The 236,192-nt window shown below is 48.8% G+C and overlaps 2 protein-coding genes and 2 long non-coding RNA genes across 14 annotated transcripts; all 4 read right to left on the reverse strand.

Annotated features, from left to right (window-relative positions):
* Nucleotides 1-14,320: 14,320 nt before the first annotated feature.
* LOC142819427 (uncharacterized) lies at nucleotides 14,321-62,439 on the reverse strand. The gene is made up of 5 exons (XR_012897312.1): nucleotides 62,110-62,439; nucleotides 58,706-58,890; nucleotides 54,564-54,739; nucleotides 18,629-18,709; nucleotides 14,321-14,845 (listed from the first exon to the last, which is right to left on the reverse strand). It is a non-coding gene; the product is annotated as an uncharacterized LOC142819427 (long non-coding RNA).
* Nucleotides 26,911-29,108, reverse strand: LOC142819428 (uncharacterized). Its single transcript, XR_012897313.1, has 2 exons — nucleotides 28,312-29,108; nucleotides 26,911-27,097 (listed from the first exon to the last, which is right to left on the reverse strand). It is a non-coding gene; the product is annotated as an uncharacterized LOC142819428 (long non-coding RNA).
* An 11,262-nt stretch (nucleotides 62,440-73,701) lies between the features above and the next one.
* SPSB1 (splA/ryanodine receptor domain and SOCS box containing 1) lies at nucleotides 73,702-154,007 on the reverse strand. 7 transcript variants are annotated; one of them, XM_075906489.1, is made up of 4 exons: nucleotides 153,619-154,007; nucleotides 97,212-97,320; nucleotides 84,479-85,298; nucleotides 73,702-75,851 (listed from the first exon to the last, which is right to left on the reverse strand). In XM_075906489.1, the coding sequence occupies exons 3-4, from the start codon at nucleotides 85,170-85,172 to the stop codon at nucleotides 75,724-75,726; spliced, it is 822 nt and encodes a 273-aa protein (XP_075762604.1). In that variant the 5' UTR covers nucleotides 85,173-85,298; nucleotides 97,212-97,320; nucleotides 153,619-154,007; the 3' UTR covers nucleotides 73,702-75,723. The 7 variants fall into 7 exon arrangements, with proteins under 7 accessions (XP_075762604.1, XP_006127150.1, XP_006127152.1 ...); XM_006127088.4 differs by lacking the exon at nucleotides 97,212-97,320 and having other exon boundaries at nucleotides 153,619-154,006; XM_006127090.4 differs by lacking the exons at nucleotides 97,212-97,320; nucleotides 153,619-154,007 and adding an exon at nucleotides 150,461-151,258.
* A 19,532-nt stretch (nucleotides 154,008-173,539) lies between these two features.
* On the reverse strand, nucleotides 173,540-202,300 carry H6PD (hexose-6-phosphate dehydrogenase/glucose 1-dehydrogenase). 5 transcript variants are annotated; one of them, XM_075906842.1, is made up of 6 exons: nucleotides 202,212-202,300; nucleotides 200,751-200,813; nucleotides 191,495-192,151; nucleotides 186,611-186,728; nucleotides 180,983-181,252; nucleotides 173,540-179,976 (listed from the first exon to the last, which is right to left on the reverse strand). In XM_075906842.1, exons 3-6 carry the CDS (start codon nucleotides 192,119-192,121, stop codon nucleotides 178,619-178,621), a joined length of 2,373 nt encoding a protein of 790 aa, XP_075762957.1. In that variant the 5' UTR covers nucleotides 192,122-192,151; nucleotides 200,751-200,813; nucleotides 202,212-202,300; the 3' UTR covers nucleotides 173,540-178,618. The 5 variants fall into 5 exon arrangements, with proteins under 5 accessions (XP_075762957.1, XP_075762961.1, XP_075762958.1 ...); XM_075906846.1 differs by lacking the exon at nucleotides 202,212-202,300 and adding an exon at nucleotides 201,984-202,003; XM_075906843.1 differs by lacking the exons at nucleotides 200,751-200,813; nucleotides 202,212-202,300 and adding an exon at nucleotides 198,425-198,636.
* Nucleotides 202,301-236,192: the final 33,892 nt, after the last annotated feature.

The following is a 236,192-nucleotide window of genomic DNA, read 5'->3' on the forward strand; positions in this document are numbered from 1 at the left end:
TGTGTGGTTAAAGAGGGGGAAGAGGTAGAGGGAGGAAATGAAGGCATCAGAGAACTCCAGATGAAAGTGTTTGATATAATCTCCCCTTAAACAATCCCTAAATCTCTGCTTTGCTGAGCAGCCCCTCACATGTTTCCCATCTCAAAGGCTGGCTGAAAAGTAAACTCTGCAGGGTACACAGACATATTCTTGGTGGGAGAGGCTCGCCCACCCGCGCACACACTTCCCCCTCCCTTCTCCCCAGCCCAGGGCAAGACATTCTCTTCTGGTGAGCAATCAAACCAAGGAGGAACACTCTGCAGCCTTTATATTTGCACTTCTACTCCTTATTGTGAGGCACCGGCGATGCTCCTCTCCGAGCGCAGAACAGAGAGCATGAGAACATCCAGGGACTTGCACTGGGACAGAGTGCTTGGTACTCACCACTACCTGAGTAATTCCAAGTTAACAGTAACATTTATATAATAACTCCTGGATTGGGGTATCAGCGGGGATTAATCACAGGACTTCCAATGCGTACACCTCATTCACTTGAGCTAAGGGGCTGATGGCAGTAGCAGCCGGCTCTCTCTTGTGAATCAGCTCTAGCAGGAGGGGGAACCTTTTTTGGGGTGGGGGCCACTGACCCACAGAAAAATCTGTCGGGGGCTGCACACACGTGAGAAACAAAACAAACAAACAAACAAAAAAAACCCCTCACTAATGTGGCCCCGACTGGAGAAAGACCTTCCCCCCCCCTACACACATTCTCCTTGCACAACACAACCTAGAGGGGCCTAAACTAGCAGGTTTTGTGTGCTCCAGCCATGGTGGGGCAGCAGGGGGCTGGAGCATGAGCATTGGCTCCTCAATGCTAGCGGGAGCCCTGAGCCTTGTGAACTGGATCCAGCAAGCTTTAGGTTCCTCACCCCTGAGCGCTAGACTGGGAAGTAGACACATTTGGCCAGGGCGTTACACTGGCAGCCCCTTCCCTCCGAGGGTCACAAAGCCTTTTACAACATTAATTCAGTAACCCTCATATTGCCCTGCCCCCACCAGGGAGGAATGCTGGCATGCTGCTTTGAAGATTGCTGCAATGCAAACAAAATATTGCAACAGAGACTTCAGTCTTTTGCTGTAGCACAGTGACTCTTTGAAGTTGTCATACTGAGTATTAATTGGTTCATTTGTTTTCATTAAATCATGTCTGGACATGCTTTGAACATGCAAAGTGTTACATGAAGTCTATTATTATTATTATAGTTGGGTAAACTAAGGCACTAGATTATACAACAGGGGCAGAGCTGAGCACAGAACTAGGGATGTAAAATCCCATTTAATTGGTTAACTAGTTAAACAGTGTTTTACTGGTTAACGGATTAAAGGAGAGGCTGGAGCGCCCACCAGCTGGAATGCCTCTGTCTGAGGTGGACCTCGTGGGGCTGAAGCAGCCCCCTGACAGTGGTGGATGGAGAGCTGCTACAGCCCCACTGGTTAACTGGAACCAGTAAGCCTCACCCGAGAAAGTTGAGGCTTACCCATTAACTGGTTAACCAATCACATTCCTATACTGACCCCAGGAGTCTGCTCGCCTGGTATTACTTTTCCCATCATGCACCAGTCTTCCCTAATGGTGAGGGGAAGCTCTGGCCAGACAGCGTCATGGGCGATATAGATGTGGCCTGGCTGGCGAGCCAGCAAGCAAGCACATAGAAAAGGATGGCGAGCAACCCAACCATGGAGGAGCATAATAGCAATTGGGAAACTGAATAGCAACTTCCATGAAACACTGGAGCAGGACAGCAGAATGGACACACTGGGATTTTCAGGCATCTGGTATTTTTCCAGCATTGTCAGACCGGGGCTCTTCCCCACTACTCAGTTTTTCCCTGTCACAGAGAAATCACATGGCCAGTTAGGCAGAAAATGGCAAACCTCAGAGTTCGACTTGATTTTCTTCCTCTCCTCCCCACAGGCAGTGATGATGGGCGATCACTCATTGCCCAGTATGATCATCTTCCATGCGAGTTGTGGGCCCTCGGGGGGCTGATAAGCCCTATCCTTGAACCACAGGTTCTGTTACAATAGGACAGATGTTTCCAGGTACAGCAGGTGGCTGTTGACCATGACTAAAAGCCAGTACAATGTGGAGAACTTAGCAGCAGAGATCATGACCTGGTGTTCTAGAATACACCTCTCCCCTCTCCCTCGCTCCGGGAGGGAGCCTGCATGGTTTACACAGAAACAGAATAGTTGCCTTTTAATGAAACTTGGTAGGACAAGCTCCAGTCGGATGTTACTCAGAGGCAGAGATTCACAGCGGGTTTATTCACAGCATAGGCCATCTCGCTGGTTGGGGACTCAGGCCAGCTGGTACCTATTGTCTCAACCCAGCTGGGATGAGATGCTGTCAGCCACCGACAAGTCAGACTTCAGTCCCAGTTCTTTATGGCTTCATTTCCATGGCAGCTTGGCTTACTGCCCTTTAGGTGATTCTGTCTGTCACACTGTGGCTATGGGGTGAGAGACAGTGAGACATACACATGATCGCTCAAACTAGGGATGTGAATGGTTAACCAGTTAAGCAGTTAACCAATAAGCCGCACCCTTAACAGGTGAAGCTTATCGGTTATGGTAAGGGGCAAGGGGCTGCTCCAGCCAGTTGGGGCCTACTGCGGGCAGGGGATACACCACCCTTGCTAGGATGGAGCAGCCCCCCTCATCAGCCCCTGTTTAATCAGTTAACTGGTTAAACATAAAGTTTAACTGGTTAACTAATTAAACATTCTCCTAGCCCTGATGGCCTTCATTTCAGGTTCTGGCCCCAGCAAGTCAAACCGAATCCCCCCTTCATTAGGTGATGCCAGTTACCACCCGAACTCACTGGAATTTGTTATGGTAACAGCCTCATGAGCCACCTCCTACTCCCCTCTCCTCAAGTGCCCCCAACCCGATTGTTCCATAGATTCTCTGAACATTGCCCCCAGCTGTAAACGGGTTCTGTACATGGCTTTCTAGAATCTTTGAGCTTGTCTGCATGAACATTAGTGCCCAGGTAAGCTGGGGTGTGAATCTACACCTCTTGAAGTGCCTGTGTGACCCTCTGCTGTCCCACATTAGAAGTCCCCTACCGTGCTTTCATCTACTCCCATTTCACATGTGCACTGTGGAACTTAGGGTGCATCTACACAGCACAGTTATTTCGAAAGAATGGCCGTTATTTCAAAATAACAACATGAGCGTCTACACGGCAATTCCGTTATTTCAAGATCATTTTGAAATAATGGACAGCTTATTTGGAAATCTGTAAACCTCATTCCATGAAGAATAACGACGATTCCGAAATAGCTATTTTGGAATAGCAGTAGTGTGGACGCTCTACTGCTGCTATTTCGAAATAGCTCCTCCCCAGGGCCATTCAAAGTAATTACTCAGTAGTGCCTCCTGGGGCTCTACACCAAGGTGGCATGTCCACGTTAGGGAAGCCAGCCTCGGACTAATTTTGAGGATTCTCTGTAGTGGAGGCGTGCTATTTCGAAATAAACTATTTCGGAAAAAAAATCCCAAATAGCTTTTTTCGAAATAAGTGTGCTGAGTAGACGCACCATTAATGTGCTACAGCAGGGTCCACATAGACATTTAATGCGCAGCAGACTAGCGCAGGGTAGACTTACATCCCAGCTTTCTGCAAACTTTGCTCATCTAGATAAACTTTTAGGGGAGTTCTCAGCTCTCATTCAAATTAACTTGCACTTCCTCCAGACTGGGTCACTTACACTCTGGCCTCAAACGCCTTCACCAAGTTGTTCAGTAATTAGAGGTGAAGAAATGCTGGATGGACTCCAAATTCCATGATACATCCTGATCCGTTGTTATTGATAATAGCACCTCATGGTGGTAACAGAGATCAAAGGCCCACTGTCCCAGGCTTTGTATAAACAGAAATAGTCTATGCACAGAGCCCAAAGAGTTTACATTCTAAATACCCCAGAGAGACAAAGGAAGGAGTATCCTTATTTCACAGACAGGGAAAAGAGACATTAAGTGATCTGCCCCAAGGGTGCTCAGAGAACATGTGGCAGAGCCAAGTATGGAATGCAGGTCTCTGTGAAGGTCCAGTCTAGTTTCTTCAGTGCAAGACTCCCCCTTCTCTCTGAGCTGGATCTCTAGGGATCTTCTAGTCTCAGGGTGCAGGTGGTCCAATCTGATTTCTGCAGGACAGTTCTGGTATTGAAAGGGATAGCCTGCGCCACAAGCAGCTGGCAGGGCATTAGAGAGCCTGCGGATCTAACATAGCCTCATTGCACTGTGATGTGACAATACCACACCGCCTTGTGAGCATGCAAACATCGCATGCTTAGAGGTGGCCTCCCTACCTGTAGCCCCACCATGTGGCTGGCTCTGGAGCTGACCCGGGGCAAGAAAAGATCAGAGTGTGAGGTGGACCTGGGGTGGATTCTATCACTCTTCTGCCTCCCAGTATTTTCCCCTCCAATCAGTCAGTCGGCACTACTGACTGGTACTGCCTTACTCAGGAGAGCTTGGGGCATCAATTCCAGACCGAGGACCAATTTCTCTCCAGTGGTTTTGCCTTCATGTAACTGGGGAGTAGTTAACCTTGGAGACTGGAAACAATGATTCAAACTGGAAACCAAGAAAACGGGTGATGAAGAGAAGGGTGGGCAGGGCTGCTTGCAATTGGGATTTGGTTTAATTAAAATGGTGGGCAATTTAGTGCCTCCTTGTATATCTGAACCCCAAAGGTTGGAGTCTGTAGTTCCAGCTTTGGCCCAGCCCGAGTTCCCACAGGGAGGGAGGGGGCCGATCTGAGGGCACAAGAAGTCAGGCTGGAAGGGGTAGCAACTTGTGTGGATTTCTAAAGGGAGATGAACCACTGCATTCAGGACGGAGGGCAGCCTGCTGATATATCCCACCCACGGGCGTGGAGGGAAGGTGGGTCACATCTTGCTGCTTGTGACCTATAGCCCGGTCTCTTTCTTGACTACAAAATGCTGCCGCTCTGGCTACCAGAAGGCATGACCCCACCACACTCCACACCAGGGCCAGCTTTGCCACAGGGCAGGCAATCAGTGCAGGGTTCACCCGAGGTGCAAAGCTCCAGGGGGCTCAGTCAGCCATGTAGAGGCTGCCTGGTGATGCTGTAAAGTCTTTTATTATTGTAGCACCTTGGAACCGCACCACGGAGCAGGACTGTGCAGTGCAAGGTGCTGTACAAAGAAAGAACCCAGAGATGATCCCGGCACACTCTTGCAATGACACTTCAATGGTTGCTGGCCCATGATCCCACAAACCAGTGTTTGGGAGGAGCTGGCTTTAGGGGGTTTCTCCCTTCATAGTCTGATTCGGCATGAATAACCCTACCATACCCGGCATGACTCCAGCAGCGCCTGGTTCTAGGGAGGAAGGTGCACCCAGCCACTTGAGCAATGCGGCATCTGCTGGGAACACAGATCTCCACAGGCCCAGAGGGGGAGCACCACAAATGGCAGTCAGAGCGCAAGAAGGTTCCCTGTGGTCTGTTCAGGAATGCAGACACAAAGGGCAAGGAGAAGAGGCTACATTCTCCCCAGGCAGACTTCTCCTCCTCCCCCCACGGCCCTGAGTGCTTAAGGCAGGCGTATCCCGGCTCATGAGCACAGGCACAGCCTGCTGCATCCTCGCCCTCTCTTGCCACATCCCAAGGAGACGAGTGTCTGCTGAGCCGGAAGTGCAACACCCAGGTTAGGTTCCGCAGGGGCAGGCTTGGACTCTCGCTCACAATCCCACATGCACATGCAGCCTCCTGGGACTGAACAGAGCCACTCTTGTGCAGCCCTAGAAGGACCGGCTGTGGGTTATTTGGAGACAGAAACAAAAGCGTGAACAGCTGACCAAGCTCTTGGGGGCCCAGTGCCCCAGGTAGCTGCAGTAGGCCTGGTCAGGCCAGAGGGTGATGGGTGCCAGGGGCAGGTAGAAGGGTGCCCAGAGGTTGCACTGTACCCAGGCTGGGGTGAAAATGAGCCAGGGTGCAAAGTGTCCCTGAAGCCAGGGTGACAGGACACCCCACCAGCAACGTTCCTTCTAAGTTTTTCCATCCACGTGCGGAATACATTTTGTTATGTGCACCGAGCCATGTGCAGATGTGCACCAGCAATAGAAACGCATGCTGCTGGCTATGGGCAGCTGTGGGTGCTCTGCCAATGAGCTGGGTGGCCACCCAAGCGCTCAATTTGCACAGGGAAGACTGCCCACCACTGTGTGTGGGGGGAGGAGAGCTAGGGCAGCACTGTGCCTTTGCTTGGTGCCCTGCATGGAGCTCTCAGAGACATGCTCATGCTTCCTTCACTGTCTTTTCCCGTCCAGGAGCAGGGCTAGAGGCAGAGGGCTCCAAGTCAGCTTTGACGCTCAGACAACTTGGCTCGCAGCCTCGCACCGATAGCTTTTCACGGAGGATTTTGTGGGGCTCCCTGGAACAATGAGGAGGGGCAGCCCCCTCCCCCTGGTCCCGGTGCTAAGTTATTTCACAATGATTATTTGAAGCAAATGTTTAACCGTCGCCCCGGCAACAGTTCAAACACCCTCATGGCCTCCCTGCAGTGCCAGGCGCAGAGGAAATGAGCGCGGCAGCCTTCTCTGGATGGAGACCAGAGACGGGAAACATCCCCAGTCAGGTTCCTGGGAGGCAGCTCATGCAGCATGCTGGCCCAAACTCCCGGCCCCCAGGATACGCACACACACCCCTCTAACAAGTATGAGTCTCCAGCACACACAATCTTCCAGCCCCCCAACACACACAGTTCACAATGCACTCTCCTCCAGCAGGATCTCCCAGCATAAACACATACATGCAACTCCCAATACATTCCCCGTTAGAATGTGTGGCACCCCCCCACGCCTCCCGAATGCTCTAGCAGGCATGATCCCATTAACACACACTACTACACAACCCCTGAAGCACGTGTATCCCCCTGCACACGTGTACACACACTCAACCCCCAAAGCCTGCCTCTTTAGCAGGCATGAACCTGCAAAACTCACAAGAAAATCTCAACACACACTTCTAAGAGACACAACTCACCCCAACATATACGCACCCATGCACTCCAACTTGCACGCCTCTCACATGCAGGCACACCCTCAACACATGCAACCCCCAGTGCACACTCCTCTCCTTGACACACCCGGCTAACTGGTATGCACCTCACACACAACCCCTCAGGCCACGTGAGGGGTTACCTAACCTGGGCAGAGGCTACAACCAGCCTCACAGCAATCCTGCTCTCTTAACGCAGGCAAGAGTCCCACTGAAGTCAATAGGAGTCTTGCCTGCGCAAGGAGACTGGGGTCAGGCCCGAGGTTTCCATATCTACTATGTTCTGCTTGCAAGTCAAAACAAAGATTTCCCAGCACTGCCTGCTATCAGGCACCGAGCTCGTCACTGCGGGCAAAGAGGAGGCAGGAGGCGATGCCGTCAGAGGATGGGAACAGGGCTTGCTGTTCTGTGCCTCCAGGGTCCTGCGTGCGACACTAGCACCAACAGCGCATGAGTATGTCTTTTAGCCAAAGGCAGGAAACGTATTAAGCCAAAACACAGGCAAAAGGGTGCGGGGGAGGGAGAAGCTCTTGGATCACTGGCCTTGGTGCCAGAACACACCAGGGAAAGAGACACAGAAAGAAACACATCTCCTGGTTTAGGTTCTTCACATACCAAGCACCGATGGACAATAGTTTCTTATTATTCCCATGCCAGGAGCTGGATTCTGGCTGATGTCTTGAAAAACGGACCGTGGGCTGCATGTGAGCGTACAATGACACTTGGGTCACTTGCTGGCTGTGACCTACCCTCACCCCATGCTGTTCCTCCTCCTCCTCCCCCTCCTAAAGGGGTAAATATAAAGAGCAGGAGAGTGGTGGTATCAGGTGAGGGACCATGCAATAAGCCACATCCCAGCATGCCCCTCTGCAGCACCAGCCCAGTGAACATGTGGTGACCTCCCCGTGAAATGACACCATCACGCTGCTGGCAGTGGGGTGTCCATACAGCAGGGCTACTCAACTTTGGAAGGCCACAATGATACTCACAGCACATGCGGAGGGCTGCAACTTAAGTGTGGTTGCATAGACATGGAAATATACATGCAAATAGCTTCTTTCACACTGAGGGGCACGAATACAAAGATTAAGGCAAGACTACGCATCACACAGGCCTCATTTAAGTTAGTTCTGCTGATATTAATAAAATGCAATAATTTAGCTGATTTCCACCCATAGGACAGCACTTTTAATGAGCAATGACAGTCCAGAAATTTAACTACTAAAATGCGTATCATCAGAAGACCATTACATTGACGACTTTTTTGTTTTGGCTCCCACCCATGGGCTGCGTGTTGAGCCCCGCGTAAACCCCAACCACACCGCGGGTTGCAAACAAACAGGCTGCGGGCTGCATGTAGCCCACAGGCCGCGCATTGAGTAGCCCTGAGCTATAGGCTGCCCCATCCAGGACTGAGACCGGCATCTTTCAGGTTAGACAAAACATGGGAAAGAGCAACCAGGCCTAGTTAGGGCCAGAGACTGCATTTCTTGGGCAGACAAGACATGCTCCAGTTTCAGTAGTTTTAGGTGTCCTGGGAATGTGGGACAGCGCCTGTTGTATTGTGCATGTTGAAGTCTTTCCTCTACCTTCAAAAATCCTCCCTGCCTGGAATTCTGTCCCTGCCTGGATGCTGAAAATGAAAATCAGTCATTGGCAAAGCAGAGCTGGGGAATTACTGCAATTGCTTTCACAGGTGATGAGAGTATGGTGCGGCTCCAAAGTATTTCTTAGTTGCATTAGTCTGTGATTCTTTTTACTTCCCTTTTAGTCCCTCTGCCGGAAACTCTGCTCTGAAGCAATGTTTAACACTTTGGCAGTTTAGAGCAGAAGCAAAGGGGCTAGATCCAGCCGAGAAGACAGGAAAACACAGCAGGTTCTCAGGCACTAGCAGCATTTGGATGCAGCAGTGCACTGAGATCTGCTGCAATTTTCCACACAAAGAGAGTTTCCCTTGAATGCAAGAGGAGCAGCCGGTCAAGGCCTCTGGAATCCTTGCATTTCAATAACAACCAAGAAGCCAGACTCAGCCCTGCCTAATGGCTCAACTCTCAGAGCCAGAAAGTAACTGAAGCTGCAGAACCTTCCCTTTTGCACCCTGCTGGGGCTGGTCTCTCCTCTCAGCGATTCCAAGTCACTCAGCATGAGGAAGACTGTGGCTCCGTCTCCTGGCAGCTGTTCTGGGAATCTTGGGATGGGGTGGAGGTTTATACCCGAAGGCCTGGCCCGTTTCTACTATTCCCCATTGGAAACTGAGGTTCTGACACAGAGGGTCTCCAACTAGAAGAGGGCAGGAAGGAGACTGCCCTCCCCCAATTCCCCTTCTTGGGGCCTGGCAGCTGAGAGAAGGGGCCAGGAGGAAGTGGCACTGAGTCAGCAACGTTACACAGCCAGGAAACACAAAGGCCAAGGAGGACAGAGAGCAGCTCTACATCTGCTGGGAGGAGAGGGCCTCTCCCGGGGGTGGTGGGGAGCTGATGTCTCATGCCCCAGAAGGAAGATGGGGCAAGCAGGAGGTGGGTGCACCTCCCACTGGGTTGGCTGAGTAGAGAGGAGACTTCTGCTGGTTTTTAGTGGCCATACCCGGTAGTGACAATGGTTTGCACTTCCATAGCCCTCACCATCCAAGCATCTGGCAAACATCAGTCAGTGCTCACAATGCCCCTCTGAAGTGCATATTGTCCCCCTTTTACACTAGGGAAACTGAGCCACAGTGAGGTTCACTGAGGCACCTAAAGGTGCTGTGGCAGTACCGGGAACAGAACCTCCAATTTTTGCCACTCCTACCCCTTCACCACAAGAACATCCTCTGTCCACATCATCTAGTAGGAACTTGGTTAGACCCTCCCCATGGAGCACAGCAACAGGATCAGCCACGCTGCAGGATGCCCGCCGGCAAACAGCAAATGCCTAGCTCCTGGGTGTTCAGCACAGAAATCGCCACATACATTTCCAACGGCACAAAGATCGGTGCAGGCCATGTAAGTGAGACTGCATAAAACTTTGCTGCTGCTCCTTAGTTAAAAGCTCTGCCTTGGTCAGGGGGGAGAAACATGTTGCCTTCTTAAACCCTGCCAATGTTGCTATGAGATGTACCGACACTAGAACATCTGCTCCAAACTACACTGGGGTTTGGGTGAGCACAAAAGGGCTGGGTTCAAACCTGCCCTCACTCTGTCAGATTTCCAAATTAGTTGTGTTTCCTAGTTCAGATCCTTCTGACGTCTCTTGAGAAGAGCTGATGTCCAACTTCCACCACTTGAAGCTGAAATCTCCTGCAAGCAGCTCACACGCCACTGCTGTACCTTTAAAATGTACGCCGGTTCCAAGCCACAATGCTAGGCGGCATTGAATCAAACCCAGGACTCAAATGAGGTTTCCTTGGGGTTGGCATCCCTGAGCTACTGTTCAGCTACATATTTTAGGCCAATAAGCCCACATTCCTTTACAGGGATTGCTGCCTTTGTGAGAGAAAAAGGGGTGAATAAACCCCAGCTGTTGGTTGAAGCTGGCCATTCCAAGTTATAGGTACTTTGTCAAACTTGTAGCCACACTGCAGCCCCTTCCTCACGACCCCCTGACACGAAGATGCAGCTGCATCATGAACATCAGCTCAGCCATGGCGGCCGCTGAGTATAGTAACCATGAACTTCACCGGGGCTGTCTCACACCTGCGAGACTCTTCATAATTCTGCAGCTCATGGTGCAGAGGTGGCCCGTAAACCATGTAGTGGGCTGAGGCACGACCCACAGAAAAATCAGTAGGGGGGCACACACAAGTGAGAAGCAACCCCGCCCCCCAAAACCAAAACCCTTGCTGGTGTGGCCCCAAATTGAGAAGGAAAAAGACACTCCCTACATTGCCATTATACACTAAACTCTAGGGGACCCCGCCCAGTAGATCTTGTGTGCTCCAATCCTGCAGAGGAGCAGTGGGGACACTGCAGTGCCTGGGAGGGCTCCCCAATACTGGGGGGACCCTGAGCCTCAGGGGCCGGATCCAGGCAAGCCACAACCAGCCCCCAGGTTCTCCACCCCTGCAAGAGAGGGAGTTAAAAAAGGCACAGAACTCAGGGAGGGCCAACAGTCCCTGGCCATGCGGCTCAGGGACTGTGACACTTTGCTACACACACTAGAGGGCGCCACACCCTTCTTTAGCATTGCATGTGTGCCAAATCACAGATGCACAGACCCTGTAGGGTGCCTGCCAGCCTAGACTCTCGCGCACCTGCCCGCTCAGCCACAATTACCCACCGCAGGATGGCTGGGTGAGTCACCAACCCACAGCGCGTCTGCATGCGTGTGGGGCGGTGTAAGAGCTTCCAGCTTGATCGCTCACGTGGAAGGCTCCGTAACTAACTCAGCCTGAAACTCCGGCACGACAGTTTGGGCCTGAAAGCCGTGCAGAGACACTCCCCCGGTTAAAGGGGAAGAGAATCATGTTGATTCATTGGCACGCCGTGCCCCTGCTCAGACGGAGCAGTCGGGGTGATTGTGATGTCTGGTGTGGCTGCGTTGTCTGCCTGATTATGGCTTCCTGCTCGCTGTTCTTGTTCCCGTACATTGCCTAGTTCCTGCTCCCTGAACTGGGTGTTCCAAGTCCTGTTCCTGTGTGCGTGTGTGAGTGCACGCCTGTGTGTGTGGGAATGGGACGGTGTTGGGTGTGAGCTGTTATTCAAGGCCTGCTGCTTCCTACCTGCCATCCGGACAGTTGTTATGTTTTGTCCAGCCCGTGGCTGGCTTAACTGGTTCATCATTATTCCATGTTTTGATGCATCACCTCTGGCTTCAATTTCCTTATATTTTTGGGTTGCTGGTCTGGTGCGCATCAGAGCACAACAGTGACTTGTCCAGACCTCCCTCAGCCACCTGGACTAGACCCTTCTGCCCATAAAGAAGTTGCTGGGGGGGGGGGAGAGCTGGTATCCATGTCAAGCTAGTCTGGGTAAGAGCAACCACCCTGCAAAGGCAGGCCCCGTGTGGTCACTGGTGCTCTCCCCTGTATGCATCACTCTTGGCTTCTAAGGGCATCTCCCAGGGGTCCTTGTGCTGAGAACAAAGAGGCTCTGATTCTTTCCCAGTGAATAGCAGGGGAACGTGCCTGGGCACACAGGGAATAGTGGGAATACATTAGACGACTAGGAACACCGCACGGCTCAGCCTGCAAAGTGAGCGTGGTACCAGCCCAGTCGAACCAGGCAAGTGGGTATAAGCCTATAGCCCCCACCAGCTCCCCTGGCTCGAGAACGCCACCGGACACAGCTGAGAGGGAGGAGCGGGGCAACCCCGACTAAAAGCCATGGCTAACTCTGCAGTGAAGTCCAGCCCTAGTTCATCCAGGGAGTCTGCCGCAGATCTAGGACCTAAGTCCAGAGTTCCTAACCGCAAGAACGCACTGTCCCCCCCACTGACGTGGCTGTGCTTCCACTTTGCCCTGTGGGGAAGTCGTGTTCAAACCCTTCCTCATTCAGGGACATCATCTGTCATGCTGCTGCCCTGAGCATGTTCCAGAAATCTCTTTACAGTTGTCTCTGAGGCTTTTCTATTTGAGTGAATTCATCTTTGACTGTTCGCATCTCCCCTCTTCTCTTTCGCTGGCTCTTTCTCCCCCACCCCTGCCTTTGTGGGTTTGTTTGATCCAAACCGTGTGGCCCCTTTTGGGACAGCTGCCTTTAAAATGTTGTTTGCACAGCAGCCCAGCTGTATGCAATGGGGCACTATAAACACTCACAGCAGAACTCTCTGTGGCCCATAAATTCTTGCCTTGCATTCAGCTAGCTCATTAAAGACTAATTATGCCCAAACACAGCAGGTCTCGTGGCACTCGGAGCCCCCCTGCAGAAGTTCTGCTCCACTCTCTGCTTGTTGGGAAGCACCAATGAGTGGCTTTGCACATGGGGACTGGGGCATGAAGCAGCCAAGGGACATTTGCCTGCTGCTGTCCATCTCCATTATGGTCCTTTCACAGTGTACTGTGGGGATGAGGGGGAACATATTGGCAGCCTGGCAGGTCTTTTGTTCTCTGCAGCCAGGTGGATGCTCTGAGTGGAAACTCCCCAATCCTACATCACCCCCGAAAGGGGCAATCAGCTACATTTCTGGCTGTCAGTGATGGACTCAGTGTACTGAGATGTACAGTGGCTCCCTGACCCCTCTCGCTTATTCTTCACCCTTCTCTGATTTTATTTCAACGCTGTGCTGGCAGGCGTGAAGGGAGGAGCCATTCTCACGATTTATCACGCTCCAAAGCAGCAGCAGGAATTTGCAGCCGCTCTCCTCGCCCTTCACCGGGAAGCTGGCAAACGCTGTCAGGCACAGACATGCCACATGTGCATGGGGTCTGCTCTGCTGCTTTTCCTCCAGTGACCTCTCCTCTGCTCTGCTCATGCTGTGCCTTGTTGTGCCCTTTTAGCTGCTCCAGGGACTGCTTGCCCTTCTTCCTGGGAGAAGAGTTTGTGAACCAAGAGGACCTTTGCACGCCTATTTTCTCTCTGTGCCAGGCAGGAGGGAAAGTAGAGGCTGCGGCGGAAGCTGTGTGTGACTCTCGCACATTTCAATATTAAGGCAGGTTCCTGTGTCCAAACATAGGGCCAGTGTGATTATTTGGGGGGGGGCTCCTTTGATTGGGGCGTGTATATCTACACTGCAGGGTTTTTGCGCAAGAAGCCTTTTGCGGAAGAGTTCTTGTGCAAAAACTTCTTGTGCAAAAGCGCATCCACACCTCAAAATGCATCGCAAAAGCAATGTGCTTTTGCGCAAGAGAGCATTCACACTGCATGGACACTCTTGCACAAGAAAGCTCTGATGGCCATTCACAGAATGGCCATCAGAGCACCTGTGCTTTTTCCGATAGAGGTTTCTTGTGCAAATACCCTTTCGGAACATCCACACCTGCCTTTTTGCACAAGAACTGTAGCGCAAAAAGGAGCTATTCCTCGTGGAGAGAGGAATAATTCTACTGGCAAAAGCCCTCTGTTCTGTCAATTTTCTTGCGCAAAAACGTGCTTGAGGTGTGGCTGCTCCGCCAGGTTTTGCGCAAAAACCTTGTGGTGTAGACGTAGCCCAAGTGTATAAAATGACAAAGAAAACAAATCCAGATTCACTATAAAACGTTGCCTAAAACCACGTTCCACCGCATTAACACACTCAAAATTGTCAAAGTGGCACTTAGCCCACTGTGCCTGATGCAGGATCATCTCTCTCTCTTTTACGCTGCAGCGAGCGCATTCCGGTCTTTGTGATGGCGCTTGGTTTAACATGGACCTCTGTATTTTGACCTTCGTTGTAGATATAGAAATAAAACGTTCCTTACGACAAAACTAAGGCACGGACTTAGGCATTTTTAATAGGATTTGAACTTTTACTCATTATTGTTTTAATAGGTAACAAAAAAATTGTCTAAATCTCCAGCACATGAGAATAGAACCTGGAGTGGGGCCCATAATAAAGCGCAGGGCCATGTGCGGGGAAACCGATGGCACACACCTCATGCTGTCCCTCGCCTTTGCACACCTGCCGTCTGGCAGCGCCAGGCAGGAGGGAAAGTTGCGGCTGCGGCGGAAGCTTGTGTGCGACTCTCACTCATTTCAACATGAAGGCAGTTTCCTGTGCCCAGACTTCTCCCCAGTGTTGCACACAATGGGATGATTCATCTCTCCTTTGTGCGTCTCACACAGGGACACGCAATCAGAACAGCAAGACGTGACACCTCATTTTCAAGTGATCCACAAAGTGCAGGGCAACAGAGGAGATGATAGGTCCCTGCCTTGGGATCTGGAGAAGGGGAAAGGGAAGCCAGTTTTAGGGAGTAGGGGAGGAACCCCACTCCTTTAAAGAGGGACCCTACTAATGTAGCAGCTTCACTGGGGAGTGAGGCTGATCTCTTAGGTTATGTCTACACTTGCATTTGATCAACAGAACTTATGTTGTTCAACTAGGGTTGCTTTCATAAAAAAAATCCCGAACATGGCAAGAAAGAAATTGGTTGAGCAAAGAAAAAAAGGGAAGTGGGAAACCAACTAACATGTGCCTTTAAAAATCCCTGCACCCCTCGCTCTCCCCGCCCTCGCCTGACTGTCCAGACCAAAACCGGACACCTGGCAAACCTTATGTTCAACGCTCCCCCTTCCCGCCCCAATGAATGACAAAGTTTTGAAAATGTGAACGCTGCTAAAGCAAACCCCCCTCACTGGGGGTGGAAGTATTTAGTCAACAAAAGTGCAGAAAAACAGCACTCACACACGTGGACTTTTAGCAACAAGGCTGTGAGCTGCATAGGGCAGACATCCCCTAAATTACAGCACTGGGGTGTGACTTGGCAGTTCAGGGTTCAATTCCCACCTCCTCCCCATGACTGTGGGTTTGGGCCCTTCTTTTCTGGGCCCCAGTTCTCCATCTATAAAGGGGGCCATGGTTGGCGAGGTGGGGTGGTGGGACTCAAAGGGCATTGGCTCCTCAGAGGAAAAGCACTGCATTCCCACAAGGGATTATGAAGGTGAGTTATGTCTGTACCAGTGTTTTGGGGAGGCTTCAGAGTGGGGTGTTGCATGACATACAAAGGACGCAGGAGGATATATATTGCCAGGAGTTCAACCTCACTCTTTTTGGCCCCTCCATTCCCCTGCAGAACCAGTTCCTCCCAGTTTGAGGCAGTGACCTAGAACTTTTTGCAGGACAAGGGAGGGAGTGTGAGGGGGAGAGAAGGAGGAAGTGCAGCTCTGTCCTGTTGTGACACTGCTTCCCTGGCAGCACCGAATCAGAGATTGGGCAGAGGCCTCCTGTTGACTTTGGAAGACCCTGTTCATTCAACTGGCTCTTTCACCCTGCCTTTCTCGTGCCTTTCTGAGGCTGGGGAAGAGCCAGTAATGACTCCCAGGGAGAACGGATCAGTGCCACAACCATACACCGGAGAGCTGCTGGTAGGCAAGAGGTTTGTAAAGGGTTAAAAACAAACAACTAAATAAAAAAAAAAACCTTGTCTCAGGACACAGACAAGCTGGAATGGAAATCCACATGGGTCCGTTCCAAGGCTGCAGGGTCAATAAAGAAATTGGACTGGGTGGTTGATAGATCAAACCCAAGTGCCAATAATGCACTGTACTTCCATCTCATTTCACACAAGGACTGCAGCGCTGTTTGCAGACATGAAGCAAAACTGGGTCAGTGTTATCTGCCTTTGACAGTGTTATCTGCCTTTGACTAATGAAGAGAGGTTGTGACACACCGTGGCTGTGTCTACATTGGCAAGATTTTGCGCAAAAGCAGTTGCTTTTGTGCAAAATCTTGCCACCTGTCTACACTGGCTGCAAGTACTTGCGCAAGAACACTGACGTTCTAATGTATAAAATCAGTGCTTCTTACGCAAATACTCTGATGCTCCCGCTCAGGGATAAGCCCTCTTGCGCAACTGCTGTTGCGCAAGAGGCCAATGTAGACAGGCAACGTTACTGGCTAAAATGGCCATCGGAGCTTTCTTGCGCAAGAGAGCGTCTACACTGGCACGGGTGCTTTTGCGTTTACACGTGCCAGTGTAGACGCTCTCTTGCGCAAATACTTTAACGCAAAAACTCTTGCGTTAAAAGTATTTGCGCAAAATCTTGCCAATGTAGACGTAGACCCAAGGTATTGCAGTGAGTTGCTCCCCACTCTGATGCTCCTACCACTAGATTATATTTTCTCCCATGCAAATAGAACTCACATTTCAGACTTGCTTTGTCCAGTTGCCAATCCCATGTCCCGGGCACAGCTGGCTTCCAGCCTGGTCACTAGGCAACCCAACAAGCTCAGCTGGACCCAATGAGACCCCTCCAAATGGCAGCACTTCCAGATGAGCCCAGCGGTTGGGCCTTGCAGAAACTGCTCAGTGTACATTATGCCTGCCGCTGTGCTCACTCTGTTACTTCTACTTCCCTCTCCAGCCCTTGCTCCCAGTCTCATTTCTGCTCTGCTCTGGTTTCCGACTCCTGAATCTGTCTCAAATTCCAACTCACCTTTTGGCTTAGGTTTTGTCGTCTGGTTCTGTCCTTTGGCTTGGCCCCTCCACCGTGACTCCAGCTTCACACTTGGCCCACTGCCAGATTCCTCAATCTATGGACTCAAATGGCCTACACAATAACCAGGCCAGGTCCTGATATACCCGCTAGGTAGGCTGCCCATGCCCTGGCAGCTTACATACTGTTGCTCTTCTAGTTTTTCCTTAAGGAGGAAGAATGTATCCTGGCTGAGATACCAGTACCAGGAGATCTGGATCGTGCCTAATACGAGTCCAACTCAGTGTTCCTCTCCTAGTCAAAGGGGTGTCATGAGGCTTAATTTGTGTTTGTAAAGTGAATTAACATCCTCAGAGGGACTGTGCCATAGAACAAAAGCCTACTCCAATTGTTTGGAGCCAAAATCTGACCAGCTTAAAAGCAGCTGCTTTGGAGGCACATGGGGGCAGAGAAATGACTCCCAGATACTCAGACCTGTCCCTCTGTCTCCTAGGTTAAGGCTTTTGGAGAGCCAAGTGGGACAACAGCAGCTAACCTTTGCCTGACAGAAGACTGTACCCAAGTCACATGAAAAAAACCAGAGTTCAGGGATGTTCACCAAGACAGCACGTCCCAGCCTGCTATGCTCCTTCTCTCACTTCAAGCTGCTTATGGGCTCCCTCCCTGGTTGTCTGCCTGTATTCAAGAGGCAAATAATTGATACAGCACCCTCCCCTGGCTTGTGTTACTGTCACGAGCTTGTCAGATCTTAGCCTTGCGAGAGGGTTGACAAGTATCTATTGACTGGACACAGCCATTAGCAGTACCAAGACCCACCTAGGTCACAGGCAGCAGCTCACCCACAAGACCAGCCCAGGAGCTGCCTTCTGGCTGAGGCAGTAAGAGCTGGGCTGAGCTTGACTCAGCTGCTAATCACCCTGCGTGTGTCTTGCAGTCACTAGGCCAAACTCATCCTCAGTGGGATGACGCTGCAATCGGTGGTGTTACCGTAGGGCTGAGCTTGGCCCCATGTCTCACTCCTGCTCAGCTCCAGCATTAACCAGTGAGTATAACTCATGTCATCTCCTGCTCTCCCCGCCGCCCACCACACCCGGAGGGGCAGCCGACTCGCTGGGCTGTAAATTGCAGCCTCTGTCTCTTGAGTTGTAGGTCTCTAAATTCAGCACCCCGGTGGTATAAATAGCAGTGCCTCTCATCATGTTTGAATGCTGTTTATACCCCACTGGCCGTCCCGTCATGGGCCAGAGTTATAAATACACAGGCTGAGTCTAGACGATGTCTAAACTTGGCCAGGGGGCCCTGCTTTATGAAAGGAACAGTTCCATCTATTAGCAACAACAAAGGGGCAGCAGCCCCACGTGCTCAATCCAAAGTCGAGAGAGGACTTGGCTGGAGACTCCCCTCTCCTTCTGCCATGCTAGACAGGCACTGGCGTTGCTTTCTGAAGGGGCCTTGGAAACCCTCGTCCTCCCCCCTCCAAAGTTACTGGGCACCCAGCCCAGAGGAAATACCTTACCAGATCCTTTCCTGATGTGCTTCAATACACCATTGAGTGTCAGAGGCTCACCTTCAGTAGCTGCCCAGAGTCAACCAAGGCTGGGCTTGGAGCGGCAAGGCAGGCTCCGGAGGGGAATGTTGTGAAATCAAGCTGGGAAGGAAGAACAGGCAGACATTAGGGTCTCTTCACACATCCCAAGAGCCCCGGCAAAAAACCACCTCCCCGGGCACCCGCACTTCAAGCCAGCTTCAGCTCTGGCCACCTCCACATGAGACACCTTTACTGGTGTAGCCATGTCAGTTGGGGGGTGTGTGTTATTTTTGTGACATTTTTATTTGAACAAAAGCCCTAGCACACATGCACTCACAGCACCATAAAGGTACTTGTTCTAGTACAGTTTATTTTGCTTGGGGAACCAGTATAGCCAGCAAACTTTTTCTAGTGTAAACGAGGCCACAAAGTTTGTCAATGCATTTCCACATGCCCCAGGGCATGGGCAGCAGACGTGTCACGTAGGAACAGGGAAGTACACACTCCAGCACAAAGAAAGAGGCTTGTACCTCTTCTGTCCCACTCAGGGGCTGGTTCAGTCCTGGAGCCGGTTGAGACAGCTCCCTTCCCTTTGCTGGGCGACTGTTTGAGTGCTGACCGCCAGAAAAGGGCCCCCCCACAGCAAATGTCTAGACCATTGTTTCTCAACCTTTTTTTTTATAAGGTACCCCATTTTAAAAAAAAACAACAACTTGTAAGTACCCCCAGTACCTACAGTTTTCAGACACACAGAATTTTTCTACCATTGCAGCACATTTTTTTAAACAATTTAATCATAGCCAGGCGGGCAATGACATTTTTAGGTGTAAAAAGTACAAAACCAATAAAGTGCTGTAAAACTTACAACAAAAATTCAGTTTTCTCCAAATTTCAGTTGTGTTGACGTACCCCCCAGACTTCTCTCGAGTCCCCCTAAGGGTACTCATACTACTGGTTGAGAAACACTGGGCTAGAAACACTTCCTGCAGCGTTATACAGCAACACTGCTTGGAGAGCTCTCCTGCGAAAGGCTGTGGTAGGACAAGTGGGCCCATCTCAATCCCCCTTGGCATCCACCCGGGCAAAGGAACACTGTCTCTTAGCAGCAAATACAAACCCCTTTATTGACATAGGAAGTACCACAGTCCACAGATCCTCTGCAGTGAAAACAACTCCTCTCCAGTCCCAATGTAAAACATGGTTCCAATGCAGCTGCTCTTCAATCCCCCTCAAAGGTCACCCTCCCCAGGTCACCCACCCGAGTCCTTAACCCAGTGTTTCTCAAACTGTGGGTCTCAACCCCCCGGGGAGTCACAAGCAACTAGAGGGGGGTCGCAACGGGAATCGGTTTTTGGCATATTTAATTCTTATCCAATCCTAATCCCAATAAAATGATTAGCCTTACTCGTGGAGCCGTGAGGGTGGGTCACACGAATTCATTTAGCATTTTAGGGGGTCACTGTATCACAAAGTTTGAGAACCCCTGCCTTAACCACTCTGCCCTAGCTCCCGCAGCCTACGCCATAGGAGCCCACTCCCTAGGCCTTCTACCAGAGAGCTCCAAGACCTGCTTCTCTCTGGCAAGTCTTCTCCTGGACCCCCAAGACAGGGTCTTCCACAGGAAAGCTCCCTGCTGGTGACTCCTACTCCTCGCTTTAGGATCAACCCCTGGTTCCTGTGCTCCACGTACACTGGTCAGCCTGATTCTTCCCCTTACTCCTAGCGGCTCTGCACAAGCCTTCCGGTAACTTGGCCTCTTTCCCTTGCTCCGGCCGGTCCTCTCCACAGTTTGCACAGCTCGTAGTTACTGCTCCCCTCAGGCTACTCCAATAGCTCCCACTGTCCCACCTCCGCTCCCAGCATCTCCCAGCTGCTTCTCTTGCCTTCCCTTTGGAACCTCCCCACTTCCAGTGCCCTTTTTAAGGCCTAATGGGGTGGTTGGGGTGGAGGGTCAAGTGACCCGTCACAGGTGCACTGGCTTCTTTTCTCTTAAAGGGCCAGTGTCACCCTAGGACATAAAATCACAGAATTGTAGGAAGGGACCTCGAGAGGTCATCAAGTTCAGCCTCCCATGCTGAGGCAGGATCTAGTAAACCTTTTAGATGAGCGATGGGCAACCTAGGTTCATGAGTAGCCCTCCATCTCAGTGAGCTACTAGATTGTTGTAACCATGACAGTCTCCCAGAACAGGGTAGTTTTGCTAACTGTGCTTGGGGACCTAGAATTTGCAGGGTGTGTCAGTTGAACTGTAGCAGCACTTTGGTTGGAGGCACAGGGTGCGCATGGCTCTCCCAGTCAGCATTGTGTGTAATCAGCACGGACCTCACGTCATGTGTCCTTGCTTTACGTGCGTGTCACTTTAGCAACATCGGTAGGAAAAAACTACCTGGACGAAAACCAGCAGAATTTGGTAACCCTCCGCTCTGCAGATTGCCCACCGCTGTTCTAGACCAGAGGTTTTCCAGAAGTTGGGTTGCGGTCCTGCCTGGGTAAGTCTCTGGTGGGCCACGAGATGCTTTGTTTATCTAAGCGTCTATAGGCACGGAGCCTCACAGCTGCCATTGGCTGCAGTTTGCCATTTCCTGCCAAGTAGAGCTGCGGGAAGCGGATGTTCTAGACTGCCCCCGACATCAGTTTGTCCAGCCTGTTCTTAAAAATCATTACTAAAAGCATTACTAAAATCAAGACATATCATATCTTCTGGTTGCTTCCATCTGCTAGACCAGTAACCCTGTCAAAGAAGGAAATCAGGATGGGTTAGTGTGATTTGTTTATGACCTTATTATCCTCTCGATACTTACAAACTGATTGTTTAATAAATGATTCCAATATCTTTCCAGGTATCAGAGTAGACTGACAAATCATTCCCTGGATCCATTTTGTTCTTTTTTTAAAGATCTGTTTCAGAGGGGTGGCGGTGTTGGTCTGTTTCAGCATTTTAAAGACTAACACATTTATGAGGGTATGTCACGGGACACGACTCACTGCTGTGGCTCCTCCTGCTGGTAGATCTGGGGAATTGGCTTGGTTGTCAGCAGGGCCCCTCCTCCTGGCTGGCATCTTCCCCGTTTGCAGTCCATGTTTGAGTTCCGGCTCCACGTTATTCCCAGATTGTGGCATCCTATTCAGGGTACTGACCTCCGGCAGCACTCTCGTGGTCTTTTGCCCTCCTTCCGAGGGTTATCAGCAGTTCTTCATGTGGTGTCTGCCACAATGGCCAAGTGTAGTCTTAATCAGCCCCTCACTTCAGGGGCAAACCACATTTCTACCAGGCCACGCAACCATGGTGGCTAGACTCGGTGCAAGGGTCCCTCTGGTGGCAGCTTTGTCTTTCCCTCCTCTGTTCCCCTTCATTGCCTGTTGTTCCCTGAGCCATTTCCCCTGTGATCCTTTGCACCCTCCTGGCCCTTGTGGCAAGGCCAGAAGCTTGACAGGTATAAGGCAGAAACCTCCCTCTCTAGCCCTCCTAAGCCTGACCAGCACTGCTCTCCTGAAGCTGCTTCCGTAGGAACCAAGTCTTGTACCTTCCCTGGTCAGGATCTAACTGACTTTTTCTACTGGGCAGCTCTTTATATACAGGGCTGCCCCAGCAAGCCACGCCCTAACTGGCTCTTTAAAAGTCTCTCTCTGATTGGCCAGTATTCTGCGCAGGTTCCCTCTAGCCTGCTTTAACCCCTTCCAGCCAGTTGCCCCGCCACATGGTATTAGGGGATACACTTAGGGGACTGGACTCGATGACCTCTCAAGGTCCCTTCCAGTTCTAAGATTCTGTGAGATACAACTCACCTCCTCAGATGCTGAAGAAAAAAGAAAACAGAAAAGGAAGGGCTACAGAGATGGGAGTGTGACAGCCGTGCTACTTGAATTAGTGTGGATGTGGCTTATCTCCAACAGTGGTGAGAAGACCCTTTCTTAGTAGCCTGTGACCTCAGTTGTCCTCCCTGAATGTGCAAAGATAACAGCAGTACGTGGGTCATTCTTAGATATATCCCATCCAAATACTGACCAGGTGCAAAGCAATTTCGGTTGTGAAAATGGAGCACAGCACAGCCCTGTGAGATTGCAGGCTACAATGTCACTGACTTCAGAGCTAGCTCCAAAGTCAGACTCTCCTTTAATTCAGGTGGATTCTACTACATGGCCTCCTGATGAGCAGACTCAGAGTGTCCTACGTGGCCACAGATTTGTTGCAATGGGGACATGTTTGTATAAGAGCCTAAATGGGAAGGCTAGACGACAGCATTATGCTCATCTAGCCTGTTCTGCACAACACAAACCTTAGAACTTCATCCTGGATAAAAGCGGTGCAGGGTAAGATGTACTGTCAGCCAGAAAAAAGGTGGGGGGGGGGGGGGGGCGAAGAGGTTGGGGGGGCGGGAATGTGGTGAGGAAGGGGAACAAGTTGCCCCAAAACTCTTTGCTAAGTTCTGTACTCTCCATCCTTCTACCTTCCTCAAATAGCTGCAAGGCCTTTTCTGGTTCATTCTGGACTTGGAGGACACACCGCCAGGGCAGCAGGACATAATGCCCATTTAGAAACAAGGAGTGTTATTTAGTCTAGAGACTGTTGAAGGAAATATCCAATTGCACATGAAAAATCCCTGGAATTTTGTTCACTCTCTCCAGAGTCTCTGTATCTCTGAAATCTCCAAAACATAATTGCGTCTTTATCTATCCGCCTTTGGCTCAGGACTTCACCAGCAGCTCCTGCCCTGCCCAATGTGGTGCATTATTGCCTGTACTAGAGGGTTAAAGAAGAAGGCAAGGGTCTTTCCCCCTGCTTCCTCTGTCCCACTCGGATTTGTACATTGAATGGTTTGCAGGTGACTGTGTGAAAAGGAAAGTTTTCAGGCTCATAATAGAACAGGAATCAGAGCAAGACAACCAGGCCAAAGTGCTGTCAGAGGAAGAGTTGAGACATCACAGTGACAAGTGACATCCCAAGCCTAAGAGCTCTAGGCAGATAGTTTATAGTTTCTTCTTCACATCTAAATTATGAAAACAAACTAGCCACTTTTATTTTCTGTTTCTGGTCAATTTCACTGCCGTGTTCTTCTGCAGTAACACAATCCTAGTGGCTACGTCTAGACTGGCATGATTTTCCGAAAATGCTTTTAACGGAAAAGTTTTCCGTTAAAAGCATTTTTGGAAAAGCGCGTCTAGATTGGCAGGATGCTTTTCTGCAAAAGCGCTTTTTGTGGAAAAGCGTCCATGACCAATTTAGACGCGGTTTTCCGCAAAAAAGCCCCGATCGCCATTTTCGTGATCGGGGCTTTTTTGAGGAAAACAGTACTGTGCTGTCTACACTGGCCCTTTTGCGCAAAAGTCTTTCAGAAAAAGACTTTTGCCCGAATGGGAGCAGCATAGTATTTCCGGAAAAGCACTGACAATCTTACATGAGATCATCAGTGCTTTTCCGGAAATTCAAGCGGCCAGTGTAGACAGCTGGAAGTTTTTTCAGAAAAGCTGCTGATTTTCTGGAAGAACTGGCCAGTCTAGACACAGCCCCTGTGTTTTATTTTTCAGTAATAGATTATATCTGTAGAGCTTTTCCACAGGACCATTTAATTCCCCAGTGGACATTATCATTGAGAAGATAAAGTGGCCTTAATTCAGTTTAGACTAAGTCACTTCAAAAGTGAATTAAAAAAACTGATTTAAGGCCACCTTGATTCTGATAGACAGTGTTCACATCTATCAAGGGTTTAATGTAGTTTAACTACTCCACTTTAAATTAACAACCAGTGGTGGAACAGTCTCTTGTGGATGTAGTACAAGCAAACTAAAAGGTTCTTAGTGTATCCTCTTCAAACAGGGCTACATTAATCTGAAGCAGGAACTGTTTAGTTTGCTACAGTGTCCACATGGAGGAATTACAGCACAGCACTTTGATGCGCAATGCAATTTACATCCCCATAGTTGGACCAGGCCAGGTAGACATTGCCTAAATGACTTGCCCAGGGTGACACAAGAAGTCTGTGGCAGAGCAGGGAATTGATTCCCAAGTCTCCTGAGTCCCAGGAAGTAAATAAGTGAGGGGGGGGAGGGATAGACCTTCAAACAAGAAACATTCTTACTAAAGCGTTTAAAATGTCAGTTTCATTAAAATGGCAAATCCACTTTACTCACAGTTACCCTCAGCATATACCAGGATGGCCAAACCATGGCTCATGAACCACATACAGCTCTTTTACAGTTAAAGTGTGTCTCACAGAGCCCCTCCCCTCTCTCACCCTACCCCCCCAAACACACTTTACCCAACCCCTTATTATCCACCTACCAGAGTTCGGGGATGGGACCTCTGCCTTGCAGCAGGGTAGGGACTTCTACCCAGTGTGGAGAGAGATCTCAGGGTTTCAGCCTGGTGGGGTGCACCTCCCAGGGCTCAGGGGCTTCAGCAGGATCAGGACTGAGGCCCTTAGCCCCAGCTGGTGCCTTCCATGGGGTTAAGGTCCTGAGCTCCTACAGGCAAGCTCCTGAAGTGCTGAAGATTGTTGTATGCTCCTCAGAGGATCAGTACATTTGGCCACTCCTGGCATCTGCAACTTGCACTCTCCCACCTCCCAGCCTCGACCTGCTGAATGTTTGACTGTCTCCAACCTGCTAGTGGAACAAACCTGCCAACAACATAGCCATGTTCAGAGATACACTTGCACTCCATGTTTTGCCTTAACCTGGATAGAATTTGGATACTGGTCGGATTTGCAGTGGTGCCAGCTAAGGGGAGCTGCAAGTACTCCAGACTTTTTAAAAATTGGGTTTCATGAATGTGCAAAGCAGGTTTGGAATTTGTCTTTTGTTTGCAATTGTTTTCCTACCTGAGAGTAGTGAAAAGCACTGTGAGGGTGCATCTACATTGGACCCATAACTCGAAATAAGCTGGGCAATTTGAGCTACACAAATTGCATAGCTTATTTTGAGTGCAATTTGAAATAGCTTATCTTGAAATTTGGTGCTGTCTACACAGCACCAAATTTTTATATAAATTGCTATTCCAAAATGTCCGTTAATCCTCATGGAACGAGGTTTACAGAGATGTCCAAACAGCGAACCTGTTATATTTATTTCAAAATAAAAGGCTTGTTTAAAAGATGCACAATAGCTATTTCAGGATACCGGAAGTATCCCGACATAGCACCGCAGTGTAGACAAACCCTAAGATCACGCAGAATTATGTGCCTTTTATGCCTGAAGGAAGCCACTCAGCCTAGCTAGCAAAATGGCTTAACTCCTGACCTGCTCGTGAGGACAATCAGAAGTTAGCAAGCAGAGGGTTAAGGAACAGTGATAGGGCGTATGTGGTGGGAAAGCTGTAGCAGCCTCCCTCCAGGTGTCCATGACATCAAGTTTCCAGCCAGACTGTTGGCTCCAATCTATCCCTTTCCCCCTGACTTGGGCATCAGTCTTCCTGAACTTTCTTTGGAAACCTCGAGTAATGGACACCTGTTTGTACATTGCTGCCTCATTGACATCAGTAGCAGTGAAGCAGCTCAATGAAAAAGAGGCCTGGGAAGTCTGACAGCATGTCCGATGCATTTCCTCTTAACAGCAGGCGGGGCGAGCTTGTGGAGAGGTAGAGCCAAGAGCACCTGCACTCTTAAATCAAAGCAAGCGGCTGCATTTATAACACACAGTGTGCTCTCTACATGCATGAATGGAGCCAGAGGCAGAAGAAGGGGGAAGTCAAGACCAGGAGAATGCTGAACATTAAGGTTATGTCTGCACAGCAACATTATTTTGAAATAACTTAGGGTACATCTAGACTACAGAGCTTTTCTGGGATACCTCTAGTATCCCAGAAAAGCTCTACCGCATCCAAGGAATGCATCTGCTTTTCCAAAAAATTTTTTGGAAAAGTAGACACGTTTTTTCGGCATGCCTGTAAACCTTGTTCTATGAGGAAGAAGGGATGTTTCAAAAGAGGGTTTTTTTCCAACATTTGGCCACGTGTAAACAGCCTATTTTTCTTTGTAGTGTAGACACAGCCTAAGTCCTCATCTACACAACCAGCAGTTATTTCAACATAATGTCAAAACACTGTCAAGCTGGAGGATTTCTCACTCGGAATCCTGTAATCCTCATTTTAGGAGAAGTAAGGGAAGTCGGGGGAAGAGTGCTTTATTTCGAAATAAGTGCTGTGTAGACAGCACCAAAACTCGAAATAAGCTATGCAATTGACATAGCTCAATTTGTGTAGCTTATTTCGAGTTCATCCCTGCTGTGTAGATTCGCCCTAAGGAGCCTGCAAAGATAAAGTTTCCCTTATAAAGTTTCCCTCTCTAATGTCATTAGAAAAGCAGGACACAGGAGCACAATACAGCTTTGTTTTGGGCATACGATGTATCCCACAATGTTTTGCAGGAACAATTTGCAGAAGGCAGGAACAATTAAGAAGCAAACTCCCAGCACAGCTGTTCAGGACAGGGGACAATGCAGAGGGCAAGGTTGTCACGCCACCAACCGCCAGTGTTAAAAAACCCATGCAAGCTGCTGCACAAAGGAAGCCATCTGCAAGGGAAAACATCAACAAGTTGTATTGGTCCTACTGAATCCAGAAACTACGCTACATATTCTTGAGCACCATCTCCTGGCACTTTATCTATGAACTAGCTCCATCTCCCCAGATCTAGAGCACTCTTGTGACAGCAAGATTGTGTGCAGGGGTAGGAGAGAAGCTGGCACACGTAGCCTGGAACCTGGGAGCAAGCCAGTCGTGCTGTTACAGTGAGCCATACAGCACTTTGAAGTGCGGCTGTTGTAGAACATGAGTTCCAAGCTGGAAAGAGGAGTTTGACTCGTATCCTGTCTGCTGCACCACATCTGAGCTGTCTGTGCCTCGTTTCTCACTGTGCACAAGTCCGTTATTTTGGGGGGTGGCTGGGTGGGTCCCCCAATGCCAGTCATTATCCTCTGGCTTCCTCCTTCTGGACAGTCCTTTTCCCTCTAGGTTTAGGGGGCCTGCACATCCACAAACATGCATGCAGGGAAAAAGACAGAGGGGGAGAAATGACTGGCACCTGGGAAACCATAGGGGAGATCTGACCCCTCAGTTCCTTGGCTTGGGTTCCATTCCCTTCCAGTCTCCATCGCTCTTCCACAGGGAGCAAGCTGGGAGCTAAGTTAAACCAGTAATCAAGAGTCCCCAGGAAATGTCTCTTCTCCCATGTCCCCAGTCTCTTGAGAGCAGCTCATTACTGCACATGATCTCATGACCCCATAGGCTTACAAAGCTCCTCTTCTAAGGGAATCTCAGCAGCCAACTACAGCAGCTGTAGCAACTCCATGGGGCCCAGACCAGCTATGTCAGGGGTCCCTCTGGGTTTCATGGTCTCCATCAGACCCACCGATAATAGGACCAAAGGGGACAAATGCCCCAGGGCCCAGCAATTTAAAGGTGCCCAGAGCCCTTGGAGGCCGCCACTGCTACGGCATGGCACGGCCTTCCCTCTAGCCCTGCCCCTTCCTCCCAAGGCCTCGCCCCTTCTTGGGGCACAGAGTCAGGCCACCCCACCTTGTCCAGGGGCCTGTGCAGGCTGTCGGCTCCCCTGGGTCTCTCTTCAGTAATGCTTAGGTTTTTCTATCAGCACCCACATAAACCAACACCACCCCAGCCAGCTACCTCCCACCTGTATTAATCTCGTTTCCCCCAGGTAGTGATGACCCTTCCCCAATTATTTTTGAGCCTTTTATGAGCAACCCTGCGGGGAAGCCCTTTCACTGACCCCGGGGCCAAGCTGGAGTGTGGAGAGGAGTCCTGCCTGTGAGGCTGTGTGGGGTAGGGTAGGCCTACCCAAGGCCATGGCTGGGGACTGCCAAATGAACCACATAAGAGTCTCACTTTGGCTAGTCACCAGTTTCCTGGCAGGCTTATCCCCAAGCCCTGGGTTGTTCCTGGCGCCCGCCACTGGAGATCGCTGCCCTTTTGTATTTTCTTCTTTTGAACATTATTGTCAGTGGGGTTTATGAGCCCACAGCGATCGCCATGGTGATGCACTGTCCCAGTGACATCATCACCCGCATGGTAGCTTCCAAGGCATTTTTGAGTCATCTCCTCCCGCACAAGCAGAACCACTCGGCTTCATAATAAAAACACCCTCTTCTCCCAGAGCAGCAGCGAGCCAGGGGCTGGGAGGGGGTGGGCTCAGAGCTGTTCCTGGCACACGAGGTTGTGTTCACCTCTTGCTCATTGGGGTTTCACAATGAAGTTCACCAGCTTTTGCCCTGCTTGTGATTATTCATCAGTGTCCCTCACCCCTCACCCCGGGAGCTTCCATTAAAACGAGACTCATTCCGAGCTGCATGGAAACCAGTATTACAGATTAGTGATACAAAACACCACCCCTGGAAGACTTGAGAAGGCACCATCTAGATCAGGGGTGCACAATACGTTGGAAGCCAATGGGAGCTGCAAGAAGTGGCGCAGGCCAGGTCACCGATTCCTGTAGCTCCCATTGACTGGGAACGGTGATCTGCGGCCAATGGGAGCCGCCAGCGCCTGTATCTGTGGTGAAGCAGGTAAATAAAGCGTGGGCATCCTGCTAGAGACTAACCCTGGCAAACCGCGTCTGGCCTGCAGGCCGGTTATTGCCCACCACTGATAGAAATGCTAAATGAGAGATATCCTCCCCTCTGCTCGTCCTTTCGTCCCATCTTGCTCTATTTCTTCCTCACCCCGCCCGACTGCTCCCATCTCCTTTTTCCCTCTCCAGTGCGGCTTCATTTTTCACAATATCTCACTGCTTGTTTTTCCACCTCCACCCTGTCACTGCTCATTTTCATCCTGCATATTCTGGGGATTCCCCTCCCACGCACACATGGTTTTACCCCATTTCCCCACACCAGAGGCCCCTTCCTCCTCCCCTTTCTCAGCATCTGTCCTAACCCAAAAAAGCCAAGCCCAACTTTCCAACCCACGCAGCAGTGGAAATCAGTGAAGAGCAAGGTCACTCATCCTGAGCTTAAACCCACAGCTGCATAAAAGGGAAGCATCCAGGAGCCAAGCAGAGATCCAGCCTGCGGAGCCCCTGCCAACCAGGACCGGAAACTCAAAGTCCAACTCCAGGGGATACAGCTGCTCTGGGATGCTGGAGTGCTGGATGGCACATGGCTATTCTAGCTGTGTGTTAGGAGCTCAGTCCCTCACACCAGCCACGAAGCCAATACAGAATTAAACACAGAACAAGCTAAAAACAGTTTCTATTTATTCTTTGCTGGGTGGATACAGGCCTCTCATTTCCACGGCTCTGAAGTTGCCAGTGGAGGCTTGGACTCTTCGGCCCACAGGGTGCAGTTAGCACCCCCTGGGTCAATGGGGGATAGATACACCCTGTCACACACACCGAATAGCCATGCTTAGTGCAGCAGTGTTTCAGTGAGGGGTCACTGCAACTCCTGAAGCTGCAGGCCCAGAGGGACAGTCCCCTGTTGTATTCTGTAAAGATTTTGCTTAGTACGGTGAAAGGCTTCCAAAGCGAAAGGCTTTCAAACTAGCTCTTACTCGCGGCTTTTCGTCTGGGACACAGACCGTACCTCAAGGGCCATTCAGGACTGCTTTTACTGGCATATTCATAGTCATCCAGTCTCACATGGCAACACTGTCAAGTTCTTATACCAAGAGCAATCAATCTTCTTAGCTGTCACACAGATCCTTACGCCAAACAGAATAGATTCCCTTTGGGATATCCTCCACTGCCCCTCTTCCATATGCTCCCCCACCCCACCTTTACTAGGGGGCTCCTCCCCAAGAGGTGGAGTTGATTACAGGACCTATCTGCCCTTATTATGGTCAGCCCATATTGATTATATTTCATGCCTTTCTCCTTGCAGAATGGGAGGCAGAGAGATCTCCTCATGGTTTCATTTGGAGCAGTGTTCCCTCTAAACTGTGCGCTTGTGCGGCCCCTCACGAGAGATTCAAATGCCACCCAACTGATTAGGAGAGCACCCACAGCCAGGTTTGTTGTTTCTACTGGTGGTGCACATGCACACATGCCTTCGTGCACATCAAATATATGTATTATGCACAGGGATGGAAACAATGTGGCGCGTGCGTTCTTTGGATCATAGTCTCACACTCCACAAGTAGGGCAGAGGGAGAGAAGAGAAAGGTTTTGGGTACTTTGCTTTAGTCGTGAAGTGCAAAGCGAGGCCGTCATGGGCTTTCCACACCCGCTTGGTGTAGACACACTGACCATGGCCTTGTGATAAGAGAGTCATTGTCAGCAAGATAAAAATAGGCAGCAGACTGGGGTCATGGAGTCTGTGTCTTACTCACAGCAAATGTGTCAGCCAAAGTTCTTCAGGCAGGAAACTACATTTCCCCCCTTTGTCTGTCTCACTGTCCGCCCTTCCTAGAGGTGTCTGTACACCAGGCTATTGCAACATGTCTCTCTCCTCTCTCTTCCCTGTCTTTTCTCTCCCATCTGGGAAAGAGAGGCATACCCACATGCATTGGAGCACTGGCATCTCTCCTCCAGTTGGGATCCAATTTGCCATCATGGTCTGGGAAGTTGGTGGTAGGCAGAAAAAGACAGCAGGTTACGACTGTGTGCTGCGGTTTATTAGCTTTGGAATGGTTCATAATGGTTTCTGCTGCAACGTCCTGGGAAATATCCTTTTCCTAGCTCTGCGTCAGCACTTTGGAACAGACAGAGAGTGAGCAGCTTTCAAAGAATCCACCCCCGGCTTCACCTGGAAACCAGTGCATTCTTAAGAACGGAACATGTCCTGGATGGGTTGAGTCATGATGGTTGGGGTGCATGTGTCCAAAAAATCAGCTTGTTTTTCACTAGCTTGAATCTTAGAGAGGAGATACAGGTTGAACCTCTCTCGTTTGGCACCCTTGGGATCTGATTGGTGCCAAACCAAAGGATTTGCTGAACCCTGGGAGGTCAATATTGTCTAGCTAGCAGCACTACCACCATTTCCACTGCTTACTGGGCTCTTAGAAGACTTTTAGGGATACATGGGCGCTAAATAACAGCACAGAACTAGAAAAGTTAACGATTGGGTAATAGAATACAACCGGTCCCTGACTTACAAACGCATCGACGTACGACCAACCGCACTTACGACCAGCCTCCCATTAAGCGCGTCCCCGACTTACGAACGGTGATCCGCGCTTATGAACAGCGCAGTACCATTGAGATGAATGGGGTCCGACTTATGAACACATCGAGTTACAACCAAGTGCTTGGAACGTAACTCATTCGTAAGTCGGGGACCAACTGTAGTCAACTAACTGCATGAATTCTTAGCAATTAATTGACTATTTTATAGTCTCCGGGGGCAGAGCTGGCAGCTAGTGCACTCTGGCCCTACTCCCGGGGAGCCCCCTGCCACCCTGCACTGCTGCCTCTGTATCACAGGCAGCCACGCGGGATGCCAAGCAGGAGCTGGTCCACAAGGAGAGCCAATTTAAAAACTAGAGGCAGCAGTGTGGCAGCAGCCCCTGCCCAAGGGGGATCTGAGATTCCCGTGGACAGAGGCTGCTGCAGGGGGGCTGGGGAAGACTGCCACAAAGCAGCCCCTGTTTGCAAGGAGCTCAGACCCCCATGGATGGGGGCTGCTGCTGCAAAGCAGCCTCAGGCAGCCTCCCCTGCCCCCTCCGCACGCTGCTGCCTCTGACTGATAAAGGCAGCAGCGTGGGGAGGGCAGGCAGCACCACACAGCTGGGGCTGGGGGGAAACGGCTTTTAATCTAGCTCCCCCCAGCACCAGCTTCTGCTCCCCCCACCCCTTGCTGCCTCTGAAACAGAGGCAGCAAGGGGGGGGGAATGTGAGTAGTCGACTAGAATAACCGATAAACCTAGGCTTATCAGTTAATTGACTAGTCGACTACTCGTTCACATCCCTACACAGAACACTGAAAGCCAGGACTGGTGGCTGAAAATAAACTTTATGGGACCATGGGAAATTTGGCTACACACATGATAAGTGGACATCCAGGTAACTAAAATTGTGCTGGACCATGGATGTTGCCAGACCAAAGACTGCTGGACTAGAAAGGTTCAGCCTGTAGTGGTGTGAACGGGGAGAGCCAGGATCGCTGGGTTCTCACATTAAACTACTGTGTCACTGATAAATTCTGTTGCTGCTTGGCAATTCACAGCCATGGTGAGAAGAGAACCCAGCTCTGCTTCCTCTAAAAACACAGTCCCCTATTCTCTGAGCTAAAAGTAGCCTTAGTCGGCAGCCCTACAAGGACTGAGACACCTTGTGATCATATCTCATTCCCTCCAGTGGAGGCAGAATGGGAAACATTTAATTAACCGCTTCTGTTGCATGCCATGAGAACCACAGATGAATATTACAAGTGACTGTTGTTAGTGAAGTCGTTTCAGACCAAGTTTTTGAGTAACCGGGATTAAGACTGGCAGGATGGTGAGAGTAAACTGTTGCAAAGTGCATGGCACAGATTCAGATAAGAGTTAATATCCCCTGAACACAGACCCTTCCATAACTGCCCATTATATATTTTGATGGTGTGGTACATTGTCCTCTGAAACTTCTGGAACTGACCAATGGGCAAGGCAGGATACTAGACTAGAAGGATGATTGGTGTCCAAACTCATATGGCAATTCCTATGAGCCTCAGATTACACTGACCCACCCACTTGAACCCTAGCAGCAGTGCTTTTCCATGTCCTATGGACATTTTCCCCACAATAACTTTAGCTGAGTCCTGGGAATGGTAGTGTTGGGAACCTTCCCTTTAAAAGAATTAACCACGCAGCTGGTCCTTTTCACTTGTGTTCAGTGAGGGTGAACTCACCACAGGCACACAAGACCCATACACCGTTAAGTCCTACCTAAGCCCACAGTGCTTGAACAGGGAGAGAGAGAGCAGTTTAGTGCAACGTGTCCTAGTCAGTGATTCAGAAGATCTGGGTTTTTGATCTGACCCTGTCACTAGCTTGCTGGGTGACCTCAGATAAATCACGTCACTCTGTGCCTCAGTTTCCCCACCTGTAAAATGGATTATGCTACTTCCTTTATAAAGTGTGTTGAGATCTACCAGCAAAAAGCATGCTCTAAGAGCCAGGAATCATTGTACTGGCCTCCTGCCTAGGAGGTCAATTTCCATCCCTTGGTGTAGCCTTTATTTATAAAGCATATACAAGACTTCTTTCTTTCTAAAGGTTTCGTAACTTCAGCCGCCTTTCCTTAAAATAAATGCAAAACAAGTTATAAATGCATACCTAAACCACAGCTCTGCCAGTCAGGAAGCAAACCACCAGACAAAGAAACCAATCTGGCTAGGTGGCATCCGGGCTGGGCACCTTCCTAAACATTTGGTGCATGGCATCATTACAGGGCTTGAAGTAGGGAGAAACTGAGGCAAATTAAAAAAACAACAACAACAACAACTTTTCCTTCAGTGAAGAGGAAGGAGGAGGCAAGGTAGGATGGTTATGGGGAGGACCCCCAGCAAGGTCAGAGCCTCAGTCAGTCAACTCTCTTGGAGGGAAGCAGCAGTTGGGTTAACCCTGGTGTCTGGCTTCTCTGGGTACCACAAAGCATGTGGTTTCAAGCCCCATCTGCCTCCCTGCTGAACAACAATGCAAGCCAAGATGAAAAAAAAAAAAGTTCCAAATCCCGTTAAAGGAAGCCGAGGGCCAGATGTTCTCGGTTTCCTGTTCACAGCTCTGTGGTTGTGGTATGTCTGTCTACGGCTTGTATGTGAGAGACTGAAACAGCTCTTTCTGGAAAGCCCCGTAATTCTGTGGGTGGTCAGTTGCACTGATACCTGACAGGTGCCAGGGGGCTCCCTAGCAAAGCTATGGACTGTGCCAAGTAGCAGTGAGCAAACAGAATTTTCTGATTTCTCATTTTGTCTCTCTCTCGGAAGCAACCCGGGAAGTTCTGCTCGCTGCATGCTCCAGCTTGAGGATGATTATAGTGCAGGGAAAGGGCCTTGCGTTGATAGCCTTGGAAACCTACTGCTTTGGAAACCTACTGCTTGCCACAGAAAAGGCCCACCAAATTTCCAACAGACCAGGCAGCACAAGTTACTAGGTAGCAGATTTAAAACAAACAATAGGAAGTATTTCTTCATGCAATGCACAGTTAACCTGTGAAACTCCTTGCCAGGGGATGCTGTGAAGGCCAGAACTTTAACAGTGTTAAAAAAAGAGCAAGTTAAATTCATGGAGGATAGGTCCATCAATGGCTATTAGCCAGGATGAGTAGAATGGGGTCCTTAGCCTCTGTTTGTCAGAAGCTGGGAATGGGCAACAGGGGTGGATCTCTTGAAGATTCCCTGTTATGTTCATTCCCTATGGGAGCACCTAGCATTGACCACTGTCAGAATACAGGATATTGGGCTAGATGGGCCTTTGGTCTGACCCAGTCTGGCTGTTCTCATGTTCCCCTGACCAGCAAGGATCATCACCGGGGACAGGCAGATAGCTCACTTTCCACGGCCAATTCACTCTTCAGCTGCTTTGCTGGCCAATTTGTGATGGCGGTTTTGGTGATGTGGACACCAACGGCCTCAAAAGGGGTAAATTTGCAAAGCTTCACTGAAGTCCAAGCCACGGGGCTGATTCATATCATCTGAGTCTCAGCCCCCAGAAGCAGACAAGAGGCCACGTTCACTCTCACTGGTGTTTTGACTAAGCACAGGAAATTGCCTAAGCACGCTGTTGGCATAATTTTGAATATTCTAATGACAATGGTTAAAAACGACAGTTGTAGTTGGAAAGCCCCGCAAGGCACTTAGGATGTAGGAAATTTAGTGGTTAACTGCTCAGCTGGGCTGGGGCAACCCCATGCAATGGGATCCTGTTTAAGTGGTCAACTAGTTAAGTGTAATGTTTAACCGATTAAACAGGATTTTATATCTCTATTAGGATGCTGGAAGGACTATTATAATACAGTAATCACTATAATTAAAATGCCATGAAATGCATCACACAAACTTAAAGCAACATTTAGGGATCCAAAACACAGCATCATAAACCAAATAAGAAAGGGACTTAGGGTAAGATCTGCCTTAACCAAAATCCTGAAAAAGCTAATTTCTTGCTTTCCAGATAATACAAGCAGCAGCAATAACAGTATTAATAATCTTAGGCCCTGATCCTAGAAAGAAACCTGCACTGGTAGTCCCCTGTGTCTGTATGTAATTCTATTGATGGACACTGCAGAGAGCTCAGTATAGGCTCACGAAACTAGAATGCAGCATGTGGGTAGCTATTCAATGTCTACACACAATAAAATCTGTTACCGAAGAGCTGGACTCAAAGGGTACGTCTACACTGCAGAGCTATTTTGGGATACTGGAAGTATCCCAAAATAATTATTCTGTGTCTATTGAAGCAGCCCATTATTTTGAAATAGATTTTGAAATAATGAGCAGCTTATTCCGACGTCCTGGTAACTCTCATTCCACGAAGGTTAAGGGCCATTTTGGAATAGTGCCAAATTACGAAATACGCTATTTTGAAATATACTCAAAATAAGCTATGAAATTTGCATAGAGCAAATGTGTGGCTTATTTTGAGCTAAGGGTGCACTTTCCAAGGGTATTAGCCTACCCTGCCAAGAGGCAGTTAGTGGAGAGCAACAGTATCCACTCACGGAGTTGATGCAGAGTAGTTAGTACTAGTGCACACAAGTGATTCAGCCTCTCTGTGCCTCATTCTAGCCATCTTTAAAATCTTTTTACCAAGGGCTTCTCTACACAGGGAAAAAGCCCCGCATGGATGGGGCAATGTGATTTGCCCAAGGCCTTACAGTGAGTCAGTGGCAGTGCAAAAACTAGCACACAGAAGTTTTTGCTTTTCAATCTCTTGCCACTCCCTTCCCACCCTATACAGCACCGTGACAGAAAAATGGAATGTGCCAGACCCATAGGATACAATCAGCAAGAGGTAATGCTGATTACTATCAGCATCTGCAGCAATTACCAAGCACATTCTCCCCTGATGGTAAGAGCCGGAAAACTCTCTTAAGCAATCCAAAGACGCCTCAGGAAGGTGCCAGGAATGGACGTCAGCCCCATTCACTAGCAGCCGTCCCTGATGCCAGCAATGCGTAAGAGCCGCAGATGGAATATAACTGGCAACCATGCCAGCTGGCCAGTGCTGCACCTATTTGCAGCCACAACACTGAGCAGCGAAGATGGCCATAGCAGGCTGTGCACTGCCTCTTGCCTTGCTGGTGCGCTGAGGAAATATGCAGGGCCTAAATTCAGTGCATTCCAGGAAGAAGGATGCTTCTTGGGTAACAGGATGGATAAATGGATTTGCCGAGGAGCTGGAGCACCTTACACATGAGGGGATTCTGGACGTTCTGATTACGGAACATCAAAGAACTAAGACCCCTTAAGAGAATGCAGAAGTCTGTGAATATAGGAAGAAAGGTGTGTTGTCCCTTTTAAATATTTTGTCAGCCCTCTACTGGTCCTAACTGTGTTCTGCCAGAGCAGCAGGCTGTATCTAGCTAGGCTGGCCACATCTCTGTATATTTAGTCAAGTACAGATTGAACCTCTCTAGTCTGGCATGCTCAGGACCTGAATAGTGCTGAAAGAGAATTTTTCAGACCACGGGAAGTCTATATTGTCTAGCGGCATTACCAACCCTTCCACTGCTTAGTGGGCTCTTAGAAGACAACCAGGAGTAAATTAGAGCTAAATAACTGCACAGAACAGAGCCGGGACTGGTGGTTGTAAACAAACTTTATGGGACCGCAGGAAACGTGGCCATATCCATGGTAAGTGGACATGTGGGTAACTAAAATCATGCTGGACCACGGATGCTGGCAGACGAGAAAGTGCCAGACTAGAGAGGTTCAACCTGTAGCTAGTTGGGATCCCCTTGGGCGTATGAGGGATTGTTTTGTTGTGTAAAGAGCAAATGATACATCACTCTTCTGTCTCAGCTCAACCAAATGAAATGGCAGCTGCTTCCAGCAGGGATCAAAAGGAATGCAATGCAAACTGTCCGTACACAGAAAACAAAACACACCCGTTGCATAGGAGATTCTGGCTAGTACAGCGTTGGGAGGGATTGGCCCCATGACGTGCATATTTCAAACTACCAACCACACCTCACTGCCCACAATTCCTCCAGGATCCAGAGAGCAGAAATGCATCCAGAAATGTGGAGTGTCCAGGACAGTCAGCAACAAAGATAAATATCAGCGGGACAAGAGGGCAGGATTCCCACATGACACGCTTTAGAAAGATATTGATTCTGCTACTCTTCACCAAGTCGTGCCTCTGTGCAGCTGCAGAGACCCAACCCACAAGAATAGAAGTAGTCTCCTGGTTCAAATCAAAGACGGGGAAATCAGGCAACCTGGGTCCTCTTCCAAATTCTGCCACTGACTCGATGTATGATCTTGGGCACATTGCTTCATCGGCCCGTGCCTCAGTTTCTCTACCTGTAAGATGTGTATTGATTTGTTTTTAACATTATCGGCCATGGATGCTATCAGGTTCAACACAGAGTGGGATTATGGTTTAGACCGGGGTGGGCAAAAGGGCCTCCACAAGCCAGATTCGGCCTGCCAAGCAGGTTATCTGGCCCACGGAGGCCTGCCGTTCCCCCGTCCCCAGGCCAGTTAGGGCCTGGGGGAGTATGTGACATTTCCTCCACCCTGCCCCCGCCCTGTGAAGAGCGCACAGCAATAAGAAGAACCGTGCGCTCCCCCACTCCCAAGCCCTGATTGGCCTGGGGGCAGAAGGGGGAGCGGGCGAAGTCTCCTCCCACTGCCAGGAGCATGGGTGCCTAGGGGCAACCTCTGGGGGGGAGCAGGAAAGGTGCTCCCCCACCCCCAGACCAATCATGGTATGTTGCTGGGGAAGCAGGGAATTAACCTGCCCCCCCCCCTTTCCGGTGCAGTCCGGGGCCACTTCAAACATTTCTGAAGTGGCCCCAGCAAAAAATTATTGCCCACCCCTGGTTTAGAACATATGAGTCCTTTGGGGCCCAGGTGAACTCCCCTTCCCTTAGGCAGCCTCTCCACCTCTCTGTCTTGTTTTATCACGGTGTGTAATCCTGATTAGTTACAGCCTGCTCTTGTTTCTCCACAAAGCCATGTGGGCAGCACCACTCGCGCGCGGCTGTCTGCCTGAGCCCTCTGATGGCGAGCCAGAGCCGGAGGAATTAACCACTGAGCTGTCTGGCCGCATCTCCAACAGGAAGCTGTTCCGCTAACGGCCCAGACAGCAGGCTTCAAGGTGCCTGCAGGAGGATGTCATTGTCTCGACATGTGGGGTGGGGGAAGGGGGAGAGCTGCACAGCGAAGAAAGGGAGGAGAAAGAAAGCGTGCGCAGCGTGTGCACACGCACACAAGGGGAAGGGGAGCAAGAAGAACAGAGAATCCAGCCTTAGAAACCTCAGAAAGGCTGAAACCAGGATTGGGTTTGTTCCATCAATGATCCACATTTTGTGACTCCCTGGAAACCAGGTTCTGCTACATTACCTGGGCCCAGGCTGGAGGACTGAGTGTCAGAGGCATGGCACCTCCCAGGCAGGTTTGACCAGATGCTGTATCCCATGCATCCATGTCTTCCATGTGGCATCTGAACTGGGAGCATGATTCTCCACTGCTACGTGCTGGCACTTGCCCCTGGTGAAGTGGGTGCAAAATGCCACTCTTGCCCTTCCGGGGCTGGGCCAAAGCCAACTAAAGGCTACAGAGACATAGCCCTGACTTCAGGCAGCATCAGCTCAGTTGAACTAAGGATTCTGATGTTGTAGCCTCTTTTGTGCTCAGATTTGCCTGAGAGTGAAACAGCCACACAAGGTGGAAGAGAATCAGGCTCACAACTCTGTGCTGAGTGTGCATAACCATCACCAGGCAGATTTGAACCTAAGACCTCAGAACTTAGTATAGGCACCTTTACAGCTTGAATTATAAAGCCTGCTGGCTTTTGGTTTAGGCTGTAGAGCAGTGTTTCTCAACCTTTTTTATAAAGTACCCCTTTTAAATAAATTTTATATATATATATATATATATATATATATATATATATATATATATATATATATATAAAGTACCCCCTGTACCTACAGTTTTCAGACACACAACATTTTTTTCTGCCATTGCAACACATTTGTTTAAACAACTTAATTGTAGCCAGGCAGGCGATGAAATTTTTGGGTGTAGAAAGTACAAAAATAATAAAGCATTGTAAAACGTTACACAAAAATTCGGTTTTCTCCACATTTCAGTTGTGCTGACATACCCCCCCAGACTTCTTGAGTACCCCTAAGGGTACTCATACCACTGATCAAGAAACACTGCTGTAGAGCTCCCTTGCTCTTATCTCTCACTGCAAGTGGTCTAAGTGCCTCTATATGCAACAGTGAACCACACAAGGGCTGTGTCTAGACTGGCAAGTTTTTCTGGAAAATCAGCTGCTTTTCCAGAAAAACTTGCCAGCTGTCTACACCGGCTGCTTGAATTTCCGGAAAAGCACTGACGATCTTATGTAAGATTGCCAGTGCTTTTCTGGAAATACTATGCTGCTCCCATTCGGGCAAAAGTCTTTTTCTGAAAGACTTTTGCAAAAAGGGCCAGTGTAGACAGCACAGTACTGTTTTCCACAAAAAAGCCCCGATCGCGAAAACGGCGATCGGGGCTTTTTTGCGGAAAAGCGCGTCTAGATCGGCCATGGACGCTTTTCTGCAAAAAGTGCTTTTGCGGAAAAGCGTCCTGCCAATCTAGATGCGCTTTTCCGAAAATGCTTTTAACGGAAAACTTTTCCGTTAAAAGCATTTCCGGAAAATCATGCCAGTCTAGACATAGCCCTAGGCTACGTCTAGACTGGCATGATTTTCCGGAAATGCTTTTAGCAGAAAAGTTTTCCGTTAAAAGCATTTTTGGAAAAGCGCATCTAGATTGGCAGGTATGTGGGTTACATGTGCTCCCCTGAACACATCCAGGTACAAGTGCAAGGGAGAGTTTTGGTTTGCTGGGTGCTTGCGAGCTACACATTTAGATGTGAGTGTGCATAACAGATGCCACATGTGGAAATCAATGAGGGGGCTTGAAAGGGAAGTAAGCTTGTGTGTGGCATTAACTGTGTTGTCTGCCCGAAGCCAAGCACACTGAATCCATTTTAATAGTGCCTGGGATCCCTGCCCTCTCCTAGTTCTATCCCAAAGCAAGGGCACCACCTCTGACAGCAGACCCAGACTTTTAGTTCTAAAAGAACAATGCAGCCCTGCATGATATAAAGCAATAATCCTGATCCCAGTCAATGTCCCCTCTAATTTTTTCCATCCATGTGCAGAATAAATGTTAGGAGCATCAAGGCATGTGTAGATATGCACTAGGGATGTTAGCGTGTACTTGTTTACATGATTAACTGATTAACTGAAAGTCCTGAGTTTATTTTAATGGTTACATGCACTCCCCCTGCTTGCTGCCTCTGTATCAGAGGCAGCAAGGTGAGGGGGAGGCAGGATTTGGTGTCCATAGGGAGCTGGCTTTTAAGCCGGCTCCCCGCAAGTGCCGTCTCCTCGAGCTTCCTGCTCCCCCTCCTTCTGCTGCATCCCACAGAGGCAGCAGCGTGGGGTAGGGGGCAGGCAGGAGCCACTCCCCACGAGTCCCAGCTCTCTGATAGAGAGGCAGCAATGCCATGGGTGGGAGGGCAGGCGGGAGCCGGTGCATATGGGAAGCGAGCTTTCAAGTCAGTTCTCTGTGCCTAGCGGCTCCAGCGGAGCCACTTGCCCTCATGCTGCTGCCTCTATCAGAGGCAATGGGGGGATGGAGGGGCAGGTTGGAGCAGGTGCTCACAGAGAGCTGGTTGAAAAGCTGGCTGGCAGTGAGCACCGACTCCCACCTGCCCCCTTGCATGTAAACATGTAACCACTAAAAATTCCAGCCGTTACACCTTTACAACTACACGATTTTTAACACCCCCCCTAATGTGCACCACCAATGGGAACACATGCTGCTGGCTGTGAGCACTCTGTTAATCAGCTGGATGGCAGCTGATGTGGCTGAAGTTGTGCAGCTTAATTCGAGTTTTGCCCTGTTGGGTGGGCGTACCCTAAAGGACCTCAGAGAAGCTATGTCTTTTGAAAGCGTTAGAGGCTTCCGCTGAGCTCATGTGAGCTTCTGGCGTTTCCCATCATTGAAGACATACAGGGGAACTCATACTACCTTGTCTACATGCTGCTGAGGAAATGGTTTGTTAATTTAACATGACATTTTCAACCCATGAAGCTTGCTTAATCAGAAAGAACTATTGCACTTTCAAGTGGTGTGGGCTGCAATGAGCAGTAATTAAGGGGAGTTTCCAGGCCTGTTCCTCTGCTTTTTAAGCAGGGCTGGCTTCTCTCCTTCTGTGTTCAGCAGGTGGCATCTGCCCACCAGCTGTTAACAGGTAGCACCTGTGCATGAAGCAGCACGGATGGAGGGGGGCGTTACTTTGCTGACTGAGGTGAAGGGGGAGCTGTAGGAGGTTTTAATCTTTATGGCTCTTCCCACCACCAGTATGATTTCTCCAGTGACTTAGCTAAACCTACAGAAAAGCCCCAGAAGCAGATCCTGCACTCAGGAACAGTAGAAATCAAGAGCAAGTCTCTTGAAGCATTACAACACTGTGCCTAAGTGCAGAACTGGACAGTGTAGCCCCTGGAAGCTCCCAATACATAAGAACGGCCATACTGGGTCAGACCAAAGGTCCATCCAGCCCAGTACTCAGTCTGCAAACAGTGGCCAATGCCAGGTGTCCCAGAGGGAGGGAATCGAACAGGTAATGATCAAGTGATCTCTCTCCTGCCATCCATCTCCACCCTCTGACAAACAGAGGCTAGGGACACCATTCCTTACCCATACTGGCTAATAGCCATTAATGGACTTAACCTCCATGAATTTATCTAGTTCTCTTTTAAACCCTGTTATAGTCCTAACCTTCACAACCTCCTCAGGCAAAGAGTTCCACAGACTGACTAAGCGCTGTGTGAAGGAGAACTTCCTTTTATTTGTTTTAAACCTGCTGCCCATTAGTTTCATTTGGTGGCCCCTAGTTCTTATATTATGGGAACAAGTAAATAACTTTTCCTTATTCACTTTCTCCACACCACTCATGATTTTATAGACCTCTATCATATCTCCCCTTAGTCTCCTCTTTTCCAAGATGAAAAGGCCCAGTCTCTTTAATCTCTCCTCATATGGGACCCGTTCCAAACCCCTAATCATTTTAGTTGCCCTTCTCTGCACCTTTTCTAATGCCAGTATATCTTTTTTGAGATGAGAAGACCACATCTGTACGCAGTATTCCAGATGTGGGCATACCATGGATTTATATAAGGGCAATAAGATATTCTCCATCTTATTCTCTATCCCTTTTTTAATGATTCCTAACATCCTGTTTGCTTTTTTGACTGCCGCTGCACTCTGTGTGGACGTCTTCAGAGAACTATCCACGATGACTCCAAGATCTCTTTCCTGATTAGTTGTAGCTAAATTAGCCCCCATTATCTTATATGTATAGTTGGGGTTATTTTTTCCAATGTGTATTACTTTACATTTATCCACATTAAATTTCATTTGCCATTTTGTTGCCCAGTCACTTAGTTTGGCGAGATCTTTATGAAGTTCTTCGCAGTCTGCTTCGGTCTTAACTACCTTGAGCTGTTTAGTATCATCTGCAAACTTTGCCACCTCACTGTTTACCCCTTTCTCCAGATCACTTATGAATAAGTTGAATACGATTGGTCCTAGGACTGACCTTTGGGGAACACCACTAGTTACCTCTCTCCATTCTGAAAATTTACCATTTATTCCTACCCTTTGTTTCTTGTCTTAACTAGTTCTCAGTCCACGAAAGGATCTTCCCTTTTATCCCATGACAACTCAATTTATGTAAGAGCCTTTGGTGAGGGACCTTGTCAAAGGCTTTCTGGAAATCTAAGTACACTATATCTGCTGGATCCCCCTTGTCCACATGTTGGTTGACCCCTTCAAAGAACTCTAATAGATTAGTAAGACATGATTTCCCTTTACAGAAACCATGTTGACTTTTGCCCAACAAATTATGTTCTTCTATGTGTCTGACAATTTTATTCTTTACTATTGTTTCAACTAATTTGCCTGGTACTGACATTAGACTTACTGGTCTGTAATTGCTGGGATCGCCTCTAGAGCCCTTTTTAAATATTGGCTTTACGTTAGCTATTTTCCAGTCATTGGGTACAGAAGCTGATTTAAAGGATAGGTTACGAACTACAGTTAATAGTTCTGCAATTTCACATTTGAGTTTTCAGAATTCTTGGGTGAATGCCATCTGGTCCCGGTGACTGTTACTGTTAAGTTTATCAATTAATTCCAAAGCCTCCTCTAATGACACTTCAATCGGTGACAAGTCCTCAGATTTGTCACCTACAGAGGATGGGTCAGATTTGGGAATCTCCCTAACATCCTCAGCCATGAAGACTGAAGCAAAGAATTCATTTAGTTTCTCCGCAATGACTTTATCATCTTTAAATTTCCTTTTGTATCTCAATCGTCCAGGGGCCCCACTGGTTGTTTAGCAGGCTTCCTGATTCTGATGTACTTAAAAAACATTTTGTTATTACCTTTTGAGTTTTTGGCTAGCTGTTCTTCAAACTCCTTTTTGGCTTTTCTTATTACATTCTTACACTTAATTTGGCAGTGTTTATGCTCCTTTCTATTTACCTCACTAGGATTTGACTTCCACTTTTTAAACGATGTCTTTTTATTTCTCACTACCTCTTTTACATGGTTAAGCCAAGCCACAGTGGCTCTTTTTTAGTTCTTCTACTATGTTTTTTAATTTGGGGTATACATTTAAGTTGGGCCTCTCTTATAGTGTCTTTGAAAAGTGTCCATGCAGCTTGCAGGGATTTTGCTTTAGTCACTGTACCTTTTAATTTCTGTTTAACTAACCTCCTCATTTTTGCATAGTTCCTCTTTTTGAAATTAAATGCCACAGTGTTGGGCTGCTGAGCTGTTCTTCCCACCACAGGAATGTTAAATGTTTTTATATTATGGTCACTATTTCCAAGCAGTCCTGTTATAGTTACCTCTTGGACCAGATCCTGCGCACCACTCAGGACTAAAGCAAGAATTGCCTCTCCCCTTTAAATCGAGAATTGCCTCTCTCACGTGGCCACTTTAAATGCAGAGCTGCAGCAGGGGTAGGTCCTTGACCCAGTGAGAGCCAGGACTGAGCTGAGCTGCTGGCCAGTATGTTAAAAATTTACTTGGTGGGGGGGAGGGGGGGGAAAATGTGTGTAGTCTATAGCATTAACCAGTGAGCTTTTGCTTATCAGTTAATCGACTACACTGTTATATCCCTAGGCCAAAATCCTGGTCTGCAGGATATACTGTACTGAATCATGCATGTGAACACATGGTTCTGGGCATGGGATTTGTCCTTTCTTTCAGACCAGGGGTTGGGCTAGGCATGACTGGCAAGACAGTCTCATCTCACGTGGCCATCAAATGAAACCCAGATTGGAATCCAGGACTTCCTGGCCCAGTGGGGGTGCTGCAGAGGGGTGTCCCATAGAACACCTGGTATCTGAAGCAACTCTGAGATGCTTGGGAGCAGGAGCAGCTCTAGGAGAGCTGTCGGCAACTGGCGCCCTAGGCGGAATGCACGATCGGCGCCCCCACCTCCATAGCCCTCAATGGTGTCATGTCATCATTGGGCACCACATTAAACGCGGTGCTCTAGGCAACTGCCAAGGTTGCCTACATCCACGGGCCGCCACTGCTTGGGAAAGATCAGGTGTATCTAAGGCTACCTCTACCAACAGATTAGGATGCATTTGGCTCCTGAACTGGAGGGTGCCAGATTGGGGACCGAGAATGGTGCTCAACAAGAAGATGCAAGTAGCCTTCTGGGATCTGAACTTCCCTACTTGCCACCTGTTGGCCAGGTCTTTTCCCCATGGTGGTCAAAGCAAGAGCCTTGGCTCCAAGCCCAGACTTTGTAACTGGGGATGAGCTCTATGACTGTTGTCCACAAGGAGAGAACCAGACATGGAAGCATGGCCTATGGTTCACTCATGAAGGGGCACCGCTGCTGCAGCACTCAAGTCCTGCCCCCAGCGGTGCCTGCCCTTTGCCAATAATAGCCCCACAATCAGCGCTCCCTGTAAGCTGTGCACTGGCTCAGGAGAGATTCAAATGCCACCCAGCTGATTAGCAGAGCACCCACAGCTAAGCTGTGTTGTTGTTTCTACTGGTGATGCACATTCACACATGCCTTGTGCACCTAAAATTATTCCGCACATTGATGGGAAAAAAGCCACACACGAGTGAAAAAGATCAGAGGGAACTTCACCCACAATGCCAGTGAGCTCAGCACCAGTCCTGTAAGAATAAAAACAAGTGCTCAGCAGATTTCTGATAACAATGGGTGCAAATTCCAGCCTGAGCCGGCTCTGACTGTTTTACATCAGAATCGAGATTTGCTCCACAGGCTTCCTGTTCCCATTTATAGCAGGGCAGGGGCAATCTACAGGTTGAGGGAAGGTCTGATTTATGCTTCTACCTGGATCCAAGACTAACTATTGTCAGTCCCCGTCCCCTCCCCCATAGACTTGTGCTTGTCACCCTTCCCTCAGCCTCCTCACTTCACCTGGTAGCACGGGGCTGTCATGCAATCATTCAGCAACGCACTGGTGAAATATTTTAAAACAAATTTTAAACCAAGGCCCTGTCGACTCTCAGTAAATTCAGAAACTTACAGTAGTTGACTACCCGATAAGCCTAGACTTACTGGTTAGTCAAGTTGACTACTCACATTTCCCCCCACTTGCTGCCTCTGTATCAGAGGAAGCAAGGGTGGTGGTGAGGAAATAAGAGCTGGTGCTGGGGGAAGCCGGCTTAAAAGCTGATTCTCCCCAGCACCATCTTCACAGTGCTGCCTCCCCCCACCGTGCTGCTGCCTAGATCAGAGGCAGAAGCATCAGAGTGTGGGGGAGGGGAGGCTGCCGTGAAGCAGCCTCTGTCCATGGTGGGCCCAGGACTCCAGGAGGACAGTGAGCTGGTGCCGGAGCAGCCTCTGCCCATGGCCAGCTCAAGCTGCTGCAGACAGGAACTGCTCCAGCCGGGCAGGCAGCCTGGCTCAGTCCCAGCTCACCTTTGGGACCTACCTCCACTCTGGCTTTGCAGTTTAAATGTAATAGGAGCCGGGCTGCCTGCCTGCCTGGCTTTTACTACATTAAAACTGCAGTGCCACAGTGAGGGTAGCTCCCAGACCCTGTGCGAGCCAGGACTTTGCGCTTCTTTCCTTATCAACTAATCATGTAGTCGATAAAAAATCTATCAACTACACAATTGGCGAATTACCCACCTCTTAACATACTATACCTGGGGCTGACAAACACCTGTTAAATGGCTGCATTACCACTTGAATGGCTCTTTCAAAGTTCAGCCTTCTGCTTATAGTTCTGGCTGGCTTTTTCACTTTTAGTTAGCTAGATTCTCTCTGGAGGAAGCAGAGCTACAGATCAGGGTCAGGAAGAGGCAGGTGGGTGGACATCAAGACCCGATGGTGCCCCAAATTTTAGGAGGGACAGCAATGACTGCGGGGACCAGGGCACATGAGGAATCGAGCTTCTTACAGCGGTAAGAAGTGGACAGTTCTTGGTCAGTTCTGTGTGTGGTTTGAAACCTGACCTAACACCCACTGTGGCCAACAGAAAATCTCCCAATTACTTCAGTGGGCTTTGGAGCAGGCTCCTGAGGAGCAAAAGAGGCTGGATGAGGAGTATTTCTGCTGCCACACTGAACTGTTCAGTACCAGCCTCCTAGGCTGTGTCCAGACTCAGGGTTTTTTTCAAAAAAAGTAGCCTTTTTTCGAAAAAACTTCACCTGCGTCTAGACTGCAGCCGCGTTCTTTTGAAATTAAATCGAAAGAATGCGGCTTTTCTTTCAACGGCGGTAAACCTCATTTCATGAGGAAGAATGCCTTTTTTCGAAAGTGCTCTTTCGAAAAAAGGCGTTCTTGAATGCCAACAGGGCTTTTTAGTAAGAGAGCATCCAGACTCACTCGCTGCTATCTTTCGAAAAAGCAGCTTGCTTTTTCGAAAGTACTGCTTGCAGTCTAGACGCTCTTTTTCGAAAGAGGCTTTTTCGAAAGATACTTTCGAAAAAGCCTCTTTCGAAAGAGGCTTGCAGTCTAGACATAGCCCTATTGAATGATGGAACCTACCCCCTAGTATGAGGTGCAAGAGCACCCATGAGCTTCAGAGGGGTAGCCTAGTTAGTCTGTTACAGAAAAACAACAACAAATGGTCTAGTAGCACTTTATAGACTAACAAAACATGTAGGTGGTATCATGAGCTTTCGTGGGCCCAGCCCACTTCTTCAGATGACTTGAGTTATGAGTAGGGGATATGAAAACTCAAAATAAATAGGAGAATGGAAGGGGAGGGGGAAAAAAGGAAGGAGGGTGTGAGACAGAGCATCATTAAATATCTGGAAAATGGGTACTTAAACCTGAGCAGATAAAAATCAAAGTTAATAGATAGATTGCTAAGACAGGAAGGGTACCACTCAGAGAACTGTTAGCACCCTCAGTGGTTATTAAGTAGGTAGCGTCCTAGCCAACCCATATCATGATTGAGTCTATTAGCATGTGAACTGAATTTGTGAAAGAACTGGGATTCCAGTCCTTCCCTATGATTCTGGCTTGTGGAGCTGGCCTGTGACAAGACAGCCACCTGCAGGTCTGTTAAACTGTGGTTAGGCAAGCAGAAGTGTTCACCAACAGGCTTCTCTGTGTTCCCTTAACGTATATCCGATTTGTGTCCATTGATTCTTTCCCACAGAGACCATCCAGTTTGTCCAATATATATAGTAGTGGGGCACTGTTGGCATTTGATGGCATAGATCAGATTACTAGAGGTGCAGTCAAATGACCCTTTGATTTTGTGGCTTATGTTGTTTGCTCCAGTGATGAATTCATCAGTGTAGATATGTAGGCAGAGTTGGCATCTTTTTTGGTTGCAGGGCTGGGCTGCTGGAGGCTTATGATGTGGTTGTGTGGCATGGTTATCAGAAAGAATACCTTTCAGGTTAGGGGGCTGTCTGTAAGTAAGAATAGGTTTTTCTCCTAAGGTGTCTGAGAGTGAGGGATCATTTTCCAAGGTGGGCTGTAGATTATGTATAACGCGTTGGAGGGGTCTGAGTTATGGACTGTAGGTAACCACAAGAGGAGTTTTGTTATTTTCTCTTTTGGGTCTGTCTTGAAGTAGTTCATGTCTGGGTATTTTTTTTGTCTGTCAATGTGTTTTTCACTTCCCCAGGTGAGTATTTCAGTTTTAGGAATGCTCTGTAAAGATCCTGTAGGTGACTGTCTCTGTCTGTGGAGTCAGAGCAAATCCAGTTGTATCGTTGGGCTTGGCTATATTCAATCGACTGAAAAATGTGTCTGGGATGGAAGCTGGAGGCATGAAGGTAAATGTAGCGGTCGGTGGGTTTCCAATATAGGATGGTGGAAATTTATCCATTATTTAACTGTACTGTAATGTCCAGGAAGTGGATTTCCCTTGTGGACTGGTCCAGGCTGAGATTGATAGTGGGGTGGAAGTTGTTGAAATCCTTGTGGGATTCTTCAAGAGTGTCTTTTCTGTGGGTCCATATGATGAAGATGTCATCGATGTAGCGTAAGTAAAGTAGGGATATTAGGGGGCGAGAGCTGAGGAAACGTTCAAGGTCAGCCATAAAGATGTTGGCATATTGTGGTACCATGTGAGTGCCCATGGCTGTGCCACTGATTTGGAGATAGAAATTATTTCTGAATTGGAAGTAGTTGTGGCTACTAAATATCAACTAATTGACTAATTAAATAGTCAACATGTTTTGCATCAACTATTCAATTAGTTGATAGGGCGCCTCCGAAGTGTAGCAACAGCCACTGTTGCTACACCTCAAAGGCGAAAGTGCCACGTGGAGCTTGGGATCAGCTGGGGACTCCCCAGCTGATCCCGGGCTCCACATGGCTCTGCCTCTGTCGCTTTGAAACGCCACGTGAAACCTGATGATGGGCTCCCCGTGGTGTTTCAAAGTGGCAGCGCCACACAGAGTCCGGGTTCAATGGGGGAATCCACAGCTGATCCTGGGCTCCAGGTGGCGCTGCCACTTTGAAATGCTGCGTGAAGCATGGGGACACCCCAGCTGGCCCCGGGCTGCACGTGGTGTTTCAAAGTGGCAGCGTTGAGTGGAGCCCAGGGTCTGGCCCCAGGTTTTAAGCGGCGCTACTGCTTTCAACTCCCCTGTTCTTCTTCTCCCCCGCCTTACTGCCTCTTTCTGATAGAGGCAGCAAAGGGGGGGGTTGAGGAAAGTGATTAGTCGACTATCCTGTTGACTAGTCCGTCATATCCCTACTACGGAGTCCAACTGTTTGGCCCAAGGCTATCTCCGAACACGCAGAAAAAGAGAAAAAAGCTTGAGAGAAGATCCAGTGTAAACAGCAATCAAATGAAACAGTGTGAAGCAAATCGAAATGGGCCGAAGCAGTGATGTTCCAATGCAGATTTGAGCTTCCTTGCATCTGAAAGCAGGGTCCATTCCAGCAAGCAAAGGTCACTGTTCTGTCCAACAGCCAGAACGCCGTGCAGTCTGGGGACAATCGGAGTGCCCCTGCTCCAGCTCTAGGAAAAGACGCTTTTATTTTGATGATCACAATTGGCAAAGCAGTTAGACTGAGTCACAGGGATGAGAATCGCCCATTCCCTCTAGCCATCAGACTGGGCTCATGTGAACCCCTTCTCTCACCAGCAGAGCAAACAACTGCAAAAAATCAGCAAAGGAACAAAGGGAGCAAGGATGAGGCACCAGGAGGGGAGCCCAGCAGTGCAACCCTGCAACTGACTTGCTGGGTGATTCGGGGCACATCCTTCAGCAGCTCTGTACCTCAGTTTCCCCTCTGGAAAATGGGGATATTGTCTCCCACAGAGAGGCTGAACTTGTTATCATTGGCCAAGCAGCTAGAAATCCCCCAAGGAACATTGCTGCACAGCAGGAGTGCAAAGTGTTCTGACTGAAACAGTGACAAGCTAAGGAAATGAAGGAGTAACCAGCAACGCTCAGCGCCCCTCTAGAATCGGACCTGAGGCAGACGGCTTTGAAAGGAGGTGAGAAGTGGGCCTCTGCCAAGCCCAATGAGCAAGTGCTGGCAGAGGGAGGGCTGAAGGAATCCACCCTCTCCCCGCTCGCCTGGTGGCACACAAATGCAAGCGAGACAGCAGTGATCCCACATGGCTGAAAGAACGCGGCTCCCTGTAGCCTGTCCAACAACAGCCCACGTGGATCATAAAACCGTCTCTCCCGTCCATGTGGTTTGCGTTGCTAGGAGACAAGGTACCAAACACAACCTCACGTGGGCTCTGTAAAACCTTATATCCCCTCAGACCCGGAGTTCAGCTGAAAAATTTGCATCACCTAATTAGAACCAAACCGAGTGTATTAAAAAAAAGCAAAAAAAAAAAAAAAAAAAACCCAACCCCCTCCAAATTCCCCCTCACTCCCTGCCACAATTTCAATTACAATATAACTTGAAAGCTGCCTCCCTGGCCTCTCCCCTCCCCCCGGCAAGGTTTCCTTGCAGAAGCTTTGTTGGCAGGGCTCAGCTGCTAAGAACATTTGAAGGCTAAAGTCACTTCCTTTGCTTAGTGCCCAAAAGGCAGGTGCAGCTCTTTCTCTGGCCTTCCCAGGGAAAGAAGCAAACAGAGCTCCTGGGAAACACAAGGAGGCCTTGAAACAGTTGTTCTGGGTTTGGCTGCCGTGAGTGGCCATGGGGCTGTTGCTCTGCAAGGAGCAGGAGACACTGATCTCTCCTTTACAACCAGAGACAAGGTTGTCTGGTTCATTTGTTTTAAGCAGCTAGAATAAGGGGCACTGTGGCCAGTTCTCTTCCCCATCACTTCTCTTCAACTAGCCCCGTTCCAGCTGGCAGGCCCCGGCTATCCCAGTCCTGGATCCCCCCCCACAGCTCTGCTGGTGCACCCCACATTGCTTAGCCATGACCTGTGACCCCGTCACCTGCAGCAGCCCTTCCGTTTCCAGACATTCCACATCGCACTGCCTGCTCCCCCCAGACCGCCTTTGGAATGCCCCCCCCTCCCGCTAACTCAGGCAGGGGCCTCTTGTGAGCCAGACCACAAGACGTGTCACGTGTCATGGTAGTTTTACTTTTACGGCAGCTGGAGAAAACTGAGGCCAGATGAAGGCACAACAGCCCCAACCAGAGTTCACTTCAGAGTCCAGCAGCAACTTCTCCATTTTCTGGCTTTTTAGGACCCTTCTGTCTTGGGAAGTTCAGTCGATTAGGTTCTCATCTGTTCATTTTTTCCCTTTGCAGACTACTGAGCAGGGAGGTCACTGCCATGCAAACCTGCCTGCTGTGCTAGCTCCCACACCCGACCTGCCGCAGCGTGACAGCAAGGAGGTGCCAGAAAAGGCCGCGTTAGGCAGCTTGTGTCTCCTTTTCAACAAATGCAGATCCTACCTATATGCACCTCACCTAGCAGCTGGCTAAGGCAGGGACAGGCACGAAACCAAACTGTCTCTGGCTCAGCTCAGAGGTGCTACCTTTCATCGCAGGATCTGATCATGCTGCAAGTGTCAAGGCCAGCGTGCGGGAGCTGAGCATTCTCCTCCTCATTTAATAAAGGGGGGAAATAAGACAGAGAGTCTCCCAAGCTTCCAAAGTGAGTCAAGTAGCAGAGTTGGAAACAGCAGGCAAAAATCCGGATTTCTCGTCCTTGCCCCGCTCTAACCATCAGGCAAGGTGCCCATCACACCACCTATCTGAGTTTAGCATCTAGCCATCTGGTTTTGCAATGTGCGTCACAGGACTTTTCCCATTTATCACATTAGTCAGTGACCCAGCTCCCTGGTGCGAGTTCCTCACCTTGCCAGGCCTCTCTCCATCCATCACACAGCAGGACCTCCCCATCTGGTGCTAAAGAACAGAATGGGGGAGGCCTGTTGCTAGGTAGCATGGGACTGGCCAAGCCCGGACCAGCCCGCCTTGAGGGTGGGAAGTACCAGGGAAGCATTAGAGGGGTCTTTTTTCAATTGCTTGACACCTCCTGGCTTCAGGCTGCTGGCCTCTAGAAACCTGTGTGGGGCTGGCAGTGTGTGGGCCGGGGAGCAGTGCTCTTGTGAGGTTGAGACACATTTTTGGCAGCTCACATCCTGTGATTTCTCCTGGCCCCCGTCCCACCTCTGTTTGATGTGCCAGTCAGAGTAGAAAAATATGAACTGGCCCAGAGCACTTCCTTGAGCAAGGATTACTCACCCGCTCTGAACTGCTTTGTTGTTTGAGCCGTCAGATGGACACAGCCTGCTGGCTAATTGCTGTCCAGGCTCCCCTTGCGAGCTGCCTGGCCTGCCGTCCAACACATGGAGATGGCAGCCATTCCAGAGCAGTTAGAGCCCTCCCGTTGCCCTGTGCTGTAGGGCTGATGCAGTGGAAAGCAGCTGCAGGAGGCGAGTGTGCTGCCAGGACAGGCAGCTGGCGAAATAACTCACCCACCCCTCCTATAAGCCAGGAAGAGAGAAAGGAAAACATCCCTCTACCTCAAACAGCCGGGGAGAAGCGAGCAGAGCCGGGGCTGGGTTTCCAGGAGAAGCTGCCAACCCACTTGTCCTTGTCAGATCATGGAAGATCTGAGAAGGTGGGTGCTGCATGAACAACTTCAGAGCTACTGTTGGATTGCTACAGCGTGGCGGGGGCTGAGCCTGAGACACCCACGGAACTGGTGCATTGTCCCAAGGACCATCCGTGCCGGGCGCCCTAGCTCCCTGTCGGCACAGGTGCGGGAAGCAGGGCTGCGTACACCCCTTGGCTTGAAGTGGTTTCCAGGATATCCAGGGTTTTCAGTTCAATCCCTCTCAGCATTCCTACTATAAACATTGTTCCAGCCCCCTGCCTGCCAACATCCCCTGGGGCAGCCAGCTGGGTGACGTGCCTCCTGCCCACAACCCTTGCCTATATTCAAAGCCACTGGTGCCATGCTGTGGTGGAGGTCTGCGGCTACTCTGGTGCTGGTCACAGTGTTCCCTGTAATTTTTTTCCATCCATGGGCAGAATAAATTTTGTTACATGCACCAAGGCATGTGCAGATGTGCACCACCAATAAAAACACATGCTGCCAGCTATGGGCACTCTTCTAGTCAGCTGGGCGACACCTGAATCTCTCCTGGGTGGCTGTTCAAGCACAGAGCTTACAGGAAAAACACTGGTCACATACCCCTGGGGTATGTCTAACACAGTACCTCATGATGCTGATGGGGTAGTGGCTACCCTACCACCACAATATACCCCCAAGGGGCTCTTGCAGTAGGTATGTCAGAGTAAGGCCAATATGGTACATCCCCAATGTACTGCTACGGCACCAATGACCCCCGAATAGCACCACCAAAGCTCCAAGCTGGTATGTGAACACGTGGTCTGCCTCACACTGATGGATGCATTACCGGCTGATGCAGTACAACACTAGAATGATAAGCACCGAAGAAATACCTAGAGGTCAGGGATGCAACATGTCAGCATGCGGTCAGCGTAGCACTGTGCCCTTGTACCACTCGCTCTGCCTGGGCAGTGGCGCCTGAATCAAATCCAAGGGCTGGAGAGATGATCTGAGTCAGGGGCATATGCTGGGACTGTGGTTTGGGGTTGTAGTTTGGCTAAGTAGGCTGTGACGAATGTTCATTCCTGGTGGGTGTATCACAGCCAAGGCTTCCGGAGAAAGCAGCCAGTGGAACACAGAAACAGGTCGGTGAAAGGGAGGGCCATATCCGCTGCAGTCTGTACACTCCAGAGGATGCAGCTGTATCCTCCGTGCCAGACCTGTGCCTGCATTTTCCTTCGTCAGGGCTCGAGTGAGCCTTGCATGCCCCTCCCAGCACAAGCTGGAGGCTGATCCCTGCTTGCTGTCCCTGGGCCTGCCCTCTAGATAGAAAGCATTGAAAGGGGCAGGAAAGGGGATTTGATATGTCCAGCCTCGTGCCACAGTCTTACCTGTCAAGATCCTTCTATCACCTCCAGTGGGATGCTGGGGCCATCAAGTTTAAAGGGAGAATGGTCTCAGGCTTGCCTCAGACTCAGGTAGATTCCACCCGTCCAGTCTTCCGGCGAGAAGAAAAGATCCAGCCAGGTGCCAATGTCGGTTGTGTCCCACAACACCAAGCCCATCACTGAGCAAAGCAAGAGGAAAGAATAACCTCAGGAAGGGAGAAAGGCTAAAAACAAACCCAAGGACCTTCCCCATTCGCTCAGAGGATGAGAGGGGATGAAAGTCAATCACTGAAGCCTGGCTCTGCTCCAACCCGGAGGGAGACTCGGTCACTGGGCTTCCAGCAGGTGCTGCTCAGAAAGTCTCTTATCTCTTCCGTTCCTCAGCTCTGTCTGCTAACAGGACTAGAGACATTCCTGAAACTGCTGCAGCTGTGCCAACTTCCTGGCTAGTTTCACCTCCCCTTTGTAGAAGAAAATCAGCCAAGCCCAGATGCTACAAGGAGAAAGACCATGCTTAGGAGAGCAGGGCACTAAGGGGAGGGATGGGAGCTCATGCAAAAGTCAGGCCAGCTTGGGGGAATTCAAACCTGTCTCTGATTTCTCTGGATGTTCCAAGCCTGCTGCGGAACCCACGTTTCAACCCATTGACAGACATGGTCTTGGCCTGCAGGAAGCTGCTTGGTGCTGGACCATGAGCAAAGCCAGGCAGACACCCTGACTCCCACAGTAATAACGATCACCCATTAGAAACACCACTCTCTTCCTTTCCTCCATTCGTTCCCCTCCACAGCACCTCTGGAGAGGGGGCAGACAACTTCCTAATCCCAGGAAACACTGTGGGGTGCAGACCTTCTCCCCTGGTTTCTGGGTCAGCCCTCTATGCATTGCTAAGGTAGGCAAGACTGAATCCAGAGCTGCTCCTAAGAAACTAGGAGCCTTTGCAGGACTCCACAAGAGACTGCAGTAATAAAATACCCTTCAAGGTCTTACCAGGGGCTGTACCCAGAATCCATTCTGGTTCAGCCCAGAGCTCTGGTTCAAGACTTCTGCCTTCACACCCGGAGTGTAATGGAAGGAGAAGGAAGGTCAGAAGCAGAGAGGCTGCTGAAGAAGAGGAGGGATAGTTCTAGGGTTACAGTGCTAGCCTAAGATGTTCAAGACCTGGACTTACTGCCACACACGTCCTGGGAAACCATACGTGCAGAGCCTCAAAGGTATTTAGACTAACTTTTATTGAAATGGATTTAAAGGGAAACAAGGCACGTGGGTCTCTAGCTTCTTTGTGTTTCGGCTCCCTACCTCTATAGGGGGGCTAATAGGATTGCCCTCCCTCATAGGAATACTGAGAGGATAAATTACAGACTGCAAAGTGCTCAGATGCTAATAGACGGATGGTTGATTCTCTATCACATCTGTTACTGCCCTGCTGGTACATCAGTACTTGAAAGAGGCAATTTATGCTGCATAAGCTTTGTTGGGCGCAGATGGAATTTATCAGCCTTTTCCATAGAATACACAATTCCAAATGGTTAACACCTGGGGGGTTATATTAAATGGCTTAAAATGCCCTCTCTCAGGGGAGTGACACCAGGGAACCTCCTACCCTGGCTGATTCATGAACCTTTTGGCTCTCACCTCAGAATACCCTTGAGCCTGCCAAGGGTCCCTTATTTAAAACTGCTCAAGAGGATCACGATTAATTCTCAACACAGCACACGGATAGTCACAGCAGACTGGTTCTGGCTGATGTTGCTGTCGCTCTGTGGGTCACTCCTGTATTCAGGGATGCTGGTCAGTAATGGGAAGGGGACAGCTTTCCATTGAAACTTGTTTTTTAATGGAAATTTGGGGTTTTGACTCCAATGCTTCAGGGAAAGTACCTGGCTTTCTTTGAATTTGTTGATATTTTGCCAAAAAACAGAATAAAAATAAAATGTAAAAAGTTTGCAGAGGGTTTTTAAATGAAAAATATTTTTTTTTCTGCAGGGGCTGAGAGGGAAGAGAACCATTTCTTGATCGGTTCTATTTCCCACCCTCAGTTCTTGTCTATGAATCCCTGTCCTGAAGAGCAGGGGGAAAAAAAAAATCACAGACACCATGGAATAGGATTCCTCCCTCCTCCTCCCCCCTCACAGACACAGAGAGGGTCAAGCTAAGAAAGAGAAAACTCAGAAAAAAGTTAAAAAACAACTAATAGTCTTGCCACACTTTAGAGACTAACAAAACATGTAGAGGGTGGTATGAGCTTTTGTGGGCACAACCCACTTCTTCAGATGAATGGAGTTATTAAAGGTCCAGTTTTTAAATAAATAGGGGATAGGAGGGGAGAGAAGGAAAAAGGGGGAAAGAAATAGCCCATTAGAGTGTCCATGCTACATGAAGCTGATTTTGCAGTGGAGATGCTCATATTTGGGCTTGGCTAACCTGGCTGTGTAGACCCAGACTAACTGTACAGTGCAGATACACCTGGACGCAGCAGAGCTGCTCTAAGGAACACAGCCGCTTTTTCGGAACAGTTTCTGAAAAAGTGGACATGTTCTTTTGGCAGCCCTGTATTCCTCTTGGTGAGAGGAATAAGGGATGTTCCAAAAGAGGAATTATTTCCAAAATTTGGCCCCACGTAGACAGGCCAAATTTCAGAAAAGCCTCTTTTGGAAAAAAAGCGGAAAGAGATAATTTTCGTAACTTTTTCCGACTTTTCTCTACAGCGTAGACAGATGACATGGTCCACAGCATGAGAAAGTCTGAGAACCTTTGATCTAATGTTTGCAGTTGAGCTGTAGGCGTATCCACTAAATATTTCCCATCAGTGCTGCATTTGCCACGTGAGGTCACGTCTAAGTGCCAGGACTCCCCTCTAATATTTCCTAACATCTTCTCAGAAGCTGGGAAGGAAGTTGCCCAATGAACTCTGGAAATCACTATACAGCATTCCCTACCTTGCACCGGGCATTTGTGTTCTTCTCTTTGGATTGTGTATGTATGGGGAGGGAAGGGTTCCTCTAGAAGTATACCTTCTGATATTCTCCATGGAGGTTTGGGGCACTCCTCCTCATGTTCTGGTTGGGTTTTGTGTTATTGGGAGGGTATCTGCTGATCCTCCATGGGTTCTTTGGGGTTCCCTCTAATATTCTGCCATGATTCTAAAGACTCTGTTCCAATATCTTACTCTGACATTTTCCCCTCATCCTCCCAATTGGCAAGCACCATGGATGGAAGCCACCAGTTCATTCTTGCAGGGCACAACTGGCACTGCCTCCAACTGGGATGACTGAAGGTAGGAAGTTTCTATGACAGCCATTTGGACAACAAGAGATGTCACTGATCAGCACAAACTGACTGCTTTGTTCACATAAAGATGAGTTCGTATGCTTTAGGGGAGCTCTGTCTAGCAAGAAATCGATTGGATTTTTACTATCTACGCACACTCCCATTTTACTTGGAAAGTGAAATTTCATTTTTTAGGACACCCAGGGGCCCATAAGAATTTTAGAGGCCAGTTGATAATGGCAAAGCCCATCGAGAAATACATTGTACGGATAGTGAATCTACTTAAAACATCCTCATGTTATGGTTACCACATCCACCCTCAACCCATTTGTTTCATCCACCTATTTTCACCTGTCATAATGGCAGGGACAATCTCAGTTCCTAGCACACTAGGTCCCCATTCCCTGCCTGGGGACCCCCTAGGAGCTATAGTAATATGAACAATTACAGTCTTTTAATTTGATTATTCCCACATTTCTGCAAACAGAAAGGATAGTTTCCTGTTCAGAAACAGGGAAGGGGAGTCAAGAAGTGAAAGATACATGCAATCCCCTCCCTTTGTCCCCTGAGACTACCACTTCAGTGCATTGACTCAAAGGGACACACATCTTCTCTCTTGCAGACTTAGCTGCAGAGGTTCTAACAGGCCATAAATCAGCCCCACTGAAGTAGCTGGAAAGTTTTTTTCCCTCTCACACTGAGCAGCTGAGAGGTAGGGGTGAGTGTCTGGGTGAGTGTGTATGTGAGTGAGAGAGAGAGAGAGAAGCAGTATACATCTCAGCAGAAGGGCTTGCAAATTCTTCTGGGATGCTAGAGGAAATATAAGGAACTGCATCTGAGTGGGAGAGAACAGTTCTATGATAATATTTACATACTGTGTTCCTCTGCGGGCGCAGCTCTTGCTTCATGCAGTCGTCCCGTGGACCTTCAGCCTGGACGCTCTGATCTGGAGTCCTGAGCACACGGTTTTTAGGAAGTTGGCTGTGATCTTTTCTTAGCCATACAACTGCCTCACTGCACCAACGCCCTGGTGGACCCTTCTGAGAAACACTGACCAAAGCTTGGAACACAAGTGGAATTTCATGAATCATTGGGGATCTCTCCAATGCATACCAGTCTAACATGTTTAATAAGGAGGGGAATTTACTCCTGCCACTATAGCCTGACACTGACTGGCAGCAGTATCTGCTGTTCAAGCTTCCACCTTATAGCCCTGCCAAAGCACCTCAACCTGCCCATGCATCATCTCCTGATATTTCAATCCTACATTCTTTGCTACTGCATTTCAACCCCTGAGAAGCTAAATAAATGTCCCAGAGCCAGCTGAGAATATACACATCTCTCCTCTCCTAGATCATAAAGTAAATACATGCATTGCCAACAGCCCATAGGCATACACATGGAAAGAATGTGACTGACAGGGCAGTGTGTGTCTGGATCTGTAATCGATTCCGTTAGCCCACAATGTACATGTGCATTTGCTTCATTATCAGAGAAAGAGATAGACCTCTGGGGGGTACACATGTCCAAGTAACCAACCATCCTTCCCATTTTAAATGGTGTGGAAAAAGGAAAATTAACAAGAGGACTCTAGAGATATAGGAGAGATGTTGTCTCCCCATATAAGGAGCATAGCCTAGTGGAGGAGAAAGTGAAGACTTCCAGGTTTTATTCTCCTCTCTACTACTGACTCACTTTTTCAGCATAGAGAAGTCACTAAAATGTCTCCGTGCCTCAGTTTCCCCAGGATTCAAAAACATCTCTCCTTTCATGGCAGGATTGCAAGCCAAAGTGTAATCTTGTATGTGTGCGCAAAGTGCTTTCAGATCTTCCATTGAAAGGAGCTGTTAACATGCTTATTACTGTTTATCTCCAGGAATAAAAGCAATAAGGTGTAAGTGAGACACATTCATGGACTGGAGAGGAAAGGGTAGAAATGCAACATCCCTCCTCCCTGACTGGAATTACTTCTATCACACATGGGCTGCCATTCCCCACAAATCAGCTGGTACCTTCTTCGAACTCTGTTGGTTAGATCCCTCAGTAAGGCAAGGGAGCGTCAACCTTCCTTAAAGGCTGGTAAGGGAAGATAAAACGCTGAGAAAGACAATCCATTATTATCCCTATCCCAGACAGGCAGAGGTTCCCAGAAAAGAAAGAAAACCTGCTGGCAAGGCCCAGTGATGTAATTAGCACAAGGCCAAGGAACATCCAAGCAGAAGGAACAGCCATTGCTCACTGATTAATAAGCTTTGACTGCTTAAGATTTCCATCGGCCAACTTCTGGGGCCAATGTTTGTATTGGACTTCTAGCTATCAAGTGCACTCACTGATGAGCGGCTGCACACACAGACAATTCCCCAGCTGTCCGCAGGACTACGTGAGAGTCACTGCTCACTAGGCTCAGTGAGAGATTCACAATCTGGCTGTGAGTTTGGACCGGTTTCCTAATCCACATGGGTCCCATTCATTCCTACTGTGATTACAATGAAGGCTGCATGGAGTTACACCAGGGATAATGGGGCCCCTTTATCTCCATTTACTATGCAAATGAGTTCCCAGCAATTCTGCAACTCCCTGGTGGCCCCTGCACTCCTGGGAAGGGTAGAGCAAAGAAGTGAATGACTAAACTCCTTTAGTCTGAAGAGGACGTGGCAGCTTCTGGAAAGCTGTTCTTGGTACCAGGAGATTTCAGCTCCAGTTGACGTGTACGTTAGCTGCCCTGGTTTATCATCATGAAGATGATACGAGCTGGGAACCAGAGTCTGAATGCTGGTGTACAAGGATAATTACAGGCCCTTTGTGTAATCCTGTACTCCCATTTAACGCAATAGCAGTCCCTGGCTTCTACTCTTCAGCCATCAGAATGGAATAGATGTGGCTTGAAACTATCCTCCAAACATGACAGCTACAAGGTCTGCTGCTCTGGGAGCAGTACAGCAAGTTACTCTCTTTCATTTGCATAGCAGGTGGAAGCCATAATTCACCAATTGTCATTCCTTTCTTGCTCAAGTAGCTCATCTTTGGCTAATGATCAAGTAGTACAAGGGTGTTTGTCAAGAGAATGATGTAAATCCCTCATGCATAACAAATGTGCAGGATCCTGGAAGCAGGGCACAAAGGATCCAGAAGACGCATAAAATATACCAGTTTCCTCAGCAGGGCATGAACGGTATTATTCTTGCATTAAATCTTAAGCTGACCCTTAAATCATCCATGCACAGCTCTTGCACTTTTGCTGGTATGGACAGTTGGGCCATGGGGATTTCAGCAACCATCACAGCAAGTGGGAAAAGGGTCCACGTCAGGAATTTGATTGGGAATACTGGGCAGAGAAGGCTCTCTCACCTCCTCCGATACAAAACGAAGTTGTCACTTTCACAGAGGACCGTCTTCAAGAGCAGGCCCTTCCATCACAACTGCAAAACAAGCAGTCTGACTCCCTCACTACATAGTCAGCTCAGGGGGAAATTGCTCCAGCTGCTCTCTCATATCTGCAGAACATACTGGAGTTCCAGTTGTGAAGATCTGCACAGAACAACTCCATGTCTCTGCCTAGACACAACAAAGAATCAAAGTAGCTAGAACCGTTGTACTTCAGAAACCACGTTTAGAGTTGACGGGGGAGCTGCACCAAGGAATCTATTTGCACCAAGAAGTTTAATTGGTCCTACACAAAACCCTACTATACTGAATAGCCTTGAGTGCTATCTGCTGGCTCCTTATCTGTTAATTGTCTAGCTACAGATAGAGAGCACGCTGATGAAACCAAATACTCAACCCACTGCAATCTCAGTCATCTCCCCTCCCCATTAAGCGATGGCGAAGGGGGTAGGATCTACATACTCTCTACCTTCATACAATCCACCTTTCTGGTAACCTTTGTTTCTGGGCTGCCTCTGGCAGAATGGGAAAAAAAAACCCATGAAAAACCCAAAACTTTTTATTTATGGTTGTGTCCATGGGCTACTCCGTCTAGACAGCTGGTATTCGTATCTGAAGATGGCTTGGAATTTGAAATGCCATTTATTTATCAGGAGAAATAAAAACCCTGAGATTAAACAGTTCATAAAAATAAGTTGGGAACTGACACCAGGCTGGAGGAGACAAAAGGTAACAATGTCTAGGGCAGGCGTCTTCATTTGTCTTGGCCAAAGAGATGTTTTCACAGAAAACAAAAAACAAGGCAGCTCGGCTTCAGCAAAATATCTTTCTCTCTCTCTCCCCCTCCCCCCCAACTTCACGGAACACATCCCCACAAGGGAGCCTTGAAACAAACCGTTCAGTCAATTGGAAAGGATAGCGGGAAAGCCACAGGTGTCCTTTATCCGCAGGAAGGCTGAGGACCAGTAGTCGCTCCGTGTTCAGGGAGGAAAGGGATCAGGACCAGCCAGCTGAAGAGCTGCATGCGAAAGAGGAGAGAGCTGGAAGTGAGAGTCCTCCACCTGCTCCGTTCTCTGGCACAGAGGTTACAGGGCAAGCCATGCCTGCCTGATTTTGGAGTGGAACTTTTGCAGGACACTGCACCTGCTTGTCTTCAGATATTCCATTCCAGTTCACAGATTCCAGGAGGATTCACAGAGCTTTTAAAATGCAGCATGGACACAGCAAAATAAATGTCTAGATCCCACCCTCTCCCTCTCCCTGAATGAGCAACGCACAGTCACCCAGGGGGACACTTAAAGAGAGTTTAATGGAACCACCCCATCATTTTAAACAACAGCTGCAGAACTTTAAAGAGGAACCGCATGTAGGCATGAGACCTCCCCTCTTACAAAGAGCTGCCGGCTCTGTGTTGAAGCTGAAAGTTCATATGAATATAAATGACTCATTAGGCCAAACACACAGCAGCTTGGCTGGAGAATTACTCCAGTTATCCAAAGACAGGAAGATTTTAATAAGTGAAGGAAAGGCCACGGGACAGAATCACAGCACCAGGGCTGGAACTAGCAGGGCTTTGCACAGCTTGGACAGAGGCAAGAGGTAGTGTTCCAAATCGAAGATAGAGCTGTCCCAGGGGGGCACAGGCCCAGGGCAACCCCCCTCACTACAGTCCCCTTCTCCCCCCACCTTCCCCAAGCCCTGCCCCGGCTCCACCCTACCCTGGTGCCTTGCCCCTCCCCCAAGCAACACAGCTGGGGAATTACAGGGGCCTGGCAGCAGCAGAGTTCACTTCTCCGGCCACTCATCATGCCGGCAATGTGAGGAGCTGGAGCTGCTTAGCAGCCTGCTCTGTCCCGCCCCACCCTGTCACAGAGAAGCCAAGCACAGCAGGCCGAGGTGGTGTCACGAGGGGGCGGAGCATGCTGCTGCCACATGGCTGGAGCACAGGGGGGGGCCTGCTGTGCCCCCCATGCCAAGCTCCTATAATCCCCCAGGTCCCTCTTGTCCATAGGATGGTTGTGCCAGCTGTGACAGGGCCCCCAAAAGTGTGGGGCCTGGAGCAACCACCCTGACCCATCCTACGGCCGGGACAACTCAGATTGAAGAAGGAATAAAAATCAGAAAAAAAAACCTGATTAGGCAGTAGATGAGAGAAGAATCTTTGCCATTAGTAAGTGCCAAAGACCTGAAGGTCTGGAAAGAAGGGAGAAATGATAATTTGTAACAGACTGAAGCATGTCCCAGCTACAGGCCATGTTAGTGGTATCTAAGGACTGCAGGAACAGTAACAGCCTGCAAGTGGATTTTTTTAAAAGCCTTGATAATGCATGGGTTTGGAATCTAATGTGGATATTCTTAGTGCACCTATCCCAGTGGTAACTGAGCACTCTGCTTCTGAACCCAGTGCCCACTACCTGAATGCTGGGTGATGAATGACACCCTGCAAGTGAAATCTGCAGCTGAAAGATTTCAAAGCACTCCTTAATGGCTCTAACCTCACAGGAAATTTGCCATGTAAGGCCAATACAGGCAGGGAGGCAGTGTGCACTAGGTGTTGACGAAATGAGCAGTCCTCACAATTAAATTATTGATTAAAAAATCAGGGCACAGTAAGTAGCTTCAGTTCTATTCAGTAAGATAACTCAAAATGAGCATTAGGAGGCTAGTCCTGCCAGCCAAACTTCAGAGAACGATCGGTGGGGTGGTGGGACTTTGACATTTGGGTTTAATTCCTAACCCTGTTATAGACCGCATGCATAGGCTAGCCTCAGCCCCCCACCCCGTTGCTGTGAAATGCAGCTGACTTCTCTTCCTCACATTCTCTCTCCCTCCCCTCCCCTTGTTGTTTGCAGCGTAGGGGTAGCTGTGTTAGTTCTAGGATATCTCCAAAGAAAAACCTGAAGAGAAGGTGTGTGGCAAGAAAGTCCGTCTCTCTCACTAACAAAAGCTGGTCCTGTAAAATGATTTACTTCACCTACCATGTCTCTCTCCCCCTCTTGTCTATTTAGAATATAAACGCTGACTCTCTCTGAGAACGTGTACACAGAGCACGTAGCCCAATAGGGCCCTGGTGTCTTTGGAGCCCTGCCACAACTCTATAATTTGCTCCTTACAGTCTTCTGGCCATGGCTACATAGCCAAAGCAGCTCTCAACCGTATAGAATTCAGACATTTTCTGCAAAGGGTGAGGGGATGCTGGCTACTGCTCAAAGTAGAGTTGCCAGGTGTCCGGTATTCTACCGGATAGTCTGGTTTTTGGGCCCTCTGTCCAGTAAAAAAAAATCCAGAAAATACCAGACATGCGCAATGTCCGATATTTCCTGGCTTTCTGTCTGGACGCCGGACAGAAACCTGGTAGGGGCAGGGGCTGGGAGGCGGGGCGTGATCGGCGCTGAGATCCCTGGCTGCGTCTGACTCCTTAGGGAGGAGGCTTCTCCTTATCCCTGCTCCTGAGCACATGGAGGAGCTGCAACCAGACTCACTCGCGCTTCTCTGGACAGTGTGTGGGACTGCCAGCGCCCCGGGATCTGCACGTGCCCGGGTCAGTCTGCCCCCCCCCTCGGCTTCCCCTGACCCTTCCTGAACAGCTCCGCTGCCCCCTACTCCCTCCCGACCACCCCGTTCTCCTCCTCCCGATCTCCCTGGGCCAGCCACATTGCCCTCGACCCCTCCCCCACCTGCCTGGGCCAGCTGCACTGCCCTGACCCCCCGCCCGCTACCCCCGACCCCCCCTCATCTCCTCGGGCCAGCCACACTGCCCCCCATCAAGTGTGTCCGGTATTTTTTCTAAACCCACCTGGTAACCCTAGCTCAAAGGCCAGAATTAGCTGGACCAAGGTTCTGATCCAATATGGCCCAACATATCTTAGGCCAAGCTTACACTGGGGGTAAATTTGATTTAAGATAGCTGAAATTGCCTAAGACAAATGACAAACTTTCAACTGAATTTCTGGGGCAGCCTCACTGTGCGAGGCTGATGGGAGAAACTCTCTGGTCAAATTCCCTTACTCCTCATGACCCCATGCTGTACTTGGGTTGACAGGGGCACCCTTGGCGTTTGATTTAGTGGGACTTTACTAGACCCACTAAATCGAGCCCTGGAAGATCAATCTCCGGATCACTGATCTTTGCATAAGTATAGACAAGGCCTTAATATGGAAACACTATGGTGAAATTAGAGACCGAAGAGCCAAACTCTGAAGCACTGAGAGGGAAGGATGTTTTTTTTTCTGCTGGACAAAACATAACATTTCTGGCAGGCGCGAGGAGGAACTGAACACCATGTCCACTTGGGTAATATTCTGAATTCCTGGACGGACGCAAGTGTGTTTTTACATGCAACACGATTGTGTAATCAATCTCCCTCCACTCCCTCTGAAAGAACTTGGCTAAAAAGCCTCCACAAGGCTTTGGAAATGGAGAGCAGCCCGGAGCACGGTGCATTTCACTCCATTCCGAGTGCTCCTCAGCACAGCTGCAGAGCAAACATCACACACATAAACCAACCCCCCTTAAGCACTGCACAGGCAGCAGCTTTACTGCCTCCAGCTTGTAAGAGCTGCAGCCATCGAAGTCCAGTTTCTTTCTCTCATTGCATCTAATTAAGCTACGCACAAAAAAATCCCAGGGCGATGAACTATCTACACCAGACAGCATGACTGAAAAACCTGGAAAACTTTAGCTTTAGTGTTGGGGTTTCCTGCTTTGCTAGCTTGCGTCCTCACTTGATTCTGGGCTCTCACACAGCCCTGAGCTGGCTGCCTAGGGAAAGGCTCCATGCAAACAAGAACACAGTTAACTACCTCTTATGTGTAGGTAATTCACCCATGATTCCAGGTCATTTGAGATATACAGATTGTGTTTGAAGTAACAGCTGTTACTCCACCTTCTCTGCCAAGTCTGAGGAAAAACAGACTTTATCAACACTTGGGAGGATACAGCCAAAAGAAACACCACCCTGGGTTATCGATGCCATAGGCAGCATTCAGCCTCCCAATGAACGGTGAACCTCTGCCCAGCCTTGTGTTATAGCAGTGGTTCTCAAACTCCTCCCCCCCCACCATGGCCCACTCAAAAACTGCCAAGGATCTCGGTGCACCACTTAGTACACACAACATTTGGAAATATCAACTATTGCAGTGGTCCCCAACACAGTGTCCGCGGGCGCCAGCATTTGTGTGCGCCTGCCAAGTGCTCGGGGCTGGCCCCGCCCTGTACGTGTGGCACATGCGCGGTACCGGAGCCGGCCCCAGGCGCATGGTGCATGGGGAGCGCTGGCCCAGAGAGTGCGGCGAATTGGCGAGCGCCTACCCCGGGAGTGTGGCAAAGTGGCCGCCCGCGCCCCGGGTGCGAGGCACATGGGGAGTGCCAGCCCCGGGTGCACGGCGAATTGGCCACCCCGGCCTCTGGGCGCACGGCTATGGGGGGTGCCAGCCCCAGGAGTGCGGCAAATTGGTATCCCTGCCCCTGGGCACGCAGCTATGGGGGGGGGGTGCCAGCTGAGGGCATGTGGCTATGGGGGGTGCTGGCCCTGGGCGCACGGCTCTGCAGGACACTGGCCCCAGGCTTGCTGCAAATGGGCAGCCCCGCCCATGGCCCCAGGCACGAGGCTCATGGGGGTGTGGTGTATGCGCAGCTCCACCCCCAGGTGCGCAAGTGTCCCCGCCCTCTGGCACCCAGCAGGCGAACGGCCACGCCCCCTGGCACCCGGCAGCTTCAAATGGTTGGGGACCACTGAACTATTGTAAAGTGATTTGATAAAAGCACTATACAAAAAAAAAAGTCATGTGTTATTTTTGTTCTACAAATAAACACACACAACTCACTACTTCAGCAGTCGTTTGGGGAGAGCTATCTCCTCTCTTCCCTCTGCTGCCCTGGAGCTGGGAAAACCGTCTCTTTCTCTAGTTGCCACAGCTCTGCACATCCCAAATTTCTCCCACCCCCTCTTCTCACCCTGTGCACCGCCGCCTACCTTCGATTCCCTAGTAGATCACCACTTCACCTTACACGTGCATATTTTTCAGAGTCCAGGCACCTAATTAGTGGAGCCATGCCAGTGCAGCTCCACTAATTAGGTGGACTGCCCTTCATTCTCTCATTTGAGGCTGCCCAGGAAAATACCTTAGAGCAGGGGTGAGGCACCTTTTTTGGGTTGGTAGTTGCCGACCCACAGAAAAATCAGTCGGGGGTCACACAGAAGTGAGAAGCAAAAAAACAAACAAAACCCCAAATCCTCACTGATGTGGCCACCAACTGAGAAACAGAAAGACACTCCCCACATTTCCCACCCACACCAGAGCCTAGGAGGGCCCAGCATAGAAGATGTTGTGTGCTCCAGCCCCATGATGCCTCACAGTCCAAGTCTACACTGGTACTTTAAAGCTGTGTAACTTTCCGGCTCATCTGCCCCCAGTGCAGCAAGTGACAGTGCTGTAAAGCGCCAGTGTGAACCAGGCTACAGCTCCCAGAACTATTAGCAGCTCCTCGCGCAGTGATGGTTTCCATAGAGCACTAGAAGAGCTCCTGCCCAGTCCGCCAGCCATGGCCACACTTTCAATTTAAAGCACTGCCATGGCTGTGCTTTAAGCTGTTAAAGCATAGACAAAGCCACAGTACTTGGAAACCTTCTGCGCTTTTGTGGGAGGCAGAAAAAGTAACACGCGTGTCCTTGTCAAACGCCGTTTTGCAAGCCTGTACTTGAACTGGAGAGCATATTTGCTGGTGAGAGTCCTGAACTGGGGTGAAGTTGTGTGAGGCTCTGCTAAATAATACCTACTGCCCAGGCAAAAGATGGTACAATCAGGGCCAGCCCGCGCCATCTGTGCACCCCGGGAGGGTGGCGCATGCATGGCCCCGCCCCCGGCGCCCAGCGCATGCGCGACCCTACCCCCGCCCAGTCCAGCAGCCCCGTGCGGTGCCCCCTACAATGGGGTGCCCCAGGCGGTAGTCCAGTCAGCCTGTAGCTTGGGCCGGTGCTGGGTACAGTTCAGGAGCAGATGAGATTTCAGTATGAATAGGCACCTTAACAAAACCCTTTGACACACTGCAGGACATGCAGAGCCTGTTCTAGTAATCTATACAGCAGCAACATCTCCACTCCAGATTATACTCTCTTCTATTAGACACCTCAACCAGCTCCTTCCTGAGCTATTGCCCTCTGTTGCACAAATAGCTTGGCTGAAAGGATGCCTTAAAAAAAAAAAAAGCCACACGTGTACTTTGTGGCGGAAACAAAGTGATGGGTGATTGGGGAGAAGTGCCAAATCTACATTCTTTTTATAGGCACAGATTTAAGTCCCACTGGCCTAGTATCAATGAATGCTCAGAGTCAAGGACTGCTGCCCTGATCCCCATCTGTACTTATGTAATGCTGGCAGACTCCGGTCATCTGTGGATGGAATAAAACCTGGGACTTCTGAAACTTAGTGCATGATCCTCTACCACAAGCTAAAAGCCAGTTGGCTATTAATACAGGTTGTAGAACAGACACATTCTCTGTAAGAGAATGTCTACACTGCATGGCTATTTCAGGATGCCAGAGATATTCCAAAATAGCTACCCTGAGACTTAAGGCACCCGTTATTTTGAAATATTTTTCAAAATAACGGGCGTGCTATTTCAGAATCCTGGTAACCCTCATTCCACAAGGATTAAGGGATGTGTTGAAATAGCCCATTATTTCAAAATTTGGCACTATATAGACATGCCAAATTTCAAAATAGCCTATTTCAAGATTGAATTGAAATAAGATACGCAATGTGAGTAGCGCAAATTGCTTATCTTATTCTGAGTTTAGGGTGTTGTGTAGACACATGCTAAGTGGTGTCAGTGCCACTAGATGGGACAGTGCACCAAACCTAGACGGTGTGTGGGTTACACTCATGGATTTTCACTTAGAAAACCAAACTAACAGAATTAGCCTTTCTATGGCACTTGCACTGTTTCCCCCTCCCCAATCCTGTAATATTATCCCCATATTTCAAATGGGTTCCCAAAGGATAGTAGAAGTTTTAGACCCAAGGCCAAGCTCACAGCTAATCAAGCAAAGCAGCTTCTCAAGGCCAATTTCATAGCAATCAAAACTTTCAGCAGGAACACATCATCAGCAAACCCTCCCATGGAAACCAGACAGCGTTCCTGCTGTGTTGCCCACCTGACAGACTGCCACAGAACTTGGACTGGTCAGAACTTATATCTCCCAGCTTCTGGGTAGTCCCCACCCTCAAGCAGGCAGAGCACCAGGCAGCTCAAGGAGCTGCATCAATTTTCTTTAGAAAGTCAAAATGAAACATGAGAAAATTTTTCAACTGAGAAATTTCAGGTTGCATCTGTTGCTCAGGAATGTCTGAAATCACAGTTTTGCTCCTATGCAGGACTTATTTTTTTTCAAGTACCAGAATTCTTGTCCACTGGGGATTCTAGGTTCAAACCAACCCAAATATTAAGTGCAAATCTATTTAAGGAAAAGTAGGCCCTGGCCAGGCTGTTCCTGCACAACACAGTTGCCTTTGACAAAAGGCTGCAAGCCACCGTAACATCTGTGCAGTCATTAGGGCTGACAGCCATTGTGGGCCCAAGAGCAAGGTGAGGGCCCAGCTCCAAGTCCCCGAAGGGGCAGGACCTTGTTCAGAAGAGGCAAATCCGGGGGCAGACAGCCCTCAGCTCTGCCTGAACCACAGTGCTCCCCCCCCCCCACACGCCTCAGAGACCTAGTGGTGCTCTAGCATGCAATTCAAAGGGGCCCAGAGCTTTGGCCCTTTGAATTGCACAGTAACAGCAGCAGGGCTGAACCCTTTGAATTGCTGGGCCCCAGCAAGGCAACTGACCTTTCCCCCCGTCAATCCTGCATGGTTGTGTGAATGGAGAAACATGGCTGACTGGGCGAGTCCAAGTAGTCCCAAGGACCTGAACAGCAAGTTAGGCAGTCAACGTGCAATACCACGTGCTTGTGTGAAGTGCTCTAGCTGGTATCTCCTAAAAGCTATGTGCGTATGTGGATTGGGTGGGATTGGGAAACAAGCATTTTGAGGCAGCAGAACAGAATGCACCAGGGCAGCCCGAACTCTGGCGGGAGAGCCTTGCTAAACAGTAAGCAAGTTGTAAAACACAAGTCAGACAAAACATCTGGCAGCTGCTTCAAATAGTTCTTCGTCTGAAGGGCGGACAAGCCTGCAAGAGACTCGTAAATCAAAACATTTGTGAGGACAGGGCCAGGGCCCTGGGGAAGGGGGGGGGGGGGCGCACTTTGTGCAGCTCTAAAACAAGCCCTTCTCCCTTTGGCACCACTTTCGGGGCCAAGGAAATTTTAAAAACAAAACCAATTAAATAAATCTCCAAATATTTCCCCCTCTAATCAAATTCAAGCCAGCCTTTGGCACGAGACCAAGATTATTAGCATACAATCAGATGGGGAGACTCAGAGGCCCGACAGCTTCCACAGGCCACTGGGCAAAGTGTGTGTGTGTGGGGGGGTCTGACTTTGTGCCCCCAGAAGGAGCTGGGCTAGGCTATGTTGGGCCCCACAGTGGCCCTTAAAGCAGTCTGGAATGTGCTGTACAGTGCTCCAGTAGCAATTTCAAGAGCCCAGGGCTCCGGCCACCACAGTAGCAGCAGCTGCAGCTGGGAGCCCTGAGACACTTTGAATCACCAGGCCCTTGGGCAACTGCCCTCTGTCGTCCGTCCCCTTCCCCCCCCACCCCGCCCCCGTTGAGAGGCCTGAGGGGAGCACACAAGGGGACCCTTTCCGCTCCTAGCTTCAAAACAGCTTCACAATGGAGAAGATCTTTTTGCACCCACAGCGGAACATTCTCTGCCTCAGGCAGCAAAGGAAGCCTGGTTGTGGTTCAGACAGACGTGGGGTGTGGATTCCAGGAGCTCTTCAGTCACTTCTCAGCCTGAGCGGGTGTCCTCTGTGACCTTGTGCAAGTCACAACTCTCTTCCTCTGCTCCCATCTACAAGGAAATGGGGCTACTCCCTTTCAGCCAAGACCCTGGGCTGAGGTACAGCTGACAACTTTCCAACCCTCTTGCCCTACTCCCTCTCCCCTCCCCTTCTTTGAGGCCCTGTCAGCTGCTCATGCCATCTCCCTCCCACCCTTAAATACTTTTAAGACTCAGGCCTGTAAACACATTTGAAGAGACTCTAAAAACAGGGGGAAGGAGCAAGTAGAAATTTGTGTCCTGGCTCCTATTTAACCAGGTTCCTATCTGCAATGAGGAGGGGTGAGGAAGATGCATGGCATAGCAGAAAGGACAGATATGCAGGCCTGGGCTGTATTCTCACATCCATCCTTAATCACTATGACCATAACCCCTCTTCCCATCCTTTTGAATGAGACTTAAGCTTCCTTTGCAAAGGATCTTGGACCTTGAAATTGCTTAAGCTGTGCAGATAGCTGTGCACCTGTGCAGATAGCTATTTTACCCTAGCCACCAAGGCAAAACTCTCCTTCACACTTCTAAGTTAATTTAGAGGGGTTTTTTTGGGGGGTGGGGGAGGGAAGAAAAGTTGTCTGGATTCTTCATTTTCTTTCAGAGATTACCACAGGACTTCTAGGGAGAGAGGAGCATCAGATACCTTGCGTTACGTCACAGATGGCAAAGCAGGAAAGACGGCAGTAAAAAAGGAAGGCAAAATTCCATGCAGATTAACCGTGATTAGTCAGCGCGACAGAAGGGAAGCAAGCGATATTGGCCAGCAAGCCATCCTTTGTTAATTCCATCCACATCCCATGACTTCCTGTGTGGTTGCTAAGGCGATGTACATAAACACGGCAAACTCCACGCCCCGAGCAGGTCATTTATTTCAGATATTCCCAGCAGCTGGAACACAAGCCTGTTTGGGTGTCTGGAGCAAAGCATGAACAAATTTCTCAGTCTTTGGCGCCTGCCCCACCTTCAATCCCCACAACTCCAGCTGATTGCTGGGCCCTTCCTCCCCCCCATAGTTTATGGCTCAGTCGAGCTTGCATTCCAGAGAACATTGATGGGACAGGCAGCAAGGGAGGCCAGCTTTGTCCACATATGGTCAGAGCTTTAATATTTCTCTTCCAATCCCTGCTACCTGCAGCATGAGAAAGATGCAGGGATTAATTGCTACCATGTGTGCAGGCCACCTCACTTAGCATCATTCCATTACCGCTTTCTTTTAAATGTAAAGAGATGACACCATATGAGGGCCAGGTGAGCCAATGGGGGGGAGAGAGGGGGAAAGAGGGTAAAGGGGGAAGTTGCCCTGATGCCCAGCAAATTCAAAGACAGCAGTGGTAGGTGAAGCCATGGGCCCTTTAAAATCGTTGCTGAAATGCTGTGTGGCTCTGAGGACTTAGGGGGCAGGGGAAGGAGATGAAGGGAGGAGAAATACTACACTGCTGACAGCCAGCTGGCCTGGGCCCTGCCCTTTGTCACAACAATCATGCAGCTTACTGACATGTAGGGCCACTTGGGCAACCTATCACTGGCCTAGATAACGGTCCATTCGGGCCTTACACTGTTTAGCTGAAGATCACCAAGGCTTCAAGCGAACGAAAGTGCTGCAGTGCTCGTACATCACACAATTACTGGGTAACCCTGCCTGTCCCCCTCCTCCCGCTCATTGGGAAGGAAGTTCCCCATAACAATAGGGCTGCAGGCTTGGCCCCAGGTGACAGAAAATGGTGGAGACCAATGTTCCCTCTAACTTTTTTCATCCACATGAAGAATAAATGTTATGTGCACCATGGCATGTGTCGATGTGCACCACCAGCACAAACACACGTTACTGGTTGTGGGCACTCTGCTAATCAGCAGGGCAGCATTTACAGTCACCCAAGCACTCAGCTTACAGGGAACACTAGCGGAGACCTGAACTCAAATGGTACCTGCTGTCACAGGTGGCAACACTCCCACAACCACCACAAGTGACCAAAGGAAATGGGAGATTCTCTCTCTGGGAGTCCTTAATTCAAAGTCCAGGTGCTCGTCTGGAAAATCTGCTCTAGCCAAACGAGTTTGAATGCAGGGATACGGGGGTAAAACGTGAATGGATCATGAAACAAAAAAAGTCAAAGTGCTCTAATGGTCCCTTTCTGGCCTTACAATCTATTTAAAAAAAATTGGAGCCATCTCAGCCTATAGTTGTCCACTATGTGCCTCTAGTAGGAGAGCACCGCCACAAGACCACCACAGATGAGTCTACATAAAAGCACAAGCACAACTAGTAATGATAGCTCTGAACCTAAAGGGAGGGAGGAAGAAGCTTTTTGGCCTCAAGAGCAAGCGTGGTCTGGATGTTGTAGTCCTACTGCTCAGGATTTAATTCCCAGCTCTGGAACAGAATTTTTGGGTAGCCTCAGAATGCTCTCTGTAAAATTGGTATAATCCATTCTCTCATCTTCATTTGTTCTGCTCAGACTCCATTCTTCGGGGCCGGTCTCAGTCTGTGGATTCACAACTGATCTCTGATTTTGGCCACCCCTCCCAAGCACAAATAAAACACGACTCCCGATTGATATTTAATCAACTTTATTTCTGTATTCGGTTACTTAGTATTATCTACTGCTGTACAAGAGAACGCAAGAGTTTAAAACTGTACAAAGCAATGCAAAGGGGGACAGCTAAGAGATGGTGGAGACAAAGGGGGTGCTAGAAGCACAAAAATAATAGGGCACAACGTGGCTACTTCCCAGGAGTGGTGGAAGACGCTGGTAGAGTTGAAGGCAATAAAGCTAGGTTCTATACACTCTGAAGTCTCTTGTGCAACTTTGTACGTGTCTGACCTGGTAACAGAAGCTTGTACAAAACCTTACATAAAATAACCATCCTGGTTACATTTAAAAAAACAACAACTAAGGGGCACACTGAACCCCCACCCATTCTTGGCACCAATTCTGTGCTTTAAAAATATACTATGCCAGTAATTTTTTAAAAGGTACCTACAGCAGCTGTTTAAAACAGGATTATACAAACACCACAAATATATATATTAAACATTTTCAACAAATAAACTCATTTGTACCTGTACAAAACTGAAGCAACACACAAACATTGTTTTTCAAGACAAAAAAGAAATGTGCAAAATAACCCCAGAGAAGGCAGCTTAATAGCCTGCTATTTGGAGAGGCCAGGAGAGAGCAGCTCCTGTTGATGGACTGGGTGCCCTCTTTTTGGCTGCAGAGGTGAGAGTCTTTATTTGGGATATGCAAGAATTCCCCTCCCTCCCTCCAAGCCTTTAAGGTCTCAAGGGTTCTCCTCCCCCTTGTTTTTTAACTAACTTGCTCGGTTTCTCTTTGCCATGCATGTAATGCATCGTCAAGCTACTTTCCATCACATCACCCTCTAGACGTCTGGTCTGCTGACATACTGCAAAGCTGAACGCACACTGCTCACACCCTTCCTCCTGGGTCATCTTTCCATCCACTCGCAGGGATGACACAGAGGGTTGCTCGTGCCAGAGAGCAAGGGAGAGATTATCATGGACAATGGGAGGCTGGAGAGCTTTGATCTGAAATGCTCTAAGCAGCTTAAAGCAGAAGATTCCCTGGCAGATCCATTTTGGGGGCACCTTAAGCTTACAGCGAAGTAGAAGTTTGTGGCTGTTAAGGATCTGCAATCGATGTCAGTTTGGAGTGGCTGGCTCTCCAAGGAGGATGTTGCATGCCAATGTTTTATGGCAGGAGGAGGCACCTGACCTAAAAGCTGTAGGCTAAAGAGACCACAAGAAAAGAGGGGGAAGATGCCGAGGGGCTTCTCGAAGCCCCTTCGTTTTCCCAGTCCACAACAGGCTTTATCTGCCACTGGTGTCACGGGCAGTGAAAAGGAAGACAGACAAGACAGGAAAATAATGGAGTGAGGGATGGAGAGTGATGGTGAAAGAAATGAGATTTAATCTACATAAAGGAACAGTTAAGACAGCGTGAGACAGTATCGTGACACTGACATGAGCCACAACCACCTTAGCCAAGTTTCTTTTTTTTCTTTTTAAAAAAGTGTCCATGTGGAGATTTTTGGTGTCTTCACTTCCCATGGAAGTATTTTACCTCTTTGCTTTTCAGAAGGCCCCCATCTCATGCCATTCCACACTTAGCACCTGGCATTTGACCTGTTGCCATTCCCAATGCTTCCCCCTCCAAGCTTCATGTACTCTCCTTCATCTGGTATACTGGGCAGAATTTGCTCCTAGACAGCAGGCATTCAAAGGATGCTCCACAGGTGTTTGCTAGGAGCCGGTAGGAAAGCAGCAAGGGGTGTGCAGAGATTCTGCAAGGGTGGTGGATTTTCGGTTTGGTTTTTCTTTTGGAAGCGTGCGGGGATGTGACTCATCTGCAAAGGTCATCTGAGTTGTGAAACAAAAATACTTGAAAACGTCCATTTTCAGGGCATATTTGGTTTTGGCATTGGAGGAAGGTACTTGGGCAGAGGGTGTCCAGTACTAGCAATAATGGGGGAAGGCTGGCAGAACCACTGTCCAATGGGTCAGCGCCAAATCATTTGCCTGTTTCAGTTCTCACAGCACCTTTCTAGCTATAGGTCATTGGTAGAGCAGGTAGCTCTTGAGGGATGCTGGCAACGGCAGCGTGGGGATCTCGCTCAGTCGATCCTTGCCCAGAGCCAGCCGCACAGAACGCCGGCACAGGTCCATCAGAGGCAATGGTTCGGCTGCAAGACAAAAAAGCCACATGTTAACTTGGGACAGAAGTTAAGAGTCTTTTGGCTGTGCTGCTAGTTACAACAGCCAATACTCAAGAGGAGTAAGAAAAGCTGAGACTCCGGCCTGTTCAGGAGCCAGTCTACCCAACATCCTTTGCAAGCGAGGCATCAGCTCTAGGTTACTCTGTGGGGGGTCCCAGTAGGCAACAAAGGCTGTGAACTATCCATAGCAAGCATGGAAGATGGTGCATGCCCTAGAAACACCTACTGAAGATAAGAACGGCCATACTGGGTCAGACCAGAGGTCCATCTGGCTCAGTAGCCTGTCTTTCGACAGTGGTCTATGCCAGGAGCCCCAGAGGGAGTGAACAGAACAAGTAAGCTTTCTCCTATCATCTATTTCCAGCCCCTGACAAACCAACAGAGGCTAGTGATTCCACTCCTACCCATCTGGGCTAATAAGTATTGATGGACCTAACCTCCATGAATTTATCTAGTTCTTTTTTTAACCCTGTTCAAGTCCTGGTCTTCATGCCAGTAGGATTGGAAAGGAGATCCTGGAATCCCCCATAAGGAATTAAGGAAATGTAGCAGCATTCAGTGAAGGTGGGAGATCCCACATTTTTAGACACCACAATGTAGGAACCTTTGTGAAAGCTGTTTAAATACAGGACTGCATCTCACAGTATGATTTACCCCTTATAGGCACATCAAAGCCATGCACTGCTCTTCGCAGTCCTAGGCACCCCAGAAGCCTTCACATGCTTACTTCTGACTCCCATAAAATACAGAGAACCCAGCTCGATCAAGCTTCACAAGCTGCAGCAGAGAATCTCAACTCAGATTTAGCAGCACCAGCCGGGGCTAGACACAACACCCATTAGCTCACTGTTCATGCAGCATGTTTCATAACACTTTATTTGGAGCTCACAAAGCCAGTTGTAGTGGGATGTCTTTCTGTATATCCTTGGTAGACTGGGTAAGTTCCCTGGGCCAGCACTGCATCCCCCCACAGTGGAGCTAAAGAGTTTCTATTCAGTGAACACTTCCTGAAATGCAAGCACCATGCTATTAAGGCTGCAGGTCCACCAACAAGGGGAGAGAAGGGGGCAGCTGCCCCCAGGACTCAGCGATTCAAAAAGGCCTGGGGCTCCCGGCCACCACCACTGCTATCGTGGTGTCAGAGTCCTAGACCCTTTAAATCGCTGTTGGAGCCGTAGAGCTGAAGGGCTGGCTGGGGAAAGCTAGCCCCCACCACTTCCAGGAGTATGGAGTCACCCCCTCTTGCCCAGGGCCCAGCAATTCTGTCGCGCCCCGCCCCTCCCTCCCATGCAGGTGTCCTGATTGCTAAAGCTAAATCTTGCACTAAAGTATGCATCACTGATCTGGGTAATTTTTCTTCTGCAGCCAACCAGCCCATCTTCCCTCCTCCCTCTCCAAAAACCCTCAGTGCAGCAGCTCTCTCTTCACCACTTCCCCCTTCCAGGGACATTTTCTAATGAGGACCTCAATCTCCACCAGAGGATGATGGGAGCCACCCTGAGAAAAATCCAAAACCTAATATGAAATCAGCCCCAAAGAACAAGTTGAGCTCATTTGCCTAAGTCAGGATTTCAGGGGCTGGGGTGCATAAGGGCTCCAGCAAACCAGGTTTTACATCGATATTTAAGGAGGCAAACCCACAGCACAGACTTGTGGGCGCTCCCAGAACTGGGTACGGAACATGCTCTACCAGGAAGTTTGCAAGTATGGTTCATGACAAAAATGCTTTCATCATACAGTAAGGAGAAAGCTCAGAGGTGGCTGGCTCCCACCCAGGATTAGGACCCACCTAATGAAAAAAAGCCAGTCGTGAAAAGCCCAGCTTTGTCCTGGATCCACAGTTACATTTCAGGTTATGTTGGACTCATCATGGCAGCATGCCAGCAGTGAAGAGTTGGGGGAATGTTTTTCATACTGAAGTATTGCATATGCACATACGGTGCCATACACATCAATGCATTAGGGAGTTGCTGTCCAGTGTTCCCTGTAAGCTGAGCATGTGGGCAACCACCCAGAAGAGAGTCAGGTGCTGCCCAGCTGATTAGCGGAGCAGCTAGAGCCAGCAGCATGAGATTCTACTGGTGATGCACATAACATTTATTCCGCACGTGAATGGAAAAAAAAATCGAGGGAACATTGCTACTGCCTCTAGCACTCAGGAAGGAGGAGGAATCTATGAAGGTCAAGCTCTCAGCACAGTGAGCATAGGGAATCCAGGAGGTTGAGATAATTTAGAGAATCTCCAGTCTGGCATCTCCCTATCTCTTGGGTTACAGTTCTGCTACCTTAGCAAATTCAGAGCCCAGAAAAAATGTGGGATTCTATGGACCAAACAGAAGAACCTCTGCTTTCAGATGCATGAACAGCAAATAGGAGATGTAGTTAAACCTGAGTGAGCTGCCACAACAGATTAAATACCAATGAATATTTACTAGGAACATTTCACTGATCTCCACAGCAATGACTGGTTTCTTGAGCTCTGAAAGGGCAGACAGCATGAACCAACGTTACAGCTGCACACAAAGAAAAGGATCTGAATTTCCTGGAGTTTGGACTAGATTAAGTTCTCCAAACTCATCCGGATTGAGCTGTAGATAAGGGGCAAGGTTTTTCAAAATCCTCAGCTTTGGGCTTTGCACTACCCACTTTAAGAGGCATCAGTTAAAAAAATATATCCAGGCTGCTGCTCGAACCTCCAAAACGGGGACTTTACTAATCTTGGCCACATGTGTCAATTTTCCTGCTACTGGGAGACAATGTTCTTCAGTCAGTTTGCTGACGATGTGTGTCATTGCACTCATGCTTGCTTCCAGAATCATTCCAGAAAAAACAAATCCCTCTTGCAGCTCTCCAACTCTTCCCACATTACTGAGTACTACCCATGAGGGCAGGGGACTAGACTCGATGACCTCTCAAGGTCCCTTCCAGTCCTAGTATTCTATGATAAGAGTTTTCAGATCCAACCTTCCTCTTCAGTCTGAAGCACTGACACACTCATTCAGGTTTCTTCCCACCATTTTCTGATCATTGTAGCCATTACACCTCTACCTTTTGGCCTCCCAATCCTCATTACACACCAATTCACAAGACCGCTGGTTACAATCAGCCTGTTTTCCCATTAGCAAAACCATGGCAGTTTTCTCCAAGCAGGTTAGTTGGAATCCTGTCATAGGCCCCAAGGCCAGAAGAGATCTTTGCAAACATCTAGTCTAATCTCCTGCGTAACACAGGCCAGAGAACTTCCCCAGAGTCCCTCCTAGGGCATGGTTTTTAGAGAGTCATCCATTCATCCTTGATTCCAAATTCAGAGGCCATGCATGTCAAACCAAATCCTAAATGCCATTTCCAACCCATACTCTTTAGGGTCTATACATCTCTCCCTCCCCCTTTCCCACCCATCACGTGGCCTCTCTGCTTAGCCAACAATGACAGCCTTGCCCTCCAATTGTTCTCTGCTCTTTCCACTCGGATCCATCCCTTTGTCTGACCTGTCCTCTACATATACAAAGACTTCCCTGCACAACCCTGAAGCTCTGCTTCAGAGCAGCAAAGTCAGCTAATTAATGGCATCGTGGCAAGGCATATGGGAGACATGAGTAAGTTATTTTAAAGGGCAAAGAGGCATACTTGTTTCTCTGAGGCCAGGTCTGTCTACACTACAGCTGAAGGTCGGCTTCAGGTATGCAAATCCAGCTATGTAAAAAACATAGCAGGAGTTGCCATATCTTAAGCCGAGCCTTGGTGCCGTCCTCAGAGCAGGAGGTCAACAGGAGATACACTCTTGTTGAAATCCCTTACTTCTCACAAGGAGTAGAAGTTCTGGCATCAACAGGGGTGCCCTCAGTGTTTAATTAAGCAGGTATATGCTAGACTGGCTACATCAAAGGTCAGAAGATTGACCAATGCAACATCCGTCTTCTACATGGTTTAGACGAGGCTTCATTCTACTCCCCACTTCAGGCCCCCCACACAACACCCTTCATTTGTCACTTTGCCTGTAAACTCTTCCAAGCAAGGACTGAGTCTTTGTTTATATGGCATGCACCACAGAACAACTAGGACCCTCCTCTGGGCCCATGGCATCACTGCAATAGAAACTTGCCAATGCAATGGCCTTCAAAGTGGCATTCGATGCAGACTAATCCTGCTAAATTGCACCTTATCCTACATTGATTTGCGAAGATAACCCCAAAACCGCCCCGTAAAAGTGACCAAGAGGGGCCAGGAGCAAGCTTATGTTGGCGGGTGAAAGGAACACCCAGAAGAACAAACCATGCTGGATTCTGAACTGCTGACCCGGAGAACCCAGCCGCTGCTCGGCGACCCCTTTCACAAGCATGGAGCCGTTTGAGTGCACTAAGCTCCGTGCACCAAGTACTCCAGCGCAACTGCAGCCAGCAGCTGTTCCATCTGGGAGCGGAGATCTGACCATTACTATTTCTCATGGGCAAAGCTAGGCTCCAGTAGCCTCATATCAAGTGCATTAAGTCCTGGAACCACTCCAAATGGAGCAGACATTACAAGACAGTTTTACACGGAGTTCTCAAAACTCCAACCTATATTGCTACCTATTGGCTTCACCCCGTGGAGCTGAACGGGTTAGAACTGAGCGACTATCTCCCTTAGGCCATGCTATGTAGCAGAAGTTGGGAGTTCCTTGTGTCTGAGTGCTAGGGCACTTCTGCCAAGAGTTCTCTATTCAAATGCTTGATCCCATGCCCTCCAGGATCAGGCACCTGTGCTCCCGGCAAACTGAGTGCTTGTGCGTTTGCTCAGGAGAGATTAAAATGCTGCCAAGCTGCTTAGCCGAGTGCCCACGCCAGTTTCTACCGGTGGCGCACTTTCGCCTGTGTTTTGATGCATTTAAAAATGTATTCTGCACATGGTTGAAAAAAATAAGAGGGAACATTGTTGGGCACCTTTCTGGACATGCTCCAAGACAGTCTGTTTAGGGACAAGGAGGCTGGGAGGGGCCATCTAGTTTTTAGTTGGGCAAGGCAGTCTATACAGGCAGCACTGGCATGGTGCATTTTCAAGTTTAAACATCAGCATCCCCAAGAGGCACCTAACACATGGGGAGAAGACATCCCACCTTTATCCCTACTTCACACATGCACTCGCCCTATCCCTGGTCCCGCAGAGCTAGCCCTTGCTCATCCCCGGTAAAGCGACATACAAAGCATTCCCAGCCGTTGCCTCTGGCGGGCTCCTTTCAGACACAGGAGACTTGACAGCGTGATCAGCAAACACCGTAGTGCGGACAAGAATCTGCGTTCCAGTGAAAGCTTGATTTAGGCCACCTCAAAATTAGAGCAGTCTCCTCCCATTACTGTTTAGGACAGCAAGGGGCCACCTAGGTTAGTGAGGGGGCCGCATGCATGACCCGCCATCTCAGTGGGCCACAAGACTGTCATGAGTAACACTGTCTCCCGGGACATGGTAGTTTTGCTAACTAGGGATGTTAAAATGGGTGTAATTAAATAACCCTGTAACTAGTGAAAGTTTCAGCAATTACACGATTACATGCAAGACAAAAGTTGGTTCCTGCCTCCCCTCACCCCCACAATGCTGCCTCTTACACAGAGGCAGCAGCGGGGCAGGGGGGAGCAGGGAGGAAGCTCCTCAGAAGCCAGTGCATGTGGGGAGCTAGTGCTTACCCACCCCTGTGGGGCAGCAGGCAACTCTCTGGGCATACTGGGAGCCTGCATGTAACCATGAACATTAACAGATTACCTAGGCTCAGCTGTTAACTGTGTACACGGTTACACTTTCACATCCCTGCTGATAATTGTGGTTGTGTACCTAGGATTTGCAGGATGTGCTGATGTAACCGTAGCAGCGCTTTGATAGCCTGCAGAGGGAGCAAACAGCTTTCACAATGTTGCGTGCAATCAGCACCCACCTCGCTTCACATGCTCTTGCTTTACGTGCATGTCACTTCTGTAACACCAGTAAGAAAAAAAAAGTTACACAGACTGAAACCAGCAGAATCTGGCCACCCTATGCATGGGAAACGATAAACAAAATGTCTCGTGAGCCAAACACTGAACACATGCAGCCCCTGAGCCACAGGTTGCCCACTACTCTACTAGTTTGGGAGGAGAGGGATCCATGATACAGGTGCTCCAATCCCTGCCCATCTGTGCCTGGATGTAATCTCAAGTGCCGGTTTCCTCTGTCTACTTCTGCATGGTTTGGGACCTAGCTACCCTACGAGACCAACCATCCCCAAAGAGGTGCTGCAGCTATCAGGCTTAGCTGGAAAGCTCCTACCAATGGCACAAGGAAGCAAGGAGTGACAGCAGAGGATTTTGGGGAAGGGTCCTGGCTAGTGAGCAGGGCCAAGGTCTTCCTTTGAGCCGTGTGCGCGTGGGGCATGGGTCACAGCTGTGCCCATGTTTTCCTACAATAGGTACCCGGAAAGTAGGTAATGGGTGCCATTAAGACCACTCAGTTCCTGTGCAGAGTAAAATTACATGAGTTTGGATATACTCAATAGGCAGCTGTCCTGGTACCAATGTAAAAGCTTAGAACTTGCTACATGGCCAATTGCACCATTGGCCAGGTTTGCTCAGGGTCTCTGTATACTAAACGGAAAAATCAAGAAACCAAACAGTAGGTGTTTTGTAGCAGGTCAACTTAGGAGAAATGAACCCCTCCCTCCCGCCCAAAGACTGAAACAAGCAAGACAAATGCACCGGAGATCAGTTTCCACTGTTTCACTCCAATACCTGTGACTCAGCACTAGCTTGTCTCAGGCCAGGAATACCCTATTGCATGTGGCTTGGTTGCCAGGTTTGGCCAGATCACAGATTTCCATTCTGCCGTCCAACCCGGGTAGCAAAAACTAGGAAGAGCTTTAGTGCCGAGTGAAACATCTCACTGGTCAAAACAATTGTCCTTTTTGGTCTGTGTACAGCCACTAACACCACAAAGTCCTGCTCTGTGATTGGGACTCCCGGGGGAGGGGAGAACCAGAATACAAATACAATGGGTGCATTGCCTTCATTTGCTACTGTGGCAAGGAGGGGCAAGTCTGCAGTATTAGGCATTTGCATTTTGTTTTGCTGAAGTGAAATATTTCAATACTACACTCAATTCTGAAGGGGCGCCAGCATTGTACCAGGTGCCTTTCGCATGGCTTCAGTGAAGAACAGGTATGTTTACCCTCCAATACAGGAAGAAAGTATTCTACAGCACCCTGGAAACAATACAAGACAGATGCTTCTCTAGAGCTTGGAGTGAACATGCTACCCTTTCTGTGTTACCTCTGAGCGGAGTATGTGCTCCAATGGGGAGGTGACATGCAACACATCACCTTCATATTGGTGCACATAACAAAATTCATGTGGCAGGGGTGGGGCTAAGGGGTTCTGACATGTTTCAGTAGCAACAAATCCAGATTAAGCCATTCCTCTAAATGAACTAAGTCACTTGGGTACAATTGGGAACAAAGAGACAGACGGGCATTATCCCAAGACCAGTTTGAAGCTGCGAAGCTTGTACTAAGCCTGGTGATGAACTGCCCTCTAGAACTTACACTGAGCCATCACAACTATGAGGGTTTTCCTGGCTACAATACCCAACCCCACACCATGTAACAGTGTCCCTTCACCTTGACAGGGAAAGGACAGAAAGCTAGTTGCTGAAAGAGGTGGGCTTCCAGTCTAGTGACTGCACGGCTCTCTACACACCTGCCTGCAGAGTGAGTTTAGAACTTGCTCTCCTGTATCATGAGTACATGTGACCTTGCTGGAAAAGGGAGATACAGAGAAGCAACAGGCTTCTGCCTTGTCTATTGGCCTAAATCCAGAGTAAGGCACTGGAGATTCTGGCAGTAAGGAAGGGGAGGAGAACACTAGCATTCCAGAGAGACACTTAACACAGATGGCTAGAGTCCCAGCAGTAGCATTCATCTCTGCACTGCTACCCAAAATCCACTCTATACAGACACCTAAGAACTACTGAGTGGAGATGTAAAGGATTAACCGATTACCCAGTAAGGGCAATGCTTATTGGGTAAGCAGTTTACTAGCAGCCTGGCTGGATTGGAGCTGCCCCCCTCCTGGAGTATGGAGGGCCTGGCCCAAACAGACCCCCCACCTGCATCATTGTGAGTGCTGTTCCAGACCGGCCGGGTCAATTGCGCAGCAGATGGAGAGCTGCTGCAACCTGGCCAAGCTGGAGTGACCCTCTGCCCGAGAAATCCCATTTAACTGAGGATTTTACACACTTACTACTGAGCTGCTTTCTAATTTCAGGCGCACTACGCTGATGGGCAGACAGACCTGTTGGGTTTACCTTGTTGTAGGGACATAAGCTGGCTGCCCAGTAGCTGCACTAGATACAGTCAGAAACAATAATTGTTCTTTTCCAACATAGCCCATCAGCAGACACTCATCTGGAGTAAAAACCCCCATCTTCCCCCAAGCCCCAACAGTCATTTCAGCTTCCACAAGCTGAAGCTTTCAGGTACCTAAGCTCACTAGCTATTGGGAAGAGAGTGGGGATACATGGTTTGATCCCATTCGAGGGGCTAGGAAGGCATGCAGAGAGTCGCACTTTCAGCGTAAGTTGTGGGAAGTTATACTCACGGTCAAGCCCGTTCAAGTAGCGCATCCGTATTTCGCAGTGCCCCCACACTGCGCTTACAACTGGATACAGTTTTTTCCCTTTAAGTCCTCGAAAAGCAACACCCATGTACTGCCCATCTACAATGAAGCTCAAGGTCCCGTCGTCCATGTCCAGGACCACCAGGAAAGAGTCCGGCACAATGAAAGTCTCATCAGGTTCTAAGAAGGCAGGGTAGGTTTTACTTGGCTGGTTCTTCCCATCATGGTACAGTCTGTTCCGCCCAAGGTCCCAGCCCCAGGATTCATGGTTGTTTCCTATCAGGGTTGTGTACCCTACAGAATGCAAGGGGGCATCTGCCGTAGCCACCCCTACCACAGCATGCGTGCCCCGCTGCCTCATGGCCCACGTGATCTGCCACACATGCAGTCCCCTCGTATATCCAACTTTGCCTCGGATGGCATCTGTGCTCTGAGCCACCGGATGCCGGTGAAATATTAGTTTGTCGTCCTCTTTCACAAAGACGTTTAGCGAGCGGTCATCATTGTTCCAGGAATGCAGCAGCTGGACTTCGTAGGAGACCGGGGGCATGTCCAATAGCAAGTCTAGGCGCGTGGGCTTGCAGTAGTCCAGCCCTTGAAGCTCCTGCTTCAGAGGCCTGTAGGCAGGGTCTCTCATATCCACAGTCTTTATTCCGCCAGTGACTTTCTGACCCATCTTGTGTTTCAATTTCACCTACTTACAAACTCCCAGGGCAAGCTCATCAATTACCCTCCTGCTGTCATTCAGCCCCAGTGGAGGTTGCTAGGAGACCTTATCAAGATGCGCACAGGTCAGAATTGCCTAATGGAGGGAAAGAAAAACAAGGAGAGTTAAACATTAGTGCACAACCCATAAACAAGATTTCCAGAACCTGGCTGTCTGGGCAAACAGAGCAAAGGTCACTACAAAGGCAGCTAGGCAAGTCACCCATTTAAGAGCACTGGCCCCAGACAGAACGGGAGGGACCACCCTGACTGGAAAGAACAACAGATGTGAGAGGACAAGGTATGACTGCAGCACAAATCTAGTTCAGGGGCGGGAAACCTTATCTGGGCTGGGGGCTGCTGACCCACAGAAAAATCAGTGGGCGGGGGGAGGGAAGCAAGTGAGAAGCAGAAAAAAAGTTAGAAAACCACATTCCCCGCACAGACCAGAGCCTGGGGGGAGGGGGAGGGGGGGAAGGTAGTAGATTTTGTGGGGCCCCTACACTCTGGGCTGGGACCAAAAATAAGGAGTTTAGTGTGTGGGGCTACCGGGATGCAGGCTTGGGGTCTGGGTGGGAGGGAAGGTGCAGGACTCTAGCACCAGCTCCCCAAAGCTTGGTTGGAGCCGCGGGCCTCAGGTGCCAAACAGAGGCTAGCTGGGGGCTGGATCCAGCTCCCAGGCCATAGGTTTGCCACCTGTAACCTAGCTAGTCAGTACCAACATCAGCAAAGCCACGAGCATGGTGGCTTAAGTCTGCCTGGGACTCAGGGTAGTTAGGCAGTTAGCACATCCTGGAATCCTTGCTGCTGCAGCTTCACAACTATTTGTGCTTGCACTGGCTGGATTAAAGGTCAGGTCAGTCTCCATAGGATGCAGTTTCACCTCTGACTGCAGTGTGGACATCCTACACCTGCTGGGAGCTTGCCCAGCAACTCTCAATGCAGGTGAAGTTTACATTTCCTAGCTTCCTTATTAAGCACATACAGCCTCCCACAAGTTGCAAGGAGGACATGAGTCTACATATGGGGATGGAAGCTGCATGTTGAAACCTGGACTCAAGCCCTTCACGCCTCTTGTTACAAAAAGATTGTGTGGACGCCATTTAAAACACTGAAACACTGGTTTTTCCTTGGGCTACACAGACTGGACCATCACACTGTCACTAGACCAAATTACAGCTTTTAGACACAGGGCTTCTCCAACATGCAGTCTCCCCATAAATATCCCTCCTGCATTTAATCCCCAATTGCTACTGCTAAGTATTCTACTGTATGCTGCATACACTGGTACAAGAGTTATAGCCGGATACAGGCAGAGATTCTGTTTGATGGCCCTGACAAGGCAATTGGTTGTAGCAGAGACAGCTTTTAGCAAGCAGAGCGTCTCTTGATTTCATCCCCCACCTACACCTTCATGGACACGAGCTTCACGAGACACCACAACCACTTCCTGGACCTTCCACCTGTGTGTATCTTTCCAGATACTTAAAGGCCCTGGAATTGCATTCCAACTGGACAACAGTCAAAGCAAGCTCTACCAGAAGGGAGCCAACACACACAAAAGCCTTTAACACTCTGCAAATAAAAATCCCTAAACAGCCCCAGGCAACTACTGCAGCTATTTCAGTCCTTGTAGCAAAGCCGTTCCCAGAGGCATGCCCAAGTTCAGATGGATTGAAGTTGCATGTAGAGCCTGGAAGGAATCGCTTTCATTTTACTTGCAGGGTGAGACTGCTCTGATGGGACAGTGGAGCTCACTTATATGGGCTTGGGTATTGAAGCTTAAAGGGAAGGTGCAGAGGTTACTGCATGATCAAGATTTAGCTTGTTCTTGCACAAGCCTCCCATATTTTGACCTCCCAGGTCTTGTTTTGCAATAGATAAGACAGAACCAACTTCCAGACACAGGCAGCTGCCATTCAATAAGAAAGATGGCTGAAATATTACTATAGGAGGGAGGGTAAAGGAACAGGCTATGTTTCAGTGGGTCCTTCTTCACAGTTATTTCCTACCCACCGTGCTCTGAGATGGAACCTGACTGTGGGAACATTACAGGGCTGGCGCTGTAGACTACCAGGCAGCAGTTCAGCACTTCGCATCCCATTTGTCGGCCCGGTAAGGCCACGTGAGATGAGGAAGCGACTTGCGCAGATTTCCCTGGAGAAGCTGTATCTGGCTGAGGGAGCTGGATCCTGCCTTCCTTGGCTGGCTGCCGTTGGTGACAAAGCTGTTGGGGTGGGAGGCAACCCTCTGGGCTCTGGGCACCCCTGGGAAACAAATTACACAATGCCAACACACAGGCGAGGCTGGCTCATGCTTCTGGGAGAGCCCTGAATGGTTTTTCCTTCCTCAGCTCAGCACTGAAACAGCGGCTCCTGAAAAAGCCTTAAATGTGGCTACTTCCCAACAGCAATAAAGCTATTTCAGTGATCAAACAAGGGAGAGGCCAGGCAAGAAGGGAAAGCCCCAGATAGTTACAAACCTTTTGCAGAACTGGAGGTCCAGTTAGAGCATGCACCCTCCACTGGCACAGCTCTGGAGAGGGGCCTGTCCCCTGAATCCCCAATGCTTGCCTACTCCAACCCTTCAATACCGCGGAATACCTTGGAAGTGTCCTGACTTTGCAGAGCTGAAAAGCAGCAGGCAAACCGGCTGGGCCCAGCCTCAGAAGCTCACATTCCAGCAACGCTTGGCAGCCGAGCTCCCCATTGAGTTACTGGAATCCAGACAGCAGTTACAAAAACCCTCCTTGTAGGTTTCGTCTCAAATTCTCTGCATCATTGGGGCAGCTGCTCTTCCCAGGGAAACAGAACAGACTAAGAGTCCGGAAAGAGGAGCAGGATTCCTTGCAACAGTTTCCTTCCAAGGCTTGAGACAGGCTCCTCTTGAAGTAAGTCTATCTGCTTTGAGACCAGCTACCTTCATGAACCGTTCTGTGGCATGGTATCCACCCAAGCAAATCCGTTCTCACTCCGCTACACAAGCAACCCTCTGTTTATGAGCCGCCAGAGTAGGGGCAGCTATTAGGAAAATAAAAATATGGGAGGGGAGGGAACTAGCTTTCTAAGAAAAAAAGTGTTATTTTAACACTTCCTGGAGTGAGGCAATCACCCAGAACTCCTGCCAGCCACAGTCACAACGGTTACTCATGACCAGGACCACATCTGGCATGGAAAATTCATGGTGCGTGAATCAAATCTTATAAAAAAAAGGTGACTGGACATAAGTGGCAGCAGTTTCAGTAAGAAGCAATGGGGGAAAGCTGTAATGTGTCAGCATTATCACAGGCAGAGGGATCAGCTTCCCCTGCTTTGTGCTAACAAAAAGCTGCCGAGACTACTGTGCTATTTTAGGTGCCTGCAGTCCAGAGGTTATGCAGTTCTTTGGCTATTTGCATAGCATGCTACACCACACTCACACAGCTTCTCAAGCTTTCAGAGCAGTGTTTCTTAAACTTTTTAAGACCGAGGAACACCAAACAATTTTTTTTTTGAGGTACACCAAGGATTTTTTGTTGAGCAAAGAGAGAGAGAAAAAAAAAGGTTAGGGAGGAAAAAGGGTCTGAGCGAAGTTATTGAGGAAAAAAGTCGCCTGCCCCTTTAAGGGTGGCCATTTTTAATTCTGTTCTCCGCAGCACACCTCCAACTGCCTCGTGGCACACCAGTGTGCCACGGAACACAGTTTCAGAAACACAGCAGCTCCACAGCAACCAGCACCGCTACGTTACACCCAGAAGGGATCCCTCACAGTTTGACAGGCTAAGGCAGAATCGGTCAGCTCTGCTAGAGGGACTGAACACTGTGCAAGTTGACATCCAGTTATAACCAGTAACAATAATCGAGGAGAGCCAGCTTTGGCTGGGAATCACATTACCGTAAGGCAGGATTTGCGCTTTACATCCCAAAGATTGTTAAAGCAAGCTCTGCATTGGCCAAGTAAATTACAGCCGCCGCCCTGGTGCTCAACAAGAGCAAAGCAAAACAGAATACAATCCTCCTGTGCAAATAGCTGCGTCCCCCCAAGGCTGGACTTCAAGACTATTAGAGGGCTGGCTTACCTATTAGGGATCATAGAACTATGCATTAAACCTCCCTACAGATGGCTCAGCGGGAGAGATGCAGGCAGACGCAGAGAAAAAGGGTCACGAGAAACCAAGCACCTAAAGCCACAAACCTTCCACCACCAAGATTTTCAGGTGTCTATAACTGCACCTATCAGCTTGGCATCTACACACTGGAACATCTCCATTAATCATGCAGCCTGTGCTTGCTGGAGGTCTGTATTGCTCTACCCCCGTTTGGCCTCACAGTTTTAAAGCCCCGCTTTGCTCTTATGCTATTCTGGGTTTACTCTTAGCTTTCAGAGCTTTGGAGAGGGGGGAAAAAAAGCATTAAGCAACCTGGTATTTTCAGAGGTAGGCTCTTCTGTTAGTTTAGCTGTTAGAAACTAGCAGGGAATTTCCAATGGCACAGACATGTCAGGATCTAAAATAAATGATGTTGCGAGTGATCATATAGGAGATGTGGCATTTCACCAACAAGGGCTTTCATGTCTCCCAAGAGGAGCGGAGACACTGTTTGGACTATAAAAGCTATGGAAGAACTGCCGTGGCAAAGGCGCAAATGGAAGTGGAGTTGAACAGGTGTCCCACCTAGAAAGCCTTCTCTTTGCGACACCTTGTCTCTCCTATGAAGAAATGCTGCCCCAACAGGAGGGAGGAGGGATAGCTCAGTGGTTGGCACATTGGCCTGCTAAACCCAGGGTTATGAGTTCAATCCTTGAGGGGGCCATTTAGGGAGCTGGGGAAAAATCTGTCAGGGATGGTACTTGGTCCTACTGTGAGGGCAGGGGACTGGACTCAACCTCTCAAGGTCCCTTCCAGCTCTATGAGATGGTATATCTCAAGTCCACTCCTTTGCACTCAGAGCAGGACCAAACACCATGTAGATCATCCCTGAGGCTATGTCTACACTACAGAGTTTTTGCGGAAAAACAGCAATTTTCCCCAAAAAACTCAGGGAGCATCCACACCTCAAGCGCATTTTTGTGCAAGAGAATCAAAACAGAGGGGGTTTACACACAATTGGTATTCCTCTTTCTATGAGGAAGAATGCCTTTTTGCACAAGAACTCTTGTGCACAAAGGCGTATGTGGACGGGGAAGAGGGTTTTTTTGTGCAGGAAGAGGGAAGAAGAAAAAGCACAAGTACTCAGGCGGCCATTCTGTCCATAGCAATCACTGCTTACTTGAGAGATAGCGCCCAGTCAGTCTTTGGTTTTTTAGATGCAAACCTTCTTCCAAAAAAGCTTCTTAAGAAGCCTGCGGTATAAACGTAACCTAATCGATGTTCATCTAACATGCTCTTAAGTATATCCAATGATGGAGATTCTACAACCTCCCTTAGCACTTTATTACAGTGCTTAACCACCTTGACAGTTGTGAAGTACTTCCTAATTTCCACCCTAAACCTCCCTTGTTGCAATTTAAGCCCATTGCTTCTTATCCTAGCATCAGAAGTCAAGGGGAATAATTTCTGTCCCGCCTTCTGTAACACCCATTTAGGTAGTTGAAAACTGCTATCACATCCCCCCTCCGTCTTCTCTTTTCCAAACAACAAACCCAAATCTTTCAGTCTTCCCTCATCAGTCACATTTTCTAGACTTTTTATCACTTGTTGCTCTTTTCTCTTCCCTCTCCACTTTCCTGAAATGTGGTGCCCAGAACGGGGGACAATACTCCAGCTAAGGCCTAATCTGCATCTCTCCACAAGCCCCCTCTCCACTTCCAAACCCTTGTCCTGCTTTGGACATCTAGACTCTTCCACACTACAGAACATTTGACTTTGAAAGCAACTGACTCAGTTTGGTGATAGCACTGACGACAATCTAAACCCAGCACTTCGCAGGCAGTCAGCATGGTGTCTACCAACTTGACGGTTTATGGTCTCGTCCCAACAGGGAAACGTTCTGTAGTCTAGGCAAGACTTAAGATTCAGCGCCATTGCTTCTAGTTTCTTTGCATTTGCTTAAAGCACTTCCCCAAGTGAGTCTGGAAATTTCACAATAATTACAAGATCTGAGAACAAAATCTGACGACTGCATTCCAGACAGGCTAGGAGGAACCTGGCAGATTCATAGACTAGCCCCACTCACCCCATCCCTCAACCTATGATGCTCTCGCATCTGAAGTGCTGTGGTAACCCATATAAATTAAATCAATCTGGGAGGTCTGAACGAGGAGGAGGAGGAAGAGAAGCCCTCACCCCAAAAATGGAGCCCACCAGTTCTCTCTGCTCCATCTAAAGTCAGACAACAGCACCGTTTGAACGGAGAGGTCATTTCAAGGAGTCATGTTCCAAACCACATGGGCTTTAAAGGTCAAATCCAACAGCAGAAACTCCATCTAAAAGCAAAGTGGGAGGTAGCGCTAGTCTGCAGAGCATCAGCACATGGGGGGTCTCTACACGAAGCAGGGATCTAGTATGGGGCACTTTACAGAGGGGTCCAGAAAAATGCTAGTGCTGTTATCAACTCCAGCCCAAACTGTCAAATTTGCAACAAGTCCTGCCCTGAGCTTTCTGCACTTCAGAGGGTTAAAGCAAATATTAAAAGATGCATTAAGGAAAAAAGCAGAAAAGCAGAACCTCATCACGTGGTTTGCTTCCCTTTGCTCTGGGCACAATGCTGCCGAACACGAAGCAGCAGGAGGGGATGTTAGACAGGAAAGCACCTCCAGTGTGGACCACAATGATGGATTCGTTATAAGGAACCTAACAGCACAACTGTACTGGTGTCAGGGCAGACAAAGGAGATCAGTCCCTGTTCAGTTCCAAACCTGGGAGAAAGGCAAGAGCTGAAAGTGCCTCCAGCCAGCTATGAAAGGTTTTGGAGAACAAGTTCAAAGCCACATAGAGCTGCTCTGACCATGCAGAGGAGCAAAGCAACAGACAACACCCTCCTAGGTCCTCAGGCAGAGAGTCCTCAACATGCTTTTCTCCCTTCCCCATTTCCTGTTGGAAGTCTTGCTCTTGGGCCGTTCGTTCAAGGGAGGGTTTACTCTGGTGCATGCTCTTCCCACAGTATGTACAGAGCTTCGATGGGGAAGAGCTCAGGTATCTATAGAGCATCCAGAGCGCTGAAAAAAGTCCTGCCCTCCATGCCAAAGAGCTACAGACCCAGAGATACCACAATGACAGGCCAGGGGAAAGGCGATGCTGTGCAGAGCCACTTAATCGATCTCCTTTTAAGAGCTCGGTGAACTGCCTGGTACAGCCCTTGTTGTCATTCTATCACGGCCTTTTCGATCACTCTTCGTTGTAAAAGGCATTTGATTTGGCAAGTCTCCCCAGCTTTTTTTTTTTTTTTTAAATGACTAAGTCAGTCAATGCTGTCCCTCTTCCTACTTGTTAGAGACCAGGAACCCCTGATGGGCCGGGAACCCAACTGGCATGAGGAGTTTTGGTTCTCGACACTGCTCTACCTCCAATCCGTCCCTGGGGCAAACAATTCCCCTCTCTGCCTGCAATTCCCCTAGCACCCTTTGATTTGGGTGAGGACTCACTGACTGAGTTTGTGCAGTGCCTAGCACAACAGGGATCCTTAATCTCTGCTAGGGCTTCCCCGGGTAGATGTACACTCCCAACACGTGTCCACTGACAAGGGCCAGCACCGGGGGTTCGGGCATGTCTCCATGGCAATCCAAGTGCTACTCTAATACAAAGCGATAATAATCCTGCCTTCTCTCTCAGCACTGTCCAATACAAAACCTTGGGGACACTGAACTGAAATCACCGCCAACAGTAGTCCCACTTTAACCCCAAGGGAAAGCACGCCACTCAAGTTCCCCTGTGAAAGTAGCACAACTGTTATCCACAGACCCGTTAAGCTTTCATCTCTCCGAGCCAGGACAGCAAGTTGATGTTGGCATGAGCAGAAATGCTGTGAAGCGTCACAGCTCAGTACCCTGGTCCACTCAAAGGTGAATTAGAGGGCAAGTCCAGGACACACAATCCTGCTACTCCCCCTGCACTCGGAACGCCTCCCCAGGCCCAGCACCTGTGCTAACAATTAACCAGCGAGTTGAAACTGCAAGATCGCTTACCTGCCAGAAGAGCCCTTTGCCTGCTGGCCTGGGATCTAGTTGGTGTGTCCCAAGCACTGAGCCAGACCTCAAACAAGCTGCTCTAGTAGCTGCTAAGGAGCACACAGGGACCACTGTATGAGCCACACAGTTCGCACTGGTTTTGAAGTGTTGCAAATCAACTTCAGCAGACAGGCAGGCACAATCATCCCTGCCCAGCATCAGTTTTTGGCAGTGGTTGCCGCCCTTCTGCAAACTTGCTTCACAGACAACACAAGGTCACCCAAGGGGGCAGCTTCCTCCCACCCCATCCACCAACAGAGGCAGTTTGAGTGGAAAGATTCAGTTCCTAGAAGAGCCTTTATGGTCCCTCTGCAGAAAGCAAAACTCCCTTTGCTTTCCTCCTGTTCTCACAAGCTACCAGAGATGGCACAGGTCCTGGCAGTCGGATTGAGCAAGAAAATCCTCTTCCAGATCAGAAACCCGACAAGTAGCTGTATTCTGCAGATCTGCATGGTATGGGGAGAGTAAGCCACTTCCCAGCCCAACCGAACAGTGCTCTGCAAAAAGCAATGCTGGGAACCCATACTCCTTTGCCCTATGCCTAGGTGTGCGTTACGGCACTGCTAGGACCTGGAGCAGTTTAAAAGACAGCTGTTGTACAACAGGGAATTTGTGGAAGACCCCTGCCCAGGAGATGGCCTCAAAAGTTCTCCTATCAGAAGCTTTTTGGGTAGCAAGTGAAATCCGCCACAGGCATCTCATGCGCTATGGCTCATCCTCAAACGGTTCAATTCTCCAAGCGAACACCACACATCCTAACAGCAGGGCTGTCAACATGAATGAGCCAGCGCCCAAAATTAGCTAGGCCCACCCTTGCTCCCACAGACATCTCCATAAAAAAAACAAAGAAACACAACTGAGGAGCTGCCTGTAGGAATCCAATCTCCTGGTTAAGTTTCCACGGTCATCCTTCCCAGTACAGCCATGAAACTTTGCAGAGAGCAACAAGGTGGACTTGAAGCACCTCTGCAGGCAGGACACAGACAACTCAGATTCCAAGTCCAGAAGAAATTACTGCTATCTAATCTGACCTCCTGTTCAACACAGGCCAAAGAACTTTCCCCCAAATAATTCCTAGGGCACAGCTTTTAGGGGAAAAAGACCTTCTCATCAATAGATTCTGCAGCTCTGTGTTCATTATGGTAGTTCTGCATAGCAGCCAATAGCTGACACCAAGACATTTGCTTTGGTGAAGATCTGTACCCAGGAAGACATGTCTGGAAGGAGGTGGTTTCCTGCTCCTGTCAGAGATGTTCCGTTAGATTATACAGGCCAGCTGCAAGAGCCAGTGAAGTCTAATTCCCAGATGCAATGCATGGATTGGCATTTGCTAGTGGTCACAGAAAGGCCAGGTCCTGCCTTCGATTTAAAGGAGGAAGTCTGCTCTCATCTCACATCACAACGTTTAGTGGATGCACCCCAAATGTCATTAGATGGTCTGCAGCTCTCAAGGAAGCTTGTAGGTTCCTTGCCAATTCCAGCTGCAATTCAAGCAGCAGGTACAGACACAACATTTTCTCAAGGCTCTTAAATAGCCTGCTCGAGCCTCCCCCAAACCAATTAAAATCTATGCAAGAGTGGCAGCTACATTTCAAACAGTGCAGCATGTGTAACATGGAGCCTGATCCGGCAGGGTCCGTATCATCTGGCATCCGGTCTTCACTGCTGGGCAAGGACAGGATTTTCAGAAGACGGTGCTCTAATCTTTGCAATGCTTTGTTAACGAGGAAGTTCTCTCTCATAACTATTACCCCGCCCACATCAGGTCTGCTTTGGCCCAGAGAGAGTTAAAAAAAAAAAAAGATAAAACTGCATTTCTAAAAAACAACCTTGGTTGAGACCCGAAGTTCCACTGCAGACAGCTCTGGCATTTTCACTGCTTTCAAGTTCACAATGGATCATTCCCCCCACTCAGTCCCATGTAGGATAATACCACTTGGGCAGGGGAGCCACCAGGATCACCAAGCCCCTGGGCAATGGGGGGCAGGGTGGGAGGGGCAGGGCTAGGGCAGCTAGCCTCTCCCCCAGCCACCTGGATGGCACAGCGCCCCTCCCTGCCAGATCCCAGAGTCGCCTGGTGCGTTGGCAGTGATTTTGAAGGGCCAGGGGCTCTGGCTGCTGCAGTAGAACCCTTTATAAATCACTGGGCCCTGGGGAAATTCCTCTCCACTCCCCCCCCCCCCCCCGCACCAGCGTGCGTGCACTTGGGGCTTAAGCATTACCATTAGCGCCACAGATCTAGCGACACATGTGGAAGGGTTTGTACCCTGTCAAGTGCTACCAGGGTCTCCTTGGCAGCAATAGGACACCCTGGTGCTTTCTAGGCAAGGATGGACAGGGAGCACATTAGTTTGCTTTTTTCCCCCTCCTTTGATGGAGCAGGACTGGCACAAAACGGCGCCATGTCGGAAGGCAGGATTCCACGTTTAACAGTTTGTAGGCAAACCAGCCCCAGCTACTTGCAACCTGATGGGAAGAAACAAACGGTGCCACAAATTGTAGCTCCATCAGTCACGGGATTGTCTCTTTAAATAAGGCTGGTCCACACACAGCGCCCATACTCCACTGTTCCCTATGCTGAGCCAAACCATTATTCCATCACCATACTGAAGCAACATTTTTTAAATTAAAATGTTCACACCTGAGGACCTAGAGCAGTTACTTCTCCTCTGTGTCTCCGTTTCTCCTCCCATCTGGGTCTCAACCAAGGTTGTTTTTTAGAAATGCAGTTTTATCTTTTTTTCTCTCTCTCTCTGGGCCAAAGCAGACCTGATGTGGGCGGGGTAATAGTTATGAGAGAGAACTTCCTCGTTAACAAGGCATTGCAAAGATTAGTGCACCGTCTTCTGAAAACCTGTGAGCTCATTAGCCCTGCATCCAATGCCAAGCACAGTAAGAATCCCATTTCTATTAGGGTGAAGGTTCCTGCAGTCACCACCATTATAACCCTTTAAAGGAGGATGGGGGAACTGGAGAGAACAGCCAGCAATACAAATCCCAAAGGGACTCGCAGCCTGTTGCCTTGAACCCTAAGACCCAGGGAGAGGCAGCACTGCCCAATGACTTCTGGGAAGCAGATTTAGCAGCTCTATATTCTAGAAGGCACCTTTAAGAGAGATAAGGACATGGGGACCGTGTTCCCTCCATTTTGCATTTGTGTACAGAATAAATTTTGTTGTGTGCACTGAGACATGTGCTGATGTGCACCACTAATAGAAACACATGCTGGGTGCTCTGTTAATCAGCTGAACGGCATTTGAATCTCTCCTGGGTGGCAGCCCAAGTGCTCAGCTTACAGGGAACACCGCATGGGGATATTTCAAGAATTTTGACATAGCTAGGTCACTGAGTAGGTTTGCACTGTAAGCACTGGCAGGATCCAACTTGGTCTAATAGTTCACTTGCCAGCCACCTCCCCAGGGGACAGCCCTGACAGTTTGAGAACACATTTTTGAACTGATACTGAACAACATCTCCACCAAAGCGCTGAGAAAATTAGCCAAAGCCCCTTCCCATGTCCCCAGTTTGCAGCTGCAGCCCTGACCTTCCCCACAACTCTCCCCTTTGCTCCTCTCCAATATCCTGCTGAGCCAGAGAATTTGGCTGCAGCCCACTGGCAAAATGTTGTTTTGATCAGCTGCTAGTGGTACTGTGTGCGTCTCAATAATTCCCAAGCAGTCTCACAAATCAGAGAGCTGATCTAACGAGCTCGGTTTCCAGGTACATCTCGTGGTGTCTAAGCCACCTGCAGTGCCACAAGCCAGACTGTCAGATGTCCCGACAACCATTGCCAGCGAGAGTTAATCCAGCCATCTGTCCACAGCTCTCTATGAAGCGAGCAAAGTGTGCGGATGGGTTGCAGACATACCTTGTTTTTATGCAAAGGTTGCAGACAGCGTGTACCGGAGACATGGTTGATGATGATCATATGTGGTGAGTTAGAGCAAGAACCATCGCTCTGAACTCCAGATAGACTCCTGTGGAGGAAACACGAAGCTGCGGTCTGGCAGATACGGCAGCACTGAGAGCCACCTGTACATTGCATTATGCATGGATTTGCCTGCCCAGTAATTTTCCCCACATCAGAGGGGGAAGTTAGGAGGTACCAAGAGAACAACGTGTCCTTACAGTAATTAGGCAATTACAGAGAGCTATTCCTTTCCAAGGAGCTTTGCAAATATTAGTCATCAGCCCTCCCATGCCGCAGTGTAAGCATTTCACCAATGAGGAAACTGAGTCAGATTTTACGGACTTGGCTGTAGGCCAGTGTCAATTGCAACATATGCTGGCATGGCAGCTGATCCACATTCTTCAGTGAAAAAGGGACACTGACTATTTCAGAAAGCTGATTTGCTAGATCAGTGTTTCCCAATTTAATTGGCCACAGAACCCTTTTGAACTCAAAAGAATTGTGTGGCACCCCTAACAACATATGGATATCAGCGCTGAGTAGTGACATCATTGTCCCCACTCTCTGGCTAAGCTGGCATTACACAGGGACATGTGTCGGGGCGAACAAATGAAAACTGTTTTCAATAAAATTCATAAATGCTTACATATTAATTTTTTAAATCGTAAAATGTTGTAATGGAATTTTCGCGTGGAACCGTTATTTTCACTTCGTGGAACCCCACGGTTCCACAGAATACTATTTGGGAAACACTGCACTAGATCAAGTGCCTGCCCCAGACAGGAGAACAAACTTTCAGAGGGTCTGAGCATGCATCATTTGCCATCGTTTCTCTAATGTCAGGACTAGGGGCCAGGCGCTCCTAGTTCAGCACCTCAGACTAGTCGTTTCTTTTCTCAGCCATTTGCGGACATTTATAAACATTACGGAGCTGACGCAGCTGCTCGTCTGCTCAAAAGGCGCACAGTGGCAAATCAGCAGGGCCTACTAAAGCCGAGGCTCGTGGGCAGAGTCACACGAAGAGATGGGTATGCAGCACCTCACACCAGAGTCAACACCATTTGCAATTAAGTCTAGGATCAGAGTCGGGGGATGAAGAGTCAATGGTTTAAATCAAGGGCACAGCGCCCAACATTGCAGAATCAGCGCTATGGTTTCTTATAAAACAATACTTCCAGAGCCTGTAATGGGGAAGGATTCGAGAACCACAGTATGGTGTGGGCACAAAGTCAGTGGAGGATTTCACCTTTTCTTTGGAATCTCTCCTTCCATCTCCACCCTCCTCATACCGGCCCTATTCCTGAAGTTAGCTTCTAGCCCTGCCAGGACTTGAAAAGCTTACATATGCTTCCCCCCCAAAGACAACCCTTAATGAGCCAGGCTTGGTTTGCATCATCACTAGCGAAGATCCCAAAGCCAGGGCTTAGCAGTGCTGGAAAGACTGGTTTGGACAGTTGGGAGACAGTAGAGAGAGGTGCCTGCCATGCTGTTATCCAAGTTATGTAACTGGGCCTTGCCTTTCCTCACCTGTCTCTCAGGCAACCTCTCCCTGCTTTTACAAGCTAGCCTTCACATCCCCCTTCCCACACATGCTCAGCATGCAGGACAAAGTGCAGCTTTTTGAAACACAAGGCACTCTCGCAGGCTTCTCCGTCTATGGCTCCTGTCCTCCAGTCAGCCCAGAAGCTACTGGAGGCAGGGGCTGTGTTTTTTATTTTACTGCACCTTTCCCTGATAGGACCCTGGTCAATGACTAGAGCTCCAAGGGGCTCCTACAACCCCCAGCAATACCCTGCGCATAGCTGGGTATATCAGACACACGACATTTCATCACATTTATTTAGCAAATACCGGACATTTATATTTTCTCAATTTGTTTCCCAACCAGAAAGCTCAAATACTGGACTGACCAGTTCAAAACCAGACACCTCGCAACCCTAACAACTGACAGCCATAGCCCAGGCCTGGCCAAAGAACTGAGACACCACTAAATTAATACCAATTGCATCATGGCTTTGGTGGGGGTTTTATTTTACTTAAAAAAAGAAAACTTCAGCTGACAGGCCTGAGTCACACCCAGGTGGTGAGCTAAGTGGGTAGAAGACTGATCCTTTGTGGCCACACCAACTTTCCACTTCTACTTCTGGGGTGGTGCACCTAAGGCCTCAAGAAATAGTTGACACGTTACTGGATTTACTGAAATCACTAGTTCTAGCTCAGTGCAGCTGTTCTAACTTGGAAAGCTTCATGCGCCTGTGACTCATGGGGCGTCTAACAGCAGGTGGGTAGGTTTCCTACCACTGACCCCTCAGCCCTGGCAGTTTGTCACTTTTTTCTTGTCACTGCTCTCCAGGAACACATCCAACTGGAAAGTGCAGCATCAGGGATGGCTCTCGGAGCAGCTCTTTTGTAGGACCCATTGGTGAAACAGGCAAGAGGCGGAGAAAAGTTTGGGTGGAATAAAGAATCAAGCAGTCCTATAGCCATAGAAAAATAGGTCAAGAGGGGAGGCCTCTAAAATTAACACCTTTTGCCATAGTCACTGGGCAGCAAGGAGATAGGTTCTCAGGTTAGCCCCAGGTTCCAGTGTATTTAGAAGCTCTCAAGATCAGGCACAGAATTAAACAGCTGATGCCTTCTTCACCTCCCTCAAGGATAGACATGTCTAGCTGATGAATCACTCCCCTTATCAGGTTTCTCTGAACCCAGGAGTCCTAAAGGCAGGATAAGCTGCATTTCAACAAAGTATTTCCTCTGCTATTATGCCACCATCCATTTAAAATAGCAGATGTTTACCTTTGGAGCTGTTTGTACTACAGGAACACCCATAACCCTTAGCCAAAGCAAGCTCCTCAGACACAGCAACAGTTCCAGAGACTAATTCATTCCCTTGACTTATTTATAGCCCATGCAGCAGCCTGGATATTTAGCTGCCGAGATGACCTTCTTAAATTCCGTTTCACTAGTTGGACCACGACACCAGTTTGAGACAGTGAGGAAGGGAGGGAAAGAAACTTGAGTTTCTACCACTATCCAGAGTTTCTCTTCCCGTATCAGAAGCTCTCTTCTGCTGAGACGGCACGACGGGCCAACAAAACAAGCCACCAGGACGTGTGTTTTCGTAACAGCACCCTTCTTCTCTTGAAGCCCGTTAGTAGTGAGTCACTGTGGTTTCATGATAGCAGCAGCTGTGCTGGTGGCAGGAATCCACACTGACGTTGTACAACAGCATCCACCAAAGCTCCCCCCATCCTTGTCCAAGCGGCAGTGGGGCAGACACTGCTTGAAAGCTCAGGAGACGGACTGGAGCAGCCATTTTGCTGGGAGTTAGATTGTTCTGAGGTAGAAGCAGCTCCGTGGATGGACAGGGCTCCCTGCTGCAGAGCTGTATATCCACATGGCAGGCCCGTGGACAGGGGAGGACAAAGGGGGGAGCTGCCCTACGGCATGGCAATTTAAGAGCGTCCAGGGTCTTAGCTGCTACAGTGGGAACAGCAGCAGCTAGAGTTCTGGGCCCTTTAAATCGCAGCTGGAGCCCAGGATAGCACGCCAGGCAGTGCTGAAGAGCTAGCTGCAGCAGGCTAGCCCCAGCCCTGCCCCTTGCACTTGAGGCTCCACCCCTTTTAGGGGCCCAGAGCTGCCTCTTCCCCACCTTGCCCAGGGCCTGGTGAAGTCTCAGCAGGAGCGGCCTGAGGCCGGCTGAGGCAGCTGGCACCCCCGCCTGCACAGCCATCAATGGCCATGACATCATCACGGGGCGCCCAGACCAGCGGCGCCCTAAGCAACTGCCTAGTTTGCCTAGGCTCATGGGCCGCCCCTGTCTGTCAGCAGTCTGGACACACACTTACAGCACAGGCAGTGATGAAACTCAAGGTTCCCATGTTCCAGTATGCACGGCTTCCCTGTCATGGCAGGACTTGCTAGTAAGCCAAGACCGAACTCCCTTGGTATATTTCCCATGCCTACCCACCAGTGTGGACACCTAGAGTGTGTCTACATTACCGTGACAAAACACACCACACCACCAACACAAACCCAAAAAACCCCACTAAACTACAATGCGAAGAGCCTCACTGCTCCCTTCTTGCAGAGCTAAAATTTACCCCGTAGATATTTGGGCGTAGAGACCTATGCCCCTTGCAGGGTTTCAGAGTCTGGATGCCAGCCTGAGCATCTACACAGTGATTTTTAGCCATGAAAGCCACGTCTGTGGACATAAGCCAGACACAGCGTCCTGCAGCGTAGCTGTGTCCTTCGCAACAAGAACTAGGCGGAAGTCACTCACTCATTTTCACACAGGTCTCTCAGCAGCCAGACTGCTACTGCCAGACGCTAGTGGCCCAGGCTGGATCTGGGCTAGTAATCAACACACCCAAGACTCTTCCAGTTATCAGGGTCACATAGGACTAGGATGAGCACAGATCAGAGATGGGTTTCCCCTGATGCCTGAGCATTCCAGGAAATTCATTCCTTCTTCCCTTACAAAAAGCCAGGCAAAGGCGCAGTGCACCCCAGCGACAATCAATTTTCAAACAGCGCGGTGGCACAGTTCCTATGCTGTTCTGGTTAGCGGTAGGCAAGGTGAAAACTAGAACCCTGGTCTCTTCCTATTGCCTGCTGTAGCCACTAGATGACACTCCATTCCAGGAGCCAGCACAGCTCTCAAAGACAGGCCTGCCAAACAAAGCCAAGAGGCCTTTCACTGTTGATGCCTTGCTTTGCCTTTGTTCGGAGAACACAGTAAGTTTGTCAGGGATTCAACAAGGCAGCCTCACACAGGACAGGCCTCCAATCCCAGTGACAATCTGTACTAAGTAGTCTCTCGGGGGGGGGGGGGGGGGGGGAGAAGAGAAGAGAGAGAGAGGAGAAAAAAGAATGCCAAAGGCTGGAAAGGAGGAAGTCTGCACATATATCAGGGATGAGCAACCTAGGCTAGTGAATGGCTGCAAGATGTCATAACCAAAATGGTCTCCTGGACAAGGTAGTTTTACTCACTGCGCTTGCGTACCTACAATTTGCAGTGTCAACTGAATTGTAGCAGCGCTTTGATTGAATGCGGAGGGAATGCCCAGCTCTCAGTCAATGTTGTGTGCAAACAGCATGCACCTCCCTTCACGTCTCTTAACCCTTCTGTGGGCAACAATAAACAAAATGTCTCGCAGGCCACACATGCAGCCCGCTGCTGATTGGACAGGGCCATGCATATACCTGGAAGAAAATGTTTTTGTGCTAAACCACAAGCAGTTATGCCACTTGGTGTATGGGTGAGGCACAGGGAGCTGGGAGCCATTCCCTGTGACCCAATGGCCTTTAACATCCTTTGTGAGCAGCTGGTTAGCTGGAGATCATCCTCCCCCTTGAAGAATCCAAAAACGCATTGGGCAGACATCTAACATCCAAAGCAAGGGAAGAAAATTTACTTTCTAGCTTAAAATCTTTCACGCACCTGAGACTACCAGGATGTGGGGCTCTTGCAGAGGATCCCAGGGATGCGATGACTCCCTAGCCACAGAAACAGCTCAACACATGTAAAATGCAGGTCATTCTAAACTGCTAGCCTGGAGGCTCCACCCAGAATGGCAAAGACACTGCCACAAGCAAGGGTCCAGAGAAGGGAAAGTGCTGTGCAAGTCTCCTCACCATCCTGTTTTAGGCACCAGAACTGTGGCCCTGATTCATGTCGGGGATTCAGTTTTTGGAGCATCCGGAGAGAACATCAGCTTTTATCTACATTATAAAAATAGGTCAATGGTAGTCACCCTGTGCTGACTAATCTGCGCATGTGGGAGTCTACACTTGGAATCCCACCGATGTAAGCTCTCTATGGCTCCTACCAGCTCAGAGAGTGTCACTGTAGCACAAGTATAGACCCTGCGATACCTAAGTCAGCGCTAACAGTCCTCCAGCAGCTGTCCCACAGGGCCCAGCACTAACCCTTCTGATCACAATTGGGAACTCGACTGCTTTGGGCCCCCACTCCCATGAATTTTTCAAATGTATTTTCCTGATTGCCCAGTTTGGTGAGCTCACCTCATTGTTCTCCATTGCTGCATGGAGACCAGCTGACCAATGGTTTCAAGCCTCCAGCTTGGAGAAGGAGATACTGCATCTCCTGGGCCTATGAAAGCACAGCAATGGCCCAGCTGTAGAAACGTGGACGTCTATCAGCAGGCTACTTAGGGGATGCAGGAGAGGGGACCAGCAGCAGAGTCTTGAGGAAGAACAGGATCTGCGGCAAGCATACCAGAAGGCCAGGGAGAGACGGTTGATCCAGAGCCCAGCTGCAGGCCTGCTGCTTTCACAAAAGATGGCATGGCTGTACTTGGCAGAAACCTCATCATCATTCCACATGCTACAGTGAAATCTCTGGGAAGTCAAGGGTGCATAGCTAGGGTGAGAAAGAGGATGGGGGATATGCAATGGGCGGGTCCAATTATGCTGTGTGAGCCTCAACCACAACCCTGTCCTCCGAGCACAGGTGAGCATGATGCAGGGAAATGAACTTGTAAATTTATTTTCCATTATAGTGATGGACCCTCCCAGTGAACAGGACACACCTATCTACTTCTCATTATCACACATGTACAAGAAGAGGTATTGGTATAACAGGAGTAGAGTTATCTGCTTTACATGGGGAGAGGAGGGGGCAAATGTGGAACAGTTTCTGTACCCAGGGACGTCCACGGAATCCTTAAGATTGCTCAATGGTACTTCCCAGAGATGCTCTGCAATCCGTTCCTAAAGGTTTCAGCTGGCTCATTTCTTCCTTTGCAGCAGGATGCTTTCCCACGCCCGTCGGGGGATTATGACAACGGTGCCCGCCGAAGTTTACAGGTTAGCAGTATATGGGCACAGCCAGCTTCGGGATGCCAGCAGGAGCCGCAGCCATACTTCGTGCTTTTGTTAGCCTCAAGAGTGAGATTTGCTAAAACCACTGCCACCAGTGCAGAACAGGGCCCACTGTCCAGTGTCACTGCCCTGTAATGATACGTTCATGCCACGAAGCAATTCCCTCCCCATGTCCCCCATCTCTGACTAGCCATACTGGAGCTGAGAGAAGAGCCATACACAAGCACTCAGAAGTGTCAATAAACACATGCTGTTTAAAAGGAAGGGGAGCAAGTGAAAAGAATGCTGAATCTTTACTTTCACTTTCTGTTGTGCCTATTCAGACAATGGGCCTCTGTGTGTGTTGGCTGTAACTGCGGTGCTCTGGAGGGGTTTGCAGAATGCATGAGCCACTTGAGGACGACTGGGGAGGACATGTTCAGTAGCGTCCTGCAAGCCAATGTTGCATCCGAGCAAGAGCAGAAGACCTGGAGGGTGAACTGTATGGAGAATGGAAGAGTAGACAAGAGAAAGGCCCAGACATTGGAAGAGAAGAGGCATTAGGACAGTGGTGAGCATCCTGTGGCCTTGTGGCCCACGATACATTTTGTTTACTGTTCCCCATGCACAGGGTCGCCAGATCCTGGGGGTTTTGGACCACGTAGCTTTTTCACTCCTGGTATTACAGAAGTGACACACACGCAAAGCGAGAGCACACGAAGGGATGTGCGTGCTGATTGTACACAACATTGCGAGAGCCGTATGCTCCCTCCGCATCCAAAGTGCTGCTACGATTCAAATTGGCACCCTGCAAATCCTAGGTACACAAGTGCAGTGAGCAAAACTACCCTACCCTGGGAGATCGTCTTTGTTACAACAATCTTGCAGCCCACTGAGATGAAGAGCCAGCCACTCACGTGGCCCACTCACTAGCCTAGGTTACCCTTCATTAGCCTAGGATATAATGAGGGTGATCCATACCAAGTAACTGGTTAACCAGTTGCCTGTTCACATGCTTAGTCTGCAGACAAAGGAGGCGTCCTACGACCTCTGCAAGAAGCAGCATGACAAGAACGGTGAACATGTACTTCTGCTTGCCAGTACACAGCTGGAAGTGCCACTGTTCCAGCCCTTTGCCAACTCAAGAAGAGGCAGAGAAATGTTTCGGTGCTGGAAGCAGCTCAGCAAGATTCCAAGCGAGACAAACAACAAGCCAGTCCCAACAACAGCCACACACACCCCCCATCTCCTCCGGATGGAAAATCCCCGAGTTTAAACTGTTTTAACAATACTAAGGCTGTCAAACTGCAACCTCCTCCTTCCTCTTTTCACTTAAGCTGCATTAGCCATGTCACAAGCTCTATTAACTGGAGAGCAGAAATCCCCCCACGAGCAAGCACTATATTACTCAGCCTGTTCTCTTCTAAGGCTTTGTTGAGTCTGACGCATAGCTACAGTAAATGGTTCTACATCAGTCAAGTCTCTGCCTAAAGGGAAGTTACGGCAAGGATGCTGTGGCCTGGTCTGCACTAAAAGGTAAGGTCAGCCCACCTACATCTCCGAGTGTGAAAAAGCCACATCCCTGAGCCATGTCGTTAAGCCAACCTAATTCTGGAAGGACTTAAGCCAGGTCTATACTAAACCTGGAAGGTTGGTTTAAGGTACACAACCCCAGCTATGTAAATAACTGGAATCAACATACCTTAAGCAGAACTTGGTGCAGTCTTCATACTGGGAGGCTGACGGCATCCATTACTCCTTGTGGCACTGACTGGGAGTACCCTCAGTGTTCGATTTAGCGGGTCCTTATTAGACAAGCTCAATTGAACACCAGAAGATAGATCTCTGGTGCCGTAAATATAGACATGGCCTTTGCTACTGCCTCTTGGAATGAATTGCCTACAGTGACATGCTCTAGCAGCACACTTGCATTGCGTAAGTGTAGATATAGCATTGGCAAGGCTGCTCAGAAAACATTTGCCAATACCACTTGATCTATTAGCCCAGGGGTGGCCAACCCGTTACAGACAAAGAGCCAAAATAATGGTGAATACAGTGCAAAGAGCCGAAGAAAAGAAGTTGAGAAAAAAGGGGGGGGCTGCCCCCCTTTCAGAGCTGCATATGGCCCAAGCAGGCTTCCATCGGCCACAGTGGCCCAGACAAGGAAAAAAGGTCAGAGCAGGGGACCGTGAGAGGAGCTGCGAGTGCGGGAGCTGAAATTTTTCCTCTGAAGAGCCATATGCAGTTCATGAGCTGCAGGTTGGCCACCCCTGTATTAGCTGGTGTCCCTCTACACACCACTATCCCCAAACGTTCTCACCTGCTCTCTGGCATAGAAGAGCTCGAGAAATTTTGAGGTGCATAGAAGTGCTCCCTTTATTTATGGGCAGTCTGTGGCAATAGGCTCAATGTGCAACTGAACCGCAGAGACTGAATTTGCACCCACCCTCCTCCAGCTCGGAACAGACACACACTGGGTCAGTATGTGTTTGTGCCATCTGCATCAAGGATGCGTTTTCTGAGGCTGAATGGAGGCAGTCACTCTTCAGGACTGGAAGGCACAAGCAGCATGTTCGGCTAGCAGTAAAGAGAAGTGATGTTGCCTAATCAGTTGGGTGCTAGAGTGGGATCAGGAGACTGGATGCAAATACCAGCTCTGCTACTGCACTGCTGGCAGTGGAAAGGCGCAGCTTCCTCCCTGTACTGTTGCCTGGAGGCGCCACAATTCAAAAGGGCCCGAGAGCCGTGGGCCTTTTAAAAATCACCACTGGAATGCTACACAGCGTCCTCCAGGTGGCTCTGAGGGCAGGGGAAGGGCATGCTCTGGGCAGTACTGACAGCTGGCTGCCACAGTCCCATTCCTTCCACCGGAGGCCTCACCCCTTTCCAGGACTGCGGAGCTGGGCCCTTCCCCAGAGGTTCAGCAAGTCTGGTGGCCCCTTGTGTCCTTTCTCCACCTACCAATGGGCATAATGATACAACCCTCCTTTGTGATCTATGGACCAAAGCACTGTATAAAAGCGAGGCATTATTACATGATAGGAAGAACCTTGATCAAAGTTCTTCCCAACCCTAAGCAGCATCTCTTTCCTAGGAGGAAGTGGATCCATCCGGACAATAGCAAAAGGAGTCTCTAGACAGATATAGAAGTGCCTGTGGTTGGAAGATGAATCAATTCCCTTCCACTAAACTTCTTGAAGTCCAGAGACGCAGCACAACCACGATAGTTAATTTGGTCTCTCCTTTCCACCCCACACTCTCTATGGGTGTGTCTAGACTACATGCCTCCTTCGACGGAGGCATGTAGATTAGCCAGATCGGAAGAGGGAAATGAAGCCGCGATTAAAATAATCGCGGCTTCATTTAAATTTAAATGGCTGCCCCGATCTGCCGATCAGCTGTTTGTCGGCAGATCGGGGCAGTATGGACGCGACGCGCCGACAAAGAAGCCTTTCTTCATCGGCACAGGTAAGCCTCGTGAAACCAGGCTTACCTGTGCCGATGAAGAAAGGCTTCTTTGTCGGCGCGTCGCGTCCAGACTGCCCCGATCTGCCGACAAACAGCTGATCGGCAGATCGGGGCAGCCATTTAAATTTAAATGAAGCCGCGATTATTTTAATCGCGGCTTCATTTCCCTCTTCCGATCTGGCTAATCTACATGCCTCCGTCGAAGGAGGCATGTAGTCTAGACACACCCTATGTGAGCACTAGTTTCTCTTTTCCTGCCTTTCCAACTTCAAATTCCTTGGAGACCAGCATTGGGTTTTTCTGGCTTCATCCATCTCTGGTGCATATGCCTTGCTACTGATGTTCAGTAAATGGACACAGCATTGTTGAGTGATATATGCATCTGTTTAGTTTCTCCTGTCTCACACCATCAGGTGCGAACACAAGAAGCGCACTGGTTTAAAAAAAACACACTTTTGGTTACACTAGTTCTCACACGTGGTTCTGCACTCTAAGAACTTGCTCAAGATGATTTAGCTAAAACTGGCTTGTTACAAGCCTTTGGCCAAGTCAGCTGAGCTCCACCTATGGCAAATAAGGTGCTCATGCAGATTTGCACCAGAATAACCCCATCGGTCTTAAATGCCTTTTGTTATTACAGCACAAGTTTGAATGTAGAACTTTGGCTGAACCCATCCAAGGCAAGCCATGTTTTATTAGAAGCGGGGAGGAAAGGAGGGTATAGACTGAAGTGCTCCTATACATTTTGCATCAACTATTTGATTCATCAATAGGGCGCCTCTGCCTTTGAGGTGTAGCAATAGCCCTGTTGCTACACTTCAACGGTGAAAGCGCCGCATGGAGCCCGGAGTCAGCTGGAGGACTGATTCCGGACTTCACGTAGTGCTGCTGCTTTGAAACACCGCATGCAGCCTGGGGACACCCCAGCTGGCCCTCATAGACTCAGACTCATAGACTTTAAGGTCAGAAGGGACCATTATGATCATCTAGTCTGACCCCCTGCACAGTGCAGGCCACAGAATCTCGCCCACCCCTCTTAGAATAATCCTCTCACCTATGTCTCAGATATTGAAGCCTTCAAATACTTTGAAGGCCCCAACATGCAGAGAGTCCTTCAGCTGTGATCTGTGCCCAATGCTACAGAGGAAGGCGAAAAACCTCCAGGGCCCTCCGGCTGCACTTGGCTTTTCAAAATGGTAGTGCTGCATGGAGCCTGGGGTCCGGCCCCAGCCTTCCAGCAGCACTGCTGCTTTGAAGTACCCCCCTCCCCTTTTCTTCCTCTCCTGCTGCCTTTATCAGATAGAGGCAGCAAGGTTGGGGGGGGGGGTATCTAGTCAACTATCCAATAAGCATTTGCTTATCGGATAGTTGACTAGTCCTTCACATTCCTATTGTGTACACAAACAGCATCAAGTTTTCAGGCAGGAACTAGAAAAGAACAACTGTAAGTGAACAATTAATGATTTCCCAATTACTGGCAAATTTAGAATGCTTTATTAGACCCGACAGGCAGCTGCATGAATTGAGGAAAGCTGTTAAGTCAGACACCAAGAATGTAATTTTAGGACAGATCAACTCTAGAATACATTTAACCCCTTTCAGGAGCGCTGTACAGCAGATATTGTTTTGTGGCCTTTTAACAGCGTCTGAGATGTAACAGCACAAGACAGAGTAAAGGTGAGAGCATATTGACAGGAAGGAATAAGGTGACAATACAATCCCCTCCTTGAATTCAGTTTGCAGTGAACCCAGAAGACCAGACACAAGCAGCACCTGACCCCCATACATAACAGCATCGCTTGTCATCAGCATGCACGGAAGGTTTGTCTACGCTACTTCAGCAGCAGCTTAACGATTGAGGTGACGTGCACGCTGCCCTCCCCCTCTGCATCAGATTTAACATGCAAGTCTCTCCCCTCTGTCGGGGGATAGCGGGTAGCCAGTGGAAAGCCACCAACTCTGCCAGCTTGTGCCAGTGTGACTGCTTGGGGGGATAGGCAGTAATTCCATTCCAAATGTGGCCAAAATCCCCTCCCTGCAGCAATTGGACAGCCCTTCCAAGAGTTGAATCCCCTTGCTGCTATGTTAGTAGGCTATTAATAGCAAATCCAAATGGAGATAGAGGATTTAATACATGCAGTACGGTCCCCAAGCACCTTGAAGTGCCTATATTTGCCTTCCCTCATACAGCAAGAAAATACAGGCTCATGTCAGTGTCGTCAATCAACACAGGTCAGCCATGGGCATTTCACTGCTGTGCAGACATACCTTCTGAGAACCCCAGGATGGGCCTGGTTAAAGATCTTAATCTGAATTGATTCTAAACGAGACAGACTGGGAGGCTGACACTAATTTCAGCTCCCAGGGACATAACGTAACACCATGAGTATCAAGCCAAGAACTGCTTCCTCTTGTTACAAAGAAATGCCTCTTTCTTACTAGCAATACGGACTGACAGAGTCATGTGATACACGAGACTGCAGCGTGTGCTGCTGGAGGAACACAACGAGCAGCTCCAGGGACGGGATTCCTGGAAGAGTTAGAAGAACCTACTGTCTAATCATATTAGTCTTTTATCCATCTGTGATCCCGGTGCCTTATTTTACACCATGTGACTGCAGCAGCACAGTGTTTAAAAAAAGGATCACAGCAAGAACTTAATAGCTAAGCTTCTCATAACCAATGCAGCTACCACTACGGCCCTGGACAGAAAGACACGAAGCTGTTCAGTAATAGGTCCAAGTGCCTTTGGAGGAGGAGTGAAATTAAACCTCACTCCCCTCTAACTGTGAGGCAAACACTGGAACCCCATTTTGCTTACAGAGGTTAGTTCACTAACCTCCCTGTACCATTAAGTTCTCATGCTACTTCCACATAAAGATGCTTCTACATTATTGCTTATTCCCTCTGCTGCAGTCTTCCCGGAAAGGGAGAAAAATCTTTGTTAGCAAAAGGTCAGCGAAAGGTTCTGTACCGTTCTCCCCCAAACGCCCTCCGCCAAGCCATGAAGTTCTGCATGCAATTAAAGTCTTTCGCAGTTAAAGCCCCCGTCGTTCAGCCACGCAGAAACAACCTCCTGATTTCAGGGCATGGAGGACTCAGGTGTGGGAAAGATGAAGAGAAGCATTGTGCAAATGTCTAGGAGACTCCGAATCCTTCCAACCCTCGCCTGTTGTGAGAGGAGAGAAAGGACCCCACTGTCTGACGGGAAGGCAATCAGCACTACCAACCGGAATTAGCAAGCCTAGTTAGAGGCCATCGTTATGAATCAACAAGGAGTTTTATTTATTTGCAGCCAACATCTGAAGTACACCAAAGCCAGACAAAACCGAGGAAAGTCCCTTGCACAAGTGGCCTGGAGAGATGAAATTTCAAATTCCGTCACCACCCCCAGACAAGCTGTCTGCTCTTTCTCTTGGGGGAGGTGGGAGGGAGAACCCAGGAAAGGTCTTCCCAGCCAGCTCCTTCTGGGAAATGAGTAGCCAATATGCCAGAATACAGACTGGGCAAGCCAGAAGTCAAGATCTGTTGGCATGCTGCTGCTGATACATTGTGTAGCTGCTGCAACTCCTCTCTCCAACTCCCGAATCTGCTTCTATAGCTTTTAATTTTCCTGTATAGAAGGTATGTCTTCACTGCACAAAAGGGGTAATCTGAAGCCTGGGGCAGACAGCACAGAAGACGAGACATATTTGCTTATCACACGTTAACAGCTCGAGTTAAAATCTATATGAAGTCTAGTGTTGAACTGCAGTAGCCTCATCTCCATTGTTATTTTAACCTGAATGTTCTTTACTTGGGTTGGCCAACATTTTTTGGGGGGGTGGGAGGGGAGGAAGAACAGTGAAGACATGCCCCTAGTGTGGTCATAGCAAGAGGCTGCCAAATGAATCATAGGACAATTAACTGTTCTGCAACGAGATGGGTCAGAGTTCTCCCTTGAGATGGTCACCCAATGTGCTGCTCATACCCCTGAGCCTGCCTGCCCACCCTCTGGGTTCTCCCCACCCCAGTCCTGCTGGGTTAGATGTTCTGGACTCCCCCAGACAAAGCACAGAGTTGGGGTAACAGCCTGTGATGAACTGTGGATTGTATTTGCTGAGTTCACTCTTACGATGCATGCAATTTCTGCTGTCCTGTGGTAACCCTGTATGTGCCTCAGTTTCCCTGGGCACTGCACCAATACTTAGATGGGGATAGGAATTTTGGCTGTCACGCTCATTGAGGGAGGCTTCCCTAGCCCCAGCACATTTACAATGGCCCAAGTTTTCTGTCATGTGAGCCTGGGAAGGAGGTGCATCCAGGTGATGCCTTTTGCTTGGGAAGCTAGACAGTGGAGGCAGCAAGTCTGCCTGCAGGGCTGAGACTAGTTGCTGAGTGTGGGATTTACTCTCGGCAGGCATAGGATACAGGGAGGGGGGCCCCCCTCTTGCCAAGATGGATTGCATTGACTGCTCCTGGTTCCTATCCTTCAAGTCTGTTCTAAACGGTATCCCTGTGAACTAATAAACCTTCTGTTCTACCTGCCGGCTGACAGTCACATCTGGCTGCAGACTGGGGGAGGGAGATGAGTTCAGCGCTCAGACACACCCCCACACATTGGTGACAGCCCCCCAGCAGAGTATCACAAAGGCTGCGCCCTCCCCGAGCTGTTATCAGCAACAGACTTCACAGCACCCAAGAGCTGACCAAAAGGGACCAAAACCCCAAATAAATCTGTACTTCTCTGTATAAAAAGTTTTATACAAAGAAAGCTCACTGAGTTCGCTCTATTAAAAAAAAAACACGAGAGAGAGAGAGAGAGAGAGAGAGAGAGAGAGAGAGAGAGAGAGAGAGAGAGAGAGAGAGAGAGAGAGGCACACAGCTGTTGCTTCCCCTCTAAGATAACAACTATTTACACTGGGTTTGGTAACAAAAAATGTTGTATGAAGAATAAAAAATAGGATAAGTGACTGGAAGTGAAAACAGATCAAAGTAAATTACTAAGCGAGAGTAGATGAAACATGCGAACTAAGCATAATACACTAAGAGAAGCTGTTACAAATAATATTTCTCGCCCAAGACCTTATTTCAGGTAAAATTCAAGGTCAGAACTGATCTTTTGTCTGGTCTGTCTCTAACAGCTTCTTGTGCATAGGGTGGGAAGGCCATTTCAAAAGTCAGCTGAAGACCGTTATTGACTGCTTCCCATCCCTTAAAAGATTTTCCCCAGGATGGTAATCCTTTGTTTCACCCTCCCCATCCCAGTGGAAAAATATCAAATTCAAGATGGATTCCAGCACTATGTGGCATGGGTCACATGTCTCTGTAGGACCAATCAGAGTTTGGGCTTACAGGAAAAACACACCAATTACAGATCAACATCTTGACCACCGGGCCCATTAAGTTCCTTAAGTACCACTACTGGCTTTCACTAGAACAACTAGAATTAATAAGCATGTTTACATTTCATATTTCTAACTTCACATACAAGAATGATACATGCTCACAAATAGAATATGCTCACAAATAGAATATACCCATTCAGGGAATTAGAGGTTCTAGCCCTGTTTTGCATAAACCATATTCAAGTTATGCATATTCATATTCAAAAAACATTTACATAAACAAGGGCGGAGTGTCATATGCTTCACAGGCTAAACATAGCAGCTTCCCCTTAAAAATACATGTTACTACACTCCACAGATGTATTTGAATAATCAAAGCACAAAATCACCTCCCAGCATGTGAATGATTTAGTTTTGAGCTACTCCAGTTAGGGTATGTCTATGCTGCAATTGAAAACCCATGGCTAACCCATGCCAGCTGACTTGGGCATGAAGGGCTTGGGCTAAGGAGCTATTTAACTGCAGGGTACGCTTTTGGGATCAGGCTGCCACCAGAGCCATAGGACCCTTCTACCGCACAGAACTCAGACATCTGTGCTGCAATTAAACATCCTCATAGTCTAAGCCCACTGGCATGGGCAGCTATGGGTTTATTGCCGTGTAGACAACCCTTACAATCTACTGAATGACAACAAAAATAAACTGCATTTGTATCTGATACATGAGTTACTGAGATTGCTTGGGCCAAATTGCACTAAGGCCAGATACAAAGCGCTGAGAGCAGAAATCTAAGGAGAGGGGGATGCATATGGGTGTTTGAGCGGTGTTTCATGCCAAGGTCACACCAATCCTTAACTATTAAGAATCCCCTTCATGTTTTTGTCAGGTCCATGTAGCCCTCTAAGAAGTTATTGACCAAGGTGATGTGTTTGTGTGCGCGCGAGACACACACAGACAGAGATTAGCCTTGTGTCTTGGTCCCTTACGAATCAGAGAAACAAAAGGATGTTGGACATTTGCTAACACTAAGTGGTCAGCTCTTTCTTGCCCTGAAGACGATGGACCGTGAAGAATGTGCCATTACCACAAACCCCACAAGATGGCACAAACTGGAGAAACCAAGGGAGTGATTTTGAAAAACACCTTATGTTCACTCCAATACTTAATAAGCATTTGGGGGGGTTGTGTTAAAGAGGCAACACCCTTGCACATGCAATTAAAGCGCAAGAGCTCACACCCTAGGAAATCCTTCCAAGCCTGGGAGACCATACTTGATATTCCTGATATTACTAATCTTACAAAAACGTGTGCGCGCACGTGTGGTTTTTTTTTTTTTTAAATGCTAAGATCTTCATGCAGTACACGGTGAAATTTTCTAGGCCAACTAGGAGATTTCGAGTCCCACTTGTAGGGACCAGGGGGATAAATACCCTTTCAGCACCTTTAAATTAAAAAAAGGGGGGGGGGGGAACAAGCTCCATTTTAAAAGCAGAAGCCTTTTACAAGCCACTTTTAAAGGTAGGATACCTATTTCTGCTCATGAGCCAGGACCTCCAAGCTGAAGAACAACAGTCCTCACTGTTTGTCTGTGTCCTTAGTTCACAAACAATACTAGTCCACTGGTAGGCCATCAGTAAGGCTCACTCAGTGATCAGCTGGTTGGGGGGGAAAACACTAGGAAAGAGAGAAGTAGCATTTGATCCAATAGTGCACCACAGCAGGAGGTCTCTGAAGCAGAGGTAAGAACCAGGAAAAGTCCCCCATTAATATGCAAGCTAGACAGTATCCCCAGCTCTGTTCTGTTACTCCATGGGTTCTCAAAATGGAAGGAAAAACGTGTCTCATGGTAACAACAAGCCTCAGCATGCACATGGCACTTCAGCTTCATCTCCAGGGACAATGAGAAGTGACTTGCCTACAGCTGCAGAGCTGGGACTGGAAGTAAGGTGTTGCCATGCACCTACCCTTTCATTTATCCCCTGCAGAGAAGCTGAATAGATCAGCTACAGATCACTTCATTGCCACAGTTGAAGATTGAGGCCCATTTGGCTTCCTATCACTGTTGTGCTAAGGAGAGCTCCAATCTGAACCACACCAATGGCATGACACTGGTATATTTGCACCAGGCAAGCTGATACACACACCCTGCCCAGGGGCCCTGCTCCATGTTCCTGGAAGGGGTGGAGCCCTGGTTGGAAGAGGGAGGGCCAGAACCAGCCAGACCATCTGATCACGCCCCCCCAGGACTTTGCAGTGTGACACACAGGGCTCTAGTGGCCATTTAAAGAGTCTGGGGTTCCAGCTGCTGGGCCCCTTTGAAATGCCAGGCCCCACAACAGGCCTGACTACAGTATATAATCAACTGGAAGATGAACAAGTTGCAGGAACACTCAGACATGTGATGTTCCTCAAGCCAACTCTTCCCCTTCAATTCATTTTCCAGTCTTCTGGCTCAAGTTCTATCTGCTCCTCAGCAAAGAGGCAACACACTGCAGAGCTGACAGTGAAACAGCCAAGGGAAACAGACTAGGAGAGCTGACATGTTGGTCCAAGTAGCTTGGAAGGGTCAATTTATTTACATGAAGGAGACTGAAGGACAGAGCTCACCTTGTCGCAAAAAAGCTCCTTTTATTACTAAAGCAATTTGCAAGGGGAGCTTTGAAATCCTCTTTTCTCCCTCCAGCATGCAAGCCCTGTTAAATTTAGTTTTGTAACTAAAAAACAAAACAAAACAAAACAGCATCTGCTTGGAAGAGCTGAACACAAGATAAAAGGTGTCCATGACAGAAAGCTGGCTGCAGCCGGGTGTTTTCTTTTCAAGTTTGAGCTGGGAAAGCAACATCACAAGAGCTGTGGAAAAACCCTTTCCAAATTCAGCAATGCAGCCGGAAGAAGCAATTCTTCTTTGCCAATGGCATCAACACCCAAGCCAGGTAAAAAGTGGAGACTGATCCAAACTTGCTGTCCTTCTGGTACCACTTGCTCCTCTGTGTGCTGGAATCAGGAGAGGTTGTCCAAGCCCTCCAAGTACTAGCACTTTCCTAGGGATCTCCTGCAGCATAAAGGAAGTGAGTTTCATACGATGGCAAGGTGCCTCCAGAATCTCTCTGGCATGGAGGGTTTGCAACCATGCCAGTAAGGAAAGGAAAAGCGCTGGCATCTTTCCTCTGCCTAGAACGGACTGTTCTTAGAGGAGAGTTATGTTAGGATCATCGTGGGTTTGCTGGGACATTACATAATACAGTATTTAGGAACTGCTGAGGTCTCGTCATGGTCAAGTGCAACACGGCAGTAGGAATAGACAGATACACAGTAATATAACCGAGCCTTCCCCTTCCACGGAGGGGCCACCATCCTTTTCCCTGCAGAGTTCCAGCTGCCAGGACCCCCCTTGGGCACACAGGGTACATTTAGACTACGTTCATCTGTCGAAAGAAGACAGGCAAATTTGGTGCTCATTTGCGGATCTTCTTCCAATCGCGTTATTGGAAGAGGTTTTCCCCCTCCCCCCCCCCCCCAGACAGTGAAAGTGGTTTGGATGGGATTTTTTCAAAAGAACCCTTCTTCCTTAAAAAATTAGGTGCCCAGGGTTCTTCTGAAAAAACCCCATCTAAACTGCTTTCACTTTCAAAAAAACCTCTTCCGATAACGTGATCGGAAGATCTGCAAATTACCTCCAAATTTGCATATCATCTTTTAACAGACGAACGTAGTATAGATGTACCCAAAGTGTCCCTAGTTTACAAATTAATCCAGTTTATAATACAAGAGAGTTTATGAAACGTGGATTTGTGCTACCATAGGACAGACTGAGAAAGCCACTTAATCAAGGATTTTACGTATTTCAGGCTCTTGTGAAAAAATTTGGTGGGCTCCATCCAGCCACCAGCTCACTAGGCTCCACCACTCCATTGGTCTCCGTCTCCTTGCTGTCAAGTCTCAGCAGAGGTTAGCTGAGAATAGGCTAGCGAGACCGAACACTCACCCTTAAGTGGCATTTCCTGCAGAGCTGAACCAAGTGGTCAGGGCAAGGAGGGTAAAACTTGCCCTCTTGAGGATTTTTCTGTCTCCAAAGTCAAACATTCTCTCTCCATCCGCACAACGATCACACCAGGGCCATCCTTAGGATTTATAGGGCCCTACGCAGTCCTATTTAACTGGCGTTCCAATGCCTGATGGCAGCCAGGGACAATGACTTTTTTTTTTTTTTTAAGAGATGGGATTTTATCATCTTCAGCAACACACTAATGAAATGCTTTTCAAACCAATTGTAAACTAAGGTCCTGTAGGCTAACAGTACACTGACCATACAAAGTATACCTGGGGTGCGCAAATGCCTGTTGAAAGGCTTCATTACCACTTGCACAGCTCTTTCACAGATTCAATCTTCTGCCCATAGCTCTGGAAGGTTTTTTCCCCACTTTTAAGTTAATTGGATCCTCTTCGGAGGAAGCAGAGCCACAGAACAGGGACAGGAAGAAGCAGGTGGGTCGACAAAGTTCCAGTGGTGCCCCAAATTTTCAGGTGCCCCACACAACTGTGTATGGGTAAGGACGGCTCTGGATTGCACACAATCTCTGCTTGCTGATTTTTCCTACACAATTACATGTTTTATACGGCATCTGAATAGCAACAAGCTGGAATAATAACCAGAACTTGAGATGCAAAAGCCATTTTAATGGGGTAAGTAGGTAAGTCTTCCTTGTACCACCACTGTCCATGTGGCGTCCTGGCCACCTGAGAGATCAGGCCATGCTGTCTCCTCCAAAAGTTTCCATCCAGGGGTTCCCTCACAAATTTAATAGCACAAATTAAATTTTAGTAGGAAATCACCACCATTAACCTCGTCCTCCAACTACCATTGCTTCTTATCCCTGAAGCAGCTATAACAGTTGCTTATATCTATTGGCGTGAACTCAGTTCTTATCTTCACAGTATCCAGCCATCGGAAACAAGGAGAAGGAGTTAAGAGGCAAATGGGGTGGGGAGGTGATAGAGATCTGTAAAATCATGACTGATGCAGAGAAAGTGAAAAGGGAAATGTTATTAACCCCTTCTCAACACAAGAACCGGAGGATCACTCAATGAAAGCAACAGGCTACAGGTTTAAAACAAACAAAGGAAGTATTTCTTCAGACAACATAGTCCACCTGTGGAACTCCTTGCCAGAGGATGCTGAAGGCCAAAAGCACAACTAGATTAAAAAAAGAACACTAAATTCATGGAGGATAGTCAAGGACAGTGGTCAGTGAAGGTGATCAGGGATGCAATAGAATGCCATCTGTGTCCCAGGTCTGACTGCCAGAAGCTTGAACTGGATTACAAAGGATGGATCACAGTGTTATCCTGTTCCCTTCATTCCCTCTGAAGCATCCAGCACCATGCACTATTGGAAAACAGGATACTGGGCTGGCTGGATCATTGGTCTCACCATTCTTATGTCCAACACTACATGGCCAGCCTACTCTCAGTCTGCCTGCAGCAACTATTAAAAAGGTGCATGCATGCCCCTCTCATGACCAGAGTATCGGTCAAAGTCTACAAAGCATCTGAAAGTTACATGCAGGAACAAAACAGGTTTCACCCAGGGGCAGCATGGACAAGCGCCGACATCCTTTAGATGACTCATCACACACAGGTGCAAACACCACTGCCAAAATACACAGAAGTGACAAGCTACTCCATAACATGGAGCTGCCCAGCAACTATTGAGTAAGAGGACATTCCGGAAAGAACGCCGGACTACTCAAAAGCATCTCTCATCACCTGTGTGCTGGAACACACACACACACACTTTCAGCCAAGCATGCTGGGCTTATACCTCACTAGATCTCATCGACTAATGAAGGATCAAAGAGGCAATGGAGCCCTGTGTTTACCGGAACACCTCAGTCCAATTATTTTTGAACAGGAACATGGCAAGCAGTGCACACACCTTAGTGAAGATTCTGTCTCTGCACTGCCATCCAGCCTCATTAGATAATACATGACTCCTTTCACCCTACCCCGAGAGGCTTACCAGAGCTTAATCAAGTTTGTCAAGTGCTTTTAGTTGGGTGAGGCTAAAGGAGTGACTCGCATGGATTCTTACATCACCTAGCATTGCTAAGGGCCTAAGATACCACACACATCAGTGACAAGACAGCTAAATTTGTCCATTTGTCTAGTGTGGTATGTGTGTTTTTTAGCTTTGCCAATTTAAGACGTTTCACAGAAAGCGGCTTGCATCACAGGACACAAGCAGAGCGCAGATTTGCAAAGCACAAGGTTGCCTAAGTACAAAAAACTTAGGGCAGGTCTATATCAGAAATGCTATTGTCACACAGCTAGGGTTGTAGGGCTTCAGCATTGACCAGCACTGGGAAGGGGGGAGGGGTCTGCTGTTTCTGTAGGAAATCCTGCTCCCCCACAGGTGGGAGCTACACCAACACAAGAATTCTTCCATCAGCCAAGCACTGTTTGCACAGGAATTGAAATCAGCTTAATTGCACTGTGCAGGTGTGTGGATTTTCCATGTATCTGAGTGATATAGCTGCATCCATTTAATTTTCTAGTGTAGAGCAGCCCTGAGAGCCTTTATTCCTCCAACTGTCTGGAGCATCCACAGACCCAAAAAAAGGTGCTTGGCACCCAATGGCAGACAGCTCTCCCTCCTCCCCAATACCTCCCAGCTGCCATGCCAATCAACCCCGCTCTCCTAGCATTTCTGGTCTGCCACAAATCAGCTGTTTCATGGTGTGCCAGATGCTCTTGGAGGAAGGGGGAGGATCGGGGGATGGGAAGAGGTGAGATGGGGGGGCAAGAAGAGGCAGGATGGAGCAGGAGGTTGAGCCTCCCCTGCCAAGAGAAGACAGCATCTCATTAAGCCAACCTCAGCCCAGCTATAGGCTCTCCTAGCTCAACAGAAGAATTCTTATATTGGCTCTCAGGGGTATGGATTTACTAGAGCAATGGAAAACGCTCCTGTTGTAGAGCGTGCTGCCCATCGCACTTTTAGTGTAGGCATACCTTAAGTAAAAGGAGAAAAGCTAAGGGCCTGATGCAGCTCCCACTTAGTTCAATAGCACAAGCTCTAGATACAGATTGCAAGACACCATAGTAACTTGCCTCTCCAAGCCCGAGTCAAGAGTTCAGCAGCACGCAGCTCAATGAAATTATTTACATTCTAACAAAGTTAGGGCTCCCCACGTTTACATAATGGAGCACCACTCTAGGGCACAAACATGACCTGTACAACTTGACTGTGTTACTTGTTGGCATGTCCGCCCAGGAGATTAGAATGACAATAAGGTCCAATAAAGGACCACCTCACCCACCAATTCTGTTGGGGAAAGACAAGCTGGAAGAGCTCGGTGTAAGCTTTTAAAGCTTGTATTCCACCAATAAAAGATATGATCCTCACTCACCTTGTGTGTCTAACTTCCTAGGACTAACATGATTACCCCACTACATCAGACAACTCATTGTACACATTCCTTTGAATAACCACATGCAGAATCTTACTTCACCTGGGTAGAAAACAAATTGCATGCTAAGCATATAAGCAAATTCTTACTCTTATTTTCCTTACACACTTTTTTGGGGGGAAGGGGGGAGAGAAGGGGACACCTACAGTGGGAAAAATACTTGGCAGTAATATTAAAAACTATCAGACATATTTAGACACTTGCCTAGAGTTAAAAGGAAAGTGGTTCCAGCCAATCTAGAGCAGACAGAAGTGAGGTTTAACGACGCTCCCAGGAAGAGCAAAAAGATTTAAGAACTGGAGTTAGCTCACACTGAATGTTTGAGCTTGTTTTTTCCCCTGTAAATACAAAGTGCAGATGAGGCATGCTTGCTGATTTCCTGTACTGGAATGTAAGCATGCTTGGTAGGGAAATTAAGACCAGAGTATAATTAGTCTTGTAACATACTGAGTGGTGGTATAGATTTTGTTTAGCTACTTGCCAGGACACTGGTAATGAATAAAGGCTGCTAATACACATTGGCCACACAGTAATTAGTGACAAATCTTTGACTACATAATTTCACATATATCCTCCCCTCCTTCACTGACAAGCCCTCTAGAATAAAAAGAAGAGTTGCTGCATTTTGGAATCTTCAGGGGGTAGCCGAGTTAGTCTGAACAGGATAAACTTCAACAAATGGTCTGGTAGCACTTTATAGACTAACAAAACATGTAGATGGGATCATGAGCTTTTGTGGGCACAGCCCACTTCTTCTCAGATTACTGGAGTTTTGAGTTTAGGATGTGCAGACCCAAAATAAATAGGGGAAGACAGGGAGAAAGGCAGAAGGACGGGAAACAAGGAGCACAGGGTATGGAAATATCAAAGGGAAGATTTCTATGCAGACTAATCTGTAGGTTCCCTCTTCAAAAAGGACAGAATTCCTTTATGCTGCTTTATGCCATGAGTGTTCCAACATGGCTGTCTGAATCCTGTGTCTGCCCACGTCAAAAAAGGGAGCCAAAACAAGAAAGAATCACAGTCAGAGGGGGCACCTATGGCATTTCAGAGCTACTTTTTTTCCCCCCCACAGTCCAAAGGCACAGCAAAAAATATGCATAGGCCAGCTGTCTTCTTACAGCCATCTGAATTCCTCATAAATCAACATACCCGCTAAATAAACGGGTAATGCAAATGTTTATTTAGTCACTTACTTCTGGTGAAACACACCATTTGAAGTGGGCTATGGAAAGTTCTCATGACATCAGTGGAAAGTTTCCAATTAGGAAACCAAGTTTATAGCACATTAAGGGCATTTTGGGCTCTCTTGAAAGAAAGCTGTGGACATAGAAACAGCCCAAAAGAGATCTGCTGTTAAGCAGAGAGTCATTTTTAAACTGACTCCTAGGACGAAGTGAAGAATTTAGACCACGTCTTGCGTTCTTTGTCAGTGCCTATGCGAGTGGAGTGAATGCAAACAGCACATGACCCAAACGAGACAGATACTAGGTCTTTACTACGGTCAGGGTCTGTCTTTATCAAGACTGGCTGAGAGGCTCAGCAAGCCAAGCGGTTTCATCCATCTAAAGCACACTGAACCTTTCCCTATTTTCGAGTTGCTATTAGGGTAGCAGCAGAAGCATCCACTCTTGACCAAAAAGGGGAGAGTCAGTCATTTTAAGACTCGCTGGAACACACTCTCCAATTTTAGGAGCGTGGCATCCCATCCCAAACAGATCACAGTACTGAGTAAAGGGGAGTGGTTCCCTTCAACCTCAAACAAGTTACCACTTGCCTAGGCAAGTGGTAACTCGTTTGCAGCAGAATTCAGAGACCCTCAAGAAGGTTTGCAGCAGAATTCAGAGACCCTCAAAAAGGCACCACTACAATAGGGGCTACTGGACAGAGGAGCAGCCTGCTGAGCCCTCAGAGGCAGTGTTCCCTCTAATTTTTCCTATCCCTGAGCGGAATGAATAGTGTTATGTGCACGAATGGGGAGGTGATGAGTGACATATCACCTTCATATTGGTGGACATAAAATTCATGGGCAGAAGTAGGGCCAAAGGGTTTGAGTGTGGGAGGGGGCTCAGGCTTGGGGTGCAGGCTCTGGGGATGAGGAGCTGGAAGTACAAGAGGGCCCCAGGCTTGGGGGTGGGGCCAAAAGATTCAGAATACAGGAGGGGCCCTGTGGGTTGAGGGATTGGGGTGCGAGATGGAGTGCGAGCTCGGGCGTGGGCCCAGAGATGAAGGGTTTGGAATACAAGAGAGGGCTCCAGGTTTGGGAAGGGGTTCAGACTTGGTTGGGGTACAGAAGGGGCCATGGGCTCTGGGCTAGGGGTGTGAGCTTTGCAGTAGAAACAGGGATGAATGGTTTGGATTGCAGGGGGCAATTCTGGGTTGGAGGCCTGAGGATGGGGTGGGAGGTTGGGGTTCCAGCTTACATGGGAGGGCTTCTGGTCAGCAGAGCTAAGGCAGGCTGCCTGGTGCCTGCCTGTCCTGGAATACCACACAGAGCCCCAGAAGTGACCAGCAGATCTGGCTCCTGTGGAGAGGGGGAACATGAGGCTCCGTGCTGCCCCACACCTGCTGCTTTCACCCACAGGGCATAGGCAGTGCACAGAGCCCCATGGCCCTCACCTAGAAGCCAGACCTCCTGGCCCTTCTCCACCGGACCCAGCACAGAGCTGCCCAGGGCACAGCAACTCCCTGCAGGGGCATTTCCCTGCCGACTTTAGGGACTTGAGGAGAGGCCTCACCCCCCACCTCAACTGGAAAGAGCCATCAGTATGAGAGATAACCTTTCTAAGCACTTCGCCAAGCTAAGAGTGACAGTCTGACGTTTGAGGTTAGCAGCACTTTCACATTTGCTCTACTTAGCACATGATGGAAACCGGTCACATCAACACACCCCTTCCAGCCGGATTCCCACAAGGAACTAGCGCTCTTTCAAGACACTTGTCCAACCGTCACTATTAGGACTGTGGTTAGTGCCTGCCAGCGCTTCCAGTTCAAGCGCCCACAGTCAAGAGCCCAGAGGTGCATGCTAGTAACAGACGCCGCAGGCCTGTGGTTCTTTAGGACGTCCACGTGTTAAAAGCCAGACTCACCTCCTGTGCATGGCTGCAAAGTGATAGTGGTGGGGGAAAAGAGCCTCTGTCAGCATACTCTGCAGCTAACAGCGCAGAAAGGGAACATCCCAGGCCTGCACACGCACTGCTTCCCATGCAAGCGCAGGGCTGGCTGAGAGCCATGCAAGTGCAGCACCCCGTTTACCAGAGGAACTCTCGTAGGCACTTAAGTGTCTGAAGCAAATTGTACCAAGAGACTAGAAAAAAAGAGCCCCGGGGGAGTCATGACAGACCACACTTCACACACAACCAGCTGTCTCCAAGGCATGTTCTCTACAACAGCCACACTCAAGGGGCTACAAAATCTTTCGCTAACACCACTATGCCCGGGAATTAGACCCCTGCCCCACAACCAAATTCGTCACCATTACAGACAAGGAACAGGTGTATTTTTAAGTACAGAATGATCACTTCTGATTTTTGAACGTGCCCAAAAGGCTAGTGCCTAGAATGTGTCGTTAATGATCATTATTGCTGACAGGCCCTGCTCCACTGTCAAGGCATCTGGCATCAGCTGCTGCCAGAAGACAGGACTCTAGGCTAGCTGGACCATTCGTCAGATCCAGCAGGGCCATTCCAGTTGTTCTGAAGGGAATTCACAGGAGGTAAGCTTGATGTCATGATGATTTTTGGCAAACCATTCACAGCATGGACACAGGCAGATTACGAAGTCCTTAAGAAAAGCACGGTTTCATGTATGGAAATGTACTAAAATATTAGACCTCATTCCTCCAGTGTAAGTAGTCCTGAATTAGACTTAATTGCCCTGATATTGTAGTACAAGAGCAGGTATGGTCACAGGCCAGGAAACAGAGGCTAGAACCTAGGGACCTGGAATAAAGTTTGGTTCCACTCATTAGCGTTTACTATGAAAGGAAAGGGTGGTTGTGTGGTTAGTAAACAGGAGCACTGGACTAGGTTATAGGAGATCTGGGTTCTATTCCTTGCTTTGTCACTGGTCTAATTTGGACAGGCACATTTAAGTGCTACACACAAATGGGCCTATTTCACAGCGACTGCCAAACAGCCTTCAATCTGCAAAAACGAGCTGCTGTCCCTTTGTCTCAGCATCAAACCCTCCCCCTGTGGGAGTACAGCTCTCACAAAAATCCTGACTCTTACCCCTCCCCATTCCCATTGGCAGCCTTTGGATCTGCGTGCGGAGTGATCAAAACAGAAGAACTTCATCCCAGTGCAGATGGCCCACGAGGGTGGATTGGTCAACTTTTATTATTAGCCTGACAACCAAAATGGCCCATTTCAGTCGGCTGCAGAGCCTTCTCTTGCACTGTTGACTGCTGGTCACTTACTGGGCTATTTGTCTTGTCCACTCGGGGCTGATGAAAAACCTTTGTTAGCAAGCAGCTCAACCAACACCCCCACAGGATTTCACTTGCATGGGTGGCCCAACTGTGCCAAGACCACAAGTTTCCATAGTATACAAAAACAGGACACAAACAAATGCTATGTTAGCACAAGACAGTGGAGGGGCTTCTGCTGTTTGATGCTAGATGGTTGGGAGGACCCCAAACAGCCAACCAAGCAGGTAACGAAGGTCTTATCTAGACTAGGATTCAGGCATGTTAGCCAGCGGGGGCAGCAACATGTCTGAGAATTCAGTGTATACACAAGACATCACTTTTAACACATGCTACATGGCGGGGTGGGGGTCATCTTAAAGCCTACCAGAGAGCTTAAAATCGAATGTGGCCAGCTTCACAAGCATACATTGCCCTGTTCAACAGCTCCTAGGTTCCCCAAGCACATTAGCATGTGCCAGTGTCTCACACCACAAATCCCAGTTTAGGAAAGTCTTCAACTGCCCCTGGTATGGCTTAATTCTATTGGTCTCCCTCCCACCCCACCTCTCTTTCCCATGGAATGTACCTCTTTCTCATCATCTGTAACAGGACGTTCCCTCAACTTGTGGCCTGCCCGAAAAACCACTTGTTTTAAGCTAGTTGAGAATAAGGAGGAATTTTGAGCTCTGAATTTGGCTCATCCATATTTCTTGAATATGGGCCCCAAGGAAAATCATACGGATGTTGTTGTGGGCAAGGAAGGAGTCTCTACACCAGGCACTTTGCATTTAGAACGACCAACAATGCATGAAGTCTACATCATCATACCCCTGGAAAACAACACTGTTGCATTTCCCCCATTCTTACCACCTATGAAACTGTGCCAGTACTCTTGCTTTGCTGCTGAATGGTTACAGCCAAACTGACAACCCCAGGAGTAGCATCCAGACCACCTGATCTGCAACCCTACCCTTTAAACCCATCCCCCCTGCCTCCTCAAACAATTTCAGCTGAGTTTTAAGCTACCCTCAGATGCCTCCCATTCTTGGTGGGGAGGTGGAAACCACTTGTTAAGCCTGTCTTCAACCCTCCCCTCTTCCCCTCCCCCCAAAAAAAAAATCTAGTGAAAACTCTGCAGAGGACATAGTAGCATCTGAGAAGCCTAGAAAAAAAAAGTTTGCCCCATTAGCAAGTGTCTTTCCCATTGATTCCAATGATGAGCAAATAGCTCTCCAAAGCCTACTCCTTTCACATTCATGCCTACCCAATTTAACAGGGGCAATCCACACTGGACCTACCCCATGCAGCAGCTCCTCAACTGGCCAGAGGGTAGAACAAATGGCAAATCAGGCGAAACCCACTTTTTCAAGGAGAAATTTAAAGCCCACTTTTCTCCACTAAGCTGAGTCAAGTCTAACATGCACAAGGGTTTGGTAACCTGCCGTAACTGGAAATTCCTCCTCCCTTCCATTAAGGGTGAATAACCATTTGACTATGTTCCACAGCACTACTGGCTAAGAGCAGAGACCTTCCTCCTGGAGCTACCTAGCTGCTAATGGAACATTACAGTTAGTTTGCAGTTGTCAGCCAGGCTCTGATGAGCAGTTTTCCTGCAACTCAGCAGACTTACACATCCCTTGTGCCTTGGATGCTTTTGCTCACAGTGATGCGAACAGGCTTGTTTTGCAGATATCTAGAGGTTCCTGGAACCCAGACAGCCCTTGCCTGGTCTCCTAGATCAGCTTATCCCTTGGCTGTGGGGCCACATTTATTTCTTGGCCTGGAATCTCACAAATCTACTTTAGATGAACTTTTATTTGGGGATTAAGCTAGTCCCAAACATAAGAGTAGCCCTTCCCTAACCAGCTTAGGCTGTGACTGGCTTGATCCTGACGGTGGAAAAATGCTTTCTAATGAATCCTCTTACAGGAAGTCCAGAGATGTTAATCTAGCAGCTTTGTTTTGAACCACTAGCATGTAGAAGCTTTCCCACTCATGCCCATCACCTCCCATCCTGCAAAGGAACACAGACTGAAGTTCACAACTACCACCTTACTCTGACGTACTTCAGCGATCACAGAGATCCCCGTACATTGGGACAGTCAGGATGCTCACAAAGCAGCAGACCGGCAGGTAATGCTCCTGCAGTGTGCCCTCTGCAAGTACGGCTGCCAGATGGTTTAACCAAAAATACCAAACACCTCCCTCCCCTTTAAAAAAAAAAAAAAAACAGGAAAAAAATGCTGTTGAGTAAAAAAAGGAGACCACCAATGTTGTTGACCAAAAAAAAAATTTACAAAATTATCATGGTCCCTTTAAGAGGCGGCTTTTTTTTTTTGCTGGCAGTCATTTTGTTTTTTCCTGTTACAGCCACAAGGCAAGCCCCTGCGGAACCAGGTAAGTGTGGGCAGGGGGGAAACAGAGGCTGAGCCTGGTTGCTGAAAATGCCAGGTGTCTGGTATTTTCTGAATTGTTTTACCCAACAGGAGGCAAAAATACTGGACTGTTCAGGTCAATACTGGACACCTGGCAACCCTATATGCAAGTCAGGGAAAGGCTGTTCTGATGGGTTACTCCTCTGGAACATGGTTTCAGCAAGCTTGCGAGACAAAGTTCTCACAGCTGTCCAGCAGTATCTATTCCCCATGTGAGCAGATGACTGGGACTTAAAGTTGGTCACATTCAAGATTCGCCTTTTGAATTACAAGTGGGTAGAAATCTCTTCTTCCCACAAGTGATAATTTACTATCTTTCACCAAGGAGCCAGCTGGAACAAATGAACACCCCTCCCTTCCCTAATTCATTTTACCATTAACATATTCCGTGCATTCCTTTCTATCCCCATCTCATATAAGAGTTTCCTTTACACATAGTCCATTTACGCTATGTTTTTGTGAACGGGGACCTGCCTTACCGTGTGTCTAAACACCTAGCACCGTGGCCTGCTGGCCACATGCAGTCCATTAGGTTCTACGTGTTTCCCATTGCCCATGCACAGTATTGCCAGATTCTGTGGCTTTCTGTCCATGTAGGTTTTTCCCCTACCAGTAATGTTAAAGTGACATGTGCTTAAAGCAAGGGCATATGAAGTGATGTGCAGGCTGATTGCACACAACACTGACTGAGAACCATGCATTCCCCAGCAGCCAATCGAAGTGCTGCTACAGTTCCGTCGGCACACCCTGCAAACCCTAAGTACACAAGCGCAGGGAGCAAGACTACCCTGTCCTGGGAAGCCATCTTGGTTACAACAATGTTGCGGCTCACTGAGATGAAAGAGGCTACTCATGCAGCCCACTCACTAGCCTAAGTTGCCCATCACTGACATAGCACATTCAGAGAGCTATGCAGAGTGTTTGGAGAATGTCAATCTCCAAAATTACTTTTCTCTGCAATAGTTTTTCATCCCTGGCACAATGAGGCTGAGTCACTGGCTTAGGGTGTCTGAGGACTCCATTCAGAGAAGAGTCCACACAGGAGTTTGCAGCAGTTTTAAGTATTTTTAAAGGCAGATTTTAAACAGTGCTACTTTCTTCCACAGAGAACGGCCTGGCTGCATCCTCCCCTGGCTTATGTTGGCTGTTGGCAGTTTGTGGCTTGAGCTCTCTAAAAAACACAATTATTCTACAGTTACAGACTGGTTTTATACACAAATGCAGTTGAGGTCCTATCTGGGATCTCCTCGTGATACCAATTCTGGACATGGTAACACGCAAGAGGTCCAAAGAAAGCAGTTCTAGATTCTGGCATCGATGCAGCTGCCGCAAAACGAAAAGCTTCCCAAATTCCCCTCCCAGCCTAGGAGACAAAGTCCTTGTTTGGAACACTTCTGTCCCAGTCCCCCCAGGTTACAAGCAGACATTTACGTGGGGAGGGGGGGAGAGAGTAAAATCCCACCTCTACCTATATGTATGACATGTATATAGCATAATATGCAAAGTATATTAAAATCTACCAGGCTCTCTGCAGCCTTGTAAAAGCAATAAAATGGGCACCCAGATGGCAATTTCTGCATGCAGACTAGGAAAAGCATCTCACCTAAAATAAAGATGTTGAATTGTGGTTATCTAGTTCATCGTGTAGTCAACCCAATTTGTATTGACTACAAGATTAGTCGATAAGGATCGCTCTGCAGAGCCGCAGGAAGGTAGCTCCAGGAGCTGGCTTAAGCCAGGACTGAATTGTCCCAGGTTGTGCTGGCTCCAAGAGCCACCTGCTCCCCAGCTCTGCATTTTAAATGTAAGAGCCTTACTATACTTAAAACGCAGAGGTGCAGTGTCCTGGACCAGCGCGAGCCGGGATTGCTTGGCCCCAGCTTGCACTGAGTCCAGCAGCCCCTATCCGCCGCAAACAGGGGCTGCTCCGCCCCCGGTCACGGGGAATAGGGGCTTGCTTTGCAGCAGCATCCCTCTCCCACTGCTGCCTCTGATAGAGGCAACAGGCCCCACGGAGAGTGCTGGGGGGAACTGGCTTTTAAGGTGAGCAGTCAATACTCCAGTTGAATACTGAATGAGTTTAGGCTTATTGAGTAATTGGCTGGTCCACTACTCGCTAACATCCCTAATCTGAAGAGCTTCTTCAATGTTAAAATTTAATTAGTCCCAAGACTAAGAGTAAGCTTCATATGTGACAGATCTCTGAATGACCCTGCAGTTGTGAGTAAACAGTGGGAAGAATTTTTGGATGGGAGTTGGAGAAGAATTCAAGCCAGCAGCACATGGTTTTTCCTACATCAGCAAAGGGGAAGATAGCCATTGATGATGTTTGTTTATTTTACAGTACAACCCATAAACCCCAAAGCAGGGCTGAGGCCATCAACACATTAAAATCATATGCAAGAGGATTTTCCCTGCCCCAGAGAGCTCCCAGTTGAGAATAGGGTGGGATGCACCAGATTTCAATAGTCACAATGCATCAATCTACAAAGGCTGGCTTCAACATTCCAGCGTGAGTAGAGAAGAGCATCTGAAAACCATCCCCAGGTCATTTCCAGAGAGAAAATGCAACCAAGATTTCTTTTCATCCAGGAAAGAAGAAACAGGAGAGTTAAGGGATGCCTTCCCCTCCCATTCAAAGCTATGTTCCAGTGCCCCAGGGAAGAGAGGACACAACAAAACAATGCAGCACCAGGTCAATCCTACTCAGTGGAGAGAAGCCGCGTTTCCTTTGTCAAGAATTACATTTCACAGTAATCCTATCACTGGGGCTAAGGTCCTGCCACATGGCAACTGCTCATCAGCTTTTAAGGCACCCCAGATTAAATGACAGGCATTGTCCATGTGATAATTTTGGTTTTAAAATGTATCTCCCTCTAGTATGCACGGAACTCCAAGAGAATGGCTGGAGAGAAGATTTTTCCCAGAACCATTTTGCCCGCTACTGATATCTTCTATTAAGAAGCCCTCTGTTTTTAAATTGCTTACATGGCTTATATTTTCCGTCTTACCTTGCTTAGACAATGAAGAAGCTTCGAAAGCACTTTCACTTTCAGATTATCATGCACCAGCACCTACAGCAGCTCAGGGTTTGCAGTGCTAGCCCTGGCGGGGAATGCACATTCAAGTTCAGAGACAAAGCCTCATTTTCATTTATTTTAAAAGTGAGGTAAATATTTCTAGTAAAATTCACTTCTAGAAAGCAAGTGTGTCTTCTTCTGCCTAATAGGGCCCTTTCTGTAGCATGGCCAAAAGGTGAGAACAGACCTCTCACAAAGCCTTTTTCCTTGGTTCTGCCCTTTTGAAGCCCTTGCAAATAGGACTTATTTAATGAAGTGAACCTAACCGAAGCCTGGCCCTATTTTTGAAAGGCTCTACATTAGGGATGTTAAGTTGGTAAATGTGTTAACCCCGTGGTCCCCAACCCGGTGCCCACGGGCACCATGGCACCCGCCGGGCCCTTTACATGCACCCGCGGAGCAATCTGGGCTGGCCCTGCCCCCCGGCGTGCGGCAGGTGCCAGCCCCGGGCACATGGCCGGCTCCGACCCTGACCCCCGCCCCCAGGTGCGCCACGTGTGCCCTTGCCAGCCCTGGCACTGGCCTTGGCCCTGCCCCTGGGGGCGCCACGCCAGCCCTGGCCCCGGCCCCAGCCCCAGGGGCGCCGCACAGAACCTGGACAGCCCCTGCCCGGGATCGCGGCACATGCCGGTGCCAACCTCAGGCGTGCAGCACATGCTTGGCCCCGCCCCCAGGCACCCAGCAGCCCCAAAACATCGGGGACCACTGTGTTAACGGCTGAAAAACTCAGCTGTTTCATGGTTGCATGCACCCACTGGAGCAGCTGGCTTCCCAGGAGCCAGTGTGCGCAGGAAGCCAGGTTTTAAACCAGCTCCAGGCATAATCTGGCTCCTGCCTGCCGGCCTTGATCCCAGGGAGCCAGCTGCCGCCCCCATGTTGCTGCCTCGGATACAGAGGAAGCAGTAGTGCAGGGTGACAGCCAGCTTCCTACGAACAGGGCAGGAGCCTGAATGTAACTACGAACGTTAACCAGTAAGGCCAGGCTGATCAATTAACTGTTTGCATGATTATACGTTCACATCCATACTCTACATAAAGTAATACAAAACCTCAGCCAGATACACCTTTCGAGGGTCTAAAACATGGGTTCCCAAACTGGGGTGTGTGAAGAAATTCCAGGAGCGGGGGGGGGGGGGGGGGAGGAGCAGCGCGCACAAAACACCCCCCCCAACACACACACACACACACCCCATTCCCCCCAAGAAAGAGCCTGGTCCGTCCTTCCACTCGGGTGCAGGGCAGACTTCAAAATGCCCACGCTGCTCTTAAAAGGGCACTTTTTTTTTAAAAAACAAGTTTTGCTCCTATTTTGTGTTTAGGCCCCAATCAGTCCCTTTCGTCGAGGAAAAAAAAGTTTTGCTGCTACTTTTTTGGGGGTGAGGGGGAGGTGGAGGCATGAAGGTTTCTCAAATCAAAAAGGGGACGTGACGCCAAAAAGTTTGGGAACCACTGGTCTAACACAGCGGAGGAATCCAAATTTAACGGAGGTCAATTGTTAAAATCAATATGTAGCCAGAGGTGAATGGGTCACAGGGGACAAACCACTTTTGATGACTGATTACCTCTTCTGTTTATTCCCTCTGGCATTGGCCAGTGTCAGACGACGGAATATTGGGCCAGATGGACCGACTGTCTGATCCAGTCTGGCCGTTCTTATACTACGAGACGTGCAAGGCATTTCACAAAATGCTAGCAAGTAATCGCATCAACCTCCTACTTTGGTCAGTGCTCTTGATGCCTTTCTAGCCTACTCCTTCAGCTTTAGGCTTTGTAATTCAACTAATATTGGCTCTTGGCAGAATTTGATTTTTTTTTTTTTTTTAAAGAATTTTGATGGATATCAAAAATGTTTATTTTTATCAAGATGTTTTCACAGTTGCAGGACATTATGGAGTCAGACAATTTAAGACGGAGAAAAACAACATTTTATGAACTAACAGTTGAAAAAAACCCAGAAATATACAAAGTAAATACCTTCAAATAAAATTGTAATAAGTTCTCAAGCAATGTTTTTCTTACTTTGCACACCTGAGAGTTTTGATCAATGGACTTTTTTCATTGGTTTATGTACACACAGTGAGACTGATGTTCAATGACATTTACTGATAGAAATCTAATCCTGCCAGGCCTTGTCATATTGTATTTCTCTGAACCAGACTGCAAACAGTTCAGCACTGGCACTTGGACTTGACACGAGTTACAAAGCAGCAGACATGCTAGCTTTCTCAATACCTGGCCTGATCTATACTTACAAGTTTTACTGGAATAACTATTCTGATTACAGGTGATTTGTTTTAAAGCAAATATTTATCCGGCTAAAAGCTCTAAGATTGATGCTGTTTTAACAGTATAAAGATAACTTATCTGGAATTGCTTCTTCCATCTCCTGAACCAGGAGTTATACAGGTGGGACCTCTCGTCTGACATCCTCAGGACCGAACCTGTGCCAAACCAGAGCATTTGCAGGACCACAGAAGGTTAATATTGTCTATCAATACTTTCACGGCTTACTGGGCTCTTAGACATTTAGGGGTAAATTAGAGCTAAACAACAGCACAAAATAGAGCCAGGACTGGTGGCTGTACAACTTTTTGGGACCACATGAAATCTGGCCACATCCATGGTAAGTGGACATCCAGCTAACTAAAATTATGCTGGACCACAGATGTTGCCGAACCAGAAAGGTTCAACCTGTACAGTATAAGCACTTGCATTGAGTACCTGCTGTCCAAATAAATTTTTTTCAGTTTGCAGGCAATTCCAAAACATTGTGGGAGGAAAGGGGGAAGTTTGTGTGTGAAAAAAATTGCATCAGGTGTGGGGGGGTAGTTTCACATGCAAACTAAATGCTTTGTTCAACCCAAAACAAACTATTCTTTTGACAAAGCTATGTTTAAATGTTTGTTAAACTGAAACTGTTTTGAATCACTGGCATTTGAAATGAAATGTTTATTGAATTTTTTCTGACCAAACAATTCAGTGGAATGACAGTTCATGAAACATTTGTGTCACCCAATTTGCATTTTTTCTTAAAAAAGTTGTCCATAAATTATACTGTTTGGTTGGCCCCCTTTCCTCACCTGCATGCAGCACAACAGAGCTTTCTACGTAATAAAAGCCCTTGATTCAAAGCCATTTAAAACTCAGTTTTTACAGTAAAGGACATAGTTTAAGCTCTACTCCAGACACACAGAGGGGGCTAATTTCTTCTAACACGATACGTACTGGTAATAAGCTGCCTATGGTAAGGTTTGAGAAAAGCATACTGAATTGTTGCCAATATACCAGTTTGAACAGGAGACAACATGCAAATCATGCCCAGGAGGTATTAAGGAAGATCAGAGGCCTCTTAAAAACACACACAGAACACCCCCACACTAACATCCAACAAATGAAATCGTTGCTTTACAAGAAAATAGTCAAAGGGCTGATTCACTCAGAACCTGTAGCAAATTTACTTATAATTGCATCAACTTTTCCTTGCTTTGAGGGGGGGAAGAGTTCGTTTCAAGCAGGATTTTCACTATATGATTTTTTTTTAAAATCAGCCAGCCATGCACAAGCCATAAATCAAATCAGGAATAGACAGAGCAAGCCAAAAATGGCTTCTCTGTTTTTATACTGGGCTTAGGCAGGAGAGCTGTGCTTTGGTGCAAGTCAGTATAATGGCTGGATGTTTACACCAAGTCAGTCAGGGAGGCTTGTGCAGGGTAACACAAGAAAAGTTCTTTATTCAGGGTAAGTGTAGGATACTATTTCTCTAATTAAAACATGGAGAAAATGAACTTGTGCGCCCATAACCCACTTGCCTATCTTATTCACTCACTTATTTTTAACTCACCTGCATGGACTTCCACATACATTCCAGTTTGAAATAGGGCAGCTCAAATTCCTAAAGTGTCTCAGACCCTTTTTTGGCATTTTCACATAAACCTCCATGAACAAGGTAGTGTCCATATTAACAGTGTGAAAGTTACAAGCAGTTGGCGCTCCAGATAGCTGACTATGGCAGAGCTGCTCCAGCCAACATGCTCCAGCCAACATATTTAAAACTTCCTTGTGTTACACAGCAAACATTTATACCACTTGATTTTATGATCCTAGCACAGGTAGAAAACCCATTAACTGGGGGGATCAGAGTCACTTCTAAACCCTGCACAGACCATAAGTTTTAAGATAGATCCATCTTACATATGAGCTTGCATAGATGCTCTTCTTCAGAGGATAACAGTGGTTGAGAGACAAGGGGTGCCAAGACAAGAAGGCACAGCTTCCAATCTATCAGAATCACAATGACTGAATAGGGAAAAAATGAAGAACCAGCCTTCAGGACATTAGCTCAACCAACCACCCTCTCAAGTCAGGGCCTTCTTTAGATGAAGGGAATTTCAGAGTGTTCCAAGCTTTCTGGTTAGATGAGTAACCGTACCGCAGAGACTGAGTTTTGCAGTTTGGTTTAGGACTTCAGATTTTTCTTCCACTTATTGCTGGGAATGTAAGTTCTGCTCTTCTCCCTTAAGATGAGCATTCAACACCAGGCAGTGCAGGTCCAACAGAGCTTGCTAGACCCATGCAGACACTGAGCAAGTTCACCAACACCTGAAGCCAGACTCACACCAGGTACCATTTAGTCCTCCCTCCCTAGTACAGGCTAGCCAGGGCTGACAGTGCAGTGTTTCTGCAAGAGAGGCTCGCACTCAGTGCATCTGACTCAAACAACATAGGAGTACCATGATTCCCGGAATGAAAGGCTACGCCAGGATTTATGCATTCTGTTTATTGGTGTGTTTGAGGCATCATTCCCAATTTCCTTCCAAAGGAAGTTTATTGTTAAGGCTCGCACTGAGTCAGAAGGTTTTGAGTATTAAGAGAAAAACATATTTCAGCCTTCAAGATGGCTATTGTGCAGCTTAACGATGACGCTGCTACAGAAACTCGCCAAACCATGCTGATGAGTCATGATCCACAGGGAAGGGGAGGGCGAGAAGACAGGTGACATCCAAGAAAGTCTCCACAGCAAGTATCCTTGCTTATCACCTGTGAGCTGAAGTCAGGAACACAAAAAAAAAATTGCTTCCAGCTTCTGACTTGCCATGAGCCAGCATCTAGAAATGAGGGTGTGAAGGCTTCTGGCCCACACCAGCTGTTCCAGGCAGCATGCTGTAGCCACAGCACCAAGCTGTAGCATTCTCAGGGCATCAACAGGACTGATTCATTCCCCCCGCCCAGCAAAACAAGTCTCTACATCACAAGAAATCTCCCACCAACACCAAGCCATGCTGCTTCCTGCATCAGGCAGAAGGCAGCACCGCACAGATCAGCATCACAATAACTTCAGCCCTCCCAGGCTCAGCAGATGTCTCCCTCTGTGAAAACACAGGACCTGCTCAAGCCAGTGGGACAGCTGGGACTAGCCTACAATTCTTTCTGGCTCCTGGTCCTGTCCACAGTACACTAAACCACACTCCTTGGGACAAGCTACTGCTGCCACACTACAGGTTGAACCTCCCAGGGCCTGACTGGTCCCAGAAGAGTGAATTTGCCAGACCCGCACCCCTTGACCCTGTTTTATCACCATTTGTCCCACAAAACTAGTTGATCCCCAGGTCCAGTCATCCCTCCTGCAAGGCTGGGGGAGGGGATTTTAGAAGTGGGCAGGTGTTTTCAAATAGTGCCAGACAAGGTGAGGGCCCCCAACACCAGTCCCTCCACCTGCTGCCCCTCCCCACTGCTGGCTTCCTCTGCATGACCAGGCTGCCTGCTGGCCAGCCCCAGTGCAGCACTTTGCCCCAGCTGGAATGCTTCTGCCAGGCTGTCACAGCTCCAGGCAGGCTTCCCCTTCTGGGCTGCAGCCCTGTCCCTACTGCAGGCAGTCCCAATCTTGTGCTGTGGCCCCCGACACTGCCCAAGATACTGCAGTCCCACCACTCGGGCCAGGCTTCCCGTCCTGGGCTGCTGTGGTCCCTGCCCTGCCGCTACCAGACTCACCAAGCTCCCTGTTGCTAACCCTCCCGCTCTGGGGCTCGCTCACCCAGGAACATTCATGGCCATGCCAGACCACAGATGTTGCCAGTCCAGAGACTCCCAGTTCAGGGAGGTGCAACCTGCACTAGAAGCACCATGAGAACAATCTCAGGCAGGGCAACATGCTGCAAACAATGTTGACCAGGGACTGAGCAAGCATCTCTCCCGTGCATCCAGTGTCCCTTCAGCAGTATCCCTGACCTCACTGCATGTCCCACCAACTAAACCCCTCTTTGAGCACATATGCCCCTTCCAAATCAACCACACACAAGCACCCAGTCTCCAGGCAACCTGGTGGTGCAATGGACTGATGAGTTACGCAGCATTTCACCTCTAAATCATCACTTTAACACAAGATATTTAGGGACAGAGTTGCTACTGCACTGTAGCTATTCAGTGAGTTGGGGGAGGAGGGTGTCCTGGCTGAGCCCACGAAAGCTCATGATATCATCTACCGTATTTCCCGGCGTATAAGGCGACTGGGCATATAAGACGACCCCCTAATTTTCCAGTTAAAACATAGGTTTTGGCCTATACTCGCCGTATAAGACTACCCCCCCTTCCGAGGCAACACCATTTAATAACATCAGTACTGTAGCTTCGGATTGGCAAAGGTTGTAATAGCCTGCCTCTCTGACTCAGCCAATCCGAGCAGGCTTTGTATGCATTAATAGATGACACCGCTTGCTGTGATTGGCTCAGCGCGGTACATACAGTATCAGCACAGGGACGTTCTGTATGTAGCCGAAGCTACAGTACTGATGTTATTAAATGGTGTTGCCTCGGAAGGGGGGGTAGTCTTATACGGCGAGTATAGGCCAAAACCTATGTTTTAACTGGAAAATTAGGGGGTCGTCTTATATGCCCAGTTGCCTTATACACCGGAAAATACGGTAGATGATACAGTACTGTATTAGGGCACATCCAGCGGGCTAAAAGGTAATAATAGAGACGTTCTGTATGTAGCCGAAGCTACAGTATGTTTATACCTGGTGTAAAAGATGACCCCCGATTTTTGGGGGATATTTTTTAGTATAAAAAGTCGTCTTATTTGCCGGAAGATACGGTACATGTTTTGTTAATCTATAAAGTGCTACCAGACCATTTGTTGTTTTTTTACCTCCAACATCCATCAGCCTTATTGGGGATAAATCAAGAGGATTGAACTAGCCTTTGACTCTTAGGAATGATCCTTCCAAGTCAGCGGGGAGGAAGCTCGTGTTGCTGCAATTTTCCGCACTATTCAACCTGCAACAACCACCCAACCCCCTTAGCAGCATTAAAATAAAAAATCACCCATTTAAACACTTTGCATCTCTTCACTAGTAGAAGAACTCAGGCTGGCATCAGCCTCCACACCACTCATTTGCTAATTCCAGGAGAGTTTGCCTGAAGACTGCACCACAGCTGCACTAAAATGTTTTTTTCCAAGACTGAAGAACTGCTATCACTAGAGTGGGAGAAACTAATTAGAGTGTCACTACTAAGAGACTGCTACAGTGTAAACCTGTCACAACACAGAGCAACTGCAACAGACATTTACATCAGAACCAGGAAAAGCCTTACCGTTAACGCGAGGGGAGGCCAGACCCAGCAGAGAACAGAAACTGGCCACGTCTGGAAGTACCACAGCACCAAGCTGCAGCATTTTCAGGGTGTCAACTCCCTGTATCTCTCCCCCAAGCAAATCTCAATTTCTCTATTTCAGTCAACCTAGCTGGACAAATAGGTGCAACACTATTAGGATCATCTTGATAGTGAACAGCTATGCTTAAGGTATGGGCTAACGAACTGCCAGCACATACATGCGTCTATCTGACTCTGGCCACACAGGTGCATAAGCTTTGGCCAAGAGTTACGGAAAAGAAGTCAGTCAGAATTGAATTGCTGCAAGACTAAAGGGAATTGTAGGAGTCAGGGCAGGGCACCTAGGCAAAGGAGCCTGAGCTATACCAGCAAGCTCAGTAGCATTAATTTACTGCTGACTATGAATGCTGGAAGCTATAACTCCCAGGGTTAAGTGACATGGCAGCAAAAACACCAAAGTCTGCTAGTGGGGACACAACCTAGGGTTTTTGAACACTTCATCTGGTGCCCTCTTAGCATATTCCTCCCTCAAGTCAGTGATCAGCAGGGGACACACACACACACACACACACCCCCCCATCCACCCACCCACCCACACAGAGCCAACCTTCCAACAGCCCCCTGGGGTGCTTGAACAATGCCTTGAAGGCAGGCAGGTCTTGTTACTGGCAGAGCTGAGAAGCAATTCAAGGCAATGAAGGTGCCAAGTGCCATTTTATTAAAGGATACCCAGCAGCAGAGCCAAGGAGTACAAGTTACCGTTTCACCTGCATCTCCAGGAGAAATGAATTAGTGAAGAAACCCTTTCATAAGGACCCAGACTTGAAACTCTCCCTTGCTACTATGGAGGACAAACATCCATAGCCTTGTGGGGTGGTGAAAACACTGGGAGGACATCAGGCAGGAAAAAGCAAGTCTTCCTGGGAGCCACGCTGCTTACATGGGATCTGGACCAAAAACAGCTTCCTGAGCTAGAAAAACGGCTCTAACTTTTGCAACACCTCTCTGCACTTTGATGGCTCCCACTCCCACCACATCCAAATGCCTTAAAATTAATGAGCTCATTAGCAGTCCCCAGTGTTATTCACATTTTACAGGAAGGAAGGGAGGTTCAGGCAAAGTTAGGAGATTTGGGCAAGACTAAACAAGGAGCCCATGGCAGAGCAGAAAGTCCAACCTAGACACTGAAAATCCCAGCCCAACTATCAGGTCTTGCTGACACCTACCACTCCACCTCCAAGAAACAGACAGATTCGCCCCTTAACCAGAAGGCAAGCTGGGATCAATTGATTCAGGGAGTGAACTCAGTATGCTAGATCAGTGTCTCTCAACCAGGGGGAAGTCTGGGGAGTACGTCAACACTACTGAAATTTGGAGAAAATTGAATTTTTGTTTTAAGTTTTACAGTGCTTTGTTGTTTTTGTACTTTTTACACCCAAAAATTTCACCACCCACCCGGCTACAATTAAGTTGTTTAAACAAATGTGTTGCAATGGTAGAAAAAAATTGTGTGTCTGAAAACTGTAGGTACTGGGGGTACTTAATTTTTTTAAATGGGCACTTTATAAAAAAGGTTGAGAAACACTATGCTAGACAGACAAACTTTTTGCCCTAACATTGGCCAGGAAATATACCCCTCAAGGAGTCCAGGAATAGTTAAGTATTTTGAGACAACATTGGATCAGTCAGGGTATGTCTACACTACCCTCCTAGTTCGAACTAGGAGGATAATGTAGGCATACCGCACTTGCAAATGAAGCCCAGGATTTGAATTTCCCGGCTTCATTTGCATAAGCGGGGAGCCGCCATTTTTAAAACCCCGCTGGTTCGAACCCTGTGCAGCGGGGTGAACCTCGAGGGTGTACCGGTAGTTCAGAATAGGAAGCCTAGTCCGAACTACCTAGTTCGAGCCCCATGTAGCCGCGCTGCACGGGGTTCGAACCAGCCGGGTTTTAAAAATGGCGGCTCCCCGCATATGCAAATGAAGCCCGGGAAATTCAAATCCCGGGCTTCATTTGCAAGTGCGGTATGCCTACATTACCCCGCTAGTTCGAACTAGCAGGGTAGTGTAGACATACCCTCAGTCCTTAAACCTCAGGGCCTGGAATGCTTCTGCTGACTTTGCAACCATCGCTCAGGGAGGGAGTGCTCCTACTAGGGATGTGAAAGATTAACCTGTTAACTAGTAGCCAGTGGGGGCTGGAGCAGCTTCCCCCCTGCCACAGGCAGGGGGCTGCTGTAGCCCCTCAGGGAGCCTTCTGTGAACAAGCAGAGGCTGCTCTGGTGGAGTAGCTTCTGTCTGCTGAGAGCCCGGTGCACCACGGATGGGGCTGGGGACTGCTCCCAACATTTAACTAATGAACTGAGATTTTACATCCCTAGTTCCTACACAGCCTGGAAAATCCCTTGCAGTGGTGCAGGCTGTGTCTACACTACAGTATCTCCACAGTGTAAACATACCTTGCATCACCTCTCTCAATAACATTATATAAGTGCATAATTGCATGTTAGCTAAGCAATGTTTGTTGCACGTGAACTGTGCTGTGCAAACCTATTAAATAAGACCATGGGAAAATGGTCATGCTATTCAGCATGGAGAATCAAGTCTATGAGACCATGCTACTTCAAAAACACAGAAATAGAAGCCAGGATCTCCTGGCACTCTGGGAGGCTGTTGGCACAGGCAGGATTAATGCTCCAGGCATGCCAGTTAAGTCTGGAAACAGACAAGTTTAATATTATCTATTCACAGAATTGTGGGTGTTCAGTTTAGACAAGAGAAGACTCAGAGGGGACATGAAAGCAATTTTCAGGTACCTAACAGGTGTTACAAGGAAGAGGGGGAAAAATTATTCTCCTTGACCTCTGACAATAGGGCAAGAAGCCACGGGCTTACATTGCAGCAAGGGATGTTTAGGTTGGACATTAGGAAAAACTGGAACCTGTCAAAATGGCTAAAAACCAGACTAAGTTGCCTGGGGAGGTTGTGGAATCTCCATCATTGGAGATATTTAAGAGCAATTGAGACATCTAACAGGTATGGCCTAGACCAGGATTGGCAGTGTATGGCACACATGCTGTAAGTGGCACACAAGTCAATTTTGAGTGGCAAGTGGCCTGGCTGGGTGGCTGGCAGCTGCCCCATGTGCCATAGCTAGAGCAGCCTCACCAGAGCCCCAGTTTCTGCTCCACAGCAGCCATGCAGCCCAGCTGGCAGGGCTGCATGGCCAGTGGCTGCCCCATGGCCAGCTGGGCCACGTGGTGATGCGGGGCAGCTCTGGAGGCCAGGGCTGCTCCTAGGGCAGCTAGCTGACACGGGGAATGGGGGAATGACAGGCTGGAGTGAGGCGGCCATGGGGCACAAGTGAGGGTGAGTGCTATCTGGGCTGTGACTCCAGGGCTGGGCAGCAGCAGGGGCAGCTGAGGGGAGAGGAAAATGCATGGGGGGGGTCCCTTCCCCTAAAGCCATGTTGGCTCCTAGGCACCTGGATTCCTAGCAGGAAGGCAAGGGCACCATGAACCCTACCCCCATCAGGGCTGGACACCCTAAGGTCACCCATCAGTTCATCCCCACCTCACCCATTTCCCTACCCACCCCCGTGTCACATCCAGCTTCCAGGGAAGCACGCACATGCTGCTGCTCCTCCCCTCCCCACAGGAAAAGCCAGAGCAGAACCCAGAGCAGGACACGAAGCAGGGTACACAGTGGAGAGTGCCCCTCCCGGGTGAGCGGCACAGCCCAGGGCAAGAGGGTTAAATCTTGGCATGCCACTTCAGAAAAGTTGCCAACCTCTTGTCTAGATAGTGCTTGCTGAGGGCAGGGGACTGGACTTCACCTCTCGAGGTCCCTTCCAGTTCTAGTGTTCTATGATTATCAGAAGTATTTGCCTACCTCGCAGGATAGTTGTGAAGCTATTTATATAGGATATGCACACATGCAAGCTAATTTTTAAATGCTTCTGCTTTACCTTCCCAGTCAAGGATCAAAGTAGTTTACAAACACTATTCGTCACAACCCGTCCTGTGCAACCACTGCACTAGACATGTGGAAAATGGGGAAACCAAGGCACAAGGATTCAAGTCTTTCCCACAGTGTCACACCACGGAAGGGACATTCCCACGGTCACACACTGTGGCAGGAACGTTCCCAGGAAAAGCAATCAGACATCCTGGTTCCCAGTCATACATACATAACACTGAAAAAAATTAAGTAATTCTGTGGGTATGTTTCCTCCTTTACATACCAGATGCAAAGCCACGTGTAGTGCAAGGCTGCATTCTTTGGACCCTAGTCATTATTCTAGACACCCTAGAGCAATGTTTCTTAACCAGTGGTACAAGTACTTAGGGGTACTCGAGAGAAGTCTGGGGGTTACATCAACACCTGAAATTTGGAGAAAACTGAATTTTAGTTTTAAGTTTTTACAGTGCTTTATTATTTTTGTACTTTTTACACCCAAAAACTTCATCACCCGCCCGGCTACAATTAAGTTGTTTAAACAAACATGTTGCAATGGTAAAAAAGAATTGTGTCTGAAAACTAAGTATTGGAGGGTACTTCCTTTTTTTTTTTTTTAAAGGGGGTACTTTATAAAACAAAGGTTGAGAAACACTGTGCTAGAGCTCTCTTGCCTCAGTAGTTCAGCTGTGAAATAACAGAGTCTTCAGCTACTGAGGGTGGCACTACTTCCAGAACCACCAGGTCAGCCAGCACAAGGGGTCTGAAGGAGCGCAGGCAAACATGCAGTGGCACAGCTCAGAGCAACTTTTCCCCTCTATTGTCCAGCACTGGAACCTGCTGTAGGCGCAAGGCTCCCCAGCTGTCACCTCATCTCACTCCCCTCTTGACTGGCCTGTTCCCACACTGCTCAGTTCCCTGCCTACACTGACTCCCACAGCAGCAGTACTGGCTGTGCAGCAGGCCTGCTTGGCCTTCCTTCCTCAGCAGCTATAAACAGAGTAATTATCCATAGTTACTACACAGCCCTTTCGAAGCATTATTATTCATTCTTTATAAGCCTTACACAAGACATTAACAATAAAATCGTACCTGTAAGCTTTGTAGAGATCACCCCTCATACACTCTGGGAAGGGCTCCAGGAGGTGAACAGTCCTTCAAAAACCAAGCCCTTCTGAAACCTAAGTACATAACCCCCTTGGCTAGCCTTGATCTTGTCCTCATTTAGCAGGTGATCAGCAGATGGTGGATTTCTCCTCAGGGAGCAGCTGCCGAAGGACATGGCCTGAGATAAGTTACTTTCCCCTCCTCCCAAGCCCTTTCCTAGGTATCCCACTTTGCTCAGTCTAGTTCACTGTGTCAGAGTCCTTTGAAGCTCATTACAACTTCAACCCTACAATACTACAGACATTTGCCTTTTCAATACACTGTGTTCCCCAAGACACTTACTGAATTGAGTATAAGGTTTGTTTATGATATTGATGGAAATTGCCAAGTGAATCTCTCAGGATTTTTCCAGACTAGCAACACTGGTGCCCACAGGCAGAAATTCTGAACTTAGCTTAGTTGAAAGTAGGGATGTGAAAGGTTAACCAATAAGCATGACCCATTCAGGGTATACTTGCCAGTTTCGGTTAACAGGTCGGCCTGCTGCATGGAGGGGTTGGTCCAGCATCCTGAGCAGCCTCTGTCTGCAGTCATCCTGGATGTCCAACAGGCAGGGACTGATTGGGGGTCTGGAGCAGACTATCTTGCAGGGAGCCTGGGTCCGCTGCAGACAGGGGCTTCTCTGGGAGCCAGCGGTAGCCACAGTCTCAGTGTGAGGTTAGGGATGGAAGCTGCTCCAGCCGGATGGAGCAGTCCTCAGCCCAGATCCTGCTTAATCAGTTAACCGGTTAAACGATTACCTGGGATTTTGCATCCATAGTTGAAAGCTATGTTTGAGGTTTAGCCATTTAGGCAGCTCCATCTATTGGAGATTATTGGACAAGCTCAAACTAGGGAATGCAGGCTTAAAGCTGACTGGACTCAAGCAAAATGATGAAGTGTTTGGAAGAGCAAATTGCTACTATAGTCTTCCAGCTGAGGAATCAACAAGCAGCATTACTGTGACTAAGTAAGAGCTGGTGGGAAAGAATGTGCATGTCATGAGTCAGTATAGTACTCTGAACAGCAGCCTATCTACCCTTTTGTGGGAGGGGGTGTGTAGGATAGGAAGACTGGCTTTGGAGTTAAAGCATGGGACTGGTGAGATCTGGGTTCAGTTCCCAGCTCTGCCACAAACTTCCTGTGAGAAGTCAAGCAAGCCTCTTAAGCCTTTGTTTCCCATCTGCAAAATAACTTCCCAACCACTCCTACTTCTGAGGCCAGCCACCTGAGTATGTACTCTTACCCTCCTCTCAGAATGGCTACAGTGCACAGGTAACTACTTTGTATTTTAAGCTTGCTCTAAACAGAACAGAGATAGACCTTGCAGCCCAAGTTGATGCTCTTCACCCACATCCAAGGTTCAGCAGAGAGCACAGAGCAGGTCACCCAACACTTAAGAGTCCTTGCAAACTGGATAATATACAGACCCACTGGATTTTGGTGGGGGTTCTTCGTTCAGCAAGAACAAGCTAGCTGCCAGCAGAACATCCCACTGCAATGTAGGCCTTGTCCTCAGTTGACATTAAACTGGCTGTTAGACTGGGACAAACCCCTAGTTTAAGAATAGCTTATTTCAGCTTCAATAGATTCCTGACTGACTTAGCCAAAACCAAACAGACTGTCTACACAAGAATTTCCAAAAAAAATAAGTTAAACCAGAGTAGCATTCCTGTTAAGACCATCTCCGTGCTAAGGTTGAGCAATAGACACATATTGAGAGAGAAAAGGGATCACACGTATCACTGGGAAATGGCTCGGTGACCCTGGCAAACTCCCACTAACCAGACTATTTATAGTTGATGAGTGCTAAGTGAGCTGCTGAAGGCAGCAGTATCCATTAAGGAGAGAGGCCAGACACACAACCCCTCCCCCCCAAATGTTAACAAAAACCCAAAAGAAACTGTCACTCATAGAAACAAGCTCCACTCAAGCCCTGCTTACACTTTTACACATGCACACACGAACACAAAATTCAACCCTCTCTCTCCATTCAGTTTCAGATTCCAGAGCGCTCCGGTTGCAAAATGCTATTATCCCTATTCAGTGATCAGCCTGCACCCCCAAGGACATTCCTTCCCCAGCACACTTTGCTGGGGCTTGGCATCGCACAAAGCTATAAATTTTTCAGTGGTTCTACCCTTGTGCCCCTCACCTACTAGTATTTCAAATGAAGAGCTAGGCAAAACCTAAACCAAAAGGATGCAAGAGGCCGTGGCTGAGGAAGCTTTGTGGAGGGGGAAGTGGGAATAATCGATCCATCAGGATAAGTTGAAACTGGTCAATGAATATGGCTCTTTCCATTAGCTTATAAATAAATAATTGCTAAGTAATCAAGCAGCTGTAACCTTGTCTGAAAGTCACACGTGACCAGCTCTGCTGGAAATAACTCCCTAAATCTTTTAAGATCTTGGTAGAAGGCAAATGGACTTATTCTCACTACTTTGTGGCCCGGTGCTTAGAAGCAGCAATTGTCAGTTTTTAAATCACAGTATGCAGTGAACACAAGGACTATTCATCAAAATTAAGTAAGGAAGTGAGTTCCAGGAAGCCTGTGTCACTCAGCAGCATCCATGGTCTTGTCTCCTCTGGTACTGCTTTAACTACATCGGTAGTGTTAAAGCAGTACCCCAATATGGGCACATTTATAGTCATATAAAGGTGACTTATTCCAAGCAGTATCCATGGTCTTGTCTCCTCTGGTACTGCTTTAACTACATCAGTAGAGTTAAAGTAGTACCCCAATATGGGCACATTTAGAGTCATATAAAGGTGACTTATTCCAATCAAGTTCTCCCCCCTTCCTGTACCAGAATAAGCTATATCAATGTAAGGCAGCTGCTCCAACCTCCACCTCTTACTCATTAACTCTTGGTAAGCATCACCATTTTAAGGGCCAAGCATACCAGTTAATCTTTCACATCCCTAGTGTGTAGTAGGGGTTGCACAGTGAACTATTTTGGTCAAATTAAAAAAAAAAAAAATCACACCACTAAATCAAAACCCTTAGTGTGGGAAAATGGCCTTCTGACCAGAGCTTAACTTCTGCCCATCCCATCCCCGTGGAAGAAAAGCTCGTGTCCGACAGGATGCTTTAATCATAGGGAGACAGTCTTTCCTTGCCACCATGCCCAACACACCTGGGAAAATCCCTGTGGGCAGTTTCAGTACTTCAGAACTCACACTTCAAGGGGGTGACAAGTCTCGACATTAGCAAACCCCCAGTTCTGTATCCAGATCTTGCAGGATGCAGTCATTTCAATTCCTGTTTTCATTACCATGGTTTACATGGGGCAACTGCACAGCATCTCCCAGCGCTACACACAGCTACACCTCCACAGCTATTCACACACACGTACCAAGGACAGCACTTATTGTCTGGAGGCTCCCGTGCAAGACGAAGAAGAATCTGGAAGCCTATCTGATCCTCGTTCAGCTGAGAATTATTTCTACTGTGACCACATGGCACAAAACAGCCTCCTTCCAGCCAAGAAATGAGGGTTCACAATGCAGTTATATAGGAACAAAGCAAGACAACCCAATTTGACAGGGGAGAGGGGAGATCCTCACAGGCACTTAACCCAGCAGTGAGCACAAAGCTCAGAGGCCTTGTCACTTGCTCTAACCTTCCGCTACCCCTTCATTTAGATTTGAACAATAGCAGCCAAGTATTTAGTGCAGTAACAAATAGAGCCATGTCAGGGGAACGTGACCCCAAGCCCCTAGATTAGGTACACACTGGCCAAAGTTGTATGTTCCCATTTGCTTCCTTGTATCACAAACAAAGCTTCCCAGTGTTTAACTCCCCTTAACTTGCATTACTGCACATTACCTGCAGCAGTCTTCTAGGATACCATGTGGATACGCAGGATTCGCTGCTTTAGTCTACCCTGGCTTTTAGAGCCACTAAGATCAGACATGTAAAGGGGGAACTGATTACCCACTAAGCACTGCCTTACTGGCACACTTCCCAGGGTAACCTGTTAACCAGCCCCCACCTACGACATGCTGCTTAACCGGTTAAATATATAGTTTAACCGGTTAACATATTAAACAGGATTTTACATCCCTAGTTAAATCAGACTGTGCACAAAGGGAGAGAGGCACCGAAGCAAGTTCTAACAGCAACTCAAGTTTTGCTTTCAGCCTTACTAGCATAGATTTGTTGAAGCATGCCTTGTGTAGTTTCACTTGAAAAGGAACATGCAAGGCTCTATTTATGCATTCCCTCCCCCTCACTGAAATGAGTGAGTTAAAATACTGGAAAGGGGGGATTAAAATAGCCATCCAGCTATGTGAGCGTCAGACAGACTTTAGAGTGCACAGTGATTTAGTCCCTACAAAAATGGACAGTAAGTTCCAAACAGAGGAAGAGACAAAGCTGAAAACAAGCCACAAAACCGGAGGCTCCTTTCACAGCAAAACAGGGTTCTCATGGTAGCTTGACAGAAGGCAGCAAGAGGGACATTAAGTAGAGCGGATGTCAACTTGCCATATACAGGTAACTACTTGGGCCTTGTCTCCACTGGGATTTTACACTGTTTGCAATGTTGATAAATAAAAAGCCAGACTCATGCTTTCTGCAGCGAAAGCCCAGCCTAAGAGGAAAGATTGGCAGGAGGAAGTTACAGCAGAGATTGTGCAGGCCTTGAAAGGGAAGGACAGGAGCGCAAATCTGATGCAGTCAAGCACCGGAAGCCAGTGCCTCCGACAGTTCGGTATTCTGAGCATGGAACCTAACATCTGTACCAAGTCTGGCTGTATGCCTTCCCTGATCGTTACAAAAAGGGTTTCTGCTTTTAGCTACAGTATTGAGTGCCCATATTTATGTGGTTTGTACATCTATTTGCAAACGGAATAAGTCTATAGCACCAAACTGGCACATTTCAAAGTGAGCCCAGGGTCCCCGGCTGTTAGAATCCATCCCCTAATTGTGCACTGGAACCAGGCCGTCTGCTGTTTTGACAACTACACACGTCTGTGGTCTTAAATATCCCTCCCACTACTGAAGTTCTCATACAGCCTCAGCAGTGGATTTGATTTTTGTTTCTTCCAACCCCAAGCTTCAAGACTTCCAATTCTGTTTTTTAACAGTTTTCTGTTGCATTTAATTCAATGACCCACAATGATTTGGCCCTGGAGACATCCTTCTACACATAAAAATGTCTTTCCACCCCGACACATCTGTCAAGATATCTAGCAAGCCCATTCAGCTCAGGTAAGGCAGGTCTCCCCAGCACAAAAGCTACTTACTTTGGAAGACTAGAATGCCTCTTCAGCCAAAGGGATGGTTTAATAGAACAATGGCTCCCGTGGAGTTAATGGAATAGGCCAGTATGCTTGATAAAGACAACCAGCTGGTGAGAGTTTGCCCTGGGTTGGACTGCAGTCGTGTTCAAAGGCTCTCAAACCTTCTCCAGACTTTGGACTGCATGTCAATAAAAATATGGTCTCCAGGACAGACCCAATAGCGTGTGTCATTCCCTCACTTAATCATGTGCAGTAGCATAAGATCTTTGCTTACATGGAAGAAGCAGGGAAGCAGTTTGCTATCTAATACAATTTAGTAGCTTGGAAGTGAGTCAGCACCTTGACATGAGCCAACTCTGAAGACCAGCAGCAAGAACTTCACAGACCACTGTTTGGAAGCCTCCGTTCTCAAGATACGTATTCACTTTTTATATCCCACGAGAATTACCCTGGATTGCACAATCTCTTCAGGAGTTCATCATGCAACTGGCGTCTAATTATACCTGCCCTGGCAATCTACAGGAGCCATTAGCGCGAGAGATTAAATAACTCTCCCATTATTAGTTGGTTCACATGAAGAGCAGGGTGCCCATTTCACAAGTGATGTCGAGCCCCGGGAATTTTGCAAATTAATCATGGCACTGCATGGTGTTAGTGAGCTCTAGTAGTGCTATTGCCCTATGACAATACCAGCGCAAACATCTCCTGTAGATATTACACTCTTGTGACTTACATCTTAAAAACACCAGGTGCAAGCTGTACTGGTGCAGCACCTACCGCAGGGCTTTGGACTGGCACAGCAATACTGAAAAAGCCTCGCTGATGTGCTCCCATGGACACAGATTTCCTTTACCTAACAAGCCCTTGAGGACTGGGAGCTCTTCTCATCCCCACATCTGTCCCATTCTCACATTGGAGTAGTTGAGCCCTGCTTCAAAGGGAGAGGAATAGCCCAGTTTAAAGTAGGGATGTAACAGTGTAGTCAATTAACCAATTAGCAAAAGCTTATAGGTTAATGCTATAGACTATACCTATTCATAGAATCACAGGGCTGGAAGAGACCTCAGGAGGTCGAGTCCAGCCCCCCGGCCTAAAGCCCTCCCCCCCAGTAAATTTTTCAGCAGGCTGGCCAGCCAACTGGCTCAGTCCAGTCCGGAACCTACCCCTGCTGCAGCTCTGCATTTAAAGTGTATTAGGAGCTAGGCTGGCAGGAAGCCCGGCTCAGTTTCGGCTCGCACCAGATCCGGGAACTCAGACACACCCTCCCCACCCCCCCGCCACGGGCTGCTGCCACCCTGCACTGTTACCTCTGTATCAGAGGCAGTAGCCCAGGGCAACAGGCAGCTGGTCTGCGAGGGGAGCTGGTTTTTAAACTGGCTCCCCTTGCAGACCAGTTCCCACCTGGCATCCCGCACTGCTGCCTCTATAGAGACACAGTGGTAAGGAAGAAACAAGGAGTGGCAAGGGGCTCCTCATGACATCAGAGCGCACTGGTTGCTAGCCCCACTCCAGGCATTATAGTACAATCGACTAACCGATAAGAATGTATGCGGTTACTTGATTATTCAAGTAACCGTTAAACATCCCTAGTTTAAAGTTGTCAGAATCTGCTTCCAGCCTCATTAAATTCCACTTGCCATTGAAGTAAGTGCAGCTGGTGCAGGACAAGCATAGGTAAGCACTCAGCACTTGACCTGCTCACCATATCAGGCTACCGCATGAAACCCGACAGGCAGGTATTACCTTCCTCTGCCTGCCACCACCCACAAAAGCAGCAGCTACTGGTAGCTGTTGCTATTATCTTTGTTGCAAATGCTACAATAGGGCATGAACATCATCACAGCATCTGAACCATCAGCTACATCTTCAGTACATTTACAAGCAACCCACATCTGTGTCCCGGCTACGAGACAATAGGGACACTATTCTCAGCCATGCTTCATTTCACTTTTAAAAACCCGTGGAACAGTGTGACAAGATGTACAATACACTGTAGTGTTAGACCAGAGTCCACATAGAAGAAATGGAGACAAAACTGCAATTCTTTAAAGTTAAAGGCCTCTGGTCATAGTTACATTAAGTTGAATGCATGATTTCCTCCTGACCAGTTCTGGGGGAAAAATGCTAAACAATTTTACCCCCCTACAAACTATGAATCGCACACTAATACAAATAAAAGTGCCCTCTAAATACCATTTAACTATGAAAATAAAATACATAAACTTACAGGATTTAATGCAAGTCCCGAACTTGAAAATATATCAGCATATGCAATGTTAGCTCCACAGCAGACAGCAGTTTATGAGCAAGTCTGTAGGCGTAGGAATTCCGGTGTACTAGCTGGCTCCACGACAAATCAAATGCCTTTACTGATTCGTGACCAGCCCATTTTAAAGTGTAGCACTGCGGGGTGGAGCCTGAATGTTAAACCAACTCCGGCGTGTGTCCACAATCCATGGGAAGCCACCTGACTCCTCAGAAGAATAATATGCCATTACAGCAAATTAGTTCCTGGACAACCAAGCCACTATTTAGACACATCCAACATATGGGCTCCAACCAACTCCCAAACACTTTTATAATGCACTTCAGTGACCTCTGAACAAACAGAGACAACACACTAAACCTGTCATTGACAAACTGCACCAGTACAAATCCCCCTCCAGGGAATACTTTGCTGTGAAACAGTTATCACTCCTACTGCCTCTGCAATACAACAAGCAGACACGAATGGTCAGGAGGAGGAGGAGGAAGTTACAGCTTAATATATCAATCATCTTTGTTCTTTATAAAGCTGCAACAGCCAAACAAGACAAGGCAGACTGATGAAGCAGTTCAGTGTATTTGGCATTCAGATGGGGGGAGAAGGGAAGTCTTCAATGTATCCATTTTTAAATCCCTTCTTTAAAGAGCCTTATTTGAGATTATTAGTGGAATGGCTCCATCTAATTCTCAGTGCATTTCATAGGAATAGGCTCTCCCCTCTCCCATCAACAATTGTCATTCACCATCTCATTCTCTAGTGCCACATACCCCAATTCTCCCCCCCCCCCCCCCACATACACACACACCAACTGTAGGCAATGGGAATTCTGCACATGGACTGCTCAAAGGTTGTGAAAGGCTGACTAGTTAACCAATGGGTGCTGGAACAGCCCCCCTGGCTGCTCCAGCCCTGCGGGGCTAATTAATTGGGATTTTACAACCCTACTCCTAGGACCAGGACTTTAGAAGTTACAGAAAGAAGGGGGGGAGGCAGTCTCCTTTACTGGAACAGCTTATCTTGGTTACAGATAAAGACACAAGCTTTCAAGTTCCACAGAGCTCTTCAGGGCTGCACTGTCAGCAGCAGAAGTTAAGCCAACAAAAAGGTGGTATCTCTCTCTTTGTCTTTCATAGTCTGGGACCAACAGGGTTACAGCAATGCTGCAAGTTAAGCAGTATTTTTTCCTTACAGAACCTGTAGGTCACAGTCTGACAATGGATAAGGCATAAACAAATTAAAAAAAAAAAATCAACCCTTCCCCTCACTGTTTCTGTCCTGCATTGCTGACAGAAATGGAAAGATCCATTTCCACTCAGGAAAGTTGAGGGGGGCCATTTAAAATCAAATAGAGCTTGTCTACACTTGAAACACTATTTTCAAGTGTAGACAATGCACTAGAAACAATCATAGAAAACCTCTCCCACTCCCAAACTTCTCGAGTGGACCCATCCTTGTCCATGGAAATACTGAAATCCGTATAAGTGTGTCTCTCAGGGGTGTGGATTTTTCATATCCCTGAGACACACGACTATGCCAATGCAAGTTCCCAGTGTCAACTAGCCCCAAGTCTGACCCAAAAGAACAGGACAGAAGATCTTTTACAATGAACACCCAGCTTAGGGCCGCTCATAACATGTGAGGTTGTTGATTAGCCACTGGCTCAGTTTGGAAGCTGCACATGCCAAACAAACTACAAAACATCCTTCACACACGCGCCAACAAAAAGCTCTATGGAAGCTCAAAAACGGTCTTGAACTTTCAGCAATAGAAATTGGTCGAATATTACCTCACTCACCTGGTGTCAGAAATTGACTATATTGTGAACTTGAGTATCCAGTCATGGAAAGAGCAGGCACCAACTATTTAGGACCAGGCTGAAGTCATGTTCTACCACTAAGATGACCATGTAGTAAAAATAACCATGTTAATGAGACTTACAGGGTGTATTCCAAAGACCGTTCAAAGCAGCACCATAATGCATACAGTTAAATAAACCTATTTCCTTAATTAGTTCAAACACTGATAATGTTCAGAGATTTACTTTTCAAATTCTCACACACAGCAATAACAGATGACCTCTGGCCGTTAAACATTTCCTTGCATGCCAATTACTTCGTTTTCTGATAAAGAAAATAAAGCACTTGCTCAGGCCCCCAGCTGACAGCTCCGTGACAATTGGCAGTGGCCAATAATCTTAACTCATTTTCATATGAAAAGGCCCCTACCATTTACTGTTACCCTGAGGGGAAGATGCTACAACAGAGCAGTTCAGCTATAATAGCTCCTTTAAAATGGCACAAACAAGGGAATAAAGTTGAGAATAATCTGAGTTTTATTTGTTTTATTATTTTTGTGGTGATTTTTTAATTGTGCATGAACTAGGTCAAATTACCAGAAGGAGGGGAAAAAATATCTTCGTTCTGAACTTGGAGGGCGGGGAGGAGAGAGAAATCCTCTTCATAACTCAGTTTTCACCAGCCAGCGTTTGCACAACAGATCCAGCCCGGGTTGGAGGAGTGGGGAGGTGGAGAAAAGAATTTACTGTCGGCGGTAGGAGAGGATGGAGCTGGCGAATGAATTCCGCCTCTCAGGAGAGTCTCCATCAGGTGGGAGCTCCAGGAAAGCTGGATGTTTGGGGGGGGGAAGAGAGCAGAAGAGAACGGGGCCGGCATACAAGCGCTGTGCTTGTCTCTACCCGAGTGTGGGCCGCTACATAGGAAACCGAAGCCACAGAAGGTGGGAAGAGAGGACCGGTCCCTCGCCAACTTTCCATTAACCCCTTGCGCGCCGGGACAAAGGCCTTTCCCGGGCGGATAATGGCTTTCTGAGATTGCCGAAGGATGCCCACGTTATTCAACCTTCCCCCTCCGGATACACCCTATCCCCAACCCCCAGCAACAGGGCAGGCCCCTCCCCAGCACCCGGGGGGAGCAAACAACCCACTCGCCCCCCCCCCTGCTCCTTTCCCGCGCCAACCAGCCAGCGCCCTGCACAACAGCCCGGTGCCCGCTCGGAGCTGCGGGGAAAAGGCGCCCGGGGGAGTCTCTGCCAGCCCCGCACCGTCCTCCCTTGCACGTGGGGACGGGCGCATCCTGCCCCTCCAGTGCCCCGCTTCTTACCATGCAAGCGGGGCTGCTCCCTACCGCTCCGGGACGCGGCAGCGGACCATGGCTGCGGCCGAGGGCGGGCTCTCTCCCTGCTCCGCGGGCCTCCGGGGCGCGCGTTGCGGGCTGGGGAGGGCAGGTTTCTTCGGGGCGCGTCTCCTCCCCAGGCAGGCCCGCTGGGATGCCAAGCGCCGGCGGGGTGCGAGGTGGAGGAAACCAGCCCCACCCCGTGCACGCCAATCCGGCTGCAAGCACCCACCGCCGCCTTGGCCCCCTGCAACTCCCGCCGCCGCTGCGCGCGGCTCCCCCCCGGACACTCTCACGGCTAGAGCCGGGCTCCTCCCGGGCGCCAGACGCTAAGAGCTCGGGCCGGCCGCATCACATGGCTCAAATAGCTCCCAGCTGCCGCTTGGCACCTCCCCGCTCCCGGCCCCTCCTCTCGCGGGAGGCGGGACCAGCGAAACCGCTGCCCGGCTCCTCTCGGCTTCTGCAGCCCTGGAGAGACGGGAGAAAAGCCCCCGGCTGAGCTGGGAAGGGGGCGTTTCGGGGGGGGAACCCTTTGATTCGGAGGAAGGGTCGTTCAGTGCTGGAGGAGGCCAAGGCGGGAATCCCCATTCAGTGGAGGCTTGGAAGCACGAGTTGCACCCACAGCTGCCAGGCGTGGTCTGGGAGGGTTTCCTTGCTCCTGCCTCAATGCATGGTCTCAAAGGCCCTTCCCCCAGCTCTACGTTGCCATGCTTTTATGAATTGGGGGTTAGGAGCGAGTCCTAGGAAGCAGTGTTCCCTTCAATCCCTGACATCCATGTGCAGAATAATTTTGTATGTGCCGGCAGGCGTGTGGGAATGTGCACTGCTAGTAGAAGCACAAAACCTACCTGTAGGGCTCAGCCAACCGGATGAAGCTGCATTTTAATCTCTGGCAAGCAGCCGCACAGGGTAGGAGGCTCGTAAGAATAAGGAAGACCAGATGATTACTGTCTTGTGATGGTGTCCAAAGGCCATTGTAGTAGGTGCCTTAAAACAGATATTGAAGGGCTTGCAACCCGAAGCCCTAGATCCTGCGAACCCTTATGTAACCCACCTGCCTAGTGGGTGTGGGTCACTGTCCCACGTAGTGGCACTTAGACCAGGTGCTGCAAGAGATAAGAATGAGTGAATACCACTGACTCAGCTAAAAACCACCGGAATTTATAGCTCAAGCTGTAGAGGTTCCTTTGCACAGCCCCTGAGGTCCTAGGTTCAAAGCTGCCCTTCTTCCACTAATTTCTTTAGGATATTTGTAGTGGCAGAAGTTGAGCTACATGCATTGCATACACCCAAGCATTCAGACGCCTTGAGTCAGGCCCCATAAAATCAGAAAAATGGCTTACAAATTGTAAGATTTTAAAACTAATACACAATCAGTTATTTTTATTGGTTTATTAAAATTATTATTATTGACACTTTAGGGTACACTCAGGATATGTTTTCAAGCTTTTCAATCTAGCCATGAAGGCATTTTTTTTAAAAAAAAGCTCTTCACCTACGCCCATGATTACAGGAGTTGGGATTTTGAGAAAAATACCAAATATGATTAGGAGAATTGTCAGCATTGGTGAGGTAAAAATCAACTCATCTAATTCTGTACCTTTGTTACAAATAACACCGTGGGTTATTAATGTTCAAAGCATTTTTCTACTATTTATATGCTTTCTTTTTAGTTGTGGACCCGCAAAAAGTTCCACTTTTGCTTGTTCCCTGTCTAGTTGTCGCAAACACTTAAGTGGAACATTTATTTTTTTTTAACTTATTTAATTAAGAAATAGGTCAAGAAAACAATTGTATTGGTTTTAGGATCTGCAAAAAAAAAGTAAATTGTGGGCCAAATTTGATTTGATGGTCTCATTTTAAGAAGCACATTTTCAGTGTTCCCAAGCAAAAAGTCTTAGGGTTGTGAACTTATGAGTTCTCATTAGCTAAGCAAACTTGAACTTGATCAGTATTGAACAGGACATAGTCAATGGCCATGTAGGTGATGTATAAATGATTCAGCAAGTGACACTCCACCATCCGAGTCAGTATTGAACTAGTGCCTCATCATCAGTGTTCCCTGTAAGTTGAGCACTTGGGCAGCTGCCCAGGAGAAAATCAGGTGCCACCCAGCTGACTGGCAGAGTGCCCACAGCTGACCACAGCCGCAGCATGCATTTTCTATTAGTGGTGCACATCTGTGCATGCCTTGGTGTACATAACAATATTTATTCTGCACATAAATGGAAACTCGTAGAGGGAACATTGCCCATTATGGTGCTGAAGGTGGTAGTTTTAAGTTGAGACAGTCAAATGAGGTCCTGACCACTGCAGTCATTAAAAATCCCATGATATTTTTCCTAAGAAAAACTGTTAGTCCTCATGGCTTTCTACATTGAAAGGGTCTGATTCTCATCTATGCAGATCCTTCATTTAACTGAGAATCACACTCAAGTTGTGTTACAGAGGGGTAGCCGTGTCAGTTTGTAACCGGAACTTAAAAAAAACAACAAAAAGTGTTACAGAACCTTAGAGACTAACAAAAAATGTAGATGGTATCGTGAGGTTTTGTGGACACAACCAACTTCGTCAGATAAATGGAGTTCCACAACTCAAGTTGAGTAATTGTGTTCTTGTTCTGTCTACCTTAATGCAGTTTTACTTAGAAAATTTTCTTTCCTGTTAGCATTGTTGTCAATGTTCCCTTTAATCTTTTCCATTCATGTGCAGATTTTCTCCATTCGTGTGCGGAATACATTTTTATGTACGCCGAGGCATGTGCGAATGTGCACCACCAATAGCAACACAACACTTAGATGTGGGAGCTCTGCTAATCAGCTGGGCAGCATTTGAATTTCTCCTGAGTGGCTGCACAAGTACGCAGCTTACAGGGAACATTGGTTGCTGTGCTCTTTTTAGCGATGGCTCAAGTTCAGAAGCAAGTAAGGGTATTCCTTTCCATTTCCATGTACAACATTTTACTGCAAAAAAGGTGAGTTTTCACCATGGGATAACTAGCATACTTTAACTATACCACTATAAAATATTAGTGGCGACAAGCCACTATAGCTTTTACTGCATGATAACTAGGTGAGGTTAGGAGTACAGTAATTCCTCATTTAACACTATAGATATGTTTCAGAAAATGATCATGTTAAGTGAAAACGTGTTATGCAGGGTCAATTTTCCCATTGAAAATAATGGAAAAGGTGGGAGTTGCGTTTCAAGTGGTGGTGTCTGTTGGGACCGGGACATAAGGTTGGGGGAGAAAGGAGACTGGGTTACAGCAGGGAGGGGAGGTGTTTGGCTCTGGGGAAGGGAAGGGGAGTAGAGGAGAGGGGGATTGGGTTGGGAGTATGCCCCTGTGACGGGTCTGCTGGGACCCGCACTGCGTCCAGTGACTGGGGGTTGCCGGGGAACGGCACGGCGAGTGGAGAACCCTCTGCCGCTTTGTAGGGAGGCAGGGGAAGCTCCGCGCAGCCACTGGCAATGGGCTGGCTGAGGAAACCATGTTATTCCAGGGACGGTCGTGTAATTCAAAAGACATTCCCTAAAAAAAATCATGCTATCGCGAAAACGTGTTAAGCGGGCACGTGTTAAATGAGGAATTACTGTATAGTACATATGATTTACACAGGGCCAGCCCCACATTTTGGCACCTGAGGCGGGGAGCTCAAATGATGCCCCCATGCCACCTCGCTTGGGCCAAAACTTTGAAAGGTCTCAATTCTGCCTTCTTCCTGTTCTGCTCCTCTCATGGCACTGCTCTGCTACTGACCCCAACAAAGGAGACCTAACAACTTAAAATACCTTGTTCAAAAAGTGTGAACTAGAGGTGACCACTCTCAGTCAGGCAGCAGCCTCAGTTCGCCTCATGGTAAGGCCAGCCCTGGATTTACAGGACATTAAGACAGTTATTTTAGCTGTCTAGTAGCTAAAAATTCCCTAGTACCCCCTGGGAATTTAAAAATAAAGCACAAAAATCCTTTAACACACTATACTGGTGGAAAGAAAAGGGAGAAACAAATATGAAAGATATATAGCCAGGGTGGCATTTAAGTCAATAGGAGTTTTCCATTCATTTTAATGACAACATTGAACCATTTTGAAAATCCTACATGCACACTTTTCCCCACTATACTTTTTATTTGAACAGGTGGCGGCTCAAGCCCCACATATCCACAAGCAGCAGAAATCAGTGGGAGTTTTGCCTGGAAAAGGAATGAATAGGAAGTGCAAAATTTTGCCCGTGTAAATAGCTCTAAGTTCAGCCAGGAGTGCAGTAACAGCCCACTGGGTAAATCTTTCTTTGTCTGTCAATCAATTCTTTGCAGCTCTTAAAGTCTCGTGTGTCTCTTTTCCTGCCCCGTGTGCATAACACAACTCCATGCAGAAATTTCTGCTCAGAACATTGTGACAGGGCTGTGACTATCTTTATTTTGGTGCTTAGAAACACCAAGACCAATGATCGCTTCAATTTTTTCCCATCTGTGTGTAAAATAAATTTTATGTGCATTGAGGCATGTGTTAATGTGTACCAGCGATAGACACACATGCTGCCAGCTGTGGGCAGCTACGTGCACTCTGCTAGTCAGCTGGGCGGCATTTGTATCCCTCCTGGGTGACCACCCAAGCACACAGCTGATGAGGAGCACTGATCAAGACCACTCTAGTTTTCATTTACCCTGAGGCTTCTGTACACCAGTCTGGCTGTGTAGATGCCACTAAATTACATATTATGCCAACTTTAGGGCTGTTTTTCAGGCCAATGTCAAGGGGTCTTCGTGTAATGAATAGCCTACAGGAGGTAAACATAGGCTGAAATGACCTTGTAACTCAAAAAGCTGTTGTTGTGTCTTCCTTGGGTGCTGTTTAATTTGTTTTTGAAATGTCATCTTTCTGAAGGGTGTTGGACCAGGACTGAGGTCTTTGGTTGGCTCACGGAATAGGCACAGCAGGATCAGTTGCAGTGCAAGTTTCCCTGCAAACCTGATGCAGAGGTCCCACAGGTGCCCCTGAGCAGGTTTCTATTGGACTCTGCTGATACTGCTACAATATCTGCTAAGTGCCTACCACCTCCTTTCGTCAAGCCACCCACCAGCCATCAAGTGGTTAAAACTGTTACTACCTCCTGGCCAGGGTCACACTGGTGACCTAGAGCAGTGTTTCTCAACTAGTGGTACGAGTACCCTTAGGCTGGGGTAGTTGAGAGAAGTCGGGGGGAGTGGGGATACGTCAATACAACTGAAATTTGGAGAAAACTGAATTTTTGTTTTAAGTTTTATAGCGCTTTATTGTTTTTGTCCTTTTTACATCCAAAAATTTCATCGCCCGCCTGGCTATGATTAGGTTGTTTAAACAAATGTGTTGCAATGGTAGAAAAAAATTGTGCGCATCTGAAAACTGTAGATACTGGGGATATTGATCATTTTTTTAAAGGGGTACTTTATAAAAAAGGGTTGAGATGCACTGAGCTAGAAATCAAATCTTCATGGACCTCCCACCCATTCCTTGAGGTGTCAAGTCCCTGTCACTCACAGAGCCTACAAACATCTGGATTTACAGATGTTTATCCCTAGGGGTTGGGAAAATCCCCCCTTCACTGCATGTGTGCTGTGCGCCAGGGGAAGTACAGCTGTGGCAACAGCACAAGAGAGGGGAACCTGGCTCCTGGATGAACTGAAAAGCTCTTGCTCAGGGGGCATCAGACCCATAGGTCTGCTATGGGTCATACCCAAGCTGCTGGATCCAGACCACAGGCCTGCTCCCTCCCTTATCTCCCACCAGGGCGCTCAGGCACAGAACAGCCAGCCACTGCAGAGCAGCCCCGGGCTGTTTTAAGCAGGTGGCTGCTTCCTGTGACACTCAGCTCCAGGCACCAAGGGGAGGGGAAGGCTTTGTGGAAACTGGCCCTCCCCCCCAGCACTCAAAGCAGAGAGCCACAGGGAGCAGCCAACTATTTGAGCAGCCTGGGGTTGCGCCATGCAGGGAGCCTGCCTCAGGGTCCTGCAAGGCTGCTGGCCAAGAGCTGCTTTGGTAAGTGCCTCCCAGCCACAACCTACCTGTGGCACCCCAGCCCCTCCCTCCCTTCATTCTCAGATCACCAGCTCTTCCTGCCCCAACTCCAAACCCTCTTCACCTTCCCTCCCTCCCCTCCTCCCCCAGGTCACATCTCCCTCCCAGACCCTGTACCCCCTTTTATACCCCTCCCCCAAACCCCTTCCCCAGATCACAAACTCCTTTACCCAAACTCCATCTCAGACCCCACACCCTCTCCTCCACCCCAGTCCCCTACCCCGAGTTCCCTTCTGCACCTAACCTCCAGTCCAGCTCCTGCACCCCCTCCATAGAAAAGTGCGGCACTTGACCACTTACCAAAATCTTGGAGCGACCCCCCCCCTCATCAAAAATTATTGCCCATCTCTGCCCTAACATGTTCCCATGCTGCCTTGTGAACCAGTGTGATCGATCACAGATTGGATGCAGCTACAAATTTGTATCCATACAGGGACTCTGCCCATGGGAGTTAGGCACCTGGATATCTTTAAGGATCTGGGCCACTAAGATTATATTGTTACAATACACTCTACATGGGGCAAACCCTTAAACCCATTCCAAAATGTAAACTGGTGCATTATATGCCCCCTCCCTTACCCTGTAGAGAGCACATTTTATCCCTGGTAAGTAAAGAAGTATTATTTTAAATCTGACAGAATAAATGACACATCCAAGGTACTATACAGCCTGCATCCGACTGGAAAATTGAGGCCCAGTCTGGCTTTTAAATAACCACAAAACCATCCCCTCTTCCCCAGTTTGAAAGGATAATTGCCTAGAAAGACCAAAGGTAAAGCAGTTGGCACCAGTCTGGAAGGAGGAAGGCGGCACCAGTTCATGTGTGAAACAGGACACAATTCCATAATGGCTGTCTGATCCAACATGCTGAAAATGAGCCCCTGCTCTGACGAAGAACTTAGATGTCTTTTGCATGAGAATGCGCCATGCTGCCTCCAGGCTGCCTCTTGTAAACTCCACTTTATTAGCACGTACTTAATGCTTTCTTTCAAGAATATTCTTGTTCTTCGTATTCGGCCTCTGATCCTGGACAAAATGCAAGAGAAGACATCAGCCAGATGAGGCAATTGGCTCTGTAGACATGGGCTTGTTCCTCTGATTTACACTTCTGCAACCACACTGTGATCAAGATGGTGCAATTAACCAACTCTCTTGCCCACTCCTGTAGGGATGCAGAGCTCCATTGACTCACCCTCTAAGCAGGGCTCAGCCGTCCACTCAAAGCAGCAGGATACATACAGTTGACTCACAAGAGCAGGTGCAGCATGTTCACTTCAATGATACAAGATGGGGGCAGCCCTGTAGTCAGAGAAACAAGGTCCCCTATGCTCCTTGATTCCCAAATAGAGTCAGGTCCCTCCAAGGGGGTTGAGTTTGACCTTACATGTCAGGTGTAGGCTTTATTTTCAGCCACGTGGACTAGCCACATGCTGCTACAGGTTGAACCTCTCTAATCCAGCACTCTCTGGTCCAGCAACATCCGTGATCTGGCATGACTCTATTTAGTCAGATGTCTGCTTATTATGGGTGTGGCCAAGTTTCCTGCGGTCCCATAAAGTTTGTTTACAGCCACCAGTCCTGGCTCTCAGTGTTCTGTGCTATTATTTAACTCCAGTTTATCCCTGTGGCGGGGTGCGGGACACGGCACCTCCTGAGCCCACACTCACTGGCAGCCGGAGGACGCGCTCGCTGGTGAAAGCGCATCCTCCCGGCGTGCTCCAATGCCGCCCCCGGAGTCAGAGGGGAGATGCGAGCCGATACTGGACATCCGGAAGTGGTGGGGTTGGGGCCTAACGACATCAGACACGGCATGGCCTGGCGCAGGGAACACAAAAAAGGGCCGCGCCATGTAGAGGGGAGGCAAATCGGGAGCTCCAGACCGAGGAGGGATGGAGTCAACCGGAAGAGAAGACCACAGGAATGCCGAGACAAAAAGGAGACTGTAATGGAGGGAAGGAAGAGGCCTAGGACAGGGTAGAGAAGTCAACAGCTGCCCGTGAGTTGGTGAGTTACAAGGCACGCCCCCCCACCAGCCAGGCAGGGAAGCTGCCTCTCTGCCCTTAGGGTCCTGGGTTGGGACCTGGACTGAGGCTGGGCCCAGGTCCCCCTTACCCTCTGCTGGCGTGTTTGGTTGTTTCGGAGGATCCATAGGATTGTGATCCGGCATAGCAGACTCAAAACTTAAATAGTGAGGCCCTGAGACTGGGGTAGACATTGGAGGGTGGTGGTAGAGAGAAAGAGCACTGGGGTCGGTGAGCGTACACGGGAAGATCCGAACATCTCCCGATGATGATGCGGGTGTAAATCTGAGGGGCGCTCCTGGGGTGACCGGGGACTACCGGCACAACAATCCCCAAATGTCCTCTAAGAGCCCAGCAAGCAGTGGAAGTGTCGCTAATGCTGCTAGACAATATTGACCTCCCATGGTTCAGCAAATTCTCTGGTTTGGCACCGGTCAGATCCAGAGGGTGCCGGACTAGAGAGGTTCAACTTGTAGCGAGAGGAAAACCAGGTCTTGTGTCTTCAGCTCTTAAGTCAAAGACACCTTGTAGAGGGCTTTATCACTATCCCCTTGTGCCCTGTTGTGCAAGTTTCCTTGTTCTGCGGGATTGTCTTACAACCTTGGATATTCTTTTGATGAAGTTCCTGGCATGTGCTGTTTCTAACCGAAAGATACTCTTATCTCTGGATTAACAGCTGGGTATGCCCAGGGTGTTCTGTTCAAGGGGGTCTCAGCCAGATACTAATGTACATGCTGACTATGCACCTGGGATCTGACCTGTTCTTTTTGCGTACACTTGGGTGTAATTAGCAGATTGTTGGAGAATTGTTGCGCATGGAGTGTTGATATAAACGCTGAGCTCTAAACAGGGTTTGGGTCAGTCTGTTTGGAAAGGGGGCATCTCCCTGGGGAACAGACGGAGTCTTGGAATTTCTTGTGAAATGAGTTTCCAGCTTCTACAGAACTAGTCTCAGATGCAGTGTAATTTTGCAACATTCAACTCTCCTGCATCCTCAAGAACCATGAAAATACTGAGATCTTTCCTAGAGTCACTAACATTCACATCCAGACAGCTACTAAGAGAGGGGGTTTGTTTTGTTCTTTAAATCCCTCCTCATTTCAATTTTGAAAGGAAAAAAAATAGAAGAGGTTAATTGATAAATTTCATCACCCACTCACTGACACTAATCTGCTCAAAGAACTTCTCCCGCTCTACCCACCAGGAGCCCAAGCAAAGATTTTAAAGACATTAGCAGTGATTTTGGGTGCCTCCATGTTTGGCTTTAGGCACCTTAAAAGGACATTTAAAAAATATGGAGCACTTCTGAGTGCAGAGTGCCTTCTGAGAATCAGGCCTCATTGAAGGGACTGATTTTGGGGGCCCAATATGACTTAGAGGATGTCCATCTCTGAGGCCCAGCAAAACTGGCTCTGGGATCAGGTCCCACCTGGGGGACTAGTCTGTGGGAGGAGCTAGGTCACAGGGCTGCAGGGAACCATGAGAAGAGGCACAGCTCTCAGAAAATTACATGAGATTTTCAGAGATCTGAGAGAAGGCTTGGTCGCCCCTTCCCCATTGTCTGGCATCCGCCACGGCACACAACCCAGGTGCCTATCAAGCAGCCACAGTGTAATCCCAGCTGCAAAGCACCCAGCTGGTAGTTAAGATCGTTCCATGTGCACGGAGCAAAAAACCTGGCACATAACATCTGACTGGCAACCAGCAAGGCCTTAGTCAAGCCAAACAAGTCAAAACCCAGCCTGGTGGGCCACCCTGCTGAGTCCTCGCTTTCGGAAGTGTTGGCCCAAACCCTGATGCAGGCTTTGCAGAGGTCCTTTTGCCCTGCTGGAGTTACTTCCTCAGGAGGAGGTTGAGAGACTGTATTTAAAATGAATCCCAGCACGCTGCTTTTTGGTTCCTGGTGCAGAGTGTCTGCAACCCAGCAGCCACGTAGCTTTTGTAAGGGCACCAGATGTCTCCTAGCCTACCACTCCCCCTTGTCTGGGGACAGCTGGGGTGTTCCCAGGGGCAGCGAGGCTGAGAAGTTCCCGGAAGCATCTACGTGCGGCATGTAGACTCTGCATGTGGGAATCTAGGGAGACAATGCGACAGACAGGGAACAATGAGGGTCTGTATTGTACAGCGCTGGAGCCAGGGTAACCTAGTACTCTGCTGAACAGAGGGAAAGAGACTTTGTTAAAACAGCATCCCCAGGAGGTGGAACTCCTGCCAAGCCTGCTCATAATGCAATCAGCAAGGCCTCAGCGGCTAGAGGATGGGTTATTGTGATAGAAAAGGAAGTAAAAATGAGGGCGTGGGATGGTGATTCCCAGGGGGACTCCTGCAGGGGAAAAAAAAATCCCTGTTCTTTTAAGTCAGCCGGCCTCCTTCACATCCCAGGTTCAGATCCCAACAGGGTCCACCCAGAACTTCAGCCAAGCAAATAAACAAAGCTCCACACAAGCTCCTTTAAAGGAGACTTTAAATGAAACCCCTGTCTACTCTGCATGGGCATGAATGCAATATAGCACTCCCTATTGGCACTGGCGTTTGCACCGATGGTCTGGGCCACCCTTCCCTTTTGCCCACCTTGGTTGCCTGGGGCACTATATGCCCACTGGCTGCTTTGCTCATCAAAGATGATTAAAAGCATCTTTTATCCAGGTATCCAGCCACTGAGTCTAGTTAACCTTGGGATTTGTAGGCTGCAATCAGAATACCCTTTGCTAACCCCTTAATGCAGGGGCGGGGAACCTTTTCTGAGTCGGGGGCAGCTGACCCACAGAAAAATCAGTCAGGAACCACACACAAGTGAGACGTGGGGGGAAAATACCCCTCACTGTAGCCCCTGAATGAGGAGAGACACTCCCCACATGCTCCTCGCACACCGGAGCCTAGTAATTTTGTGCACTCCAGCCCCTGCCCCTCTCCCTCCATGAGGTTGGAGCACCAGCTTTCCACTGTGGGCCAGAGCCGGCTCACAGGAGGAGGTGGCAGCTTTGCGCGCTGTCACTACCTCTTCCCGCTGACTGGGCAAATAGCAGTGCAGGAAACCGCCCGCCTGGAGGCTTTCCCTGCTGTTCCCATTGGCCGGAATTGCAACCAATGGGAGAAGCAGGGGGCAGTGCCTGGGAGCAGTTGGGGAGGCAGAGGCAGGTAAGTGCCCTCCCATGCCCCCTCTGAGGCCCCTCCACCCAGCTCCTGCACCCTCCCTCCTGCACCTATTTTGTCACCATGGGTGGTGGGCTGGGGGTCTACTGAAAGGTTTGCGTTGAGCGGGGTGGGTTGTGGGCCAAAACGTTTGAGAACCACGGGTCTATGAGAATGCCATGTCTTACTGACCCAAACTGATGGGCTGTGTCTAGACTGGCCAGTTTTTCTGGAAAATCAGCTGCTTTTCCGGAAAAACTTGCCCGCCGTCTACACTGGCCACTTGAATTTCTGCAAAAGAACCAACTTCCTACTGTAAGAAATCAGTGCTTTTTGCGGAAATCCTATGCTGCTCCCGTTCGGGCAAAAGTCCCTTTTGCGCAAAACTTTTGCGCAAAAGGGCCAGTGTAGACAGCTCAGATATGTTTTCTGCAAAAAAGCCCCGATCGCGAAAATGGCGATCGGGGCTTTTTTGCGCAAAAGTGCGTCTAGATTGGCCACGGACGCTTTTCCGCAAAAAGTGTTTTTGCGGAAAAGCATCCGTGCCAATCTAGACGCTCTTTTCCGAAAATGCTTTTAACGGAAAACTTTTCCGTTAAAAACATTTCCGGAAAATCATGCCAATCTAGACACAGCCATGGAGGAGAGACAGAGATCCACAGAAAGTCAAAGACGACCTCATAGGCAGCGTAGGACCTGCCCGAGCAGAGCGGCCGCCAACGCAAACATGGCATCCCAGCTTAGCCCAAAGCAGTTCACTGCTAGTAATCCTGCTTCCAGTGATGCAGACACAGCCGTGCCCGCCATCGCCTGTGAACAACGCGCTGCAGAACTGGACTGAGAAAATAACCCCTTCAGTGCTCTGCTCTCTATGGGTTAGGCAAGAGCACCCCCTGCTGGTGAGATGCCTGACTAAAAAACACACTGGCCTCCAGACACTGCTGTGCCTAGAGAAAGGCTGCAGCTCCATCAAGCTTTGAAAAGCATCTAGGAAAAGTCCCTCTGCAAGTCAAAACACTGCAGGGGGAGAGGGGTTGTTTAATGGGCCGTGTGATCATCATGTCAAAATACTGCTGCACACAAAAGACCTTGCTTGCTGCTGTTCTCCTTCTAGTATTTTGATATTTTATGATGAATGACTGATGGATATTTTATGGTGAATGTGTCTTTACACATCCACCCACCCATACCCACATACACCTCCCCTCTGTGTGATATAGCTCTCCATTACCTAACATCTAGGGATGTAAAAAATTAACTGGTTAACCAGTAAGCATTAGGCTTACCGGCATGCTTACCTGGTAACTGGTTCAACAGCCCTGCCCAAACCTGCCCCCCACCTGTGGCGCAGCAGCCCAGCCGGTAGGACCCCAGCCACAGTGGGCCAGGCTGGAGCAGCCCCCTGCCCACAGCAGGCCCCCGTGCCCTTGGTGGGCTGGCCAGTGGGACCCCAGCTGCAGCAACTCCTGCCTAGAGGAGCTCCCACCACACCTGGCCAGCGGGATCCTTGCCTCACAGTGGCAGTGGGACCCCAGCCCCAGCTGCTCTGGACCAGCAATTAAAGCACTTTACAAACCTTCACTAAGCCTTTAATAAATGAGGGACCTTTTACAAAGTGGGAAACCAAGCTACAGAGATGTTAGGTGACTTGCCCTCCCAGACTCCGTGGCAGAAGCCAGCATCATGGCAGTTTGCTCTCACCCTTAGACAATAGTCCCTCTTTGGAGTTGGAAACAGAACCAAGGAGTCCCAACTTCCTATTTCTCTGCTCTAGCCCCCCAAACAATTGGACACCTCAGGGGGATCAGTAAGGGAGGCCTGGTTCCATTTTGCCTCTCCCCTTTGGGTAGCCAACAGGCCAACTCACTTGCAACAGGATTTTAGTTCCTTTACTTCAGGGCATGAGTTTTATTTCTCCCAGTCTCAAGTAAAACAGTTTAACACTAAGTCTACATCTCAACCACGCCCTTTTTCTCAGGGGCGGTGTCTCCTGCAGACACCTCACCCCGGAGACAAAGGAAAGCCTCTTTACAGACTTCTCTCTCTGCCTCAGCCTGCCCTCTCTGCCAGCTGGTTTAGATTAGAGGCATTCAGCTCCTACTGTGACCCCAGGACTTAGTCCCTTCACAGGGGAAGGTGAGCTGAGCCCTCAAAGCGAGGCAGCTGAGCCCCCAACCCTCTCAAAGGACCAGCTCTTTCTGTGACACTCCCAAGCACACAGCTTTGTTCCAGCACCTCTCTACAACAAAGGGCATCCCCTGCTCCATTCCCCCACATGCATGCCCACAAGGTGCTTATTCATCTTGGTCTCTGCACCTGGGTGGAACTCAGCACTGCTGAATGACCTTCAGACCCAGCATCATTCACACACAACACAGCTTGCTTGGCGGACGACTTGATGCCTACAAAAGAGAGCCCTCCTGCCGAAGGGAAAAACGAAGCAATGTCTGCTTTGCTGCACCACAGGGGCATATTTTCACAGGAAGCTTTCCAAAGAGTAATTTGTACAGGGAGAGCCGGGGCGTTCCGACGGAAGGAGCACTGTAAGGGCACGTGCCTGCCGGAGACTGCAGCAGTACCAGCAGGAGAGGCTGGTGCTGCATTGCTACAGGAAAACAGGCCAGCTCTGCAGAGCTGGGGTGAACCATATCCATTTAAAACACACACCGACACTTCCACCCACTGACTTGTTTTGGAATCAAAGGGATTCCTGAGATGTATCACTTTTTTCCCCTCCTTTGTTGTGCATTTTCTCCTCCCCTTTTTATGAAACAGCCATTTTCAATCATACTATTGGGGTTGAAAATAAAATCAGACTATCACAAAGAAGAGAGAGGAGCCTGAATTCCAGCAAGATGAGCGGGGAAAGAGGCATTTATTTCTGAAAGGATTAAGATGCTACCCTCTGGGCCTTTTACTCCTTCCCATTAGTGCTGCCTCTGTGAATGGTGGGGGAGGGGCAGAGACATGGCCGTGGTAAACCTGACCGTGTTTTTAAGCATCCAGCTTTAGTGATATGGTGAACCCTGCCAATCCGCTGACATCCGCAAACGTGGATGTGAATGCGCATCTCCACAGGTCCTTTTTGCAGATATGGATGCAGCTACAAATGACATACCTACAACTCTGCTAATTTGCAGATATCTGCTTTACAGCTGCGGCAGTGGACGCCAATATCCACAGTTACTTTTTGTGGGTATGGATACAAAATTGTGTATCCATACAGGGCTCTAGTGATACGCGCTGAACAGGATTTGCCTTCCCAATCAGGATTTAAAGCATTTGTGACTGAACGGGGAAGTGACGTCCCTCCCGTGCAGCCAAGCTGTTACATATGTTTTCAATAATCTATTTGGATTTATTAACCTACACGTTTTGTTGAATCCTAATAGGCTGTCATCTCCATTGCGCCTGTGCACGAGATGCTCCTGTGTAGCCCTAGTTGTGGTTCAACACCCGTCCAGGGGCTATTACAGGGTTGGGCAAAAGGGCCTCCCCTGGGTTGGATCCAGCCCACAGAGGCCCTGCTGCTCCTCCACCCCCAGGCCAATTAGGGCCTGGGGGCAGGGGAGCTCCTGAAGCTCTGCCCCCTCCCTTAATTGGCCTGGGGGCGGGGGAGCTCACAAAGCCTCCTCCCACCCTGCCAGCAGCAATGTGGCACTTTGAAACACTGCGTGCTGCTCACAAGGGGGGGGGGGGGGGGGGGAAGAGCAGAGGAGGCTTTGAGTGCTCCTCTGCCCTCAGACCAATCAGGACTGGGGAGCGGGGGAGCTGCTTGAAGCTTCCTTGGCCCTGTGAGGAGCCCGCAGCACTTTGAAATGCCACATGTGCCTTGCAGGGTGGGAGAAGACTTCACACGCTCCCCGCCTCCAGGCCCTGATTGGCCTGATGTGGGGGAGAGTGCCAAGCCTCTTCCAGAGCATGGGTGCCTAGTGGGAAGGGGCAGTAAAGCGGCTCCTCAGCCCCCAGACCAATTATGGTCTGGGGGTTGGTAGCCTGCCCCTTCCTGTTTAGGCCCCACCCCTTCTGGTGTGGCCCAGGGCTACTTCAAACATTTTTGAAGTGGCCCCCAGGCAAAAATGATTGCCCATCTTGGGCTGTTAGGATGGGGCTGTCATTCCCACCTGCCTTGGGCAGCGCAGCGCTGTTCCTTTACTGCACATTTTCACATATGGTGGGGCTGCTTCTGGACCCCATTCTGATCCATCCTTACTGCCCCGTCAACATATTAGAGTCAGAAAATGGGTTGCAAGAGACCAGGGGAGACTTCCCCAAGTACAGAAGCAGCATAAAGCAGCTGTCAGGACCCTATACCACCCTCTCATGCCTTGGTATAGACTAGAGGCATGCTAGATGGAATTCTGGAAGGGGAAGTATCCCTAGCAATTGGTGCTACAGCAAATTCCAGCTGTGATACAGACTACGGGCAGCTCTGAGGTGGCTGTTATAATATTCTAATTTTACACCAGGGTCATTTTGGCCCTTGTAACAACCCAGAATCCTGGCAGCATAAAGCCATATTTGTCACCCACCCTCCTGGATGAGACAGCCCTTTGTCAAGTCAGAAAGCTGAACTCCTTCCCTTCAGAAACTATTCTGCAGTTTAGTAGAAACTGTATTTCAGAGGGTATAGCGCTATGCTGGAAGACATCACTGGCTTTGATCTGTAGACAAGCACCGGTCTGCTCTGTGCACCATTCTTTCAAACTAAACTGAAAGAGCAATGACAATGTACCTATAGTGCAGTGACAGCTGCAAACAAGAGACAACCACACCAACAAAAGCAATGGGCCTTAGGCTACGTCCGGGGTGAAGTCATACTGGCTGATGGGTTTCCCTGGGGCTGACTGTAAAATGCAGGTAATAGGGGAATTGGGTGGTTGCAGTAGGTATCTGTATGTGACAGAGCCAGCAAAGCAGTAGTAGGTGTTGTTTGGATGAAGGTGAAAGACAGAGATGCTTTTCGAGCACAGTACTTGGTGGCAAAGCAAACTTGGATTTATGAGCAAGGAATCAGCCTGCTGCTTTTTGTTCCTACAGTGTTCAGGGAAACAGAATTTTATGTACACTCTTTTAAAATGAGCAGGATTGCCCTAAGAAATACCTGACTTATATAATCAGTTTCTCCTCCTAAGGAAAACAATCTACCCCTTAACACTGGCAAACAGTTGGGCCCAAAGGGGGCAACAGCGTAAACTGAGATGGTTTGCCTCCCCATCTCTAAACAACGCACAATTTCTTTTTCTGCTCCTCCCTTCTCTTTGCCACCCCACCAGTCTGACACTTTTTCCTTTTGTTTAATGGACAGAAAAATCTCACTCATGTATTCAATCATATTTGGCATTTAAAGTGATGGCACTTAGCCAAGAACGTAAGAACGGCCATACTGGATCAGAGCAAAGGTCCATCTAGCCCAGTATCCAGTCTTGCAACAGTGGCCAATGCCAGATGCCCCAGAGGAAGTGAACAGAAACAGGAAATCATCACGTGATCCCTCTCCTGTCATCCATTCCCAGCCTCTGACAAGACTGAGGCAGTGGTCTCCAACCTTCTTAAGCACAAGATCACTTTCTGAATTTAAACGCAGTCCAAGATCTACCTCAAATATAAGACACCCTTGTCCCGCCTCCCCTCCCGTCTCTTCTCCAAGGCCCGGCCCCTGCTCACTCCATCGTCCCTCTCTTGCCCATCCTCACTCACTTTCAGCAGGCTGGGGCAGAGGGTCAGGGTGCAGGCTCTGATCTTGGATTAAGGGCTCTGGAGTGTGAGAGGGGCTCTGAGCTGCTCTTGGGGCAGGCAGTTAGGATGTAGGAGGGGTTCTAGGTGCAGGCTCTGGGATGGCATTTGGATGCAGGGGTGGTTGTGGCTTGGGGTGTAAGAGAGGGGTTCATGACTGGGGTAGGAGTTCAGGCTGTGGGCTCCAGCTACCTTAGGTGTCTCCTGAGTTGTGGTGCAGTAGGGCTAAGGCAGGCTCACCCCTGCCCTGGCCCTGGCCCACTCCCGAAAACAGCCAGCAAACTCCCTCCCAAGTCATGTGCTCCCTCCCTCCCTGTGCTCCACGGAGAAAGGATACAGGAGTGGGAGGGGGACACCTTGACATTAGCGCCCTTCTCTCTCTCCCCTGCCCTGCACAGAAAGCAGGAGGCTCCCCAGGGGAAAGGGCAGCTCCAAGGCAAAGGGCAGGAAATGAGCAGTAATGGGGGGAGGGGCAGCTGAAGTACCAGCACTTGATAGCTGCTTGGCCAAACCAGTCAGGATCACCTGCCAAAGGCTCCAAGATCTACAAGTAGATCCCTATCTACTGGTTGGTGACCACCGGTAGGTCCACCATTCCTACCCATCCTGGTGAATAGCCATTGATGGACCTAACCTCCATGAATCTATCTAGCTCTTTCTTGAAGCCTGTTAAAGTCCTGGTCTTCACAACCTTCTCTGGCAAGATGTTCCTCAGGCCGACCACGCGCTGCATGAAGAAAAACTTCCTTTTGTTTGTTTTAAACCTGCTGCCTGTTAATTTCATTTGGTGACCCTTCATTCTTATGTTATGGGAACAAGTAAATAACTTTTCCTTATATACTTTTCCACATCAAGAAAAGGGCTGAGTCCAGGCTCTGGCCATTAGGAATTCAGAGGAACAGAGAGCACAGAGCTCCAGAACTGTAATTCTCTTATTCAGTAGACAGCATATTCTATAGAAGACAATCTCCAGATTTCATTTTAACAATTCAACTACACAATTTTGACTGGCTGAACCTGAATGAGTTTGAGACACAATAAAGCCTTAGTTACTAAGCAACCATGGACGATAGTGATGTTTTCTACTAGGGATGTGAAAGTGTAACTGTGTACATAGTTAACTGATGAGCCTGGGCTCATCGGTTAACATTGACAGTTACATGTAGGTTAGCAATACGTGCGGGGAGCCGGCTGTATCAGAGGCAGGAGCGCGGGGAAGCAGGTGGGAGCCGGTACACATAGGGAGCTGGCTTAAAACTGGCTCCCAGTGCGCACTGGCTCCTGGGGAGCTGACTGCCACCCTGTGTGTAATTGCGTAACCACTGAAATTTTCAGTGGCTACACAGTTACTTAATTACACACATTTTAACATCCCTATTTTGCACTTCTGTACATTTAGGCCTACTGTCTTTGTGAGAACCAGATCCATTTAAATGTAGCCATCCAACAGTGGATAAACAAAAGTAGAATGAAAGACAATTTTTGGCCAAAAACATTTTATTATTCAAAATATATATTTGTTTTTTAAAAAATAAATGTCCATTAATTACCAAACATTTTATGGTTCATTATTAACAGGAAAATAAATCTTTACAGCTTGATTTATAAAAGTTAAACCTCATAAGAAATGGCTCGTTTCCAGTGTTAGATTTTTTTGTAAAAACATATCAAGGGTCACATCATTTTGTATGAATGCACTAAAGAAATATTTTTTCCTTTAAAAAAAGGGTTATGACAATATACAAATAATTGGTGGTATGCTTAAGTGACTTTTCACAGTCAATTTATGGACTTCTTTTTGCAAAGATTTTTAAACACATATTCACTCAACAACATGACTACACACCATTCCCAGCTCACTATTCATTGAAAAAAAATTCTATAAATAGTTTCTAATAATAGCTTTCCTGAAATATAACTGGCACTCTAATTCCCTGGTGTACAGTGTCAAATTCACATTCTCTTTTTAATACCCCTTCCCCCGCAACTTTTGCTGGTAAACTTTGGAAGTGTGAAAATATTTATCCCTGCTCTGTTATTTTCCATTTGGCAAGTATGAAAATACTAAAAAGAGTTTAAAATAGATGCTTTTGAAAAAAATTGCCCTGAGAAATAAATGAAAAGATCTTCAGGGTGAATAATAAAAACACAGATCTATTCCAGAGAGATTACTAACCAAAGATACAATTACGTACAGAGTTTCTGTTAGAGTTTTATAAAGGGAAGCCTGAGATTTTATTTACAGTTTTGGGATGCCCAACCTAAGATATCTTAAAGGGCCTTAATTTTCAGAAAGAGCTAGACATCCAGCTACTGAGCAATCAGGCCTCTTTGATGCATCAAGTGGGTCACCTCAAAATCATTAGTCGTTTTAGAAAAATTCAGCTAACTTATTCAAAGAGTGGAGGAAACAACCCATCCCTAACCAATGTTCCTGCTAATTTTTTCCACCCATGTGTGGAATACATTTTGTTATGTGCACCAAGACATGTGTGGATGTGTACTACCAGTACAAATGCATGCTGCTGGCTGTGGGCACCCTGCTAATCAACTGGGCAGCATTTGAATCTCTCCTGGGTGGCCGCCCAAGCACTCACCTTACAGGGAACACTGCCCCTAACCCACTCTTGAAATAACTTAAAAAAACAACTAATAGTCAGCAGCACCTTAGAGACTAACAAAACATATAGATGGTGGTATGAGCTTTCGTGGATACTGAAGAACTGGGGTGTGCCCACGAAAGCTTGTGATATCACCTCCATGTTCTGTTAGTTTCCAAGATGCTGCTAGACTACTTGTCATTTAAGTTTTTCCAGTTACAGATTAACTCCACTGCCTCTCTGAAGTCACTCTTGCAATGTCACAACCCCTTCTGATCTGGTGAGAAATTCTGCTGATAGCTAAAAAATTACATTTATTCTCCTGCCATGCTCTCCTCCCTCTTAATTCTTTTTAAGCCACTGTTGCACCACATGGCCATTTGAACAAAGCTGAAGCTAACACGGCTCATTTTGTTTAGCCAAGAAAAGTGAAACTTTGAATTTTCAGCTATCCCAGGCCTAAAACCTCCTCCCCATCATGGCTGCTTCTGCCACAGGGCACATGCTGGAATGAGCAGTAGTTGATAGTGACCTGGCACTGTACACAAGCAGAGAGCAGGCTGAATTGGCAGCTCTAGCAGCACCACCCTGAGCAGGGACATTGGTGCAGACAAGCAAAGGCCACAGGCTCAGCTGGAAGCAGTTAACCACTTTTCTGTTAGGAGCATCTGGGGGGATAATTACTAAGTGATTGAAACAAGCAGTAATTGGGAGCAATTGTACTAACAGTATGCCAGCACTGTTGGCTCATTCAGTGAAGGATGCACAGGAGCTTTTTGATCACTTTGTTACTTCTGCTCACTGCTTTGGACTCAAAGGGAGCCTCAAGAAGACAGAAATTATGCCTCAGCTTGTTTGGAAAGAGCCCAGCACTCCAGTGATCACTGCTGCTGGTGCAGTCCTTAAGGCTGTTGATAAGTTCTGCTACCTGGGAGGTGTCCTATCCCCTAGCTCAAACGTGGATTATGACATATTTACTCGACTAGCCAAAGCCAGTGCTGCCTTTGGAAAATTGACCAAACACTTACGGAACAACCATGGTATCAAACTCCATACCAAAGTAGGGGTTTATCAGGCAGTGGTCCTGAATATCCTGCTGTATGGCTCGGAGTCATGGACAATATATCGTCGCCATGTTTTGAAGTGCGATCAGTTCCACGTGTTGTCTGAGGAAGACTGCCCATGTGAATTGGTGGGACAAAATTCCTAGCACAGAGGTTCTTAAGCTGTGTGGTGTCATGGAAGCAATGCTTATGAACAAACAGTTTCACTGGATTGGCCATGTTGTGAGGCTGGATGATACATGGATACCAAAGATGGTCCTCTATGGCCAGCTTGTTCACAGAAAGCGCTCTATCGGCGGTCAGTGTAAGCGCTATAAAGACATCTTAAAGGCCAACGTGGAGTCATGCAGCATCTCTCCCAATGATCTGGAAACTCTAGTTCAGGACAGATTGTCCTGGCAGCAAACCACTGCATAAGCTCTTAATTGCTTTGACAGTCAGCGTATCCAAGCATTACAGGAAAAGTGCAGAATCTGAAAGGAACACACCACACCTGCAGTTGGTGTTTTTTTATGTGACATCTGTAATTGGCTCTGCCGATCAAGGATTGGTTTAGTCGCTCATCAATGGCGTCACAGAAAATGAGATCTGTCGATTGATGGCTCAGTCCAAGAGAAGAAGAAGAAGAAGAATTGGGGGGATCAGGAAGGGAGAAGCTCTGTGGAAAGCCCTTCCTGCAATGCACCTGTTTGCTGTTTGGCCTGGGACTGAGGGAGCACGGAAGCAGGCCAGGAAGTGAGGCAAAGCAGCCTGTGACCAAGTCCTTTTGTAGGGGGGTTGTGATGGTGCTAGGCAGTCTGTGTGAATGCTTTTAGAAGCTGGAGGATTTTCTGTCAGGAGAAAACAATGTAGCTGACGGTAGGGAAGACAGAACCGAGAGGAAGAAAACTAAAAACATTTGCCAATGCTGACAATAAACTACAGCATCCCCTGCCAATAAGCAACCAACAGGGATTCCCCAGTACACAGGTTTGACTATTATGCTTTGCTTTGAGGCGGACAGGCAGGGCTGTCTGCCATCACAACCCTGAGAGGAGATAACTCTAATAATAATATTTCTTAGTCTACAAGGTGCCACAGGACTGCTCGTTGTTTTTACAGTTACAGACTTACATGGCTACCCCTCTGAGACTTTTAACCCGGAAAGGAAGTAATCCTCATCCACCCTCATCTCTGACTGGACAGTCTTTACCTCCTCTGGGGATTTCAACCAATGATGTAGCTTCACTAGTGCACCCTCGCTACTGTAGACAAACAAAGCTCTTTGCACTAGAGCCATTTGTCCCTGCTCCAGAAGAATCACCTATGCCAACGGCAGCTGGGTCTTTCTGCACTAGATGTTTGTACAACTTCAGTGCAATGACCTGGATGGTGCAACCCCTGGAAAGACTTTTCCTCTCTCCCAATCCATTACCATTTCCCACCCAGCACCAGGGCTGGCTCCTGGGAATCTTGCAAGCAGGACAGGAACAGCCTCCCCTGGTTTCAAGTTCAAACATTGTGGTGGTTGGAAAACACACACTTTATCACACTTGGTTTGTTTGGTCATGGCGCCACCTTGTGTCAGGCTCCAGCTTTTCCACTGAACTCCATTGTGCCCAGCACTCACGGACATCCATGTGGACTCTGCCAAGACTGGGCAACCAATTCTGCTGCTGCCAGTTCTGCTGCCAAGGATGCAGCATTGCTGGGTGCAGGTCAGACACCAGTGGATCTGGATTTGCCAGGAACTGGTAGAATGCTACAGTACTGTCTTGTGCTCCTGGCCCTGCAATGCTTAGGTGGCTTTACCTCCACCCACCACACAGCTCATCTTGCAACTCAACATCTCTCAATGTAGTTGGCAGGATCTGGGTTTCCTTATCTAAAAAACAATATTCCTCCAACAGTCCACAGTAAATGGTCCACTAAAGCAGGCCGCGGTGTCAGAGTACTTGGGGCTATGGCTTTCAAGGGTTCACAGTCTCTTTGCCATTGTGGGTCACATATGCAGCAGCTCGGTTATACACTGTGGCTACGTCTAGATTAGTGTGATTTTCCCGAAATGCTTTTAGCAGAAAAGTTTTCTGTTAAAAGCATTTTCGGAACAGAGCATCTAGATTGGCATGGATGCTTTTCCGCAAAAGCACTTTTTGCGGAAAAGCGTCCATGCCAATCTAGACGCGCTTTTCCGCAAAAAAGCCCCGATCACCATTTTCACGATCGGGGCTTTTTTGTGGAAAACAAATCTGAGCTGTCTACACTGGCCCTTTTGCGCAAAAGGGACTTTTGCCTGAACAGGAGCAGAATAGAATTTCCTCAAGAAGCGCTGATTTCTTACAGTAGGAAGTCAGTGCTTTTGCGGAAATTCAAGCGGCCAGTGTAGACAGCTGGAAAGTTTTTCCGGAAAAGCGGCTGATTTTACGGAAAAACTGGCCAGTCTAGACACAGCCTGTGTGGATGCAGGCCACATATGTGAGTTCTCTGGCCTTGACAATGCCATATGGGTTGCAGCTGTGTGCTGATTGGGCCGCAAGCAGCCATGGGCTGTGGCTGGAGAACCACTGGTTATCTAAAGGACAAGCAGCAAACAGGCAAGATGGAATTGAGGCAGTGGGCAAAAGAAGGGCAGAAGAATCTTTAGAACCTTTCTCAAATAAGACTGCACCTTCCTCCCTGCTTTTGGGCAGCTGGGCTATGCCGTTCTGAGACTTTCTCTGATGTTTTCAAGAGACGTCTCCTCTACACAGTCATGGAACGTGTGGATTGGCTAGAACACACCTAGGAGACACAAAGCTCCCTTCCCTTCTCCAACAACACCCCAGTACCATTGAGCAGCAGCCCCACTCGCTGCAGTATCCTTACCGTAAGCAGTGGGGTGTCTGGATCATTCCTGCTGAAGGCCGTAGCACTGCTAGTGCCGCATACAGCTGCCTCCCGGGGAGATGTCACTAGCTGCTGAACAATGCCACAGCTTGCCCGAGAGGGCAGAGGAGGGCTCTTCCTAGGGATTATGGACACAGAGATGGCTCAGGAGATTTAAGGAAACGCCAATTCCATCTTCAGCTAACTCTGCCCTCCACTCCAATTCTCTGACAAAGGAAGCTTCTTCCAGCAGGAATCTCCTCCTGCAGACAAATGACACCTCCAGAATAACCAGAGCTGAGCTGTGATGTTCAGTGCAAGCCCCATAATCTCAAAACCCTAAATAGCCCTTGCCCTTTGCATCTCCTGTGGTGCTGGCTTCCCACTTAGGAAGAGCAGAAATTGCAGTGGGTAAATCCGCACCCATGCAGAAGGCAATTTCTAAATCCTCAAACTGGCACTCGGCACGGTGCTGGGGAGCGGACAGTACTGGTCAACGAGGGATAGTCCCTGGCTGCTTGCAGCTTCCAGGGCTGCATAAACACAGCCACGGGGAAGGGAACTAATCGATTCCCCCACTCTCAACCCCAATGAATGGGGCCAATGCAACTGACATACGTTAATGAGAGACGATAAGGCGAGTAGGCAGGGTCTGGAGAACTCCAGTGCCCAAGGACTTCAGCCAGGCATGGCTACCCCTCTTGAAAAGCTTGCAAGAGCGAGTGACTGCTCCCCAGCATGCCATGGGGCTGACAGACTACAGCAGTATCCCTTTGCAGGTATTAACAGGGCGGATACTGTATTTACCACCCATGACTAGACCCGATTCAGGCGAGCTCACGCTTCAGTCCTATCGATAAGCAAATTCTTTGGCGTTTTGCTGAATCGGGGTCAGGGCCACACATCAGTTGTCCTACCAAGGAAGCAGAGTCCCAGGCCTGCCAGTAGGGGAGAGCTCTAAAACAGGAACCACATCAGAAAACAGCAGACTAGGAGAGCTTCACGGAGGAAGAGAGTGAGGAAAATGGTCAGTATTTTGCTGAAGCAAAGGGCTGGCACATACGGGATTCTAACACAGTTGGAATGGGACTGTGACTGGGCCTTTGGCCACCGTGAAAGTGACTGGGGCAGCCTGCCTCCTGCGAGGTGAACATTAACAGTCGGTAGCACCGCGCTTCTCTCCGCTCCTCTCCTCCGAGACTCCTGAAAAGCTCCGCAGGCAACTGACCAGAGTTGTCTCTGGTGGCTCCCGCGAGGGAAGTAGGCATTATTAACACCATAATGTGTGGGGGAAACTGAGGCACCGAGTGGCGCTGTGACGGCAGAGTCAGGAATGCAATGCTGATCTGAGCCGCCCCCCTTCCTAGGCTCAGATGACAGAGCGGCTGCAGGCAATGGTTCTTCATGTAAGTTAGAGGGACTGTTCAGAGCAGGCGCTGCTATTATAGAAAACACAGGCACGTGTGCGCATTGTTGGAAAATCCAGGCTCCAAGGGGCAACGAGACAGACCCGAGGGGCGAGGAAACCGAGAGGTCATCCAAACAAAGCGTCATAATCCATGTACCACACCAGCTGGCCAGAGCTGGGCATGACCCCTGAAATAGGCCATTTTCCAGGCTCCTGCCCCACTCGACTGATCTGGGTGGCGATTTCGTGCTTGCCCTTCCCCATCACCAGCACGGCCACCTGCCTGGCTTTGTTGAGGAGCGGCAGGCTGAGGCTCATCCTCTGGTGGGGTTTGTTGGGGCTCTCCGTGAGCACCACCATCTGGGCCCCTGCGAGGCCACTGGCCGAGCGTGGGAAGAGCGAAGCCGTGTGCCCGTCGGAGCCCAGCCCTAGCAGCACAAAGTCCAAGCTGGCGTTGCTCACGAGGGCGGCGATCTCCTTGGCGTACAGCTCCGGCCCTCGGTCCTCCTCCACACACAGGCGCCGGTTGAGGTGCACCGGCATGGGGTGGATGTGGAGGTAGGGCACTTGGACGTGCCGGAGGAGGTGGTCGTGCAAGCTGCGGAAGTTGGACTCTGTGTCGGTGAGCGGCACGCAGCGCTCGTCCACCAGCCACAAGTGGGTGTGTCTCCACGGGAAGCCATAGTGGTGCATCGCCAGACGCTGGAACAGGACAATGGGGCTCGAGCCGCCGGACAGGGCCAGGTGGAACTCACCGCTGCGTGTCACCGCCTTAGTGGCTGCCGCCTCCATGTCCGAAGCCAACCGGACAATCAGTTCCTCCGGCCACGCTGAGACCAAGGGGCTTTGCCGAAACTTGGCCTGGATGGTTTTGTAGTCGCTGGGTGCTTGCGTCTTGGCATGCAGCAGTTCCACTGGCTCCTCCAGCAGGAAGGACAGCTCCCTGCCTGTCATTTCAAAGTCCAGGAGGTGCTGGTTCTCCAGGCCCCCCGGGTACAGGCGCGGGGCCCTTTGGGTTACGCTCTCCAGCAATGGGGTCCAGAACTCCCAAGACGCCAGCAGGTTCTCAGTGGTGATGAAAGAGTCCTTCCTGCCGTGGAAGATGCTGGAGATGAGGACGGAGTACGCCTCTCTCTCCTGCACAGGGCTGTACACGTAGTAATCAGACAGCGGGTGCCCGAAGAGGTGCAGCTGCGGGTGATCTGCCACCTCCTTCCAGCTGCCCTCTGGCATGACGGGCTTAAAGAGGTTCCGGCTGACCAGCACGGCAGGGCTGTTCAGCTCCCCATGCCCGATGTAGAAGACGATTTGCTTGGTGCCACACTGGCTCCGTCCCGCCTCCCTCCAGCTTTCGCGCTGGGTGCAGTAGGCCCGGTTCTTGAAGAGGACGCGGACGTAGCCCACCCGCTCGTCTAGGGCTTTGCCGGAAGTGAGGATGAAGGGGACTCCCTCCCAGCGCAGGCTGTCTAGCTGAATCAACACACCTGAAATGAGAGGGGAAGGGCAGGTCTGAGCCCAAGCACTGTTCTCCTTGTGGGGGCCCCATGAATTCTGGGATCTGTAGCCTGCCTTGCACCACCATCAGCCCTCCCCATTGTCCTGCCCCGTCTCTGCTCTCCTGGTCCTCCAGCTTTTGCCTGGCTCCCTCCCGACTGGCTCACCAGGTTCCTCAGCTTCCCTAGCTAGCCCCTAGGAGAGCAGCTTCTCTGGACGAGCTGTCACATCGCTCCCTTGCCAGGTATTCAAACACCGGGCACACGCCGCACGGCCAGAGATGAACTCAGATGCACTGGCCCTGAGAACACTCCCATCTTACCTTTCGGCACATGGAGCGGCCCTCCCCCATGGGCGGTGGGTGAACACAGGACTGGGGGAGGCAAGCCCCCATCCCTGCCCTCCCCCTTGAAAGTCAGTCGCCCCCCAACATTGCAGGCGGGTGGGGCAGCGTGGCGCATAGCCACAGCCTCCCCGGCGCCAGAGCACAGAGAGGGCGGGCACTCAGAGGCAGCAACACTTCACCACCAGTACGTCTACTTTGGGGGCGCAGTATGGATGGGGCCAGGCTGGTGGTTTGGGAAGGTCATGCCTTCCTCCACCTATTATACCCGCCACCCCCGCTTTCCCCATAGACTGACGGGACGGCGCTGCACCACTACAGAATGAATTCCTACAAACAACTCTCGGACATTTATACTAATAGTTCCACCAGTGGCTTGGCTGGCGAACGATCCCTGGGAGGCCAGACAGTTTGAAAACCCTCAGGGACAGACGCTCTAGAAATACACAAGGCAGCTACCATCCCTGCGTTGCCGCTGTGGAAGCAGAGACAGAAGGTAAGTGAATTGGCACACAGCCCCAGAGGAAGTGACAGTGCTGGGATTAGGATCTGGATGCTCCCTGTGGCCCAGTCCCATGCTCTGGCCACTAGACCAGACCCTGCCCCCCTCCCCCAGCCTTTTTGAAGTCGTCAGCCTGGGGCTAAGCCTCCACCTGCAAAGGTTGGTGTCATGGTGACGTAGTCCTGGGGCTTCTGCAGCTCCTCCCGCACCTGGCTGGCGTAGGCCTGGTACTGACCCAGCACCGCACTGGTGCTCTCCAGGCCCTGCAAGGACTTGAAGGTCTGCAGCTTGTGCCGGAGAATCTCTTCGGCGCTGCTGACGTTGGCCGGCAGCTCCATGGCAAGATAGAGCAGCGCCTCGGTGAGGTGGTTCTGGAGGACGTCGCGGAGGACGCCGTACTGCTCGTAGAAGCTGGTGCGGCCTGCGTGGGACAAAGGGGCAAGAGACGAGCACTCAGAGTGGCAGCCGAGCAAAACCCCCCAGCTTGTAAAAGGAGCTTAATAATTGCTGCCTTAGGGAAGAAAGGGAGCATCCCAGCGATGGAGCCCTCTGTAGCCCCAGACTAGACATGACGCCAGCTGCCTCGGCGGGCACCTCAGCGACTCATTTCAGCCCAGCAAACCCCTTCGCCCGCAGCAGTGCCAGTGGGGCCTCCCACAAGAAGCCACTAAGGATGTTAAATAACGACTAACTGACTAATCGAATAGTCGACGCATTTTGCACTGACTAGTCGATAGAGCTGCTACGGCTGTTATTACACTTCAAAGGTGAAAGTGCTGCTTGGAGCCAGGGATCAGCTAGGGCAGGGGTGTCCAAACTTTTTTCAAAGAGGGCCAGATTTGATGAAGTAAACATGCGTGAGGGCCGACCATTTTGCCTGACATTCTTTGAACCATTAAAATTAAATGCAAATTAACTATTTTATGCAAAGTTTATTGCAAACGGCAAACGACATAACACCAACTATACATGTTGTGTCCAAATATATTTATAACTGATTTAGACCAACTGACATTAACTGAGATTTTACAATGTATTCATCTCAATTGAAAAAAAAACTTGCCTACACTAATGTGAAGGGTGAAACTGAGATCTGGACTGCAGTACATAGGCTAGGTCTGGTTCAAAGGCAGTGGTTTTGATGCGCAAAATGTCACGCAGGTGAGAGTCACTTAGTCTTGTCCTCACGCGGTTCTTGTTACAGTTCATAGCAGAGAATGTCTTCTCACACATATATGTTGAGCCAAACAAGCTCAGCATTTTCTTAGCCAATGTTCGAATCTCTTGAAACCGGCTCTTATCCAGTTGGCGGTAAAAGTTCACAAGAGAGAGCTGTTGGTGACGACTGCGTAACTCGCTGTCACAATGCAGCTCAATGAGCTCGAGCTGCAGCTGATCTGGAGCATCATCGGGGTCAACAGAGAATGGAGAGGAGAAAAGGCTGATCTCCTTTTCAATAGCTGCAAAGTCCTGAAAGCGCCGTTTAAACTCCCCAGCCAGAGATGCAATGTCTGCTGCATACCTGCTCGTTTGCGCACTGATATTGTCCTGTGGAAAACTGTTCATTATTTCCTGCAACGCTGAAAAATGTATGGTATTGGGCTGTGTTTGTGACAACTGCCTTATGAAAAGTTGCAGCTTTGTCCCAAAGGCTTTGAGGTGTGAATAAAGCTGGTTCACCGCTGCATCTTTCCCCTGAAGACTCGTGTTCAGTACATTCAGATGCTTTGTTATGTCAACTAGAAACCCCAAATCAGCCAGCCAAATAGGATCAGATAGTTCTCGCATTGGTTGTCCCTTTGTTTCCAAGAATTCTCCGATTTCCTTTCTGAGAGAGTAGAAACGCTGCAGTGCAGACCCCCGACTGAGCCATCTTACATCGTTGTGATATAAAACATCTTCGTATTCAGCCTGGATGTCCAGTAGAAACTGTTTAAACTGGCGGTGGCACAGGGCTTTAGAGCGAATAAAATTAATAGTCTTTAGCACCGGTTTCATAACATGATCATATTTGAGATGTTTAGCACAGAGAACTTGCTGATGAATGATACAATGGAGTTTAATAGCTTTGCCTCCTTCTTCGATCACCTTGTTACAGATTAGGGTTGATAATCCACTTCGTTCACCAACCATGGCAGGTGCCCCATCAGTAATAATCCCAGTAACTTTGTTCCAAGGCAGTTTCATGTCATCTATGGCGGAACTAACAGAAACAAATAAATCTTTTCCTCTTGTTTGGTCCGTAAGGCTCTGGAGGTCAAGTAGCTCTTCAGTCACATTCATTTCATCGTCCACCCCTCTCATAAAAATCAGCAACTGAGCTGTGTCAGATAGGTCCGTGCTTTCATCACAGGCTATTGAAAAGAAGTCAAAATCCACTCCTTTGGATGTCAACTGTCTCTTAATATCTGATGAAATCTCCTCAATTCTCCGTGCTACAGTGTTACGAGCCAGGCAAATGTTGGCAAACTCTTGCTTCTTCTCGGGACAGATATTCTCAACCATTTTCATAACGCATTCTTTGATAAAGTCACCCTCAGCAAAAGATTTGCAATTTTTAGCAATTAACGTTGCCACCTCATAGCTCGCCCTTGTGGCATTTTCATTTGACTCACGGGCTCTTATGAAAAATTTCTGTTGTGACATTAAAACAGCTTCAAGTTGCTTCAACTTTTCACTGCGGTCGTGCCCTGTAAGCTTATCGTATGTGCTATGTCTCGACTGGTAGTGTCTCTTGACATTAAATTCCTTATAAACAGCCACAGTCTCTTGGCATATCAGACAAACACAGTGATTCTCTATTTCAGTGAAGAAATATTCCACTTTCCACCTGTCCTGGAAGCGGCGGCCCTCACTGTCAACTTTCCTTCTCTTATTTACAGTCGCCATTTTTTAAAATTGACCAGAAGGGGAAGGGATCATGTGAGCGCAGTGCCAGAGGTTTAATACACTGCCCAAGTAATACACTGCACTAATACACTGCCCAACAAGAATTCTCTTGCCTTTGTGGCTGTTTGTGGCGAAGTCTCTAATGATGAGCTCCACGTGCCTGAGCCCGCCAGGAAGCTGACAGTGCGCAGGGCCAATCGCAGATACTGAGCTTGAGCAGCTGCGGAGTCCGTCCCTGATCTCAGCAGCTGCGGAGTCCGTCCCTGCACTCTCAGCCCCAAGGTAGAGGGCTTGCAGGGTCAGAGGCGGGTGGAGAGCGCAGGGCACGCTGGCCTCACGGCGGCCCGGGGGCAGGGCGAACCCGTAGCCAAGCGGGGGAGCAGGGCTGTGGACGTGCCCTACATGGTGGACTTTAGGACCGCAGCGGCCGCCATGGACGGCGGCAGAGCGGCCGGAAGCGGCGTCAGTCAGAGGAGTGCCGGGGAGCCAGGAGAGGGGGAGGAAGCGGGGGCTGTCCCTGCACTCTCAGCCCCAAAGCGGAGTGCAGGGGCAGGGTTTGGGACCGTGGCAGCGGCGGCCCGAAGCGGCGCGCTGAGCGCGCCAGTTAGAAAAAGCACCGGGGAGCCAGGAGAAGCGGGGGGCCGTATTAAATCCGACCGCGGGCCGCATTTGGCCCGCGGGCCGGACTTTGGACATGCCTGAGCTAGGGACTCCAGCTGATCCTGGGCTCCGTGCAGGGCTGCCGCTTTGAAATGTCGCGTGCAGCCTGGGGATATTCCAGCAGCCTGGGGATATGCAGTGTTTCAAAGTGGCAATGCCACATGGAGCCCAGGGTCTGGCCCTAGGTGGCACTGCCGCCTTGAGGTACCCCCTTCTCTTGCCCCCGCCGCTGCCTCTTTCTGATAGAGGCAGCAAGGGGGGTGGGAAGCGACTACTCAACCAGCCTGTTGACTATCTGATCAGCATTTGCTAATCAGATAGTCGACTAGTCTTTCACATCCGTAGAAGCTACTGCAGCTGATAAGGGATGCCCAAGAGACCAGCTGCCCTCACCGGTGCACTAAGAGGGACTGTCGTGGAGGAGGGAAGAGGAGAGTGGGGGCTGGGTAGGTTGGGGAGCTGTGTGCGTGGAAGGGTGCAGAGAGGAGGCAGCAAAATCTCAAGCACCAACCCTGACCTAAGACAACCCTAGTTATTGCCTTGCCTGGGGTTTCCTGAGCACAGTGGTGGTTGGAGGGGGGCTTTGCTTGACCACAGTTCACACGTCCAACCTGCGCACTGGGAAAGGAACACAAGACCGTGCAGTGCTGGGCATCTCTTTCACCCCCCCACCGATGGCCACATCTCCCAGGTGTGAATCCACACACCTAGCTGAGGTGTGAATCCACATCAAAGCCTTAACACAGGGATCAGAGAAAACCCAGTTACCCCTCGCAATTCTGCAGCAAGGGACCAGGTCTGCAGAGCAGCAGCCGTCTGCACGACACTGGGACCCTTCCATTCCCCCCTCAATGCACAGACCACTCTGAGTGGCGAAATACTCCACTGTGCCAGCAACTGAAGCCCTGCCCTCAAGGGCAGGAGAGGTCAGCTTCAGAACAGGGTGTGCTTTGCCCTGGGCAGCTTTCTTCCTGGGGCTGGGAGGGAAAAGGACAATGACCTATGAAAGGCAGGGGATTCAAACCACAGCCTCTGGTCCGCTGGTCAGGGGCTGGCTGCAGACTGAGCCCCTGCCCCGGCTTCCGCCTTGGTTTGATACAGCTTGTCTCCCTCTCACTAATGCAAAGGCACTTCCCTTAACGCAGCCAATGCTGCAGACTCGCTGGAAGCCAAGCTGCCCGGTGGAGGGGAAACGTCAAATGGGCTTTAGCATCGTTACCTGATTTGACACTGCATGGGGGGCGGGGGAGGGAGCAGGAAAGGGAGCGGAGACACAATCCTGAGGCTGCAGAATAAAGGGCGCCTGACGTCCCCAGAACTGCTGCTGGCGGCAGCCCAATGCAGAGCACTGTGGGCTCAGCACTGCAGCATGGGGCTGGAGCACTGCAGCCAAGCACCTTCAGCTGCCATGCAGCGCCAGCCGCACGGAGCTCAGCCCTCCCTCCGACAGGCTCAGAGATGCCGCCGTGTCAGTACCCCCCACCTCCTGCCAGCCCCCCCATCAGCGCCCCCTGCCTCCCACCAGCACCCCTAGCTCCCTGCCAGTGCCCCCAGCCACTTGGCCTCCCACCAGCACTCCCAGTCCCCCACCAGCACCCCTAGTCCCCCCCGTGCTGCAGCAAGCTAACCCAGATTTAAACTTTCATGGCAGGAGGGCAGCAAGCCTGGGAGGAGAGAAAGGAAGAGGGATGCATTGGCAGCATCACTGCTGCAGCCTCTGTGTCAGCCGCCAGGACCTGGTGGAGCTGCCCCCACTCTGGAGGGGTCTCTGGCAGCTGCAGCACCGAATGAGACTGGAATTAAGCCTGGCCCTTTTGGAATCCCCCTCCCCTCAGAAGAACTCAGGGTCTCTGGGCTCCGAGCATTAACACGAAAGGCCCCCGAACTCTGCAACGGGGGCAGGTTCTCCCTCCAGCTGAGATCTGCATGGGACAGCAATGCCAGTCAAGGGTGGTAGCAAGAGTCAGGACCAAATGCTCGTCTCATCCCAAATGCAAGAGGGCCAAGTACCCCTCCCCCTGCTACGCCCAGCCCAGGGGGGTAACAGCCCCGACTGGCAATCTAATTTCCGCCTCCCTCACACCTGTACAAAGTGACACAGCTCAGCTACTAAGCCGCCTGTACTTGCGTTTGCAACGTGCAGCCACAGGGGTCGCTCTCACAGCGACACACTACAGCCACCCACGTCCTGAGAGATTCCCTGCAGCAAGTTCCACCCAGGCTCCCTGACCTTTGGCATCCAGAGTCTCCTTCAGAACAATCTCGACTCGCTCCACATGATGCCGGTTCCAGATTGGGTCCAGAAAGCGTCGGTTCTGGTCTCGGAAAGGCAGGATATGGGCCACCGCCTGGGAAAGAAAGGAGGAAGGAAGGGAAAAAGCAGAGTGAAAAACAAAACCCCAAAGCCAACAGCATTTCTAAGCATCTCCCACCCCACTGCTCCATCCCTCACAGAAATGCAACCCTGCCAGGGGTGTGAGGAGCACACAGGGGGAGGAGGAAGTCAGCACAAGAAAAGCCTGGCATGAGTAGGGAGATTAAGTAGCGATTAATTAGCTAATTGAGTAGTCGATTGGGGGGCACTCATTAACTCCCCCCCCCCACTCCTGCTGTGGGTCTGCAGTTTAAATGTAGGCATGGCCCCAGGCAAACCCAGCCCTGGGAGAGGGGTGGAGCTGTGGAGTCAGCACCTGTGGCCAGTATGAGCCAACTAGGGCCCAGCTGAGGGCCATATAAAGGCTCCTGGAAGGGTGGAGACAGATGCGCTCTTGCTGGGGAGCAGGAGGGACCTGACTTCCTGACACAGAGCAGTGCTGGGGAGAGGCAGACAGACAGACAGACAGACAAACCTCCGGAGCTCTGGCCAGACCTCACGTCCAGGCTGCTGGGCCCGAGACAAGGCCTGAGAATACTAGGGCTGTCGTTAGAGCAGGACTGGGGAAAGGCAGGCAGAGTTGGGGAAGCTCTGGCCAGGCAAGCTCCCAGGCTGCAGGGCCTGAAGCAAGGCCCGAGTGGACTAAGGCTGCAGAGATAGACAAAGGCAGCAGGTCCAAACCTCCTTGCCAATGATGAGTGGCCACTTCAGACTGTAGTTTGCCCGAGGTAAGGGGCTAAATGAAAACTGGCAGTGGGTCATTGAGGCAAGGAGAGCATAGGGGGCTGGGAGTTCTCAGAGTGGGAGGACCCTAGACTGCAGAGACACCAGCCAGAAGGGGGTGCTCCAGGACCAAGAATCTAATTCCCAGAGTGACCAGCAGGAGGCGCCCCCATAATGAGTCACACTGTGTTACGGGGGGCACGGAGGCCATACCTGGAGCTGAACAGGGCAGAGGCCTGCCTCAAAGCCGGGTGTTCCAGGGCAAGAGTGAAACTTCAGCTTGGCCGCTCCGCGGCTAGGCAAAGTGACACCTTATTGGCTGGCAAGGAAGGCTGGATGGCATGGGAAGAGGAAAGGTCACTGGAGGTCTTCAGCAACCTGATCCACCAAGGAACAAAGGGCTGGGAGTCAGGAGACCTGGACCCTGTTCCTGGCTCTGACAATGGCCCTCCGGGCAACCTTGGGCCAGTCTCTTTCCCTTCCCATGTAATATGCAGATAGCTGAACACTTACCTCCTTCATGTAAGTAGCTCACCTCCCCTATCAGAGCTAGTCCTGCTTAAAAACCCACAAAGAGCAAAACAGTCAGGAAAACTCCTGTGTAAAGCTAACCACTGTACAAAAGTTGTTCGCATACTAGTGGTTACAGGGATAGCAGAAAGGGGGATAATTTGGAGCTCCTTGAAGGCAGGGAAAACCAAGGACAAAAATGGGAAATTTAAAGCACTGTGTCTTTGAACTGGCTCTCCAGTGTGAAGTTAACACCGATTTCCTAGTTCATGGATGGATCCCGATCACCTATCGCCCCCGCACTGCATGTTTACAGCCCAAAAGATGAGGTGGGGCAGAATGGGGATCGCCTCTTAGTCCCTTACTAGAACTGAGAGAGAAACCAGCTCCATGCACCCACTGCTAGAGAAGTGCTGTTGAGCCTCTGGCTATGTAGGCTTGACAGGGAGAGAAAGATGTCTCCCAGTCAATGTCCCTCCAATTTTTTCCATCAATGTGCAGAATAAATTTTATGTGCACCAAAGCATGTGCAGAGGTGCACCACTGGTAGAAACATGCTGACAGCTGTGGGTGCCCGGCTAATCATCTGGATGGCATTTGAATCTCACCTGGGTGGCCACCCAAGCGCACAGCTTATAGGGAACACTGCTCCTGGTGTGGCAGATGCCATCACCCTGGATTATGTGTTAGCTGCATTCCTATTAGGGGAACTGACCAAGTAGGCCTGTACTGCTGGATTGGGCAATATCTGGTGCAGGCAAAAAGGATAAACAAAGTAAAAAAGTACAGAGCACATAGGTCTGGTGCTCAACATACTAGCCACATGTGGCCATTTGAGTGTGGTAGTTCGTTACAGCAGTAGCCACTATAGAGGCTGCTGCTTCAGAATGGGTTGGACCCCAGAGAGATAGGTCATGGTTGGGGGGTAGGCTCTCCCGGAGGTGGGTGTGAGGGAACAGTCCTGATTCTCAAAAGACTCAAGTGATGAACCCCTTTCCTGCCCCCACACACTTTCAGCTAGAGCAAGAGAAATGTGACTTCTTCTGCCGCAGGCCTACGTTCGCTGCCTGTCAAACCCCCTCCCCACTCTGTCCCTGCTGCAATCACTTGCACACATGCGCCAGCCCCTGAAAAACTGGCTGATCATTTAAAAAAAAAAAAAGCGACAGCACATTTCATCAAAATAAAAGCCTCCTCTAAAAGCTGGTGCTAGCAGGCTGGGCCTGCGTGGAAGGGCAGGGTTTGCTTACTCAGCGAAATGCAAGCCCTGACCTTGCCTGGAAGACCAGATGGATTCTGCATCTCACAAACATCCCCCCCACACGGCCGCCCTCAAGCCTGACCCTGATCACATTTTGGCATGAAAAGGTCCTGCCTCTTGTCTGCGCATTTTCCTCCCTCTTGCCCACCTCGCTGAGAGATGGGCCAGCAGTAGCCTCAGGAGAAGAGTAACTGGTCACAGCAGCAAGCAATAGTGGGCTGGACACACGCCCTTTGGCAAGGGGAGGGTTTGAAACATGCTCTGCCTGGGAACCCAAGGGGAGATGAACCCTCAGGCTCCAGGGCACGTTCCAGATGCATTGTGAGAGCTCCACGCAATTAGTCTCCAGACCCCACTTGCAGGCAGGGACTAGGGATGTTAAATTTAGATTAACTGGTTAATAGACGAGTCAATTAAATTTGCATCGACTATTCGATTAGTTGATAAGGGCGCCTCTGCCTTTGAAGTGTAGCAACAGCCCCAGTGCTGTTACTACACTTCAGAGACGAAAGCGCTGTGGGGCACACGGGGCGGGCGGGGGACTCAAACGGTCCCCCACTGGCCCCATGCTTCCTGTGGTGTTTCAAAGCAGCAGTGCCACATGGAGCCTAGGGCCTGGTGCTGAGCTCCATGCAGTGCTGCCACTTTGAAGCATCCCTCCCCTCCCTTCCCTTTGCTGTCTCTTTCTGATAGAGGCAGCAAGTGGGGGGGGGGGGGGAGTGACTAGTCGACTACTGTGTTGACTATCCGATAAGCATTTGCTTATCAGATAGTCAACTAGTCGTTCACATCCCTAGCAGGGACCATCCTCGTTTGCAGATGGAGAAGCTGAGGCACAGAGAGGATGTCACCAAGGTGTCCCTGTGCGGTTAGGAGGCAAAACTGGGAAATGATGCTACAAATCTGGACCCACAGTGGCTGTGCCACATGGCCAACCTGCTTGCCTGGTACTAAGCAAAGGACAGTCCAGTCGGGTGAAAAACTGGGAGCCAAGAGCACAAAATGCATTGGTGGGATTGAACCTTCTTGCCTACAGGCAGAAAGAAGCCGCCTAAGGATGTCTGCAGCGCTAAGTCCTTCAGCACTGGTCGGGGTTGGAGCAGGGAGAAAATCAGAGTCCACAATGACCACCTTTGGCTACTCTTGCACCTGGTCCTTAACCGTTTGTATTGCCCTGATCTACAACAGACTCTCGACTCCTCAGGTCCCGGCACCTTGCCTTCTCCTTTGCGTATGGCACTGTGAGGTCACCCAGGAGAGACATGCAGAGTGCAGGCAGCTAGCATTGGCTCCGAGGAAACGTGGGAGCAATGAAGCCACCAACCAGCTCCTCCAACTCCATAGGTCTGGTGGGAATGTGACATCCTGGCCTAGGAGTGATGTCCACACACCAGGCCATGGCATGCGAGTGACAGGCACAGATACATTTACAATTATTGCACCAGCCATTTATTTGTAAGATAAGGACCCAGCCAGATTTCGAGGGAAAGGCTCAAGGTTCTGCCCAGCATGTTTAAAACCCGGTCATGTTTCCAGACCCAAGAGAAGGGTGGAAATTGCGATCTGAACCCCTCTCCTCTTCCCTGTCTTCCCTTTATAACCCATATGCTCAGCCTACCAGCCAGTCTTTCTAGGATTTATTTTACTGATGCTAAATATAAGCCCTGGATCCCTTACGCAGCTGGGTGAAGACCAATAGTATTAATGTGTGAGGAGAAGCCAATGTGGCCTTTGGTTCAGAAGACAGCCAGATGAACAGGAACCAAGAGAGCCTCCCTGGGTCACAGCCAATGTTCCCTCTAATTTTTTCCATCCAAGTGCAGAATAAGTTTTCTTATGTGCACCGAGGCATGTGCGGACGTGTACCGTCCATAGAAACACATGCTGCCGGCAGTGAGTGCTCTGCTACTCAGCTGGGCAGCATTTGACTCTCTTCTGGGAGGCCACCCACATGCTCAGCTTGCAGGGAACACTGGCCACCGCTAGCTGTGTTCGCTTCCAGGCCTGAGCTTCCTGGACAAGGAACCAGCCAAATGAACAGGGATAACGAGACGTAATGGGCTCCAGATCTCTTCACTGTCCCAGCAATCTCGGCGAGCAGCTCAGTTGGGCTGCGACTGGTGCAGCCGGCAGCCTGCTGCCCGCACCAGATGAAAGGCTGAAACACAGAGCCCTGCCACCGTCCGAGCTCCTGCCCCACCGAGACCCCACACAGCCTGACCACAGAGTATTCCAAGTCTGCTCACCTGTTTGCCCAGGTAGTGATCTACCCGGTACATCTCCTCTTCCCGGAAGAAGGTCCTTAGCTCGATGGCCAGCTGCTGGGCTGACTTGTGGTCATGGCCAAAAGGCTTCTCCAGCACCACCCGTAGCCAGGCGCCAGGGCGCGGCCTGCAGCTGCTATTGATGTGGCGGGCGATCTCCGCATAGGCAAACGGCGGCACGGAGAAGTAGAAGATCCTGCCGGCTTCCTCCAGTCCCTCCTGCTGGAGTAGTGTCTCAATCTCCCTGTTCAAGGCAGTGTAGTTCTCGGCCGTCTTCAGCTGGTAGTACCGGCTCAGCTTGAGGAACTGGTCCTTGACCACAGCACACCTGTCGGGGGACACGTCCGAGGGGCAGGCCAGCTTCTTCAACACCTCGAACATCTGCCTCTGCCCTGGCTCGTGCGCTGTCAGTGCGGCCCCGTGGAAAGTGAAGCTGTGTCCACTGCTCACCTGCTCCAGGTAGAGCTGGAACAGCCCCTGCCACAAGTACTTCTTGGCCAGGTCCCCCGTGGCGCCCAGCAGGACCACTGAGACATGGCCTCGGGATTCCCTGGCCAATGATGGCAGGGCGCCGAAGAGAAAGACGGCGCACAGCACCGCCCTCAGCATCCTGCAGGAGGAGACAAGGACGCAGGGAACCTAGAGGACGAGAGAAGAGAAGGGAAATGTCAAGCCACGCTCTCACAGAATATGACGCTGCAAAACACAACTCCGGGGCTATGTCTACATTGCGGCTTTTTTTCGGCAGAAGATAGGCAAATGACGCATTAATTTGCATATCCTCTTCTGATCCTTTTTGTGGAAGAGGTTTTGCCGTTAAAAAGCCCTGTGTAGATGGGGCCATTTGTTGGGAAAAAACCTTTTGCACAAGAGCTCTTATTCCTCAAAAAATGATGCTCTTGCACAAAAGGGTTTTTTCCCAAATAAATGGCCCCATCCATATGGGGCTTTTTAACAGCAAAACCTCTGCTGCAAAAAGGATTGGCAGAGGATATGCAAGTGAGATTGTGATATATGCAAATTAGCACTTCATTTGCATATTTTTTGGGGGGGGAAGCGGCTACGTAGCCTGGGTGCTGGTTCTTTGAGCTGGGCCCTTTCACCGGGATTCCTCTCCCAACAGTTCCCGCCCTCGCCCTCCCCCAGGAGCCATCTCAGCTCTGTTGCTTCAGCCCTAATTAGTCACTACAACGGCCTTCATCAAACACAGCCGAGGACACGGATGCTGGGAAAGCCAGGTGGCTTCTATCAACCAGGAAGACCGGATCTCAGGGGGGAGGGGGGAAAACAATGGCACCAGCACTAAGTAAGAGGAGTGGCAGACCTGGTGCTAGACACGAGCAGACTGAGCGATTGCTTAGGGCCCCAAGCAGGTCAAGACTTTTTTAGTATGTGTTGTATGTGGGGGACCCCAAAACATTCCCCCAATGGGCTAGAACTGCCTCTGTGGGGGCAGGGCTGGCTGCACAGGACAATAACACTGCATTAGCACAGGAAGCCTCATCACACGCACACACTCCCAGTTTAACAATAATAGAGAGGTAGCCCTGTTAGTCTGATCTTGCTAAAACAAAAGGAAAAACTATGTAGCACTTTAAAGACTAACAAGATGGTTTAATAAGTGATGAGCTTTCGTGGGCCAGACTTGCTTCCTCAGATCCTATTCTGGTCTCTTCTGGTGATGAAAGTTCATCACCTTTTAAACCATCTTGTTAGTCTTTAAAGTGGTAAATAGTTTTTCCCCTCCCAGTTTGACCGAGTTTATTATACTTGTCAGCAAACATTTGCATTAGATGGCTTAGCTGACCCAATCAGGCCTGGGCTCCTGACCAACATAAAGAAGGACACGGCACCTGCCTGGGAGAGCTCCCGACTGTGTAAATACTAACTCCTGTCAGGGGTGGGGAACCTGTTTTGGGTCGGGGGCCTGTGACCCACAGAAAAATCAGGAGAGGGCTGTGCACACAACAAGAAAAAAACAAACAAAAACACACCCATACCACCCACATCCTCACTGACATGGCCTCCAAGAGAGAAGGAGAAAAACACCCTCCCCAGGAGGGCCCAGGCTACTACATTTTGTGTGCCCAGCCCTGTGAGCTTCAAAACGCTGGGCAGGCAGGGAGAGCCCTAAGCCTCAGGAGCCGGATCCAGGCATCTGGCCCCCAGGCCTGAGGTTCCCCACCCCTGCTCTATGTGGGGACGGTTAGGAGCCATAGTCGCTGGCTTTGAGCTGTGAAAATGAAATCCATTCTTACAGGAGTTTCAGTGTCTGCTGTGAACAAATAAGTGCGTCAATGCAGGCAGGATGCTATTTCCCGCTTTCCCCTTTTGGCACCGACTGGCGTCAATATTGACACTTCACAGACAGGTACCACAACCAGCGGTCCCAGTTTTCTAGCTCTTTGATTCACTTCTGTAATAGGGATGCAAGCGACTTATCGACTATCAGATAAGCAAAAGCTTATCAGATAGCAGACATACTAGTTGACCAGTCACTTCCCCGCCACTTGCTGCCTCTAACAGAAAGAGGCACAAAGGAGTGGAAGAGGAGCAGGTGCTGGGGGGAGGCGGCTTAAAAGCGGGCTCCCCCAAGCTCCAGCTCTGTGGGAGGAGGTAGGGGCGCAGTGGCGGCGTTCCACCTTTGAAATGTACAAGAGTCCCTCCCTTCTGGGGCTCTTGTACATTTCAAAGTGGAAGCGCCATATGGAGCCTAGGGCCAGCAGCGGGGCTCAGGGAGCTCTCCACTGGCCCCGGACTCATTTCGATCTTTGAAATGCACAAGATCTTGTACATTTCAAAGTCAGAGCACCGCGCTAGTCCTTATTGATTAATGGAAATCCCATCGACTATTCGATTAGTTAATCGAAATTTAACATTCCTATTTCATAACACAGCCAGTTTAAGACTTGCACAGAATTATGTTCCAATGAAGGGCACTGAATAAGGCTCTAACAAGTGAAAGTCAACCAATCCAAGGTGGGACATTTGGTGAAACCCCAGTCTAGCTCTGGGACAAGCTCTCATAAGTCTGGTATATGTAGCTATGAAGCAGTAATGCATTTTTGTGCGTACTGCATCTTTGTATTGCTAAGCACTCTGCTTGTCTGTAGAGATTGCCCATTTTGTCCCCAGAGCTGCTACCTGCCTGTAACAGAAGAGATGCACACAGTGTGCTGTCAAAAATAAACTTTGCTTTTGTTCCTTCTTGCATCCATTTCCCTTATACCAAAAATGAAGCAATTTTTCAGAAGACAGTACATGTTTTGTGCCAGCCGTGATGTGGGAAACCAGGAGAGAGAACACAGGACATGTTATGAAGACAGCACAATGTTGATTCAGAATCTATTGCAGTGTTTCTCAACTTATATATATATAAGTACCCTCCTTTAAAAATATATATATATATATATATATATGAAACCGTACCTACAGTTTTCAGACACAATTTTGTTTTCTACCATTGCAACACATTTCTTAGAAAACTTAAACATAGCCAGGCGGGCAATGAAATTTTGAGGTGTAAAAAGTACAAAAATAATAAAGAGCTGTAAAACATAAAACAAAAATTCCGTTTTCTCCAAATTTCATTTGTGTTGATGTACCTCCCAAACTTCTCTTGAGTACCCCTAAGGATACTCATACCACTGGTTGAGAAACACTGATCTATTGCATCAGTTGTTATCTCAATCTATTCACAGTTTCCTGGGGTTGTGCATTACTGGAAAGCAGCCACAATGATAGCACAGTTGAGATAAATTTCTGCTGTAGATACAGCTCAACCAAGGGCTTTTATGGAATTTCCAAAAGTTGTGTCCCTAATTATACTAGTGTAATTAAAGCATGAGAACACCTTCAAGTGCAAACGCAGTCATAATGATATAAAGATCCATTAGACCACAATAGTGATTACTCTTTGTAATCTGTGTCCACAGTAAATTATGGACTGGCCTAAACTACTTAGGTGAAAACATCATCTCTCTAACTGATACAGTTACATCAGTCCAACACCGGTCTTCTGACTAGGCCTTAATGAGTAAGAATCTGAAGTGTCTCAGTGAAACAGGAAATCTATTGACATCACAGACCCCATTTTCTTTTTTGCACGCTAAACTAGTCGGTTTCACTTTCTCACTCTCCTTCGGCAGCTGCCAGGCTGGATTTCTCCAGTGCAAGGGTCGGTTTACATTGTGATAAAAAATGAACAAAAAAAAAATCCCCCAAACACCCTGTTCTGCCCAGCCTATGGAAAATACAATTTCAGAATTATTTTTTTTTAAAGTGGAAATATTAGCACCTTTCACAACAGGGTTTGAAACCACCTGGTTTTCTTTTTACATCAAGACTGTCCCAGGGGTTGGCACAACTGTGTTGACAGTATTTGGTTCATTCTCCTCAGTCAGCAAACACCCATTGCCCGCCACTACAGTAAATGGTCCAAGATGAAGGACGCAGGTTTTTTAAGCCTGGTTGCTCTACCATTCAGGTCAAGTGTAAGGCCTGATCTTAAGATTCTTGCAAGAAATGGGAGCATTTGGGTATTTAGGATTTTCCTCTGCTGTCCTAACAGCCTCATATAATTTGCCACCATTTCCCCCTGACCCCACTCTGGGTTAGTCCACTTTTCCCACTTCTGAAACGTCAGCAGAGTGAGGAGCTGGGCACCCAAAAGAGGAGCATGCCATGCTCTGTTTAACAGCCATGTGCCCCCAACTGGCTCTGTTCACATCAGACCAAGGAAGGCATGGCTGGTTTGAACCCCAGCTTCCAAAAACTGCTGAACACAGCTTGTCCTGATTACACTTGCTGTTCAAATGGCTCGTATGCCCTTGATGTCAACCTTGGGTAGCTTTCAATGTAGACAAGGCTTCCTACCAGGAGAAGGGCAGTGGGCAGGCCTGCATCTGAAGGGAGGGGAGAAAGGGAATGGAGTTAGGGAGAGCTGGTAGGTTTGCAGTGGGGGAGGGGAGGGGCAGGATCCAGCCTGCCCTGCTGATTAGCAGAGCCTGCAGACTTACCACTGGCCATGTGTGTTCTGCTGCCCCTCCCGCCATCTTGTTCCATCCTGCAGCCCAGCAGCTCCCATGCAGGGAAGTGAAGGGGAGTGCTAACATCAGGGTATCCTCCTGCCCTGACACCCCATCCATGCAGAGCAAGGGTCAGGGAGAGGGAGACACAATGGAACGGCTCCACTCTGCAGCATGGATGGTAAGCGACTCAGAGGAGCGCCTGTCTTAAGAGCCTGTTTCTAAGAATTCAGTGCTTGGGCTCTCTCTCATATACTCCCCACCGGCCATATCCCGTCTCTACAGAGCGGGGGAGGAGGGGAGACAACAGAGAAGGACAGCTTTCACCGACTTGAAGAGACAGCCCATAGCATCTCTCAGAAACATACGCAGCAGCAGCCAGCACACACACACCGTGTCACTGTCACACACACACAGTCTGTGCCACATTGTCTCTGTGCCACAATCAGTCACACACACTCTCTCCCCTGTCAGTGCCCCACACTCAACCTGTCACAAAGTCTGTCACACACACACACACACACACACACACAGTGTCTCTCTTTCACACTCGCACACCTTCTCTCTCTCTCTGTAGAGCCCCCAGCCCCACCTCTTCCACCCAAGGCTGTGCCCCGTCCAGAGAGGGAGCATAGGGATCCGCCCCGTGACCACATGCCATAATTCATGGAAGTGGTCCCCCTGTGTAAGTTATTGCCCACCCCTAGTTTGGGGACAAAGGCAAAGAAAAAGAAACAAAATCCACTTCCCCCCCCCCCCCCGTCCCTGTGTGATCTCCCCTCCCCTCTGGCTTGCTCATGATGTTCAGCAGCTCAGCAGAATGTTTTCGGCAGTGCCAGTACACCGTGAGTGAGAATGGATAGAAGGCTGAGATGTAAAGGAGACTACACTCGCATCACCCAAGTATGGCTCTGTAAGCAGAGTTGGGAAACAAAGGCTTCTCCACGGGGTCCCAGAATCCCTGGCTTGCTACAGCTGCCATCCCCCTTCCCCAACACATTGTGACCTTTGTATCAATGTCCCGTCCTTCTTTCTCCCCAAACTCCACCTCAAGCCCTTGGTCCGGAACAAAGGCCCTGGACTCAGATCCCATGCACAGCAATGGTTTGAACAGATCTCTTAGCACGGTTCTAATTAGGGTTGCCAGGTGTCAGGTTTTGAACTGGACAGTCCGGTAATTGAGCTTTCTGTCCAGAAAACAAATTGAGAAAATACCATATATATAAATGTCCAGTATTTTCTAATTAAGATTTTGTTATCATCATGAGTATCAGTACGTAGCTGAATACTGCCTGGCTGGTAGACATGCTCACGCTGCATGAGTGTGTCTTCCAGCCAGATAGTAAGCAACTACGCAGTAGAGAGGAGGGGGACAGGGCCGGGCCAGACTTGCCCATGCACCCCACTGGGACCATGTGTGGGACGGGCAGCACCTCGGGATCTGTGTGTGCCTGGGTCAGCCCCGCTCCCCGTCAGAGGTTCTCCCCCAACCAGCCCCACTGCCCCCAACCTCCTCCCAACTAGTCCTGCTTCCCAGAGGCCGGTTCCCAATGGCCAGCCTTGCTTCCCACCCGCCGGTCCTCCCCTTCCTCCCCCGATCTGAGATCAAGTGTATCCAGTATTTTTTTTAACTGATCTGGTAACCCTAGTTCTAATGGGTTTCCATACTTACGAGGACCAAGGAAAAGTCACTTCTTCAGCACTAGTGTTTTCACTACACCAACACAGCGAGCCCTGGGAAATTCTCACTGCCCCATCTTGAACAAACCTGATCAAAACCCCCACGGTTCTCCTCCAGCAGACTCACCCAGTAACACAAAGTCTTTGCAAAGATTGCAATGGTTACAGTGCTCTCGAAACTGACTTCCTCCTGTTAACTACAGACCTTTCCTCTCCTGCAGCCAGAGACGACAGACAAGGCTGGTGCGCTCAGGGTTAGCAAATCTCTCTTGACTGACAGGCAAACAAACAAGAGGCCTGGTTAACGATCAGCCAGCTTAGCACTTTCTGGTAAAGGGGAGGAAACAGCAAACCTGAGCCTCCCATTCCCAGCAAAGAAAAAGCAAATGCTTCTGTGCCAGTCTCTCCCCAGCACTTCACATTCATTGGTCCAACCAAGTTCCCTTTGCAGAGCTGTCCACCAATGGAGAGACAGGAGAAAATAATTTTTTAAATGTGGATTCTTCATCATCTTTTTACACCCAAAAATTTCATCGCCCACCTGGCTACGATTAAGTTGTTTAAACAAATGTGGTGCAATAGTAGAAAAAATTGAATGTCTGAAAACTGTAGGTACTGGGAGTACTTATAATTTTTTTTAAAGAGGTACTTTATTAAAAAAAAGGTTGAGAAACACTATATTAGAGGAGCACAGCCGGAATGTTACCATCTGTGAGGTGCAGGGGACCAACCACCTAGAACACAAGTAAGCTGATTTAGGCCACAACTACACTTCACATTTACACCAGCAAAACTTTTGTCCCTCGGGGGTGTGAATAAAACACCCTCTGAGCAACATAAGTTTTGCTGGCACAAGCACTTGTGTGCACAGTGTCGTGTTGGCGGGAGATGCTCTGCCGCCAAAGGAACTTTCACCTCTTGCAGAAGTGGAATACTGTAATTATGCTGGCAGAAAAGTGCTCTCCCATCAGCATCGCGAGTCTTCAGCAGATGCGCTGGAGCTGTGCCTATGCAGCACAGTAGTGTAGACTTGCCCTAAGCCATGTGGACTGCTGAAGAACTTGATTTACACAGTCACATCCAGTTTCACTCCCACTAAAAACTGGTTACTCAATATTTCCAGTTGCAAAACACCGCTCTGCCATGCTCAGAGCCAGCAGATCCATGTCAAACAAACACGCAGAGCTATCTTACCCAAGAAGGATTCCTTTTGCCATGTGACCTAGGGTTTAGCTTCAAAAGACAATTGCAACATTTTAACTTACAGCAATATTAAATCTTACTGCCCTGTGCAGACAAGTTATTTTTCAACTAGAATAAAAGAGTGTTTGAGTTTATCAGGGTGAATTCCCAAAATGTAAAATCCAAAATATAATTGCTATTAAATGGGGATAAGGCAACCCTGCTGGAAAAATCACCCCCCCACCTATTATAACAAACACTCTGGCTACGTCTAGACTGGCATGATTTTCCGCAAATGCTTTTGGCGGACAAGTTTTTCCATTAAAAGCATTTGCGGAAAAGAGCGTCTAGATTGGCACGGACACTTCTGCGCAAAAGCACTTTTTGCGGAAAAGCGTCCGTGCCAACCTAAATGTGGTTTTGCGCAAGAAAGCCCCGATTGCCATCGGCTTTTTTGCGCAAAACGGTTCCCAGTTGTCTATACTGGCCCTCTTGCGCAAAAGCATTTGCGCAAGAGGGCTTTTTCCCGAATGGGAAAGTCCTTGTATTTGCTCAAGAACACTGACGATCATAGATTAGATCGTCAGTGTTCTTGCGCAAATTCAAGTGGCCAGTGTAGACAGCTGGCAAGTTTTTCCGCAAAAGAAAAACTTACCAGTCTAGACGCAACCTCTGAGAGCCATAAACCTGGAAATAAGTTTTTACAACATGACTTTAAAGGCTGGTCCTGCAATGGCTCCATTCGGGCAATGTATTGAGGGGAACACTGCTGTGCATGGGTGCAGGAGTCCACACCACAACCAGGTGCAAGAGGAGGCCTTAGATCCTACTGATCTGCAAATGAGAACCAATTCCAAGAGCTCTCTCAGCCTGGATGTCACTAATCACAGCAGTTTTGCACCCATACAGAGAGCATTTTACTTGGCCATAACCCCCGGGCCTATACATTAAGGCCCTCATCCTGCAATGATTTGCCTAGTTGTGGGTTGCCTTCTAGGTTAGCAGTTCCATGGGGTACCCAAAGGAGGCTGAGAGACTGTCTTAGGCCCCAATTTTTCAAACAGTGCAGACCCCTTCAAATGGAGCGGACTGCAGAATCAAAACCAAAGATGTTCTCCCAAACTCTCTGCCTCCTGCTGCTGCTAACCTAAAAAGCCACCCACAGTGCAATACAGATCATCCTGGGGTTTTTAATGCCGGATTCTTTAAGGAAGATTGATTTGGGTCAGTCTGGAAGAGCACTGCTGAGAGAAACTATCTGCCAGCACCTCTCAGTACACAGGTACAAAGGAAAGCACAATCTTCTGACCAAAAAAAATAAATAAAAATAAAAAATAAAAATCACTTACAGTCTTGGGAAAACAGCAGCTACAGTCACGACTGGCTACAAGACTCAATCCCCCAACTCCCAGCTGTAAGGAAAAGTTACAAACCAATCACCCAGTGGCAGGTTTTCACTTGTGAATTAGCTTCCAGTTCACACACAAAACATTGAAGAGACATAGCACAGCACAGCTTAAGCCTTCTACAAGGCTGCACATAAATAAAACATTAAAGAAAGCGTCCCCAGGGGAAGAAGTCAGCCATGGGGAAACTGGCACCATCAGTTCATGGAAAAGTCAAAGGTTTAATGCCCAGGATCAGGTTAAGTACAGAATAAGAGATTCAAATTAGCACTTGATCCTTTCTATTTACTGTTCTGACAAAGCTGTGACTGCCAAGCCTGATACAAAGAAAACAGAGCGTAGGCCACCCAACCCAGAAAACTGCACCACAGACTTTCTAAGGAGTAGTAAGCAGAAGCATTTATAGGGTGCAAATCAATATAGCATTTATTCCTCCATGGTGCAGAAGGCAAAATCTTAGTAATACAAGGATTAGGCAATATCTTAAGTGTGTGTTTCTTGTTACTACAATCACTGCATATAAGCCGAGATCTTAAATACTCATCTGCTTTCCTCAGTCTGATTCCAACCCAAGAATTTATTTGTTAAACCCTCTAAGCACCAAGGAGGCAGGAGAAGAATTTCTTCAAGGTCAGGGAACCAGGCACAGAGGTAACTGGTGTCATAATTTGCAAATAATGTAGGGAAAAAAAGAAAAAAGACAAAACCAAAGCAGAGCTACTGAGGCAGAAATGGAGAAATGCATTTCTTAAGGTGTGATCTAAGGAAAAGTTACAATAGAAGAGAAGCATTGCTTGTAATATACACCATGCGTGCAACCTGCATGTAAATCATATTGTTCCCTTCCCTCGCCAAGGCATCACCCAAACACTCCATAAATAAATCACTCCCCTCTCCCTCTCTCACACACACTCTCTCCAGCCATAAACTGCTGAATGAGCTCCCTTCACGCCTCCTCCTCTCCTCCTCCTCCCAGGATCCTCAAAGGAGTAGAAAAACCACGTGCACTCTGCATGCAGTCTTTGTGCAAGAAGAGCCCAAAGCGCAGGAGGGGAAGAACTTTCCCATATCCCTCCCCTCCCAAAAGTACAAACTGATCCCTCCCCCCCATATCACCCCTAGGAGTAGGGCTGCCCCCCAAGCCCAATGATGCAAGCCCACAGCGCATCTGCTGACCGGCGCTCTGGTGGAAGGCGAGCCCAGGCTCCGCTGCTGGCCCCCTCGCCAGCTGTTTACAAGCTGTGCAGAGTGCACGGCGCTGCAGCTGGCTCCGCGGCCACCACTCGCCAGCCCGTTTCCCAGCAGCCGGGCTGGGGCCCCCAGCAGGGACCCCACTAATCAGCAGGGACCCCCTCCCCCCCCGCAGGCCAGGGCATGCGCGAGACCCCTCCCCCGCGCACTCACCTTTCCTCCCCTGCCCTCCCACTCGCGGGGTCAAGCCACTGGAAGACTCTGGACCAGGCCGGTGGCAGCAAAGGGCTCCGCCTCCCGCACCGACGCAGAGGGTTCCGGCTCTGCCTCCGCTGGTAAAATCTATGGTTCACGCTGCACTGGCTCCCGCAATTGAGAGGCGGCAGGGCTCAGAAAAGCTATCGCTGGATACTGAGCGATTCAGCTGCAAAAGGGCGGTGGGGGCAGACCAGGTCTCGCCCCCACTCTAAGTGACTCCCTAGTCCTCCCCCTCCCCACAAAGAGTTTAACTTGCATCTGAGCACTTACATGAAGCTGGCCACTTTTCCAAAAGTTCCTAGCAGCTGCAGAGCCCACGAGACCTGGTAAGTTTCCAAACAAGGCTTTCTCCCATGCTGCCCCTCATCTTGGGAGGAGCTCCCAGTTGGCATCCCCAAAACCACCGCATTAGCCACGGTCGACTCCCTCCTCCTCCTTGCCATGTTGCATACGAAGAAACTGGACAGGGGTTAGATCTCTGGTGTATTGGAGTCACTGTCTGTGGGCTGACCCATGGTTTCTACCTACAAAAGTTTCAGAGGGGTAGCCAAGTTTCAGAGGGGTAACGGAGTTAGTCTGTAACAAGAAAAACTTAAACAACAATTAGTCTAGTAGCACCTTAAAGACTAACAAAACATGTAGATGGTATCACGAGCTTTCGTGGGCACAGCCCACTTCTTCAGATGGATGTCTTCTATGTAGTCTTTCAAACTGTTGTCTGAGGGTGCATCTACATTGCAAGGCTTAACTTGAAATAAGCTACACAAATTGAGCTATGTCAATTGCCTAGCTTATTTTGAAATAGGGAGTGCCTACACAGCACTTATTTCGAAATAGAGCATTCTTCCTCTGACTTCCCTTATTCCTTGTACAATGAGGGTTACAGGAGTTGAGTAAGAAGTCCTCCAGTTTGACAGTATTTTGACGCTATTTCAAAATAACTGCCTGCTGTGTAGATGCGGACTAAATTATTTCAGAGTAGCGCTAGTTATTTTGAAATAATGTTGCAGTGTAGATGTACCCTTACCTCCTTGGGACACAGACCATCTTAATTTCTAGGTTTGTACAGTACCTAACACTGTGGTTCCTAAACCATGATTTGGATTCCTAGGTTCTATGAGCAGAGCTCGCCGAACCGCGGCGAGCCCTGCTCGCCAGCCGTGCTGTCCAGCGATCTGCGCATGCGCAGATGGTTCTGAGCATGCGCAGATTGCCCGAACCCAGCTCTATGAGCCCTGTCTATGAGAATACAAACAATAATAATTAATAATGAACTCTGTGGAAAATCTGGCCTTCCATGCACTGATCTCTACACAGGCCCAATGTTCAGTAACATCCCATCCCCAAACAGTGGATTTTCTTCTATTTTTATTTGTCTGTGGCGTACATTGCCATCCTGCTAAAAATGCTCCAAATGGCTGGTGGCTGCTACCCCCTTGCTTTAGAAAGATGTCGTTTTGTTGGAGACTCTCTGATTGCAGGCTGCCTGGATTGCTTTCAGACCTCATAGCCACTGCTTGGGTCCCATACAGTGGTGTTGCATGAGGACATTGCAATTCAACCTTTGTACACACATTGAGGATGCCTCAGACACGTATTATTGCATTGTAGCATGACAATGACAAGATACACAACATGCTAATGTCACACTCACCCTGTTTTGTTGCACCATGCCACTATGATATAATTCAAGGGCTTGTCCCAATGGACAATTCTCCAAAATGTGGCAACCGTTACAGCCAAAGGCCCTGATTTTGAAAGGGGGCTCCACACATGTGCAGAGACTCCATTACTCACACAGAACTCATTGCAGAAGCAGGGCTGCAGATGTGGCTCTCTTCCCCACTCCCCCATCTAACAGGGTGTGAAATTAACACGTGCATTGCAAAAATCGATTGTAACAAATCTGTGATCACTTGAGACTTAGCTGTCATTGTGTTGCACACAAATGACCCTTCAGAAAAACATAGCAATAGGAAGATTGAACTCTGATCTTTCTGTTTTTAAAGAAGAAAAAAAAAAGCACTTGGAGGACCTCCATAAACCACCAACCAGTACATTAGAGCTAATAGCACACATCTGTGCAGTTCTAATTCTATCCAGTAAAGTAACAGAAATGTAGCCATGTTAGTCTGGTGTAGCTGAAGCAAAATACAGGACTATGTAGCACTTTAAAGACTAACAAGATGGTTTATTAGATGATGAGCTTTTGTGGGCCAGAGGAAGTGGGTCTGGCCCACGAAAGCTCATCATCTAATAAACCACCTTGTTAGTCTTTAAAGTGCTACATACTCCTGAATTTTTTATCCAGTAAAGGGCAGTGAGCTACAGAGTAAGCATGAATACTTAAGCATGCCCATCGTGCATTCTACCCAAGGAGCTCAAAGCACTTTGCAAAAGTAGATCTATATTATGAAACCATTTTACAGTTAAGGAAACTGAGGCATGTTAGAGAAAAGAAACTGCTCCCCCAGTAAGAAAGATTGGCCAGGCCACTCTTGCTATAGTGGGCTGCAGTACTCCTTGAGAGAAACCGGCCGCACCCTTCCTGCATACCATGAGGTCTTCGCAACACACGTACCACCGTGCGTGTGCCTTCTCGCATACTTCAAAGCGCTGCTGGCCTGATCAACTGACCATCCACCTCCCCCAACTCTCGGGCGTAACCAAGGCCTTCGCAACCGAACCGATATCTGTGAAATGTTCCGTGTGCTGTGTAAGTTGGTATGTATGATTTGATTTTTTCTTGTTGTATAAGCTTAGTGTTGTAGTTGTTTTTGGGTAGTACATAAGAGTTTGTAGTTATCACTGTTATTTTATTACTGTAGCTGGATATTTTAAGATTAGAGACTATTCCCCTTGCCATTCCCATCCCTATATCTCTGACACGTTTTACTAGAAACCATAGAATAAATATAATAAATACTGTAAATTCATTATTAACACGGTCTATTAAAAATCTTAGAATAAATACTATAAATTCACCACTGTCATAAATAAATAATTGTTATTTGATAAAGCTGTCCACCTGGTTCTGTCCTTCCCGCCTTGGGTATTCATCATCAGACCTGTGATTCTCGCGACAAGACACAATAACAGAACTCAGCTCTCCTGATGGCTAGTCCCAGGCTGTCATCTCAATACCACACAGTTCCTCATGCTGTGTTTTGTGATGAAGTTTCTTGATGCCTGTAATTTACCTTCACATTTTGGGGTTCTCCCACAGAGTCAGATTTTTCCTGGGATTTTCAGTGTCACCTGGAAACACCCTAATTTTTAATTGTAGGGAACCGAGGTGACCCAGTATCAAATGCTCTATCTTGACTTTCAGCACTGTGTTGGCAGTGCATTGGCCTGCTCCACCCACCATTCTGTCTCCAGCTGTGTTCATACTTGATGCTTCAGAGAAAGGGCTTGCCTCCCCTCAAGAAAACTTTTGGCCCTTTCTGCATCAGGGGAAAATGCCTTCCTTCATTTCAAGTGTGGCCGAGGAGTTCCCAGATGATCCCTCAATAACAGCTAGCAGCTCAGTCAGATCTCATGGTCACCTGGGTATGAAGTATGGGACTGAGAATTAGAAAACCTGGATTCTAGTCTCAAATGTACCACTGACATGCTGCCTGACCTCTGCTCAGTCCACATTCTGATTAGGGATGTAACTGGGTAACTGGTTAACTCTTAATGGGTGGTGCTTACTGGGTAATGGTCAACCGGTACCCGAGAGCAGCTCCCCGACCAACGCCCATCACGGATGGAGGTCTGCTCCAGCCCTGCACAGAACCAGCCGGCAGAGTCCCCTCACCTGGAGTGGCCAGGCTGGAGCACTGCCCCTCTGCCCCTTCTTTAATCAGTTAAATGGTTAAACATGAATACCAATTAAACAGGATTACATCTTTACTCTGTGGGCTGGACCCTCCCTCCATGAGATGCCTTATTGACTTCTCAGGGATTAGCTGACAAGTAAGGAAATATGCAACATAAATCAGGACGTGAGACAGTGGCCCTGGACCTTTTGGGACTTTGATTTCTTTGTATGTGAAATGGGGGTAATGATACATAGAAAACCCCAAAGACTGGTGAAAATAATGGGCACTAGACAAAAATAGAGCACTAGTAGTGTTGAACATTGGGAGTTCAGGTAAGTCAAGTGGTCCCATTTGAAACCTCGTGCTCCCTCTCTTTTAGAAATTGACACCTCTACATGCATGAGCGAGAAAGAAAGAGAGAGGGGGAATGCATGCCTATGTGTAAAATAGCTACCAAATTTTGGGCCCAGTCCTGTTCCCATTTAAGTCAATGGGAGTTTTGAGATGGATTAGGCTATTTCCTTTCAAAGAATTTGTCTTTAGTGCTGATTTGCTGGTATAGGGGTCTGTCTGTCTTTCTTCTAACTAGATATACTTGTTTTAGAGAGTAAATCCCAAATATAAGGATACAGATTCTATAAAGACAAGGCAGAAGGGAGCTCACATTTTGGCTTCAGCATCTGTTTAAATCAAGATTTTATTATTCCAGGTGGACAGTGAATCTTTGAATACTGGCTTCTACGTTCGTATTGATTTTTGATTGACTGATACAGGTTTAACAATTGCAGCAGCTTTGTGTGTACTGTCTGAGAAGTTAGGCTAATTAGTATAGACAACGGCATTATGTCTCGGAAGCACCTTGAGGGTCTAGCGCAAAGCCAGCAGGCCAGGCATGTCCCCATTGCGATGGTGTGGTGCTGCAGGGAGCTGCATTGCACTGCATGTCACAACCCAGTTCTGATGAAAAAGCTGAACTGCATGAATACTGCTGCGGAAAGTCAATGGCCTCTCCTGAGCATGTGACAATTTAATGCAAAGAAGCCTTATGCTAATGCAACGGTAAGACTGAGAATCTAAAAATGCACCAAGGTCAGAAAATAATTAAGCTACAGTCCTCACACCAATGTTAACAGGGCCAAACTGCAGCGTTGTTATTTTTACTGAGCTGAATTGCAGCAGCACTTAATTTTGGATCCCAGTCCATGCTATTAAATGCACACCTCACTGCACTGCATAGAAGCAATGTGGCTGAGCTGTATCACAATGGCAGTGATGTGATGGTTTATTATTCTCCATCTTACCCTGTAAACTGGCACAATGTTTGGCTATTCAGAGGTGGGTGAAATCCTTTATCTACCTCACAGGGTGCCATGAAGAATATTTTGTTCGTTGGTGTTTTGAGAACCTCAGGGAAGGTGATATTGCTATTACTGTTTTATTGTTTATCTGATAATAGCCTAGAGGACCCACCGTGAGATCAGAGCCCCAGGGAGGTTGGGGGCCGTATATGCACACGCAGTCTTTACTGCACAGAGCTTACCAAAATGAACCAGACAAAGGATGGTTGTAGTAGAAGTGACTTGCCTGAGGTCACATGCCTGTCAGCAGTAGAGCCAAGAATAGAACCCACATCTCCCAAGTGCCCTAGCTTAGGGCCTTAGTCACTGGACCAGTGTGTGTCTCTTTTTAATCATGTTACATGAGCTTTTGGGTGTTAGCCCAGTCCCCTGTGGACATGTGCGCACAGCACAGACTCACCAGTAAATGTACCACCAGTTGGCATGTTCATTTAAAAGTGCTGCAGGAAAGCCAAGTATCAAGGGTGTAATCCTACAACGTGCTGCCCTCTTCTCAGAGGTGCTGACTGCCCTAGATTCCCAGGCTATGTCTAGACTACACTGATCTATTGGGAAAAGGTATGAAAATTGCACTTTGCAATTTGCGTACCCTTTTTCAAATCGTTTTTTTGGAAGAGGCTTTTCCGAAATTTGGCCCATCTACACTAGGCCCAATTTCAGGAAACCCTCCTCTTTCGGAAGAGCCCTTCTTCCTCATGGAAGGAGGAAGACAGGGCTTCCGACAGAGCGCATCTGCTCAGCCACAAAAAAAAGCGGAAGAGCAGACATGTTCCCTGGACGCAGCAGAGTTTTTCCGGAATGCCCCGTAATGTAGACATAGCCCCAGTCAGGACCGGCCCACAACATTTTGGCACGTGAGGGGGGGAGCTCAAATGACACCCCCTTAGCCCCTCGCTTGGGCCAAGAATTTGAAAGGTCTCAATTCTCTGGGTCCTAGTGGCGCCCCCCCACAGTCTGGCACCTGAAGCAGCCCAGCCCTGGCCCCAGTGATGTTGTCGGGTGTCAGTACCTTGCAAGACTGACACCTGAGTGAGCCACGGAGAATGAAATCCCCTCTGGCCCCTGGAGCACATTCTCTGCCATGGCAAGTGGATGGCACAGCCCAGAAGAAGGCTGCATAGCTTGGCATGCACGGAGAGCCTCAACAAACGAGCACTTTTTAGAAATGCTCCGCTCCACTGGAAAAAATTACATATCCACTGATTGAACAAGGATCAGATATAGGCACACGGACACTCCTTATACTGAAACAGCTATGCCAAGCTGAGTTTAACACTAGATACTTGGGCAAACTTGGAGACTTTACCGCTTAACTTTCTTAACCATCATATTTTGGTGCATTGCACCCGCACCCACCTCCCCAGTGATTACAGAGGCAGGGGCGGATGAGAGTTTTGCAGGGCCCAGAGCACGGGGCCTATCAAAGCGAGGGGCCCGGGGCAGCCACCCCGCTCGCCCTGCCCTATATCCACCGCTGTCCAGAGATCTATGATGTTGCTTCCACTGAGGACTAAGGCATAGAAGCCATGGGACCTGTTTGGGGAACAGCTCAGTGTGGTACACCACCGGCCCATGCATCTTCAGCTACTGGCCATTTAATACCCAGCATTATCATAGAATAATAAGATGAAGAGACCTCAGGAGGCCATCAAGTCCTCCCCCCTTCCCAAACAGGACCAATCCCAACTAAATCATCCTAGTCAGGGCTTTGTCAAGCCAAGACTTAAAAACCTTTAGGGGTGGACCTTTCACCACCTCCCTAGATAACCCAGTCCAGAGATTCACCACCCTCCTAATGAAATAGCTTTTCCTAATATCCAACCTAGACCTCCCCCACTGCAGCTTGAGACCACTGCTCCTTGTTCTGTCATCTGTCACCACTGAGAACAGCCTCTCTCCATCCTCTTTGGAACCTCCCTTCAGATAGTTGAAGACTGCTATCAAATCCCTCCTCACTCTTCTCTTCTATAGACTAAATAAGCCCAAATCCCTCAGCCTCTCCTCTGCTGGACTCTCTCCAATGCATCCACATCCTTTCTGAAATCTCCATTATGGCTGCTTTGTACATTGGCCTTTTTCATAACAAACTACATCCAACCCGACGCTTCACAGAATGACAAGTGACAAGATGTTGTATAGCACAAATGACAGCAGGCATTGGAGGGTGGAATAATTAAACCATTCAGACCTAAAACTAATGACCAAAACTAATGATGCTGAGAAACAGGGAGGGGCTTTCAAACATTGCCTTTGATTTGGGAGCTGCAGGTGCTCAGTAGTTCCAAAAATGTATCCTACTGTGTTTCAAGTTGGGCACCCAAAAACAGAGGCACTCCTGTCATCTTGGCCTCAACCCTTCTCCATGTCTCTCCATCTTCTGTACAGCAAGGTAATATCCATCTTCATAAAGTGCTTTGGTATCTGTGCATGAAAAGTACTTAATTTATCTTGCCTCAGACCTATCCCCCTGGCCTGTCATCCCCCACTCCCTTTCCTTGTTTGTGTCACCAAGACATTGCTGCTTGCCTTAATTAAGGGACCATTCCTGCACCTGGCTCTGCATGGCCAGCACTGCATTAACTTCAGTGGGCTCCATTGCAGGCATAGGGGGTCCACTGGCGCAACTGCAGTTGCAGGCTCAGGCGGCTCTCAGTCTGGAAGCACTGCAGAACAGAGATTATCTCCACCTGTGGGCCCCATTCGCCATTGCCCTGCACCATCGCAGAGAGAGTGTAAACCGAATCAGTCTGAGCTGGTTGCACTTCACACCCAGTTGCAGCCTTCAGTCAATGACTCCTCAGAGTGCAGGTCAGGAGTAGGGATGTTAGAATGTGTTTAATTTGGTAAACATGTCACTGCTGTAAATTTCAGCAGTTACACGCTCACACTAGGGTTGCCAGGTGTCTGATATTGACCCGGACAGTCCGGTATTTTCGCCTCCTATCCGGTAAAAAAAATTCAGAAAATACCGGACACCTAAAATGTCCGGTATTTTCTGATTTTTTTCCCTGCCAGGAGGCGAAAATACCAGACACCTGGCAACTCCCACTAGCCCCCCCCCGGGCCTGCTTACCTGGTTCTGCTGGGGCTTGTCTTGTGGCTGGCAGAAAAACAAAATGGTCACTGGCAAAAAAGCCTCTTCTTAAAGGGGCCATGCTGATTTTTTAGTTTTTTGCTTAATAACTGCTATCGGGGTCTTTTTTTTCCCTCAACAACATTGGTCTCCCCCTTTTTTCCCGGTGTTTTTTTTTTGGGGGGGGGGAACGGATGTTTAGTATTTTTGGTTAAACCATCTGGCAACCCTGGTTCACACATGGGGAAGAAGGCAGGAGCCGGCTTCCCTCCCTCCCCAGGACTGCTGCCTCTCTGGGAGGCAGCAGTGCAGGGTGGGGGGCAGGTGGTCCCTTGGGAGCTGGCATGCATGGGAAGCCAGTTTAAAAGCTGCCGCCCCGTGCACACTGGCTCCTTTCTGTCGGTTCCATGGAAGCCAGTCTGACTGGGGAGCCTGCCTCCCCCTTGTGCTGCTGCCTCTGTATCAGAGTCATGGAAGGTGAGAGGGCAGGCAGCTCTGTGGGAGCTGGTGCTGCCTCTGAGGGAGGCAGCAGGGGAGGGGGAAGAGGCAGCTTCATGAGATCCAGCCCGCATGGAGAATCAGCTTTAAGTTGGCTCCCCACACATAGCAGCTCCCACCTGCCCCCTTTGCAGCCTCTGATACAGAGGCAGCAGGGAGTGACTGTGTGTAACTGTTAGGATTAACTGATGAGCCGATGCTCATTGGTTATTCCTTTAAATGGCTACATGTTCACTTTCCTAGTCAGGAGTGAATTTGAGCCACACATGACTTATGGCAGCACTCCGGATTCGCACCACCCTCCTGTGCCCCCACCAAAATTTTAATTGATGTCTCCTCCTTGTTCCTCTGGGTGGCCCTCCCTGCACCTCCTCCCCCCACAAGCACTGGTCCACACTGATTTGGGCCCTATAAGTTTGTACAATGTGACTCAGGCATTCTTTGCGAAGTTGTATTATAAATAACACATTCTAACACTGTTACAGTAATTCTAAACATTCTAACACTGTTACAAAGGGGGTAGAGTCTTAGAACATTCTATGCTGAGTCCTGCCTGTCAGACCTCCCACCAGCTGAGCTCCATTCCATGCCGTCCACTTGACGCTGCATCCACCAGGCCCCAGCACCAGGTGGCAGTGTCTACATGCAGGGAACCCAACTGAAAGGGCCATGGCCTAGATCATCAAAGGTAAGTAGGCTCCTAACTTCAGGGGAAGAAATCTACATACCTTTGAGGAGCTCCATGAATCTAAGATGGAATGAAGGTTCTGCAAAAGAAACCTTTTGACTAGAGGTAAGCACAAGATTTGGGCTTGTCTGATCAAGGGCAGCTCCTCACCAAACTTTCACCCAGCTGATATTAATTATATGCCACACAGTTTAATACATATATATGTGTGTGTAAATACACACACGCACCCAACCCCTGGAACAATCCTGAGCTAAAACTAGCTCATCAACTCCCAGTGCTGTGGAGGGACCCTGGACCCACAGCCAGCTGGGGGCAGCTAAATAATCTTGGCCATTCGAAGAGGCAAAGGGGAGCTTCTCTTCCTTGGAAATGAGTGCCTTCTAGCAACACCTGAGAACCAAAAGAGGAAACAATTTGGCACAAAATGACTCTGCAGCTCATAGAACTCTCCCTCTATGCTAGTGGTGAATCCAGCATGGAGGAAAAAGGTGAACATGTCCTTTCTTATACATTCCAATGGCTTAAAGGCATGGGGAATCTAAAGCCTGGGGGCTAAATGTGCCCCCCCCAGCTTCCCTGGATCCAGTCCCTGAGGCTCAGGGCTCCCTCCCTCCAGCATTGGGGAGGCTGGGCTGGTGCTCCAGCCCTCCACTGCTCCCCCTGTCCCCAGAGGGCTGGAGTACACAATCTACTACTCTGGGGCCCCCTAGGTTCTGGTTTAAGAGGGGAATGTGAGGTGTCTCTTTCTCCTTCTCAGTTGAGGGGCTACATCCATGAGGGTTTGTTTGGGGGTTTTTTGCTTCTCCCTCGTGTGCGGCCCCCGACTGATTTTTCTGGGGTCAGTGACGGGCTAGTCAAGGAGAGAGATGGACTATCCTGTCCAGCCAAGCAGAATCGAATGCACAATGGGTAGAAAATGGCCCACGGATCAGGAGCGAAGGGGGCCCAGAGTCCTTGCACAGGCCTGATTTTGCCTTTGTTTGGCAAGAGGCACCTCTCCAGGGAAGACCATCCAGCAGGGAATCAACTCGAGCCTTTACCTGGCCAGAAAATGAGGGAGGGAGGGAGGGAGCGAGTGCTTCTTAGGTGCCTTCCTATAGGGCCAGCGTTCCTGCAAGGTCAGGGATTTCAAATGCTTTTTTTACCCACCCCGCCCCCTCGCTTGCTTGTCAGAACAGCTCAGGGCTCTCCCGGTCTCATTGCAGCGCCAGGGCCCATCTGACACCGCTCCCTGAGTCCTGCCTCCCCTCCGGCAGCAGCAGGCTGCAACTTCTGCCGCTCCCGACCGGGACCCGTCTGCGGGAAGGGCGCCGCGCGGAGAGAGGTAACTTTCCGGGGCAATGCAGAACTCGGCTGGATTCGTGGCTTTGCCTCCCCGCCGGGTAGCCACGAGCCCTGTGAAAGGAGGGATCACGGTTCCTTCCCGCGGGGCGGGGGATTTCACGCAATTTGCAGAAATCAGTCGGATTTGGGACCATTCTCCTCCCCCTCCCCCCCCCCCCAACTTTCCCTGAGCGCTTCCTAATTCACTGCCCCGGCTCAGTTCTTTCCTGCCTGGAGCCCTCAGCGCTGGGACGGATCAGCCAGGACCGTCCAGACAGGGATTGTCCTGGCTTGGAAAGCCGGCTTCGTAGCGTGGGTAGAAGCCGTCGGGCTGCCTGTCTCCCAGGTTGCAGTGTCTTCGCTGTTGAGTTTTTCTGGGCAGGGGGGTGCCTTGAGTGTTGATCTCCGCCCTCCCCCAGTGTCTGGTGCAGTCCTGCTGCAGTCCCAGCTCCCTGGCTAACTGCAGAGACCTGGCTGCAGGACAGTGTGCATCCAAGACAGGCATTGCCTTCCCACGAAGGAAGCCGCGTGGGGGGAGGTCTCCTGGGATCCCTCCTTCCCCCACGGCCTCCCCCCAGGTACCCCTACCTGCGTGCGCTTGCAGGTTGCGCTGCAGGAGCCTGAGGGAGAAATTGGACACTGCAGCTTTAAGAGTGCCGTAATGCGAAAGCCTTTCTCCTTCAAGTGCTCTGCAGAGGAGCAGCCGGCAGGCTCAGCCAGGGGATTTCCCCCTTCCGTGGCGCTGGGCTTTCTGAGCCCTCCACGGCTACCGCCAGCCAACGGCAGCGCTGCAGTCAGGCCTTTGCATGAGCAGCCTCCAGCTTCTTCGCGTTTGCTTTTAATCGTTTTAGAAATATAAAAGGGGGGGGGGTAGGTCCTGTGACAGATGCAAGTTTGGACGCAGCTTCTGCCTCCAGCCCCGGGAAATTTTCATTTCTGTGTATCTGAGTTGTTGGGTTTTTGTAAGTGTTTGATTTGTGAAAGCAGGGGCTACAGAGCCCCTTGACCTTTGGGTATCAGGGCCTTGCCCCTGGCTGCAAAAGTTGAATTTACCTTGGGACCATGCTGGTACAGTCCTGGATCATCTACAGGGATGTGAGCGCCGGACCAAATCTGCTAATGGAGTGAGGTTTGGAGGATGATTTATAGTCTGTTTAAAAAAAATAAATAAACCACAATGGCCTGGCATTAGGGATGTGAGTCTTTTTTTTTCTTAACTCGTTCAGGGTTTTCTTCCCCCCAGCACAAAAATACAGCTACAGACACGCCATTAAAACTAAATGCACGTTTTGTCCGGTGCCAGTTCTGTGGGATCAATAGGCATGTGAATGGATGGGGATGGGGCACAGGGTTGAACTGGGAGCAATTGTTAATTCCAGTGAAATGTAATAACAGCAAAGTCAGCTGGTTGAAATCTTTCTAGATAAATATTTCACACGCTCCCTTAGCCCATCTAAGGGGAGAAAAGCTGCTCTGAACAGTTTTTAGAACTAACATCAAGTTAGTTTTTTGCTGCTGTAGGAAAAAGTCCTTGGTGACATTTAATGGGGCCTGCTATGGCCACATTTTTGTCTGCATTTTTGGTGATGTCATTTGGCACCAGTGGGGACGTTTCTGCAAAGAGAATCCACTGAGGGTCGAGTGAGTTGGCTGTAACTACTTCTAAAGCAGGGGTGTGTCTTTACTTGTCTTTGATCAATAATAGCACTATCTGGAAATTGTACCGCTGTCTTTCATTGAGGATTGCACGATGATTTACATATGCCTGTCCAGATCTGTGGAAAAGGTAGGTATTAGTCCCATTTTACAGAGGAGTAAACTGAGGATCAGAGGCAGAATTCCCAAGGTTGTGCAACCAGTCAGTGACAGAAGCTGGGCTAGAACCAAGGTGTCCTGAGTTTGATGCTCCTGCTTCAGTCATAACGGGTCAGATTCATAAGTGCTGGAACTATAATTGGGGATGGGGGAGGGCTGCAGCATCTCTTGGCTTAAAGTAGCTTCCATTATATACAGAGTATACAGTTTGAGTCACCAGCTCTCAGAGCCCCCACTATAAACTCTGTGCTAGCACCACTGCTCAAATTCACAGATGTTATTTTATATTGGAATTTAATTTGTCTTCATGTCTGCTCTGTCTCTCTGAGTTCTAGATGGGATGCAAAGATCCTGCTAAGCTTTTGTGCTGTGAAAAATCAAAAGTTAAAGTACCTAAAACATTAAATGACAGTAAATAACTCAGAATTGCATTGGCTTGTAGTGCATGACTTGAATGTCCCTGTGTGCTCTTATAGTTACCAAGAATTAAGCCTGGTCTCTTAAATATTAATGCACTGATATGTTTGTGTGGTTCCTTGTCAGTGGCACTGTGTAATTCATACAGATAAAGTACCATATACTAGTAATCAGATGTGTGACTAACATAAAGGCTGATGGTTATTAATAGGGGAGAGATTATTGTAGGATGAATGACTTTCCTAGCAGGCCAGATCTGCTGCAGAGTTCCAAAGCAAGGGCTGCATTGCAGAATCTGTAGGACCAGATGCTGCTGCCTTATTAAATAAGATACCTTTATAAAGAGTGGGGGGGGGGTGGAGGATTTCATCAGGAGGAGGAAAAAAATGTCCATCTGCTCAAAGCACATGAGAGCCGGGGGGATACAGAAAGAAAACAGCTTCCATGTGCCCAGGAGTTTGGCTTTATTGAAGAATATATCTACTTGGAGCTGTTCCTTCCTGCCTCCCAGCAGTGAGGGCAAGATGACCCTGCATCAGATGCTAGAGAAAAGCAGGGTGGTTTATAGAGGACAACGTGGGCCACATTTGGAACTGATGTAAGCAGATTCAACTCACACTGGAGTCTCTGGACCAACTTTGGAGGGGAAGAATAGGGTGACGTGAGTAACACTTAATCATTTATGCCTCCTGGTTAATGTGCACTAATATGGGAATGTGGCATAGGTGCAGAAGAGAAAGGAAGGAAACTAAGAGGAAGAGTGTAAGATAACTTAGCAGAAATTGCTTTATCTGACACCCCACGGTTACCCTTTCCCTGCTGGTAGAAGTCATGCTTGCTTTGATGCCGTCCTTAGCGTTAGACATCTTACCCAAGCGCACTCCACATGTCAGTTGCAGCACTTTTTGAGTCACCTTGGATTTTGGCTCACTCTAGCTATTATATAGAACAAACCACATGCAAGAGACATGACTATAAAGCAAGCCAGGGTATTGAATATTCTAAGCACAAACATAAATTCTGTTCCTCTCACCTGGAATTATAACCTAATAATTTCTACCCGTAGGAGACTATTGCCCCCTGCATCGCAAGCCAACATGGCTAGTCTCATGAGAGAGAGTTTTGTGAGCTATGTTATTTTGGACTAGTATAGTATTTCATTGACCCATGCAGTCATCTCTATCTTTTAGCTATGAATAAGTTTCTTTTCTGTAAGTCCTAACATGAAGTGCTAACCAAGATTCAGTGCACTATGAACCCTCTTTGCCCCGTCTGGGCTGGTGAACTTCAGCAGTGAGAGATCAGACTCCTGTCTTCATGGTCCTAGCAGCCCTGGCTGCTGGCACAGCCCCAGATGTGTTGGTTTGCATGTTTTACGAGTGGAATTTGCAGCAGATTGTGCTTGGCTGGGTTTGGAAATGGACAAGGGAGATTTTTTTTTAAGTGGCAGCGACCTGTGCTGTTTGTGGAGTTGAAGGTCATGGATTCTATTCCTGGTGCCCCATTCACAGAAGTGTGGCCCTTAATTTATAAACTATAGAATATTTATCTCGCACACATACATTGCTGCTGCTGACACTTGTGTGGTGTGGTGTAAATAGAGGCAATTCACAGGCTTTTGGGATCTCGTTTATTTTGAAGTTATTGGGCTGCCCTTTACCACTCTTCTCCCCCCCCCCCCCCCGCCGAAACATGCATGGCAAGTTCTCCAGGCACTGTCCAGCATTGCAGCAAATGTACATTTCTGTAAATCGGTTGTTTCCACGAGTGCTGGTTGAAAGAGGTGAGAGGTGAAAGCAACCACGAAAAGGGGAGGCTCTTTGTCTAGTTCAAGAGGCGATTATAAAATGCTCTCCAAAAGCAAAGGTCTATTGGCAGTGCAGTTTCCCAGGAAGAATCTAAATGGTGCTTATGCATCCAGCACTTAGACTTGCCTGTTTTCCCGCAAACCTGGAAGGCTTGGAGCAGGGCCTGGGAGTGGGGGAGTTGAACTTTTAGTGCCGCTTCTCTCAAAACCTCTGCAGAGTCTTCGGGTTGGCTGTTTTGCTGCAGAATCCAGAGTGATTTCAGCCTCTCTCTCCCTCCCACTCCCTTGCATCTGTCTCGGTTGTGCAGTGTAATGCACCAATGTTTAAATTTTAAAAAAGTACGTCAGCAGCTACTGTAAGTTGCTTGATTTCCAGGCTTGGGTCTAACTGTCCTTCAGAGGTAACTTTTCCATTTCAGCTCTTAGAATCTCTGATTGTGCTGTGAGTGCTAAGCGATGGCAGGTATACCATCCAGTTACTCTTCTCTAGCATTTCCCCTCATCTTCTGCCAAGAGAGAGGGCCCATTTATCAGACAGAACTACTGAGATTAGGCAAATGGTATTTTTAGCCACATCAACAATCTGCAACCAGAAGTGTGTGCGTATGGAACTGGGACAAAGAACTTCTGACTACAAACTTGCTTTACTGTAATAAATGTAAAGTCATCCACTCTTGCTGCGTTTATATGTAGCTAAAGGAAAAAAAATGCATTAAGGGGATATTTCTTGGGTACAGATTTACCCCGCCCTTTGGTTAGAACCAGAAAGTGAAACTAATTAAAAACAGAAATGAAACTGACCAGTCTGTTTTTTATAGTTTGGTAGCACCTAAAGGCCCCAGCCAAGGTTGCTTTGGGTCCCTTGGGAGCAGGGTAGAAGATTGGCAGTCTGGTGTTTTTAGGCAGTAAACTTTTGAGGGCAGGGACAAACAGGTATAGGCAGATTACTCGCTTTGTTGTTAAAAGCACAGCGCTAACCTACAATACAGCTTCCATATTTCACAAATTGAGATGGAAAGGAATATTGGATTAAAAATGTTCATGGTTTTTAATTTACCAACCTTCAGTATTTTCCTTCTAACAACCCGCTCTTTAAAAACCAACCAGTCGTTATGGAGCAGACCCAGCACCTAGTGGTCATGTTTGGACTAGGGATGTTAAAAAGCCGTTAATTAGATAATCGTGTAACTGATGAAAATCTTAGTGGTTACATGCTGCAGGTTCTGCAGTATAAAGCTTGTACTGCAGAACCCGCAGCACTGCCGGCTCCCCAGGAGCAAGGCCAGCAGCCAGTGTGTGCTGGGAGCTGGCTCCCTGCCCCACTCCCAGGAACCAGCTGTGCCGTGGGCTCTGCAGTATAAGCTTTATAACCCAGAGGCCGGTTCACATAAGCTCCTGTCTGCCCCCCTAGTCCTGGGGAGCCGGCTGCAGTGCAGGGTGGCAACTGGTTCCCCACGAGCGGGGCCAGGAGCCGCTATGTAACCTTTAACAGTAACTGATAAGCTCATGCTTATCAGTTAACCATTTAAACAGTTATACTATTACATCCCTAGACTGAACCACAGTATATCCTCTGTAAGGGATGATACAGACTGTTCTTGGTCCTGCCGTGAGGGCAGGGGACTGGACTTGATCTCTCAACGTCCCTTCCAGTTCTAGTGTTCTATGATTCTGTGTATGTGCAGGGCATAAAACAAATCTTCACAAATGGGCAGTTACCTGTGGCCTCCGGGGAAGCTGCCAGATTTGGGGTCAGCTGAGGGCTGTGGAAGCAATTGGATTTTTTTTTTAAATGTTGCATGCTGGCAAGCCCCTGCAGGAGATCCACATGTAATTTTCAAGGGTTGAGCAGTCATGCCCACTGGACGTGTTTCAGCGAAGCATGAAGTGGGAAGCTCTATCTTGATCAGCTGACCCTGATTTCCTCATGCAACAGCATTGTTAGTGCGAGAGCAAGGAATGACACTTCTGCCCCCAAAACTGATAGCGTGCTTCTCTAGAGTGAGTGCTACACTCCAGCGAGAGGCACGTGAAATGCTGCAGCCAAAGAGACCAGTGTGAAGCAAATCTTGGCACAAAATGCCCTTGAACTTGGGGGGACAGTTTATTTCCAAATTTGGAAGCCGAAGCCCACCTCTACAGTTTCTTTGGCTATTGCAGCGGTGCATAAATAGTATCCCATTGCTCCTATCAAAAAGAGGTGATCATAGCTTGAATATCAAGAAAAAAGTCCTAATGCTAAGATCTACCTGCTTGAGGAAATCAAGGGAAAAGACTGAAGTCCCAATGAAACAGCCAGACAAGGTATAATGGGCCAGAGTATATCGTCCTTTATACTTGAGTCCCTTTATGCCACCCTGACAGCATAAAGTGAATGTAAAATGACCAACAACACTTACATTCATGGTAAGAGGTAGACAGGAGCTTTAGAGTAAGACTCCGGCAACTACCAGGTCAGTTATTTTGGTTTCTTTTACCACATGTCACCAGCTAGGGGAAGAGGAGGGGGAAAGAAGTGATGAAGTGCAAACTCTTCTCCTTTTCAAACACCCAGCTGGCCAGCAAAGCATGATCCCCCTTTGATGCCCGGCACTGCTGCAGGAACCTGTCTGGAGAACCTTTGGGAAAGGCAACATGATGGGAGGTAATGGGGATGGGGGGGAGGGTTAATGGCTAAAATGACCTGCCCCCATCCTTCTACATCCACGGAGCAGTCTCATGCCGAGTGTCCTTGGCGTGTCAGGACATGTGTGCTGGGCTGTGGAGAAGTGGAAGGTGCCTATAGAAAGGAAAATGCAGGACAATGTAGCACTTTAAAGACTAACAAGATGGTTTATTAGATGATGAGCTTTCATGGGCCAGAAAGATCACTTTTTGATCTGAGGAAGTGGGTCTGGCCCACGAAAGCTCATCATCTAATAAACCATCTTGTTAGTCTTTAAAGTGCTACATTGTCCTGCATTTTGCTTCAGCTACCCCAGACTAACACGGCTACATTTCTATCACTATAGAAAGGAGGCATTATACATGTGGCTCACAATGGCTCGGCATACAGCAGCCGTCCCTTGGGGCGCTGTTACTGCAGACCACATGGGCTTGCACCAGGCTATTGTGGTAGAACTAGTGTTACAGAGATAAGGGCTGCTGCATTCCACTTGTGCATTACCCTGCCCCCCTTCTGGTCTGTCCCTTCAGGTGCCTCCTCCACCCCTTGGTTTGCTGAAGTGTGAGCTTCTCCCTCGCTGAGCATCCACTCCCTTGGAGTGAGCTGACACCTGCCACATCTGCCCTCGACTTCCCCCGGGGTTGCAGTGTTGGGCTGCAGAGGGAACCAGCCTAGGATTACCAGATGGGTTTCAAAAAAATACTGGACACACGTGATCTCAGAAGTGTGGGGTGGAGCTGGCTGGGGGAGGCCGGAGGGGGGAACCGGCTGGTGGGAAGCAGGGCTGGCTGGGAGGGTGTCGGGGGGAGCAGGGCTGGCCGGGGGATATTTGGGGGGGGGACCGGCTGGTGGGAAGCAGGGTTGGCCAGGAGGGGGTCGGGGGGAGCAGGGCTGGCCGGGGGAGGTTGGGGGGGAGGACCAGCTGACAGGAAGCAGGGTAGGCTGAGAGGATGTTGGGGAGAGTAGGGCTGGCCAGGGGAGATCGGGGATGGGGACTGGCTGGCGAGAAGCAGAGTTGGCTGGGAGGGCGTCGGGGAAATTGAGAGGGGACCAGCTGGCAGGAAGCAGGGTTGGCCGGGAGGGGGTTGAGGGGAGCAGGGCTGGCCTGGGCGCATGCAGATCCTGGGGCGCTGCCTGTCCCACGCACGGTCCCAGCGAAGCGCGTGGGCAAGTCCGGCCCCGGGGATTCCATCCTGCCCCTCCCCCGTCCCCCTCCTTTCTGCTGCGTACTGCCCGCCTGGTAGACATGCTCATGCAGTACGCAACTACATACTGATACTCCTGATAATATTAGAACTTACCTAATTAGAAAATACCGGACATTTATATGTCCGGTATTTTCTCAATTTGTTTCCCAGACAGAAAGCTCAAATACCAGACTGTCTGGTTCAAAACCGGACACCTGGCAACCCTAAACCAGCCTCTGCAGAGCCCCCTTCTCCAAGCCTTTTGTCTTTGCTCTTGTACTGTCCTCGCAGCCCCGGAGGTGGAGGACCGAGAGCTCTAGAAGCAAGGGGCCTCCATGGATCCAGGGCCCAGATGCTGCAACACGGGGCCTGCTTTCTACATTCTGAGAACGTCCTCGCTCAGAGACATCCCGGCGCACTGGGTCCAGGCCAGCCCTCTTGGCAGCGCAGCAGCATATGGCCTGACTGCTGCATCAGGAGGGAAATGTGCTGAGACCACTGTGTTCATTTCACAGGGTAACCGTGTCCCTCCTCCTGAGTAGGCAGCTCAGGCTGGTGCAGTGTCACTGGATGAAGAACAAGCAATGTTGGTTGAGTTCCCTTTGCAGAGATGGCATCTGCAGCGCAGGCCAGTGACTCAGTATGGGGACCTCATCAAAGAAAGCCATGAATAAGGGAGCTGTGGCTCTCATGACATGAGGCTTGTAGAAGGGCCTCCTGTGAGCTGGAGCCAGCTCTGTGCCCTATCCTGGGGTCAGGAATGACGAGATGCATCTCAGAGGGGTAAGGAGTTGGGAGTTAGCTATCGGTTAATTGAACGGTCGACTATCCTCATGAATTCTTAGCCCTCTGGGGGCAGGGCTGGCAGCCAGTGCAATCTAGCCCATTCCCAGGGAGCCCCCCTGTGACTCTGTGCTGCTGCCTCTGTTTCAGAGGCAGCAGCATGGGGTGCCAGGCAGGAACTGGTCAATGAGGGGAGCCAGTTTGAAAACCAGCTCCCTTCATGGACTGGCTGTCTGCAGCCCCATGCTGCTGCCTCTGATACAGAGGCAGCAGCACAGGATGGCAGCAGTCCCTGTATGCAGAGGTCCAAGCTCCCTATGGACAGAGGCTGCGGGGGGCAGAGGGGGTGAGGAAGAAAAAGAGAGCTGAGAAATCAAATGCCGTGGGAGGCATGTGTGTATGCAGATGAGTTTCATGGCATTCAGCATATTACCATGTAGCTGATATTTATTTGGTAACTTTCTGTTTTACGAAATTGACCCAGCGTACTGGATCAGCACATTTCTGGGACATGAACACTAAATCAGAGCTAAGCAACTGGAGATCACGCACTGTGAGTGGCTCTATGAACTACTTAATGGGCCTAGTGTATAAAGCAAGCCACTCCAGTTGTGGACACAGAACTGGGATAAACAGTACCACCTCTGAGTTACAAACACCTCAGGAGTGGAGGTTGTTGGTCACGCTGAACAAAATGTTGTGGCTGTTCTTCCAAAGGTTTATAACCGAACATTGACTCCATGCAGCTTTGAAACTTTACTAAGCCAAAGAAATATGCTGCTTTTAATCATCTTTATTTAATTGAAACAAGCACAGAAATAGCTCCTACCTTGTCTAATGTACTTTTTAAACTTCCCCTTTATTTTTTTTTTAGCAGTTTACATTTAACATGGTCCTGTGCTGTATTTTTGGAGCTGTCTCTGCTGCTGTCCGATTGTGTATTTCCAGTTCAGAATGAGATGCATGGTGCACGGGTCAGTCGGTACCACTACCATTCATAACTCCGAGGTGCTGCTGACGTGCTCTGGCGGCTGTTTGAAAGTCAGGCATCCTGTGTCCATGTTTGTTTCTCTTCTTTCACTGTCCTGCAGACCCTAAACCGCAGCAAGTGATGTGCCCGTGAAAAGCAGCAAGTACTGGAATGTGAGTGGGTCCTGATGTCCTCCAGCCTTGCAGGATTGCCTTGGGGTCCAGAGTCCCACTAAGACTGGAAGGGATGAGACAGGATTATGGTGAGGGTAACATGTTCCACCCCTCTGCTAGGGTTTGGGGGTTCTAGAAAGTAAAGCAGGTGGGGGCCAGTATAGCATGTCGGGGTAGAAGCGAAGGATGGATGAGGGATGAATGTTGGAGACCCTCCCTCCTGGCTCCCTTTTCCCTAGGGCTACGTCAACATTGCATCCCTCTTGCGCAAAAGCCTATGCAAATGAAGCATTGATTAGCATATTGCTGCACTTCATTTGCATAATTAATTAGGGGCCATTTTTGTGCAAAAGCTTCTTGTGCAAAAAGGAGCTGTCGCCTCACTTTTTTTTTCAGGAAGAACGGCTCTTGTGCAGGAGGGGAGTTTGCGCAATAAGGAGCTGGGTAGACAGCTCCTTTTTTGCGCAAAATCCTCTTGTGCAAAAACGGCCCCTAATTAATTATTCAAACAAAGGGCGGCAATATACTAAATCCACGCTTCATTTGCATAGGCTTTTGCTCAAGAGGGAGGCAATGGAGATGTAGCCTCTGTGTGTAAATCAGCCTGCCTCTCTACATCAATGCACCGGCCCTGCAGAGATGCGCACGTGTCTGCACCTTGGCGTGGATAACCATGTGCGCACACAGGGAAACAGAATCCTTACCCCTCTTTCTGGGCAAACTCTTCTGCTTCCACCAGCACTGTGCAGAAAAGCCTGCAGCCTCTGTGGTTACTGGGCCTGGCCACCTGGGAGCACTCAGTCCAGATTAGTCTGCAACGGGGTGCACCATAAAATGAGAAGCATGTGATGGTGATCCTCTGTCAGAGTCCCAGCCAGGGAAGTGCTGTGACAGCTGCCAGCTTTAGAAGGAAGGGGCTATGACCATGAGGGCCTGTTAACTCTGTTTCCAAAGGAGGTCAGTATAGTTGCCTACTTCCTGCTGCAGCCCAGTCATCTAAGCACATGCTGGAGCAAGGACATAAGGTCTTGCCTGTGCCTAATAACTCTTAGGCTGAAGAGAGGGAAAACTGCTTGTTCAGAAGGAATTGGCCTCAATTATATGGTGCCATTTGGGCATCTCCCAGCAGAGGGAGCCTACAGGACTGTAAATGTCACACTGGCTTTTGGCAAAGTGCTGCTGGTGGGAAGGGGAGCGGATGCTTTTCAGTCTTTTGAGACTAGAGCAGGGTTTCCCAAACTTTCTCAGCCGCGGAGCACCTATGGGGTCCTGAAATTTTGACAAAATAGAATGATTTTTAATTCAATAGGTACCCAAATAAATAGATAATGGTTTGGAATTCTATTTGAAAAATGACCCCTAATTAATTATGCAAATGAAGTGTGGCAATATACTAAATTCACGCTTCATTTGCATAGGCTTTTGCTCAAGAGGGGTGCAATGTAGACGTAGCCTCTGTGTGTAACTGAAAACTTCCACGCAGTGTGCAGCGGCGGTCAAAAAGGCAAATAGGATGTTAGGAATTATTAAGAAAGGGATAGAAAATAAGACACAGAATATCTTACTGCCCCTGTATAAAACTATGGTACGCCCACATCTTGAATACTGTGTACAGATGTGGTCTCCTCACCTCAAAAAAGATATTTTGGCCTTGGAAAGGGTTCAGAAAAGGGCAACTAAAATGATTAGGGGTTTGGAACGGGTCCCATATGAAGAGAGGGTAAAATGACTGGGACTCTTCAGTTTAGAAAAGAGGAGACTGAGGGGGGATATGATAGAGGTATATAAAATCATGAGTGGTGTGGAGAGGGCAGTTAAAGAAAAGTTATTTATTAGTTCCCATAATAGAAGAACTGGAGGACACCAAATGAAGTTAATGGGTAGCAGGTTTAAAACTAATAAAAGAAATAGTTGTTCACACAGCATGTAGTCAACCTGTGGAACTCCTTGCCAGAGGAAGCTGTGAAGGCTAGAACTAAAACAGAGTTTAAAGAGAAACTAGATCATTTCATGGAGGTTATGTCCATAAAAGGCTATTAGCCAGGGGATAGAATTGGTGTCCCTGGCCTCTGTTTGTCAGAGGCTGAAGAAGGATGGCAGGAGACAAATTGCTTGATCATTGTCTTCGGTCCACCCTCTCTGGGGCACCTGGTGCTGGCCACTGTTGGCAGACAGGATACTGAGCTAGATGGACCTTTGGTCTGACCCAGTACGGCCATTCTTATGTTCTTGTATTTCTTGTATATATATATTTTTTTTTTCCAAGAGAACGATCAGAAAATTAGTGCCCAAATATCAGGGTCCTACGACTGTCATTAATATTTTCTCGCAGAGCCCCTAGACCCATTGTGTGGAGTCCCAGGGCTCTACGGTGCACACTTTGGGAAACCAAAGACACTGTGCTGTGTACTTTAAGGGATAAAGAAATTACATTCAGATGCACGCGACAAGAAAGTGTCTCCTCTGTGTAGGAAGAAAATCAGTGTCTCGTCCGGTCTCTCACACTTTTACCCCCTCCAGGGAGACCTGTTAAATGGGGGTGGAGTTCACTCCCAAGGGGAATAGTAGAAATGGCACCTCTTGAGGCATTGAAACAAGGCTGGTTGGTAAGTGAGATGGACAAAGGAACAGACAAGGTGGCCCATAGGGTTTTCCACGGTCTCTTAATGACCACGAGACCTAGTGCAAAAATCTCATGTCCGCTCACCTGACTGGCGTGCCTGACGCCAAGTCTCCAGCAGCTAGCCAACAGCCCTGTGCGTGTGAGCCTTGTTGTCCTTGTGAGTGACACACTGGCAAGAGGATCAGTGTCCCCATGTGGTCCTGGAGGAATGCAGACTGCAGAGAGCTCTCTCCTCAGCTGGAAAGCACCGGGTGGCTATGTCCTTCCTTCCCTGGGGCTGCAAGGGCAAGCTCCTGTACTGCAGAGAGTGGATGGGGACACAGCCAGAGTGCTATCTCTATTCCCTGTCTGCAGGTCATGCAGATCATTGCTTGGTGCCTCAGAATGACCAGTCCATGACAGAAATAGAGGGGGAAGGAAGCCAGAGACAGGGGCAGGGATGAGACATCCCCCGTCCCTCCTCTACCACGTACCAGTTCACCATGGGCAATATCTGGCCCTGCAGTTATTTATTTTCTGGCCAGAGTGGCTCACAATGGCTGCGCCCAGATGCACAGCACTGTGGCAAGGAGTTGGTCAGCAGCACAGCACTGAGCACTGGCAGTTCCATGCCACTGTCGCCTACCTGTCCCCCAGCCCTGAAGTATCTGTGTGCCTGGCCGTTGTGAACTACGAGCTATGTGTGACTGTGTAGACATAGCCTGTGACTTCCCGAGATCTCCCAGGGGGTCTGTGGCGGAGCCCGGAACTGCCATCCCTGATCTTTTGACTCCCACAGCCCCCATCCAGTAGATCTCCCCACCACTGGATGCCCTTAGGAATGGAAGTGAAGGTCTTTATGGTCCACATGTATCCTAAGAACAGCCAAAGGGCCATCTACTGCAGTATCCTGTGTTCCGACAGTGGCCGATGTCCAGTGCCCCCAGTAGAAATGAACAGAACAGGGAATCCTCAAGCGATCTACCCATTGCCTATTCTCAGTTTCTGACAGACAGAGGCTAGGGACACCATTCCTGCCCATCTTGGCTAATAGCCATTGATGGACCTGTTCTCCATGAATGTATCTAGTTCTTTTTTGAGCCCTGTTATTGTCTTGGGCTTCACAATACCTTATGGCAAAGAGTTCCACAAGTTGACTATGCGTGGTACGAAGAAGTACTTTCTTTTGTTTGTTTTAAACATGCTACCTATTAATTTCATTTGGTGACCCCTAATTCTTATGTTATGGGAACAAGTACATAATTTTTCCTTATTCACTTTCTCTACACCAGTCATGATTTTATAGACCCCTATCATATCCCCCCTTAGTCTCCTCTTTTCTAAGCTAAAAAGTGCCAGTCTTTTAAATCTCTCTTCATATGGCAGCTGTTCCAAACCCCTAATCATTGTTGCCCTTTTCTGAACATTTTCCCAATGCTAAGATAAACTCTGAACATCAACACCTGCCCCCCCCCATTCCAATCAATTGGCACTTAGGGTACTCAGTGCCTTATGGGATTTGGTCCCATTTAGGGAACCCTTCACTACCTAGTGTCTATATTAGCCTGCTAGCGAATTCCTCCTCTTCACCTTGCTGCTGGCTTTCTCCTGTGTACTGTCCCTCCTGGCATACAGCCAATGGGGATGGCTGACAGTCCCGCCTGTGTACTGTCCCTGACTGTCGTACAGCCAATGGGGATGGCTGTGCTTGCATTGATCAGTGTATGATGTACCCTCTATGGCAATTGATAGAAAAGAGATTCATAGCAAGCAGCAAAACGACTGAGACCAGTGCTTCCTGCAAACTGAGTGCTTGGGCAGTCACCCTAGAGAGATTCAAATGCTGCCCAGCTTCATATGCCTTGGTGCACATAACAATATTTATTTTGTGCAGATGGAAAAATAGAGGGAACATTGGCTGAGACATGGTGAGATTCCCTCCTTGTCTGCTGGGTAGTAAATGTACCTGGGTGAGGACAGTAACTTTGTTCTGCACCGAGCAATGTGGGGTCCTGACCCCTGACTAGGGCTACGTCTACACTACAGATTTTGCCACAACAGTCTATGCAAATGAAGCGCGGATTCGCATTTTCTCGCACTTCATTTGCATACTCTCTTCCGATCCGTTTTTGCTCTAGGGGTTTTTGCGCAAGATCAGTATACCTCCTTTTTTGAGGCATAAGGATATTGCACAAAAAGGGGGGGTTGTGCAAAAAGAAAACATCCACACTGCTTGTTTTGCGCAAAAGCCCCTAGTGCAAAAACAGATCAGAAGACAGTATGCCAATGAAACATGAGAAAATGCTAATCAATGCTTCATTTGCATATGCTCTTGCAGCAAAATTTGTAGTGTAGATATAGCCTAGGATGCATATAGTACCACTAATAAAGCACTTTCTTCACATAACATAAGCAGCTTTATTTGGATCTTCTCTGCTTCTTTCTATGCTGGCTTGGTAGGGGCAAAAACTGCCCCAGGCAAGGATGCAAAGTCTAGCTTCTTCAGCCTTTTACTCATTGGAGCCTCTCCAGTGTTAGCCATACCAAAGGGACTGCTCACCTCAGCCTCTTACAGGCTCTAATGTGTTGTTCATTTGGGGTACGTCTAGACTACAGGCTTTTGGCGACAGAAGTTTTGTCGACAGATACTGTCAACAAAGAGCGTCTAGACTACATCCAGTTCTGTTGACAAAGCAAGTCGCTTTGTCGACATGACAGTGTAGATGCAAAGGACAGTGTAGATGCAATAACTTCTTCTGTCAACAGAACTCTGTCGACAAAAAGCGTTATTCCTCGTAGAATGAGGTTTACACTCGTCGACAAAACTGCTGAGTTATGTTGTTATGGGTATGTCTACGCTACCACCCTAGTTCGAACTAGGGTGGTTAATGTAGTCATACGAACTTGCAAATGAAGCCCGGGATTTGAATTTCCCGGGCTTCATTTGCATGTTGCCGGGCGCCACCATTTTTAAATGTCCGCTAGTGCGGACTCCGTGCCCGCAGCTACACGCGGCACGAACTAGATAGGCTTCCTATTCCGAACTAATCCGAACTATCTAGTTCGTGCCGCGTGTAGCTGTGGGCACGGAGTCCGCACTAGCGGACATTTAAAAATGGCGGCGCCCGGCAACATGCAAATGAAGCCCGGGAAATTCAAATCCCGGGCTTCATTTGCAAGTTCGTATGACTACCTTTACCACCCTAGTTCGAACTAGGGTGGTAGTGTAGACATACCCTATGACAACAGAACTCAGTGATAGTGTAGACGCAGGTATCGTTTCGTCAACAAAAGTCCACTTTTGTTGACAAAACCCTGTAGTTTAGACACACCCTTGCAGCCATTGGAAGCATGATCTAGTGGCTAGAGCAGGGCTCTTATCTGCTAGCTCTGGCTCCAATACTGACTCCAATACTGACTTTTTCCTTTCTAGAAAATAATTGTCCCATTCCTAATTTTGATAAGGATGCACTGACAGGTGAAATACAAGAGCTGGCTTTGCTTGACCAATTATTTTAGTATGATTTTACTAACCAATCATAACACCTTTTTCTTAAGAAAGGCACTGAACTTCTCTGCCCTTCATACTACCCATCTGTAAAATGGGGATAAAACCCACCAGATGCTCTGTTGCCTAACTAGCTAGATAGTCATGTTGGAGGGGAGACACCATAGATCAGCAGGGCTGTAACAGAGATCCAAGAGCTAACGAAAGACCATTTTTCTCTGCTAATATTAAACAGGCTCTTTGGAAATGAAATTTTGCAGTGATGGGATTAGAAACTGTATCTGAGTAGTTGCTTATTGACCCAGGTTTAATTACAGCTGAGTGACTAGAAGTGAGTGGTAGCAATTATCTGGGAGATGCTAACCATTTCCCTGTGTTCGGAGATCTTTATTTCCGCTCTTCTCCTTGGTTAAAGTGTGGCTTAAGAATCACAAAGGATGATGTAGTTATTTTCCAGCCCCATCACCCTTGATTTTATTTATTTTTAAGCATTTGTGTTTAGCTCGATGGCCTTTAGGGAGCACAAAGCAAATCTTTCCGCATTTGTAGCGCGGCAAGAAGGAACAAGAATCTGCATGCAGCCACATTTGTCAGAGCATTGTCAGGCAGATTCTATCATTTATCAGGCCCGAGGAGCAGGGATATGGACTTTTGTTGCCCCCCAAAACCAGCTGCTTGAGTCTGTCTCCCTTCCTAGTGCTGGCATAGCCTGTATCTGCTTAGCTTGGAGACATACAGCTTGAAGCACTGTGGCTATACCATGTAGTTCACCAACATTGTGCTGAGATGCTTGTCAGTTTCACACCAGCTTTGGGCTGGTCTATTCAATAAGAAGTCAAGTCCCTCCTGGATCTAACCATTTCTGATGCCAATTGAAATTGAACCAGGGCTAATTTTGGCCTAGGAAATCTCTGGCACTTTGTTTGGCTCATTTGTACCCAGTGGTTTGAGTCTTACAGCAGATGCCTGTCTGGAACCTGCAAGCAGCTGCTCTGCTGAGACAGCTTTATGCAGGGCTTAGCTCAGTTCCCCAGGCTCTCCAGAATGCATATTTCCTACTCACCCATCCCCTGAGGCCAAGGGTGTTACAAGAAGGAGGGAGAAAAATTGTTCTCTTTGACCTCTGATGATAGGACAAGAAACAATGGGCTTAAATTGCAGCAAGGGAGGTTTAGGTTGGACATTAGGAAAAACTTCCTATCGGGGTGGTTGAACACTGGAATAAATTGCCTAGGAAGGTTGTGGAATCTCCATCTCTGGAGACGAGCAGGTTAGATGGACATCTATTAGGGATGATCTAGATGGTGCTTGATCCTGCCGGGAGGGCAGGGGACTGGACTCGATGACCTCTCAAGGTCCCTTCCAATTCTAAAGTACTATGATTCTATGTCTCTACACACAGTGCCCTGGATTTTCCAGAGCAACCATAGCGAAGCCTTGATTTCCAGAAAGAAACATTCCCCCAGCAAGCCCATGGTTAATGACTTTGCAGCAAAGAGTGAATGCTTTTGCCCCTTACGGGAATAGATTATTCCACGGTTTGTCAAATTTTGGGTTGCGGCTGCCACTAGCTGGCTGCGAGATGCTTTGTGTACCTGAGCTTCCTCAGGTATGGCCTCTGCTAGCTCCCAGTGGCTGTGATTTGCTATTCTTGGCCAATGGGAGCTGCAGGAAGTGGTGGTCCAGCCCACACCAATTCCTATGGCTCCAATTGGCCAGGAAAAGTGTACTGCAACCACTGGGAACTGCGAACGACCACGTCTGTGGATGCTCAGATTTTAAAGTGTCTTGTGGCCAGCTAACGGCTTACCCTTACAAGCCGCCACTCCAGGATTGAAAACCCCTGGCTTACTCTATAGCCACTCTGCTCTCTGCCAGTATAACTTTGGAGTACCCAGGGCTACCTCGTTGGAAGAGAGATTGCTGGGACTGGCTTGTGTTCCCACTTTGCTGGCTCCATTTCTAATGTTCCAAGTGATGGGGGTTCCACCCACCAGGTTCCTGGGGGAGCCTCTTTCAGCCTCATTACTGATTCAATGCAGACTATCCCTCCGCCCTGCTCCCTGAAGGGAGTCTCTTCCCAGGAGCTACCAAAAAGGTCCCCCCTCAGTGCTTAGTGGTTGACAGAATCCTACAGTCTGCAGGACTTGCAAGCAGGTTGGTTGTGAGACGGATGGGGAGGCCTAAGCTGACTTCATTCACCGGTTGGTGTTATGCCCTCAGAGAGGGGGCCGGCCCCGCTGTTGAGGAAAAAGTAAAACAAATGGCTGAAGTCTGTCTCGTTTGCACTAACGATTTGAGAGCCTTGTTAGTTTTCCAGAAGTGAAAGTAGCTTACCCGTGACCATGACACTCGGATGAAAGAGTCCATTCAGCCTGTTTGTTTGGCCATTTCACCACCGCACATATGGCTACTTGTGTTGGGGCAGCAGATGTTCTAAGACATGCAACACTCGAGGATGTGTTTCTGCCTCCCCATCTTCATCCAGCGCTGCACAGTGCACCTCTGTTGGCGGTGCAATCTGAGTTAGAGAGAATTCTACGAGCTGCTTTATAATGGAAGCTTGCTGCTGTTCAACACTCTCCTTTGCACAAGGCAGTTGAATCTGGTTTTACCACAGACCTGTCTGCAGTGATTGAACTGATAGCAAGGGTGAGGATTTGGAAATAGGACAGCATCGGTAAAAGAAAAACATAAGACACAAATTAGAGCCACAGTCAGTGTTCCCTGTAAGCTGAGTCCTTGGGTGGCCACCCAGCAGAGATTCAAATGTTGCCCAGATGATTAGCACAGAGCCCACAGCCGGCAGTATATGTTTCTACTGGTGGGGGTGGTGCACATCTGCACATGTGTTGGCGCATATAACAACATTTATTCTGTACATGGATATGTAGTCGTGCCCAAACAGAGGCTAGTGACACCATTCCTACCCATCCGGATAATAAGTATTGATGGACCTAACCTCTATGATTTTATCTCGTTCTTTTTTGAACGCTGTTAAAGTTCTGGTCTTCACAACTTCCTCTGGCAAGGAGTTCCACAGGTTAACTGTGCACTCTGCATGAAGAAAAACATCCTTTTGTTTGTTTTAAACTTGATACCTATTAAGACATGTCCGGGCATGTCTTTGTCACATCTGCTGCAGGTATGGGGACAATCTGAGTGCTGAGCTCTCTGCCCCTGCCTACACTGTTTCAAACCTGCAGCTAGAACAGAGTTGCAGGCAGATGCTATTCCTGCTCATCTTTCAGCAAAACTCGTCTGGACTGAGCTCTGGATTTTCATTGCGAGCCCAACTGTGATGCTGTTGCTACCCACAGGGATTAAAAGAATCTATTGCCCGTAGCATGGCAGGGTGCCAGTTTTCCTGCCGGGAATTGTGCCTATGTGGTGGCGGGCTGCCAGGATGCCTATGGGGAGCCTGGGTTTGCTTGCGTTAAAATGGGAGCAGTTTAAAGAGATCATTTAGCTTAATCTCCCGCAGCTGTGAAATAAATCAAGTGGCGCAGTACTAACAAGTTTCTGGGCAGTGACCCAGAGTTCTCTCGTCCCTGCCCAGATACAGCCGCGTTTGCAGCTCAGAAGCGAAGTCGAGTGGCATCCCCTGCTATTGAAAGCAGATTGAGGACGTCTTAGACCGATCCCCACTTAGCCCTGCTCAGTCTCAAGCATTTGGTCCTTCCCTGAGTTCTCCTCATTTCTGGTGATGCCAGAGGAAGCACGTCCCAAATCCACGTGCTGCACAGCTGGGTACCAAGAAGGCTAAAGCGGTCGCAGAGTCGTCATGTGAGGATGCCCATTCCTGCTGCAGCCTGTGCACCAGAATAACTCCTCGGCCGTCCAGTGCAATGTTGGTGCTTGTCTAGGAAGCTGCATCTGGGCTGGGAGAGAGAGCGGCATGGGATCTCCGATCACGGAGGAAAGGAAAGCAACAGGTGATCCGGTATCTAAGGATACCTGAGGACCAAAGCAGGGATTCATCCCATCTCCCTCCTGACAGATAGTTCCTAACAGGCCACATTATAATTTTCTGATTTGTGCTGTTAATTCTTCAGAGGCAGAGCAGGAGCTAAGAGGAGGCAACCGACCTTCAGGGCAGAAACAGGCTCCTCGGAGAGTTATGGTGGAGGGCACACGTGGGAGGAAATGGGGCTAGGAGCCAACCCTATCTCAAAGGGAAGGAATGCTTCAGTGCAGAAAACTGATGCCCCAAATCTGGTGAGGGGCTCTCTGTGGGAGCAAGGATCAGTGAGTCACCCTCTCTCCTTCCATGCTCTCCTTTCAAAATGGGTCTTGTTAGGGGAGGGTCCAAGTTTTTGATCCTGAGACAGGAAGGATGAATCACAAGCTGCCTGTAATTGCGGCGTGAATAGCCCAGCAAAAGTCCCCTTCTGGGTCTCTGCATCTCACAAAAGTTTCATGCCTTAAAAAAGGCTGGAATTATTTGTGACTATCTTGGGGTGAGTTCTTCGATACGTGTCGTGTCTCTGCTGAAGTCAGTGGGGTTGCACTGGATGGCAGGGGGCAATTTGACCCAATATGCCGGGGTGAGAAACCTAAGGCCGGGGGGCCCGATGCAATGCCCAGCTTGCCTGCATCCAGCCCCCAAGGCTCAGGCCCCTCCCCCAGCATTGGGGAGCCTGTGCTGGCACTCCAGCATTGGGGAACACACAAAATCTACTAGGCTGGGCCCCCCCTAGGCTCTGGTGTGCAAGGGGAACGTGAGGAGTATCTTTCTCCTTCTCAGGCGGGGCCACGTCAGCCAGGGGTTTGGAGGGTTTTTTTGTTTTGTTTTGTTTTTTGCTTCTCACTTGTGTGTGGCTCCCAACTGATCTTCCTTTGAGTCAGCAACCCTCAACCCAAAAAAGGCTCTTCACCCTTGCAATATGTAATATATCGATGGCCTAGAATTTTTGAAAGTAACGTCACTTGGGGGTTTTCTTTTCTTTTCTTTCTTTCTTTCTTTCTTTCTTTCTTTCTTTCTTTCTTTCTTTCTTTCTTTCTTTCTTTCTTTCTTTCTTTCTTTCTTTCTTTCTTTCTTTCTTTCTTTCTTTCTTTCTTTCTTTCTTTCTTTCCCTCTCCTTCTCCTTCTCCTTCTCCTTCTCCTTCTCCTTCTCCCTCCCCAAATGTTTTAAAGGGGCCTGATTGTCAGAGGGTGGGTACTCAGCACTCAATATCGGCTTCTTTTTAAGCAGATTGGAAATTCAAAACCCATAGCAGCTTTGGCAAATCTAAGTAGAAAAAAAAACGCTGTTAGCTTTGAGTCCCGGTTACTAGATTGTGTGTCACCCCCCGCAAACCATAACAAGCAAGGGAAGAAGTAATTGAGAACTGGACTACTCATCCCCTCGTCAGTTCCCCTTCTCAACCTCAGTTCTTATCCTTCCGCTGCCCCCCAGAACCACATTTCCGCCCTTATGCTGGGAGCCCAGTAAGCCCCCTTGAACTCTGACTGTGGTTGTGGATGACTTGTTCCTTGACCAGGTGACTAATCCAGGGATGGCGTGACTTTCGCAGATGACAACACCGGTAACCCACAGGTGACTCTTGCAATGTGTCCTGTGGTGCCTGGGGGAGGGAAAAGTGTGAATGGAGATCAAAATTAGAAAGTATTCAAAGTCTGGTATGAATTTTTTCTAAATGAGGCAAAATCCCTGTTTTTGGCTGCAGTGTTGTACTGATATTTCATGGCATAGTGAAGGCTGTGCACTTGAGTGGGAAAGAAGCAGGTGGTAGGAGGGAAGATTTGGGGAGCTAACGTAGAAATTCTATTGCTGTTTTGACACAGCAGTACTGGACTCCCTAAGCTGCCTGCACATAAGCATCACCTCTCTTCTAAGCCCCTCCTGCTACCTACTTCCAAGCCAGATGTCACCCCCTCAGTCCCAGCTGGCCAGCCTCCCTCCATGCCTTGCTGGAGGCATTCACAGGACATTCCAGGTAGGGATGTTTGTGGGTAAATGACTAACCGTTTAACCTATAAGTGGAGGCTTATTGGTTAACGGTGTTGGTTACAGTCAGCAAAGCCTCCTCCCCGGAAACTGGGCAGACTAGGACTGCCAGCTCCACTCCTGGGGAGCCTTCCCTGCGGGCTCGGCTGTATAAAACAAAGCTTTGTAGTGCAGAGCCCACAGCGCATGTAACTATACAAAAGATTTTCAGCGGTTACACGGTTACCCTAATACACAATTTTTAACCTCCCTAATTCCAGTGAGACAAAGATCTGACCAGGGAAAAGCAAAGTATCAAACTTGGACAAAAAATGAAAATGTCTGTGAATTCCCACCCACACATGCCCATTCCCCTGCTGCCGAACTGTAGTCAAGAACTCCCAAGTGGCAACATTGGAAACCGGAGAAGCCAATGGACTTTGGCTAATCTCAGTTAGTTGCCCTGAATAAGAGGAGCTTCCCCGAGAATGTTCAGTGTTTTCCCCATGGATCAGTGCTTAGGAAAAGGGGAAAGGGTCATTGGAAGCTGTTTTGACACCTCCAAACAAGGCTCTTTCAGAGTGCCAAGTTGGCTCCCTAAAAATGGCCCTGGGGGAATCATGGTGTGAAAGGGAAGGAAGGGGACAAAGAATTCAAAGGCACTTCACATTGATCCTTTTTGAGGCCTTGGGGGTGGGGAAAGGGGAGTCCTTAGCTAAGAGCAGTTTGCATAGACACTTGTCAGAGGTGATCAAGATCAGTGGTTCCCAAACTTTTTGGCATCACACCTCCTTTTTGATTTTTGAAAAACCCTCACCTCCCCCCAAAAAATAGCAAAAAAAGGGGGGGGGGAACTGTCCGGGGTAGCAAAACTTGATTGGGTGGGGGGGGGAGCTGGTCTCCTTGAGCCCCCCCTGGACTTTGTTCACGCCCCCCAGGGGGGCACGTCCTCCAGTTTGGGAACCCATGATAGATGGTGCTTGGTTCTGCTGGGAGGGCAGGGACTGGACTTGACGACCTCTCGAAGTCCCTTCCAGTTCTAGTGTTCTATGATTCTATGATTCTCTTTGTAACAAGTTTTTAACAGTGGACTGAGTGGAGTTTGCAGAGAACGGAATCTCCAAGGCACAGGGACTGGGAAAGGAGGCAAAGTTGGTTGTTTTTTTAAGATAAGGGTAAATTTTATGTTTTCTGAAAATAATTTCAAGAGACAATTCAGCTGCCTTCTGAATTAAATCACCAGATGTAGCACACACACTCACTCTTACTAATATGTAAAAAAAGAGTGGGGGAGAGACTTTTATCTTTAAGTAGAAAGTACAGGGAACCC

The sequence above is a fragment of the Pelodiscus sinensis genome, chromosome 23 (genome assembly GCF_049634645.1).
Source record: "Pelodiscus sinensis isolate JC-2024 chromosome 23, ASM4963464v1, whole genome shotgun sequence".
Taxonomy (NCBI): domain Eukaryota; kingdom Metazoa; phylum Chordata; order Testudines; family Trionychidae; genus Pelodiscus; species Pelodiscus sinensis.

Excerpts from the sequence above, each read along its gene's own strand:
- H6PD (XM_075906842.1), bottom strand. The coding sequence starts at position 192,121 with ATGCTGAGGGCGGTGCTGTGCGCCGTCTTTCTCTTCGGCGCCCTGCCA. Across the intron at positions 186,729-191,494 it reads ATCACTACCTGGGCAAACAG|GCGGTGGCCCATATCCTGCC; the intron begins GTGAGCAGACTT and ends TTTCTTTCCCAG. Across the intron at positions 181,253-186,610 it reads GGAGACTCTGGATGCCAAAG|GCCGCACCAGCTTCTACGAG; the intron begins GTCAGGGAGCCT and ends TGTCCCACGCAG.
- SPSB1 (XM_075906489.1), bottom strand. The coding sequence starts at position 85,172 with ATGGGTCAGAAAGTCACTGGCGGAATAAAGACTGTGGATATGAGAGAC. Across the intron at positions 75,852-84,478 it reads CTACTTGAACGGGCTTGACC|CCGAACCATTGCCTCTGATG; the intron begins GTGAGTATAACT and ends TTTGTCTTGCAG.